This window comes from Wyeomyia smithii, chromosome 2 (genome assembly GCF_029784165.1).
Source record: "Wyeomyia smithii strain HCP4-BCI-WySm-NY-G18 chromosome 2, ASM2978416v1, whole genome shotgun sequence".
Taxonomy (NCBI): Eukaryota; Metazoa; Arthropoda; class Insecta; order Diptera; family Culicidae; genus Wyeomyia; species Wyeomyia smithii.
In genome coordinates, this window is record NC_073695.1 from 26,420,119 (window position 1) to 26,660,509 (window position 240,391).

General features: G+C 37.6%; 4 protein-coding genes across 16 annotated transcripts; 2 read left to right on the forward strand and 2 right to left on the reverse strand.

Moving 5' to 3' along the window:
- Positions 1-30,886: 30,886 nt before the first annotated feature.
- Positions 30,887-218,806, forward strand: LOC129722423 (gamma-aminobutyric acid receptor subunit beta). Of its 13 annotated transcripts, none has more exons than XM_055675867.1 (11): positions 30,887-31,054; positions 31,998-32,798; positions 90,651-90,748; positions 112,551-112,618; positions 134,835-135,061; positions 144,340-144,422; positions 159,888-160,025; positions 181,065-181,349; positions 189,721-189,936; positions 189,997-190,193; positions 208,197-218,806. In XM_055675867.1, exons 2-11 carry the CDS (start codon positions 32,674-32,676, stop codon positions 208,359-208,361), a joined length of 1,602 nt encoding a protein of 533 aa, XP_055531842.1. In that variant the 5' UTR covers positions 30,887-31,054; positions 31,998-32,673; the 3' UTR covers positions 208,362-218,806. The 13 variants fall into 13 exon arrangements, 12 of the variants coding, with proteins under 12 accessions (XP_055531842.1, XP_055531833.1, XP_055531834.1 ...); XR_008727598.1 differs by lacking the exons at positions 112,551-112,618; positions 159,888-160,025 and adding exons at positions 101,003-101,070; positions 162,052-162,189 and having other exon boundaries at positions 30,888-31,054; positions 189,721-190,193; positions 208,197-208,571; positions 208,646-218,806; XM_055675858.1 differs by lacking the exon at positions 112,551-112,618 and adding an exon at positions 101,003-101,070 and having other exon boundaries at positions 189,721-190,193.
- Positions 218,807-223,017: 4,211 nt separating this feature from the next.
- LOC129722945 (uncharacterized) lies at positions 223,018-224,138 on the reverse strand. Its single transcript, XM_055676821.1, has 3 exons — positions 223,738-224,138; positions 223,385-223,670; positions 223,018-223,319 (listed from the first exon to the last, which is right to left on the reverse strand). The coding sequence occupies exons 1-3, from the start codon at positions 223,935-223,937 to the stop codon at positions 223,098-223,100; spliced, it is 708 nt and encodes a 235-aa protein (XP_055532796.1). The 5' UTR covers positions 223,938-224,138; the 3' UTR covers positions 223,018-223,097.
- Positions 224,139-228,924: 4,786 nt separating this feature from the next.
- Positions 228,925-230,764, forward strand: LOC129721617 (uncharacterized). Its single transcript, XM_055674376.1, has 5 exons — positions 228,925-229,030; positions 229,099-229,270; positions 229,358-229,970; positions 230,025-230,390; positions 230,449-230,764. Exons 1-5 carry the CDS (start codon positions 229,026-229,028, stop codon positions 230,514-230,516), a joined length of 1,224 nt encoding a protein of 407 aa, XP_055530351.1. The 5' UTR covers positions 228,925-229,025; the 3' UTR covers positions 230,517-230,764.
- Positions 230,765-230,948: 184 nt separating this feature from the next.
- Positions 230,949-232,286, reverse strand: LOC129721618 (60S ribosomal protein L28-like). Its single transcript, XM_055674378.1, has 4 exons — positions 232,232-232,286; positions 231,875-231,983; positions 231,485-231,607; positions 230,949-231,302 (listed from the first exon to the last, which is right to left on the reverse strand). Exons 2-4 carry the CDS (start codon positions 231,968-231,970, stop codon positions 231,057-231,059), a joined length of 465 nt encoding a protein of 154 aa, XP_055530353.1. The 5' UTR covers positions 231,971-231,983; positions 232,232-232,286; the 3' UTR covers positions 230,949-231,056.
- Positions 232,287-240,391: the final 8,105 nt, after the last annotated feature.

Below are 240,391 nucleotides of genomic sequence, written 5' to 3' on the forward strand. Positions count from 1 at the left end.
CACTAATTTTGTGGAAATCGGGTCAGCCATCTTTGAGAAAAGTGAGTGAGTCCAAGTAGTCTTCGGAATATGTTCCTTTTCATAGCCTGATTTCACATGTTTAAACATAACAGGCAAAGTAATAGTCCGATTACAAAACAAATCAATGAGGTCTTATGGGGCAACTAGACCTTCCATTTGACACTGATTTTATGAAAATCGGTCCAGCCATCTCTGAGAAACATGAGTGAGATTAAACAGTCTTCAGAACACGTTTCTTTTCATAACTTTTGAACCACAAGTTCAATCATTATGAAATTCAAAAATTAAGGGTCTTTCAGATAGCCCGTTCATTTGAAATCAATTTTGTTCAAATCGGTTATGTAGTTTTTGAGATATTGATGTTTCGTGACTTTCACATTTTGATACATAACCTGTAAACTAAAAATCCGATTACAATAAAATTTAATAGGGTCTTATAGGACAACAAGACCTTTCATCTGCAATTAATTTCATGAAAATCGGTCCAGCCATCTCTGAGAAAAGTGAGTGAGAATAAAAATCTGCACATACACACACACATACCCACACACATACAGAAAATGCTCAGCTCGTCGAGCTGAGTCGAGTGATATATGCCATTCGGCCCTTTGGAGCACTTTTATACCTTTGGTTTTGCAAGTGATTGCTATACCTCTCTAGGAGAAAGGCAAAACAGCAAACATTTTAATCGAGCATTTTTGATCTGACTAAAACTTTGCACAGGTGTTCCTGAAGGCTAAAGATATTTTTTTTTCTTCATCTATCCGCTAAAGATATTATTTTGTGCTATTTTTTTATAATCACAACAAACTTGTAAAAAGAGTTTAGGTATGTAAAAAATGTATTGATATTTTTAGAGTCTTACCGAAAAACATATTCATCGTTAAAAAACACATTTTTGCCTTTCTCCTAGAAAGGTATAGCAATCATTTGCAAAACCGAGAGTATAAAAGTGCTCCAAAGGGCCGAATGGCATATATCACTCGACTCAGCTCGACGAGCTGAGCATTTTCTGTATGTGTGTGTGTGTGTATGTGTGTGTGTGTGTGTGCAGATTTTTACTGTCGCTCACTTTTCTCAGAGATGGCGAGAGACCGATTTTCATGAAATTAATTGCAAATGAAACGTCTCTTTATCCCATAAGACCCTATTAAATTTCATTGTAATCGGATTTTTAGTTTAGAGGTTATGTTTCAAAATGTAAAAATCATGAAACATCATTATCTCAAAAACTACACAACCGATTTGAACAAAATTGATTTCAAATGAACGGGCTACCTGAAAGACCCTTAATTTTTGAATTTCAAAAAGATTGAACTTGTGGTTCAAAAGTTATGACAAGAAACGTGTTTTAAAGACTACTTAATCTCACTCATGTTTCTCGGAGATGGCTGGACCGATTTTCATAAAACCAGTGTCAAATGGAAGGTCTAATTGCCCCATAAAACCTTATTGATTTGTTTTGCAATCGGACTATTACTTTGCCTGTTATGTTTAAAAATGTGAAATCCAGCTATGAAAAGGAACATATTCCAAAGACTACTTGAGCTCACTCACTTTTCTCAGAGATGGCTGACCTGATTTCTACAAAATTAGTGTCAACTAATAAGTCTAGCTGCCTCGTAACACCCTATAGAATTTTACTGTAATCGGACTGTAACTTCGTCTGTAAAGTACTAAAATGTGAAAATCACGAAACTTCATTATCTCAAAAACTGTACAATTTGATCAATATTATTATCAGATGAGCGGGCTAGTTAAGGGTTAACTGATGAATTATGATTGAACACGTGGTTTCAAAGTTTGGCTACCCTATACGTTCCCATTTCATTTGATTATAATTGAACTAAAGCAACCGTTATGTATTAAATTGTTAATAAAACAATAAAAGTCTATTATTTCACATGACTTATTTGAACATAACTAGTGTCATACGAACGAGTCATCTCTCAAACTTACAAATAACAAACTTCATAACAATTTGATATTCGGCTCAAAAGTTATGGAAAGAAAAGAAATTCAAAGACTATTTAAAACTATACCTGCTTTGATTGATACATTCATGTGGCCTCAACATAATTTAAATGTGGTTTTGTACTATTCGAACGTTCCAAAGTCATTGATTCCTTGCGATGTGTTCAAAGTCTTAAAATGTACGACGAATCGGCCATAGGATATGATCAAAGTCAAAAGACAAATCGTTTGGTTTATCGGTTTTATTGGTTTTATCGAAGTGACAACATCCTCGACTTTTGGCATCTGTACATCGCCCTAACTCTGAATATATTCAGATTGAGTGGTATTCGGTCATTTTCAGCAAATTTTCTGGCATCAATCTAACACCGGAAATACCCATATTGGGAGGTATTTAGTTATTTTGGTTGTTTTCCAGAAACTAACAGTGGTCGTCTTTAAATTCAAAATGGTGTCAAGGGTCAATGTTTGGTTTCTATGCATCATCTCGATTACGGAAATATCCATGTTGAGTATTATTTGGTCATTTTCGACTGTTTCCCATAAGTTGCCATTTAGCGATTCAAAATGGTGCCTGAGGTCAATTGTTAGCTCATTGCATCATTCTGGTTCCAGAGATTCTCATATTGGATGGTATTTGGTTATTTTAGGCTGATTTTCACAAACGGGAAGTCGCCATCTTGGATTTCAAAATGGTATTTAATATAAGTTCTGGCCTCTGAGTGTCATTCTGGTTGAAAAAACACCCATATTGGGTGCAATTTGATCATTTTCGATTTCAGCTGCTGTGTATCATTCTAGATCCGGAGCTACTCATGTTAGACGGAAATCGGCCATTTTTGGCTGTTTTCCAGAAACCACAAGTTGCCATCCTACAATTCATAATGGTGTCTGAAGTCGATTTGTGGCTCCAGTGCATCATTACGATTCCGAAAATACCCATATTAGGTGGTATTTGGTCGTTTGCCGCTGGTTTTCCGTAGCCGGAAGTCGTCATATTAGAATTCAAAATGGTATCTGTGGTCGAATTTAGCTCCTGTGTATCTTTCTTGTGGTCCCCGTGGCTCTGTGGTTAGCGATGTTTAGAATCTTTTTGAACTGGAAATTTTCTCGACTCGGTTCGGTAGTTTTCGAGCCTGTATGGATCAAACAGACAGACAGACCGGACTACATTTTTATATGTATAGATTACAACATCAATATTTTAGAACCTAAAGAGTGACATACATTTATTGGATTGAAGCGTTCATGTAAATCTATTTTTACAAATAAAAGTTTGAATGAGAAAGGCTGGGTCTGACCGCTAGGTGTATTAATTTAGGTTTTTAGTAAAAATAACCAAAAAATATAGATAATGCTTATCACAACAGGCTAGTTTTATTTAATTTTTTTTTATTTTTATTCCACGGAAACTACAAAACATTAGCTAAACAGAAAAAAAAGTTCAAATTTCAAAGCTGAAACGGTTTGTGTGATTGATATAATGTCTTCGGCAACTCGCAGCTATTAGCAGTGGCCAAAATGATCGTGGCGCGACAGATTTGGACAAAATTATCAACGTGTTCGGACATGTTCAACGATGCGGTGCAGTGCTGCGGTTCGCCGATTCCTCCATCTGCTGTAGAATCCTGTGATCAAACGAGCCACCTGCTCAGCCTTGCTGCACCAAAATCAACTGCTTCTCTGCTGGCTGCGAGTCAAACCAGTATCCAGTAAAAATCAACTGTCCTCTTGTTGCAGAATTTGGTTATACAGTGAAGACAAAATTTCTGCATGCTATATTGTATACGTGACTTTAAGCCCAGAAAATTTTTTTATCAGTTTCAGGTATGCGTGTCATTCAATCGGATTCATATGTTCTTTCTGCTAACGGGAAATCTAACTTTGGGATTTTTTCCCGAGCCGACTTCCGAATAATTACAATAATAAACGATTTGTATGATCGGCATAGTGTCTGGTAAAGTTGTGGAAAAAAAATTTCCTGACAATTCAGTATTTTTTATTAAAAACATAACGCTTGTTCTTAAAAAAAAGTCGGTGAATGTTGGCAAAGGAAACGTGATTAGCCGTACGACGCACTTTGGTGGAGATGATCTCACAAGAGCGCTGGACAACACTGAATCCCAGATCCTCGTGGTCAGCTGCTTGATGTTCGTGGCCCGCCAATTATTCTCGTACACAGGGCAGTAAGAAAGCCGAATTGGTAATCAAAACTACAGAAACCTGTATCTTCCAGCCCTATCCGATATTAAAAAATAAAACTTTACTTGTGCTTTGCATCGGTAAACTTACTTGTGCTTTGCATCGGTAAATAAATGTATTCTATTTTGGCATTCTCTCACAGTGCCTCACACAAAAGCCATAAATTCTTGTTTGAAACTCTGCCCATAAAAATGGCACAGATTCTAACGCTTACCTTCCCAAACAATACAAACAAAAAGTGGCAGCCTATATCCAATCCAGCCGAAAACAATATTCTAATCTAACCACCGACGCTACGGCATCGTTTTTCGTGAGAGTTACGAGATAATATTACAACCAAACTTAATCGATAATCCAGTACCAGTGCAATTTCTCGTGAGGAATTTCAAAACATAGGATCATTTTCTTTGATCCCTAATTTGTTTAATTTTGAGGCCCCGACTTAGTCCAATGTGGGCATTTCTTGCTTCTTGAACCGAAAACTTCATTCTTCTTTCGTACGCCCGCACGGTTCGATTGGTGCTCCAGTTCGATCGGGGTGCAAAAAGTCACCCGCCGAAGACGATAAAAATGATGTTGTACGGTGATGGTGACGCTAACGATGATGAGTATCTTGTTCTATGCCATGTCAGGACAAGTTTTTCAGCAGCGAACTCAAACTAGATAGCAGTCACGTACCGGGAGGATAAATCTGCGACAATGTTCGCCGTTGCCATCGCACTCCAAAGAAGAGGGAAGTTTAACTTTTTTTTTTCTTACGCTCGGGGAACAAGGTGTACATATATGATACTTGGTGTTGTGTTACAGGTCTGTTACATGGTATATGCCAATCGAAAATAATCATAAAGATACATCGCAAATAGTAATATGGGTTTGCATCTATTAGCTGATTCCACAATATGAAAATTAATCAAAGAGCAAATTGTTGTTACCGAAACCTGCTGAGCAGCGGTATTGCGATAAATGGTACATCGTTACCATTTGTATCGGGAATCACTTTATTTACGCTGACGACTGACTGGTAAAAATAATATCATTCTGTTCTTCTTTAAATATTCGTACATCACCGGACCAGATTTGTCCCAGTCTGGCAATTGACCAACATAACTTGCCAAACAGAGAGACTGACTGACACACATATTGCGAAAGGTAGCAACGGCTCTCCCTCTACTCTACTCTGCTTTGACTGAAGCGTACAAGCTCAAAGGCAGCCGAACCCGCCATGAATAGGTCAACTTCTCACAGCGTGTACGACAGACTCCCATACAAGCCCAACGTAGTTTGAAGTTAATGACGGTCGGCAAAAGGAATCCCTCTCGGAATCTGTTCAATGCGCCTGCGCAGCCCTGGGAATCTTTCCAAAAAAGCTCCCGCTTTCACCATTACCAATTTGTTCGTAGTATAGATAAACCAAGCAGCTGTAAGATTTTGTTCACACACGGAGAGCTTTTCCGTTTAAACATGAATGTTCTCACTCTTGAAAAGCAAGAGAGCCAGCTTTCGCTATTGATTTGTTTCTCACGCGGACAATAGCAAACATGAAACAACTCCTTTCTTCACTGATCGGTTCGGCTACCTTTACACTCCGGTTCACTTTTATGTCCGTGAGCTTTTCATTTTGGTGCTGCGGATAGCGCCCCACCATCCATCCGCACCTCCTGCTGCTGCTACTGTATCGTATAGAGTAGAGCTCTGCAATCACGGCTAATCTGTTCGTGTGTTTTTTTTTTTTATTTTCTGGTGTATATACGCTGTGGTACCTAAAGCTACGCGTTTATTAAATCATCCCGCTTGAAGGCCTCGCTCCGGCCAAATGTCCGTTGCCCCAAACTGGCAACGAAGCAAAATTAAATCATTGCCCAGAAATTCTACTGGCCTTTTTTATATTTATTATCTGATGGTTTATCTAGCGTAATATTAATCCAAACAAAGCAGAATTAATTTTAACGGTTTACAACGTTAATGGTTTCTGTTGCAGCTTTAATCCGTATAAATAATCAGACAATTCTCAAAATAAAAAAAAATGAAAAATATACAACTCATTTTCAACAGTGTCACTACTAAGTTGGTATCAACTTGATCACACAGAAAATACCTAAAAACGCTTCTTCAATCAAATTCATGACATATTTTCAGTAGGTTATAATAGGTTTTAGATAGAAATTGAACAGAATTTGGATTTAAATATAAATCTGAAGCAGAAAAAAAAAGAATCTTTATCCCAATTTCGATCGTAATCTGCTCTAGATAAAAATCTAGATCCAAATCTGGAATTAAATCTTAAGCTGAATCAGGATGTATTCGAATTTGGAATTGGATTTAAATTTTAGATTTTATATTTCGAGTTTGAAATCTTGGATTTTGTATGCATTTGGTTTTGACGTTGGTTTTTGGAGGTTGAATTTAGAATAAAGAATTTTGATCTCGACGTTATAGATTATGAATTATGGATCAAAGAATATGGATGCTATATTATCAATTATGTATTATGAATGAAAGGACCGTGACATCCAAGTAAAGTTGTTCGCGGCACGCAGATCAGGAGTTCGTGTTTTCTGATGAGCAACCCATGCAGCAGCAAATGATCAGCTGTAGACTGCATCCCCTCGTCCCTCACAAACATTTCGCGGTTTCAGAGCGCCGCGTTAGTGACGGTTCAGGGCCGGAAGTGGGAAGCGTCTCTGCGTCTGGAGGAGCGATAAAAAATTCGCTTACATTGCTGTGTACGTTGATGATTTTGCTATCATGTGTAAGTCTGAATGGGAATACGAGAGCATCATCGAACAACTGAACCAAAACTTCAAGATATCGTCTCTCGGGTACCTACAGCAAATTATTCCCCGAAATCCAAGTAACTAGTTATAACGACTAACGAGTACATTGCGCTCAATCAGAGAATGTACATTCAGAAGCTTCTGGCAAGCTCCGATCTCGAAGAAGCAAAACCGACCACAATGCCATTGAATCCTGGTGCCGCAGCTGTATCTATCCTGCAGACTGGGTAGAGGCGAAACGTATTCTGCGGTATCTTAAAGGTACTATCAACCACGAGTTAGTCCTGGGAATAGAGACCAAACACTATGAAGTTGTCGTTGATGCTGACTGGGCCGGCTGTACCAAAGGGTGGAAGTTAACTACGGGCTATTTGATACTATATGCAGGAGGGATGATTGAATGTTGCTCCAAGAAGCAAGATTGCGTAACATCAAGCAGTTCCGAAGTCTAATATGTCGCTATTACGGAAAGCTGCAAAGAGTTATGCTGGACATAATGCCTATTCGACGATCTGGGAATCCACTCTCAACTACCAGTAATTGTAAACGAAGATAACCAGAGCGCCATAACGCAACTAGAATGCAATTCTAGTGAGGGCGCCTCGAAACATGTTGGTACCAAAAATCGCTATGTACGTTGAAATGAGGAGTCACCTTGTAAAAACTGAAATTTTCCCGGCGAAACCCTCACAGGGCGGCAAAGTATCTCTAACGGACTTTCGACTCTTTGCTAGAACATCAAGGTATGTATTTTAGACATTACATTTAGGAAATAGGAGTTTTTAATTATGAATATTTAATTATCAATTTTGAGTTATAGATTATTGATATTACTGGTCACCACAGGCTTCGCTCAAGAGCTCAACCTGAAAAAATAAAGAGCACAGCTTTCTAACCAATCCTGTGATTTTTGGTGGAGAAATAGAAGTTCGTCAAAAGGCTCGCCAGATTCGTCGCTTCTGCGTTTGCTTACGGGATAACTTCATTAACCCTCTAGTGCCCAAGTTAATTTTTAGACGGACTTCGAAAAAATCACAATAAATTATTATAAACATTATTTAAGTACTGATTGAAGCCTTTTAGATGTTCAACTGAAGACCGTCTAAAGGCGGCACTGGGCACTAGAGGGTTAGGGTTAGGTTGAGTTTAAACGGTTTAAAAGCTATAATCTTTCGTTTGTTTTACAGTTTGAGCGTTAGAGTACTTTATTTTTTTCGCTTGTTTCGTACAGTGTATGGGTTTGCGATATATTGATTATAAACTATGATTTATGGATAATTAATAATGGTCTCTGGATTGTGGATGTTGAGTATTGAATCAAGACTGAAGTTTGAGTTAAGGATTTTGAGTTTAGGCTTTAGATATTTGCATTACGGATTAATAATTATGCGTAATGTATTATGCATTATGGATTTTAGCACAATGGCTTTGCTTTGCTTGGATTATGGATTACGTATGTATCATAGACTGTAGATTACGGATTATGAATTACGAGTTATATATTTTAGATTATGTAAAAAGAAATATACATAATTGATTATGAGTTGTTGACTCAGGATTACAGATTGAGGACTATGGATAATGGATAATCTAAAAATATAAAAATGCATCTCTGTTTTTCTGTCTGATCCATACATACTTGGAAACTACTGAACCTATCGGCGTAAAATTTTTTTGAAAAGGTGATCAAAAAAGTTCAAATCCCCTCCCTCTTCTAAAAGGAAGGAGTCCCATACAAATGAAATTCAAATTTCTGCACTTTTCGAGAACTAATAATGTAAATGGAACCTAATTTGGCAGGTGATGGTTTTTGAAGGCAAAACATATTTCCATGGGGATTCGACACCCCTCACTCTTCTGGAAGAGAGGAGTTCCATAAAGGCTGAACACAAATTTCTGCACAAATCGAGAGCCAATCAAGTACTTGCCGCCTTTTGATCGTGACCGGCGTCGTTATTGGTCAGTTGTAAAAGTATGAGCCAGAAAAAATCCACCATGAGAATGTAATGCTAGTCCCAAGCACCATTTATCTGGTTCATTTTGCAATTTTGTTGGTTCGACCAATCACGGAGTGCAACTACGGGCAGTCTACCTTTGCTATGCTATGCTATGCTAACTCGAGAGCTAATCAAGTACTTACTTTACTTTTACGGCGACAGACCGATTATCGATCCAACGCCGAATCCAGAGTACGTCACCCCGTCACTCGTTCTTAGAATGCTAACCTCCAATCTCCCCTAACACCTATTTCGCGGGCATCCTCGTCGACAGCCCACATTCAACGAGTGCGGGGCCTACCAGTGTTTTATCCGCTTAACTATATCCGCCGATTTGTACACCAAGTACACTTCATGGTTCATGCGTCTGCGCCAAGCATCATTTTCTAGGATGCCGCCAAGGATTGAACGCAAAGTCCTACGCTGAAAAAACACCAAGAGCTCGCCGATCGGCCTCTTTCAACGTACATGCTTCAGGGCCGTAGAAGACCACGGGAAGAATTAGTGTTTTGTAGAGTGCAAGTTTAGTACGGGTTTGCAGACTACGGGACCCCAGCTGGTTACGTAACCCGTAGAAGGCCCAGTTTGCAGCTGCTATCCGTCTTTTTATCTCACGGCAAACCTCGTTGTCACATGTCACTAATGTATCCAGGTAAATAAACTCGTCGAATACTCCAAAAGTTTCCCCATCTAACACCACCTAGGCACCTACATACTTCGGACTACCACGCTCTCTACCAGCTACCATGTATTTTGTTTTGGCAGAGTTGATGATGAGCCCTTTACCTGCAGATTCCCTTGAGAGCTCCGAAGGCCTCTTTTGCTGCACTCCTGTATAGCACCCTCCAATGCGATGTTCATCAATAAGTTCGACAGCCCGTCTCCCTGCTTTAAACCATCTAACGTCACGAAGGAGTCCGATATCTCACCGGCTATCCTGACGCATAATGTAGAGCCTTCAAGCCTAGTTTTGCTGGGAAACCATGTTCGACCATAAATCGCCATAACTCATTTCTCTTGACTGTATCGTACGCTGCCCTAAAGTCTATGAACAGATGGTGAGTCTGCAAGTTGAATTCTCGAAATTTATCGAGGATCTGAACATTTCGAACGTCCATAGTGGAGCGTCCCCCTCGAAAACCAGATTGATATTCGTCAACAAAGGTCTCCTGCAACGGCCTCAGTCCATGGAACAGAATGCGGGAGAGAATTTTGTAAACGATGTTGAGAAGGGTTATGCCCCGGTAATTACTACAGACCAGGCGGTGGCCTGTCTTGTATATCGGACATATGAGACCCTCCAACCAGTTCGAGGGCAATTCTTCATCGAACCACACTCACAGCATGATCCGGTGTAAAGCACGATACAGCTGTTCGCTCCCGACTTCAAAAAGTTCGGCTGGAATTCCGTCCTTACCAACTGCCTTGCAGTTCTTCAGCTCTTTCACTGCTTTCTTCACCTCGTCCATGAATGATGGGTCCACAGCTCTGTCATCATCCTCAATCACCATCCTGCTCCTTTCGACTACGCTGTTTTCTTCACCACCCAACAGCACACTAAAGTGTTCCTTCCAACGCCTGGCCACCTCCGTTTTATCGACGGACACGTTTCAGTTCCTGATTCCATCAATCTTTTTGTAGAAGCTTCTCGCATCGTACCAGGAGAAGGAACCTTCCGCATCAGCAAGAATACGCTCCCAATGCTGTCGTTTCTTCCGGTGACCCAACACTTCTCCCGCTGTGGTGCTGATTGTACTGTGGATATGCCTCCACTGTTTACTCAGGCTACCTCCAACTTAATCCTCGATCCGCTAATCAACCTTCCGCGGGTACTCTATAGCCACTTATCCAGTTGATAGCCGCTGGATGTTCAACTGTATCCTCCTTGTCGTCCTGGATTTTAACACGTTGGGCAACCGGGTGAGAATCTTGGATGCCACGAGATAATGATCCGACTCAACCTTTAGTCTTCTAAGCGACCTCACGTCTACGACGTCTGAAAAGTGCCGACAATCAATCAGAACATCCAGATGTGCTTACGTGTATACCTACGTGCAAAATAAGTGCTACAGATACCCATACCAACATACCTCTGGCTGCAGTGAAATTGACAAGCCTCAGACCGTTGTGGTTCTTAATAGAGTAGAGGCTTTCTCTACTAATCACGGTACGGAAGAAGTTCTCCTGCCCAACCGGCGCATTTGCATCCCCGATGACGATCTTGATGTCGTGTCCTAGGCACTCATTATACGTCTTTTCCAGGAGCTCATAAAACTCCTCCTTCTGTTCATCGGGTTTATCGTTGGTCGGTGCGTACACATTTATCAGGCCGTAGTTAAAAAATTTCCCTTTAATTCTCAAAACGCATATACGGTTACTGATCGGCCTCCATCTAATGACGCGCTTCATCTGTTTCCCTATGATCGACTCACCTTTCTGCTATGACGCTGCCACTGTAGTAGATATGGTACTAAAATGAAATTCCCGCAATAGGATCTACTGCCCGGAATTTTTGTTCTCCCGTTTTCGGCCAACTCACCTCCTGTATGCAAGCAACCTCCACATTCACCTTTTGCTGCTCTCTAGCCAGGATACCTGCACGTACCGATCCGAGTAGAGTCCTTACATTCCAAATGCCGAGTTCCCAATAACCGTTGTCCTTTTTCGTTCTCCTAAGTCCATGTCGATTATTCCGTTTTGTATTTATACCTGGATTGTTCGTAGTATTTTACCTTCGGTATGCTGCCTCACTAGGGCTGCGATACCTAGTCTCGCTACGGGGCTGCCGTCTTAGATATAGCTGGAGAGGCACCGCGTTTCGTAATTCAGCTGCCCGCTCCGAGTCAGACGCTGTTGTACGCTGCCTCTAACATGGGGATACAGCCGCGAAAGATCCCCCTTCCCCAGTCAGCATACGACCATAGTTTCCACCGGGGGTTGGTTACTAGAGAAACCCGAAACCCGAGCCCGACCCGTACCCGACGGGTTCGGGTTTGAAAATTTTTGAACGTGTCGGGTACGGGTGGGGTTCGGGTTTTGTGAAAAAATTATTTTCGGGTTCAGATCGGGTTTGGGTATGAAAACCCGAAGCCCGACTATACAATATATGAAATCTCGGGTTCGGGTCGGGTTCGGGTTTCACAATTTCGGGTTCGGATCGGATTCGGGTTTCAAAGAAATAAGATTTTCGGGTTCGGGTCGGGTTCGGGTCGGGCTCGGGTTTCGACCGAAAAAATATTTCGGGTCCGGGTCGAGTACGGGTTTGAAAAACATCAAACCCGACCATATCTAGGTTACCCGATCGCCGCTAAGGTAACTCGTATCCCGGTTGGCATCTCGTGGAGGTTGAGACTAATCAAGTGAAAGGAACCAAATTCATCACGGAGGGGTTTTTGAGGAATAAAAAAATTCAAAGAGCTTCATCTGAATGGGACCCCTCTTTTCCAGAATTCTCGTTCTTGAAAAGAGGGGTCCCATTTAAATGAAACACAAATTTCTGCACAACTCGAGAACTAATCAAGCAAATGGAACCAAATCTTGCGTGTGGTGGCTTTTAAAAGGGAGAAATATTTTCATGCTATTTTGATACCCTGTCCTGTACAATTGGTCCTCTACATGCAAAAGTTGGATGGTGCGAAACCAGTACAAAATTGTGCGTTTTCAGTGCAATTGTTGATGTAATTCGGAACCAGTACAATGATTGCGTGTTGGGCATAACGCAATTAATGCTCTAGCGTTTCTCCAATGTATTTGGCAGCTCCAAACTACTACACCTAAACAGTTTCAACTGGTATCAAGCAGCATTGCAAAGCGAGCGAGAAGCAAAACCATTCTCTTCCTTTCTGCTTGAGGACGAGACATATGCTACGCTTTTCAAGTCTCTTGCACACACGCTTTCGAGATACCTACTTTTTCTTCTTCATGCATTGCTCTGAATAGCAGCAAGCACGCACCGACAGTATGAGTGAGACTTACAACATTGGTATCAAGTATGTACAGCACGGGTGTCTCGCTCATTTCGTGAAGCAACGAGATATCGCCTTGCGCATCGCAATCCGAACCGAAAGAGAAGCGAAAGAGCAACCTGCAAATTGTATGTGACGGTTCTAGTCTTGTCGCACATACATGGAAATTCTACGAGCGAGAGAGAAATTTCTCTCGTTGCTTGAAAAAAAAAGCGCGTGCAAAGGATGACAAATAATAATTATTCACAATTTACAAGTGTTGCCATAAAAATCGGCAACTCTTTTGTGACTTTGTGGAATGGAGGGTTTGCTGGTTTTGCGGTGAATGTTGTGAACAGAATTTTGTTTCGTTTTTTTTTTTTGCAAATCATTCAATGGTACTTTTTAATTACCAAATCCATCGAGATAAATCGATCGAGTATTATAGCTATTTAAGCTAGTGAATTCACAAATTGTTGTTTGCTGCTTGCACTGCTCCATGAGTAGCAGTCACTAATACACTCGACGTGAGAAATAAAATGTCGGTATATGATACATCTTCTGATTTCATTCTATGTCAATGTATTCGCAGTACAACTGTCGCGTTATGCATTTCACACATTTATTGTGCGATTTCTGTGCAACATTTGTGCGAATCGGGAAGACACAATGATTGTACAAGACTTCAACTTTTGCGTGTACAAATGAAACAAAAATTTCTGCATAACTCGGGAATTAATCAAGCAAGTGAAATCAAATTCGGCATATGGAGCCGACTTGGTAAAAACACTGCTCCGAGTCGCTCAGTGACATCGCCAAATTGTAGGTTTATAGAGGCAAACCAGCCAAAGGCTGAAAAAAAAGTGTCGGCACCCAGTAGCCTTCAGTTTGTCACCAGAAGGTTCTTTGAGCATTTTTTTTCTTGGTTTTGACCTGTCATTTGATGTTTGCTGTGCTACGTGGGGATTAATGAATAGAGACAAAGGAGAATCAGTATAATAAAAAGGCAAGCAAGATATGACTCGAAGTCACCCCGTGCGCTCTTCGTAACTTTAGAAACGACACCAACAAAGAGATATTCGCTGTGTAATGCTGTTTTTAATTTGTTGCGTGCCAAACCGTCGACTGAAGCGCCCAGCTCGAGCGCGTGTTGTTTAAGAAGCAAGTTCTACTTTTTTGTCTCCGCTCCTAGTGCAGTACGTGCGAAGTATGATGTGGCGGTTTTATGGTGGTAAGGAATGTTTCTTCGATAGTTTGACGTTCCTCCATGATCTGGAAAAAGGGCGGGAGGTCTTCCATACCAATAAAACAGATATTTCATCCAATTTTTCTAAAAAAAATCCTATATAATCCGAATGATGCACAGGAGCCAAAAAATCGACTCTAAAAGCCATTTTTAAATTTAAGAGGAAAATTTGTGGTTTCTGGAGAAACCTAACGTGACCGAATACCACTAAGTACGTGTATTTACGGAGCCAGAATGAAACTGAGAGGCCAGATATTGACTACAAACACCATCTTGAAACTCAAGATGACGACTTCCGGTTTCTGAAAAACAACTGAAAACCTACTTGCAAGAAATCAATTAATTTGGAATGTTTAAAATTATTCAAATAAAAAAAAACATGCGGGACGAAGTTAGCCAGGTCAGCTAGTGGATAATAAATTGAAGGTCAAGGATTATGAAATATGAATTGTGGGTTTTGGATTACGTGTTATGTATTATATTATAGATTGTGAATCATAAATTATAGATTGTGGATTGTGGAGTGAGGGCCAAAGTAGGGGGATAGGGGAAGCCTCATGAACCTCATGCGTAAAAGTAACTCTGACACCGGAAGAATTGACTCTACTAAAATTTGAACTCATGACCAATCGCTTGTCAAATCGGATTCTGTAACCTTAAGGCTACGAGCTTCCTTACTTTCAAAGCTCCAAGAATTGAATTGCGTAAAAAAAAATTTGATATGACACTGACACCAAATCTCGCAATATAAGGCATTTCGATTTCGAATATTTTACGAACCCGGTGCATTTGTTTCATCGGTAAAAAAAAATAAAACTTTGACCCCTTCCTCACAGCTGGCAACGCCTATGGTAGTTTCGTTTTGTTTTTTCTCTATAAATCATAAAATACTGTAGGTATATCTTAGGTTTAGAAACAAACAAAGTATTTTAGAACAGGATAAAAGCAATTTGAGAAGCATTTCTTTCGAAAACATCAAATTTCTAAATATCATAAACTACCGAGCATACGCCAGAAGTCAACATAAACTTAGGTCCACTAGAACCGGATAACACGTCCACAGATTATCACCATTCGACTACGCGTACAGCATCTCTTACCCCTTTGCCGCCCGTTCGGACTTCAGCTGCCGAACCTGCTTGCCTCGGCAGCATAAATTTTGTCACATACATAAGTTCGCCGCATTTGTCGCCGAATGGTAAGCTGCCTGACTGCCGCAGTATTTATAGTCCCGTTGAAGCGAATAAAAATAAAATATTCATTCATCAAGATTAATTTATGTAATGTAATCATTTCAACAGCAGATTGAGATATATGCGAACAGATTCCTTTCTGCACATATTTCTGCTCTGCGTTTTTGGATGGCGCGTTGGCGGCCCAAGCAGAATCCAAGGTAGGTTAGTTTCGAAAACCACATGTTAGCAAGAAATGGAGGATTAACATTACTTCCGACGTTGCACCATTGTACGAGAGTGTAGATGGCGTACTGATGCTGTACCATATAATTCTAGGGAATGCCCACCGCGCAAACAGGAACTCTTCGTTAGTTTCCTGGCTCGTACGATAGCCATCTACGCTGTCGTGAATTCAAAAAGCTTCCGTTGGCACTAGGAAAATCGTTCGATTCCGTGGGTGGAGACGATTTTTGCACCTGAAAGGATGTGGTGAAGATTTGCAATTCTTGTTTGACGACGACGACGACGTTGGTTGGTTAAGGGAGGTGAATGAGAGCTTTTTCTTTGTGCTCTTTCACAATGGATTACGATGAATGAACGCTTTTCGACACCGGTTTTGTGTCAATTGACATTCATGCTTAATGATTTCAATGCTAAGCAGCTTACTGTAGCGAACCTTTCCTCGCTTTGGTAATTTGAGGGTGGTTCTGATCGAAAGGTGAAAGCTAATCAAATTATAGTGGGGAGGTAGTCATCAATGTCCGTTTTATTCACTTACCTGAACCTTACGATGTTGGATCAAAAAGAAAATTCCCACCCAGTAACGATCAGCAAGAGGAATGCGTTTCGCATTCACGTCCGCACCGATGAATATGAACGAATTCCTCATACGAAGTTTACTTCTACCCTGCTTCTAGGTACCATTTGGAAACTAGTCACAGGGGACGGAACCCAGCAAATGCCAGATTATTTCTCTCTTTTTTTTCTATCTGATGCATAGGAATATTCATAGTTATAGAGTGGCGTAGCTTTATGGGGAAAACTCTTAACACTTTCAGTGTACAGAGCGCTCCCCTCGCTGTACAGACCTATCAACACCACTGAGTGGATAATATCATGGTACGATCGCTTGATTAGCTACGGGACGTTGAAAAATGGAGACGTACACTTAGGCTGTGATGAGCAGAAGAAAATTAATTTCGCAAAAGTTTCTTGCTCGTTCGTTCGTGATAGAATGGTTCGCAAATCCAGTTATTCATCAAACCAAACATTGTTGATTGGAGCACATATATGATTAATGAAAAACGCTTGATAGAATTTGAATCTTTCTACAGTAGAATAAGTGTTTTAGCAATCGTAGATGCAGCCTAACTTTATGGTAGAGAGTGCGCACTATTCCGACAGACTTTCTATCAACATATGTAGTCATGTCATCATATCTAATTATGTTACCGTACACATATACTGATAATTGCAAAGAAGCTTAGAAGCTTTGAAAATTGAATTTTCATGGCAAAAAAACTAGATTAAACCTTCTAGCAATCAATTAGATGACATAAAAAAAGAGATTTCACTCCAGAATTCAAACTTGCTCAACTTAGTTACACAAATATTTTTAGTGTTGTACGAAAAAATGATTGAGTAAATTATATACCTGTCCTTACGCTTTCAATTTCCTTGATAAAATCACTTTTATAACGGTCAATGTTTTTTCCATTAGTCCAAACCTGTACTGTAATATAAAAAACATAACCCAAGCCATAACATTACTCCTTACTGTGTGAAAGTAACCAGTGTTGATTACACCCATATTTTCCGCTGCTTACCTTCCAACGTTATATTTTATAGATTGAATTGTTTTTCAAAAGCAGAAATTTACCTAATATTTCGATTAAAATGATAATTTAACGAATTCATTTTGCAGTAACACACCATACTGATAACGGAGGCATTTTTGTTCTCTGCGGTAAAATATTGCCTCTAATTTATGGGCTTAAATTGAGGCTTTCAAACTTACCACATTCTGTTTCTATACCGAGACCCAACTTGTATCCGTTGTTGCCATCTTTCTAGCTTACACTTTATGAAAACACATGTCAACCTTCACGAGTGTAACGTCATTTCATGTTTTGCCTACCCATCTAACCATCCAATTTTTTATGGCACAAACTGCTCGGTCTGGTGAGCCCGAACGTCCCCAATTAGCTTGGTTTTTTTAAACCTTTCATAAACTAGCTAAACCGGTCAAGCTTAACATAAGGTTTGGCACCTCTTGCCACACGAACCCGCTGCTAATGCGCCATTAGTTGCCCCGCACCAGAGTGTATTGCAAAGTCCCCTCCCATGGCGCTCTGCAATCGCCTAGTATTTCTTCTGGGAAAAAGTCCTTCCTCTTCTACCGCAACCCCAACAAGGACGTCCAACCAACGACGGGAGGCGCTGCTGTCCCGGTCGCGGCACTTTTAATAACTTTCAAATTTTACCACCGAGTATAAATCATTTTAATAATAATTTATTACTAATTATTCCCCGCTCGGCGTCTTTCTTGGTGAGCACGCGAAGCTTCGTGTTTTACAACGCGTAGTTTTCAGCACGTCGTTGGATGGCACGGTCGTCATCCTCTGGCCCTCTGGTCTGTGGCTTGCGAGCGCGCTGGACACGGCGATGATTCTGTATTATCTTTTCTTTATTACAATCCTAGAACCCGACTACGGCTGGCAAACCTAGTGCCGGTGTGGCTGGTGATAGGACACAGTGAGGAAATATCCTGCCCGACCGTTATCGGCATCCCAAAGTCACGCGAACCGGGGATACTTTGCAGCTCCGGTGGTCACTAGTGGTGCATTGACCACCATCACCGGCAGTGCGGATGACCAGCAAGCAGCGCTTGTGGTGTGGCACTGGTAACAAAAGAGGATTTAGAAACGTGGTTTCCAGCTGCAAGATAATGCTGACGTTTTATCATTGTAGTACCACCATTGCGGTGCCACATTTGGGCTGGGTACGGAATGTTGTAGCTTTCTTCTCTGGGTATTGTTTGCATTGATAATCTGCAGATTTTTCGTATGTCTTTATCAGCTCAAACGACAAATCTAATCGAATTTTTTAACTGAAAGAAAATTATGCTGACATGTTCAGTACCACTCCCCAAATAGCACATGAAACATGCTATAATAGTTTTAATTAACGTGAATTTTTTCAGATGCTTAGTACTGTATGTAGGTATATGGAACACCAGAGAGCAACCGTAATAAACGTAAACATAAATTGGCTTCTCCGCTCTTTAGAATGCTGCAGCACTATTTATTGCATCATAGGCTAGGTATGCGTTTTCAATTACAGGCATACGACAAAACCATTTTCAAGTTGCTAAAAATTTTGATATGAAAAATTGTGGAATCATTTTTTTTTTTAACTTTTTAACAGAACTTCTGAATAATAGGGTTTATAAAAAAATACTAAAATTATGGAAGGTTTACTAAAATAAACTCTCGAGAGATATTATTTGCCTGGAATCAGTGGAAATATCGGAGATATTCGGTGAGATGTACTGACTACGAATTTCTCCCCATGTAACCACGGGGGTTTTTAACCTTGCCAAAAAACACTCCATGCTCCAAAAAAAGATTCACGAAACCACATTGTGAATTAACGTCAGTGTAATGAGTCATTCGATCGAGAACATTCCTGCCTTCTGTTCCAACCTTATCAGAAGAAGGTTCCAGGCGATATCTGAGCAGTAAACCAAGCTGAAACGTGAAGTAGATAGGCTGAGTTAAAGGTGAGTACGTCGAAGACCAAGTATCTGCTAGCAGGAGGAACCTAGTACAATAGGGCTCGCGTAGACAGTAGCGTAACAATAGACGTAGATAAGCCCGAGATGGTGGATGGATCTTTGGTAACGATAGTCCACAAACTGCAGTATGGTAGCTGGTAGTCATACCAACTACAGACTCCACACGACCTTGAGGTCTGGTAAAATTCGTTCCCGTAACAAGTGTACCATGTACACGACGCTTATAAGACCGGTAGTTCTCAATGGGTAAAAGACATAAACAATGCTTAAGAAGGACTTGCAAGCGCAGGCCATTTCGAGCACTGACCATCTTCGACGGATGGCGCATGAAGGCATAAGATGAACCACGAGATGGCGAACCCAGTATCCGGAATGTCGCTTAAGCTGGGAGGGTAAAATGAGAAGAACATGTTATAAGAATGTCGGACAAAAATCCCGCTAAAATGGCGTTCGTTCTTAACCCGGTCGACACAAAACGTAGAAACTTGCAGCGAGTTTAGTGGTTTGCCCAGTAGAGCAAGATCTTGAAAGTGTGGGACGCTCTGGAAACTGAAGACAAGCGGCCATGGACCGAGTGCGTTGAAGTCCCTTTTTTTTCTCCGCTGGTGGATCGTCAGAATCTGTTTCATCAAAGGACCACAGATCAAATTGGTTTGATGTTATGGAAGAAGTGGTAATGGTCTTTATAAGCATGTGAGCATAAGAAGTTGACTTGCAGTCCAGTATCTTTATATTGGGGGAAGCAAAACTTATGAGGCAGCTGTACTGCTTTTCAAATAAAACTCGACAGCCAGACTCAAATAGGTTATGGCACTGTTGATATCCACGTCTCTCTTGAATAAAGAGCTCGAAAAACTCTGCCTGTGACGGTTCTCTTAGTTTAGTTTAGCCTGTACGAATAAGATTAAATTATTAAAAACTGGAGCAGAGTGTCCAAGTTTCCTGGACAGGAAAATGGTTGTATTAGCTCTTAGCTAAGGCTGCAATGTAAAATCTAATGGTTAAACCCCTAAGTAATGCGAATAACGAAGCCTGTGGAATACCTGGCGCCCTTCCACAGTATTCTAACCTTTTGCGTTAGACTGTCGTAACACGCAGAGGACTCCCTTCTTTCGTAGCGAACTCGTGAGATCAAAACTGGATTCAAATAAAAATAAATAACAAATTTCAAACTCGGGCCCCGGCAAGCTTACACTGCCGGAGTAAATGGAGTTAACAAGCTTTATGGCGTGCAGCCCTACAAGGCAACATCGAAGAAATGGAATTGTAGGAGGACTTCAACCTCGACAGCGAATCGCTGGATGGAGGGCCTTCGGTTTCATCACTAATCCGTGGTTCGCCTAGCGGGAAAGAGAAGAGCCCGACGGACTGTCTTTCCGATCAGGCGACGCAGCCAAATGACAAAAGGAAACCTGAGTTATCTCGTGCGCCTATCAAATGATGGATCTCCCAATCGCAACATCGGGCCTGAAGAGTTAAAAACTGTTCGCGACACCATTCTACAACTTAACTGTGCCAATAACGACACAGTTAGGAGGTAGGAGGGAGCATACCTTCGTGTCTTGCATACGTAGTATCTGCCAAAAGCCATAACATTTATAGGGTACTTCCAGGACAATATGCACATCACAAATGAGTGAATTCTCTGTCACTGTCATCACTTGCATGGCGAGTATATCATCGTGATGTTACTGGAAAGACTGTCGAACTGATGATGGAGCTGAACCAACAGTCACACACAGCTAATCTTATAGTAGCTCAGAGCTTCCTGCGAAGTACGCATACGACAGGTTGGCAGAAAGTCCTCTAACACAGGCACGAAAGGCTCTGGTGCAAAGGCAGGTACGTTCGGAGAATCCCGTTCCTCAACTCGATCTGAAGGAGGACGCGTCGTCCACAACGAGAGCAGCATACGCTGCGTACAGGTGAACCTCCACCACGCAAAAGGTGCTTCTAGTGTTCTTTGCAGGAGATTCACCAAGGATCAGCTATCCGTAGCGCTGATCCAGGAATCATGGGTTCACGACACCAGAATCCTTGGCTTAACCAACGCAAACGGTGAGTTTATCTATTGCAACCAACAGTCAAATCCTGAACAAATACTAAATTTGTTCTCATTACAAGGTTTATCCAGAGTTTCCATTGCGGTGGAAGTCACAACGACTAACGGTACCCAAGAGAAGGTTATTTCCTCCACTTACTTTCCGGGGAACGTGAACGACATACCGCCATCCAAAGTCACAGCGCCTGTGCGGTACTGCCGAAGCATCAACAAGTCATTCATTGTCGTCTGCGATGCCAACACATTCCCCCACACATTCTGGGGCAGCTCGGATGTCAACACACAAGGTGAACCTTACCTTACTACTAAAAATTTTAATGTATGCAATGATGTAGGGAACGAGTCAACTTTTAGTAATACTAGCAGACAAGAGGTCTTAGATTTAACTCTATTGACGTTGACTAACGTCTATATCGAAGTTAGGCCCCTGAATTTAAAAATCTAGTAATTCAACCAGGGAAAACCAGAGAAAAGTGGTCAGGTTTTGAGCGCTTATTTTGCAGTCATCTATAATCAGGTTTTCGAGGTTTTGGCATCAATCGATCAGAAATTCTTTTACGGTTGAATTTATGTAACAAAAACAAACTATTGTTTGAGATACACTATTGAAAAATTGGTAATTAGTATCGATTGTCTAAATCATACCGCGCAGCCAATCACTACCTCTCTTCCCAAGCACAGTCGACACTAACGGATACAATCGATCTGACTTTGTTGTTATTGTTGTTGTCACTTTCTGTTTCCGATGTTTTAGCTGCTGCTAGCGGAAAAAACCTTGCAAATATGCATCTTTTTGTTGGTGTTAATTTTACGACAGCGGCCGGCGCCCCATCATTCTGATTCCAAAACCGCACCAGTGACATGCGGACGCTAGGTGATAGCAGCTGAAAGGAGGAAATACAAAATAGTACCGGTCATCTCGTGCCGGTTTCACCCGTAATGCTGGTGGCTTTAGTAGTAAATGGCTACTGCAAAACACTTAAATGGCTGGAATTCTGGACGGACTAACCAGGAAACTATAATCGGCAACTGGCACCTTTTGGTGCCTCGAAATTTTGGTACAGAAGCGGCTAATTGAATTTTCTGTTTTACCAAATGCTGCTGCTAGCGGAAAAAACCTTGCAAAAATGCATGTTTGTATGTTTGGTGTTAATATTGCATGTTTGGTGTTAATATTATGACAGCGGCCGGCGCAGCTATCAAGAAACATTTGTCTCTACCATTCCATCATCTATGTAGCCCATCCCTCTTTCTATTTATCTGACGAAGCCTTGGTATAAAACGTATCGTTCGAACATTTCACCCCATCAGTTTCATTATTAAACCGTACCGGATACATACGGACGCTCGGTGTTAGCAGCTAAAAGGAGGAAAAACAAAATAGTACCGGTCATCTCGTGCCGGTTTGACCCGTGATGCTGGTGGCTACTGCAAAGTACTAAAATGGCTGGAATTCTGGACGGAAACCAGTAAACAAGAAATCGGCAACTGGCACCTTTTGGTGCCTCGCAGTTTTATAATAGAAGCGGTTAGTTGAATTTTATGTTTTACAACTGCTGTTGCTAGCGGAAAAAAACCTTGCAAAAATGCATGTTTATGTTGATGTTAATTTCACGACAGCGCTAGGTGTTAGCAGCTGAAAGGAGAAAAGACAAAATAGTACCGGTCATCTCGTGCCGGTTTCACCCGTTATGCTGGTGGCTGTTAGTAATAGATGGCTACTGCAAAATACTAAAATGGCTGGAATTCTGGACGAGTATAATCGGAAACTGGTACCTTTTGGAGCCTCGAAATTTTGTTATAGAAGTTTTGTAGAAGAAGCGTTGCAATTCCCTCTACTATTTGCTTCAATGGAATATTTTTTTTTTTAAGAATACGGTAGTCGACGTCATGCGGTCGTGTCTTGAATACCACCCTCCTACTTTTTTAGGGCCTCGATAACGGAGAAAGTCAAAAACTGGTATATCTCTGATGATCACTGTTTATCAGACCATAGACACAGCAGATCTGACGTCGAGGCTACTCCTCTGAGAAGAGAGCACTTCAGGAATCCAAAAAAAAAACAACTGTAATTCTTTTAAGGAACATTTGGTCAACTCGAAAACATCAACTTACAGTACAGTACAGTACAGGATCACGGAAGCTTTTATGCCAAACTGTCCGTTAATCAAACGGACAGTCTGTCGTGATGTGCCCTGGTGGAACGATACTCTTAGCATCCTTCGCAGCAGGGCCGGCGTCAAACTATTCTCCCGAGTGGGTAGTGAAGAATAGGGAAGGTTAATGGGTGACAAAGGCGTATTCAGAGGTAGGGAGGGGGGCGACCTACAAAAACAAAAGTTTTCGAGAAACCGAACAAACTTTTTCTAAAAATGAGCCAAAGGAATGCATAAGAAAAATTTAATTTTCGAATCTCGTTCAGTAGTAACGTTTGCATTAAAAAAATGACTTTTCCAGCTGGAGGACGTTGTGCGAGTTCACCGACTTGGGTACCACATCAGCCACAGCAGCACCTTCTTGGGGAATTTAATATGTGAAATGAGCTTCAGCTCGGAGCTCACTTCCTTCGTGGGGGAAGCAAAATGCGAAGTGCTCTACCAGTTGTTACCATCCATGGTGAGATAGGTCTCGACGTCCATTACCACCGCCACGTTACGAATCGCCGGGGAAATCGGATTGACCATCTTATTCAGGCACTGCCGCTGCGTTATTGCCTACATCTCCGAGATCAATGGACGCGAACGTCAGGTACTGTTTTCACTATTTGGCCAATTGCACCAGACTCCCGGCCAAGCGAACGCAGCGATATAGCCGCTTTTTCCTGGTCTTCGTCTTCACCATCTTTTAGAACTAATTATCGCTCAGGGTCGTCGGACGTTAGATGCTCTGATTGTTGTCCAATAGTGTCAAGATGTTGTAGTTGCCGGAACGGGTGCATCCAGCGTCCCTATGCCGCACGATGTCCGTTTTCAACGCGGCGGGGTACCGTTCTTTTATCGTGCACACTTCCGAACGGAGTAACTTCACTATTTTCACCATCACGTTTGGAGTTCGAGTCAAATTTTTTTCAGCTGACTCATTGGTTGTTATAATTGATGCTACATGGGCAGTTTCGTCAATGCGTGTGAAGGTGAACCCATGAAAAAGATGGCAATTTTTGTGCATTTTCTTTAATGCTATGCAATGCAATGCAATATTTGATTAGGGCTGTACAATTTTTTCTTCCCGAAAGAAGTCTCCATCCAGAATTTGAGCATGATCGGACTTCTGGACTCTCCCAGCTGGTCTCGGGGTACCTAACAAGTCAGTCGTCGTAGGTTCGAGTCTCGGCTCGGGAGTGACTGTTAGTGTCATAAGGATTGTAGCGCTAGCCCCGCAATTGTCCTGTACACTTAACAGTTGGCTGCGAAGTCTGTGTATAATAAACAGAAGGTCGAGTTCCGATACGGAATGTAGCACCAAGGCTTTGCTTTGCTTTCGGACTTCTGGTAAGGTTTCATTTACAGTCGTGAAAGTCTCACTTTGTTAACAACGAAAAAATGCACAAGAGTTATTCTTGAAGTTTTTGAAATCGAAATTTTGTTTGATAGCAAATCTCTTAGAAATGCATGAATCATTGAAATATGATGTTATCTCATGAGAAATTGTTTGAAAAAAACATCAACTTCCAGAGACTGGGAACTTTTGCGCTGGAAGACTCAAGCTACACCAGAACAACACAGAAGACTCATCCAGCTCGAATATTTTGTGAATTGCCCATTTTTTTCATGGGTAAAAAACTGAATCTTTGATCGCATTGAGGCTCTACTTCCTTCCGAATTCCGATTGAGCTCAAATTTTGCATCGAAATTTTTTTCGAGGAGATCAGCGTAACCGTAAATTAAATTCGAAAAGTCGATTTTTATTGGAAGCTTGACAAACAATCAAAAAATGGTGAAAATAAAAATTATTCAGGTTGGCTAGTATGTCTAGTGTGACAGTTCGAAGTTTCGAACATAGAAAAAAAATTTTTTTGGTTTTGTCCGTTTGTTCCGTGTGTCCCACTGGGATATTTTCCGAGTGGGTACTACTACCCACACAACCCACATCAACCGCCGGCCCTGCTTCGTAAGGAAGCTAGACGCTTATTCAACAGGGCTATGATCACGTCTAACTGTAAAGTTTCTAGAGCATCCCTCACAGAATATAACGCTGAGCTGCGCAAAGTCAAAAGGAGGTCCAGAGTTCAATTCGGTGAACACATTCGAACTCTGCCTGAGGCAACGCGACTGCAAACAGCGATGTCCAAAGATCATACGAATGGTCTTGTCAATTGGGCTTTTCTAGCTCAACAGTGACCGCCGAGCCGAACGCTGAAGTGCTACAGAGCCTCGAGTCCAGACGCATGACATCGCGTGACTCCGCAGGGCTCGTTCGTCGACTGTTGATGGAGACTTGTGTCAACTGGGCACTAAGCTCTTTCGAGTCTATGAAGTCTCCAGGACCGGATGGCATTCTACCAATCTTTCTGCAGAAATTGAATGGACTCACCATGTCCGAACTCATCAACCTTTTTCGAACCAGCTTTACTCTGGGACATATTCCGGTTAAGGTGGTGTTTATACTAAAGCCGGGCAAAAAGAGACATTGCCAAAAACCTTCAAACCTATAAGTCTGACTTTAACTCCTTTAAAGTTGATGGAAAAAATCACGCATAACTATTTCCGCAGCGAGTTTCTGAAAGAGTTACCCTTGCATAAGCATCAATATGCTTATAAATAAGGTAAATCTACTGAAATCGCGTTGAATTGTCTACTGATGCAAATCGAGAACGTGAAGTCACTGCAATATATAGAAACAGCGGTCTGCGCTTTTCTTGATATTGAGGGAGCTTTCGATAACACATTATTTGCATCAATTAACGCGATTCTACAAAATAAAGGAATCGACAATACTACAATGAGCTGGATCCGAGCAATGCTTTCGAGCAGGAAGATCACAGCTGCATTGGGAGATACGTCTGTCACAGTAGAGGCAGTGAAAGGGTGTCCTCGAGGAGGAGTTCTATCTCCACTGTTATGATCACTGGTGGTAGACATTCTCCCAACCAAGCTATCGCATCTAGGCTACGAAGGCTTTGGTTATAGTGCTTATTGTTCGGGGAAAATGTGATGCAACTTTATCTAGACGTATGCAAACGGCTCTTAACACCACCTCTCAGTGGTGCTTAGAAGAAGGGCTGAACATTAACCCCGCTAAAATAGTCATTATACCCTTTACCAAGCGAAGGGTGCATTCAATCGCTCCTCCACCATTGAATGCGGTAAGACTGAGTTTCAGCAATGAGATCAAATATCTTGGAATTATTCTGGATAAGAAGCTAAACTGGACTGCCCAACTAGACTACGCTATCAAGAAGGCAACTTGATCTATCAAAGCTTACAGTGTTACAGTGCCCTGTGGACAACGCCGGCTGCAGCCATGGAAACTATACTCAGCTTACTGCCTCTACATCTCCATGTGAAAAAGGAGGAAGAGCTTGGCGCACTTAGGCTGCGAAGAAATGCAATTGGTGACCTTGCGGCTCATCTAAGCATCCTGAGGAAGTTCAGGCTATCACCTCTAATCATAGATGTTCCATATATGGTGATTGACACAGATCGCTCAAAGTGAAGGGCCGAGTCTTTCTTCGGGCACCATCCGTTTCTTAACGGATTGCTCAAAAATTGGATCAGGGATCTACGGACCAGGTATAACGGTCGCTTTCTCTTTGGGTAAGTTGGCAACCGTCTTTCAAGCAGAGGTATTGGGACCTTTTTAGATAGTCTGGCTGCACCACTGGCATTGACGTCTGCTACATGTGTTTCCAGACTAATCTGGGAGTGCATGTGCAACACTCAGGGAACTTCCCCGCCACAACAAAGTTACGATACGTTGGGTACCCGGTCCTGCGGAATCGAAGGAAATGAATATTACTACAGCCCAGCAAGACAAGGATCAGCTCAGCAATTGGGTTGCAGACAGACTAAACAGTATACCTACCCCAACCTTGTGGTTACCAAAAGACTACTTAGTGTAACTCGTAGTGAACTACGCATCATCACGGAACTTTTCACTGGACACTGTCCTTCTCTTTATCATTTAAAGAAAATCAGCAAAGTCCTAACCGACAATTGCCGCTTTTGCAACGCTGAACCTGAGAGCTCAGCGCATCTGCTTTGCTTTTGCGGGGCTTTTGATCCATCGAGGCTCAACTTCTTCGGAAGTTATCACTCAACTCCATACCGGGTATGGAGTACAAATCCGAAATCGAACACTGGTTTCATCAACAATGTAGTTCCAAATTGGGGAACAAGCTTACAACCAACTAGCTCAACCCCATCAATGAATTCGAGCATCTTGTAATCTGTGTAAAGAAATCGGGGCCAGCTATAAAAGGCAAACATTCCTGTCGCAGTGGCACTTTTGCTCAATACCCTTCAGGCTTACAAAAAAAGAGCTCGGAACAAGCTAAGTGTATTGTTGGCACGTTTCAGACCGTTGATCACGATGTGCAGCTTGTTCGGTCTGACCTTCAAAATTTCAGCAATAGGCACTTAGCATTACGTCAGGTCTATCGAAATTTGCAGAATGTTCAATGATTTTAGTTGCTTCGAGCCGATATAAAACAACCAAGGGTCCTTCCAGTCCGACTGGATACAGCCTAAGACAAGTGGTGAATAAACCAGATTTAGGAAAGGAGTACGCAAGACAGGGTCGGTAAGGTTTGGAGTCGAAGAAGCTGGGGATAAAGGATCTCCATTGCTCTTAAGCTAGCGCATTACAACAGGAGACAAGAATCACAAGCACGATCACCGAATCGTTGATTGCAAAAGCGGGCAGCTACACAGCGACATAACAACACGATAGCGAGTTGGCCTTCAGCGGGGATTAACTTTACAGAACAGCACTAGGTAAGACCGGGATCAGGCAAGCAATGTTTTCTGTTTAATTACTGTAACTAAACAAAATTTTTGAGGCTCTCTTACTCAACAACAAAAACGCTCAGAGAGAAATGAGAGTATGTATATGGACGCTCTCTCTCCCATCTTTATGCCAGTATTTTTTGCTTTGTTTTTTGCATGCACAGTTCTGTTCGAAATGGCGTTGAAACATGAAGCTTTGTTCAAGCGCATTGCACAGTCCTAACAGAACTGTACAAAAATTTTGGCAAAAAATCCACCATCCACAATTTTCAAAGCAAAAATCTTCCGCTGTCGACTGTATATAACTTCCCGTGATTGATTTCACGCGCACTTTTGTGAATTATAAGTTCAAATATTTTTAAACTTGGCTAGTTTTTCGTGCTTTTCACGACAGTTTCAATATTAGCAACTTTGACATTATGGATTTTAATTTAAAGCAGTAAATATTTCGGTATAATATACGAACCAAGTATATCTGCATTCATTAAATTTTCAAAGTTTTGGATGCATATAACATTGCCAATTTTCATGTTTAACAAGAAGTTCTACCGTCGATAAGAAAAAAATAACGATCTCTTGCAGGGGTGGAGATGTGCTTCTCCAGGCACGACACGAGAAGTATCTATAAAGTGGTAAACGAAATCCTTACCATGTTCAACAACAGAGAAGGGACACCGGCGGCCACGCGATGCAAACAACATTTCGAGGTGTTATTGAAAAGCAACTTTTCAAAGCCAGGATCGAGCAACTGTTGCGTGCAATCCACCGGCTCATCATGAAAGTTTGGGCCGATGTGAACTACACTTCAACTTCTTATGAGTAATGTTTATAAGAAAACCCACCAACTTTATTGCTGCAATTATCGGGACATAACACTCCTGAGCTCTGCCTACAATTTTTTTTATGCGCATCCTGTTTCATGGTTAGACTGGGGAAAGGGTGATCTACAACGGACCAAATGTTCACCTTGCGTTAAATCCTTGGCAAGTGCAGAAAAATAAACTTGCCGATTCATCTTCCAGAATCATCTTTTGTTTAGAGACTTCAAGGCGACATACGATTCAGTTAAGCGCAACAAGTTATGGCAGATTATGCTTGAACGCGGTTTCCTAGCAAATCTGGTTCGAGTGTACCTTGACGGTTTATTATCATGCGTCAGGTTAGCGGGCGTGATTTTGGCCCCGTTTGTGACGTTGGATGGTTTGAAGCAAGATGACGGGCTCTCGAATCTGTTGATATTAATCACAGTGCAGTGAAACGTATTCGTACCTTTTAAAAGAGAAGCTGCATAAATTGGACTTATCATTAACTCTACCAAAACAAAACACATGACGGCTAGAAATTTGTCGAGTCTTGGTACTGAGATTGTGGTAGATGGGAGCATCTAGGCAGTAGTCAACGAATTGGTGTACCTTGGTGCTTTCGTGTCGTGTGGCAACAATGTTAGCCGCGAATTGAAAAGACGGATAGCAGCCGTAAACAGGGTCTCATACAATTTACGTAACCAGCTGCGATCCCGCAGCCCAGATGGCCGCACGAAATTTGCGCTCTACAGAACGCTGATTTTCCCGGTGATTCTCTGCGGTCGTCACGTGGATATCATTAAACCAATAACATACGACAGGCTACAGTGCGCTGGCCACGTATCAAGAATGTCGGAGGAGTGACCAACGAAAACAATCTTGAGTAAAGAGCCCAGCAGAGGTCGGTGACTCCGTACTCATTGGATGTTTGCTGTGGGTAGATTGGAGAAGGCTAACCCAACCCATCTAGTGATGTAAGATTTTACCGTTGACTTTTCAGATTTGTTTATGTTAGTTTATTAATACCAAATCGCAAAACCTGCAAAATAACCATCACTTCTGAAGAAACTTGCGTTTGTGCACACTGAAAATATGCTAAGTTTCTTACAAAATTATCGCATAATAATATTCTAAAGACAGAATATTTGATTTTAAATACACCCTTATGAAAAGTTACTCCTAAAGAAAACAATAATTTCAAAGCAAACTAAATTTTTTTCGTGGTATCCGGCATAAACAACCCAATTTAATTTTAATTCATTCAAAACTCATTAATTGTAGAAACTATACAATTTATAACGGAAGCAAAACACCCACTCAAGCGCTCGCAGATCAGCAATGTACGACAAAGTACTCGCATCTATAAAAACATATTAAGAGCGCTGTTCAAAAACAACCAAACTTTCTAATTTTAGTTCGGAAACTAAAGCAAACCAAAATCCCTAAACAAAACAAGTCTCAACTTTCATCCAGCCCCAATGTGGATTTCCTCCACCCAGCGAGTCAAAACCATATTCCGCTGCCGCTTCCCCAGGCGATTTGCCAGCATAGCTTTCGGGATTGCGTTGCTACCACTCGCAAAATACGCATACAAACAAGACCGAAGCCCAACCGAAGTGAAGGCGACGAACCGCCGAGATTTTACCACGGCATTTCATCCCACCTTTAAGGTAGGCTCTGTCCATCCATCAGATCCGTCCGTCCGTCCACCAGTTGGCCGCTGTCGTGCGGCGTGGCATCCCACTGTACAAAGGTAATCACATTCGTTCCACCTCACCGCGCGCATCCCTGCTTTACGACATCCTGCAAATGCTGGGCAGGTCATACATTTGGCAGTTGGTCTGTACTGTCTGTACTTTACTGCTCAGCAGAAGTTTGCGCTCTCGCACTACGCTCACAAACACGAAGTGTCGTAGGAAGCAATTCTACTGCCTGGCAGGATCACCGGGCCCAGCCATGGGCTCAGTCGTACGAGAAAAGCTTCAGCGAATGGAACAAAACGCCAAATGCTGCTCCCACAGCGGACGAGGACGGTCCGGAACGCTACTCCTCGGAGGTGTCCTAAAGACCCTGAACAAGCAGTAACAGCAGGATTCGAAGCTTTAAGCTAGCAGCAGTGAGTTTGGTTGTTCTAGTGTCGAAGTGTAGTGAAATTTCCACTGAACCTACCAGAAGTGATGTTCCAGTGGGCTTGGTCTCGAGCCAAATGTTGACCAGTATTTAGGCGCAGCAAATCGATAGCTGAAAGTGCGTGTAGAAACCTGGACCCTGCAAAAAACGAATTTTTTTTTTGCATTAGAGCAGTGTCGAACAACGGACAGAGAGAATTGGGCCGCTTTCGGATGGAGCGGTGCTAGCGCGCAGGTGCCATCGGAAGGAACAATTTTGCACACCGAACAAAAGCTTCCTTCCCGGCTTCAAGTGTCGAAGTGGACAGCTAATAGGGAAAAGCTTTTCTGTTACTGCTGCTGCTGTTGCTACTACTACTGTTGACTAGAATTGGCTTTTGATTCTTTCACTCTCATCCTTACCGAACGAGCTTTTTAGTGCGTGAGGACAGTAGCCGTGTGTGTTTGAGAGAGAGAGGACGAGAAAGAGAGAAATCGAGGGAGTCGGGAGTGACAGAGCTTTTGGAGCAACTTTTCCAAATGTGTAGTTTTTTTGTGTGTCCCACCCAAAATATTCTAGTCTGAGATGGAAATTCAGCCCGATATGGCTGTTATTTGTGCTGGCAAAATGAAATTATATAAAATACTGAACAGTCGAGCAAGGCGGCAGCTGTAGCGATGGAAGAGGATTCGCTGCTGTCCTACTGCCGTTGTTTTGTGAGAAAATTTCATTTTTCATCGTGTGAATTACTATGCGGTTAGGTTGTAACGCGTAAAAAGTGACAGTACATTCAGGTGTTCGCAAAATTTTAAGTTTTGTTTTAGGGCTAGAACTGGGTTAAGTTCGTGAGAAGAAGTTGGTTAAAACGACAGGACCTCACTTTCCATGCGGTGTCGAGCTTTTAGCACAGTTTTCTGTTCGCTTCATTTTCCTGTTCTTGTTTCTCCTAGGATAACGCAAAATGTATTCGATAATCTGCAGTAGCGTAGAACGATTCGAAAGCATCAATATACTAGCAATGAGAAAATTTGCTCGGTGAAATGAACAACTTACCGACAAAATCGGGGTGACCAACAGAGTAAGCAACTTCAGTGTGTGTGGTGGAAGTGACGAAGAAGAAATAAAGTGCTTTAAATAAATGGTTGGAGATTAGCGAAAAAGGTTTTACTAGCAAGCGCGAGAGCAGCCACAAGCGGAAATCCAGGGAGGCAAGTTGCAATTTCCAGCAGATACAACAACAACAACTGCGACGTACCCCAAATCTTGTGGAAAAAATGAGACGCACCGAAAAGAGCACATAAATTAGCAACAGCAACATCCAGCTATTACCTCAATTTTCCAAAAAAAGAAAGAAAGATAAAAGAAATACAACAGCAACAACAACGCAAGCAACCGAAACAAAAGCGAGAATTGAGATCACTTTTTGCCTGCGAGAGCAAAAAGGTACCTGCATACCATCCGCAAGGAGCAGAGGGAACCATCCGCCAGGGGAAAAGAAAAAGACCTCTACTCTCAGAATCCAACGCATAAAGCGATCAACTAGGGGGATAGCTTAGAAAAAAAACCTTTCGCAGCCAAAGGAGCCCAACGGAACCAACCATCGACACAGATCAACCGACAGGAACCATGTCGCTGGATATCGAAGTGCCGCACGTCAGGTGCCCCTCTTTAGGTGTCCTGATTTTGACACTTAACCTGGCGCTGTTTCTGCCTCAGACTATAAATAGGACTCCACCATACGTGCTCGCGGGGTAAGTGAAATTGAAAACAGCAAAAAAAAAACAGTATGTTTACGTTTCAGCCCGAATGTCAATTAGGTTGCCATTTGCGCCCAGCTTTACATGCGTCATTTAAACCGCCTGGAAACTGGCCCGCACTCATCTCAAACAATCCGAGGCGTCGTCGCTCAAGGCCATTAAGAGTACGGGTTTTTTTTTTCGAAGGGGTATAATAAATGAGTTATCCCGTTCGGGTTGGATCAGGCTCGTACATTCAAGTTAGCCCTGATGGCTATGAGAAAAAAAAACCTGATTGGGGCGCTTGCTTAAATTGGTTGAAAAGGGGTTAAACGTAATATACTTTTTTGCTTATATTCAAATATTCCGTTATTCTATTTTTTCGGGTTGAAGAAATGAATCTTAGAGACATATGAAAGCTTTATGTATCTTCCTTATGTATATTGTATTTTACCTCGAAATACATTATTCTATTCGGAATAAGTATTCAAATTAATTAAAATAAATAGTGTATTGTCATTTTACGAAATAATCTAAATATTCTGAATTATACCAAGGATTTTTATCAAGTTTCTTTCCGTAACTTCCGAATCACACATTTCATCTGTATGCTTTTCATTCGTTTGGGATTTAAAGACAGCCTGCTCATTCGCAAAATATTTTGTTGAAATTGGTCACGAAAGATAATCATATTTAATGTAAAATAAAACCATGACTTTTAAATCATTGAAAACGTCGGATTTCACAAAAATTGCTATTCTGGAACGAAAAATCACGCTCCATCTTAAGAGAATGTAAATAATTGTAAGTTAAGGTCCTTTCACTATCGGTGATTGGAACGATAAAGTGGTGAAATTAAGCCGACGGAAAACCAAATAAAAAATCTTCCAGGTGAACTATATGTTTACTGTCAAAAATGGCACAACATATAATGTTAAGAGCCTAGCTTTTCCCATTTTTTTTTCATACTTCGATATAACGTGCGGTACAATAAAACGTATAATTTAATAGTCGAAAAATACGTAATATTAAAATTGTCTTATACCATCATATCGCAAAACTGACGTTTATGAATCAATTATTATAATCAAGAACAACACCACAAAATTTCACTCAGTTCTAGAAATAGCGTTAAGATATCGTGCACAATGCACATAGTTAAAATAAAAATGTATCAGGAGTTCGCTGTTTCTTTATATATATTTCAAACTTTCATTTTGATTTCAGTTTAAAATATCTAGAAAGTTGAAAAACACAATAGATTTTTGCTCTTCAGGCTCCCCGTCCCAATACGTATAAGTTATGTATGCTTCCATGAACCTAGACGAATTTGATGTCTCGAAGGTAAAAATTTTCGAAAAGTTTGAAACAACCCCTTCGCTTGAAAAATTTTAAAATCTGCTGTTAGAGCGTTATAGAAACTGATGTCTTGAAAGAAAACATGCTGGTAAAGCAACAGTTCCGTAGAGTATATGTAAAGCAGAGCATCGCTAGTTTCTCATCGTCTATCATTGCAGCAAGCACGACTTCTATTCGCGTGCAATCAAAACTGCAATACTGCTACTGATGGTGATTGAAAATTCATCTCATGAATATGAATACCATAAAAACCATAAATTCCTCAACAAGAATTGAACATTTATAAATCTACTAATTTATACCTTCGTAGGCTAGCAATACGTGACTTTTCCTTCGTTATACTGGCTCAAATAGTAATTTTGGGCGCAACACTTATGTAATGCGTTGAAATTCATTCCAAGGATCGGAAAAACTAAATGGCTGGAAATCTTGTCGGATGTGGTCCTTTTTCATATACCGCACAAAAAAAAATCGCACAAAAAAATTTCGTACAAAAAACGTCGCACAAAGTCAGGATTGACTGCAATTATAGGTCGACTCGACTCGCTTTTGTATTTCAAATGAGACGAGTAGATCGTCGAAGCTTCTGTAATACTTTATATTTGGAGCACAATATTCTTTTCCGCATATATTTTGGAACGGTGAAGCATTCATTTTTTTTTTCTTAATTTCCAATTATTGCTATCAATGCCGGTCAATCATCATCGCATTCGAGCAGAACTTTTGGTGAAATCAACCTAGCAGATATAATGATAGTTATTTAAGCCCTTTTCCAATTTTTCCCGAGCAGCTTCTGTCCCCTATTACACGTACGATTGTGTGCGACCTGCATAGTACATTATGTTTACGGTCCTTTTCCTTAAGAACTTGATGCCCCCACGGCAGAAGAATAAACTTACATATGTCGTATATTAGATGCACAACTAAGTTTTTGCTGTTTTTTTTTTTTTCAATTGAAATGCAATTTTATTTTGAAAATCAATCAAGTGTTGCCCACGCTAGCTACAACTTTGTCTCATATTTCCGGCAGAGCTTTAATACCGATACGATAAAGGTGTTCGTCTTTTGAGACTATCCACGAATCGAAGCCATATTTCGCTATCTTTATATGCTGATCAACTAAACAATTTGCCATCGAACGGAATGAGTGATGATCGAACGGCGCAGTTGTCATGAAGTAGAATCACTTGTTTGTGCCTCTCCTCGTATTGTGGCCATTTTTCTCGCAGTGCTCGGTTTAACTCTCCCAGCTGGTCTCGAGGTACGATGCTGGCCTAACAAACCAATCGTCGTAGGTTCAAGTCTCGGCTCGGGAGAGACTGTTAGTGTCAGTGGGATCGTAGCGCTAGCCCCGCAATTGTCCTTTACATTTAACAGTTGGCTGCAATGTCTGTGTATGAAAAAAGAAGGTCGAGCTCCGATACGGAATGTAGCACCAAGGCTTTGCTTGCTTTGCTCGGTTTAATCGCCTAAATTAAGGTCGATACAGTTCCCCGGTAATGAATACGTTAGGTACCAACAACTCATAACAAATGACACCGACCTGGTCCCACAAATACACAGCATAACCTTTGCAGTGTGTATTTTCGGGCAAGCCGACGTCGTAGAAGCAAGCTTGCTATTCTCCCCAATATGTGGAATGAGTAGAGGGAATATTCACCGCTCACTTCTTGCCGAGCATGAGCGCTGTGTGTAGCAATTTTTTGCACCACACCTCTTCTTTCTGCTTTATGCTGTGTTCCTGCCGCTCACAAAAAAAATCATACACTTGCTGCTTATACCACAGCTGAGCGAAACAAGAGTGTTGAATCACTCTAGTGACAATACACACAAGTACACCACGGTGCTCACTGCCGAGATAAATTAGATAGCATTCGGAAAGCAAACATGCGTGACGGGCGGCTGGACTCATTTTTTTCAGTTTCGAGATGCAAAGCAAACAACGCAATCTACTCTTCTTCCTAGATGCTCCCCTCACCACAATAGATCGCAGTGGTATAATGTCCCCAATTAGGAAAAAAAGATGCTCCCCTCATTTATGTATGCTTAAGAAACACGCAGTAAAAGCCCTGCAGTGCGCTCTGCTGTGTAGTTTTTGATCAGATTCCACCGCGGTAATTTATTTCAAGCTCCTTAGGTACACACAAGCAAGTTGTTTCCGCAGTGACACATCCCAAGTAACATTTCAGGTTTCAAAGCGTATATAAGTACAAAATAAGTTTTAAAAGAGTCTCCAAAAGTATCATGAAACATATATCGTTACTTGGAATGTGCTTCTACACGCTAGTGATTTTCTTAGCAGTAACGACAAGCCTGCATGGCCGGGCAATTCCCATGACTTTTTTTTTTTTGGGTTATTATAATGAATTGTTATTAATCACCCACTATGATGAAGAAAACCCTTCCTATTTTTCCAACGAATCAGTTGTTTGTAGCCAAAACAAACGACGCTCAACGTCCCTTGACCTCAAAACATGAGGAACCCATGTTTCTTGTTTTTCATTAGTTCCCAAAGCATACAAACGTTTGGAAATGGCTTGGCGGGTAACTTCTAGTACCGAAGCAAGCTGTTCCTGCGTTTGGCATAGATCCTAACCGAGCCAATTCAGTATCTTCGAAGATCTGTGGCCTTCCTTCACGCAGTCAGTCATCGTCATCGAAGCTATCGTCTGTGAAGTAACGGAACCAGCAGTATTTCTTTCAACTTTCCTTAACTCTCGATGCAGTCCAGCTCCAGTTTGCATTGACGTGTTGAGGCTGTTTGTTTCTCGTATGTCTCAGCTTGGTTCATAACGTTTCAGATGTGTAACAATCGCCCAACTTTTACTACTGCTACATACTATTAACAAATAACGAGAACTTAGTTGTGTACCTTATATAAGCATCTTATTCAATTGTGGACGGCCATTGATAATCAGGTACTATGTAGCTTGGCAGTTGGCATTACAAAGTTTTGGTGCAAAAGTAGATTGACAATGCGAATAATATAAAAAGTAGAGTTGAAATTGAATTTTTATACCATTCGTAGTCTTGCGTCAATTCTACGCTTGTGTACTTAGATAAATACTCCTATAGGGGACATTGGAAGTAGTATTTTACGCTCAGGCTTTCCCACCATTCTCCTACGCCAAAATTCTGAAATGAAATAAAAAAGACAGCCCTAAACGCAGTTGAATGAGTACTTCTCCAGGTTATTTAAAATGCCGATACTTGACAGGAGTAACCAACGTGGCTTCATAAAGAAGAGCAGTAACAAGCGTAGAGAGAAGGGTAAAAATATCAAAACTCGTCACTTACCTCGTGGTGACAAATATATACCACTTCCTTTTCGTGACAGTCGCAGTGGTAAACTGGGTCTCAACAACGACGATAATTACACTTCCTTCTTTACGTCCCTAACCGACCGCAAAAACGTAGCCGGCACCGTTCTCGATCTATACAAAAGCAGAAGTTACTGAATTGTAATACATTGAAGATGGTAAAATAATCCCAAGTAGCCTATGTGGTTTTCTGTGCAACTTCACTAACTCAGATCCATCACGAAGAAATAACTACGAAATGTACGATCATCAAGCTTAAGCTCAAGTATCTATGTGGTTTTCTGTGCAACTTCACTAACTCAGATCCATCACGAAGAAATAACTACGAAATGTACGATCATCAAGCTTAAGCTCAAGCTTAAAAAAATGCGAAATACAATTGAATGAACATGCTGCTTTTGGTTCTAATATCTTGCTCTGTAAACTCAATGTTTTGGTGCGTATGGTATTTTACTGGAAGTTACCTTTGCGTAGTAATAAAAATAGCTATTTTGTGACGAGTATTGACTATTTGATATTTCGATTTTCATCGTTACAGGTTGATAAAAGCGAAAACATATGCCACCCTAAAGCTCAAAATAGCTACCCTAGAAAGAATACAGCTTTTCAACCATTCTTGTGAATTTTGGTGCCCCAAGCCATTACCGAAACGCGTCAACTTACGTAAGAGTGCCCCATAGTCAGTGCTTGGGGGTTCTTCAATGGGCACTCTTCAACTTCAATGTTATGTTTACAAGGAAACTCATTTAAGTCTTTGAGAAAATGTTGGTGGCTGAGGGCACCAAAATTCACAGGGATAGCTCAAAACCTATAATCTATCATTTTTTTTTTATTTGAGCTTCAGGGCCTCACCTGTGATGACCAGTGCGCGATTTTTCATAAATTATATGAAAGGAATTAGAAAAAACGCTTAACAAAAAAAAGCTTTCTTGAAATTCCTTGCAAGAGGCCGCAGCATATCGCTGCCTTAAAAACGAGAATCCTTCGTGTAATTTAGACAAAAACCCTGAAGTGAGGCACGGTGCTGCCACAGACCGTTATTATAAAATAAATGCACCAAAGAATCTGAGTACACCATTCGATTCGTTATGACGTCTAGAATGTCTGGTCAAAATTTCAAAATCATCGTACGGTACATTTTTGAGTAATGACCTTTTAAAGGTTGTAAAGTACAAAAAAGGGATATAAAAACGACGAAATACTTTTTGTAAAGCAGGTTTTTCAACCACCATTTTATGAAATAACTTCCAAAATAGTTTCTGCACCTTCCAAGGGTTATTTTTCAAGACAATAACAATTGGTGGAAAGATTTATTTGAAAATCCCACAGTGCACAGTGGTCTAAACTCGAAAAATCGTGATCGTCCTAGATTTGACTGTGAAAAATTGATTTTATGTACTCCATGTCTTCAGCAAAATTGTTTCATAGAACAAGGCCTTACTTTTGGCGTTTTTAGTTTTTTCGATCAATCCACCTAACAGTTAGATAAAAGAAATATTTTTTTCTAATTTTCAATATATCTGACTGCTTCCTTCAGCAAAGTTGTGGAAAATTCTAAAACATAAACAATTGCTGAATACTGCGATGTCCTATCTGTACGTTGGACACGACAAAATAGAGTTTTTTGTTGAACACTTCTCCTTAAAATCAGTTTTTTGTCTATAATTTTGTCTGTAATGGTCAAAACAATGCAAAATGTTCTAAGATTTTATTAATTCAACTAAGATTCTCATGACTTTATAAAATTTATTGTTTTGACAATCATAGAGAAAGTTATAGACAAAAAACTAATTTTAAGGAGGGGTGCTCCCCAAAAAACTCTATTTTGTCGTGTCCAACGTACATATATGACATCGCAGTATTCAGCAATTGTTTTTCTCTTAAAATTTTCCACAACTTTGCTGAAGGAAGCAATCTGATATATTGAAAATTAGAAAAAATATTTTATCTAGCTGTTAGGTGGATTGATCGAAAAACTAGAAACGCCAAAAGTAAGGCCTTGTTCTATGAAACAATTTTGCTGAAGACATGGAGTACATAAAATCAATTTTTCTCAGTCAAAGCTAGGACGATCACGATTTTTCGAGTTGAGACCACTGTGCACTGTGGGATTTTCAAATAAATTTTTCCACCAATTGCTATTGTCTTGAAATATAACCCTTGGAATGTGTAGAAACTATTTAGGAAGTTATTTCATAAAATGGTGGTTGAAAAACCTGATTTACAATAAGTATTTCGTCGTTTTTATATCACTTTTTTGTACTTTACAACCTTCAAAACTACAATTTTCCAATGTTCTACATTGTTGTTTACTATCACAAAACACACAATTTCATCCAAGAAAGTTTATTTTTGTCTCTCATATTTCATCGGTTATTGACGATTTCTATTGAAACAATGCACTAATTTACTAACAGATATCTTTAAAAATCTGCGAATATCTGCAGATTAAGCCTTTTCTATATTCAAGTATAAGAAAAACGTCGTTTGGTCCAGATATAAGTATTTGTCTCTCGCTGTCTTCTGTGCAGATATTTGTAAATAAATAAGTGCATTGTTTTATAAAAAATCTTTAATAACTAAATAAACTTGAGAGATAAAAATAAACTTTCTTCAGTGAACTGTGTTTTATTATAGTTAACAACATTATAGAACATTGAAAATCATTAGAAAAAAACTATAAAAAGTTATATCAAAAAATTGATTTTAGGGGCATTTTAGAGAAAACTATAGTATCTTCGGCAAAGTTGTTTCTTACGAAATGTGCTGGAACTTTACTCAGCAAAGTGGACTTTTATTTGCAAAAATGAGAAAAATAAAACTCATTTCTCACTTTTAGGTAGATTAATCACAAAATTCTAACTTCTACAAAATGAAGAATAATTAATAGAACAACTTTACTGAAGACACTTTTACTCTAAAATCATTATTTTTTCAGGTAAGAGTAATTAGTTTAAATTAGCTCATTATTCTAGTAAAAAAAACGTCAACAACCAAAAATATATGTGAGATAAAAATAAACTTTCTTCGGAAATATTGTTAGTTATGTTGTACCAAATAATTTTGTAGAACATTCAAAAATTGTGGAAATTTACTTTAAAAAGTTAAATAGTGAAAAAAGATTTTTAATTGCAATCTATAGAAAGCTACACAAAAATCCATTCAAATAAATAGATAGAAGTATGATGTCTTCAACAAAGTTGTTTCTTTTAAAATTTTCTACAACTTTGCTGAACAAAGTGGATTTTTATATTCCAAAATGATAAAAGTAAAACTCGTTTCTCACTCTTGAGTGGATTAATCATGGAATTGTAACTCTATAACATAGAGAATAATTATTGAAACAACTTTGCTGAAGACGTTGCGGTTCTAAAATCAATGTTTTTGGGTCAAAATAATTTCGATCACGTTTTTGCAGCTTTGGAAACAGTGTGCCACGGGATGGTTTGAAGTAATGCTCAAATCCCACAAATCAAAAATCTTTTTGTTAAAAAAATGTTGTTATAACATTAATAATGTTCTGTGGCCAAATATTCCTCTACAATTTTTATTGAGACAATTTGAAAACATTCGAAATCATGACATGATGGAGAACATTTTTTTCTGGCACGGGTATTTTTTTATACATACTTTGACAAAGCTCTCGGATACAAACGGAAGAGCGTTTTTCAAAGTTTTTAATACAAAACTAACAACGTTTATTTTTATTGTAAAAGATGAGAAAACTAAAGTTTTTATTAAATTATATTGGGGATGCTTACAAACATTCGATTTTTAAAAGAATTTTTCTTAGAATGCATTTTTGCTTGTTAAGCAAATACCTTAAATGCATTTGTTGAATAAATTTTATCGTAGATTATACCCAAGAGATAGACCGCTAAATAAAATTTGTTTCTATTAAAAAAAAAGTTGGAAAATAATTACCCAACTTTATTTAATGTTGATAGGCTAATTGCTCCATTATTCATCTCATTAAGCCAATATTCACGAAGAATGCACGGATTAAACACCAAATTTTCACGAAATCATTGAACAAATGAACAACAAATAAAAAACTAGAAAAAAAGCATATGAAGAAAAAAAAAGCTGTTAAAAATTTAATTTTTCAGAACTCCTATGAATATTCTGTCAAAAAAAAAACAGGAGAACCAGCACCGTAATCACAGCAATATATAACGCTTTCTACCTGATCTGGAGGAATTATTTGAATAAGAATGTTTCACCCGGAAGTAAAACAGGGAAACTATTCGGAAAGACGTATTTTTTATTAGGTTAGTTCAACAGTAAATTTCTCTTCATCAAAAAAAAAAAAACTGGTGTTCCAATTAAAAAAAAACAATAACTGTTGCTACTTTTCCCTGAACCGGAAACAAGAATAATCAATCCAGAGGTAGTAAATGCTGAAATTTTGGTGATCTATCAATTTTATCATTTATTTTGTTTGTGTAATTTTATCATTCTATTTTCTCAGTAAAAACAAACTGAACGATGATATAGATAGTTTGCAATTTACATTCAATTTTATCCGTTTACGTCAAAATAACATCAATAATGAAAAAAAATTTTTTTTTCGTAAATGGAATTTTTATTGAAAAATCAACCGGGTAAATAAACAAACAAACAATTATCATAAAATTAAGGCGAGAATACATAAAATATGAAAAAAGTAAATCAAATTATTTTTGAGTGTTTAAGTTGCCAGCGCTTTGCTAAGTTAAAAAAAAATATAAAAACTCTAATAAAACAGATATTTTGGAAACATTCGCATAGATATAGCTTTTGTCGTGTCAAATAAATGTATTGTGAATAAAATATAATCAGCAGATAGATGATAATTTAGCATCTGATACAAACACTTCAGATTCCGCGATTAGGAGGTAAAACACCAATAATCAATCAACTTGTTAATGTCTTTTTCTCTGCTGGGACGTTAGTTTCAAGTAAGACTATAAGAGCTACCTACTTGAAACTTACGTCCCAGCACAAAAAAGGACCAATATGTTCATTTCTTCTCTCTGAGCTCTTCTCATCTAGGAAATAAAATTTTTTCCACATTGGGGAACCGCTCCTATATTTAACTTAGCACCAATATTTATCTCATTACTTTTATTAGTCTATATTAACGTCAAATTTTTGCTTTTTTTCTTCAAAGTAAATCTTCCAACTACTAGACTGAATTGAGAAATAAAATAAAAATTACTTTTATTATTCAAAATTTAGTAAAATTTGACGGCAAACTGGACAAATAAGCGCAATAAGATGAATGTAGGTGTTAAGATGAATATAGCGGTTCTTCTGAATAGTTTTTAAAAACACCATTCAAAAAAATGGTAAATTTGTTTGCAGTTGGTTATTTTTTTTTGATAGATTTCGAATGATTTTGATCTCGGTATTATTCGTTCAAGTTAAAACAATTTTGTTGAACTGTTTACTTGGTTGTGACGAATTACCAGATTAGTGATTGCTTTTGAATACTACCAAGCCAAAAATCTCACGACAACTGTTACAGTTGTCGTGAACAGCTTGAAGAAAACATCGCCCCAAATAACGGCTCCGATTGTTATCCATTCATCGCACCAAATTCAAGAGCACCCGGGTCATCCCGCAGCAAGACTGCGAAGATTACGAAGATGCTGCCTCCTCCGCAGCCAAACCTGGATTTGATTCGCTGGATCCAGCTCTAAGTTTTTGTTTCACAATATTTGGCACATCGTGCTGCGAGTATTAGTGTGTGTGTGTGCGTGTGCAATCCCATGCCAGCCGCTAATAGCTACTGTTGTGTAGTGCAGACACTCTCAATGTCTCCGCGCACGTTTCTCTTCGCCAGCTGGGTTTAGCAGTTGTTGTTCACGATTTCGCTCGCTCTCGCAAGCTTCGCTATCCGTTTATCATCCACCACGACGACGACGACGACGGTAACGGTAGTAGCAGCAGTAATAACCCCGGGCCCGACAAAGAAGTGAACTCAACGAAACAATAAGAACTACAACTGCTGCTTACTGACGATAATACCTTTTCGTGAAGATAGTGATGACGACGATGATGATGATGACGGTGACGACGCAAATATCGTGAAGGTTTTGATGTACGAAATATAAACACCGGGTGGCTCCACCGTTAGGCTGTACTCGGTGCTGGGGCTTTCAGTTTTTGGCACGTAGCAGCAGAATGTGTGTGGGTGTACTTCGCAAGTGCTTGTTTGATTTTGGTGGCCACAGCAGCCAAGCTCACTGGAGCGCACAGGAAATCGTCGACGGGGTGCCGAACAAAAATGGCGACTCTCGGTTCGCGACTTTCGCCGTTCGGATCCCACGCGTTTTGAATAGTTTTTCATATAGTTATACAATTCATACTATGAAGCGTCCTTGAATGGACCTTAATCATAATAATTCGGATTGGTATATGTGAATTGCTTTTAGGTATAATTATACAAAACCTGCAAATACGCAAATGATCTACAGTTAAATCCGAGAACACCATGAAGTGTGGCAAACGGTCGAACCGTTTCGCTTACGAACACCGAAGGCCTTCGGATGCACCTGAAGCGCATCGTATAATTCATGCGCATCGTATAATCCATTTCCCACAAACATCGATCGATTGGTTTGGCCCGTTTCGTAATAACGTGAACGTTTCGACATTCTTGTGGCATTTATGGGTGGCCCTTAACATGAAAGCACACACACCGAACTCGCAACTTCAACTAATCCCGCCTGCAGGAAACCGTCTTGACAGGCAATCCCAGTCGGAACGGGTACCCACTGTCAAATCGATAGCTTTCACATGGTTGCCTTCAACAGGGAGGTCCGAGACGTAGTTTGGGTGTACAATGTGTGAACTTCATTTTGAAAAATTTCACACAAGCCTAATGATTAGAATACCAGAAAAAAGAGACATTGCAACTTTTTATCAAAATAACCAAAAATCCTGCCTACGCTACTGGCTGCCCCTCGCACAGTACGGTTTTGGCACTATGTTACCCTGATGTTGTGTGCATTGTGTCCTCGTCGAGTGCCATGGTGGGGAAATAGATTTTCCATCAAGTACATCACCCGCTACGGAAGGACAGAGAGAGAGAGAGAGAGAGAGAGAGAGAGAGAGAATGCGAGTCTCGTGCAACTGAAGGCACCCAACGTACAGCAGGTTCGATTCACCATGAGCTCTTGGTTCTGATTGATCGAATCCCGTAACGGCACCCCACCTCTAATGTGAGCACACCATGCTGGGTGCGGCCAAGCCGAACGCCGTCTTAGCGGTGAAAAATGTATCAATTTTCGCCACAGGTAACCACGCGTTCTCATTATATTGAACTTTTTGCAGCCACATTTCGCTAGCAACATACACAGAACCGCTGAGTCCGCAGTTGACCACCCGCTGGATAGGTTCGATCAGCGTATCCTCTTCCATTCGCAGTTTTTTTTTTTCTGTGGCTCCCGGCTATATGGCAAGGTTGAACATATCGGTGCGGGCTCTGCTCAAGCTCCGCTGTCAAACGCGAACGAGCAAGCGAAACCTGTTTTCACCAGTGGCAAATCCATCGTACGTACGCTTGTCGAAATGAATAATAAAATTTATTCCTGATGAATTCATCCGCAGCTAGACTCCTTTGAGTTGGTTGGCGCAGAATGGGCAAGCTCATGAATGTTTTCTCTGGCGCAGTTCCATTGCTACCGACAGTTGATTTAAGGTTGGGCTCGCCTTAATTAGCCGTACTTTCAGACTATCGTTTCATTTTGGGTTAATGTGGATACTGAGATGACTGTCAGAAAAATAAATTATTTTGCCATCCATAACACACCCAAATTTGTGATCCGTGAAATAACATCAAAATCGAAAAAAAAAATTACTTTTGTGGAATTAATCTCAACGTGACCTGTGTATGCCAAATTTGATAGATTTTATGCTACAAATGTTCAGCATCAATTCAGCATAAAATTTATCCATTTCCTTAATACAAAATTAGAAGTTTAAGAAAAAATACTTCAGCTTCAGGGTTCAAGATGAGACCGGTTTGACCTTTTCGTTCAAAAAATAAAATATCATTAAACTTTGCTCTTTGTTATTCATAAAATGCATACCAAAAATACAAACAAAACACGTACATCAAAGTAGTTTTAAGGTGGCGTACTTTTCTCATAGTTTTTTTTTCTGAATTTCGTCGTAATTCACAGATGGGATTTATTATGTTCTATAGTCACTTTCGTGAATTTTATATCAGAACGCGGTTTCAGATTTTTTTTTACGAAAAATTTTGAATTAGTAAATACAATTACCGTTCCAGTAGCAAAAACGACCGATATTTTTATTCCTTCTTCGTTGATCTCAATCGAAACCCTATTTTGCTGTTTTGTTATTCATTGAATAAAAAATGATTCTTCCTCATTTCAGACTTTACGAAGGTTTTTCAAGAGATATGGAATTTTAAATTAATTATTACTCTAATTCTTTCATTCTTGATATCTTCCGAAACTCTGTTCAGTTTTTTATCATTGAAACGTTCTTCCCCGTAAATGAATTTCGAAAAAACATTTTAATTTTTTAATTTAACTCATAGTTTATTCTTTATAAAAACTCTACGTTTTACTAACACACACAATTTATAGCAAAAAAATTGCCTAAAGCGGTGTCTTTGTTTTTGGATTCAAGAATTTATAGTTTCTTCATACCCATTTCGGAATTCATGCCTTTTGCATACAAATTTACATTCTACGGATGTTTTTAGTGATTTTTGAAATCGTTTTTAGATAGTGTCGGTTGAACCAAACCGCAACCAAATTCTCTAATATTCCTTGCTTTTTTTTCGATCTGTAGATTTCTCCTGATTTTCAAATGGAATTAACTCGGCTCTTTAACCATTTTTGGAAATTTCTCTAAAATGGGCTACAAACGGAGTTTTTCACGAGGTTATTTAAATGTAATTAAAAAGAGTTTGTAAAAACAAAACAATTTAATATGTAAAACTGAGATGTATTTTTGTGTTTTTCTGCTAGGTTGTTACTTTCTTATACGTTTCTCAACCTTACTTAATGTGAACGTAGCACCAAGGCTTTGCTAATCAGGATGGAATAGAGGCTGTTTGAAAATACTCAAATAGATTTGCTAAAAAAAAACAAACCAATGTTATACATTAAATCTGCTCCAGATTTTACGATTGAACAGTGACTATTCATCAGCTAGGACGTTAATTTTTTGTAAGCCTCTAAACTTTATTTGAAGCTAACGTCCCTGTAAAAAAACGACCTAGGTATTTTTTAAATTTTTCGTATCGTTTTCGAGCTCAACCAAAATATTTTTGGAAAACTCGATTTTAAATAGAGAAAACATGCAATTTTCACTGTTCATCTTGAAATGAATCGCTTAATCAAGCTTCATTTTCGGTCATCGAAATTCTTCGATCGGATTCATCGATCAGATAAATCAGAGAAGCAAAACAATACTTTTTCAACTGGGATATCAGAGTTGTGTTCATCTGCGTTCGTTTTTTTGTGCTGGATGCTGCAAAATTTCCAAAAAATTAATGTTATGTTTCAGAGAATACCAGGAAAAATCAGAGAAGTTAATTTGGAAAATTTTGTCACCCTGTTTAAAGAATCCGTGTAAAAAACAGTGTACATTCCGAAATCCGCGGAATAGAACTCGTAAATTTCGAAATCCGCGTAAAAAACCCGCGTAATTTCCGGAATCAGCCTAAAAAAACACGTAAATTCCAAAATCCGGGTAAAAAAGCATAGTGGGAAATCGAAATCAAATATACTGGAATAGCTTCTTTACGCTTCTTTTTCGAAATTCACGCGTTTTTCATGTGGATGTCGGATTGTTTTTAAAGATTTTTCCTTTTCAAATCATTTTTTTTTTTTCAGAATGTAAGTTTGAGGTATTTTATGTGGATTTAAGAATATAAAAGAATATAAAAATGTTATCAATGTAAACTACTGAAACAAAATTTATCTAAAAATATTGCAAACTATGAATACGGAAAGGCATTAGAAGAACAGCACTATTCAAAAGCAACACAACAACATATAACACGAATTTATCAGCTTGTTGTCTCATTTTCAGCTGGGAAGTTACTTTCAAGGAGTAGGATTCTGAAACAAATAACGTCCCAGTAGAAAAAGCCAAAGGGATTCTGTCGGTTGTTTTTCCAACTCTTTTTAAAAGAAAAAAAAGATTTAGAAAACACATTTTCAAACAGAGAAATTGGTAATTTTATCAGTTTATCTAAAAATCTAAAAATTCATTGAAAAAATCAGTATCAAATGAGCCTTAGTCACGAAATACATGAATTTCAAAATTGCCGCGGAATGCGCGTAATTTATTTATGCGAATTTCCAAGAAAAATCAACTTTTTTCAGTTATAGGTTGTAACGATTTTTGTTTTATAAATCGTTTTCTGTCTAATCCTGAAAACAAAAATTCTAAACGACTCGCAATTGGAATCTATCCTTTTCGGAGTTATTTGGTATATGCTTTTTACCGTTACTTTCAGAAGTGAACTCTTTAAGATCTTAAGGTTTTAAGAATATTTGCTGCATTTCTATGCAAATTAGAGAATTTAACCCAGTTTAAAAATGTACGCGGTTTTTTACGCACACTCAAATGTAAAAAATTGAAATAAAATTTAGATAACAAAACTAAGATTGCGAAACGAAACGAAAGTTTTTTTTAACTTTCAACTTCCCAGCAATTTCGTTTATAAGAAAGATGATTGATACAGGACTTTGATAAGTTCTTCTGGTTTCCGTACATCCGAGTTTCCTAAAAAAGGTTGCATAACCGAGAAAAGATTTTTGTTTGATTACTTTAGGTGATCAATTTCATGGCCTTCAGTGATTTTACGATCTCTCCGAAAGATTCTTCCTAGGCTTTTCCTTGCAATATTGGAATTAGAATTCATCTAATTGTCCCTGCATGCCTTTTTATTTATGTTTAGGCGATTTAATGATATCTATACCCTAAAATTGTCATTCCTAGGTACATCAAAAATCGAACAAGCCTGAAACGCTGGATAAACGCTTTGAAATCCAAACCTGTTAAACGTGTTTTAGACACATACATCATCTAATCACACGAAAATTAAAGAAAAGGACTGCGGAAGTATTCTTTACAACGGCTTTCACCCGTTAACATTCAAGTTTATTAAGCAGACAATGTGTGCAGTAGGGAAAGCGAAAAATTAGCGAACTGGAAATATGATACAGATTTAGAAAAATATACCGCATCCCGACGGGACTTGAGCCCGCAATCTCTCTGTTTCCGGCTTGATGTTTTGACCAATTAAACTACGGGAGACGGTGGTACAGTTCCACAATCTATATGCGTATCACTTTCCTCTGCCCCGAATGACGAATAGTTAAAAGGTTCTTAAAATAAATAAAACATTCCACTGCCGACTTATTCTATTGCTCATCCCTAATTACACACACTGCTGTGCAAGCTTTATTTATACGACTAAAATGAATGTCTCATCACACACAGAAGAGTCAGCTGATATATTTTTCCAAATCTGTATCATATTTCCAGTTCGCTTATTTTTCGCTTTCCCTACTGCACACATTGTCTGCTTAATGAACTGCGGAAGTAGTTACACAAATACAGAAATTCATACTATTAAAATGTTATCCAACTTTTTCTGTTCGAAATAGGAGCACTATGGAATCATAAATACCATCATATAGTCTAGGAGTGCTGCCCATAATTATGACTAATATGCCATAGGTATCCTTTCGAGAAAAACGCATTTTAAAGTTTTTTGTCGGTACAAAATATTTTGACTGTCCATGTCAACTTTTTTATTGAATATATCACCCTTCATGTATGCTAAAACCTTGCCGTTGAGTAGAAACAGATAACTTTGCTGGAAAATTCCACCCGCAAAGTATTTTTCACGCAGTAGCCGTTTTTTCAATTATTAACGAAAGGTCAGTTGACAAACCGGTGTGCAATTTGACTAATATCTATACGATGTGAATTAAATCGTGCTTATTGGTGATAAAAATGGCTTTGAATTCATTAAAATAGTACAGAAGCACAAGTGAGGCCGAGAAGGACGATGAGACAATTGTTTCGAGCAACAATATAGAATTATAACAAAAATATCATTGGTCTAACTAGGTCTTCTCTGTAATATATCCTCTAATCAAAGAGCTAAATTGCATTTTTAAGATAATAAATATTCATGACAGAGAGAAACAGTTACGCTTTTTGTGGTTTGCGGCAAAACAAATCTTGTTGCATCAAATATTCTTCGTAAAAAAGTAAAAGTAAAATTTGATGAAAGGGCCTTACTATCCCTCCCTGAGACCAGTGACCACCAGGCTACAACACACTTTCGTAAGTTAGACGTACAGTAAACAAAGTACAGTAATAACACACTGGTTCGTGTACAAGCCACAGGTTGAAACATATTGGATATTGGCCAACTTCTCAATTTCAACTCGTCAACTTTCTTCAACTTTCAATCAACTCTCTTTTGGATATCAACCAAAATTGTTTCACATTTGCTGCCTTCCCGAATCCATTTTTTGACAATCGGTTCCCGTAGGGACCTTGTTTAGGGTGTTTACCATCACGAAAAACTGTTTTCTCGATTTTGGTAAAAATGGCATATTAGCCATTTTTTGAATTGTGGGCAGAGTGAGTTAAACCCGAATTAAACATTAGAATTTTGTGTCATGTCTAAATTATGGTGATACAATATGAAACGGTCGCCATGTAATTTATGCTATTAGCAAGCAACTCCTCACTCGATGTTGACCAAAAAATTAATTTTTGTTTTATTTATGCTCTTAGTGTTCACAAAAACGAAACCCGATGTCTTCCTATCTGTGAGAAATGTGATCTGCAATTAAAAGTTCATGATACTCTTCGAACAAGAAACCGAGCCTAATCTAGGTCATGAAAAAATTATTCAAAATTTTATTTTTTTTTAAATTTACGTATTTTTTGTAATTCTATCTGATAAAAATGTTTGACGTACAGTGAGAAATAGTACCATGTGAACGATTTGATGGTGTTGTCCTAGAAATTCCCATGTTCTAAAAATGTACATGTCAAGTACAATCAGACTAAAGTTACTATTATTAGTGGATTTCACATCTTTAGCTTATCTGGTTTTTTATCAAGTTTAGAAATGGGAAAAATGCATATTGGCTGCATTGAGGGTTTTGTGCAAGATTACACACCAATTTTTCCAAAACCCCAATGACTCGTAGTTACCAAAAGCAAGCCACTCTCGAGCTACTCTTCAGCAGAAAAGTAATGCGACCTAAACAAAGTAAATTCGTGATTGCATGAGCATGGATAAAAATAACAAGCAAGTCACTTAATGATTTTGAAAACGTCATGCAATAAAATATACAGCAAACAATCGAGTAATGGAACATTGAATCAAAGTTCTGATTGCAGAGATTGTTTCCGTTCCACAGTTTTTAAACATAAATACCTGCATAATATTGTTATTTTTTTTTTTTTTTACAGGTAAGAGTTTAGAGCCAATTCAAACTATATTAACTGTTTGATTCGTTCTGGCTTGCTCAATATCGAAGCACAAACCATGTTATACCAAGACACTTTGCTGGCTAAAATGATTCCCTTGACCTTGAGCTTCCACAGCGATTATATTTATATATTTTAGGCGTGGGTGGTATGGAAAAAAACGCTTTCGTCTGCACGATTAAATTGAAATTTAATCGCCATCATCTCATGTAAATTCGCTTTTCATGTTTTCCGCCAGAAGCCAAACTTTGCCCAGTATATTTATTTACCATTCCAATATGTGGTCGATTCCAGCAGCAATTTGGCGACGCTGTCGCTTATCCAAATCGCCCGATGGTCCCCGGCCAGCTGCGTGGCGTGTATTTGATCAATTAGGCGATTCATCCGACAAGAAACAGCCAAACCGAGCAAATCGGCTAACAGGAGATGGATAGCACCTACAACCGTTAACTTTAGCCCTAATTGAGTTTCTCGCCAGTAGCCAGTAGGCTACCTGCCAGCCAGCCCGGCGATGGCATGGCGACCGTCTGTCCTTCTGTGTACAGGGTGAACAGGCAGGGAAAATGTGTCATCCGGTCATCACGAGACCCGAACGACCGTGCTCAGTAATGAATAAGAAAATCGTTAATACTAATTTTAATGTGCTCGCGATAAAGCGACGGCTGCCTGCCTGCATAAACATCGCAACATTCCACTTCAACCTTTCGCCGCGTCGCCGTAGGCGTTTGGAAGTCGACAGGGGCAAGTGGTAAACCAGAGTCCTCATGCGGTTTGCTCGCTTCCAATTCCATTATAAAAACCGCTCGCTTCAGCTTTCGCTATTGTCGTAAGCGGCTTAATCTTAGGGTTACAAATTAGTAATGTGAACGCTTTGTCAACTAAGTCACACACTTTGTAATTACACATCAAATAATCTAAGCAACTAATAGTCAAACCCTAAAAGTGGCAACCGAAAATTAAAATTCCAGCTATCCTGCAGTGAATTTAGAAACCGTACCGTACAGTGGAACGTTCAATTTGCATAGCTGACTGGCTAAGTGCGTGCAAAGTGTGACCCACTCTGAGCCACCACCACTGGACTGCTCGGGCCAATTACTGAAACATGCACGACGATGGCTGCGAGCTGGAAAATGTGTGTTTGCATTCTAAATACACTACACCACCAGTATGGCCTTGCTTCATACAACGACCTCCACACACTCTGCATACAGTGACTGGTGTACTGCCTGTACTTGCGATGAGAACGTGACAAATTTCCACTCTTCCACAATGACCTATTTCCACCCGGGGTTGGCCCTTTTTGCACACTACCGTCAGACTTCCTAGCCACAATAGGGAGAGAGAAAAAAAGACCGAAACAAGAGGGGTGCGAAACAGCCAACCGAGAGGCCAATGTGGGGAGAATTCGCAACTAGGCAGTGACGTCACCCGTTCTTTGGTCGGTTGGTCGAACGACGGTCGGTCGATGGAGGTGGAACATGCTGGAAGTGCCGCAAGTAAATTGGAAAGGGAGTTCGGGACAGTTTTACCCAAGCCCGTGTCGATCAACCGATGCGGAGGTTATCAGTGTGCTAGATCTGTTGATGGAAAGACGTTACTTTTCGCTGCCGCGTGCGTAGCATCCTGAATGTGTAGCAGCTTAATCAGCGTTGCCGATAGTGTTCCGCAACCGGCTGCGGGGATTTACGACGGTTCAGGCGAGAGTAGGAGGAAATCCCGAGGCACACGAAACAATCCGTGTTCGTAATGAAGGATTTTTTTTCTACCAGCGAAAATATGTTTGAAGCAAACTTTTGTTCAGGAAGGATGGGTGTGGAAATCAAACGCTTACACGCTCTGTGAATGTTTAGGTCAAATGATTTAACTAGGCTTAATGAGAATTTACGAGGCTGAAAATCACCAAAGCAGTTACTTGTGTTTGATTAATTCCCTTGTTTTTAGTTGTATTGAGAAGCGTTTGTTAAGCTCATAACCAGCGTTTGAAGGGAACCTTGGCGTGATGCTTTTCAAATACATTAAAGTCGTTTTGATGGTATTGATCCACGCGTCGATCATCTTGTATGTATTGTCAGAATGTACGAGGACTCAAAATAGAATATAACACAACACTGTTTTTTTTTTTGTATTTGAAAGCTCCGTTATCCAGGAATAACAAAGTGGGCAGCTTGGTATCGATCCTGAGTTAGTGTTCTGCATCAGAAAATCTTGGGTGCTACCTGATACAAGTACACGGTTTTTTGGATTTTTTAGATTTTTACTTGGATTTCGGAATTTACGTTGTTTTCAACTTTACCTAACTTTTTCTCATTTGAAACGCACATGAAATCAATTCTACTCTTCAGTCTTTTCCGAAATCGTTCAACAGACACCCAGAAAACTTTTAGAAATTCAGTTTACTACGTTAGGGGTCTTCACGTTGAACTCGTGTACAAATTTTCAGCCGTAAATTGTATATCTTCCATTACTCGTCGATGGAGGTGAGTATTTTTACAGCAGGAATTTAAGTGATTTTTTTACGCGCCACGAATCTGCATGTATAAAGAAACGAAAGAAGTATATCTCTGAACTTTGAATTTCATTTAGCGAACATAGGCGATCGATTGGTTATGTTAATGATCTTTTATTCGGAAGCCTTCTGTATTTTAAAATTACAGGAACTTGGAGATTTTTTTCAGTAAGTTTGATTGTTAATCTTTTGAGATTATTCTTCAGTTTCATATCAAAGGCTGATTTAAGCAAAGCCTTGGTGCTACATTCGGATTCGGAACTCGACCCTTTGTTTATTATACACAGACTTCTCAGCCAACTGTTAAGTGTAAAGGGCAATTGCGAAGCGCTACGATCCTACTGACATTCGAGTACTCGAACCTACGATGACTGGCTTGTTGGGACAGCATCGTGCCTCTAGGCCAGTTGAGAGAATCAAAGGCTGATTTACATGATTGAAAATAGCCTAAAAATAGATTCCAATGACACCGCCTCAAAGAAGAAGTTGGACTTAAAGTTGATTATTTTGCAAACAAGTCCTATAATACTCGTGAAAAAGGTCACATTATTATTAAACAATCACTATTTTAGTCTACCAAAAAATCCTTCCAGAAGAGCAAAAAGTTATTAATTGATATTTAAAAAAGTTATTGGAAACCACAGATATTAAACATATTAGAAAGGATTGACAGGAGGCCACCCACTCAGTGACACTCCCGTAAGTACTACGGAATTTTAGCAAATAAGGGGATCAAATAGGATTCGCATCAAGCAGGCGATTGTTGAGTCCATTTAGCGTTACCCAAGTTGCACCATGAAAGAGCGGACTCTTCTGCAGCCCGGTGTATCACTTTTTTAAACTTACCAATTATTTTTTTTCTGTCAATAAAATTCGAAATTGAAAACATTTGAAATTGAGTTGATCTACTAATGTTTCATACAAGTTTCATATTTAAGAAGGTTTTGACGTAGAACTACGTCTTGCGGCAGGTTTCTAAAAAAGGGTGTAAAATGAAAACTTGAATCTGAACATCCAATATCAACTGCTCATAACTCGACTATTTTTCAACGGATTTTTATATTTTTGCTGCAATCCATTGGAAAACTAACTACGCGTCAACCAAATTGCGAAAAGTTCTAATTTAATGATGTTTACTACTAAACTATTGAAAAATGTACAAGATAAATACTATTAAAGATGGATTTTTGCGGAACAGGAATGTTATTCTGAGGCCGAAAATCGAACCCAGATGCCAATTTTAATTAAACAGCTTAAAACGAACGAATACTCCGCAATCAGGGTATTTCCGTAATCGATATGATGCACAAAGGCCAAAAATCAATTCCATGCGCCATTTTATGAAATGCAAGGCGGCAACTTCCGATTTCTGGTAAAGATCCAAAATGGCCAAATATCACGCCCAGAGACCAGAAATATATCCCAGACGCAATTTTAAATCTCAAAAAGGTGACTTCCGCCATCTGGGAAACAGCCCAAAATGACTGAACAGTATCCAACATAGGTATGAAACATAGGGTTGAAACCGAAAATCGACTCCAGAGGCCAATTTTAATTAAAAAATGGCGACTTTCACTTACAGGAAAACAGGCATATAATACCAAATACTACCCAGTATGGATATTTCTGGAATCAGTATGATGCCCAATGGCCGAGAATTTAACCACACGCTATTGTAAAGTCTAAGGTGGCAACTTCCGGTTTCTGGAAAATATCTAAAAATGACTAAATAGTACCGAATACGACACTTCCCGTAATCGAGATGATACCCAGCAGCCTGAAATCGTCCCCATGCCCAATTCCGTATTTTAAGATGGTGACTGGCTGCCGAAAAACAGCCTAAAATAATCAAATAGTACCTAATATGGATATTTCCGTAACACACAACCCTTCTGGTGTTTTTGTGTTGAATGTATCTTGAGGAACGTGTTCCATCAACGCTGGACCAGAAAATAGTTATTAACTAATCTCTAAGCTGTTGGAGAGGTTGATCTACCAAAGGCTCAAATTGCCCGAAAGTTCAATGTTCATAGAACGGCAGTTGCAAAAATTATTAAACAATAAGATGCTGCAAAATTTGAAAATATGTAGCAGTAGCTATCATGACTAATATATTAAAGCTAATATACAAAAGCAAATCATTTTATTAGCAATAATTAGTATCAATATTATCAATATTCGACCAAAATCATCACAATCCGTGGTCGCTCCGATAAACTCCAAAAGCCAGACTCAAGAATCCTAGAATCCAGAATCCAAAATTGAGAATCCAGAATCATAAAAAATCCTAGAATCCAGAATCCACAATTCAAGATCCAGAAACCAAAATCCAGAATCCACTTTCCAAAATCGAGAATTCAGAATGATCAAGAACCCAAAATATATAATCTCAAATCTATAATTTAGGATTCAAGATCCAGAATCCACAATCCGGAATTCAAAATTCGTAATTTAGAATCCAGAAACCAATATCCAAAATACAGAATTTGGAATCCAAAATCTAGAATTCAGAATCGAAAATCAACAAGAACCAAAATCTAGAATCAAAAAAATTCACACAAAGTACACAAAATTCAGAATCCAAAATTTAAAAACCAGAATCCACAATTTAGAATCCAGAATTAAAAATTCGAAATTTAAAATCCAGAAACCAAAATGCAACATACAAAACTGTAAAATCCAGAATCCAGAATCGAAAATCAACAAGTACCCAATACCTAGAATCCAGAAACATCAAGAACCCAAAATGTAGAACACAGAATTTAGAATCACAACTGTATAACCCAATCTCCGGAATCCAAAATAGTGAATCCAGAATCACCAAGAACTAGAAATATAGAATCCAGGATTCAAGATCCAGAATAAAAAACTTAGAATCCAGAATTCAAAATCTAAAATAAGATCCAGAATCTGCAAGAACCCAAAATCTAGAACTCAGAATTCAAAATCCAAAATCTAGAATGCGGAATCTGAAATAGAGAATCCAGAACCACCAAAAATAAAGATCCCAAAATCCAGGATTCAAGATCCAGAATTCAAAATCTAGAATCCAAATCCAGAATCCAATGCCTAGAATTCAGAATCACCAAGGAACTAAAATTTAGAACTCAGAATTCAAAATCTTAAATAGAGAATTCAGAACAACCAAGAACTAAAAATCTAGAATCCAGAAACAAAAATTCAGAATCCAAAATCAAAAATCTAAAATACGAAATCCAGAATCCAAAGTTTTATATCCAGGATCCAGTATCCAAACTAAAGAATTCAGAATTATCAAGAACTCAAAACATAGAATCTAGAATCCATATTCCAGGATCATAAAATCCAAAATACAGAATCCGAAAACATCAAGAACCCAACGTCTTGAACACAGAATTAAGAATCTTGAATCTTAACCCCGAGATCCGGAACTCAAAATAGAGAATCCACCCTAGTAACACACAAAATATGTTAGAAAATAAGTTACAATGAAAGTAGTCATATAAGTGTACTACAAGTGCATTTCTTAAACAAGCTCGATTTTGCTGGTTTAGGAGATGTTTTCAATGACATGAGTTCAACAATGACAATATCCTCACTTCGCCTTTTCGTAAGACATTGCATCATCTAATAACAACACTACGTATCTGTGAAGGGCTTTTCCTTAGAACAAAGGTGGTAGTATTCAGCAGCCAACGTAAAATTACTTGTTCAAATTAATATTTGAATTATTTGAACGATTCCTATGTTTATTCGAAGCGGGTCAAAATGCGCTATCAAATGATAAACAAAACGCTTGCAGTGTAACCAAAATCACTCCAACTTTGTTATCGTATATCTAACAACGCTTTCTAGTTTTGTTAGATTTTATATTCAGATAAAGTTGGAACTATGCGAAAACAATTTTAATATTCAAACGAAAAAAAAAACAACTCATTTTTAAAGGTTGAATATTATTTTTTATCATCAATTTATAATCAATTAAAACTGCCACTGATAAAAACCGATTGTCGATCTAGTTGCACTGCGCATAACAACACATTTGCGCATGTGCTGTTTATCAGCTACCATAGCAGCAGATTTGCCCATTGGTTAATACTCGAAATGTATTTTGCCTCTTTTATCAATTTTTACACATTTTATCAAGTTGGCTTGCTTCCATGTAGTTATGTAATACTTCATATAGTATCGGTACTTGTTCTATAGCAGCCTTTAATTTTTGCACTTTGTTGATGATAGAAATGTCATAGGTAACGTCAAATATTCTATAACAACGCGTAAGGCAGTATAACCAAGAACAAAAAATATAGAATCCAGATCCAGAATCCTGTATCTAGAATCCAAAATAACACAGGTGCACTCCAAAAGCTCAAACCGAAGAAAAATGAAAGATTATAGCTATTCAACCATTTTTGTGAATTTTGGTGTCCCTAGCCATCAACTTTTTTCAAAGACTTATATGAGTTTTCTCGTAAACATCACTTTGAAGCGACGAGCCTGGCGAGCAATTATTATGCTCACTCTCACGTAAGTTGACGCGTTTTGGCAATGGCTAGAGGCACCAAAATGCATAGGAATGGTTGAATAGTTGTAGTCTTTTATTATTTCCGGTTTGAGCTTTTGGAGTGCCCTTTTTTCATTTCATCAACCAGCGTAATCTAGAACTCATAATTCAGAATTAAAAATCTAGAATCCAGAATCCAACATAGAGAATCCAGAATCACCAAGAACCAAAAATCTAGAATCCAAAATCCAGAATCCAAAATTGCATTCTGGAAAATGATTAATCTAAACTACGAATGCAAACCAATCTCTTTTTATAAGATTTGGACCACTGCGACCATTTTCCATTGATCTTTTGTGGTAAAACCAATTTTTATCAGTGTCGAAAAAATCTTTTTAGCCGTGGGAAAATCGAAAATCCTATGCTATTTTATTTTATTATTACATTAAAAATGCTGACTGAGGCTGCTCGATCCGTCGTTTGGCATAAAACAACTGGAATCGATTGCCTCCAGTTCAAATGTAATTCTGTTTATATATTCAGTAACTCCATTCAAAACAGTCCTATACGAATTTTTAACGTAGAACTACGTTTTTTTTTTCAGCCTGCCACATAGTGGTGTAAATTAGAATTCTACTAACAGCAAGGGGACGAATTTTGTCCCTCTTTATATGCTTCCGGTTGTTTTCAACCTATTTTTTTTTATTCTTGCATCATTCGATAAAAAAATTATACAGAATGCAGAAAAATGTTGTTTGATTATGCGAACCCCTATTGACCTAACGTACTATTGAAAACTGTCAACCCTTATTGATCGGAAATGACGTCCTCTGATTGGTCGTTTGCTGGCGTTTTCCCTAAAAAGGTCAACAGAGTAGTATACCTAGTTAGCCGTAGTGTAACGGATTGTGCCAGTAGCAGCAGCAGGTTGCGCCAGTATTAGCTGGCTTTCCGAATTTGCTCTCAACTTAAACAAATCACTTGTCAGGTTGGTCACATGTCTTAGCAGCATCGCAGCTCTTTTCAGTGTGCGTTGTCACAGTTCCTTTGTTTTCCCACTGTCGGGGCAACACAATGGTTGCGATCGTCACATTCTATTTTGAACAAGTAATTGAATATTAATCATTTTTTTCGGAAGGACTCGAGCGCTAGACTTTGGAAGTAAAGTCTCTGTTATTCTGTTCAGACAGTGATATCGTATTTTTATATGCGAATTGAAAGTCGATAGCACTCCAATAGTCCGTTAGAGGAACGAAGATTGAATTATTTGGCATTAAATTGAAGTCAAATTGAGCCTTTCATGACAAAAAAAAAATACCAAACTGTAATTTTATTAGCAATAACTATGCGAAAATCTTATTATAGATCGTATTTTGCTGTTTTGATGAATTCAATACCCAAGAGACTCTATTTAATATATTTTTGACGTAGAATTGCGTCTAACGGCAATATTCTGGAATATGGATGTAAATTAAAATAACGAAAACATCGAGAGCGTCACGAAAACTGTTCATTTTCAAATGCTAATAACTAAGTCAATTTTTAACGGATTTCCTTCAGTCTGGCAGCAATCTATTAAAAAATCAGCTAAGCATCCAGCAACATGCAAAAGAATTTTATTATATATTGCTAATTTTCGCACTGTTAAAGAATGACGAGCCATGTTTGAACGTAGATTTCCTTCGATCAGAGCTAAAAACTAGGATTATCATCATCCAATATGAATATTTTCAGAAACGGGGTGATATCCATATGTTAGAAATCGACCCCAGGCGCCATTCGAAGCTCAAAATTGTGACTTTCGGTTACCGGAAAACGGCCTAATATAGCCAAACACCATCTCATATGAGTGTTTCCGGAACTGAAATGATATACAAAGGTCTTTGATCCCAGTTACCGGGAGAGTAAAGACAAACTTACACGGTCAATGAACCAATTACATGCGAGCATTCCTAGCACAGACGACGTGAATGGACACCATCCGTTTCCTGTGATATTCTCTGAATCAATATCGAAATAAAAATTGACAGAGTCTCCCCGTCCCAATAGGTCAATCTATTTTTGCTTCCATGAGCTTAGAATAATATGATGTTTGAACACACCGAAATTTCTCTTTATGGTTTAGCAAAGTACATTGCTGAAAGTGTATCAGCAAATCACTTGTTTACTGAATCACAGCATTTTTTTTTCAAAAGTTTACTGTAATTCAGTTCTACAATTTACTGAATTTCGATCAGTTCTTTTATGTTTGCTGTAAACCAGTATTTCATTGATAAATTTACTGGAAACCAGTAATCGATTCAGTGATTCGCGAAAATACAGCAAATCTATTTGCTGAACAGAAAACAGTAAATGAATGTTTACTGGAATCCAGCGAAAGAATTGATATGTCCAAATATTTTACGTCAAGCTGTCATTAGTAAAACGCGCCAAATCGCTGTGCAGCTGGTACGGGATCATCGCTAAGCTCCTGATAGTGGACATGGGACCATAGCTAAGTCACTGTTGGGCTAGATTAACTCAAAGGTTGAAATGATAATCATACATCTCTAGTTCAACAGTAATTTGGCTATGATCCGATGGGCGGATGGAAGCCGGTGCCTGAGGGAAACATGGTCCCCTTGAACCAACTGGTTAACCAGTAAATTGATTTATGCTTTGCTGAATGAACAGCAAATTGTCATAGCTGGCAACCAGCAAGTTGTATTTGGTTTTACTGAACATGCAGCAAACGATCTGTCACTTTATGCAATTGAGCATTACTGAACTTCATTTTGCTGAACAGATTGCTGGAAACACAGCACACCAAAAACCAGCAAAATTTTGCTGGTTTCCAGCAATGAAAATTTGGTGTGAAGGTAAGAGTTTCCCGAAAAGTTTGAAACAATCCCCATCCTCGAACACTTTCTATACCTGCTTTCAGAACCTAATAAAAACTGATGTCTTGAAAGGAAACATGCCGGTAAAAGCAACAGTACCAGTGGAGTGAAAAACCGCAGGTCTCTCGTCGTCTATCGTCGTCGGCAGCGGTACTCTTCTATTCGTAGAGCCTACGAATGCTTGTGAATTTTTGGATTATTTACTAAGATTCATTCAGAATATTTTTTACATTTCAAAATTGTCAGATGATATATTATTACTCTAAGCTTTACCATAATAAACGTATATTAGCTGTCTTCGTAATACAGCGAATATAGTTGTAGGCAAATGAAAAAAATTGTCAAGCAAAAAAACAAAAATAGAATTGTTGATTGCTACGATTTTTTGCTGGAACTTGTTAATAATTTTGTTTAACATATCTTCTTAGGGGCTTCCATATTATTTTTAAGGTAAGATATAGATTTGATTTAATCAGAGTTAAATAAGACAAAACCATTCATTATGATAACGTAAGTATTATGGGATTTGGTTTTTGATAATATAGAGTTAATTCTGACTTTGACGCATTACGAGAAATTTTTTGTCCTTCTTCACCAAGCGCTTGTGTCTTATCAAATACATGTTGATTGCACAAAAAATACTCAGGCATAATATCGCTATATATAAACGATATTCTTTCGAGTGTTGTTGAATGTATTTCGAAAATTGATTTCCAGGGGAGGCTGAAAATAAAAATACGTACAGTCGCTGCGCAAACACATTGATTCTGTCTGCAGACTCTGAATATTTTGTAACAAAAAATCCTCCAATTACAGTGTTTAGTCCCACGTCACCATTTCATACAACCCTAGGGCTGTATATCTTGTAGTATTTTTATATTAATTTGAGTTTTAATACAAATTCGTTTGAAGCTGAAAACGACTTTATGTATTCAGAGAAGGTTCCAATAGAGGCAAACTTGATGATTTGGATATTGCAACGGCACGTTATTAAGTTTGTTATTTGCAATAGCATCGTTCTGATAATTTTTATCGGTTTGCGATATGCAAAGCTTTAAAATGGCTACCGTAAGTAAAAATTTCTAAACTGATGCTCCACAAAAAATCCACTAACAAAAACTGATTTTCCATGTCCTAATAATAAAAAATCAGAAATTATATAATACTATGAAAAACTCTAAATGAAATAACTATGATCCTTATCAAAACTTTGATAGAGAGATTTAATGACAGTTCAGGCCAGAGTTGAACATTATACACACTGCTGTTATGTATTTTTTACGACAATCGTCCATTTTCATTTATCCATAAATGGCTATGCAACAAGCAGCAGCAGCAGCAGCGCAGAGCCGCAAGACTAGTTATAGCCACATTAAAACACATCAGATCTGATACCAAAACTAGCCTACGCCACGGCATAGCTATGTTGATTGGATTGGCCAAGCAAGTTTTAATATGAAAGGAGGAAATTCTTCTTTATGAAGGAAACATATGTGTTTTATTTTTGCTCTCGTTGTCATCTCAAAAGCACCAACAATCACCCATAGATTTGGATGGATTTGAAGTGGATTTTGATGACTGTGTTATGTCATGTTTTTGCTCTCGGTAGCGTGAGATAAACGTGTGTAATTTCAAAAACATCTATTGGTCAGTCAAACTTTCGGTCTAAGCCTAAAACACTGAATCATCCCCTAAGCCTGTCTGACAACTGTGAAAATATAGTGCCCAAAACTTGCTCTGATGCGAGCTTAGCATATAGGTGCGAACCGTATAATATTGTAATTCGAATCCCAAGCTCAACGTAGCTCAAAAGTGCAGCAGATAGTGAACTTTGGCTGTGCTATTTTCAGTCTGCAGTCTGACGGTAAGGCGGCCACAATTTTATATATATTTTTTTTTAAATACCAAATTTAAAAATAAATACTTGCGTGAGTGTTATTGAATAATTCTACAGATAAGTTATAGGTTAAAATGTTAAAAGAAAAAAATCGTATTCAAATCACTCAAGCAGCCACCCTACACACAGCACATACATATGTAGCTACTCTCGGTGTATATTTTACGACCTTTCCATCACGTCGCACGGATGCAGCTACGGATAAAGCCCCCGGCTCCGGAGGTGGATTTCTGTGATCAGCAACAGCGTATGCTCGGGACTTAACCCCAGCAACAGATATTTTTGCATAGATAATCGAGTGTATTCTATCGGAAAATAATACCGGGCTATCAAGAGCGAGCTGGTACTAGCAAGCACGGAACGACGAACAGCTGGCATGGGGTGAGGTCATGCCGAAGGCTTTTATCTTCACGTACCCATCCATGATGCACTTTTTTTGCACTCGACGCTAATGTTATGCTAGGGAGACTAACCGGACGATGGAGGCAGATAGTCAATTGGTTCGGGCTCGGTTCGAGAGCGTGGAGTGGAAGACTTTCATAAAACGTGTTTGTCAATATCTCGAAAGTTTTCGTTTGCATAAACAGACAGCCGCTTTAGAAAAACCGCTTCTTACCACACTCCTAGCGGCCAAGGTTTGCGGTTGACTACCCATCCTCTGCCATTGTTGCCGGTCGTGTGGTGGGAATGGTACCGGTGAGGGTGTCCTTATTACGCGAGCTCTTTACTTTCAAGTGCAATATCGTCTGAGAGGTTTGTGTTGTGGATGGATGGAAAAATAATATTTATTTTGCGGTGATTTCGTGAACAGCGATACTCTTCCATGCTGCGGTGGATATTATCGGTGATAATCGATGTGGGGGGATGGAACAATTTAACTAAACTTTAAACATTATTAGTTTGAATAAACGGTATTCTTAAAACATTTCAAAGCTTTCGCCAGAATGAAGCTTACGTTTGCGCTAGGTTCGCATTTACCTTCTCTCGAAAACAGCACTCCTTTTCTACGCCAACCATGGGGAAATCAGCAAAGAAAATAATTCATAAGCGCCAGTGCGGCATGCTGACACTTTCGAACGTGTTTTCGTTCCGCTCATCGCATTTGGCACAGAAAGTGACTGTTGCGGCATTGCGGCACTGTTACTCATAGTGGATTTGCAACTATTCTGTTTGCCGCCGCTCGGTTCGCTCCGGAATAATAATTTCCCACACGATATTAAACCCCCTTAGCATCACCGGTTACACTATTTGAATATCAAAAACTTTGAAGAAATCTGCTCGAATTGAAGGACACAATCCGACCCTTCCACCCGTGTCCGCCCATGAGCCAGTCACTTAGCCCTAGATCAGCACGGAGCACGGAAAATTAGCAAGAAACAAAAACGATTCACTCGATCGAAAGAAAACTTCTCCTAACCTTGCAATTCTCGCCAAGCTGCAAAATTTACTACTGCTCATTTAAATCCAAATTGAAAAGACATTTGAAAATTGCCTCCACTCATTGTGCCTCGGCTTGCAGCTTCGCCGTGCACAGCGGAGCCGTAAATTAAAACATCTCCGAACCGAATCCCGAGGGAATGTCATTCCCCTGCCCGGCGGAAAAAAGAGAAAGAGAAAGAGAGGAGAAACATTCAGAGAATGCCTGCCGTCGTTTTTTCCACCCGACAGAATGATATTGCTCTAATTATCTTCTAGCTTCTTCGGTGCCGCCGGACCTCCTTTCCCGGCTGTCGTAAGATTGACCCGGAAAACTTCGCCATCCGGGAAGGGAAAGGAACGATTTCACTGCCATTCGAATTGCAACTCGTTCCGTAAAGTTTTGTTTCGGTCAGCTGATAAAAGATTCTGTCCGAACTCGTTTTATTGGCAAACAGAAGCGCTTGCTAAGTGTCCATTTAGCATCCCAGAGTGGAGGATATCTATCCCAAAAAAATTTATGAAAAGCTGGACTCGGTTCAATTGGGAGGAAGAGTAAATTAATTTCTGGACTCTTTTATGCTAACTATTTACTGTGAAATGTTTAATTTTAATTTTATTTAAGGCGAACTAAGACCTCTGTGGACAGGGGAAAAACACCTTCAAACAACCTCACAAAAATTACAGCCAATTCAAGTGGAACACCAGGCGCTCCCATCGCAAAATTGTATAATGGAGACGCATGGTAAAGTATCCAGTAGGCACACACCTTTGAAGTAAATTTCCGCTGTACAATCAGAAAGGCAGGCGCCCACAAGTCAGCGGCGGTAAAAAGCCACCCGAAGGGGGGTTAACCTGCGGACGAAAAGTGCATAATTTAATGAAAATTATTCGCATCGATGAGTACAAAAATTATTCACACAACAGCGAACTTCTGCCGTTCGCTCGTTCGTTCGTTCGTTCGTCCGTCCGTTCATTGACTGTTGCCCGAAGGTGGCTCTAAGCATATTATCGCATTTACGCTCTCGCGCGCTTCCGTCTTGGCCAGCTGGAAAACGGGCAATTCAAACACGTCACCTTCCTCCTAGCCTAGCCCAGCCAACGTCCGCTGCGAAAGAGATGGGCTTTATTTTGAACAAAGACCTTTTCCTCGTCCCGCTGCCATTCCCGATACCGACCGAGAGTGGATGTAACAGCAAGAAGAATATAAAAAAACTTACCCCGTCGCTCATTCGCTCTGACCACAGCAATTCTGCGCTACGCTGACTCTGGTTTGCCCCTGCTATGCTGCCAACTCAAAGGCGGGCTGCTATTTATAGAAAAATCCTGACGTTCATCCCATCGCCAGCCCAGAGCTTCCCTCCTACCGTGCTGCTACCAATGTGCAACCGTTGATTGTTGCAGGTAAACCCGTATTTTCGCACCAGCCCATTCCAGGTCAATAAATTCGAAAACACTTATCGAAGGCGCCAACTTTACCGATAACGGGTTTATTCACAGTAGACTGCTCGAACGTCACTGAGTGGCCAGCCGTGGGATGATTTAATGGCTGGGTAACGCAATCATCAAAACATAAATTACGACTCTACTCGGTTTTATATTGGAAAACTTTCAGTAGCCTCATCATAACTTTTTAAAAACTTTCAACCTTCAGTAAGTCAATTTTTTTTCACCGAAAAGGCGCACGATTATCCAAGCCAAAATACGTCCTCAACGTGCACAATTCACCTATTTCACACCAACATACAGCAGCACATGTCAAGTTTTCTATTCCACCATTCTGACACTGCAACAGTCAGATTTTATTTGAACGATTAATGTGATATAAATATTTTTATTTGGCTTCCGATGCCTGTTTTTTTGCTTCGTTTTCCCACCCTCTACCGTATAAAACCAGCGGATCGCAAAACCGCTCAACAGACAGCCGAAGCGTGTCATGTCACGCAACATTTACATTCCCATTCTACCCCTTCCCTCCACACGTTTCGTTTAAAGTTTTTCACTCACTGCTAAACAGCACACAAAAAAAACCGTACTTTTCGGATTAGCAATAAAATATTCCAATACCCATTCCGTGTCGTTCGCACAATTGCCAATGAATCCATCCGTCCGTCGAATCCTCCTACTGTATTGAGTTGTGACCAATTTGTTGCAACCGTTTTCCGACTGCATATATCATTGTGTGCGTGTTGATGGACTTTAGCTTCCTTTCCCTTGTTGTAATAACATTGTATGCCTGCGAACGACGTGGAGACGGTCAGTTCTCTGTTTACGAGCTGTTAAAAATTTTAAAATCGCAAATATACCATCAACACAAACACTTTTACGTCCAGTTCCGGCGGTGCACCCCATAAAATTTTATCTCTCACCGTAAAGCAACCAATTGCAGCAGCTGCCACTGCTGCCACCAATCCGAGGCCAGCCGTTTGTCCACTTGGGAGTCCATGATGTCTTGGTGTAGTTTCGCAACGATAAGAAAGTCTTGCACGGGGATAATGGCGCTAGTGGCTAGTTAGCTTGCAAATGTAATTAAAACTGAAAGCGCGATGTAAAACTTAGAATAAGTAGTAAACAGAGTCGTGAGTTACGGGATAAATATTTTGACGATGGAGAAAGGGATCGCGATCGTTTGGTGGGAAGTTGGCTTTCTTCGCTTAGTTCAAAATTTAGGAGGTTGCTGTAATACATGAGAAATTTGCTGTCATCGTACAAACTAGGCCCAAGAGTAAACGATATGACATGGGTGAAAGTATGAAATTCTGGAAATCGAGCACAAAAAAAACTAAGAGAGAAAAAAAAACTGCGCAATTCATAAAATGCAGTAACACTGTATGTTAACTGTTTTTCTGTTTTTCTGATGTGTGATTTTTAGAATTTCACAATTTTTGATTTTCAGATTTCCTCATATCCTGAATTTCTGTTTTTCTGTTTTTCTTATTTTCTGATTCACTGACTTTCTGATATCCTAATATTTAAATTTCTGAAGTAAATATTTTCTGATTTTCTTATTTTCTGGATTTTTCATTTTCTGATTTTCGCTTTTCTGATTTTTTGATTTTCTAATTTAATGATTTTCTATTTCTTTGTTTGCCGATTTTTTGATATTATGAATTTCTGATTTTCTGATACAGTGCTGCTCCGATTTTACATCCTCACGTGAATCCAACAAAACTGTGGACTTGGTGAAATGATAAAAATCAGTATTTTTGTTAGATTTCAATGCCATTCAACAAAACATACTAACCTCCATCTATTCCTCGCTCGTTTCAACGTAAAGTGTTTTTGGACCGTGACAAAATGGAAACGGCACTGTATTCTGATTTGGTGATATTCCGATTTCCTGAGTTTCTGATTTTCCAATTTTCTGAGACTGTAATTTTCTGATTTTGTGATTTTATGATTAACTGATTTTCTGATTTTAAAATTTCTTGATTCTCTCATTTTTCGTTGTTCTTGTTTCCTGATTTTCTGTTTCTCTGGTGTTCTGATTTTTTCATTCTTCGTTTTTCCATTTTCTGATTTCTCAATTTTTGATTTTCTAATTCTTTGATTTTCTGCTGCTCTAATTTTCTACAATTCTAATTTTCCTATTTCTATTTTCTATTTCCTTGACTTTCCTGATTATCTGATTTTGATTTTTTCATTTTTTGACTTTCCAATTTTCTTGATTCTTAATCTCTTATTTTTTGCTCTTTTGATTTTTTTATTATCTAATTTTCTAAATTCTGAATCTTTGGATTTTTGATTTCGTGGTTTCTGTTTTTCGATTATCTGGTTTTCTGATTTTCTAATTTACTGATTTTCTGTGATTCTAATTTTCTTATTTTCTGTTTTTCTGATTTTCTAACTTTCTGCTTATCTGATTTAAAAATTTTCTGATTTTCTCATTTTCTGATTTTCTAATTTTCTGATATTCTGGTTTTCTGATTTTCTTATTTCCTGATTTTCAGATTTTCTATTTTCATTATTTTTTTTCATTTTCTGATTCTCTATATTCCTTCTTTTTTGATTTTTTGATTTATCGATATTTAGATTTCCTTATTTCTGGTTTTCTGAATAACTTATTTTCTGTTTTCTGATATTCTGATTTCCTATCTTCTGATTTTCTAGTTTTCTAATTCTCTGTTCTTTTAATTTCCTGATTGTTTCTATTTTTTAGATTTTTTGATTTTCTGATTTGCTGACTCAGAACTTTTCTAATTAGGTGATTGTCTCATTTTCTGATATTTATGATTTACTGATTTGAATTCCTGATATCCTGATTTCTTGGTTTTCTGTTTTTCTGATTTTTTGAATTTCTTTTTTTCTAATTTTAGACACTTTACATAAATGCATTCGTATTTTTTTAATTTCAGATTTTCGGATTTTTTGATTTTGTGATTCTTGATTTTCTTATTTCCTAATTTTCTAATTTCCTAGTTTTCAGATTTTTTGATATTCTTATTTTCTGATTTTCTGATTTTCTAGTTTTCTGATTTTCTGATCTTCTGATTTTCTGTTTTTATTTATTTTCTGATTTTCAGATTTTATATTTCCGTGACTTTTCTCATTTTCTGATTTTCTATTTCCCTTTTTTTTTTAATTTTCTGATTAATCGATTTTCAGATATTCTGATTTTTTGATTTTCTAAATTTCTGATTTCTCATTTTCTGAATTTTTTATCTCCTGTTTCCTGATTTTCTGACTTTCTGAATTTCTGGTTTTCAGATTTTATATTTTCTTGACTTTTCTGATTTTTCGATTTTCTGATTTTTTATTTTACTAATTTTCTGATTTTTGATTTTTTGATTCCTTGATTTTATAATTTGGTTTTATAATTTTCTGATTTTCGAATACACTGATTTGCTGGTTTTTTTTTCATATTTTCTAATTATCTTATTTTTAGATTCTAGAAATTTTTGCTTTACGATTTTCTGATTTTTTTCTGTTTTCTGTTTTCTGTTTACTGCTTTCTGTTTTCTGTTTTCTGTTTCTGTTTTCTGTTTTCTGTTTTCTGTTTTCTGTTTTCTGTTTTCTGTTCTCTGTTTTCTGTTTTCTGTTTTCTGTTTTCTGTTTTCTGTTTTCTGTTTTCTGTTTTCTGTTTTCTGTTTTCTGTTTTCTGTTTTCTGTTTTCTGTTTTCTGTTTTCTGTTTTCTGTTTTCTGTTTTCTGTTTTCTGTTTTCTGTTTTCTGTTTTCTGTTTTCTGTTTTCTGTTTTCTGTTTTCTGTTTTCTGTTTTCTGTTTTCTGTTTTCTGTTTTCTGTTTCCTGTTTTCTGTTTTCTGTTTTCTGTTTTCTGTTTTCTGTTTTCTGTTTTCTGTTTTCTGTTTTCTGTTTTCTGTTTTCTGTTTTCTGTTTTCTGTTTTCTGTTTTCTGTTTTCTGTTTTCTGTTTTCTGTTTTCTGTTTTCTGTTTTCTGTTTTCTGTTTTCTGTTTTCTGTTTTCTGTTTTCTGTTTTTTGTTTTCTGTTTTCTGTTTTCTGTTTTCTGTTTTCTGTTTTCTGTTTTCTGTTTTCTGTTTTCTGTTTTCTGTTTTCTGTTTTCTGTTTTCTGTTTTCTGTTTTCTGTTTTCTGTTTTCTGTTTTCTGTTTTCTGTTTTCTGTTTTCTGTTTTCTGTTTTCTGTTTTCTGTTTTCTGTTTTCTGTTTTCTGTTTTCTGTTTTCTGTTTTCTGTTTTCTGTTTTCTGTTTTCTGTTTTCTGTTTTCTGTTTTCTGTTCTCTGTTTCCTGTTTTCTGTTTTCTGTTTTCTGTTTTCTGTTTTCTGTTTTCTGTTTTCTGTTTTCTGTTTTCTGTTTTCTGTTTTCTGTTTTCTGTTTTCTGTTTTCTGTTTTCTGTTTTCTGTTTTCTGTTTTCTGTTTTCTGTTATCTGTTTTCTGTTTTCTGTTTTCTGTTTTCTGTTTTCTGTTTTCTGTTATATGTTGTCTGTTCCCTGAAACTTCTAAATGCATATTTTAATATTGAAAATTTCACATTGTCTTCTAAATTACTTCTTAAATCACTTTGTTGTGACTTTTGAAGCACCCATCGAGGGATAAATTGACTGTTTTTATTCCTTTTTATTTATGTTATTCAACACACATAAGCTAATTTCATTGCTCCAGGTAATAAATGTCAGGCAAACAATCGAACGTCTCCGTAAAAATAAATTGTTTCTAAATGAGCGGATGCTTCCCACGGCGGATAGCTTCATCCTGCAAGCGCTTGATGGCAAACATCGTTTGGCTCGATGACGGATCATATTTGATTACCTACAGTTTTATGAATTGCGCACGATACACAAGATTCCGTTCGTTCGGCATAAAAAAAATAAATAGCCATTCGTGTCGCAAATTCTGCCATAAACCTGAAAGCAAGTGGGTCAAGTGAATCACATATCGGCGCGGCCCCGGAGGTGCCCACGTTTTATTCGGGTCATATTTTCCCCGAAGGTTCGGGAATTCGGCAGCGGCTTATTAGATTGGGTATGATTTACGCTTCCGTCGTTTATTTTTTTTTTTCTTCTACAAAATCCCCCACCATTTCACTGTGTGCTTTTCGGGAGCAACACTATTCAAACAGCCCTACGGTGAGGAGTTTGGGAATATTTCGTTTCGCTGTCGAAGATTTTCACCGTGCACGGTTTGGACATGCGTGTGCGGGAAAAACAAACATATTGGAGATAATAAAACAATCACATGGATCCTGGTCCGGCTTTGCTTTTGATTAATGGTGAACCATCCGCTTTGCGCTGTCAAAATGTGCGGATTCAAATGTTTGCCTGGCGGAGTGGCATCCGGAGCATACGAGCGTTGCTGTGTTATTTCGAGCAGAAGCGAATCTTGTGACATAGGTTTGATCAAATTATTTGGAGATTTATTCGCCTGTATTAGTACAACAAAGCTTTCCCCGGATATGCTACACCCGATTGCCGAAGAAAGATTGCAAATTACTAAGCATTTTCCAGTTGCAAACAGTGGTAATGGATTTTCCGCTCATTTGCATCTTATCATCAATCATACGCATCTAGCCTGGCTAACGGTTATGGCAGCGATTTAGAATGATTGCCTCAAGACTTTGGCACTTTGATCGAAAGCATGACACTGGAAAGCAGGTAAAACAAGCCGAAGAAAATCTGCTCGCTGTACCGCACCCATTTCTGATTTTATAATAGTGGTAGGAGAAAAACAAGAGCGTTTCTGGTTCGATTGTATTGGTTTGATGAAGAAGCGGAAGGTGAAAACTTGATCCTTACCAATACCATTTGATTTGGTGTTGAGGCAGTTTTGAAAAGCTTTCCGAACGGCTGATTTTTGTTGGATACACAGAGAATGAGAAGAGCGAGAGAAGGAGAATACATTCATTCTCTTTCGATGCTGCAGCCTTAGTGGAGAGCGGAATGTGGAAAGCTTTCAGAGCTTCACAACTACCGTTTAGAATCGTACAATGCGGAGGTGTTGGTGAGAGAATCACATTTGCCTTTCCTAGGAATATGAATGACGTATGCAAAACGGATTCTTTATCGGGTGGCCCTCTTTTCGGGTTGCCTAACACTGAGCCTAGCCAAGAGCTGAATTGCCTCGGGCCTGCGGGCAGGTCCGATATAACGAAAAGCCGAACTGCGAAAAAAAACAGACGGCAGGTGGTACATATTTAATGGGCTTTGGCTGTGCCATCAATGCCCATAGCAGGGTATAGTAACCTATCTAAAGACCGCGCTGCACGCAGTCGAGACTACGGGAAATAGCAATTAGGTTTATTTATGTAGATTACCGACCGTAGGTTAGAACAAAGTAACGCTATCTGCTGCTGCAATAACGAGAAAAGCGCCGGGAAAAAAATAGAGAAATGTAAAAATAGATACTTACAGCTGCTGTAACTATTATTGTCGACAGCAAAATACGTGCTTGGGCGAGTGGAAGAACAACTGATAGTACATTGGTTGCTGGTGCAGCATCCAGCAGTCCTGGTTGTTGTAAGTTCGTATATTCACATTGTCTGTGACCTTTCGTTACGATTATTTGCACAAATGAACTCTGATGTTGTTCCTATTCTCGATCCCCAGACCTTTCTAGGACTACTATAAACGGCTTCACAACTCTGATTTAATACTTGTTCGCATAAATATTTACATTTAGAATCGAATAAGTTTTCAGTTTCTTGTTTCAAAATTTGAAGTATATTTTGAAATTGCACCCACCAAGTATGAAAAAAACTACTGACCAATTTTCGATGCTCAGAGCTCAGAATTCAGTTCTCGTTCGATGTGTCGTAAATTGGAATTTCTTAACAACTGTTATCAAACAATCGACAACGGAAGCAGTTTTTAAAAGGGCTGTCTAGAGTTTTGGAATCGTCAAATACAGTAATAATTGATTGTAACGATAAGATGAAGATATGTAGCATAAGATGAATATTGCACAAAATGTGACATTCGGAGGTAGCCTAAAGAGGTTTACCTTACTCTACCATATTAATCAACAAACAAACAATCGAACACTCATGTTATAGTTCTTTGAAAACCAAATGGCCTGAATCTACAAAGGTTAAGCAGACTAACTTGCGGCTATGGAGCTCTCCAAGTTAGGGTTGCAACTAGTTAGTTGTCTGGAAACATGTACCGCGTAATTTAACGCAAACGTTTCATCATAAATAATTGTTTCACGGTCAGCAAAATGCCTAGCGATTTTGTGTTCGATTACATGCTATTTTCGTATCTAGAATAAATTTCTTTTTGATGTAGAACTACGTCATTGTTTTCTATGCTAAATTACATTTTGTAAAATTGAAAATGAAACTGGTAAATGTTGCGTCAGATTTCAAAAGATTATAACAATCGAACGACTTAATGCATCTTAGTCATTTATGTGTCGGTGGATAGATAAAATGTGTGACAATTGTGTGATATAATGTTTAACATTGTTGCTTTACTGCTTAATGGTGAAAATAGGTGAAAAGTTACATGGTCAAGCTTTCCCCTACATTCTCCTTGCTATTGCCTTGCTTCCCAAGAACGGATAACAATAACATGGACGGGATAAATTCTACTGCCTACATATTCTGACTCAACAAAGTGTTTTATTTCGTTTCTCCTTCTCGAGACTGCGTGGCCACGCCTTCATGGCAAAAATCTACGCTTAACTCGATAAAAAAGACTGCGTGTGTGGAAAATTCAGCTTCAGTCTAGTTTGTCACATAGTAGCGAGTGGAGTATTGTACGCGACATTAGGAAATGAGAGCTGCATACGAGTCAACTTCCAGGCACTGCGGAACACCTTACCTTTATTTTACATACGATAGTAACAGGCACTATCGTATGCTGCAGGATATTTTGCTGGCACAGCTACCGGAGAGCAAAGCGGAGAGCAAATTTATTATGTCCGGCCAAGCAAAATATTCGATGCTACCGGTGGTGCGATCATCAGCGTTCTATAGCTCACATTTTTCGTTGAAAAATATGAAATCAGTTCTATTCACAACTATGAATGCTTGAAGATAAGAGTAATGAACGGTAGTGTTGCTTATTAACAGTTTCTAGTAGCGAGATATAACCCTCAGTTTAAGAAATTTCACTGCTAAATTGGGTGATTTTTCTGTTCAATGGTTCCTTTGTACCCAGTCGAACACCGTTATCGGCACAATATCGATAACGCAGATTAGTTTTTGTAGAGCCAGGATTATCCTTCGCATCAGAAAAGCACAAATTTTAGTTTGATGCTCATGACAATAATTCAGTAGTATTGAAGGTGTTTTGTTTCGTTTCTCTTTCTCGAATCTGCGTCGCTCCGCCTTCAAAGACTGCGTGTAGAAAATTCAACTTTATTCTTGATCTTAACACGATAGCAAAGGGAGCGATGTATAACAGGCGTAGCGAAATATGGTAAACAAGAGTTGGAAACAATATTTAAATTTGTCCTACGTCACCATTTCATGCAACCCCTAGGGCTGTATACCTTGTAGTATTTTTTTGCATTTCTTTAGTTTGGAACGAAATATCGTATCTATAACGTTTTTGTTTCATTTAGAATTTTGCCGTAAACAATTTCCGATGGTAAAGAGGAAATAACGTACGAAATTGGTAAACATATGTTTTTGCAGGGTTTTTATTAAACTTCTAGGGAAAAATACCTACAATAAAAACCATTCGTCTACTGTTCTGATGAATTCTCGAATTTTTCGTCGAATACCTTTCTGCAGTGTGGCAACATCAACCGTATCGGCCAGTTTTTTCGCTACTTCGCCATATCATAAGATGTTTTGATTGATTTGCCACACTTCTTCAATTTACGCCTGACTATTGCCCAATGAGGGCAGTTCGGTGGATTAAACCTGTTTTCGAGAACATCAATATTCTTCTACTGGTACCATTTCAATACATTCCGGGCGTACTTGCGAGATCAGGCTAGAACTTCACAGGGCCTTCGTATCCATCAAAATACAGCCATTGTACCCTGCCAGGACTTGCTCGTATAGGTTTCTTGCTCGGGTTTTGGCAACTAGGTTCTGTTTCAGCGTCCTGTCGGATTGTTTGCTGACATGATACGGCCGTAATCCCTCACGCATAGAGATTCGACGAACGGTACTATGTGCTGCACTGAACCTTTTCGCCAAATCACGGAGAGAGGCTCCAGGATTATCCCGGACTGCCCTGATGACCTTCGCTCATAGTTTCCGGTCCAACGTGTGAAAAAACCCTAACGATAGGGGAACTGTTCCATTTTTCATCTCAGCCCATATATGCATCTTATACGACATTATACCACAATTGAAAACAGGAAGAAAAACGCATATTTTCTAACTAAACCAATCTACTAATCCATGGAAAGGATTCTTCTTAGTTCACTTTAGATTTCTCATGAATCTTCAAAAACTCACCCAAAAGCTCTAAATTTGATATTCTAGTCGGGTATCTGCACTCGAAAACTCATTTATTTCAATCACCTACCTCAGAAAATAAAATCTGCGCATTGCTCTATACGGCTACAAGGGGACTCGTTCAGCAGCCAACCAAAGTTTTTTTCATCAATAGCGGACCACTTTTTATTTTAATCACTTAAGAAAATCAAGCACTACACTAAGAATACTTTAACCTTTGAAATGTTCACCTCGAATTTCCAAAAACAAGCTCCAATCAGCAGAAATATATTAGATGATTTTTTTTTGAATTTCAACTGTATGTATTTTCATCTGTTTTCACTGCGTTGAAGAAAATCAAAACTTGCTAAATCAGTTTCTGTTAATACGAAAAAATCATACTGAAAATGTTGAATTATTCCGACATAATTGACGTAAATCTACAGCACTGTAGTGGTTACCTAGGCTACCAATTTTGCACGTAAACAACTACAGCGGGTATCTAGGTAACCTACTATGACGGGCTGCGGCAACGTTCATTCATGATAATGTGATTCATTCATGATTAACAGTGTGATTATAGGGGCCGTCGTGAGATGCATAATTGAGCAGTGATTTAAGTTTTGAGATGAATATGGAAGCGTTGTGGAAAATGGTTTGTTTCACAAAATTCAGGATAAATCTAGCAAGAGCATGTAAGCAAATTTGGTTTTTTTTTTGTTCAAAAATTTCGTTAAAAATTCGTGTTTAATCTGTGCATTCTACGTGAATATCGGCTTAATGAGATGAATAATGGAACAGTTCCCCTATTCTCACCACTAAGTATACAAACCTTCCAATCCAAAACGCTGCCATTAGTTTCACGGTACGACAACTAGATTCGCTGCAGTAAATAAAAGGAAACGGCCCAATACAAAGTTTTGTTTTACAAACCTTAACCAAATCATTTAAAACCTTTGCTAAAGTTTTTAGAGTATTTTCAAGAAAGCTAATTTCAATCGAATTAACATTGCTACTTCATCACGCACTATCTCCGTGTCTCCTTGAGTTTATTTTTTACGACCGCTAGGGAATAATAGAGCTGTGACTCGTAGGATATGCAGCTGTTTTCAGATATTGCAGCCCAAAAAACGTGGGCAATCAATTATTAAGTTTTTGATTCACATTAAAACACTATAGCTTATTTAATATCCTGGTTTTGGGCGCTAATAATTTATAAATCTCAGTAATATTTGAAAATATTTTCAGGTTCCTGGTCTTCTTTTCGAATTTTTGAATGACTTTACGAATCAAAGTTGTATATTTTTCACAAAAAAATCCCGAATAGTCTATATTAAAGTTATATTTTGCGAATGTTAAACAAATTTTGGTTGATTTTAGTACTTCATTTATTGTTTAAACTTGCTCTTAACACATGACCGTAGCAATCAAACGAACAAAGTTTATTTTTGAAACCTAAAGCAGTGTGCCGAACAGTTGACATTTTTGCATGACACCGTATCGAAAAGAATTGTTGCCTCTCTCGCAGACTGCGACAGCAGCGTTCAACTGTACGCTTCTCTATTTGAGAGAATCGTTTGACTAGAAGCCAACACGGATGGTTAACGATTCTCTTTTGTGCCGATCTCCGGCCGCTTCGATATCTCGACTGTAGCATTGTGAGAATGACAAAAATTAGCAATCATGTGACAGTTTAGTACAGCAATAAGAAGGAAAATAAATAATTGCTATATATGTACTGACGAAAAATATCATCAATCGTGAACACCAGAAGATTTGAATCCCAACTTCTAAACTATTTCTTTCGAAAATAGTTCGCTGTATCGAGTGTCTCATCCAAATTTAGCATATTTAAGCAAAAGCAGGACAATAAAAGCATGAATCTCACAAATTCAAGTAACGTCCTCGGATTCATATAAAAATCGATGCTAAGTAAATTGATTCCACTTCAATTCGTAATAAATGCAATAAATAGCACAGACAGCTACAGTCAATAACACACGAGCCAGAGATTGTCTGTACAATGACAACAGTATAAAGAGAAGTGAGCGAGAGATTTGTTGTTCATATTGAATTCGTGACAAAATGCAAGAGATAAAGCCGATCGTATGCAACTTCGGTAGCGGCTACTGTCGCGTAATGCTTCATTCCACAGTGGTAATTACAAAAATCTTGCTATTGTCGTGTGAACACTGTAGCGTACGAGTACATTTCTACTCCCTGACCTAAAGTAGAGTACCACAACATGATCTACCAATGCTTTCTCCCACTCTGCGAGATCATCCCAAGCCAGGGAGTACAATTGATTTGGAAAATATTGCCAGGGGGTACGCGGACAAAAAAGGTTGAGAACCGCTGCTCCATTGCAACGATACCCGTATTGAAAGTAAGTAATGTGAACAAAGCAGTGAACGCGTCAACCACAGTTTTTCTAATGCCGTTTTGTAACATGATAGTAATTGAATTAGGTTACTCACTATCGCTCAGTTTGCCACTCTGTGCTATGCCCATAAAAAATATTTTTTTATTATTTAAATTTTTTTTAAATTTATCTTTTTTTGGACCCCCACCCTCCCGGACGGATTTTTTTGCTACGCAATTGTAGTTATTCAACCATTCCTGTGAATTACGATGCCCCAAGCCATTACTGAAACGCGTCCACTTACGTGAGAGTTCGCATAGTAATTGCTCGTCGGGTTCGTCACTTCAACGTGATGCCAACAATTTAATATTTAAGTCTTTGAAAGAAAGTTAGTAGCAAAGGACACCAAAATTTACAGGAATGGTTGAAAAGCTATAATCTTTCTTTTTTCGGTTTGAGATTTTGGAGTGCACCTGTGTTAACCGTTGTAATTTAGTTGCCTAAACTATTCTGATCGTTTTGAGTTCAAGGCCCAAGTGATCGCACTGTTTCCTTTCATTTTAATTTCTCAGGATTTTCCCAAAAAAAATATACTCTGTCGTTTAATGAAATCACCATGCGTCTCCATTAAAGCCATACAGCACTGCTTGATGGAGACGCATTTAATACGATTTTCTCACAACGGGTGACAACTAAAAATTTGGATTTTTTTCTACAGCTCTCAAAAAAAGGTGGACTTACTTAAAGAAAAACTGATTTATTTCTCATGAAGATACATTCATTGTGAACTAACGAAAAATATTGAGCATTTGAGAAAGGTCCGTTACTGGCCTCCCGTCGAAGTTTTCTGATGATGCCGAAACAAGAGCGTTGTACGGTCTTCAAGTCAGCTTTTTGAATGCATCATTTGATTCTACCACAATGCGTTGATCTCCAGTTATTTCTGCACCGAAGGAACTCAAAATCTCAAGGAAATCTTCAATTGGACGACGCTGAGGTGGAGTCGTTGGGTTGCGTATTTGGGGTACAAATGGAATCGAGTGGTTGTTCTGAAACGTTTGTGTTTTTTTGACGTACTTCTCATCTGTATGGTGTTGAGGAAGAAATGGAATCAAAATGGTGTTCAAACATTCGTTCTGGTATATATTTTGCTTGCTAGCCAAATCACTAAGCTTGAAACACGATTTGACAAAAAGGAAAAAGTCCTTTTCTATCCACTACTCTGGCCGGTCTTCCACTACCTTCCTAGTGGATTATTGTTGAGGTTTGCAGGAATATAGCGTACACGATAGAAACCGGAAGATTCTCGCTTTCAAAATGGTTTACCGTGAATTTTTTGCTAAAATAATTGAGCAGTTTATAGTGAACCGTACTATGCACTTGCGGAATACTCCTTGTTTGGACCGGATTTTGAACTGAACTGAGCATGCCAAAACGAAACAAAAAATACTGGCATAAAAAGGAAAGATAGAGCTTTCATATACATATTCTCCTTTCTCTCTGAGCGTGTTTGTTGTGGAGTAAAATTTCGGATTTTTAGTTGTCACCCGTTATATATAAATGTACGCGATCTTTTTTCATGCATTTTTCTCGAAATTACGCGATTTCTTATATGGGAAACATTTTTATTCACACGATATGTTCAAAATCACGCGATTTTTTACGCGGTTCTGTTTTTGTGCGAACTCATCAATCGCGTAAAAAAAGGATTTTGAGAAAATACCTAATTTTAAAAATTCTGGGATGGCTGTTCTATTTTTAAATCCCTTTTCTTAGTTTTGTTCCAGTGTAGCCTGGACTCTGGACGAGAACAAGTTTTTTTTCCTCAAAAGTGCTTCTTTTAATTTGTTCAGAAAAGTTTTAGGCAACTTAATTGGCTAACTGAAAACCTAATTTTATCGCTGAATATTTTTGGATTCCCCAGTCAAATTTATGGTACAATATTTCATTTGTGTTTTGAAGAAAGATTTTTTTATCTTTAATGTTATTAAAAAATATTTTGAATGTGTACCCATCAAGTATTGCTGTAATGGAGATACATGGTGATTTTATTAAATGATAAACAATAAAAATGAAAAAAAAATCTCACCAGAATGAACAATACTAATAATATTGTATGTGAAATTGCTACAGGAACTAAAAGAAGAAAAAAACAAACGAAGCAGTCCCCTGGGCCTTGATACATCCAAAGTGGTAAAATACGGTTTATCTCATGAATTACGCATAGTTTTTGTTGTTTAAAGTACGGTTTGGTGTTTTTTCTTGAAAGGCCCATTAGTTACCTACATTGAAAAAATAAAAGTGAATGAAACTATAATATTCTTTTAAGTAGAGAGTGAATGTTTTAAAGTGAATAATATTTTGTTAGGCTCTCAAAACTTAATTGTATCAATTTTTTAAACTAGTTACCAATTGGTAAAAGAATATTCTGTTGAATTTCTTAGAAGAATACATTTTCGAAATTCAGATTTTAAGCTTATAAACTTCACAATTTTGACTACGAATAACGATTTCTGTTGTAATTTCATAAAAGCTTCCAGTAAACGCATCTCTAAATGTAGCCGTTTTCAAAGAAAAAGAGTTCTTTTGATTTAAAAATAGAATCATATATTTTAACTTTTCAATACTCTTTTGAAAACTTGCAAGATCCTACTGGTACATCTATATTGTCGGGTTCTCTTATAATATGAAACTACTATGCATGCGTATATAGTATGACCAAACAAAGGAAATGAAATGAATTTATTTTAATATTTCCTGAACGGCGATTTTGCTTCGCTAAAATTCGCTTTTGGCTCAACTTCAGGTGGCTGCACGCTAACATTTCATTTACATTTTTTTTAGGTTTAAGTTTGGTTTATTTGACACGGCACGATATTTCATTTACTTGATTATAAAAATGTAACAGAAGTTTTATCTATTTGACACAACATTGTTTTAATTGTGCTTCTATTGAACTATGCACCGTAGTTACACCGAAATTTTGACTCGATGATATCATTAATTTTGTTTCGACGAAATTTTCAAAATCATCAAATATATTTTGAAGTGAGAGATATGTTTTAGCTATAATATGAAAAAAAACTCTTATCGCCGTACATTCAGATACTATCGTACTTACTTCCAGCTCATCCCTGACATCACCTTGTGATGCTGTAGAGTTGTCAAGGTTAGGTTTTTCTCTACAAACCTGTTAAATTTTTTCAATTGCCTTGACACCTTAACGTAGAAAATTTATTCACAACACAAAATAAAAATTTTAGGCAACATTTTGAAACAACGTTTTAATTATAAAAACTTGTGATAGATCTACTGTAACGCGACAGACCTGTTCCCCAAAAACCATTCTGTCAAATTCACCCGTCAATCAGACTAAATTAAACTTCGCAGAGACACACACACACACTCTATCAGAACTCCATCGCACATAAATCGTTTCACGGGGCCGTCACATTTACACTGCCAGCGAAATCTTCCTCAATCATCGTCGCACCTCGGCACGGCCCTGCTGCGCTATGGCACGTAGTTTCAATCACGATGATCCACCCGGCGATGACTAAATTAGGGTAATCACAGCCGAGGTCGTGAAGCTGTTCGTTCGCCCGGTGTTGGTCGGTCGTTCTCCCAGCCGGAAGTGAATCATTGTCCCTATTATAGATGACTACTCCGGCTGATTGTAGCAGATTCGGCGGGGTTGGCCTTTTTCGACCCGAGGACCCTCCGGTCGTCCATTGAAGTTATGTGCTGAGTCGCAAAGCCTGCACTACGTCATGTAGGCACCGCACATCCGCTGCCGCCGGCTTAGTGTTTGTTCACTGGATCTCGTGGGTCCACATTTTAATCTATTTAATCTATAAATACTTGTCATGTACAAACGGTGGCCAATAGCAGTAGCTCGGTCGGCAGTACGGAATTTATCATCTGTCACCGCCGGCCTGCGCGTCTTGTTACCCCCGCCTTCCCCTTTCGAGTAACAGCAACCAAGAAGCGGGACTCATACAAGGTGAGTGGTACCCGGCTTCCACGAATGCACTTTCCGGCTCTCTCCACACATCTGCCACACTCTACATATGTGCATACTTCAGCAGAGTCGATAAAATGTACGAACACATGGAATCGCGTTAGAATGACCTTTTTAATGGTGGAATTAAATTGTATACTCGTGCTAGATTAGTAACTTAGGGAATTTCAACGGCCTGGATTTTCTACCTCTGAACATTACCGTTTTTGTGTAAGTATCAATTTCGGCCATTCTAAGCTCCCGTATGTGTGGCTTCCAGTTGTCGCTATCATTCCAAAACTGCGGAAGCTGTGCGGGTGGGCGTAGTCCACGTGGCTAGGCTTTCGGAAGAAATTATCGCATTTAGTACTGGTCAGATGTGAGGCACGGTCTAAATTCTGGCCCATTCCGGGATTCCTGAATGGTTCATATTTCTTTCCTCTCCCCCTCTTGCAAGGGAACGGAAAGTGATGGCAGGCGAAAATGGTCCAAGGCTGAATAACCATAAATTTAACATGGAACTGGATAGCAAAAGTTTCTGCTCCGAGTGCTCCGAAAACTAAAACCATTCGCTTGGATAGTTGTTTCAAACAGTCACACATTGACAGCAGCAGCGGCGGTCGGGCGGGTGGCCGGCGCTTTGTTGCTTGAATGCCTGGCCGAGCCGGCCTGCCAGAGTGGAGTTTGGCAAGATATGAGCTGTGTGCCCGTAACCCGGAGGCAACTTTTCCGGGTCCCGTGCTGCTGCTCACATATGTATACATAATACAGCGAGCGGGCCAAATAGCTGCCAGAAATTATATTATTTTCATTAGCATCTGACACTGACTCATATATCATCATTATTTGATGTGGAGTTTCGAATTTTGTTCCTTCTGTGAGAGGAAATAGTTTAGCTTTGATTGGTGGTAAATTTTCAGCTGCAGAATGAAGAATGTCTTCATTACTCGCAGTTTGGATTTTTTTATAATGTTAAAACCAATTTTCTGGTGTGAGATTATCACGTTGGAACTGTGGTTTTGAGTCAATACGGTGCAGCGGTTCTCAACCTTTTTGTCTGCGTACCCCTTGGCGATATTTTTCAGATCAATTGTACCCCCTGGCTAAGAATGCAAAGTGGGAGAGAGTAGTGGTAGATCATGCTGTGGTAGTCTAGTTCAGGTTTTAAACTGAACTATGGTCTGTATGATTGCTACAATCATGTTTTAAGACCAAGATTGAACAACGAAAGAAGTATTATACTGATTACTGATTTTCCTTTCGCGTACCCCCTGAAGGCTTTCGCGTAACATTCGAAACAACTTTTAACTTTTTCATGCAAATATCTTAAAATGGATGGTATGCATTGCTAAGAATTTTTTTTTTCTTCATCTATTTCGCTAAAACATTTGTGTGTGTGTGTTTGTGTGTGTATTTGTGTGTTTGTGTGTGTGTGTGTGTGTGTGTGTGTGTGTGTGTGTGTGTGTGTGTGTGTGTAAACCTTTCTAGATCCCACTGGCTGGCAGTGATATAATGAAAAAAGACTGTTCTGGGGCGGGGGGGGGGCGGGGTAGAATCCTAAAAGGGGACTTGGCTACGCCACTGAATAGCTAGAAAATTTCATTTTTTTCCAGTTTGAGCTTTTAGAGTGTACTTTTTCTTTTCATTTTGTTGACCAGTGTTACACACTTATTTTATCTCGTCAAACTTTCCAACAGCTGTTCGAACTCGGCGAATTTTGTACGGATGTCAGTAATAGATTTCAACGAACATCCGGCAAATATATCTACCGTAAACCAGCGAGCATTGACATTTCGTTTGCCTCTTTAAATTAACTCTTTAGACATATTTATATGTTTCGAGAGTTCAAAGTTCAAGAAAATCAAATCAAATTAAGAAATTCGAGAAGTGATTTCTAAATTTATATTTGAAATATTTCAATTATTGATGATTATTGATAGTTATCATCAGAATATCAGAACAGAAAATCAGAGAATATGATCAGAATCTATTTATTCTTGGAAAGGTTAAAAAATGCTCCAAACCTTCAAGAAGAATTTTTTTTTATTCTGGACGTTCTATCAAAGCTTTCTTGCAACTTGAATTTTTAACACAAAAAAAAGAAGTAAAAATTCAACCCTCATTTTGTGTTATAAAAATTTTTCAATTTTCTGTGTTTCAGAGCTACAATGCTTTAAATGAACTGTAAATACGAAGATTATTCATTATTCATCCAAGTACGGGTGCAAAGTTTAAGTTAAGTTAATTCAAGCCACAGATGATATTACCGCCGCTCTGCTGTCTGTTCCCAGCGATTCGGTCATTACAGATACCTTCAGGGTTTTGAACGAGGCTGTAGTGAAAGCGATCCAATCTGTAACAATCATTTCGCCCTGGCCCCGATGGCATTCCGGCTGTCTCCTTAAAAAATCTCCATTGGCATTCATTTTCAACATTTCTCTGCAGTGTCAACAATTCCCCCGCAGCTGGAAAGAATGCTTCATGTTTCCTGTTTTCAAAAAGGGCGATAAACGCAATGTGGAGCATTATCGTAGAAATTCATCTCTCTGCGCTTGCTCGAAAGTTTTGGAGGCCGTAGTTTACAATCATTTAATGTTTCGCGCGAAAAACTACATCTCCACTGTTCAGCATGGTTTTTACCCCGGCAGATCCGTGACGACTAACCTTCTAAAAAAAAACATATAGAATTTCACACCGTTAATAATGCACAATACAGAATCGTTTTTAACCATGTAAATTTATACGTTAATTGATATAAACTTATAGCTTTGAATATAAATATGAATGCAAATTCACAATATATTCATTCACATTGCATGTGAAAATAATGCCACACGAAATATTACATGGTTTCCAATGCTCCATTTATGTGCATTTAAAGTAATGTAAATTTTGTTTACTGTGTATTTATAAACGATATTACACGACTATTGCCTCCAGGCACGAGACTATTGTACACCGATGATACTAAAATCTATAAGCTCATTCAAACTCGTGACGACTGCGCCAGACTCCAAGAGCCAATTGACCTATTCGCTGATTGGTGCCGTCTTAATTATATGTCGATAAGTATCCCTAAGTGTTCCGTAATCAGCTTTAACAGAAAAAAACATCCACTGATTTAAGATTACCGCATTGCTGGAATGAACTTAACGCACTGCGACGTTGTTACTGATCTTGGTGTTATACTCGACACTAAACTCACGTTTGAGCCACATTATACCTCGGTTATCAATAAAGCCAACCGACAACTTGACCTAGTTATGAGAATTGTTAAGCAATTTGATGATCCTGGTACCATGAGAACCCTCTATTGTTCACTGGTAGGCTCCATTTTGGAGTCCGCCTGTGCCGTGTGAGAGCCATATTACGAGTTTTGGGCCCAACGCATTGAACGTGTATAAAAGCTTTTCGTGCGAAGGATTGGCCGCACCCTGCGTTGGAGAAATCCTGACATGCTTCCGCCGTATGAGGATCTCTGTGCGCTGGTTGGCATAGCACCACTAGAACGGCGACGGAAGGACATCATTGTTAAAACTGCACATAAAATCCTAACTGGCATCTATGATTGCCCCAACATCCTGTCGTTACTTCAACTGCACTGCCCCTCTCACCCTCAGCGACATCAGCGACTCCTACAGCTACCTCCGCAACGTACTAATTATGGCCTGCATGAACCCATCCGTCATCTCGCAGAGAAGTACAATTTTTTTTTAATCTCGCTTATTTTCCGTCGGTCTAGTTCCGCCACTGTTGTGGTCAATCACCGACGCCCGGGGAGGCGACTCCACACCCAGGACCCTAACTCACGACCCGTTTATTAACGGACCGGCGCCAACGGCTTTACTTCCTCATGCGATGGAAGGCGTGATCCCAGAGATTTTTCGCCTCAGAAAATCTCCCGGTGTCGGCTAGGATTGAATCTAGACCAGTTGGGTTGGTTGTGAGTGGATCACGCCACCTCACAACCATCGACACCCATGTCGGCGGTGGGATTCGAACCCAGGCGTCGAGCGTGGTTGGCGGAGACGTTACCAACCACACTAGGCCCCCGCTCTAAAGAGAAGTACAATGTAAATGGACAAAATTTTAATTTTTAGCTCTTGACTACTGTTTGTTTGCTTGACTATTGCTATTATGTTTAAAATCATTGCATTGAAAATTATTGTCATATGTTTGTAATCTTCCTGTTATCAAGATGCTGGGTTTTTATGCCGCTTTGAAAACCGCTACTGCTTTTTTTTTGATGATTTTTAAAGAATAAATAAATGAATACTTATTTTTTGAAATTTTTCATATACCCATGCGATTTGCTGCAAATACTCCAAGCAAGAATTTTATTGTTTTTCGACTAAATGTTGGCAGCTAGAATTTTGAAAAATACCTGTCATGTTTTTTGTACGAAGTATCAGATTATGAATAAGGAAAACTCAATCGAACTTGATTGAGCGTAATATTTATGGGAAGACTAAAGGAACCAGCTCTGTTATTCTCCTCAATATGTGGAATGAGCACAAGAATGAACATTCTCCGCTCACTTCTTGTCCAGTATGAACGCTGCGTCCAACAATTTTTTGCACCAAACTTCTTTATTCTGCTTTGTGCTATGTTTCTACTGCTCGTAGACAAGGTTATACATTTTTTGCTCACACCACAGCTGAGCAAAACAAGAGTAGTGAATCACCCTAGTGAGAATACACAGAAGTACGCCGCGGTACGCACTGCTGAGATAAATTCGGTAGGTGACTGGATTTCTTTTCAGTTTCGAGATGCCAAGCAAACAACGCAATCTACTCTTCTACCTAGATGCTCCTCTCGTTTGATATATGCTCAAAGGACACACAGTAAAAGCACTGCAGTTAGCTCTGTTATGTAGTTACTTTGTGTGAGGTCCTTTCGTGTGAGAACGCTCACACCAGTCTATTATCTCTCTGGAGAGATATTTCAGATTCTACATGATTCGCTACTGCCTTTGAGCAAGTGCGTCGATCGCTGGAACTAACTTCAATGTTCCTTTCAAAGTGATTGGAACCAATCGCAGTGAATGGGAAGAAGGAGGTCCCAAAGTTCGTCCTGGATCAGTCATATTTTATACAGATGGCTCTAAAATGGGCGAGTCTACAGGCGCTGGGGTCACTGGACCAGGAACCAATATATCAATTCCAATGGGGCAGTGGCCCACAGTTTTTCAAGCGGAAATAAATGCTATTCTAACATGCACAAGTATTTGCTTGGCTAGGAAATATAGATATGCCAATATCTGCATTTTCTCAGATAGTCAAGCAGCTCTCAATGCTTTAAAAGCATACACATGTCAGTCGAAGTTGGTATGGGATTGTATTCAATCCCTACGACAACTAACTGTAACAAACGTTGTCAATCTATACTGGTTCCTGGTCACTGTGGTATAGAAGGAAATGAAAAAACCGATCTCTCAGCAAAAATTGGTTCTTCAACTGCTTTCGTCGAGCCGGAGCTATTCTGTAGGGTATCTTCATCCTGTTTGAAAACTGAGTTAAGAGGCTGGGAATCAATGATGATTGATGCCAACTGGAAGGCTTACTCCAAAGCAAGGCAATCTAAACTATTCATTACACCATGTAAAAGAATCACACGGAACCTATTCAGTATGAATAAAGCTGATCTGAGTGCGTTAACTGGCCTACTTACTGGGCACTGTCCGAGTAAGCATCACCTTAAAAAATTAGGTAAACTAACAGATGACTAATGTCGTTTCTGTAATTCTGAAGTAGAAACCTCGGAACACTAACTGTGCCAATGCAGCGCATTATTTCAGCAAAGACTGCGTATTCTTGGAAATGGTATCCTCACGCCTAACGAGATTTGGTCTGCTGAACTAATGATGGTAAGGAACTTCATCAAAGAAGTCATACCTTCTTGGGGTGATATGCAAAGTCTGGGTGCGACTATCACTGATACCCATAGTGATGGAACGAACTGACAGTGCATAAAAATTAACGCGGAGTATACCACAATATATCTAACTAATGGTAGCAGTGGTCATAGGCTCCTACAGGAAAAAAAAGTGCGTCGATGGTGGAAACTATTTCTTCGAAATTTAATAATTTCAACGTTTGTTTCCAACGTTGAAGTTACGTATCAAATTGATCGTAGAGGTTCAAGCCGCACTCTGGCCGGTTCATTAAGAAATTACAATCGTTCTATTCATTTTTCATCAGAATAAATACATAAATAAATTACCTAGTTAGCGTCGCTTTGCCCTCCAGTGTGAAAGCAGTTGTTTTCGCAGTGCAAGATATTCTCCAATACGCTAGTGATTATTTGAAGAAAAATAACATGCCTGAATTGAACAATAAAAAAACTAAATTAAAATCGAAGAGATTTTTTTCTAAGACGTTTATATTGAATGTCGCAGCATTGAGAGCGAAAACCGCTTTGGTGTTTTTGTAATGTTTTATGCAAATTCATGTCATAAAGACATTGTTTTTCGTCGTTTGGACTGAACTCAATCATGATTCCTTATATTTTGACGCAGGACTACGTCTTTGTTTTCTATACTAGATTACATTTTGTGAAATTGAAAATGAAACTGGCAAATGTTGCGTCAGATTTCAAACGATTATAGCAGGCGAACGACTTAATGCATCTTAGTCATTTATATGTCGGTGGATAGATAAAATGTGTGACAATTGTTTGATATAATGTTTAACATTGTTGCTCTACTGCTTAATTGTGAAAAAAGGTGAAAATTTCCAAGGTCATGCTTCCCATACATTTCACTCGCAATTGGCTTGCTTCCCGAGCACGGATAACAATAACATGGACGGAATAAATTCCACTGCCTACATATTTTGACTCAACAAAGTGTTTTGTTCTGTTAGTTTTTCTCTAAGCTGCGTGGCCACGCCCTAATGGCAAAAAGCTACGCAGAATTGATACAAAAGACTGCGTGTAGAAAATTCAGCTTCAGTCTAGTTTGTAACACAACAGCGAGTGGAGTATAGCTGTTAGAGGTGCGCGACGTTGAGAAACGAGAGCTACATACAAGTCAACTTCCAGGCACTGCGGAACATGTTACCTTTATTTTGCATACGGCAGCAACAGTTACCATCGTACGCTGCAGGATATTTTGCTAGCACAGCTACTGGAGGGCACAGCGCAAAATATTCAATGCTACCGGTGGTGCGATCATCAGCGTTCTGTAGCACACATTTCCAGCTGAAGATTATGGAATCAGTTCTTTTCAGAACTACATATGCTTGAAAAGAAGAGTTATGAGAATTTTCACAACTACTACTAGTGTGAAATTTTCATGTATTCATGCATCGTTATTTTTACAATAACGACCATCAAATATAAACGGTAGTGTTTCCTATGAACAGTTTATCGCAGCATATAATATATATCGTCATATAATATATATCGTCAGTTGAATTCAATACTGGTACAACTCAAAATTCATAGTTTCGAGAAAAACGCGTCTGAAAATTTGCGTCAAAAATTTGTTTTTTCACTTGCCATTTTTATTGAACTTGTTTAGGCCTAACATGTGTATGAAATAAGCAAGTTATAAGAGTTGTAACTTCATTTTTCCGTCTTTCTAGGGATATTTTAGATTTGTGCAATAAAGGCACATTTACTTATATTTCTGAAATGATTGTGAATTTTGAAACGGGTCTTTGTGAGATGAAATTTTATAGTATTTGGCACCGTTTGCCATCAATAACTCAATACTGCAAAATTTTGAGTTGTGCCAGTATCGAATTCAACGATATATATTTAGTCCTACGTCACCATTTCATACAACCCCCAGGGCTGTATACCTTGTAGTATTACCTACTGCCTTTAGACTCTTTTCTGTAGGAGACTGAAGAACTGTAACCATTGAAAGTAGATCTATAAACTTTAATGATAATCAGATTATTATGACAATATTAACCAAAAAATACAGACTGTCAGAACAGTTTGACTGAAAATTATACAAAATTCAGTTTAGTTCCAACACCCAAAACGCATAATAGAAGTTTTGTTGCTCTTAAAAAATTTTCATCACTCACTGTGTCTTATAATCACGTAGGGTAGCGAACAACTTGGGCAGTAGTTTTTTTCAACAGGCTTTCTGCAGCAATCTTATGGAGAAACCTGCCGAAGAAAACCACTGCCGAAGCCATTCGTTACCCTATATGACCTAAAATGTGTTAGTGAGACTTTTAGGTTCGTTTCAGTCCCCTTTACTCACTCATATAGAGAATCACTCCCGCAATATCCCATCTTCGAATGTTTAATTGAAAACACCACTGTTTTGTTCGCTATCTCACTTTACCGTTTGGAAATGAAATGGTATTGAATGGCGACCAGAGTTACCAGGAATGTTTGCAAAATCCTTAATTAAACGAATATGGCTTTTTAGGATTGGTCCGAGTTTCGTACTATAGCCCTAATGAGTCATTTTCGTGGTGAACACGTTGAAGTTTAGGGAGAAACGAATTTAACGTAGGAAATAATTTGGTGTATGCGTAGCTTCAAATCCGGCTGGTTTCCATATAGTGATGAGTGTATGTTTTAACATAGCTTGCATCCGCTTGCAAAAAAACAAATACTCGTGTTGTTCTCTAACACAGTTTACTGATCGTGATGTGACTGCTAGAAGCGTATGAAGGCTTTGATATCATCAAAATTTAAATACTATATGATAAATTGAAGATTTAAGAAACTAGTAACATGCGCAAAATATACGACACTGTGTGTTGTTACTCAAATGAATTTTGAAATATCTTATTGCTTTTAAATAAACAGATTTGTTACGAAAAGGAGAATTTTTCGTTATTGCTTCTGAAGTAACTGATTCGGTTGAAAACGTTAAAGTTAACTCACTTAGAATGAAAATAATCGGTTCAGTAAGTTTCCAGATACTGATTTATGCTTGAGAGCGAATTTTCTGTTCCGAATTTCAAATATTTGTCCATTACAAAAACGTGATGAACATCATTCATATTCCATCAAATTTTATAGTAAAACGCAAGACAAACCATTTCAATTGTTTTGTAAAGTTAGTATGAGCCTTATGTTTAAAGAAGACAAAATTTCTGGAATTATTTCACTCTTCACCTTCAATGTGATACAATTTTCCTACAAAGTTAACGAAAGAGTGCTTTATTTTTATGGTGAGAAACAATGGCAGGCATACCGTCGAAGTTCCGTTGACCGTCGGCTCCTTCCATTTCCGGTCGACTCGAGCCCAGTTGTACGTAAAGTAACAGGAAATGACCAACTTTCAAAACGAGTAATTTCCTGTGCCATTTGAAGCAACCCGACTAATGATTTTTCTTTTCGTTACTGTTTTCTCTACTTTCTTCCTGCAGGACCGGCGGTGGCAGTATGCTAGGGGATGTAAATATTTCGGCAATTCTGGATTCGTTTAGCGTTGGCTATGACAAAAGAGTAAGACCAAACTATGGAGGTAGGTAACCGATTTTCAAGAAATTTCCCTTCACGCACACACACATCCACACACAATCTCGCGCTTCCTCTCTCTCTCTCTCTCTATCGTACACGATACTCTCTATGATATAACTAACTGCGACCATTCAGCGACAATGACCGAATCCGTCGTCGCATCTTCGAACGACTTCCGTCGACCATAAAGCATTATGATTAGAAGACTCAGATAGGACATTGTATCCATACTACTGCCATAAGGAAAGAGTAGGCAGAAAAAGACAATCTAATTTAACTGTCGAACTAAGGTTATATGCATAAAATCACAATAGCTTAGGTGATAAGATAAAAAATTAGGTCTTGAAAAAGAAGAAAAAATAGCTAACGTAGGTTCGCAACTGTCAGCAAGTTTCCTCGACAAATTAAACGAGCTAAGTTTATCCGAAAATGATACCGTGTCTGCAATTTGTTCGAATTAAGAAACGATGTTACCCTCAAACGGTTAGCTGACCCAACGGGGAAAAACAACTGCCAATCAACGAATGCTTGGAACAATACCCACGTCAATAAAAATTTACGATTACATCGAGTTTCAATTTTTTTTTTCTTTGCGTTCTATTAACATTGGCAGCAACTGTGGAGTAAATTTAATTAAGTGACAATGTTTCGTTATGGAGAAACAGGCCAGCGTGGTCCGAAAACTGTCTGGCTGCTAGGGTGTTTCTAAAAATCGCTCCACCATAGGGCAGCCGCAAAGGCTAGGTTGGCGATGCGGTGCCCTACACAACATACACGTGCTGCCATTGCTCCGGGCAATACTTGTGTGTTAGGTATATATGTTAAACACTAAGCGAAACATGCTGCCTTTTGCGCAACAGAACAACTAAAAAAGAGAATACCACACAGCAAGTAGTGGCTTCTCATCAAGCGAAGAATAAAAACAACATTTTCAAGTTGAAAAGTTTTCATATGAGTTTGGTTCGACCGGCAGCAATTGCGAACGTCTGACTGTCCCGAGCATCGGGAGTTGTTTTAATTAAATTTCTTGAGTTATTTTATTTTTTGTTCGGTTTTTTCTTCTTATCTGCTGCGAATCCGTGGAAATGATGTGCGACCGACATGGTCATTTCTATTCATTAGCAGTTGCAACCAGAAGCTGGGAAACACATGAATAGAATGCGGCCAAAGGAAACGGTTTTATGTTCACGTATAATATGTATGCCCCGGTACACATCCGATACCTATCGGATCGGTTCAACCGAAACCGGAGCACAAGCGAAGCGAAATAGAGCAAATCTAGGGTGCATGTTTGAGTGCACTGTGAGCAAGAGAATCGGGATATCCTGCAGCTCTGCGCCTGCACAACAGCAATTTTCATATCCGTTAGGTTATTCTACTCTTCTTTTATCGCTTCTGTTCATTCGGGTTGCGCCTCACCAAAAAGCATCTATGAGATTGGGTTTTCCTGTGTTTTTTTTTCACTGGCGTACTTATGTTTTACGTTGAGATCAACTTTTTTTCTACTATTACCAGCATCTTGTTTTTCGGTTGTGAGTTCATAGCTCATAGAAGGTCTAACAGCTTGGTGATCTTTTTTCGGGGAGAAAACCCAAACGAGATTATGTTTACAGCATTGTTAGTGGAGTTAGCTTTATATTCCAAAATTGTAACGATTGTTTACGGTGAGCTCCAAAGTAGCTATTCTAAAACCACTATTCTTTTATTTAAAGTTGTCTCTCGAATGACAAAGGGAAGTGTGCTCCAATGTTAGAATGGCAAAAAAAAACAAACATTTATTATTCAAATTGACTTCCTTCGTTCTGGATAAAAATCACAAAATTTTACACTTTGACAAATTTTGCCCCTTCAAACTACGGTTTTTTTCGTTGGCGCATGCAAAATTTAAATTACAAAACAAGTACATAGTTTTACTACAGTAAACTATATTTTCGACCAAATTTAACTAATCAAAATATTCGCTTTGTTTCGAGTTTAAGCTCCAAATCATAAACAAAAGAATTTATATTAAGATTCTCCACGGGAAAATCAGGATTAAGGGAACTATCATTTTCGCCAAAGTTGTTATCGAACGTTCTTAGATCATATTGCAAATAGATTTTGCTCAATTTTTAATTGGTTTGTTTTTTTTTTCATCTAAAATCAAAAGAAAAAAAGCATATTTAGCAAAGAGATTATAACTTCACATCTTTAATTGATCTAATCAAAATAATGTCAAAACGAGATGAAAAACTCATGATAAAATCATAGAATGTTAACTATTTCTCAAATAATGTTGTTGTGGGGATATTTTTTTTTTTTTTCATATCCAACATTTGACAGATCTTTCGAAAGTTTCCGAATATTGCTGTTCCGAATAAGACTTAAATCGTATTTTTCGCTAAACCACTTAGTATGGTTTTAAAAACCGCTACTTTGTCATCTTGACCTAACTTTGAAAAATCATAACTATTAGACTGTGAGACATAATTATAAAATTTTGATAGCAAATAGAAGGTATTTGAAGTGACTTTGCAAAAAAAAAATTAATAGCAGTCCTAATTCTCGAATGATTGAGAAAACATTGAAAACTCACATTTTATTCTCAGTTTTCATGGTGTGAAGTGGAAAAATACTACATTATAATTTTTATTCTGGAATGCCAAAAATTTTAAGAATTTGGTTTGTTTTGATTAATGAGTTTTTGGACAAAATGTTTTTGAACATACAAAAATATTGGAATTGGAATTCTTTCTCTTTCTCTCTTATCGTAATGTAAGGTTCAAAAAGAACCCTAGATTCTAGATTTTTTCTCAGATAAAAATGCAAAACTTACGTAATTTTTGCATTCATTTTGCAACATTTTTGATGTGTTGTGTGAGGGATTTTCCATTTTCAAAAAATAAATAAATAATTTAAATTTTCATTGCTTCAAAAATGTGTATAACATCAACAAAACATTTTGCGCCTCCCATTTTATGATATATTGTTCAGAAAATCGTCAATATTTAAGAAAGAAAAATCCAAAGAAACCATTGCGTGTTTACGTCGCAAAACTGTTTTTTTATGTAGTTATGTCACTTTATTTTGAAAAGTTGTTCTCGAACGGAACAAGTAATAATCGAAGGGCGCAATGTCCGTGGAAATATGGTGGATGAGGTAAGATTTCCTATTTAAGCGTTTCTATGTAAGTTTCAACGACTCTGTCAGTATGTGGCCGAGCGTTGTCATGCAGTGAAATCACTTTTTCGTGCCTCTGCTCGTATTGTGGCCGGTCTTGGCGCAGTACTCGTTTTAACCGCATAAAAAGAAGTCGATATCATAGTTTAGTCATGGTTCCATTCGGTTTCAACAGCTCATAACCAACAACCCAGACCTGGTTCCACCAAATACACAGCACAACTTTACTAACGTTTATATTCGAGCCGACGCACAGTGGGGAATCACTGGCCATCAGTCAAAAAATTTTTTTTTCATTAGCTGTTTCATAATGTTTTTCCTTCATTGCTATAACATTCAAGTGTCTAAATCCAAAATTTGGGCGCAATATAATGAAATATGAATTTTTTATGACTTTTCAAAGCTTGGCGAACTGACGTTTTTAGTCTTTTTTTTTTTAAAGTACATTACTTTGAAACGCTCTGTAGCTTCAATGATTGCTTGGATTTTTTTGACGTCAAAGGAAAAGTTGTTGTAAAAATTGTGCAAAACAAACCCTTTTCATTAGATATTGTAAAATTAGATTATAGTTGGCCTGACACTAAAAAAAATTAAAAACGTGGTTTTTTTGTAGAAAAGTAGCTAAAAGTTTAGTTGCCGCAGTTTGCCACGGTTGTGACTACATTCAAAATTTAGGTAAAAACGTAAGCTTTCAAATGCATACTGTCCGCTGTAGCGCAAAACTGCGCAAATTGTCATTTTAGTGAAAAAAGTGATAGTAGATTTTTTTAGTATTTATTTTCGTAGTTGAAATTTCATACAGGATTAATTTTATTCATAACCATGATACCCCATTAATGAAAATTTATGACATCGTACTCAACCCGTAAGAATAAAATATAAATTTGGAAAAAAAATCACAAAATTTATCAATGAAAAGTTATAAAATAAGTGTTAAACAAGAAAACAGTAAACACATCATTATGAAATTTTAATTATGTCAGACTTTATCACTTTCTGCAAATTTAAAACAATATTAATAACATTCAGCCCTTTTCAATTAATGATCATGAAATTCGCTAAACTGATTGGAGTGTCAAATACTAGCAGCAAATTCATACCATCAAACTCCGGCTAACAATATCTCGTTTGAAGATTGCTTTTGCTTCGCACTCGTTTGCATAAAAAAGTAGAGCACACATTTTGCTTTATGAGAAAAAAAACCAAAGAACAGTCGTCGCCCTCCGCATCTTTTCGTATTCATTTAGAACGTTGTGTCATTCCAGTCTCTTGGTTTTCAAATTCATAAATTCGTTGAATTTTATTATGGAGCCTTCAACTTCAGCGGCACCACCTAATTCAATGTCTAGTAAGTTGTCAATTCATGGTGTTATACATGTATTTAAATGTCCTCTTTCAACCATAGAAACCGGATAAGGAAGATAACATATATATGAAACAGTGAAACATCGAAAATCACTAGAAGAAATGAAAATTGCAGCGAAAGAAATTTTTCCTGCTGATAAGAATAATGAATTTCAAATCTTCTGGAAACTATTCAACACAAGATTTGAGCTATCACAGCGAAAGATGATGATGATGATGATGACTTTTTCAATTTGTAATTAGTTTGTATTACTTATGTTGTTTTAGTTTATTCAAAAAAATATATATTAAGGCAAAATTTGTTTAATTCGAGGGGTCGTCCATATATTACGTTTTTTTTTTCAATGGAGGACGCCCGGTGGCACTACTTGGGATCAAAGATGCGCCTCAAAATTATGGAAATACCAAGTTTTTGTCGCATTTATCGACACTTTTTTTGCTTGGCCAGCCTTTGTATGGAGTCGCCCCACTGTGCGACGTCGTAGAAGCGTGACCGAACAGTCTCCATAACTTTCTTCTTTGGGGTGCTCTAAATCCATTTTTTATCATCGGTGCGATGAAGAAACTCCTTCCTTTTTTGCCACGGGAGCAGTTGTTAACGACGGAAAACGACTCAAACCATAAGGACCCCAAATTCCTTGATTCTGAATCATTACCAAAGCATGCAAATGCTTGAAAATGGCTTAGTGAGTAACTCCTAATACCAAAGCAAACTGTTCCTGCGTTTGTCATGAATTCTCATGAAACAATTCTTCCAATTCAGTGTCTTCGAAGGTTGGCTTTCCTTCACGCAAATAATCGTCAACATCGAAATTATCGTCTTTAAAGTGACGGAACCAATCACGGCAAATTGCCAAATTTCAACAACTTAGTTGCGCACCTGAAATGATTGCAAAACATCAACAACAGGTGAGAGATGTAAGATAAAAGACGACCAATTTTTTTTTTTTAAAGTTTTTTCACGTGAATTTTTTCATGCCATACCAAAATGTAGAAAAAAAAGAATTTTTATTTTCAAGAGACAACTCTGCAAATCAAGTTATTATATGAAAAAAACAATCCAATTTGTTTTCTTTTTTATTTTTCGTTGTGAGATGTTCCCACCTTAGAGTTTAATTTTGAGTCTGGTGAATGTTAGAAACCTCGGCTTAAGCACCATAAACAATAACACTGGTCGGCAAAAGCGAAAAAAGGCCTTAGAGCTCAAACTAGAAATTTTTTAAAGATTCTAGCTTTTAACCATTCCTGTGAATTTTGGTTGCAAAGTAATTACTTACCGGGTTCGTCGCTTCCACGTTTATTTATAGGAAAACTTCGCTAGACTGATTTTACGCACCTCCGACTTGACTCTTTCATATTTTCCAGTTTGAGCTCAATTTTTGTTTTACTTTTGTCGACCATTTGACAATGCAGGTTTTACCTACAGCCAGCCTTCTAAAAAGTACTGTCCTTCATGACAGCAATTTTTAAACTAACTCGGCTCTCATTGTATTAAGCAGCTCTCTGTGTTCCCCAAACTTTCGGTACACAGCCCGACAGCCACTGACGACAGCGAACACATACGTTGCCAAACGGGCTAGTATTTTCCCTGTTAGTTCTTGCAAGCTGTCGCTAATGACAGCCTTCACAGTGCGACATCTTTCGGCACAAACCTCAAATGAATATGAATCACGGCCTAAGAAAAAAGAGAAACGAAAAAGTGTGAGTCCAATATCATCGATGATAGCTGCAGCCGATCAGCAGGCTGTCAACATTGCTGGCCAAACCAACAGGTCATCCTCAATATGAACAAACAAGGCTATCATGTCCGAACGAACAAATTACATGCGCAATTATGAGCTGTCGTGTGCAACAAAAGACAGCTCAGTTGCCTAAACTTTAGCTGTATGTGAGCTCTCATGAATAACTAGTTCATGTTGCTGTTATAGTTAAAAGAGAACCCAGTCGTCAGTATAGTGTTGCACCGCAGTACTTTTCCGAGGCCTGTCTAGAGCTCAATATGAAAGTAAATAAAAGTTTATAGCTTCGTAACCGTTCCAGTGAATGTTGTTACCCTTAACCTCGGGATTGTGTTGACCCTTAAGCTCGGGATTGTGTAAAGTCTTAAGAGACTTGAATGAATTTTTTTCGAAGGCAAGCAAAGAAGCGACGAACCCGAGAACTCCGAGCAATTGCTCTACGGCCTTTTGACGAACTTCCGAGGTTTCTAAGGGCATTAAAATTCACAAAAAAGGTTAACAAGTTATTATACCTGATATTTTTCCAGTTTGAGCTCCAGGGCGAAACATGTGTTGACCAGTGTAATTTACGATATTTTTCCATGTTTTTATTTATCTTATAATTTTAACCCGTAAATATTAAAAATAAAAAGATTACCGTTTTTACTTTATTTTTTTATATATTTTTATCAGCTTTTGCAAAAGGCACATATAACTGAAGTTTTTGTATCTCATGCCAATAACAAAAAAAAACAAAAAAAGAATATTCATCTTATCAATAAATCATTTCGCGTCACCAAATTTTGTCTTCATTATCCAGGAAATCCTCAAACTCCCTTTTTTCTGGAAGTATTGACCAAAAAAATTTAAACCTTTCTTTGCTTTTCGAAGCTTCTTTAAAATTAAAAAATTTTACCCAAAACAGAACATTTTGCGTCTCACAATTTTTAATTAGTCATGTTAAGCAGTTACTTTTACTTCTTATAGTAAAAACTTGATAAAAGTCTGTTTTTTATACTTTCAGGTATTCAGGTATTTTATTTTTATATGTCACATCAAAAACAACATAAAACAAAAATACTTCATTTTTTTTTTGTTCTTAAACTTTATTTCTTCACACAATTTTGTCTTTGCCCCCAAATCATAAGAATCTCAAAGTTTAGAGAATCTTGAAATTTCCTCATACAAAAACATCAGGAATGACTAATTTCAATTTTCATATATTTCAAAACTTCATTTTATTAAAACTAATTTATTTCAAAACAAAACGTAATATGATATTTAATCCATATAGGGTAATCGCTCCAATATTCATCTCAAAGCTAGCTGCACCTATATTCATCTTATTTCTCTCATTTGTCCATTTTACCATCACATTTATACAAATTTTGAAAGTAAATCTATTTGCTTCTCGATTTAGTCAAGTGATTGAAAGTGTAACGTTAAAAATATGGTAAAATTTGACGATAAATTGATCTAAAAGGCGTGATGAGATGAATATAAGTACTGAGATGAATATAGGAGCGTTTACCCTATGTGATGTGAAAAATTTTCAATTTTCCATAAAAAAATTTTAAAAAATTAGGTTTTCTAATGACCATAAAAACTAAAGAAAAACAGGTTTTTATATGTTTGTTTTCAATTATACATAAATTAAATCTACGATTCGTAATTTCACCGGCAAAGTCACGCCAATTACCTTCCATTTGGTTAAAAAAAGAGTTTTTATTAAATCCTAAAATCCATCCATAATACTTTAACGTGATTTTGCGTCGTGTTTCAAATACATCCAATTTTCTAAAACTTTTCCTAAGGCGTCATCCATTAATTATGTAAGGACATTTTTCGAAATTTTCGACCCCCCCTCCCCCCATATTAAGGCTTAGTAAGATTTTGCATTACCCCTCCCCCCCCACGAATCTTACGTAAGATTGTCGTATTAGGGAAAAATAATATTTTCGAAGGTAAAACATTTTTTTTACACAAAGCATATTCGTAGAGGATAAAACAAAACAAGTTAATACAGTTAATACTATGTTGAAGTAAACGAAATTCAAAATTAAGTAAAAATGAAGTAAAGCACGCTACACCCAGCGACAGCGAATTCACTGCTTTCCCAAGGTTCAACTGTTAAGATCGCAGGGATAAATAATTCAACTAATTTTATTTTTTTTTTAGTTTTGTAAACTTTTTTTTCAGTTTTTTTTTTAAATTTTTCAATCTTACGTAAGATTCTATTGAATCCCCCTCTCCCCCTTCGTAAACATTCGTAAGAAATTTGGATACCCCCCCTCTCCCCCTAAACCCTTACGTAATTTGTGGATGACCCCTAAGACATCCATTCTGATCTGACTTCAAGATTCGTACAAATTTATAACAATTCAAATGAAAGTCTCACTTTAATATAAAGCCTTTTTTGAAAGTGGTACCTAACATTTTAGTATTCTGAGCTAGAAATGACACATGACTTTAATACATATCTTTCGAACTAGGGTTAGTTACCCAATAGTGAACCCCTTTCCTATAGTGGACCACGCGCCAGATTAACTTAATTTATGCAAAAGCTCGAGGGATTTCAAAAAAATTTACATTGGAAAATATCTTATCCAGTCAATCTGCTTCAAACCCACGAGAAACATTTATAAATTTCGATTTATATTAACAGCAATTGAGTTCATCTGATGACTGGTCCACTATGGGAAACTGGTCCACTGTAGGTAAATTTATGTTACGAGAAATTGAATTAACCAGATGAGTGGTCCAATACAAAGAAGGGGTCCACTGTAGGTTAATGACTAATGACTAATTTACAACCTAGGAGTTTTATAATTAAAAACTGTGCGTTGCTCGAAAATAACGATCAGGATATATTAACCTATAGTATACCCCTTTTCTATAGTTGACCACCCGCCAGAATAACTGAATTTTTGCGAAATCTCGAGGGATTTTCAGATAACCTCCATCGGAAAACCTCTTACCCAGCCAATCTGCGTCACAAACATTTATAAATCTCGATTTAAGTTAAGATAAATGGAGGTAAGCTGACGGGTGGTCCACTATAGATTAATAAAAAAAAAGGAGTCTACTATAGGTGAATTTACCCTACTCTTCAAAGGCTGAACACCTAGCGAAATTTATCTATAAGTGGACCGCTCGTTGGATCAACTCAATTACTCTTAACATAAATCGGAATTTAGGAATGTTTCTCGTGATTCTGATGCAGATATGCTGGGTAAAATTTTTCCCGATGGAAAATTTCTAAAAATCCCTCGATCTTCCCCAAAAATTGATCAGACAATCAGACAAGTGGTCTACTATAGGAAAGAGATCCACTATAGATTAATTTAACCTAAATTCCAATTTATATTAAGAGAATAAACAGTTTATCGTTAGGGTGGTCCACTGAAGGAGATGGTCCATTCAAGGTAGTTCTACCCTACTTATCATTTCATAACCATTGGTTCACAGTTTTTTGTCAAACTTTTGTTTTGTATACGCCAATTGAAAAATGAAGGGATAATCTAACAATACGAAAATGATAACAGTCAAATGTGAAAAAAACATAAATCAATTAAGTTTGGTGTGTGGAAAAAGATTACCAAGTGGTTGATCAGTAAACTTATTTTTTGAAAAAAAAATTCGTATATTTCAGATAAAACTTCGCTTCTCAGTGTTAATGTGTGTCTTTAAAACCAAAGACTTTATGAATAAGAATAAAAAACAAGTGAACAGCCAAACCGAAGGTCGACAGATAGGGATTCGGTGAAAACAGTGCACTGAGGTAGCAAAAGCGTTATAGCATTAAGTATACTTTCTTATCTAACAATGAACAGAAACAAACGCAGCCAAATCTAAAGAGAGAACTTCAACAGAGTGGAATAGTTTATAGTGCAAACCAATAGTCTGTAATGTAACGTTTCATCCTCTTCTCTACACATTTAATGATACTTTCTACTCAATGCCTGCCAACAACTTTAATATGACGCGTATGTTTTGCCACGTTATCCGTGTTTCAGGACCGCCGGTAGAAGTGGGAGTCACCATGTATGTGCTGTCTATCAGTTCGCTGTCTGAAGTTAAAATGGTACAACTATTATGACTACGTACCTGTTTTCTACCTACTATTAATAACTACATATTTTTTCGTTTGTTTTCCATTAAACCAAATATTACGCTTCATTAATTTTACTACAATAGGTTCTTAGTAAGCTTACTTTAGTTTGTCATGGTGTTTTTTTTTATTTTTCAAGATTGATTACAACAATATACGAAAACTAGTGCTAACAATTGTAATTTTACACAACCAAACGAGGACAAAATGAATTTAAGCCGCGCGAACTCTAGTACTGAAATCAACCCAAGAACTGGAATATTAGTAAAAGTTTTGTTTTCTGTATCATTTGCATCATTGCCACGAATAAATAGTTGAAAAATGAGTATGTTGTTACTAGCAGCCACCCCACGTATTGGATGTTTAGTTGAAGGGAACATTTTGTTCCAGACCTCACAAAATAGCCATCCTCCAACGAGTTAATTTTTTTCGTGCGTGTGTGTGTACGTTTCAACCAAACAAATCTAATACTCCGTAAACTTCCAAAACGTCTTCATATAATACCCAGAGCTAGAGTAAAACTAAACGACTAAATGAGCACATTTCATTTCCATATCACCCTGTATCGCTGTCCACTAAAATAGAATAAAAAAACTATCATCCCTTGACATCTGTCATATGTCCTTCAACAAAATCCCAACTCCTGCTGCCATTAAAACTTTTAGAGTGATTTCTCCCACCCGTATTTGCTTACACACTGACACACACATTATCAACACATAACTATTTCGCCCTCCCTTAATTTGCTTTACCTAACAACATACGATTTAGGTTCCAATGTTCCTAACTCCGCTAGAATGGGCACCGAGTAATGAATGTTAGATTTTACCTCACACTTCTACAAACTATCTCGCAAGTAGCATTTAACATGTCGCAATTGCTGCCTTGCTGCCAAATAGCTGAATGCTGAATCGTAATCGTAAGTAATATTAATCCCGCTATAATCCAGGCAGCATGGCAACACTCTTTGAAGACAAACCAGAAATCAAAACGTAAGGAAAACAAATATCTCTATCCAATCCTCTATAGGTTTCCCTTTAGGTGAAAGCCGAGCGATAGACACGCTCCCACGTTTCCAATAACCGGAAAGGGCAATGATAACAAAAAGAAGTGTACACAACACCCGCTCACCCCTCTTTTCACACTACACTGGACACAACCCGCAAACCCCTGCATGTTACCACCCCTCTTCTATTTCCGCCGTTTCTTCAGCTGTGCTCCTCCGTGCCTCCGGTAGGGTGATGACTTAAAAGGTGCAACGGATAGCGCTCCTTTCGCAGTGACAACAAGCACGGGGTGAAGAGGGTGGCAGAAAACACCCCGTGTGCAACATTCTCACTGCTTCCCGACGCGCTTCTCTCTCTTTGAGTGGCGAAAGCTTTGCTTCCACCTGCACACCCATTTCCCTCTACACCTGGGCGGGTGGTTGGGGTAGACCGCGCAGGAAAGGACACCGAACAGGGAGTTTCGGAAATGAAATGATATGATTGAAAATGAAACGTGAAATATGCCACGAAACACACACCAGCTGCTCAGTCTGAAACCAAACCAACCAACGACTGACCGATGGGCGTGGGTTAGCCCAGCTGAAAACTATCTCCAAGAAAACTCAACTTTTCCTAACTATCATTGACGGTGACGGCGATCGGTCCATCCCAGGCCAAACAGCAACCCGTCCGGTTACAAATGCGACCATCGTCACCGTCGTTGTCATCTTCATAAAACTTTATCGTCTTCTCGTCAGGTAGGACACGACGGCAGACAAATCCGAATAGTTTCAAATCGAATCAACTTTCTGACGGTATTGGCTAGCGGCACTACAGATGGACTCTCCTGGGTTGTCACCTGTGCTAATGCTGATGGTGATGATGTTTATGATGATGATCACACTGCTGGTATGATGTACATTTGCGACGCTCACTGCTGCTCTAGAGGCGCACTATAAATCCCCACACACACTCACACAGGCAGACAGCTCTGGGGAAAGGGAAAAAAGCTGTGTGCAGTAACAGTAGCAACTGCATCCGGGCAAAAGAAGCGAAGTGTTAATAGCAGCAGAAGACAGTTTTAGCGTTCTATTTTGTGGCCTGAAACGTGTCAAACTGTCATTTGCGAAATTGTGCTACTGCCGACTATACACTTCTACACGGAACCACAACAGCGGCAATGCCGCTGTCTCTCTCCCTTCCTACGGTCCCCCATGGAAAACGTTCTTCACCGCAAACAGGCGATGATAATAATAATGGAAATAAATTACTCTAGGTGGTAGTGTTTCCTAGTGAGCGCGTTTAGAGCTAGAGTTTTCCCACATCGCCGCAGGTGAAGTCAGCTTTCAGTGCTTAACTCTTATTTCGCAGCTGAGTTTGGTTGCTCCAAACAGAGAAATTTCGATTTGTTCAATGCTGATGGGTTTCTGTCAGAAATTAAATTGAAAATTACCATTCATTGCATTTCACTAGAAGCCTAATAGATGACTTTAAATTTTATTGTTGAGTTCAACAAAGCATAAACAATTAGCAAACTGCTCCAAATCACTTCAACTAAACAGCTTTGACAAGTAATTTTACTTTTGTCAGATTTTTTTTAGATAAAAAGTAGGTCTCTCATAAGGAAAATCACATTAGATTTCGGCAAGACTTTTTATGGGTTAAAAAATATTTATATACGGCTGTTACCTTATATTTCAGTCAGTTCCATTGGAGCAAAAAAAAATCCAAATATAGCAGATTTGAAACTTGATATGTCCGAGTGTTGAATTACTCAACCAAAGACCACAAATGGGACATTCCATAAATCAAAAATTGTCTGATTTTTCATTCTGAATTACTGTAATACAATACAATACTGAAATTCAATACAATACACCTCCGAACAAAATAATTATTAAGTTGAAGAATGATAATTCACAACTTTGATTTTAACATGAGCGGGAGCCTAGTGTGTTTGGTAACATCTCCGCCAACCACGATCGACGCCTGGGTTCGAATCCCACCGCCGACATAGGTGTCGATGGTTGTGAGGTGGCGTGATCCACTTACAACCAACCCAACTGGTCTAGATTCAATCCTAGCCGACACCGGGAGATTTTCTGAGGCGAAAAATCTCTGGGATCACGCCTTCCATCGCATGAGGAAGTAAAGCCGTTGGCGCCGTTCCGTTAGTAAACGGGTCGTGAGCTAGGGTCCTGGGTGTGGAGTCGCCTCCCTGGGCGTCGGTGATTGGCCAGTGGCGGAAATAGACCGACGGAAAATAAGCGAGAATAAAAAAAAACTTTGATTTCAAATTTCAATCCTTGGATTCATTTGGTACAAAAGTCAAAACTGCCAGAGGCCGTAGACGAATAATTCAAAAGATCCTGAAATATCATAAATTAAAAGTCTAAGCATCATAAATTATTAAAATTTATTAAACTATTTCTGAAAGATAGTTTACTCGAAAATCCTCCGTTTCTAGATTTCTCGTAAAGATCGAAAAATTGTTTACCGGAAAGATTTGAAAATCCATTGTCAGGAATTGTAAACGCATCACCCAGAAGATCCAAAAAATTATCGAAACAAATAATGAGTTTCAAAAGAATGAAAATTTCACTATGTAAAAATGTGCAACGCTTAATGGTTGTATAACTATGGGAATCAATAATCCGTAAATTCTATACTCCGTAACCTTACAGATCAAAAGTTTCACATCCGAATTCAGACTACAGTAACAGAACCGTCCGGAAGATTTACATAAGGATGGATCCATAGGATCGCGAATCATCTAATCATTCAACTAGAGATCTACACAGACTTCCTGAAATCTCGCTCGCACAAAGAAGAGATAGTGTGCTTTGCGCTACAAGTCTCGTTTCTCATTCAGTCGCTTTGTGCTGTGTGCAGCGTGCGAGCGAGAAAACTTACCATTCGTACGAGCCATGTCTCGTCGCATGGGAATTTTTATTGTGACGTACACGAAGATATCTCGTCTCTTAACTTAACGAGTGCGGTGCATGGGCGTCGCGTACTTGAGACAGCTTGCGTGCAAATTCTCGTGAGCTCGTCTCGCGAGCTTGCCTCGCATGTTGCTTTGCGCTAATGGTGCGAGAAGGAAATCGATTTTGCGCAGAAGGAAACAGGCAGGGGATTTTATGTTTTTTTCATTTACGGTGTTATAGCAGCATGCATCAAAACACCGTTAGAATTATCAATGATATAACCTAGTTCATTTATTTATCAATTCAAAATTCTATGATTAATTCATCCGACTTTTGTTAACATGAATTAAGAACGTTTTGTTACTATACTTATTATGCTAACGGTACGAAAATGCACCGGATGCAGAGTGTTACGTTGGTTAACAGAAGTGTTCCTTTCGTCGGTTTAGATGTCATTGACTATATTATGATAGAACTCTGTTTTGTAGTTCTAAGGATAAAAAATGTGGTTTGAAATTACAACATAAGTTTTTCGGGAGTTAAAAATAGTAAAACCATTGAAATGGTTTATATTTTCTAGTACATGTTGATGTTGGATAGAATTTTCGAATTGAGTACACTAAAGTCGCTTTTTATGCGGGGGATACATGCCGCGTAAAAAACCGCGTAAATTCCGGAATCCGTGTAAAAAAACCGCGTAAATTCTGCAATCCGAGTGAAGGGGAACCGCAAGAAAAAAAAAATACCGCGTAAATTCCGGAATCCACGTAAAAAAACCGCGTAAAAGCGACCTTAGTGTATAGATATTGCAAATCAGGTTCTGAAGGTTCGTGATAATCTGATCGTAGTAATATAGTTTTGTGAATTCTTCCGATTAATACACCTTCAGAAGGGTCTGACGACATATATCGTATGTAGGTACGGTAGGCAGTCTATACACCAGAGAGACGCAGAGACACTCACCGTTAAGGCAACTGTCAACTTCAAAACGGATAACGGCAATGCAAAATTATACAGCTCGCCCGTTTTGATGTTGACAGTTTCCTCAACGGTGAGTGCTTTGTCATTTCTCTAATATACAGTTTCACTAAGGTACAGTACGGGCGTCTCGCTCAGTTCGTAAAGCGATAAGACAACGTGTGGTCCGCCGCAGTCTCTTACCGAAGAAAAAAAAGCAAAGAAACCTCTCGTCGTTTCAGCGCGTGTACAGGAAGTCTGTGTACACGAGAAAGTCTCACGAGCTGTAGCGCACGAGCTGTATCAAGTATGTACAGTACGGGCGTCTCGCTCAGTTCGTAGTGCGATGAAACATCGCCTTGCGCATCGCAATCCGAACCGAAAGAGAAGCGAAAGAGCAACCTGCAAATTGCATGTGACGTGTCTCGTCTCGTCGCACATGCATGAAAATTCTACGAGCGAGAGAAAGATTTCTCTCGTCGCTTGAAAAAAAAGCACGTGCACGGGAAGTCTGGATCTACAGATTCAAGTCGACAGATTCATAGACTCACAAAATCATTCGAATTATATTTCAAGTCCCGTCGGGATGCGGTATATTTTTCCAAATCTGTATAATATTTCCAGTTCGCTTATTTTTCGCTTTCCCTACTGCACATACTGTCTGCTTAATGAACTTATATTACATAGCCCAATAATTAAGCAGGTCCTCATATCCAGGGTTTTTCAGATATAAAGATTGAGTCGGAAATAAACATTCAAAAGTTATTAGAAGCTTTATAACTGTTTCCGACGGACCAACACCAATCCAACGGTTTATTGTGTCTAGATTTTCCGGGAAGTTGAAAAAAATCTTCTTGTTGTTGTTTTTCTTTGTGGTGCTGATCAGCTGATAAATAGATGTAGATGAATTAAAATTTTCATGAATGCGATTCCACAATCTCCGAATCCATCGAATTCAAAAAAAAAATTCAACAAAGATCCAAACTACAACCGTTTCGATGAGGAAACATGTTCATGTTTCATAGATTGATAACTCAAAATATCCTCAAATGCTAGGATTTTAAGATATAGGGAATCACAAGAAATTCATTCGAAACTTTCACAGTTCAAAGAATCTTTGAATCCGAAAATCCAATGGCAAGTATTGTATCTATATCGATACTATAACACACAGATTCACCATAAACTAAAAAAAAAATATAATTCCAATAATCAATAAGAGTGTAAGCCTGAAAATTTTGCAATGTAAGATTCGCAGCGCTAAGAAGCTGCAAATTTTTCAATCCTCATGTCAACAACTCAGCTGAGCTCAACATCGTCGATCCGTTATCAACGATTCCACATATATTGCACTCCATGAATCAACAAATGCACAAATTTCTCATCTCAGATCCGGCTTTTCAAAAATCTGATCCGAAGGTCCCTAAACATTATAATACAGTTGAGAATCAAGGATTAAAGAATAGTTGAAGGATTTTCAAATTTTCAACTTTGTATTACTTAAAGGTGGAGTTGGTTCAATTCAATGACCTGCACATATACAGGACTACGGATACATAAATTTGCAAATCCGCAGATCCTAGAAGGACAAAACTAAAAACCTAATTTTGGATTTTTTAAGAATCACAGCGCCACAATCTTCAAATTTATTAATTCTCGAATTAAAAGAAAACACATTTATACAAAGATCCAAACTTCAACCGTTTTGGTGAGAATCCATGTCCATATTTCATGGATTGATAACTCAGAAGGTCACGAAATCCTGAGATTATTAGATCTAAGGAACCAGAAGAAATAAATCATTCAAAAATTTTACAGTTCAAAGAATCTTTGAATCCGAAAATCCGTTGAAAGGGATTTTATTTAAAAAACAATGCAGAACAACATTCCGATTCGGAGCTCGTCCTTCTGATTAATTTTCACAAACTTTATTGCCAACTATTTGGTGAACAGAACAGTTGCAGTCCCTCTCGAATCAAGACTCGCATCTACGACAACTTTGAGACCAATTGAGAGAACTAATTGTATCTACTTCAAGACTAAGGCCCACAGATTCACAAGAAAAAAACTAGGATTTCACTGATCAATAAGATTGCAAACCTGAAAATTCTATGAGAACGTAAGGCTCGAAACTCAAAAGAGTTGTACATTTTGTGACTTTTTGATATCAACAGCTTCATAAACTACCAGATCCAAGATTTTACATCCAAGTTCCGGTTTTTCAAAGATCTGTATTTTTTCACAAATTCGCAAACCGAGGATTCAAAATATAAACTCTTCAGGAAATTGAAGTTCTCGAAGTTCTAAAATTGTAACGATTTCGAAGATTTAGATGATTTGTTGGAAGAAACCAAAAAATTAAATTCAAACTAAGCCAAAACTAAAAGCGATAAAGCTTGAATCCAGTTAGGGTCCTGGGTGTGGAGTCGCCTCCCTGGGCGTCGGTGATTGGCCACAACAGTGGCGGAACTAGACCGACGGAAAATAAGCGAGAATAAAAAAAAAAAGCTTGAATCCAATATCAGCAAATAGAATAATATAATTCATAAATTACAAAAAATAATGCAGAACTACGTGAAAAATCTGAGCGATCTGTAGGAATCCACAGAATTGTGGAATCAAAAATGCGTAGGTCCACAAATTAAGATCCTTCGAACATCAACAAAACAAAAAATATAATTGATGAATAACAAAAATGCAAAAAAAAAACAGAGAATAAAACCCGTGGATCAAAAAATGATTTCCATACACATTCTAATATGGAGCGATTCCCAGATCTTAAATCCATAGATCCACAGATCCGAATTTTCACAGGTTCATAGATCCACTGATCCATAGATCCACTGATCCGTAGATTTACAGATTCATAGATTCACAGATCGATTAATCCACGGATTACGTATCCACAGATTCATAGATCCACAGATCCGTATATCAACAGATCCGCTGATCCACTGATCCATAGATTCAAGGATCCGTAAATTCACAGATTCATAGATCCACAGATTCTTGAATCCACAGATCCTTAGATCCACAGATACTTAGATCCACAAATCCTCAGATCCACAGATCGTAAATCCGCGGATCCAAAGATCCACAAACCCATAGTTCCATAAATCCGTAGATCAACAAATCCGCAGATCACAGATTCATGAATCCACAGATCCCTAGATACATGGATTCAAAGTCATTTCAATAAATCTTCAGACACTTATTTATATAACCAATCATCTCAAGATCCGCCGGTTTAAGATCACAGATCTGGAGATCCACCTAACAACCGCGTGAATAAATTCCGTAACATGCATTACCCTTGATCCTAAATTTTTGACAAATTCGCAAATTCAGAATTTTTTTTAAAGTATTCTGACATGCTCTCTCAGAGTTTGCGGATTATAAACTTCTAACCAATATTACTCAAAGGTTCAAACCCGTGCAAATCGTAAAAAAAAACAGAGGCCCAAAAGCTCAAAGATTCAAATCATTGCTGAGCTTGAATTTTCGTTCTCTTCTGAATTATCTTTGAACTATTTTCGATAATCCATTGTCCAAAAAACTAACTCCACAGATTTATTTAGAGGAATAAGAGGTCCACAAATTCTCGTACCCGCCCATCAGAAAGAATTTTTCATCAAATCATTAGTCGAGAAGTTCAACAGATCCGAAATCCATTGAAAGGATATGGGAGCGTGTCGGTGCAGGTACCTGATCACTCAACAATAGTGGTCATTGTATTTTGCCAGGGGACACGTATAGCAATTGACTAGGATATATTACAAAAGTTCACATCAATGGACCACGTAATTCTAATTCCCTAACTAAAAAAAAGGATATGAGAAGATGAACAAAAACTTGACAAAGATCTCAAGGTCGATTAAAATTCCAAGAAAAGTAAGACGAGAGACTTTTAGGACACAAGTTTCATGAAATTGGCTCATAAAATTTATATGTTCATTGGGGTGGCAGCGAAAATGGTCAATTTCAAAAACCGACCATGTACATTTTGTTTCTCAGCCGTAAAATCGAACATGATCAGCTCAATCGAACATGATTTAGGGGTGCCTCAAAGCGATAAAAGTTGTCTCTGAAATCTACTTTGGAGTACATGAAATTGGGAGAATGAAAAAAAAAATAATGCCAAATGAATTTAAACAGATTCAAACTTACGCTGCTCTTATGATACGCTTTAAAATAGTCGAGTTATGAACTCCAAACCTTTATTGTACAAAAGATTTCAAATCAATTGATAGGCAAAGGCAATGGCTCGCAAAAAAACAAACAGATCAACAACAAGTCAACAGATCCAATAAATAACAAATGTTATAAAACATCGAAAGTTTTATGACGTTTCCTAAGTCAGCTTAAGTCTTTGAAAAATTGAGACTAAAAGTATTCTCCAAGGCTCTGGATCATGAAAACCGAACGTTTATGATGCCAAGGCGTAAAGTCTTGCAAACGAAAAAAAACGGTGGTCCACATACTTAAAGAAAAAAAATAATAGCATATCATAGATGTTTGTTCTCCTATAACCAAAGATAACTTCTCATAATCCACTGTTTTGAAAATATGCCTGATCAAAACATTCGAAGGTCAAAAGAAACGAAGGTCAACTTGCTTAAAGATCAGTCGGATTTTCTCATCAAATTATTGGTCGAGAAGATCCGCAGATCCAAAATCCAACTAAGAGGATGCACTGAAAATTTTCGAATCCTAATTAAGTAATGAATACATAGAGCGGAGGCCTAGTGTGGTTGGTAACGTCTCCGCCAACCACGCTCGACGCCTGGGTTCGAATCCCACCGCCGACATAGGTGTCAATGGTTGTGAGGTGGCGTGATCCACTCACAACCAACCCAACTGGTCTAGATTCAATCCTAGCCGACACCGGGAGATTTTCTGAGGCGAAAAATCTCTGGGATCACGCCTTCCATCGCATGAGGAAGTAAAGCCGTTGGCGCCGGTCCGTTAATAAACGGGTCGTGAGTTAGGGTCCTGGGTGTGAAGTCGCCTCCCTGGGCGTCGGTGATTGGCCACAACAGTAGCGGAACTAGACCGACGGAAAATAAGCGAGAATAAACAAAAATAAAGTCTAGTCAAATTCCAAGGTTGGTAGGACGAAAGATACTCATCCAATGTTTCTTAAAATGTATCATATGCTCATATGATAAAACTAACACCAGTGACCAATAATATCGCATATTTCGGAGAGGACTTCCTAAATTTTTACCTCCATTGGTCCACGATTCCAAATACTTACAGCCTCAAGGATCTGTTCAAGGACTCTTAGATACGAAATTTAACAAACTTCCGTTGATCTTGAGAAGCAATCTCATAGGTCTTGGACTATAAAATTCAAACAGAAGTCTATTGAAAAAAAAACAAATTAGGTAAAATATTTTTGGATTGTTCAAATCATCAGATCAACTGCATCATCAGCTTCATCCCTCAGTGCCAGAAGCACAACTATAACCCGGGACGATCCTCTAGCGTTCGCTCTATTTATCTGTTTTACCCTCATAGGTTTTTCCAACTTTGCCTAACAAGCAGTGCCAAAGCGGAGAGTTAGCGGTATAGCAAATGTACCACCAGTGCGCAATGTGAGTCTATGTAAACGAATCTGTATAGGTCTTCCTTAAACTCTTTGCTTCTTTCACGTCTTCAGTTTGTTTTGATTTTATCGAACGTGTGTGAAGTTAGTCTTCCGTTTTCACCAACTTTATCCTGGATAGTTTTTTGAGTTTTGTCACCTGAGGTTTTTCAGGTTCAGGTTTTTGTACAATTTTTTTTCTCAAAACTGTTTTGAGTTTTTGTACTTTCATCTATCCTGTCCATACGCACTTTGGTTGATTTCCTAATTCTATTATAATTCTGTGATATAAAGTTTAATGATTGTAATTGAGTCAAAGCAGGCGATGGGGACACAATAAACGCTTGTACAAATAATCGATTTTTTTTCTGTTATCCTTCGATAATTGTACTTGTAAGAATCTAGCTATTTTTCAGCTTATTTTCACTTAAAGATGTTCAATCAGTAGGGTGTTGCAACTTGGACAGCTGGTTTGGAATGTTTCGTTTATTTCTTTTGATCACGAGTTTTATACAGGTTTCAAAAAGGCAATTTACCGATTAATCTAAGGTTCCAATAAATCTTAAGCAAGAATTGCATAACACAGCAGAGCGCCGTTTGAAGTTCTCCCGTAGGCTTAAGCTTTACTATCCACTAACAAAAATTAGCAGAAATTAACAAACTAATTGATTTGGTTTTCATAGAAGGGAAAACATCAAGAGAACCTAGTATCTTACATAACAATCATTTTCCACTTTTTATTTCCATCGGTAAAATAATACTCAATATCAACATGATCAGCAACTGTGCTTTTAAAGAAGAAGAATAAAAAACACACAAACAACAATTGTCGCGTTATTGACGACCGACAAGACCAAAAGACAGATATCCTTTCCGCTTATTCAACCCAAATCTACGATTTAGAACAAATCAAAATCTAACACGAAAATGAAAAACAACCGACTGAGCAAAGTAAACGAACCACTATTCATATCGAATTGCACACTCTGATTCCAGGTCCCCCGGTGGAAGTTGGTGTTACAATGTATGTGCTGAGTATCAGTTCGGTGTCGGAAGTTCTAATGGTACTTAACAGCCTTCAAATTACTAGTTACTAATCCACAGTCGAATGTAGCTCCCATAAGCAAAAAAAAATCAATTTTCTAATGACTATGCCTACCAGCATGGGCAGCTGTGGGTTGCGGGTTTCGCTTTGCGAGTGGACTTGTACTGCTTCCCGGTTTAACGAAAACCTCCTCCGTCGAGTTCCCGGCAGTTGCGATTCGGGGCAAACAGAAAATACAAAAAACCGAACGCCGCCGCTGCAAGTTGTTCCGCACGAGGAAGCAGAAGTTCATGCGCAAATGGTGAAACCCACTCAACTCTTAACATAGTACCCTCTCTGTCTGTTGTTTATGTCAAGTGTGTATGGTACTCGGAAAATAACTGCATAATGCGATATGCTATTTTCATACTGTATTTGACTTATGTATAACCGAACGTGTAAACGCTTTGTATATTAGTTTATGTTCGTATTCAACCTTCAGTTGAAATCGATGAATTGACGAAAGTCCATTATGCGTTTATTTGATTCAAGTCCTAACTGTTGAATGTTGTTCTCGGACGTTTTTAACCACTTGACCGAAACGGAGCTAAGCCACCGGCAAAGGTTGAACTGCGAGCTCGAAAACTAGTGCTATGCCTTCAACGCTCTCCTTAAATGTTCAACTTGTTCGACAAAACACCGCAGCTAGCAAGACTGAAATCAAGCATCGTTTCGATCAGATCGGATGAAAACGCGTTTCATTAATAACCAAATTTTTCGTTTTTCGTTGTTATCTCACCTTAATTTGCGTCTCACAGCCCTGAATACTCTGGTTGTGTGCATGCACAGCAACTACATATACATATATCGTCATATATACATTATTGGAATGTTTTCATTACTTTCCCTGTTTTCCTAATTCGAAAGTTCGGTTCTGCCTCTTTTTCTTCAATTTATTCGTTATCTAAATGTGGCAGTATCGTATAATCTTTTGGTTGTTTTCCACCTCGCTTTGGACTACTGTCTCTCTCTAAATCGAGAACAGCCAATCCAAACGGTGACCCAGATAGGAATAGAAAAAAAACAATAAATAGTTTATCCAGTAATGATTCCGTTTGTTCAATCGTTTTATTCGTTCAGTTCCGACTTACATTCTTTTGAGTTTGTTTGATTCAGTCCATCGAAGAATCGAAGTGTGAAACCAGCATAAGCAAATTACATGAAAATTTGAACATTTGTTTGTTATAGAAGTAGGCTTTGTGTGGATATACTAACCGTACATAAACTATTCTTCCTGCTTTCTGTGGACTCATTCGAAACGGGCAAAAAGTCTAATCTCGACGGCAGCCTGTGTAGTTCTCTGCTTGTCTCTGCGCTTTCGGAATTGACGCTGGAAACCAAAAAAAATGCACAGCCAAAAAAATCGAACAACAGCAGTATTATAATCCCCCATAGCGAACAACACAAAGTGCAAATATTTTCAACCTGCCCTGCTGCAGTTGCAAAAAGCTCACCGTATATAATACAAGTAGTTTTAGCCCGTAAGATGTGCGCCACGTCAAACCTATGCTGCTATGTAAAGTGTTCGACAACATCGTTTTTTGTTCGGTACTGTTTTGTTGGAAAGAAAACTTTCTTTTTCCGTTCAAACACGTTTGTCGTTAGTACAATCGATATAGTTCACTTCAACTCACTCTCGTATCCAAGGAAGGCGCGGAGCGTTCACCAGGCATGCCAGGCAACATCCCAAAACCCAAAGTAAATTATGTCATGTGCAAGCTGCTGTTGGAAATCAGGTGAAGATTGTGGAAAGCTGTACTGAGGCTTGAAACGTGGCAAAAGCTAGTTATTATGTAGTGTCAAAAGGACTTCGATTAGCAGGGAAACGAATTTAGCGAATTCAACAGTAAAATAGCAAAATGTCACAATGCTGAGAGAAAAAAAGTTTATCAACTAAAAAATGTATGGCTGTTAAAAACTTTCAACTTCAACCTACGATCGTTTTGGAATTACAAATGGGGTAAATTGGTTCAAAATTTTGCACCTCTGAATATTTAACGACTTTGGCAGTATGAGATCGAGTGTTGTCATGCAGTAAAATCACTGCATCGTGACTCTGCTCGTATCGTGGCCGTTTTCCGCGCAGTGCTTGGCCTAATCGCATCCATTGAAGTCGATTCCGTTCCCCAGTAATGGTTTCGTTAGGTTTCAATTACTCATAATAAATTACACCTTCACAGTGACTATATTTGGCCGGGCCAACGAAGTAGAAGCATGACCGGACAGTCTCAATGACTTTTGTTTTCTACGGGTTGGTGTAATAAATTATTATATTACCTGCAGCGATGCGATATAGGAAACACTTACTTTTTTATCGCTGAAGTAATTTTTTACAAGTGAAAATACGACGCTTCTCGTCCCTTGACTTTAAATCAATAGGAACCCAAGTTCATTGTTTTTGAATCATTACCAAAGTATGCAATCACTTGAAAATTGCTTGGCAGGTCGCTCTTAATAACGAAGCAAGCTGTTCCTGCGTTTAACATGGATCCTCATAAGGGGGGGTAGGGTTTTGAAGGCAGAAAAAACAGGTTTTTACAGATTTTTTTTTTGGGCGTACGGTGAAAGTAAATTTATTTCTGATTATTGTACATTAAAGAGTAGTAATTGAACTATATTCTGTAAAATATTGGTTGAAAAATATTGAAAATTGATCGAATGGTAGCAATTCTTCGCAGGCGCCTCAGAAAAAATACTTTTTGCCGTGCACGTCATACCTCAGCACTGAATCATCTGAAATGAAATAATTAAAAGTTTTTCCTTTAATTTTTATGTCCCTCTAGGTATCTCTGTCGAGTTTTTCCATTTTTTTTTTAATTTTTGAACTTTTTACAAGACTTGAAAGTGAAAATACCAATTTTTGGCCTAAATTCATGACTATTGTTGTTAATAATAAAAAAAATAAAATCAAAAACGAAAAAATCTCAACAGGGTTACCTCATAAATTATGTAAGGAAATACTGTGAAAAATTTGAGAACGATCGGTTGAATAGATTTTGAGATGCAGAGTGCACCGACTCAAAAAACATCGATTTGAGAAAAACGCGTTTACAGCTCAGGTTATCGTTCGAGACACGTCACTTCCAAAGCTATATCTTTGTGAGTTTTGCTCCGATTGACTTCATATTAACAGACAACATTCTTGAGTTACTATACTTTCATAACATGCAATAAAAAAAAATCACTTTTTTTGAACCCTCAAAACCCCCCCCCCCCCCCCATAAGCAATCCATTCAGACCAGCATCCAGACAGTAATTTTGATGTTGAGGGCTGTCCTTCCTCAACATCATAATTTCCATCTTTGAGACGACGGAACCAATCTCGGCCCGTTATTTCACTAAGAACAGCATTACCGTATTATTTTTAACTCTCGATGCGCTTCATCCGCCGTTTTCTTTGAATGAAATGAGAAAATGAATATTGCAAATGACGATTATTTGGAACAAAATCAGACATTTTCACACAACTATAAGTACGTGTCAACACGATAAAATCACTTACGTATCGCAGCAGATGTTTCAAATTTAACGTCGTATGAATATAGGTTTTATTTTATAACAATTTGACTAGTACTATTAATTGAACCAAAAATTAGTTAAAATTAGATTGAAACCATGCTTCTGGATGGCCAAAATGGCTGAAATAACAAAACGCTTGCGTTAGACTATTGGAGTTAATTCACTTTCCACTTTTTTTTCATTTTTTTATTGAATATATTCTTTTCAAGGCAGGTGAAAGTTTTTTTATGCGATTTAAAATAGAAATTAAATAGAGGATCAATTTTCATACACGCCATTGGCTCTGAGTTTAATTCGGGATGAAATCTCTTTTGTCCTTTTCTGGCCTTCAAAAAGAGTTTTTCATCGATTCCGTGCTTGACCTGCGATCAATTTTGTTTCTCACTTTTGGCACTTAAATATCCTATATATAAATTATTCACAAAAAATAATAATAATAAAATTAAGAATCAATAAAAAACGTTCAAATTAAGATTCAATGAAAACGTTACTTTTCAGCCCTCAAAATGGTTTTTAGTCATTCCGAGCCTGATTATTATGGCCTAAGCAGTTTGATAGCGATTTTGAGTTAGCGTTTGAAGCGTGTTTAGCGCCTCTGAATCCAAGTTTAATTTGGAATAAAATCTGTTTTCACCATTTCGACCTTTAGTAGCGTTTCGTTTTGATTCTGAGCTCAATTATAATAACAGTATATTCATTATTATGACAATACACCCAGTAAAATACATTAATTCCTAAAAAAATGATTATGAAAATAATATATGGTGTCTCTGAGCTGAATTTGGGATCAAATTCGTTTAAACCTTAGCTCAAATTATAGCTAAACAAAATTTGAGCTAGAAAAATCTTTTAGTCAACATGAGCTCAATGATGGATCAATTTATTTGTTTGCTTTTGTGTGTTAGCTATTTTGAGCTTGATTGAGTATAAAATAAAATAACTTAATTAAATAAAAATTTGATAAAATAATTTAAACAAATACATTAAATAAATTCTTTTTAATGCCTCTTTAAACGAGTCTAAGGTAACTTTTAAAAGCATTTTAGCGACTCTACGCTTAACTTTGAAGCAATATTTTCTGTCCTTTAGAAGTGTTTTCGAGCGTTTCGAAGAAGTGCTGACTTTGATTTGGGATAAAATCGTTTTTTTCTGGCCTTCAAAATCATTTTGACTGATTCTGAGCTCATTTTGGTATCAAATTTTATTTGTACCTGTTAAGTTTTCAATTATCCTATATATCTAATATATTAAATTAATTACCAACAATTAGACTAAAGAAATAATACAAGAAATTTGATGAACCCTGACATAATTTGCGATCAAATTCTTGTTTTACCAGGCTCAGATACGTTTTCTGGTGATTCTTGAGCTACATTTGGGATAATTTTTTTATCCTACCTGTGCTTTAGAAGCCTTTTTATTCAGTTAGTCAGTGCTTAGTGAGGAATCGAATCATTTGTCTGCTCTTTTGTGGCCTATAGACGTGCTATTTTCGCTTTTCCTGGCGACCAGAAGCGAATTTTGGCAATTCTGAGCTTTATTCATTATTATATAATAAAAAAAACTTTAGAAAAATTAAATCAATTATAATTAAATAAATTGAAAAATGTCTTTCTACAGCAATTTTTGAGATTTTGTAGCGATTCTGAGCTAGCGCTTCTATGGTGATAGCAATTTTGTGCTTAACTTTAGATCAATTTACGCCTTTTTTGGCTTTCATAAGCATTTCCAAGTAATTCTGAGTTCCATTTGGGATCAAATTCTTTTCACACCTTAAAAGCAATTCTCAACAATTCTCATCTTGATTTAACATTGAAATCTATTTTCGCCTTTTCTGGCTTTAAGAATCGTTTTTCATCAGAGTTTAATTTGAGATTAAGTTCTTTTCCTATAGCGGGGGCCTAGTGTGGTTGGTAACGTCTCCGCCAATCACGCTCGACGCCTGGGTTCGAATCCCACCGCCGACATAGGTGTCGTAGTTGTGAGGTGGCGTGATCCACTCACAACCAACCCAACTGGTCTAGATTCAATCCTAGCCGACACCGGGAGATTTTCTGAGGCGAAAAATCTCTGGGATCACGCCTTCCATCGCATGAGGAAGTAAAGCCGTTGGCGCCGGTCCGTTAATAAACGGGTCGTGAGTTAGGGACCTGGGTGTGGAGTCGCCTCCCTGGGCGTCGGTAATTGGCCACAACAGTGGCGGAATTAGACCGACGGAAAATAAGCGAGAATAAAAAAAAATTCTTTTCCAATTCAATTTCTTTTTTTTTGTTTTGTCGAGTCTTCAGAGGCGTTTCTCGACGATTCTGAGCCTAATTTAGATTTTTTTGAAGTAGAATACTTCTCTCAGGAAGTTCGGCTACATAGGGATGTGAAATGAAAATCTAAAACCGAAAAAAGTGAAAAATATGTCCAATTTCAAATGCTAATAAATCGGTTAGTATTCGATGGATTTCCTTCGTTTTTGCAGCAATAGATTGGAAAATCTTCTAAGATTCTTCCCAAAATAACATAATTGTAATTTTATTATTCACACTATTGTACTATTGAAAATAGTCAAGCCTTGTCAAAACGAAAAATTCGACCTCTGATTGGTCGTTATATGCTTGCTTCCCAAGCACGGTCGACAGGATCATATACCTTGCAATTGAAAACATGCTCTTTGGCCTATATAAAAGCCTGTTTCAGCCGGAGCCGCTCATAATAGTTCTAGACAGCGACAACAGCAGTCGTCCTTCCTTAGCAGCAGCACTAGCTCTGTGGTTGGTCACCACGTTTAGGAGCAGCGCGGTTTTTCTCAGCGTGTGTCGCCAGACAGCCATTATTCCCCACCGTGTTGGGGCAGCATGATGATTGCCATCAGGAAATCCAATTTTGGAAATCAAAATGCCTTTTTGAAGACAAATAAACAAGTCATTGAAAGTTAATAATTTTTGTCAACGCAAGCAAGCATTCTGTGTTACATCCTAGCAATTCAAATTTGTCGCACCCGTCTAATTTAATGAATGTGAAATAGCTTCTACAGTGCATGTTGTCCGTGTATCTTAATTCCCCCAATGTTAGGGTAGCTCAAAGGTTGTAATTAGCAACCGATTTTGAACCGCAACATGCTTTTTTCAAGGCAAATAAAAAAATAATTGAAGGCTAATAATTTTTTGGCATCAACACAAGCAGACATTCTGTGTGGGATGCAATCAAATTCTGTTGTAGTTGTCTAATTTTTACTCTATTTAGTAAACTCCCCACTGTAGGGGCAGCGCAAAGGCTGCGATCAGCATAACCGACATTGAATAATAAACTGCCCTGTTAGAACGCATTCACAAAAGCAGTTAGTTCGACTATGCAGAGCTAATATGAAGTCGATTCAATCAATCAGCATAAACAGAATTTAGTCATCTCCCAGCTGCCAAGTTGCAACATGATGCAACACGCAACAGCGTGCAAACGAAATCGCTTGATGTTACAAACCGCAATAAGATACGGGTTAAAACCGTTGCGTGTGTGAGAGCACCATCGGTGTTTATTCGCTGGATACACTATCTACTGTCTACTGAACGCAGTAATCTGCTTACATGCGACACGGGGACGGGAACATTTTCCTCAACCAAGCTGCACAACACGACACAAAACATGTTATTTTGTTGCTTCAATGAGAGTGAATGTATCGGTCCGGCTCGACAAGAAATCATTTTTGTGCATCCGTGCTACGAAACTGAGGAAAAACTTTAGAAACTGAAAAAAGAGGTGGAGCTTATCAAATGATCGCTCTGAGCCGGAATGAAGTCACACATATTTTTCAAGTTATATCATTCCACCACGTACGTAAAACAATTCATTCCTATTTTCACCCCTATATAAGAGCCTGTTTTAGTCGAAGCCGCTCATAACAGTTCTGAACAGCGACGACAGCAGTCCTCCCTTAGCAGCAGCGGGAGCGAGCAGTGGGTACCATCGATAGCGGATAGCGGCCACAACTGTGGCATGGCTGCGGATAAGCGTAGCAGTTGCAGCGGATCTCATCATCGATAGCAGCAGGGCCAGCAGATGCAGGTACAGCGGATACCAATGGCGGCCACAACTGTGGCATGGCTACGGATAGCGTTGCAGTTGCTCAGCAGTTGGGCCAGCGTATAGCGGCCACAACTGTGGCATAGCTATGCATAGCGTAGCTGTTGCAGCGGGTATATCTGCATCGATAGTAGCAGGGTCAGCTGATGCAACGACACTCCCTTCACTAAAATGCTGTTTCAGTGTGGTAGCGGGAAGCATTAGCAGCAGGCTTGCATGAGGTGAATACATCAGCCAGCAACTTTCTCTAAGGCCTCTGCCATAGTAGACGCGAAAAGCGGCGCGAACCGATTCGCTCGGCCGTAGGTTAATGTACAGCTCTACTCTGATGGCTGTACATTAACCTACAGCTGAGCGAATCGGTTCGCGTCGCTTTTCGTGTCTATTATGGCAGAGGCCTAATGGGAAAGTTGTATCATTTTGTTCAGAAGAATATTATTGTCGGTAATATTACAGAGATGCGATTGCGTAAATCCGATTTTGAATTGAACAATTGTTCTTTTGAGAACAAATAAAACACTTATTTGAAGAGTTAATAGCTTTTGGTACCAATAGCAGTATAGTGACAGCCTCAGCGGTAGATGCAGATGCAGCCGGTACTTCCCTGAGGCCGATGTAAAGGAAAATGGGAGCAGCACGGCGAAACAGTTCGGGTTATGCTTAGACGCGCGTCATTTTTCGTTGTTGATATTCCCCACATGAAACGACGCGCTTTCGTATGATAGCGGTGGTATTAGCGGTAGATGCATTTCCCAACACTTCCTCCAGTAAAGCCGTGTCTGGTTTTCAATGTGAAAACACCTTTCTCATTGTGTTGACCGTGCGGCTTAGTCCTCACTATCAAGGTAACAAAGAGATGTAAGATAAACACTACATCCTATGAAAAATTGAACAATTGTCCTTATAAGGTCAACAAATGAATTAATGAAGATTTAATTTTGAATTAGAATACTTCTCTCAGGAAGTTCGGCTACATAGGGATGTGAAATGAAAATCTAAAACTGAAAAAAGTGAGAAAAATTCCAAATGCAAATAAATCGGTTAGTTTTCGATGGATTTCCTTCGTTTTTGCAGCAATCGATTAGAAAATCTTCTAAGATTCCTACCAAATGCATGAAATTGCAATTTTATCATTCGAACTATTGTACTATTGAAAACTCTTAAGCCTTGTCAAAACACAAAATTCGACCTCTGATTGGTCGTTATACCGCGCTTTTCCAAGCACGGTCGGCAGAGTTATGGACCTAGTAAAATGGGAATGCATCATTTGGCCTATATAAGAGCTTCATCAGATAATAAACAAACATTTCATCGGATATTAAATTGAACAACTGAAATTTGAAGAACACAAATGATTATTTGAAGAATTAATATTTTCTCGTTTTGCGCTATAGTCCAAAGTTAATTATCTTCATCTACATGCATACTCTGACTATTATTACGTGTTTGCGTCGCTTAGTGTTTGGCTACGGTCATGCAGAACGCAAATAACGGCGCGATGCGATTCGGCAAGACGAAATCTGTTGAAATGTATAGCTCTACTTCGCCTTAAAAAGAGCTGTACATTTCACCACGGTAAGGCGAATCGCATCGCGCCGGCATTCGCGTTCTGCATAACCGTAGCCTTTGTTCCGTTCCCGTTTAATGATATCGTATTAAATGTGCATATTACAATTCGGCAGCACTTCAACTTCTCATTTGCACAAAATTTAAAAATATTCAATGAACTTCATTCAGAATATCAGACAAAAAGAAATTACAATACTGCCAATGAACGATCAACGTTTATTTACTAGAAAAAATGACTGACACGCAAGCAGCCAGGTTATCTTTCTTGTAAAAGTATTCTACTTCAACCTTGCGGTCGTGGCTTTGCATACAACCTTCTTGTGATTTTTTACCTTTTTTTACCTTCAGAAGCATTTTCGGGATAAATTTTATTTTTACCTTATCTGGCATTTAGAAGCCTGTTGAACCATTATGATCTTAATTTATAATCAAATTATTGTTTAAAAAATTGCTGGTCATTTAAGGAGGTACTCTGGAAGATCGAAAAGTACAAAATTTTCGTAATTTTTTCGAATGTTAGAATAAATAAATTGAATAAATTCTTTTTATGGCCCATGAAACTCTTCTCAACGATTCTGGGTAAGATTTTTAAAGCATTTTTAAGCTTTTCTGGACTTAACTTCGGATCATTTTTCGCTCTTTATGGCCTTCAAAAGTGCTCCAGTGATCTTGAGTTTAATTTAGGATAAAAACTTTGTTTTTCCTCTTCTGTCCTTTAAAAGCGTTTTCAAGAGATCCTGAACCTAATTTGATATTAAACTTTTTTTTCGCCTTTACTGGCCTTTAGATGAGTGTTTAGCGATTTTTCACTTAATTTTTCTGGCCTTAAGAAGCATATTTGAGTGGCGTTTTGGCCTCAAAGACCGTCCTTCACGTCTTCTTAAATACTGTTCCCGACTTTTCTGGCCTTTCGAAGTGTTTTTTAGGGAATCCAATTCGAAATCAAAAATAGTTTTTGCCTTTTTAGCCTTAGGAAACGTTTTTCAGTGACTCTGAGCCTAATTGAAAGTCAATATTTCATCACCATAGCTTAGAATCAAATTATTTTTCCCTATTTATGGCCTTTGGGAACATTATTTTTTTACTGTTTTGATAAATAAATAAATTGAATAAATTCTTTTTATGACCCATAGAACATTTATAGTGATTTCGAGTATCCTGTTAGCGTTCTTAAGCTTTCCTGTGCTTAACTTTGGACAACTTTTTCCACTCTTTCTGGCCTTTAAAAGTGTTTTTCAGCGATTTCGAGTTTAATTTAGAATCAAAATCTTTTCTTATTTCTTTTCTGTTCTTAAGAAGCGTTTTCAAGAGGTTCTGAACAAAATTTGAAATAAAATTCTCTTTCGTCTTTTTGACCTTCTGGCGTTTTCAGCGCCTAATGTGTATGAGCATAAGAAGCTTGAAATCTACTACTATTTTACCTGCTTTTGGCCAAGAAGGGTTCGTCAGGGATTCTGAGCTTAAATTGTTTCTTTTTGGCCTTTGAAAACATTTTTACAGGGATTCCACGATTTATCTCGGATCTAGGCCTTTAGAAACATTCATTAGCGTTTCCAACTTGATTCAGCAGTTAATTCTTATGCCACCTGTTCTGACTTTAGAAGCGTTTTTCAACTATTCTGATCTTGATTTAAGATTTTCCCGCCTTTTTTGGCCTTAAGAAGCATTCTTCCACGATTCAAAGCTTAACTTGGGGTCCGATTTCCTTTCTTTTCATTGTGTGAAACTAATGAGCTAAATGATGTTCGTGTAACACTTAATTTTTGCCATTTTACTTCGGCACGATCATTCATCCATGTTTGTTTTTTTTTTCGAATGGAAGTTCAAACTTTAATGCTGACACGCATAACCATGCGTCTCCAATAGTTTACTCGTGATGTAAACGCCTAGTATATTGATATAGTTGCAGTGCAGTACTCAAATCATCTGGTTGCGAATTCGAAATTCGGGAAATTTCTGTCGATCCAAGATATTATATTAGACAGAAAGGTGCAGTAAAATTATGTCAATTGGTTCGATCATTAAATTTTGACTAGAATTTTTAACATACATTTGAGATCATGGTGTTTGAAATTAATCTTGAATGATGATTTAAAAAAAGGAATCATACGGGGACCCACATCTTTGTAATAAAAGAAAATAGAACCAACTTAGTTCACTACAAGAACATTCCATCTGGTTTTATTGAGACCACAATCTAATTCTAATTCAACCATTTCTAATAAAACAACATCACATGACACCAAAACTCTCCGAATTATGATAGTCGATTTATAAAAACAGTAGCCAAATTGCCTCGTTACAGCAGTATTTCACCGCCCAAGTACTTCATCTTACAGCCAACAGCAGCGTGTCCTCGAATAATCACAACCGGCAAGCGCACTCGTAACTGAAACTACCTTAACCGCAACTGATGAACGCGCCGTTATCTTCCTTCGTTACCCTGTAAATCACCCTCATTATCATTAGTGGAAACCAAATCAAAAAAAAATATATTATTGATACATATATTGTATTGAGTTTGTGTTGGAAAGCAAAGCAATATAACTCTAATAGTATCGACCAAACAAAGTCTCGACTAGTACTAACCGCAGAAGCAATCTCCGTACATATTCACAATCGAAGATATGCAAATGCCGAGAGCAACCAACAGCAAACAGAAACAATGCTGACGTAAAAAGAAAAACAAACGAATAATGTATACGTACAATAAAGTAATTATAAATACTGTCACTACAGGACGTGACCCATTGCCCGCCTGCAAAATTTAATTTGTAATATTTCCGTTCTCGTTTTCCCGTTTTTCTTTTTGTAACCTCCATAAGTAAGTTGTGTTGTGTTTGTACATTTTTTTGTCTTCTTGGTTAATTGAAGCATATATCTTTTATTACGATCGCTGCGTTTCATGGTACTTCATATTTATGTGTGTGTTCTTCCTATTAATTTCGTCTGATATTAACCCATTCGTATAATTGCGTTTGCTCTAGGAAACGTTACAACTATGTCTGCAAATCTTGATTGAAATCAGGACAGACACGTCGCAACCTGCGGCCCTGCTATCTCTGCTCCTACTAATCGAAGCTGAAAATCAATCACTGTTTTGTATGTCTTTTCTTCCCCTTATCACTCTCTCTAAAAAAAAAACTCTGTTTCCATCAATAACTGACTCTATCTCTACGACTAGATTATATAATTTGAATCAGTTTCTTTTCCATCCTTTCGGTCGCTACTATCTGAAACTATCTATCTCGAAACAATTTTTCACATGTGTCGTCGCTATATTTGAAAAACGTGCGAACTTACGCCGGTGAAAGTCTTCTACAGAACTGTGCTCGAGCGTAAGGGGAAGTATTTTCATTGTGTCGTATCATGGTGCTGTTTTGTTCGGTTCAGTTTCAGTTTCAGTCGACAGCAGCTGCTTCCCCGTTGTGGCGTGACAATCAGAGGTTTCCCGACGGTCGATCAGTTGTGAACAATTACGATTGTGACGCCACCACTAAGAAGCACACCCTCTCGGACGGTTGACAGTGCGCTGCGCTGAGTGTTTACCGTATGAGTTTCAACAATATGTTCGATTAAAAGCGAATATTTTGCTGCAGCTGCTTCAAGTGTGCTCTCAGTATTCCGTTTTATTTATCCAAGCTCCCCTACAACTACGCTTCGAGTTTTCACCTTCAACTTTTCGTTTCATTTTAGGATCTTTCATTTACGTTCATTCAAAGTGTTCGCATGAAACTTTTTCAAAGAAATCAGCCCAGAAACCGGCTGAATTACTTCCACCAGGACAGCCAATTCAATTGTGAACTATTCGTGACAGACAGTCACCACAGATCATGTTTTGTGTACATATCACTTGAACTGTATTTCATTTCTGTATCCTGTTCTAATTCCCTGCGTCAGTTTAACGACTGCAATGCAGTGTACAAGCAGCACAAGCAATAGGGAAAGCTGTGCTTTACCCCCCGCTCTCAACAGTATACCAGTAGACTGGCTGCGCAACCGTTGCTTCTTTGCTGAAACTGTACACCGAGTATGTGTTTAATTGCCAGGAATGGCCCATTGTCAATGTTATTATCTTCTTAGCAGTTTGAGAACCACAATTTCTCGGGCGCAGCGTTGGCAGCTGGAAGCGGAGAACTGCAACTCTCGTATCCCGTCGATCGATCGCCGGGATAGTCGGGATGATCCGACGAAACGCACCACTGGGTGGAGCCGCTGGAAATGGGCTGGAAGTGTTCGGCGTTTTGAATTACTGTAAAACACGGCTGCTTATGGATGTGCTATTTTAAGACGACGATAGTCGAAAGTGTTGGCAATGGTGGATAACGCAGGTAGGATGTGGGGTTGGCTGTGGTTTCAATTGGAGAAAAAACTACATTTGAATAATTTTCGTAGCTCTTAGTGCAAATCTGAATTCATCACCCAAGTCCTTCCAAACTGTTTGTCGCTTTGAATGAAATGGAATATGTTTTTTTTTTCAACATAAAATTTTATGAGTCAATGTACATATTATTGTTTTACAAAGATTTTCATCTGTAAAAAATATATATGTACCTTGAGAACAGCTAGACAGTTCTAAATACTGTCTTAAAAAATCTGAACTGATAATTCTAAAAACTTATCTATTAAAGATTTACAAGTATAAACATCGATTTTATGCCAAATTCATTCTTCATTTTTGACTCAGTCAAAATCCTACACAGGAAATGTAATTATGTGACTCAATTTCCTTTTCACATTAAATGAATCTAGCAATGAATTTATCTAATTAGGAACTAATTAGAGTTTCGTTATGCCAAAACTAAAATTTGTTAAAAAATATGGTATTAAAACATAATAAAACTATAAAACATATCGTGAGCAACAACAATAATGATATTTTCATAAGCAAGATAGTTCTCTTAAAATAATAATGCTTCTTATATATTTATTGTTACTTTCCTCTACACAATTTGGTTTAACACCACATTCTTCATTTTTATACTTTTCCGTGATGGAAATTGTATATATAAGTTCTTTTTTGTTAAGTATATAATTTGTTTGAAGAATGAAAAAAAAATACATATATAAAAAATATGCGAAACTTTATGAATTTGTCAGTAATTCATAAAATTTTGTTGAGGAACTTCACAGTTAACGACAAAATTATAAATCATAAATTTTAATGAAACTTTATAGAAAACATAAAATTTTGAACTTTTCTAATTCGGGAAATAGATTATTTTTTGCAGAAATGTTTTGCAAATCGATTTTTTTCCTTAATATACATATTTTTAAATTTTTCTTCAGCAGAAATCGAATAAATCCTTCTTTTCTTGCAAAAATTAACAGATTTAAGGAATTTTAAAGTTTACTTCATGTATGAAGACGCAATAATTGGCGCTTGATGAAAACACATCATAGCTGATTGTATACAAGCCTAACGAGTAAGACTTGTATCCGCAAACTTGCATGCAAACCGCTCACCCGACTTGCTTTAGCAAAGAAAGAATTTTGTGCCAACTCGACCAGATGTAGGCAGCACACTCTCAGAATCCAGCAAAATTTTGTGGCCTTAAGAAACTAAGTAACTTTGCATACTCATAAAACTTATCTAGACTAACACTTGAAACGGACTGAAATTTGTTTCATGAGTCAATATATTTGAGTAATGGAAAGAGACAGACAAGGGTTGTCAATAGATAATTTTGAAGAAATTGTCCAAATTTTCAACACTGTTGCACGTTAAAAATGTTTTATACACATGAAAAATGGATGTGAATGTGAATGTTCAACCGTTTTCACGCAGAAAATTTCAGTAGTAGACGCTTGATGAAAACACATCGAATCTTATTGCGGACAAAGCAGAGAAGCAAGACTTGTATTCTCCAACTTTTATGCAAACCGACTTACTTTCACGAAGAATGAATTTTGTGCCAACTCGACCTGATGTTGGTAACACCCTCTCAGAACCCAAAAAACGTTTTGAGTGTACTAAAATAAGTATCATTGCATACTTAATTTTTCAAAAATTTATCTAGGCTAACATTTGAAAAGGGCTAAGTGTTTTTATAAGTCGATATTCCTGAATGAAGTTGTGCAAGCTTTGAACAAAAACGACGAAATGTCAATTTTGTGACAGTTTGTTCGTTTTTCGTTTTGTAAAGGCACTGGAAACTAATCACGGGTGCTGTATATTCCTTCTAAGACCCTCACAGTTCCTAGAAGTAGATGTGGATGAAATCATGAAGTCAAGTTCCTCAGATGTGGAAGTCATTTTTGCAACTTCGATTGGAAATATGTGGTCGTTCTCAAAATGACGGTTGGTTTTAGTTTCCACAAAACTGGAAACATGCCTGCATGTCGACGGAGCTTCCCCCCAGAAAGGAGATCCAAAATCAAGCGGCGTGAAAGGTGAAATCGCTGCTGGCAGATTCAGTTCCTAGTATATCAATTTCTTGCATTAGTAATCGGATATATCGCTACTGCTATCCGCTGCCCTTGTCGCAACTGCTGCTACCCGTTGCAACTCAGTTAGGACCGTTCTAGTGGCCATTCACCAGTAAACTGATTGGTTTGAGCAGGGGCAGGCTCTTATATAAGGTAGGGTGGCAATGCTTGTTTGAAAAAAAATTCATCATCGAATTTCGAAAACCGACCATGTACATTTTGTTTCATTGGCCCAAAAAAATGATCTGTGCTAAATTTTTGCTCAGTCGGACTTGATTTAGGGGTGCCTCAAAGCACTCAAAGTTGTGATTTTTCGACCTTCGAAAAACTACCAAGGGAAGAGTACTAAAAATTGGGGAAATGTATTTTTTTTCGAAGCCAAATGTCTTAAAAATGCATAAAACGTCGAGATCTGGTGTTATCTCGGAAAAAAATTTTTGACCGAAAAAAAATTTCTGGGACTTTCTGGGTTTTCTAAGCAACCGGAAGCCTCATATGGAATATTTTAAAACGGGCTTCTAGAATGACTCACAGCTCATTCCATATCAAATGTAAATTATTTTAACATTCATCAGGTATCTCAAACTTGATATTCATTAGGGTGGTTCCTTTATTTTTTACTGGGGTGGTTCCCCCCTTGGTAGTTGTTCGTAGGTCGAAAAATCACAACTTGGAGCGCTTTGAGGAACCTCAAAATCATGTTCTATTGAGCTGAAATTTTGCACAGATCATTTTTTTGGGCCAGTGAACAAAATGTACATGGTCGGTTTTAGAGGTTCAATATGAGAGTCATTCCTAATGAAATATCCACGAAATGCGCAGACCACTACAGATTTTGCTCAAAATTGGAAGAATTATTCATCTAGTGTCACTCTGGAAAAATCCAAATTTTGATGTCAATTAGAACTCCCCCCGCTTCATGAGACCCACCTCTTTGGTACAAAATAAGGCATTTTTTTGTCAAAGTCTCTTTCTTCTCTTTTTTATATTTTAAGACGTAAGACGTCCGAAAAATACTGATAAATGACTTTCAGAGGAAATAAAGCAAGGAATCCAAAACCGGAAGTGTTGCCAGATGGATGATTTTTGTATTTAAAAATTACATTTGCATTTTTCGGAATATGCAGCCAATTTTATTTTAAATTTGATAGTGTCATCGTGTTCCTCGAAAAATTTCACGTAAGAAACACTTCTACCCCGAGGTAACATGAGCCATTCGAAAGTTAGAACATTTTAATGAAAATAATTTCGAATTTCCTTGTTAATTTTTATTATAATTCATAGAAGTAGGACCTTCGAAAAACACTGGTAAGTAGTTTTTGAAAAAAAAAACCAAGGCATCCAGAAAAATAATATTTTTGACCGAAAAGTGTTGCCAGATAGATTATTTTTGAACTTAAAACCTAATTTGGCCTTTTTCGGCAAATGCAGCCAATTTGATTTTAAATTTAATAGTTTTAACGTATTTCTCAGAATATTTCACGTAAGAACCTCCTATCATCCCAAAGTAATGATAAAAATTATAAATTTAAAACTATTTTCGTAAAAATGTTTTATCACATTACTTGGGGTTGATAAGTGTTTTTTACGTGAAATTTCTCGAGGAACACGATGAAACTATCAAATTTTAAATGAAATTAGCTGCATTTTCCGAAATATGACATGTTCACTTTTTGAATTTAAAAATTTTCTATCTGGCAACACTTCCGGTCAAAAATAATATTTTTTCTGGATATCTTGGTATATTTTCTTTAGAAATCACCCACTAGTATTTATCGGACGACCAACGTCCATAAATTATACTAAACATTAACAAGAAAATTAAAAACTAGTTTCATTAAAATGTTGTAACTTTAGATTGGCGCATGTTACCTCGGGGCAGGGCTGCGAATTTTTACTGTCAGCAACAGAATATCAGTTGAAATTGAATGCTGTGAATATCAATTTCAGCACAAACGAACTGAAAATGAAATTACTTCGGGCTTCTATCAGTTGAGAGTGGTAACACTGCTTACTGCGATTTCGCACGCGCTGTGTTGTTTTAGCGATGTTTATCTGTTCGAGGATGTAGATGCTTATCTATTTCATCGACTTCATGCAATGGATCAGCTCAGATCAAATAATTTCTACATTTTTTTAGTCAATATCATTATTTTCACTAACATGATTTTCATAGAAAATTGACACGGGTGACACTCAATATTAATTTTAACTAGAGAGAATGAAAGTGCTGTTGTGTCATTTTCATTTTTCGTAAAATTTTTCGATGAACACGATGACACTATCAGATTTAAAATAAAATCGGCTGAATTTACCGAAGAATGCAAATTTTGTTTTTAATTACAAAAATTATATATCCGGCAATACCTCTTACCAATAACAATATTTTTTTTTGTGGATTCCTTGATTTATTTTCTCCAAAAATCACTTATGAATAATTTTCGAACGTTTTACGTCTATAAAATGTTTAAAAGAGAACAAAGATAATTTAATTAAAAAATTAAAAAATTAAAAATTATTTTGCAACAAAGAGAGGGTTGGCACAGAGCGGGGGGTATTCCAATCGATAGCAAAGTTGGGATTATTCCAAAGTAACACTAGCTGAATATTTTTTTAATCGTGTTTAGTTTTTAAAACCCATTTTTTGCAGTTAAGGATATCATATTTGTTTTTTTTTTCAATGTTTTAAAATAAAAATTCAAACAGTTTACAAAAATTTATTACTTAATAACAATTTTCTATATCGTGTCATTATTCAAGTATATCGATTAATAAAAAAAAAGTTTAAAAACTTCAGACGTATTCAAATGTTAGTCCAGATAACTTTTTTCAAATTATGCAACGTTACTAAGTTCAATTTATTGAAGACAACACACTTTTCGTTAAGTTATTTAGTCGTGTTAGCGCGGAATCCTTCCATGTGTATAGAAAAGTACTCTAAATTATAGGACGAGCAACAACAATAATATTGTTTTTATGTAAATACTGTCTAATCTATTATATTGTCTAACTTATGACCCAAATTTTCAAAATAAAAAAATAATTTTGTGAATTTGTTTTCGCCAGAGTTATGAATCATCATATTAAATTTATTTTTTCGTTATTTTTCAAAAAAAAATCTTTATCTGTCAGTTGTTTTCCAGGTTTTGTTTTTGATAGCAATTGAATGAATACATCTTCTCTGGCCAAGTATGGAAGTTTCAAAGTAATCGAACGGATTTTTTTTTATTGTCGGCGAATCAAGTTATTGTAGCTTGATTCACCGGCAATAGAAAAAGTTCCGCGTGATTTAACTTAATTTTTAACTGCTTCAAAAACTTTCATACTTGGCAAGAAAAGATAACTGTAGAAGTGAATGTTCGTCGATTAAAATCGAAACTTCATTGTGCATTTGCTTCACAAAGAAAAACCTAATAATTGAACACAATATCTAATAATTAATACGCATCGAAGCTTATTGAATACAAACTTGAGAAGTAAGACTTGTATTCGGAAACTTGCATGCAAACTTGTTTTGGCGAAGCATTACTTTTGTACACAAGTGTTAACGTTGTTGTTATGCTTTTATGCAAAAAATGAATGCAATAAGGCTATAATCAACAGCCCTACTCAAGGAACTTTTTTTAACATTAAAAAGTTGTTTGCTGGTCACCAGAATGAGAAATGCCAATCTTCCAACTCTGCAAACATTTTTTATTAAAACCGTTAATTCAAGCCTTCTGCAGATACGGTTCAAGAATACATCAGTCGTGTCATGGATCGCACGAAAATTAAGTCAAATTGCAGTCATAGTAAATTAACTGCTTTGGAAAAGCAGTGAATAAATTAATAAATTTCACCTCATTTATGATTCAGTTTGCCCAATATTTCATAGAATAAAATATACGAGTCATACACAGGATATAGGACTAACCTGAGGCCTCTAAAAATAATGTAGTACTTTTTCAATATCCGAATCGTCAGAAAAATCTAATATTGTGATACACGGTCACTCATCCCAAATTTTCTTCAAACATTCGGTTTGGTACACATCTTGATTGATAGCAAAATTAGTGAGCTTCAACCATGATTTAGACACGAAAAACAAAGTCCTTTTTTGTTCATTACTTTGGTCGGTTTTCCACAACCTTTCTCGAGAATTATTTTTGAGGTTTGCAGGAAATTATACACAGTCAAAACCGGGCGATATTCGCTAGCAAAACGGTTCACCGTGAACTTTTTGCCAAGATGTTTGTGCAGTTCAGTTAACAATGCGCTTGCACAATGCTTCTTGTTTCGACGCCATTTTGTACTGAGCATGCATAAGCAAAACAAAAAATACTTGGCTACTTCTTTCTTTTCTAAAACGTTAATTCCATTCGCACCCCAAAAAATAAGTTACTTCTTAAGACTTAAAGTAAAATCAACTCCATTTTTTTTATTCAGGGGATAGAACTCAAAAACCTCAAAACAAAACGCCCATGACATGCATTTTTTGTCTTGACAACACAGAACCAAAATATATTGAAACAATATAAAAAAATTCTTCAGTGTATTGTCCAGTTACCATTCCCAATAGGCTAATATTCCAATCTCTGACTCCTCCAACAAGCAATAATGTCTCTGAAAATAGATTCTAAGCTGCATGAGAATACAGCACTAAGCTCAGACAGGCTTTATGCAATGCGACAGAAAAAAAATATCCCAATCCAAGATCTTGGTCGCAAATCTGCCAGCCCATTTCTACCGTGAACCGTACGGGTCGCGCCGCCTATAACAAAGAACATCGCCCTGCAAAGAGCCATCGCCTAGGAGCTTGCCGAAAACGACGACAAAATCGCCGTACGAGAGTATTCAGTACACTCTGCCAGCAAAACGATATTTCGTTCCGAACCATTTCCAGCGTCTATCTCGAATCCTGTTCCACCGCTCCACCCAGCGCGCACCCGTGGACCATCTCGACCTACTCTACTGCTTCAGCATCCATCCAGCTAGACAATCCAACCGTATATTGCGCTCTTTGCTAACAGCCATCACACACTAACAGAAAAAAAAACCATGCATACATACTTCACTGCGACAGAAGCAAAGTCCACAAAGGAAGCTCGCCAAGCTATCCAACATATATAAATACTTGCGCTTATCTACGAACTCCCCTGGTTGAGCAACCACCACCGAAAAGTGCCACCCAGCCAGAAGGAAAAAAATCCTCTACACTAATCATCATTCACATCCTCCTTCAAAGTCCCCAGAACATACCCTAATTGAATAGGGCAAAGCCCTCTCGATGAAACCATTTTGCATGCTAGTTCCATTTTGTACTTAGTCGCACATGCCCAAGCAAAAGGTGTGTAACTGTGGTTAGTATTTTTGTTATCGTAACAATCCCCACTCACGCTCGACAATAGTATCACCACAACAGTCACTACAGCAAATAATAGCAGCAATAGCTACTTACTGAAACCAAAAAAACTATTACAGTAACAACTAAAACCAACATTTCCGTTCGAACAAATCGCCCCTCATTGCTTCTTATCGTTTGTCTTATACTGGTTTCTAAGTTCTGATAGTATAATTATCGTTTCCTTCAAAGATGTAACTAATATAATCATAACCATAGATATCCAAGCAGATAATATCAGTCCACAATTCTCTGAAGGATGTACAATTTTCCGTTTCGTTTTTATTGTCGTGTTGAACCTAGTGTAGTTGCTTTCTGACGAAATAAAACAGCATTTGTTTTGCGCTCCTTTTTACGTGTTCCGTTTGTGTGTGCGTATTAAATCATATGACCGAACCGACTTACCGGACGTCAAAGTCATACTCTAGAGCGAAAATGAACAGAAAAAATCACTAACAGTAAAGTATAGCGCAACACAGAAGATGTTCTCTGTAATTAAAATTAAAATCAGAACTTTTTTTTCTCTATCTGGAGCTAGCCAGCATCGCTGGCAATCGAACGGTAATGAGTTAAAAAGATCCTTTGATTTTCCCATCCTCGCCACACGCACACAGGATGGGGGCTGTGGAACGAAAGAAACACAAAAAAAAAGAAATAAAGTATAAAAGCATTCTCTAACGAGATTTGCGTTCGAATGACGTTGAAAAATGAATGAAGCTCTTCGTTTTAATTTTAATTACGTGCCATCCTCTCGCAATCACTCTCGGGGCGCTCGTTTGTGTTGTTATCGGATTTTCCGTTCGTAGCCTATGGTTTTCTGTTTGCCTCTAGAACTTTATATTCATATTGGTGTGCTTTTTTCCGTTCTCAGTATGTTTGTCCCACAAACAAAATCAAGCAGTAATTAATTGCAATTATTATAACCAAATTGGATCTTGTGCCGTGAAAGTCGAAATTTCCCGCAAATGTAACGTTGTTTTTTCTTCTCTCTTCTTCTCTTTTATTCCCCTGCAAAATAAATCAATCGAAAAACAAAAAACAATACGAAAATCCGCAAACACAAATGACATCGCCGTCGTCACCGTCGTCGTCGTCGTCGGAACCTCATCGGCTCATCCCCGGCGCTCGCAAACTGTTCCCTCCGTCGAATGAAACAAACCGTCTTAAAAATGTATAAATTAAACACAACCGATTCAAAAAACAATCAAATTTATCATAAAAAACACAATAGGATTTCACATTGGATTTTTACTTTCGACAATTTTGGACTGATCCACGTTTAGCTTACAGAAAAAGGCCGGGTGTAGAAACACTGTCAGTTGGATCTGAGTTCATAAAGAATATTTGGGTACCCGACACGTTTTTTGTAAACGAGAAACAATCATACTTTCATATAGCGACTACTAGTAATGAATTTATAAGAATACATCATTCTGGATCTATAACTAGAAGTATTCGGTAAGATATTGTGCACTGTTCTGTAAGATATTGTACCCCGCTCCCAACACACAAACACACTCCCCCTTTCCCCACCACTACACACGTCCAGTAATGTTGAATGTTTAGATGAAGCTGCAATTTACACTAACCCAATCGTCTGTCGTTGTTACGCCGCTCCCCACTTAAAACAGAGCAATTCGAAGAGGTCAAGAGGTCAAGTCAAATAATCGTCGGAAGCTGACTTCGGGGAATGCTGAATCGAAATTCTATTAACTTATGAAGCAGAATAAAGTTTGTGCACTTGTGCAATTCTTGAATGATTGCAGATTTCTGATCTTTCTTTGCCTCTGGGGAAAAAAATCACAGAGAATCAAGCGTACTCAGTTATAATTTGCTTTGATCTTGATTGGAGATCTTGATTGAATCGAGAGGGATAAAGGCTTCGATTTTGCATGTGGGTGGCAACATTTTCCAATGCTTAACGCAGATGAAAGACAAGGTGCTGAAACCGTACCGTTGATAAGGGTACCGTGAATCCATTATTAATATCACTTGACTGATACTTTAATTAATGATACAGGTGGAAAATTGATTCAAGAGATGCTTGAATGATGTTATGCAAACAACCCATTTTAGGGAAGTTCACCTATTTTGTGTCGTGTAAAATGACGGTGTGAAACAGATCCTCGTTGGTTTGTTAATAAGTAATACTAATCAAAAATTAATGCCAACATGGAGAAATTATAAAAGAGAGGCATGTTTCATCCAAAGATTAGTGACAAGGACTTAGAAAATGAAAACCAGTTTTGTTTTGATCGTAAGCTTATTTTTATTCCTTCAATTTATAATAAAAGTGAAGAACCTTCAAAAGATAACTCAATAATAAGGATAACAGATCTGTAGAGCTGTACATATTTTATGATGTTTGCGAGACAATCAGAAAAAATTTCGTCAGAAATTGGCGCTAATTCAAAATCATACTGTAATGGAAGTTTTTGCGAAGTATTCTTGGCACAAAATGCAGAAAAAAAACCCTTTTTGTCATAGATTTTTCTGACAATTTTTTGACATATATTGCAATACTTGCGATATTACATATTACAAAAATCATAAACTGTTGATTTTCTTTGCTGCAATTTTTCGCATTCATTCTGTTTTCTCAAAAAAAACCAAAAATAACTCCCAGAATAATGTGACAGATATACAGTTAATTTTAAAATTTTACAAACTTAATGGATATTACACTGGTTGTCGAAAGTGAAAAAAAAATTGCTAAAGAGTCCAAGCTGAAAGTAAATAAAAGACTACGGCTTTTTAATCGTTTTTATGAATTTCGATACCGTTAGGCCAAAAGGCTGCAGAGTAATTGTTTGCCTGGTTCGTCACTTTCAACTATGCTTAAGAGAAAATTTATTCAGGTGCCTGAAGTTTTAACACACTTCTTTTCTTTCATTTATTTTATTTCAGTTAGAGTTATAGAGCAAAACCCATGTTGATAACTGATCGACAAAAGCGGAAAAAAAATTTGCTCTAGAGCTCAAAATAAAAATAAATGTAAGATTACAGCTTTTTGATCGTTTCTGTATCAGCTCGGAAGTGTTCAGGCTCCTAAAAGAAATTTTCTCATAAACAAATGTAGAAGTGACGAACCTGGGGAACAATAATTCTACAGCCTTTCGACGCGCTTCCGAACCGGCTAGGGTACCAAAATTTACAGAAATTGTCAAAAAGCTATAAATTGTTTTATTTTTTCAGTTTGAGCTCTAGGGCAAAACCTTAGTTGACCAATGCACCGTGGCCCAAAAAGGCAGAAAGTGGAATTTAATTTCATAGCGACTTCCACCTTTATCCTAGCCTAATAGTGTCTTCAGAAGAATTGTTTGTATGAATAACCCGCATAATCTAGGCTAATTGTCAAAAGCTATGAAAAATTTATTAGGGGAACTGCTCCATTATTCATCTCATTGAGCCGATATTCACGAAGAAAGCACGGATTAAACACCGAATTTCCACGAAATCATTGAACAAATGAACTAAATATGCTTACTTGCTCTTATGGAATCGTTTAGCATTGTATATTGAGTAAAATTAGCTAGATTTGAATCTTGAATCACTGCTCAATTATTCATCTCAGGGCGCCCCTTTATTCATCACACTGTTAATCATGAATAAATCACATTATTATGAATGAACGTAGCTGCAGCCCGTCGCAGTAGGTTACCTAGATATCCGCTGCAGTTGTTTACGTGCAAAATTGGTAACCCAGGTAACCACTACAGTGCTGTAGATTTACGTCAATTATGTCGGAATATTTCCACATTTTCAGTATGATTTTTTCGTATTAACAGAAACTGATTTGGCAACTTTTGATTTTCTTCAACGCAGTGAAAACGGAGAATACATACAGTTGGAATTGTAGAAATTCGTCACATATATTTCTGCTAATTCAAGCTTGTTTTTAGAAATTAGAGGTGAGCATTTCCAAGATTAAAGTATTCTTAGTGTAGTGAGTGATTTTGTTTAGTGATTTAAATAAAAAGTGGTCTGCTAATGATGGAAAAAACATTGGCTGCTGAACGAGTCCCGTTGTAGCCATACAGAACAACGCGCGGATTTTGTTTTCTGAGGTAGGTGATTGAATTAGGTAAATGAGTTTTCGAGTGCACATGCCCGAATATCTATCAAATTTAGAGCTTTCAAGTGAGTTTTTGAGGGTTCTTCTTTATGCGAAATCTAAAGTGAACTAAGAAGAATCCATTCCATGGATTAGCAGATTAGTTTAGTTAGAAAATATGCGGTTTTTTTCCTGTTTTCAATTGTGTTTTCATGTTGTATGAGATGAATATATGGGCTGAGATGAATAATGGAGCAGTTCCCCTAAATTGAAAATTGAAAAAAAAATTTTTTTGAGTTAAGAGACAGAGGAATGCTTTATTTGGTAAAGTTGTAGAAGATATAAAGGTATGAAACTTTTTTTAACAAGCAAAATTCAAATCTTCATTGGGTACAAAGTTATAAAGTATATTATATGAAAGTTACATAAAATTAAGTTTTCTGTACTAAACTTTTGTCAGTTGTACTTTAAAAAAACATTGAACAGAGAAATTCCGCTGCTAGGGACACTGCAAAAACTAACCTTTCAGAAACATTGTCTTCAGCAAAGTTGTAGATAATATTATCACAAAAAACTTTACCGAAGGTACTTTTCTTTCAACTTCTCTTGTTTTAGAGATATACCGCTAAAAGTCAAACTAGTCCTTAAATTTCGATTTTTTCAATAACTTCAAAATTGTAGCATTTAGAAGGTAACAATGTTCGATCAATCTTTGTATATCATTGAAATACACAACTTTGTAGAAGACACAAAAACGATAGCTTCTACACAGACCGAGTTATTGCCAAAAATGTGCTCAAAGTCGTGAACTTTTTTCATGTATCCTTCAAAGACTGGTTTTATTGACATACTATCTTTAGAATATATTTAGTATATAAAAATACTCGAAAATGACATCTAGTTCTAGTTCGGAGCTCCGCCACAAGTGTCTCTGCAAAATCTAACTCGCCGGTCTTACACTTTAGAGAAATAGTAACTTCCGCAAAGTTGTAGACATTTTACTTCCAACTCTTCTCGTTTTGGAGATAAAACGTTTTAAATTAGACTACCCCTCAATTTTTTTTAATATGTCAAAAAACTGTAGCATTTAAAAGGTAATACAGGGCCGCTTCGATTTTATCACGATCGAAAAAACACTTTCCGGTGACTCTAGCGAGACTGTGGATTCGAGGAAACGATAGAGGTTAGTGTTTTTCGTTGAATAGCATTGAAATCTAAAAAAATACCGATTTTCATCATTTCACCAAGTCCACAGTTTCGCTGGTTTCACGGAAAAATGTTTTTTGACTGTGGTAAAATCGAAACGGCACTGTAATGTTTGGCATATATTTGTATGTCATCCAAACATACAACTAAGTAGAACGCAGCAGAAACCTAGCTTCTTCGCAGATCGAATTATTGCCAAACCTTGTGAAAAATTCATTGTTTTTCAATTGCATATCAGGCAATGAAGATATTAGAACGGACAAACGTTTCAATCAATTTCGTAAAGTGATTATGATAGTTTTCATCCGATGCAGGTTTCCTCTGCTAGTTTTTGCTTAACTGTGATCTGGAAATGTACAAAAAAATACATGTTTTCAAATTTTTTGGCAATAACTCAATTTTCGTAGAAGCTATCTTTTTTTGTGTCTTCTACAAAGTTGTGTGCTTCGATGATATAGAAATTTACGCTGAACATTTTTGCCTTCTAAATCCAATAGTTTTTTAGATATTTGAAAAGAATGCTATTTAAAGACTGTTTTAATATAAAACGCTATTTTTCATATTAAACAAATCCTTGCAATTCGATTTTTTTTCGAATATCAATAAAACTATAGCAATTAAAAGGCAACAATGTTCAGCATATTTTTGTATGTCATTGAAAAACACAACTTTATAGAAGACACAAAACTGATGCTTCTACACAAATCAAAATATTGTCAAATTTTGAGCTCAAAATTGATTTGATTTGATCCTTAGAATTATTTTTTTTATTACCTTGAAAATTGTAGCTTTCAGAAGACTACAATGCTGGGCATGTAGTTGTATATTAGCTAAACACACAACTTTGTAGAAGACGCCACATTTTTGAAACCTAACATAAAATTAAAATATGATCCCAATTACGTGGTTCATAGATATGATAGGATTCAGGGTTCCGGCGGTGGAGTTGCAATTGTTATTCATCGCCGAATCGAACATCGTGCTCTTCCCCATCTTGAGACGAAAGTTATTGAAACTTTGGGAATTGAAGTTCAAACTGAACTTGGGATTTTATTTATTGCCGCAGCATATTTACCATTTCAATGCACACGCGAGCACAAAAATTATTTTAAAGGTGATTTACAAAAACTCACCAGAAATCGTTCGAAATTTTTTATAATCGGCGATTTTAACGCTCAACATCGTTCATGGAATAATTCTCAAAGTAATTCCAATGGCAAAATTTTATTCAATGATTGTTTTTCAGGATACTATTCTATTTTGTCTCCGAATAGTCCTACATGCTTTTCTTCTGTAAGAAACCCTTCAACAATTGATTTGGTGCTAACAGATCAAAGTCATGTATGTAGTGATTTGATCACACATGCTGACTTTGATTCTGACCATCTTCCAATAACTTTTTCTTTATCACATGAATCAGTTTTAAACCCTATGAGCTCTGTTTTTAATTATAACAAGGCTAATTGGGAAAGATACAAAACTCATATTGAGAGAAATTTCAATAATGAGCTTGATTTGCAAAACGAAGTGAATATTGATTCCGCTTTGGAAGCATTAAAATGTGCAATTGTTGATGCCAGGAATAATTCTGTTCCAAAGGCTCAAGTGAAATTTGATTCACCAATAATTAACGAAAATCTTCAACTTCTAATTCGTTTGAAAAATGTCCGCAGGCGTCAATATCAACGTTCTCGTGACCCTGTTTTTAAAACTATTTATAAAGATTTACAGAAAGAGATTAAACATAGATTTACTCTTCTGAGAAATCAAAATTTTGAGACTAAAGTTGAAAAATTGAAACCATATTCAAAACCTTTTTGGAAGCTGTCGAAGATTCGTAAGAAACCTTCAAAGCCTATTCCAGTTTTAAAAGATGGTGAACGTTTTCTTGTATCCAATGAACAAAAGGCTTAAAGACTGGCTCAGCAGTTTGAGAGTGTTCATAACTCAAATTTGAATTTTTTAGTCCAATTGAAAATGAAGTCACACGTCAATTTGATTTAATTTCTTCCCAGAATTTTTTACCTGCAGAAATAATTGAAACTAACTTGAATGAGATTAAATCAATTATCAAAAATTTCAAAAATATGAAAGCACCTGGTGACGATGGAATCTTTAATATACTAATCAAACATCTCCCTGAGAGCACAATGGAATTTTTAGTGAAAATTTTTAATTGCTGCTTCAAAATTGCATTTTTTCCCAAATTATGGAAAAATGCAAAAATTACTCCAATTTTAAAAGCGGATAAGAACCCAGCTGAAGTTTCAAGTTATCGACCAATCAGTTTGCTTTCTTCAATAAGTAAACTGTTTGAGAGAATAATTGCGAAATTGCAAACTTTTAATTTTCCAATTTTCCCAATCAAAATTTTAAAAAATTATCTTACTGATCGAACTCTGCAGGTTGTCTATCAGAATTCAAAATCTGATAGATTTCCTGTCAGAGCAGGTGTACCTCAAGGTTCTGTCTTGAGTCCAGTCCTGTACAACATATTCACTTCAGATCTTCCGGATTTGCCTCCAGGATGCACAAAGTCATTGTTCTGCGATAACACAAGCATTTCCGTAAAAGGAAAAAGTCTTCGTGTCATATGCAGTCGATTGCAGAAAAGTTTAGATATTTTTTCTTCCTACTTGCAAAAGTGGGAAATCTCTCCCAATGCTTCTAAAACTCAAATGATATCTTTTCCGCAAAAGCCTGGGGCTTAGCTTCTATACAGACCGAGTGATTGCCAAAAAAAAAATGGAAAATATGTGTTTTAAAATTGCATATCAGGCAATGAAGATACTGAAAGAGACAAATATTTCAATTCATCTTATACAGGTTTCGTCTGCTAGTTTTTGCCTGTCTAAGATCTAGTGAGGTACAAACAAATGATGTATTTTTAAAATTTCTTGGCAATTTTGTAGAAGCCATCTTTTTTGTGTCTTTTATAAAGTTGTTTATTTCGATAATATACCAATATATGCTGAACATTGTTGCTTTTAAAATGTCCATTTTTTAGATATTCAAAAAGTCCTTCGAAACAAGAGAAGTTAGAAGAAAAGTGTCTTTAGCAAAGTTTTTATCTGTGACAACATTATCTTCAACTTCACTGAAGACATCATTTCCTTAAAATGTAAGCAGTCTCGTTGCCACCAATATCACACACTGGAGAATTCTCCATTCAACCTATTTCTCGTTCTTTCTCGCTATCTTCGTTGCTCGCATTCGCTGCCGAGATCGTATGCACACATGCGCGCCTACTTTCTCACTCAGCCGAAGACAATCGTTTCAAAATGCATTGCGATAATGGCGGAGGGATAAAAACATATTTCAAATAGGGTAACGAACTACTTCGGTTGCGATTTGATTCTGGTTCGGCTGGTTTTGCACTAGACTGCTGTGAAAAGCTTACCAAAGAAGCTCATTATCCTTCACGTTCCAATATGCGAACCTTCACAGATTCTTCCCCCACGCTCGGCTGTCCGTGCACGAAGCAAAACCGGGCAGATGAAGAAAGCATTTTCGTTTTCGATTACTCCTCCAAGTCGAGCAATTTTAGTCGAGTACTCCTACTCGCAAGCAGGAACTCGCGTACTTTTTCACAGTCGCTGAGTAGCAGGACAAAAGAGTTTTTGCGTGCGGGTGCAGCAACAGCAGCTACTCAGGCGGGTACATGAAACAGAAAGAGTATCTCGGGAGCGTGTATGCAAAAGACTTGAGAAGCGTAGCATGTGTCTCGTTCTCAAGCAGAAGATATTTTAGTGCGGCGGAGTTCCGAACTAGTAGCCATTCTCTGAGGGTTTTCATATGCAAAATATATTCTAAAGATAATATGTCAGTAAAATCTTTACATGGAGAGTGTATAATAAAAGTTCCCAATTTTTAACTCTCGTACCGCTGCACACTGTTCCCAAAGCTGCAAAAACGGGATCGAAATTATCTTGACCCAAAAAAATTGAGTTAAGTGCCGTAGTGTTTTCAGTAAAGTTGTTCTAGTAATTATGCTCCATATCATGTAAGTTTCAAATTTTCGAATAATCCATCTAAAAGTCAGAAAAGAATTTTATTTTGCTCATTGTGGAATATAAAAATCTACTTTTTTCGGGAAAGTTGTAGCACATTTTAAAAGAAATAACTTTTTTTTACTTATTTAAATGAAGTTTTGTGAAGTTTTCTATCGATCGATCGAGCCACTAAAAATAATTTTTTTCAAGTTACAATGAAAAGATGATTTTTACATTGAAAAACTGGTTTTGAAAGGCAATCTGTATAAAACTTTACAAAAGTCCATTTAAATAGGCAGATAGAAGTTATTTCTTAGGAAATGTGCTACAATTTTGTCGAAGAAAGTTAATATTTTCATGTAAAATGAGAAAAGAAAAATTCGATTCTCATATTTAGGTGGATTAATCACGAAATTTCAGCTTCTATAAAATGGAAAATAATAAATGGAACAACTTTACTGAGGGCACTACGGCTGTGATATTCATTGTTTGGACCAAAATAAACTTGAATCTAGTTTTTGCAGCTTTGTAAACAGGGTGCACTGTGCAATATGGTGTTATCTTTACTTTCCACAGAAATATGCATTTTTCTAGAAACTGTTGGTCGCCTCCTTATTACAGAGTATCTTTGTTGTACATTCATTCAGTTTTGGCCCGAAGATCAATTATAATGTTTCCACATGAAAAGTTTTAGGTTCAATAAAAATTTTATTGAAATCTTTCTCAAAAAAAACTTATCTTTGAAATATTATCAAAATATAAACTAATTTGTTTTCTTTTGCGAAATGAATCATCTCTGCAAAAGGGTTATTTACTCCAATCACATTTCAATAATCCAAAGTCAGCTTCCGACGAACGAATCTGCACAACAAAATCAAAATCAAACGAGACACAATCTAGATTTTCAGAACTTCCCCCTCCCTGGGTAATCCCAATTCCCCCTTCAAAATCCAACTCTGTGTTAGTAATCAAGTATTCCAAACAAAAATGTGTCATCGTGCAGAGAACAGTTTTTCCGGTACACACCACCAAAGTGCGCAGAGTCCACCCCAAAGCTTTGCCGTTGTGTTTTGTGTGTACCTCAAAAACTAGTATGGAATAAAATGTGGTCTGATCTATTTTGATGTGATCTTATCTATTCTAAAGAATACACCACTCAAGAAAAAAGTAACAGACAAACCTCTCGCTCGAAAAAAAATCTGTGATTCCCATTAATTGTTATCCATTGTTGTCAAACCAACACATGCACCAGCTATCAGATCAACAGTACCCACACCACCTAGCTTGTACCCTGTTTGTCCAAACCGTCACCCAAATATCAACCAATCAGTCGAACAATCAAACGATTTTGATTGCTTTTGCTACAATCTAATGCAAGAAAGCAGCGCAACAGCGAAAAACCAAGCCAAAAAAAAAAGAATCAAAAAAAGCATTGGATTCTATTGTAAGTACACGTTGTCTCATTATGCTTATTACTATTACAGATTAACAATCACAGCATCATGTCCAATGAATTTACAATATTTTCCAATGGATAGACAGTTATGTCATATAGAGATAGAAAGCTGTAAGTATCTACCGGAATTGTCACTTTCCTAACAAATCAGAAAAAACGTCACTGAAAAAGGTGCAATTCCACTCCCATTCTCTCGATTTAAACAATATTATAATTAACGTTTAAAACAAACTAGAGCAAAAAAAAAACAGAAACCGGCGAATCGTTATTACGAAGAAACAAAGAGATCGCTGCAACGAGGAAGGTTCGCTTACAAAAGAAAAAAAAGAACAATCTAAGAAAAAAGAAAACAAAACAAGAAGAACTGTGTGATGGAACAAAATATGACATGTTTCACAGAAGTTTTCCCCTTTCATCCATCCTCCGAACAAGATGCAGCTTGCCGTTCTTCGTTTATCAGAGTACGGCGACCCGAAGAAAAAAAAATTCGCTGTCTTTTCCTGGTATTTTCTCGCTATCTCGTACAATTGTTTGTTGCGTTTTGCTTTCCCCGCAATTGCTTGTTATTTTGTTTTCACATTTCACATCGCAGTCTCATAGTTTTCTTTTGGTTTTTGCTGATTGGCTTGTCTCGACGGTTGTTTTTCAAAACGAAAAAATTGGAACATTTTCTGTAGTCAAAATTTGATCTTTATTCTTAACATACATAATAAAAAAAAACTCTAACAGCCGTCGAGATTTGAGTAATCCTGCGCGCACCAGTTGGCACGGAACGAATCACAAAAGCGTAACTTTCTAAACGCAAATTGGTTCCGCTGTTTGTTACCCGCTTTTTTTCTTTGGTTTACCCCGGTATCTTTCTCTCGTGCAATTTGTCTTGACACTGTCACGACGCAAACTGTTGTCACTTTGCCAGCCCAAGCGTCGCGGCGCGCTAGCTATTCAGAGCAAGGCAGAAAGATAAATCGCTTTTATTCATGCCATATACATACGCAGACGCACACACTCACATCCAGTGATTTTACTCAGCCACAATAATTCACAGTACTTTTGTTGTCACGAGATAAACACTCTCCGGCTCCGGCCTGTAAACACCACCCCCCACCTCCTCCTCCTGGCAGACTAACTGACGGGCTGGCATGGAAATTGGAAAAATCGAAATTCGCAACCCCATTCCAGGGTAAACTGCAAACAACAAACGCCAAAATGGATGGATTCTGCCCTGCCAGCTGTCACCGGGGAGAAGATGGGAGCCAATTATTATTCCATTTCTACACAATACCACCATATTACACACGATGTCGTACTTTTTATTTCCTGTCTTCTGTTCGAAAGTTCTGTTCGGTTGCCTCCGTTGACGAAGGAGAACCGTTTTTGACACCCGCTTTTCTTCCTCACTCAATCGCTTTCAATTTATTTGTGCTTCCTTTTTTTTTGTCCAAATGTCTTGTATACTCCAGCCGGTTTTAGAAGAATCCGGCACGAACTGATCCTACCAACAAACAGTTATTCGATAAATTCGAGAAACCTCCACTCTTCTGATAATAAAAACCGCCAGCTGTGCGTTCAACCGATGGATGATGACGATGATGATCGAAAGCTGCAGCCGATGTTCAGCTGCTAGCCGTAAACTGAAAGCTTGTGTGCTACAACATTTCGTATTTTGCGCCACGCCATTGCAGGGCAATTTTCGCTGTTGAACGTAAAGTGTGTAAAAACATTCCTACACTACACTATTCTTCTCTTAGATAGCTAGCAGTTTATATGTGTAGCAAAACAATAAAAAAACGACAATATCAATCATGTTAGAATTTAGCTCAAGATCAGAGATATAGTAGCAAAAGCTAATTTATCTTCGTACCACATTCAAAGCTACGCTTTTCGAACGATTTGGCCTTAACTCAATGTGTGTGTATAAACCACGAACGAACAAGAAGTATTTGTTTGTCAGTTGATTCATTTGAAGAGGTACGATCACAAATATGCTTCCGTAAATAGAATCAAACGATGTTAACGGTGAACGTCTGAAACTCAATGGGCAGCGGTTCGGTGACTTGTGCACCCCAAAGACGGGGAACCCAAATACTGTCTGTGAAGTTTACCGAACTTGCTGCCCGCTTCAGACCTTCATTGGCACTGGCCTAGAAATGTCAAAACTCATCCTAACAAAAAAAAAGTTTATAGTCACGCAAATTACTGCGGAATGCATACGATAAAATGATTGTGAAAAATTACGAGTTGAAAACGACATTAGCAGACATCAGTAAGGTAGCAAAAACCTGTAACTCAAGCCTATGAAATATGTTCAGCTTTTACGTTCGGTTCTTCTTCCGTTGTGTTGGTCATTTAGAACTTCTGTCCGATCTTCTTTGTTTTGTGTTGTGCCTTCGTTATTTGTGAGTGTGTGACGAGTTAACTTACCCAGAGTACAAAGAAACGATCCGCTGAGAACCACGAGCCAGATAAAACAAAAACTGCTACAACGCCAACAAATTGCCTTTTGTACGACAACTTCGAGCTGAGAGCAACTTTAGCTGCTTTTGTTTTCTGCCGTTTTGGTTATCTCTTTGGTACTTTCGTAAGTGAATTCATTTTTTCTTTTTGTTTGGAGTATAGATCAAAACAAGTACAAACCGAGCCGTTTGCGCATACGAGCCAACTGGAAATATTTAATTAACTTGCCCCTGTTTGTTATTTGTTAGCCGAGTTACTACAGTACACAACCGTTTTTTCTGTTTTTCTTGCCTTATTGTGTTTATTTTTTGTTTGATTATCGGCGAGTATGAATAATACCAAACAACGCAAAAAAACATTCACTTCCCGAAGGAAATTTATCGTTTCGAATCAACATCAATTTGTTGTAATTTTATCATGCTTTTGAGTTAGTACCTAAGTTTTCATATATATATAATATAATGGTTAATTATCGGTCGCCTTCTCTACTACAGCAACCGCAGAAGGTTGACTACGGCTAGTCTCAATGTCACCCATGGGTGGAATACTATCGCACCAAACGTGTTATTATTTCTATACTCTAGAAGAAACCCAAAAAGAACGAACGCCCAGTTAATCAGTGCCGACTAACAACAGCAACAACAGTTACCTCCACCCACCAACAAACACCCAGCAGAGCTGTGTCAGAATCCGTGTAGGGCGAATATAACTGTCACACTTTTCGCCTGACTTGAACAGAAAAAACAAGGAGCGGCGGGCGAGAATGCGTAAGCCATAATCAACACGACTAAACATTTGTAACTCAGCCCCCTTTTTTACCACATCGCCACAAACTTTTCTTCCGAATTAAACACCTCAATAATTTCGTTCAGCAAATATACCAATATCTATTTCACATCATTCTACCAGCTTTAGCATATACGCAATTTACAATTCATTTTTTCTTTCTTCCACATTATTCACCTCTGTGATCTCGTCGCTTTCACAGAAAACAACCTTAAACAAGGACCATGCGTGTCCTGTTTGCTGTTAGATATCGTGTGTGTGTGTATGTGTGTACGACTGTTCAGTGTATCGAGGCAGAAGTTGCATAATCGTTTGAACAACGTACTCAACCGAGACATTGGTTTTATGGACCTTCAGCCTCATTTGTCCGGATCTCTATAATGGGCTTGAATCGAGATTTTCCCCCTCAAATCGGCTGGCGCTTTTCACAGTCCCAATACCCAGACAAACAGCCATGCGGAGCCATTTTCGGAATGAAAGATAAAAGTTCCTGCGGAACAATATTGCCTGCCATTCTCAAAAGGAAAACTTCTCTTCCAAATCTCCATTCCGGGTTGCGTTTTTCTTTTTTTGTGTGTGTGCACTGCCTGTGAAACCACCATCAGACCATGCACCGGGCTCCGGAGAAAGGTTGTAAGCGGATTCGAACCATTCACGAAGATTGTGCAACCAACGTGAAACATTGCGCTTTTGTTAAAACTAAATACAATCAGCGAAACGGAAAGCCACCATACTAAACCCAATTGTTGGCTCATCCATGTTTGAAGCATGTCAGTTAAGCGTATCTTCGGTGCTTCAGCCTTGGCCACTTGAAGCGATGGTTAAAGTTGGGCCGAGATTTTTTATTGGTTTTCCGTTGTCGTGGTTCAATATTGTCTCAAACAGAAGCAATAAATCCCTATCATAAGCAATGAAAAAGTATACAAAGACGAAAGACATAGTGTACAACTGAACAAAAAAGCGCTCGGGTCATAATATTTGATACTTTAATAACGGAACACGAGAGTTTGATTTTGTCGTTGAATGAAAGTTCTATTCAGGAAATGTGTTTTTTTTTTTTTCAATTTTTTGAAATGAAAACGTCTTGTCATTAGCAACAAAACTAATACTCCTAAACGGAGCAAATAATCAAAGAAAAGGATATCCATTTCCATTTTTTGCATCTTTCTTGACTATTGATTGTTGTCTAATCTCATAACTTTCTTGGGGAGCTGTATTGCAGACTTTTCATTATGTAATTGTCATATTAGAAAAGTACCTACAAAAGATTATAGATGTAAGTATATTATAATTTTTCCAAAATATGAGCTGAATTATCGAAAAAAATCCGGTGAACATTCCTGAATGACACATTCAACTGTCTCGCAGTTACTCAGCAATTTGTTCTGCAACATTTCATTGGTGATGTAACATTTCACTACCAATGAAACATTTCATCCACGATAGAACATTTCTTCCATAATGAAACATTTCATTGGATTGACGCTTCGTAGAAGGCGAAGCAAGAAGCAACCAACAAAAACCTGGATGGTATTTTCTATAAAATAGCAACCGTAACGAGTATTTATTTCTGTACCATGCAGTTGGAAAAACAAACTTTGGGCACAAACATGTGATCGAAATTATGAAATTAAATGATCGAAATCAGTTAATTAACATAATTTCTTCCCAGCTTTGTATAGAATAACCTAAAAAAAAAATTTTTTTCAATCATGATGGCTAATAATGTTACTGAGTCTTCATATCAAATCCGACGAATCGAAAAAAAAAACTACGCTAGCAATGAAATCTAGAATCACTTTGATTTCTTTCTTAAGCAAAAACAATTTCGATTACGGTTAAAGATAGTTCGGAATATTCGGCGGTATAAAATTGTGTTATTAATCAATCTAAATAGACATAAATATTATTTTTCGAGTTTATCATGGTTTGACGAACAAGCACATTCCTGCATCGAGTTGTATTTTGACAGCGATAAATTTCAACTATATGAAAAGCTGGGTTCTCGTTCTTTTTGCTTCCCTGAATAAATTATACCTATACAAACCTATCCATCTGGTGTTTATTTGCCGTAAAACATAATGATGCCGCCCAAACCATGACCAGGCAGGCCCAGCTTGACTGTGATTCCAGGCGCCCAATTTCGAGCCAATCAACAATTCATCCGGAATCAAATACGCGCACTTTTTAAAACTTCCACATACCGTAAACCCCACACCCCCAGTGCCAGCGCTAGTTTCCCACATCGTAAAGTTGAAACCTGCAACCGGCACGATTACCCTCTTTTCCCTTCGGAACCTACGATGAAATCTTCCCGCATTAATCGTAAATTCTCACGCTGCTTCGTTTATCTGCAAAAGGGTTTCCAGCCTTACCGTTCGCCCGGCACTTTTATGTCCACAGGTAAAGCAGTTCGGGAAACCAGCTAAAGCACTGCGGCAAAACGGTAATCCTTTCCATATACTTGTCTCCTTCTTCTTGCTACGAGTTTCCAGTAGAAAGCTTGCCTAAGCTGCTGCCAGGGAGGATGAACATCTCGAAGACAACGAGCTTTCATTCGATATCTTTTGCATGTGCTCATGCTTCCGGCAACATAAATCATAAAGCCATTTTCCAGTTGAGAGAAAACACGAAAAAACTGGCTGGGGTAAAATGCATCACAATGTAAAAAAAATATCATTCCCATCGGAAGTAAAATACTAGCGTTAAAGCGTTCTTCAACATGTGATGCAAATATTTGCGCCCCTGGCACAAAGAAAAGGTCAAACATATCCACAATCTACTTCAAACTGTTTTAGCTCATTTTATTGTTTGGCCCTAATCCCCTAGTAATCATTGCGAATACCGTTGTATTCTGTGCTACAAGGCAAAAAAAAACCTTTCCTCGAAAGGTTCGAACATTCGCCAACAAACAGTGTGCGTGTGTATCAGCAGCCACCTGAGGCAGGAGGGATGAGTTTCAATTGATTCCCAAGGTGAAGAGCTGAACGACTGACGCACAGGACCATTACAGCTTCCTTCCTGTGCTTTATCGAGATCACCCCATCAGCGGCGGGTCCCACCACTTGGGAAATTGGGTAGCATTTGGGATTCGCTTGAATTGAACGGAGCTCAATTCGATGATTTACTCTAAGCTGCTTCAAGTGCTACACACGGTAGCACGACGGTTTTTCTTTCGCTAAAAATCGGGAGCAAATTGAAACATGTTTCAGACAGCCGTCGATATTTCATCTCTTGGCTGATCACCACAATTCACTTCCCACTCAGTTGGGAAACTTCAGCGGAAGCGAATGTTTATTGCCCGCCCACTTTCATTCAACATAGAAGGGCAAAAAAATTGCCGCGTCGAAAGAAGTCTTTAATAAGATATTCCGTCCTCCGCAATTTGGTGTGTTTTTCCCATACAGAGTGATCTGGACCACGATGGAAAGGAGTGCGCACCAGCGATAAATGGCCGCCCCTCTTTCGAGGCCGACGGAAACGACCTTGCGTTGCTTGCGCAGAAGGACCCAATTTGTTATTTCGGAAGCTCCTCCGCAGCTCCTATCTCTCCGATATGATACAAAACACTACTAATGGAAAGCAAATATTAATTAGCGTGAATAGAAACGCTGGCGGTTTGGTTCGGTTTTGGTGTCACTTGGTTTGGGAAGAAAAAGGCCGCAAAGTCAGGTGACCTCGGACCAGTTATCGTTTGGCCAACACAAGGATTTTAGCGTTTACTAAATTTTGTCCAGAGGAAACTGAAATATTGAAGGTTTTTCATTAAAATAATTATTCTTTAGTTGAAATCGTCGCTGCCAATTCACAACCAAACGCTAAACCGTAGTTTAAAGTACAGAGCTTTTTCGATTTTATCACGGTCAAATTTTACCGTGAATTTGGCGAAACCGTAAATTTAGCGAAATGCTAAAAATTGAATTTTTTGTGTTGGATTCAATAGAAATTTATGATATTTTGAGTAAAATGATGCACTTTCATAGTTGAATGGAATATAAGTTCAAAATACAAATAAATAAACAAGAAAAGGTTAGCTTCTGATATTTTTCTCCATTGTATTTTCGCGGACTTTCTCACGGCTATTATACATGCAATATCAATATGATTTGTACTGCCCATTCTTTAGCATAGCTAGCAGAGTCTAATGCTTGTTTATGTGAAATTGTGGAACCGCTAGATTTTATAATTTTTAAATCCACGCTCTATGAAGACCAAACTGTAGGGCTATTTGAGTTGTTAACAGATCTCTTTTCTCAACTGCCCGAATAATACGTAATTTTTGCCTCAAAGTCAATGAAATACGTCTTTCAAGGTTCATTTTTCTCAAAATTATGACATAGATTATTTGTAACAGATATGACACTTGGTTGCCTCAGAAAATAATCAAATAAATTAAGTTCATGAAACTATACACAAGGCACAAGTGAAAATGATGTTTCGAATACATTTTCTACAACTGGAAGTGCATTATTCTTGATTTAAAGATTTTTTTTAAAAAGCGAGATAAAAACGAAAAAAAAACGTGAGAAAATCGAGCGTGAATTTGGCGAATTGAGAACGTGCATTCTTTTTACGAAAAAAATGTGCTTTTTTGTCACAGATATTGTCCAGTTCAAAATCAAACACCAAAATAGATTCGAAAACCGCTCTAATAAATACAAAATTTTGAGTGCAATTAAGCTAGAAACTTTAACACTCGCTTGACAAGTAAAAAGAAATAAAACTTACCATGCGTTTCCTTTGGGAAACAGTTGAAGGAGACGTGAGTGTGTACAGCCAGAAAAAAAATCAAAAATTTGATCAACCATTTTCGATTTGAATGAAACTTTGTACACATATTTGGCTTACTAAACATAGTACTTCACCCGGATGATGAAAGCACAAGAGTAAATTTCTTTAAAAACACGAAAAAAATATTTTGATATACCTACACCTTGTTCAAAGCATCCAAACTCAAAAATCACTTGTTGTATAGAAAAATATTCTAAGACAGAGTTGTAGGAATGTAATAATGGTTTGCGAAAGGCAAATTTCCTCGACTTTAAGTCACTGACACTGATAAGTTAGAGTTCATCTTGGTGTCATCAGAGGTGTGATAAAAAAGCCCGAGAAAACGAATGAAATCCACCAACGCATCGTGCTTTATGATGTGGTACTTTGAAGGAGAACCTATTGATAGCTATGACAACCTATCGTCAAGCTTTATACACTAAACGAAAAACGGTACAACTTTATATCCCCTGAGGATCGTCAAGTCCAAAGGCCGAAACGTCGGACGTAAAACATAGTAGTGTTTTGATCCACCGTTAGGACTGAAAAAAAAGTATTTCCCTTGGAATAAAATGTGATCTTAAATAGATACCAATGATTTAGAAATTTTTTTTTCGAGGCTAACAAATTCCTGCACTTTCGGAAAATATTCAGCTCACAAATTCAATAAGTGTGCAAAGTTTTGTTCTACTTAAAAATGATTGATGTACCTACACTTCCTACATCAAAATTCATTTTTATGCAGAGTTTTTGCTCAAAAACTATCAAAGTTTGAAAAAACTACAATGAAAAAAACCTATTAGGGTTTTTCATGATCGGACCAATTTTTTATACGCGAGATTGATTTGCTATTTATCGAAAAATTATTTCAAGTATTAATCAGTTTCATCAAATAACTTCTACTAATAATGTAACAGAAATTATTTTTGTCTGTAATTGATGTTTGATACAAGGGGTTTTGATATTTCGGCTTGCAGTCCAATAATTTTGCTAATCGCTCATCACCGACGTTTCGGTCCTTTCTTTGAACCATCATCAAGCCTCGAAACAGTAATCATCAAGTTAAAAACATTTGAGCAAACATAAAACAGTCAGGACGTAAGGGTTTCGATACCGCACATTCAGTCCTAATGATGGTTCCATTTGACTGTAGGTCAAAATACCAAAACCCCTTGAAGTAAACCTCCTAATAATGCTCAGAAAATTTAATAAGAACTTTTGAAGTAATATTTTTATTTAGAAAGTTTTATAAAATGATCCATTTCCAAGCTCAATTCGACCTTACGATTACTTTCATGTCTTGTTTCCAAGTAGTGAAAATGGAATCTATTTAAAAACCTTGAATTTAAAATAATTTAAAAAAATTACTGGTCCGATCATGATACAAATCCTTTGGTCAGAAAAATTAATCTATTTGAAATAACTCATAATAAATAAATCAATAAAATATTGATGGTAAAAATGTGTACCGATGCTTGCAGAATACAAACTTTTTGTTAATAAATATTGTAGAGTCCTCGTACATTCTGACGATATGCTCTCGAGAGTTGTAGAAATTTCTGTTGCTTTTTCAACGCTGATATAAACCTCTCCTCACCTGACTTTATCCCGTGAGTCAGTTGCTAGGGACTTGGATAGACAGTCCAGAGTTTTGAAAAAGTTGAACATAAAAGTGGTGACAGCGGTTGCTTCAATCACTAGTTCCTTCGAAACATTAGTTTAAAATTTTTATTTATGAAGTTGATGGTAAACACTGGATGCCAATCGCTTTGCCGTCGGTGTTTTACAGATGAGCAAACTCATCAAAAAATGTCCCAATTTCAATATATCTTCAGCTGTCATTTTTGATTTGGCTGTATATTCCTGTGGGCTAGAGATGTCGCTTCGTACTTCCAGTATTTTTTTTTGAATCGCAACTAATTTTAGAAAACAGTTTATGTAGAAATGGTATTTACAAATATTTTTAAAACCAAAACGGTGTGCTTGATCGGTATGACGTCTTCGGCAAAGTTGTCGATAGCAATTATAGTAAATCCTCGATTCTTTCCTTGATAATAATTGCCTTTCCGAAATAATATAAAACGTGAAAAACATATTTTTTAAGGAAAAAAGTCAAAATTTTTTTTAATAATTGACTCAAATAGTTTTTTTTTTGTAATCCAATTTTTTATGAGACCTAAAGAAGGTTAGCGAAACATTGCTGGTTTTCCGATTATGGAGAAATATGAAAAATAATTTGTTTTACAAAAGTTATAAATAGCTAGTACCAGAACTTTTTTTAAATTAAATATTTCGAAAACCCCACTTTTCAAAAATCAAAATTGAACCTCTGTTAATTTTGCCGTGAGATGTAATTCTACGTCAAAAAAAATTTAAGGAGTTGTGTGTGAAACATGAACGCAATATTACGTAGAATTACGAGGGCCACACAGTGTTTTATTTGGTCGATTTCATGCTCAAAATATACTTTATTCGGAAAAGTTTTTATGTATTAAAATGCGCTTCTTTTAAAAAGGATGATGCAGTGATTAATCCACCTATAACAAATACGAAGTATTTATTTTTAAGGACAGTGAGATAGACAGCCAATGCTTCAAGAAAATTGTAGCAGATGCTTTTTCTAGCAACTTTGTCAAATATGTTAAATTATCATCTTTCATATTTAAAAATGTTTGAACAGTTTTATGTGGAAAGTATACTCAAATCATGATTTTCAGCATAACTTTTTCCACGCATTTCTACATATTTTATATCTTTATCCATTATCGATTTATCAACGGTTAATTGATGACTCATTCGTAAGCAAAAATACATAGATAACTAATTAATATTCCGAAAAACAAATGCTCTACTTCTAAAGGAATATACAATCATTTGTCTAATATCTAGAGTCTTTTCGATTATTTGAATGAAGGAATTACTTTTGCATGCAAATTCGTATAATATTTCAATTTGCAACTTTTATGTAAATGTTGTTGTTGACGAGACGTAGTTGTACGTCAAGAGTATATTTTCTACAGAGTATATATTTTTTAAAGGACAAAATGATTACCAACAACTTTGCGAAAGACACTACACGGATCAAATTAACGGGTTTGGTCCTAAAAATATTTTTATCAATAATTGACTCAGGAAATGCGTGAATTTACTCAACCGAGTGCTATTTAATGATAAAACCGTTTGTTTGATCGGTATACTGTCATCGGCAAAGTTGTTGATAATAGTTTTGTTCTTTAAAAAAACATACGCAGCAAAAAAAATTTTAAAGCATTTAATTTCTTCATTTTTCACTAGCAGTTCCGGCAGACTTCGTCCCTTCCTTTTTTTTCTTTATTCAAAATATTTTAAACATTCCCAATTGATTGATTCCTTGCGATTTGTTTATACCTTGTCAACAAAATTTTGATGGAATGAGAACACCGTCGCCTTTTGACTTCTGTACACCTGTTCTTGATTCTGGAAATACCCATTGGGTGGAATTCAGTTATTTTTGGCTGTTTTCCAGAAACCGGAAGTCTTCATCTTTGAATCCAAAATGGCTTCTATGTGTTATTCCGATTACAGAAATATCCATGTTGAGTGGTATTCCGTCATATTTGGCTGCTTCCCAGATACCGGGAGTCACTAACTATGAATTCAAAACGGTGTCTGCGGTCGGTGTTTTGCTTCTGGGAATCATTCGGGATCCAAAAATGCCCATATTGGGTAGTATTCGACCTTTTTTCGCTGTTTTCAAGACACCGCCATCGACGTCGCCATCTTGGAGGAGTGTCAAATCATCATCGTACCATTTCTTACCCTCGAAAACCTCCACATACCAAATTTGATTCTATTTACGTGATTAGTTCTCGAGTTATGCTTAAATTTGTGTTTGATTTGCATAAGTGCCCTCTCTTCCAGAGACGGCAGGGATGTCGAACCAGCATGAGAAAATTTTTTGCTCTCAAAAACCACCAATGGCCAAATTTGGTTCCATTTAATTGAATAGTTCTTGAGTTGTGAAAAAAATTGTGTTTCATTTGTATAAAACCCCTCCCAACAGGAGAAAAGAGGGGTTTCAAACCACCATGAAAATTTTTCTTCCTATCAAAAACTTTTGCCTACCAAATTTGGTTTCATTTTCTTGAATAGTTCTCGAGTTGTGCAGATATTTGTGTCTCATTTGTATGGAACCCCTTTCTTACGGAAGAGAGAGGGGTGTCGAACTATCTCAAGCACCTTTCTCGGCCCCTTGAATACTTATTAACGAAATTTCACGCCGTTCGGTTTACTGCCACTATTCGCATAATAGTCCTACGTTTTCTTGTTTGTTTGAGCAAATGGGTTCATTTTGACATGCTCTTCAAGAATAACCATTAAAATCGAGGTTGTGAGAATCAAACCTTACTTTTTCAATGGCTATTCTTGAAAAGCATGCCAAAATGGACCTATTATCGCAAAACAATAAGAAAAAACTCAAATTTTTCATAAGACTATTATGCGAATAGCGACAGTTTAGTAATTTCAAGTCTATATGGATCAGACGGACAGACAGACAGAGCTGCATTTTTATATGTTTAGATTTCTTCAAGTTATAACAACTATGAATAGCATTTTTTTACGGTGTATATTTTTTTCAGAAAGACAAAATTATTATCTACTTTGCCGAAGACATCACCCCGATTAAACAAACCGTTCTGATTCCAAAAGTGTTAGAAATCATTGATACTATTTTTACATAATCCCGTTCAGAAATTAGTCAACAAATACTTATATGACAAAATGGCTTTCTCAGCCCATAGGAACATCTGTGCAAAGTTCCAGCTAAATAATTGAATACATTCTTCCGTTCCTTTCAAAAAGCCGGAACGTTACAAACATGAACAAACGAAGAGTGTTTATTCTTCTGTTAAATATAATAGCGGCCACTAGCGGTTGCCCGACGATTTTACAGCGTAAATTGAATGTCAGTAATTCAAAAATTTGAACCGGTCTAATACAGCCAGAGGCCGGATAAAAGCCCAATCTAGCAACGACTCCCAATCAGAAAAAGCTCCTGGATTGAAACAAGGCTGTCCTCTTTACTTACTATACTATAATTCAATGTTTCGTAATACAGCAGCGTCATCGTGAGTCCTCGTACACCCTGACAATACACACAAGATGAAACTAACTCCATCTAAACACTGTCTTATCTTGGATTGCTCGCCAGATTAAAAATTAAAGTGCCACAAAATGAACTTTTCCTGCGAAAAAAAACAAAATTACTCACACTATTTTTCCAATTAATCAAAACTCTTGAACTCTTGAACAATTTGTTTATTATAGTACCACAGACCCATGACCAATCGCTTCAGCGCATTTTTACAGTCCTAAATAACTCAATATGCTTATTTTTATACGAATCCAAACAGTTCTCTTTCTCTCTTTCTCTTTCGTTGTGTTCCAACAAGCTGGTATGTTGTATCTTGCGCACGGCTTTTATATTCATTGATTCTATCTTCTTTGTATTATACATTTCAACAAACTTTCGGAAATCCTCCTTAGGATCGTAAAAATCTAGCATCGTCCTCTCAAAAAATCACAAAATCATATCTCACCAATTTGACAGCAACAAAAAAACCAACACCCAGCGACGGAGTGGCCGTCGAGTGCCCCAAAACGACAAGGTTAGAGAGCAACAATAAAATCGCAGCCGCAACCAGGTCCTCATTTCATTATCATATCCGTAAACCGTCACACACGCACACACATATATGCTATCATCTTTTCCGTTCCATCTGCATGCGATTTGTGCGTTGTTTTCCCACAACCATTTTATTTATTCTGTTACTCAACTGTTAGGTATATTTATATATGCAGTCTACCAAGCCTACCTGCGTTGCAGGTGAAGCTCGAATTTAAAAGTTCTTAGCGCGTCCATCCATACGATCATCATCAAATTCCTTTTTATCCGAAGAACCAGATCGACTAGCATGAATTTGCATGGCTCTAAGCAAAAACAAACAAAAAACCCTATTACCAAAAGAATTCATACCCCCACTTCCAATTATTATTCAACCGTGTGATAGAATTATTTTATTATTGTTAGTTTCGGATTGTCATGCAGCGAGTGACAATTTCAGCTATCTGATTTTGCCCTCTGTATTTGTTTATTTATTTTGACCTGTACGTGTACATGCAGCCAAAAGTATTTGTTTTTTACCAAACAATTGGATTTTCCCCGCTTTAGTTTCCTGTTTGCTCGAATTGTTCTGATTTTAGTCGGATGTCATTTATTCCTGTGTTATTGTTAAGTATAACATCTCGTTCTTTTTTCGTTTTTTTCCCACATGAATATCAAACAGGAGCGCTTTAATTAAATATCTTTCATAAGACAACAATAGCAGACGTTCGTGTACGGAGAAATGCAGCTGTTTTTTTTTTTTAAACAAAAGTTTCTGTTCTATTTCGTTCAGTCATGTTTTTTTTAACTCTCTGGTTTGGATTTTAGTTGAGAGTGAATTGCTGATATCATACTGAATTCTGCATGATTTTATTCTCTAATATTCGCTTCCGTTTCCGTTTTTGTCTTTTCGAACTAGTTTTTTTCGGTATGTTTTGGGCCGCAGAAACAGAAAGACCATTAGCTAGAAACTATGACCATTTATTCGCTCCAGCCATTTTAATCGGAAGCTCTCACAACCCATTCTGTTTTTCCTTTTGGTTAACGTTTCTTGCATCACTTCAAAATATTGACTTTCCAAATCTTGCGTACTACTCTTTGCCGAAGAAACTAGCAATGTTGGCTATTGCATACGCGGAAGGAATCTTCCACTTTCTGTTCTTCTTTTTATTTTGTTTTTGTTTATTTTCTAAATTGAGCTACGGTGAAATATATGTCTTACTATTAAATTCATCTTTGTTTGTGATTTCCTTTTCTAATTTCCCGTATCGATCTGGTCAAGTTTAATTTTCTTGTTGTGTGTTTCCCTATCTTAACTTAGAAATTTTCAGAAGTTATTATATATATTTATAAAAAGAATCGTGTAATTTCCTACAAAGGCAAACACTCAGAACAAGCTTTTAAAACCTTTTTACTACACCAAGCATCCAAATTCGTACTTTTAGAGGAAAATACCCTGCATAACAAAAGCGAATACTCAGAATGAATGTATGCTAAGCTTATTCTCTTCCGAATAGTTCAGTTTACAGTATTTACCAACTAGTGTGACTATTCTTTGCATAGGAAACTACGCCAGAACAACCATTCGAATACTTTTTTTTGTTTTTACGTTCTCTCATTTCTCCACAAATTTCATTGAATCAAACCACACATTGACGATATGTCGAAAATCTGTAATGCCAAATAACAGCGAGTATATCGTGGTACTTTTGCGAAAAACAAAAACCAACAGCAATCAAACGGCCAAATTTAATCGACGCGAAACATACACGATATCTTATCCAAAAACGAAACGAAAAACCCAAATCTTCGGAACCGCCAACAAACTCGAATCGGATCCAATAACCAAACCTAATTACTCAATAATATCAAATATTTGCTATCAATACTGAAAAATTAACTAATTTTTGCAAACCCTGGAGTCGGTTACACTATGCGAGATATCCGGTACTTCTGGAAAGACGGCCTAAGTAGTGTCGGAATGAGCAGCGAAGTAGAACTACCACAATTTAGAGTACTGGGTCACAGGCAGAGGGCGACCGAAATTAACCTTACCACAGGTACCCCATCATGAGCAAAACTTTGAAAAAAAATCCAACTACATTTCTTTCTCTTCAATCTCTCCCTTCATTCTGTCTCTCTTTCTCTCTATTCATCATTTTCTGCCATTATTCTCCGCGTTTCGTTCAGTTTTCAGCTCTGGTTTCAGTTTCCACCTGGTTTGTTTTTGTTTTTTCTTGTCTTTTTCTTCAACTAACCCAAAATCTTTCTACCACCTACCAAGAGAAGTGAAAGCCAGTACGATTATTTACTCTCTTTACACCCACACTGATTTCTTTGTTTTATTTGTTTGCTGTTATACTGTGCTACCTCCGAGAAGAAAACTGTTCCCGTTTATTTCTCATCTTTCACGCCTTTACAGATAACCATAAAACTCACCTGGTTTATCACTTCACCCGCCGAACCGAACTCTGAGTTCTGAGGAAGCGGATTGTTTTAATTTCCTGTTTTTATGTTAATAAGACGAAAAAAATAGCACAATTAATTCGTGCTAAAATTACTACGTCTACCACGTAACTATCAACTATCGCAAAAAAACACTCCCATATACACACATGTCCACACTATTGACTTGTACGTTATCTTTGCGTTCGAAAATCCAAAAGAAAAGTACACACGTGGTTTATTATTTGAAGCGCTAACTGTAAACTTCTTTAGTTGTGTTCTTTTTCTGATGAACCATAAATTATGTACGCAAACTAACCTTTTAAAACACAAATGCACATCAGTTTTTTTAACCATTTTTAGTTGTTTCGTTTTTTGTTTATTTTTATTTTCTTTTTTAACCACTTTGGTTTATTGTTTGAAAATCAATGGAAGGAGGAAATCATTTCCTCCCGATGTGAAGAAAAACTCAGCTAGAAAAGCAAATAAACCCTACAACGGCTACAACCGAACCGATAACCTTCTGAATATGCCAAAACAAAAAGTTTTGTGTGCAAATTTAGATACCAAGAAACGCACTCAGGGTGGTAATTAATCGGACTATTATTAGTTTCGTAAGCAAATATCAATTGTCAGCAATCAATTTTTTCTAGCGCCACCGAATAATACTTTTTTCTGAAGTTAATCGTCACAACTATACCCACTCTTTTTAGCTTTTCGGTTACATCGTTTCTCCTCTCTAACCTATTACAACCCCAAGTAAAACAACGGAAACGGGTTTTCAAACTTCCTATCCACAAACACAAACCTCTTAGGCTTGATTTTCTACTTTAAAACCAGCTTCAGCTATGTTTTTTGTTTTTACCTCGGTTACTTCTTTCCACTTAGCATAGGCAAGCCAGCAGCGCCGAGAAATTTTGCGCACTTTTCGACAATGCGTCAGAATTCTCCACCGATAGAGCGACACCTATCGGGCAGCTCATTTGCTCCGCAAACCACCGGCCTATAGAGGGCTCTCACCACGTTTTCCCTCGATAGTGGTTTTTCAACACTTTAGTTAGTAATTTTTGTTTTCATATCGACCCTTTTATAGAGTTAGCATATTTTGATTTGTATTTTGACGTGTATAAATTGCTCTAGAAGGTGATCAAACGAACAAAAGCAAAACTGCTAGCGACCGGATTAGAAAGAGTGACAATTGTGGTACGTTCAGACCATCGAAAACCCAATTGACACCGCTCATATCGTAGAGTCACCAGTTGAACCAGTAGTAGGTAATAATAGTCCTTTTAATTTCACGTCAAAGTTTTATAAATGCCAGAGAAACAAACTAACTATCAGCTAGGGTCAAGCATCGTAGGTTTGGCCAAACCAAAAAAAAAATATTTCCAGATTGACAGGTAAACACACTAACGAAATGCCGAGTAGAACGAGATTCAAAACCAAAAAGTTAGATACAAGCAAACCAAAAATCAAGAGACCAGCGAACAAGTGTCAGTGATAAAAGCGGATCTTGTACCTTAATTAAGTGCTTAACCTGTGTCGTTATTTTTGATGTCTAATTTTTTGCCTTTAACCCGTTCTGTAACGCACATACGCAAAACAAATTGTCGTGAAACACTATTCCTCTCGCTACTCTAGTCGGATACACGATGCGAGATATCCGATATAAATGGAATGAAGGCCCCAATTCAGTCGGAGTCTCGAGTGAAGTATCTTTGCCTCAGTTTAAGGTTTTGGGACACCGTCAGCGTGCTATGGAAATCAGTCTCACAACAGGTACCTGTAGACGGTCACCGATTTTTAATTTCTGCTCATTTCTTACTCCTTCTCCCCCGAAACAAAAACAGAAACCCTCAAATCAAATGACTTCCCCCACTCCAATTGTTTCTTTATTATCTCATTCTGTAAAACCATATCAAACATTCCTTGCAGAGAAAAAAAAAATTTAATCAATCGACGGTTTTCAAAATGTCAGTTCCATACTTTTCCTCTTTCCTGTATTGAGAATCCAACGAAAAATCCAAGTTACGCTCTTCCTATCGATATTTCAGTATACATTCATAGCGCTGAGAAACTCTATCCACATCTCATCCTCATCCAGTGTTCACCCTCATAGGCCAAAACGTTCGCCACTGGCATTCAAATGAACTCATCAACCTTCGAAGTTTCCCCAGACACCACCCCCACCGTCCTCTAGAGCATCTACCATCCGCTTCCGATCCGGGCTTGGGAATATGAAAAACCATTCGCTCCATCCGTTCCGAATTAAACGATACCAATAATCATTACATTTAATATCCCTGATAAATGTGCGAGAGATATTACCATGCACCGTTTCCGGCTCGCAGCACGGAAACGGACCACTTCTCCGGATTGGTCGATTTCAGATTTTAGCTTGCCAATATTCGGTATATTGCGAGAAAAGAACACAAAAAAAAAACAAAAAACACCAAACCAAATTCTCCGATTTTAACAACCCCCTTGAATAGAGAGCGAGACGCGCCAACAAAAAGCACCATTGCATAATCCCTAACATGAAATTTGTTTCCCACACCAACCGAAGCCACCGGGATTCATCCCGCCTCCCATCGCCAATTTGAAGCAAATTTTATTCTTTTCCCCTCCCCACCTTCAACCCCTGTATCTGTAGAGCGCACCGAATCTGCTGATTTAATCAGAAGCGTTCTACCGTGCAACAAATTGGCCTCTCCCACCGCAGTCCCTGATATGGTCATGACGTGGTTTTCTGCATTCATTTGCGTCGTTGACGTCGTCGTTGTCGTCGGGTACACGCTAACCCCCCTCTTCCGGTGTGAGTGTATGTGATCATCACGTTGCTGTCGATTTTATTTTTGGTACCCGCAAAACATTATCGTTGGTGTGGTGCAACCGAACTGCGTGCCCCATTGATCCTATCTCGAGTCGCTTCGAGTCGATTTCACCGGAACGTTTGCGGCTTCCTGTTTTGTGAGGAAAATAATCGCTGCGCAAACTTTTTTTTTTAATGAACACGACCAAAAAAAAACTGATCGAGATATGTTATGGTAACCTTCGCTCGGGATGATGATGATGACGATGGAAAAATTATACGTGTGTGAATTACCAATTCAATTGAGGATGAGAAACATCGAATGGATGGCCTTATGGTTGATTGAAATGATACTTCGAGATTTATGCTCGGCCTCTAATGAATATTAACAGACCCGAGCGAAAGTGGCTTGCTGCCAATCGTCAGCAATTTTCTGTTAATTTGTTCTATGAGGTAACCTATCACTAAAAAGAGAAGCTTTATTTAAGCGAATTATTCCTAGCTGGGTTACATCTGAAAATTCATTTTTTGTCTGCCGGAATTCAACCTTGAGTCCAGCTCTATACAATATTTTCTCCTTAGATCACCCTGATTCAATTCCAGGATACACTAAATCATTATTCTGTAATGACATAAGCGTTTCCGTATAAGGCAAAATTCCTGCATTTCTAGAAAAGCTAAAATACTTCCACTACATTCTTGCTAAAGTGGAAAAATTTTCAAACTCGATTAATAATTTTTTCTTATAAGGCTAGAGCATCTTCTCTCAAACCAAGGGTTACGTACTTGGAACCATTTTACGATAAAAGTGCACAGGCAAAATTCTAAATTTCATTTCTAGAATGATTTACGAGTACATGCAGTACCTATCATTTAGGCAGAGCTGGAATACCATATAAAACTTTAGATTTCATATTACAAGTTTGAGATTCAAAACGATATTAACAAATTTGATGTTTCATCTTAAGTAACTCAACTAGACATGCATATTTGAGCGACTTAGAATTAACATCAACTTATATAACTTCCAGTTTTAACGACTTTGGCGGTATGAGGCTAAGTGTTGTCATTTGGTAGAATAATTTTTTTCATATGTGATCGGCTGAGCCGACGCACTGTGGTCCAGAAATGAAAAAAGGTGGTCAAAAGTCATTTTCTCGTAAACGTTACATTTTAGAGCAATACTGTCTTCGGAAAAGTTTTATAGTAAAAAATGATCCTTCTTTGGACATTAACAGATCCGTGATTAATCCCCCTACAAGTGAGATAAAAAGAGTATTTTATCTAAAAATCAATATTTTTTATCGCCGTCTTTGGCAAAGTTTTCCAAAATTACATAACAAAAAACTTTGCTGAAGACACTAGGTAGCTATTTCTCAATCTTACTGAGCTATCTGATTATGTTTAATGATGTTTTAAAAAATAGTTTTTGCCGTTAAAATTCATATTTTAACCTACTATACCTCTGATATTCTCACTGAACTTTTGAAACAACATCAGACTTTTATTTTTTATATGTTACAGCAGACTTTAATCTACGATATTTAGGATTCTATCAATATTTCCTGCCAAAATTTTACTTTTGACAAGTAACTTTCGGTGCCAGTGCTGCTGCTAAGGGAGGACGACTGCTTTTGTCGCTGTCTAGAACTATTATGAGCGGCCTCGGCTGAAACAGGCTCTTATATAGGCCAAAGAGCATGTTTTAAATTGCTAGGTATATGATTCTGTCGACCGTGCTTGGGAAGCAATCATATAACGACCAATCAGAGGTCGAATTTTTCGTTTTGACAAGGCTTGACTATTTACAATAGTACAATAGTGTGAATAATAAAATTACAATTCTCTTCTTCTGGGAAGAATCTTAGAAGATTTTCCAATCTATTGCTGCAAGAACGAAGAAAATCCATCGAATACCAACCGATTTATTAGCATTTGAAATTGGACATATTTTTCACTTTTTTCGGTTCTAGAATTTCATTTCACATCCCTATGTAGCCGAACTTCCTGAGAGAAGTATTCTACTTCAAAAATAGATTTTTGAACAACCCTTTGAGAGAAAGTGTCACCCTAAGGGCCAAACAAAAAAATACGGGTTTGATTTTTTTAAAAAGAACAACTGTAGCGATTTAGAGCATGATCGGAGCAAAATTTTTTTGTGTAAATGTATCGATGGAATAAAAGAGAGTAATGTTGAAATGATTTTGAGACAGCAAATTTGCAAGATCTAAAATATCCACCCCATGTAACGACTTCTCATCTGCGATATTGAATGAGAATGTATATTTGCGATGCAAAAATAAATCGTTTACTTCAAAGACGGAAACAGCTAATGTATCTCATGGCGGTTATTCCAGTAGTAACTTTTTTTTGCAAAAGTACTACTACAAAGTGAACTCTTAGTAGATTTCCCAACATTTATAGGACGCAACTTTTTCAATGATCTGAGCATTCTCATCTAATATTGAGAATGATGATATAGCTTTATCTGCAGATCGGAAAATTTAACATTCAGTTTTCTGCAAGTTTAAAACAAGAGGTTTTTTAAAAAAAAATCTTTACCGATCATTAATTTTGCTTCATGTTTACAATAATAATATTTATGTTTATACGCGGGTCAAATATAGAGCTTTCATCTGTAAATAAACTATAAATCATTGCTCAGTTAATGTGATTGATATCGTTGGTGTAGAGAATAAAAGTAAAGATCCAAGGTTACTCCCTTGTGGAACGTACGCTACTTCTCTCTGGAACTGTTTCTTCTTCATAAAGAATATATGGAGCTCTGTTACACAGGTACAACTAATGATACTGTTTTCAGTACCACTGATCTCATTTTTAGAGAGCGAGCATCGTTCTAAAAAAAGCGCTTCTATAATTTTTATTTTAATAATGATATCATCATTCAACTTTGAAAAACGATGCATTTAAAAAACGTTGTTGAACAAAAGATTGTTGAACCGTGGTAAAACTTGATTCAAAGGATTCCCATATTTTTTTCATAGGTTTTTCGCGGTTATATAAAATAACCAGTGTGACGGGTATCTGAACAATCATTTTCATAAGTATTTTGTTTTCTGTGCAAACGGGAATGTTTCTCCCAAAAACAAAACATGTTTTTAGCGCTAAAAATTGCATTTAAATTTTAAAAGTTAAAAGTAAAAGTTAAACATCGTGCATCGAGAAACGATCGTTCAACGACCGAGGAATTTATGAACGAATATTTAAAAAAAAGAGGAAGAAAATCGGTTCAGTAGTTTTACCGCAACCGTAAACACAGCAAAGCCATTTTCTGTGAAACACCACCCCGAGATAAACGAAACGCTTTAATTTCCTCCCTATTGCTCAGATCTTAATGAAAATTTGTGAAAATGTTCTTAAGAAATTGCATTTTAAGATAATGCAGTATTTTTTTTTCGATTTTTTTGAAAACCTAAAAATGTATGTAACCCCTTAAACGCATTTCCGTCGTAGTAAAAAAAAATCATGTTTCATGAAGTGAACAACAGAGTCCTCAGACCTGATGTGTATAGTTAAGTAGTTGTTGCTATATTTCTTCAACTCGAATCGTCATCGTCATGCCTTCCGATGAAACCATGGAGTTGATCTTTTAAGTTGATATGACAACGTTAAGCAGTTGTGATTGAGTTCCGTTCTTATATATCGAACAGTTCTTTGGAAAATAAATCGTTGATTTATAAATAATGGGACTATTTTGCGGAAGCATATAATCTATGTCTGAAAAGTCTCAACCAAAATCAACACAAGTATGTCATTTGCGACGCTTCAGCAGGACCATTATTCTACCTTACCCATTCGCAGTAAACCTCTACAGCAAATCGGTCGAAATAAACGGTTCTGCTGTGCCGAGTCTTCGATTTGTCATCCTCAACCGTATAGAGCACACAAAGGATTGATAGAAAATACTATATACTTTTTCTCGAGGCGTGCAAAACACCACCGAAACTGGAAGCATAATGTATAACGGCCCCAAAATAAACGACTTTATCCCGTTCTTTCGCCGAGTTGATTACCGAAAGCTACGGTGCGCACGATTGCTGGCGCAATCTCGCAGCAAACGCCAAGGCAAGGGGCACTACGAGCCGGTTCAGAATGTTCCTATCGTAATACTGTTATACGGTTATGTCTTGAGATTTCAATTTGTCACAACAACAGGCTGAACCGAAGCTATCGTCTGGGCTCGGTGCAGAACTGTTCTACTGCGGCACCACACCACACATTGTATGGAACACACGCTTCACACGTACTCAATCGACAATAAAAACGACAGCGAGGCCAAATGGATTCAAATCTCTGCCCCCTTTTCAGTAAACCAGCCAATCGAGGCAAGCCGAAAAAACGAGTGCTAATAAAACGAGATTAGTATGCGGCCACACGCCAGCCGTTTCTTCCTGAAGAACTCGAGTAAATCTCGCTATAAAACGGCAATCACACGTCAATTTAACCGCAGGCAAACACCATTAAGGCCTGCCACACTCGACGATGGCCGGTCCATCCTATCGTGACTTTTAATTGATCACAACTAGCGTGCATACCGACGTGCAAGGAATGCAGAGAAATTACTATTTACGGCTTCAATCCCGTAACCTTCCATCAAAAAAGCCACTCCTTCCTAATTATTCTTCCACAACCACTGCAGTGACACTGGAAGCAAATTCCTAATTAGCTCGCCGTCTCTGTAACTATACCGCACTCATATCCTTGGGAATCCAGCACCACATCATCACCATCGCCTTCCATCTACAAAAACTCATGGCTTAAGGCCTAAAATTCGACCGAAGTACAGCGTCCGTCTGCGCTCACATCTCAGGTCGCACCCCGAGCCTCACCCGGTACCGCACCCGCCGATCGAGTCCCGGTGTCTCGTGCGACCCGAGTTGCGGCGGAGTACCGCGCCAAACCAAAACCCCCCTTCTTATTATCTCAAGCATTCATCGGCATTCGTCTCGTAGCCTAAAATGTGTGCCTGTGTGATCACAGGGCGCTTTCTGTGGGGTGTTTCCCAATTTCTCAGATTTGACGTATCGGTTGGATTTCAGTTATTCGGTTTTGTTGTGACTCGTTTGTTTGGACCAGATTTTCTCTTACCGTACGTGCGTTCGTGCGTACGTACCGATTACAATCGATGTATGTTGATGATGTGTAAACAAATCAAAAGTAAATTGCTTCGAACGGACAATCAGCAAAAAAGGGAAATTGAAGTGACTTGAAAAAGAGATCACCCTGTTTGACCTGTTTTCTTTTGAAAGGGCTGGGGAGAAGTAACTAGAAAGGGGAATCATACAGAAGGATTTTGATCGGTGATTTTCGATGGGAAAATTGCGCGCTTTTCAATTCCGCAAAGCAACTGTTCTTCAGCTCAACTTTCGATTGGCTATTAAAAAAAAATGACAAACATTTTTACGTCAGCGAAGAGTACTGCTCTTCAGTAGTTCGTAAGGTTATCGCCATTTAGTAGATAAGACACTTCTCTCGGTCATGCGGAACCAATCAATTGCTCGATATCTATCGATGGAGGCGCATGATATTTTGCTTCCGATATGTTTTTAGTTTACTTTTTATAATTTTTTTTAAATTAGTTGTGGCCTTCTTCAGTGCATAAATTTTTAAATTAAATAGCACACGATGTATGAGTTTAGTTTCAATAGATGTCTTTACCCTTAATTGAAATAATTTATAAATTCTCACCATGAAAATAAATTGGATTATCTTATCTATGAACTATAAAGTGAGATGATTTTAGTGAAACTTTGTTAGTTTAGTAATATAATTTTAGCAACTTTTCATATTTAAATTGTTTTATTCAAAGAGGGCCAAAGTTTTACTTTACTTAAGACCTATGAGTTCTACAAATTATTCGTCAAATAATAAATGTTGAAAATTGTTCCCATTTTCATCAAAAACTGCGAAAACTCAAACGCAATGTCTGAAAAAAAAATTTCAAAAAAATTCAGGCAATCTAAACAAAATCCCAAAGTTTTAGAATCTTTTGCTGAAAAGTAGTATTTGGAAAAAAAAAACAGAATATCAAAAACTACTTTTTCTGTGAAACTTCCCATCTTGTAATGTATAGAAGACTTTTAGTATATTATATTGACTGCTTAAAAACTTTTTCAGAATGTATAAAACTTGTTTTTTTTTTATCTCAAACGACTATCCATATTACATTTATATAGTTGAAAACAATGAAGAAAATTTAAAAAAAGTCTAGATTATTCAGGATTTCAAGTATACACAGTTGCTACAATTACCGATATCACCCAACTCACAACGTTTCACTGAAATTCGCGAAGGGTTTTGCCAATGGTTGGGTAAATTTACGTCAAACCCTTCAAAGATACCTTCAAGCTGATTGCGTGACCAACATTTCACTGAATTATTTTGTCGATAGTTTCAGTTTGAATAAGTTTAATATTAACACCAGTAAATAACTAGCTGTCGTATCGATTTTAACCTTTAAAATAAGAATAATATGTCCGAGAAAAACTTGAGTGGTTTTTCAAGAGTATTAAATTAAGTTAAAATTGAACGCAAATCAGGTTAGAAATAGTCCAATAAAATCCAGAGAGGCATAGCAATACTCATATAAATTCGAATTTATAACAATCATAATGACTATAGCTAATAAGTTACCAACAATGAAAGCTTTCAACGAAACCAGAAGAGAAGCCAGAAAATTCTAGAACGTGGATACAAAATACCATGCGTCTTCACCGGCAGTAAATGTCAAACAATTGCAACGCAGTGTACGAATTCACTAAATGCTAGGTATCAGAACTACAAACCGTAGGGTTAACGCTTTCTGAAAGCAATCGGCAGCAAATCGTGCTAAGCTACGAAGAAAATATATAAAATCCAAAACACCACACCAGAGGGTAAAATTTCGCCTTGGCCGACCCACTCACACACACAAACACTCTTGTAGAACACACCCCAATTGGCGAAACATGCAGACCACAGAGATCAATCCAAACAAGCTCCAACGATATGGCAAATCTAACCAATTGAGATACACCCTAGTGTCCCGGGTGCAAAACAAAGTATGAGAAACTTAAAAGCTACATCGCAAGTACGACTCCGGGCTACGGTCCGATCTCGTTTCCGCAGCCCACCAAATCCAACCGTCAGCCGAACTAATATTACCAGAAAATTATTATTGAGCGAAGGAAAAGGTTCGGGTAATGTCAGACTCTAGGATAGGATAAACGACACGCATCAGCGAAAGTTTTCCGGTAGAGATTACGCGTCTCGAACACTTTATGAATATACCCCACGCAAAAAAAAAAAGAAAATCTCTTCTCACCACTTTAGCAATAGGCCAAAGTTTTGCGAAGCGAACCGCTGGGATTGTATGAATTAAACATGAGTTGAATGGTGATACGTTTCGTTCCCTTGCCGAAGAAACAAAGAAACTATCCAGCTGAAAATGCCTTGACATTGTAATGGTTTTATCAAAACGGTAGCCAGTCGAGAGAGCGTGCAGCCGAACAAAAGCCGGCACAAAGGATATTATAAAAGGTTTTCCTCAGTCACGCATTGCTAAATACACCCCTCGAAGAATATTTGTTGCGTCGAGAACACAATCCAACGGTTGCAGCTTTATTTAGTCTTCGGGAAGATAGATCAGTTAGCGAAAACGCAATGTTTTGTTATCGTAGGTAGTGAAATAATTTCTGATACCTAACTTTGTATTTGCTTTCTCCCCCTGCTGCGCTCTCCCTAGGCGGGGAGCCGTTTTAGACACAATCCCCTAGCAGAGCGTAAAATACCGAACGTGACACAAGTTAATCGCTCAACTCATGCAAAGCTAGTTTATTGTCACACTTTTTCCCCTCACTATCGACAATTAAAAAGTTTGCTAGGTAGAGAGTGTGTTTCATACGTAGGTAGAAAGCGAACCCCCCAACAGGAAGAGTTGAACAGCTATCTTGTTCGGCTACATGAACCGTGCATAATGCAGCCAAGAGTGAAACTCGCTTGCTCACGTGACAATGCAGAAACGACCTTCACCTTTTCCCCTCTATTATTATCGAATACAAAGTAATACAGGTTCTTATTTAAATGAAAGTTTCACCTCCAGGTAAGTGACTTTTATTTCCTTCTTTTACCATATTATCAATTAAACGCGAAAGCTGATTTAGCCAGTAGGATGAATAGCTCCGATAGGTTTACCCGCGAGCAAGCACATTACTATACTGGCAGAAAAGTGAAAATATTTTCTTACTTTATGGTCCTAGTCCTCTCTGAGTGAAAAAAAACCTCTACTTAGCATTCCCGAAGGTTTAACTTCGGAAAGTCGAACCCCTCCAAGCGAGGGAGAACCGTTCAAGTCCTAGTTCACTCAACATAGTAAATAGCGATCGGAGGGCAAACACCGATCGTACACTAGCCCATACGGATTACCCGATATGTACTAATCATATGTCATCATTTATCATTCATGAGTTCCTACAGAAAAAGATACTTAAGTAGCAATAGGGATCAGTAGCAAACATCATAGTTCATATGTTCAGACACGCATAACCGATTGCAATACCATAATTCTACGAGAACAGGAGACAAAAGCGGTGACTTGAAAAAATACTTGTCCACGCAGCTGTTCTTCCGGTTCGGATTCGTGTTCACAACAGTTCCAAAGAGATAGTTAATAATCGAATGCAGCTCGACACCTTACCCAGCAAACACGTTTATGATTGCATCAGCTGATGCATACGATTGTTATAGTACGATTTCTAGATTTGGGGATGAAGTGGTTTCAACATTTTAAAAACTGGTCGATTTTTTTACCGCTCCGTTGACACTGAACATAGCCATCGTTTAAACGTTTAAAACAAACTATCATTCGATGAAAAATCAATTCTCACTCTTGCTTTGTTCTTCTTATTCCTTTTACTTTCTTTTTTCTAATCTTTCATGCTTTGTTTCTACTTATTCTTCATGTTTTGTTTCTATTTTCTCCCTTTTTCCTTCTTCTTTCTTCTTTCTTCCTTCTTCCTTCTTCCTTCTTCCTTCTTCCTTCTTCCTTCTTCATTCTTCCTTTTTCCTTCTTCCTTCTTCCTTCTTCCTTCTTCCTTCTTCCTTCTTCCTTCTTCTTTCTTCCTTCTTCCTTCTTCCTTCTTCCTTCTTCCTTCTTCCTTCTTCCTTCTTCCTTCTTCCTTCTTCCTTCTTCCTTCTTCCTTCTTCCTTCTTCCTTCTTCCTTCTTCCTTCTTCCTTCTTCCTTCTTCCTTCTTCCTTCTTCCTTCTTCCTTCTTCCTTCTTCCTTCTTCCTTCTTCCTTCTTCCTTCTTCCTTTCTTCCTTCTTCCTTCTTCCTTCTTCCTTCTTCCTTCTTTCTTCTTCCTCTTCCTTCTCCTTCTTCCTTCTTCCTTCTTCCTTCTTCCTTCTTCCTTCTTCCTTCTTTCCTTCTTCCTTCTTCCTTCTTCCTTCTTCCTTCTTCCTTCTTCCTTCTTCCTTCTTCCTTCTTCCTTCTTCCTTCTTCCCTTCTTCCTTCTTCCTTCTTCTTCTTCCTTCTTCCTTCTTCCTTCTTCCTTCTTCCTTCTTCCTTCTTCCTTCTTCTTCTTCCTTCTTCCTTCTTCCTTCTTCCTTCTTCCTTCTTCTTTCTTCCTTCTCTTCTTCCTTCTTCCTTCTTCCTTCTTCCTTCTTCCTTCTTCCTTCTTCCTTCTTCCTTCTTCCTTCTTCCTTCTTCCTTCTTCCTTCTTCCTTCTTCCTTCTTCCTTCTTCCTTCTTCCTTCTTCCTTCTTCTTCTTCCTTCTTCCTTCTTCCTTCTTCCTTCTTCCTTCTTCCTTCTTCCTTCTTCCTTCTTCCTTCTTCCTTCTTCCTTCTTCCTTCTTCCTTCTTCCTTCTTCCTTCTTCCTTCTTCCTTCTTCCTTCTTCCTTCTTCCTTCTTCCTTCTTCCTTCTTCCTTCTTCCTTCTTACTTCTTCCTTCTTCCTTCTTCCTTCTTCCTTCTTCCTTCTTCCTTCCTCCTTCTTTCTTCTTCCTTCTTACTTCTTCCTTCTTCCTTCTTCCTTCTTCCTTCTTCCTTCTTCCTTCTTCCTTCTTCCTTCTTCCTTCTTCCTTCTTCCTTCTTCCTTCTTCCTTCTTCCTTCTTCCTTCTTTCCTTCTTCCTTCTTCCTTCTTCCTTCTTCCTTCTTCCTTCTTCCTTCTTCCTTCTTCTTCTTCCTTCTTTCTTCTTCCTTCTTCCTTCTTCCTTCTTCCTTCTTCCTTCTTCCTTCTTCCTTCTTCCTTCTTCCTTCTTCCTTCTTCCTTCTTTCTTCTTTCTTCTTCCTTCTTTCTTCTTTCTTCTTCCTTCTTTCTTCTTCCTTCTTCCTTCTTTCTTCTTCCTTCTTCCTTCTTCCTTATTTCTTCTTCTATCTTCCTTCTTCCTTCTTGCTTCGTTTTTCTTTCTTGTTTTTTCTCCGTTCTGTTTTCTCTCTTTTTTTCTCGTCTTTTTCTCTCGTCTTTCTCTCTCTTCTTTTTCACTCTTATTTTTTCTCTATTTTTATTCTTCTCCTTTTTTCTCCTTCTTTCTGTCTTCTTCTACGTTTCTTTTTTTTCTCTTCTTTTCTCTGTTTTCTTCTTTTATCTCTTTTCTTCATTTCTCTCTTTTCTTTCTTTATTTTTACTTTAAAGTTTTTTTCTAATTTAATGGAAATATGGAAATAAAATAAGTAAATTGGTAAAAACATTGCAAAGAAATAACAAATACAGCACGAGATTTAAAGAAATATAAAATAAGAGAGAAAAATGTGTAAAAAGGGAAAGGGTAAAACAGAGAAACTGTGGAAAGGAATGAAAAGAAAAATGGTAAATGGGAAAAGCAAATGAAAAAATAAAATTATAGTGCTTATACAAAAAATTTTAAAAAATTATTTTATAAATATTTGAAAATTGGAAATATAGACGAAAAATTTACATACTTACATTTTCACAAAAAATAGAATAAATTGGAACAATATTTAATAAAATATACTAAAATGACTCAAAGAAAATTGTAAAAATTATGTGGATTAGAAACTAGCAGTGAAAAATGCGAGTATACGTACAACAAGGACAAATAAAAAAAGAGCAGAACAAAAAGCTATTTGAAAACAAAAAAACGAATATACAATTTGAGGTACTATGAAGAATTAAATGTGAATGGAAATGAACACCGCGTATAGTAAGCAAATAACAATTACAAATACATTTTTTTGGTTAGCCAAATTTTCTTTCGTCTTTTTCCGCTTTCTTGTTTTGTCACTCATTTTTGCCTCCATGTTTTTTCTTATTCTTTTCCAACTCTCTTTTTTTATTTTTCGTCCTGTTTTATCCCAGTTTTCATGTTTTTTAATTGTTATTTTCCTTTATTTTTGTAATTACTTTCTCATATGTTCATATTTACATGAATTATCGCCCTTTGCACTTCTCCGTTTTCGTTACCCTTTCAGATTTTCCATCATATTTCTCACAATAAGAAGAATTAAAATGCAAAATAATGAATGGGAAAGCTTAACAAGAAACCTAATTAGAGAAGGAAATTGGACAGAAACATAGGAAAGGTAAACCAAATATGAACAAAAAATGAAAGTGTGTAATTGTAAACTAAAAAGGGTAAAAGAAACAAGAAGGTGTGAAAAGAATTTAAAACTGGCAATAAAAAAGTAAAAGAGGATAGCGAAACGGAGAAGAATAAAAAGAAAATGTGATAAAATGAAACACACACAAAATAAATAAATGATGGGAAACAGCAAACGTGAACATATAAGACTGAGATTATAAAAGAATACATGACAAGGACAAAGAATTCAAATAGAACAAATTAAAAAGCTGAAATCGAAAAAATATAACAGAAACAAAACACAATGAAATCACAAAAAGAAACCGGTAAAACTCGAATGGATTCGTAAATTGTATTGCAAAAAAGTAGAAGTATAAAAGAAAAAAAAACATTCGCCTTTTTATTTTCCATCTCTCTACTTGGTTCTTTTTTCACAATGTTCCTTTTTTGTTTTCCCTCTTAATTCTTTTTCTATAAATCCATCTTCACTTGAAATATCGCCATTTCCAATTTTTTTCATTCCACTGTAGAGATATCCTCCTTTATTTCGTATCATATTTTTCGAACGAAAAGAAGAATATGACAAGGAAATACAAAACAGGAAAACGGGAAAGCCTAAAACGAAAATTAAATGAAAAAATCAGACAGAAGCATGGCAAAGAAAAATGCGATACGAAACAAAAAATGAGTGAAGCATAAAATTGAAAATGGAAATGCGTAATATAAGGGAAAGAGTAATAGAATAGATATGGGAAATTGAAATATCAAAGATAAAAGAGGAAAATTAATAAAAATATTCGAGAAGAAATACTGAGTTCATTCAAAAAAATGGTAAAAATGAAATGAAAAAAAAATAGAAATAAAACAAAACCAAATTCATGTTTTCTTCTTTTTGTTTTATCTCTCTGTTTCTCTTTTTTACTTTTTTCTCATTTTCCTTCCTTATTTAATTTTTGCCTTTCGTTTATTTTCACTTGAGACTTTACTTTTCTAATTTTTATTATAATCCTACTTCTGAGTTATCCTTGCTGATTTTATATTTTAAAGAACAATAAAAAGAGAAGTTGCTTGAGAAAAGGAAATTAAAAAAGGAAATTTGGACAAAAATATAACAAAAGAAATCAAACAGGAAAGGAATATAAAGGCATAAAAATCGAAATGAAAAAAAAGGTTCTGAAGGAAAGGGTAATGAAAAATAGAAGTGAAAAAAGAAATTAGATAGGGAAATATGAAATAAAACATAAATTTAGGAAACGGGTGAAGTAAATGGGAAGTAAAAATCGAAATGTAACGGAAAACAGAAAACGTGAAGAGTAGACAAAAAGGAGAAAAGATGAAGGGAAAACAATTGGAAACGATTATGAAAAAGGGAAAAAAAAGGGGAAAAAGTACTAGAAAACAATGGGGAAATGAAATGAGCAAAGAGCGAATGTAAAATGAGGAATAACAAGAGAAAAAAAGAAACGTGAAAATAGAAAACTTAAATTATAAGACAAAAACATAACACAAAAATGAGGAAAAATAACAAGAACGGAAAATCCAAATAGTAGAGGTAATAATGAAGAAATCAGAAAAAAAAGAAAATGATTATAAAAGAGGAAAAAGAAAATTACCTGTTGAAAATATTTTGAAAATGGAAGTGTAGAATTAATAAGGCATACAAAAAAAATGGGAAAAAGGAATAAAAAAAGAAAATGATAAAGGAAATTTGTATGAGGAAATGGGAAAAAATTAAAATAAAACGAAAATCAAAAAACCTGAAAATATAAAACGGAAATCACAAAATAAAAAGTACAGATGGAATGATGAAAAACGGAAATAAAAGTATAAAATTTAAAAGGGGTGTATGAAATGGGAAAGGACACTAGAAAAAAGATGAAAAGAAATGTGCAATATACGAATGTGATAAAAAATAAACAACACAAAAATAGAAAACTGAAATTATAAGAAAGAAAACAACATGAAAATGAAAAAAAAAAAGAAACAAGGACGGATAATCCAAACAGTAGAGATGACAGTGAAGAAATTGGATAAAACATTCCCGAAATAAAACATGAAATCATTCAAAGATAATGATCAATGAAAATGAAATAGAAAATTTACCTGTTCAACAACACAAAACGGAAATTCCTTATATATTTTAGACAGAAGCATGGGACAGGAATATCAAATAGGAATCGAAAATGAAAGTGTGAAATTAGAAACGCGTACAAGAAATGGGAATGGGTACTAAAAATGTGAAAAAGGAAAATGAGAAAGTAAATTGGTATGAGGAGATCATAACATGAAAAGTACTAATAAAAGAGAAAAAATGGGAATAAAAAACACTATTAAACAAAAACAAAAGTACAAAACAGAAAAGGGTTACAAGAAATAGGAAAGGACACTGAAGGAGGAAAAGAAATGAGCAAAATACGAAAGTAAAATGGGAATGTAAGGAAACACGAAAAAAGAAAATGAAATTATAAGAAAAAATGAGCCATACCATGAAAATAAAAAAAAAATAAACAAGGACGGAAAAACCAAATAGTAGAGATATCAGTAAAAACTTGAAAAAAAAACATTCCCGAAAAGAAACCTGAAATCGCTCAAAGAAAATGATGTATGAAACCTGTTTTACAGTGAAAAACAAAAATTCCCTTTATCTACCTCCTATTTTTAAACCAAAAAGGAAACGAAAATGAAAGTGTAAAATTAGAAAGCGTACAAGAAATGGGAAAGAATATGAGCATTGCGGTTGTAAAAGAGTAATGTAATTGGAAATAGGAAACACAAAATTGAAAATGAAAATTTTTAAAGGAAATATTTACATGGAAGTTAGAGCAGAATTAGAAAATAAAACGTGAAATCGAAGTTGTAGATATAATAGAGAAGATATTGAGGAAAAGATATAATTAAATTAAACTGAAATGACTCAGAGAAAAAAAAGAAAGTGCAAAAAAAGATGAAATAAGTATCAAAAATGGCATAACGTGAGGGATAAATTGAAAAATATAATACGAAAACGAATAGAAAAGAAAAAAATAGTAAAGGATCATGTGGATAACGGGAAAAAATATGGGAAGATGAAAGAAGAAAACGCTTTGGTGAATAAAAACGGTAAATGACAGTGGATAGAAGAAAATAAAACACATTCGATCATTGAACTCTAAACTTGGATATATTCAGTGTCAAACGAAAATGCAGTTTGCAATAACTAAGTGGGTCTGATGAAACCTTTTTCCTCTTTTAAAAGTTGTTATTTAGTTGAGGTAATAATTAGGTATTCAATACCTAATTGAAATATAACAGGGAGCAAACACAAACCAACGACGTTTTTTTCCACTGTTCCACGATAGCCGCGACGAATGATCTCAATACCTGGGTGTGTATCGATGAGAATAACCCAAACTTAATATAGTAAGCATTATATTACACACAAACAAACAAAAAAACCATCAGGAAACCAACAATGCGAAATACTTTCATTTATTCAGGCTAAAAATTATAAAACGGAACATCAGCAGCATCCACCTAATTTGATACCGTATTCTATATAAATACATCATCATCCTTCTGTTCCCTATTTTGACACGACGAAACTCACTAACAAAGAATCCCCTGCTCGAAAAAAAAACCGATAAAATTTGAATGAGCCTGAAGATTTCCACTTATGTTCACACCCACTCGGACACCGGCAGCTCATCCTAGCTGTCTCGGCAACAAGACCGGCTCCGAAACTGTATCCTTTCATCTTTTCTGGGCTTTTGTGAGGGGAAAGAAAATGAAGGCTCAAAAATCCAAAGCACCCCTAATCATTCTGCTATTTCCGAATTGGCAATCGAAAACTTATCAAAGCAGATTTCATTCTGCTACACATTTTAGGGCCCACAGCCACCGTCGATTTTTATATTTTCCTTATTTTTTCCTGTGTCGTTTCATATCGAACCCGGGATCAGACATTCACAGCAATGTTTCGGATTGAAAACCATCGTACAACGTTCTAGAAAATGAGGCAGAAATAAGAGATCTTTTTGATTTAGTCACCCTTCCTTTCCAGTTTACCCGCCCTCATGCACTCAATCGCTCATCATTATTCTCGCTCCCCCCGAAAGCTCTCCTTCTCGCACCTTACTCGAAAATATGCGGACTCTTAGTCACAGCCGGTCAGCTCAGAAGAGAGAAAAAAAGGTACCACCATCCAAGCAAAACATTTAATCCGGAATTAAATTGGCCTAGCAGAAGGGACTAAGTATGCAGGAATGCTACTGCTTTCCGGTCCGCCTGTCTGTCCCGCATTCTAATCTATTTTTTTTTTTGCGTTGCCTAGGCTTATTACGACTTTTCCACCCAGGGGCTAAGAAGGATAGGCTCTAGCCAACTGTAATCGAAATTAAAAGCCCCAAATTAGACATTGTGGTTCCCGGAAGCACGCAAAGCACGTGTACCGTGAACGTAGAGGGTACAGATAATTTCAGATCCCGCAGTTTCATCAAAAACCAATTCGCCATAAATTCGTCATCATCCGTCAGCTCGTTCATCATGTAACAGGCGATTTCAGAATCATCCATCCATCAATCCACCCGCCTCCAGCCACACCACTCTCAGTGTTACCGTTGTATACTTTTTTCCTTAATAGATTTTCTCTCTCGCTCATAAATTGCTGTTAATTTTCCATGCTCGACGCGATACATATCAAGTGTAGAGGAAAGCAAACAAATTACGTTAAACAGATTTTAATTGGATTTTCTATACCATTTATCGATATAGCTCTTTTAGACTGCGAACGCTTTTTCCTTAGTTTTCTAGTGAACCAATTTGCTCTCCCTGTTTTTCAAGGTTTTGTAGATTTATTCTGCTGGTCGATCGGCCGGAGGTTTTGTTTCTCGAAGAACTCCGATAGAGTAGGATTCCCTCTAGCTTCTGACGTTCTTTTTTCGGTTTTTTGGTTTATTTTTCGAATAAAAATATTATAGCCCTCCAACTGTAGCGAGCCGCTATGGTTTTGCTAGGCTAAAGGCTGCTGCATGATTTTCGTTTTTCTTATCGGATCAGAGCCGATTAAAAAAAAAATGCGGAGCAAACCCGCCAAAGTGCTTATGGTTTTAATTATTTTTTTTTCCAAAGCGTATGCCTGAATCTTTCTTTTCTGTATGCGCCTTCCTTTATTTTCCAACAGTGTATACTAACTAGTTTGGCCGCTTTATGTTCCATATTTAAAATACTAGATCCTGCTAAAGCAAATTTCTTACATTTAGAAGAATCGCTACAAGAGTGTGAATTGATTTTTTCCAAACACAATGAAAATAACAAAAAAAAAAAACAATCAAACATATATATATACCTATTGGACCGTCATCTGGATTACCGATCGGGATTCTTAAAATAAAACAAACAAAACAAAATCAAGAATTATCTTTACTTGCATGACCAAATCGAATCTATTTGCATACAAATTAGCTGAAAGAGATTTTTTACTAATACAAGAAATGATTTTTAAACAATTTTTCTTCATCAAGTTGTTATTATCTTTAGACGTTATTATTTCCGTTTTTCCGGTTGATTTACACATCACATAGATTCCGTTTCGTATCAATTCGCACCATCTCTCTACTTCTCTGTCTCTCTTTCACCACAGTGATGCTCACCTCTCGAAAACTTTCCCTTTTTTGAATTATGTTTTGAGATGTTGATAAGCATCGCTTTACTAATTTTTTTTATTTTCTTTTTATCAAGCACCAGTAATTTACTATTTTTCCACTTGTTTAATTGGATTAAAGAAAAAAAAAAACACAATTGCGTGCGCCATTTTCGATTAACTTTCCACTTACCGTCGGACGGAGGTTGATCTTAGTGACCAAAATCCACAATAGCGCGAATGGTGATCGCTATCCAAGTCACAAACGTCAGCCTTCGTACCACGACTAAGAAATGTGCATTTTTCCTGTTGGTTCACACTTTTATTAAGATAAGAAAAAATCACTTTCACAGCGCCACCCACCTCACAAAGTACTCCTATTCCCTCGAGAAAAAAAAATCACTGATTTCACTCATCATAAAATATTTGCAATCTGCTTTACTTCAAACCTATCTTACATAATAAGGTTAAAAAAATATTCATCCTCCCGCCACAAACGGCATAACCCTGTTCCACTCTAGTCTGTCATTTTTCGTTCGAACCCCCTTTACCCTACTAACCAATTTTTCTATTCTATTATAATTATTATTACCGTTATATAATACCTATTCTCATTCTCAAATAATCAACCGATAACCGAACTAACTGAAACATTGTCTGTAATAAAACCCCTTTTCTGTTCTTATAGGAAATTATTCACGTTTAGCATGTGAAATACAGTTTGTACGTTCGATGGGTTATTATCTCATTCAGATTTACATACCATCCGGATTAATTGTAATCATATCGTGGGTATCATTTTGGCTAAATAGAAATGCTACACCAGCACGTGTTGCATTAGGTGTAACCACTGTCTTGACAATGACAACACTGATGTCGTCAACGAATGCTGCCTTACCGAAAATATCTTATGTAAAATCGATTGACGTATATTTAGGCACATGCTTCGTCATGGTATTTGCCAGTCTGCTGGGTATATAACAATTTTCTTACTTATATATACATATTTTTATATCTATATATATTCACTATTTGCTACTGTACAAATAACAAGTCTCTTTCGTGTTTGTGTTAATCCATGTACTTAGAAGTTTGTTGAGGCACGGCGAATTTTCATCCCGCACTGTCATGCGCCGTTCGCTGGCCGCCGGGGTCCTAACACTGTCGGTACCGTAGAAAGCTGTTCCAAAAATTAGTCTTGCATGATTTAATTTTTGATCAGCTTTTGCTCCACTGCTTGTCGCTTTGCCCCACCAAGTGTTAGGGCCCTGCCCACGCGAAGACAATTTCCCAACTGGCCTGAGAATGAGAGATTCCCCTAAAACTCAAACCAAAAAAAAAAAAAACAAAAAAAAAAAAAACAAATAATAAACAACAACAGTGTAGGATGAAAACTCCCAACCCAATCGAAGTCTGAACGATACGAAAAAACAACCGGAAGACCCAAGCTTTTTCAAAGTCAGACGAAACTCGTGCATTGTGAAGTGCTCCAAGACAAATAACTCACAAATCATCCTCATAAAGAAGGAGTTGAGATATTAGCGTTCGATTTGAGACAAACCGAAAGTCAGTTGGACAAGTCGAAAAAGTTCCATTAACTCACCAAAATGCAAATAAAACTGCAACTTACATTCGAGCTCAGCACTGGCACTTCACGCATTTGTTGCATACTTAACTGATATAATCACTAGTCGATCAATTGCTAAAACAAAATACAACTTGCAAATACAATAGCAACTTAGTCACATTGCGAGCAACTGAACCTTGACTCGGATTTGCTCGAAAACAAAAAGAAAACAACTGGGTCTCACCTTCGACTGAGAATGCCCCGCGCGTAATTTGCAAAACCTCCCACAAAACCGAGCAAAACAGAAAAAAAATCAGGCAGCTCCGATTAGCAATAATCGAAACGTTGTTCCGATCGTATATCAATATATATGCTACAACACCTCACGTTTCAATCGCCTCACCCCTCTTTCTATATCAGAGTAACGAAAAAAAAACTACAAGCAAGCAAACCGAAACCCAATATACAACCAGAAACAAATTCGATAAATTCATCTATGCTCAGCCAAACCGCTATGTTTCGCTTGTTTCCGATGGAAACCGTTTTTCTTTCCATCTTGCGTTTTCCTTGCCACGAGCAGTTGCAATTGAATAAATCTTTGTTTTATGTTTTTCTCTCTCTCTTACTCTATCTATTTCTCTTTTTAAAATTACTTTTTTCTCCTATATCTACTGCTATAAGTTACTGTTCGTTTTCTTACCCAATGAACTTTGACACTCTATCGAAAACCGAACGGATAAAAAAGCAACAACCAATATCAGTAATCGCTTTAAGCCCAGCAAGGACTCGCGCGTACTCGAAGCACCAAAAGATTCTGTTGTATCTCTCTTGTTTTTTTGGTTTTGTTTTGCAGCACGCCGGGGAATGCCTTTCTGGTGGAGCGTCGGATCATCGTCTTCTACACGACACAGTTGCAGAGGGGAAAGGAACAGACTTCCCAGGGCACACGCGGGGGGTTTAAACTGTCGATTCCAGTGCAAGCGTTATAATTTACTATTAGTGTTGCATAGTGCAAATGAAAAGAAAACAGAAAAAAAACTGCACAAAGCTTTCGAGTCGCTATTTTCCGAGCTGGATGAAAATTTTGCTTTTACTTTTTTGATATCTTGGATGGGTTTAAAATGCGAAGCTTTAAAAGTGAAATCTCTATTTAGTGTGACCAATTATTACTCCAGTTTTACTCTCAAAAATTCGGCTAAATGTTTCTGTCACCAGCGAGTATTTATATAGATCATTTTAGACTCTACCTTCACAGATTTGAATAGAATCAAAATATATTCATGTTTTCCGCTAGAGTTCTCTTACGCAAAAATACATTGATTTGAAACTGTAAATTCCATCAAAATTACGTCATACACAAAGTTGCAAATAATTGAATGTCTTCACCGAAAACAAATTAAACCTAAATAAATTACAGCATTTAGAATATGAGCTTCTTTTACGTGGCCTTCAGAATTTACAGAGTTTTTTCAGATAAATTTCAAAATTTACACGTTTTCGTTAAGCAGACGCTCAAAGCAGTCAAAGTTAAGCTTCCGAAATCAATTGTTTTTAATGTCAAATGTCTTAGTAATGCATGGTAAAGGGTGTTACAGTCGAAAATTGGTCATACAAATGTCTGTGTGAAAAAAAATTTCAATTTCAATTTTTGTATAGCCTTCTTGGTTACTTTTTTCGACACAGAATGCCGTTAGCCTTGAACGGAAATGTTGGGATTCCGCTTGAAACTTCTAGTCACTCTTTACGTCGTTGTTGAGGTTTTCAGATTTCGATTTTCTCTCAATCTTGTCTTTCTGACAGTCCACAAACGTTTTCCAGACTTTTTTATTACCTTATTGACGATTGATTTGCCCACATTCAAATATTTTTCAAACTTGGTGTGCAAATAGGTCGGATTTTCGCGACGCGTGAGCTAAATTTCGATGCGATGCTTCTCTTGCTTCGAAGCCATTTTTGAAACTGAATATCAAATATCAGAATCAAACATGTTACATACCTCAAAAATTTCCTTCAAAAAATTTCACTTTTGTCACACGAAATGGGTGCCAGATTTTTTTCTTTTCCCAGATATCGACAAAATCGACTCGGCAACGCTGGTGACCACACCGATAAAACTTCAAATGTATTTCTATTTTTCGGATTTTTATTTTCCAATTTTCGACTTAATCCTCCTAATTGAAAACTAGTCACATATCATGTAACAATATCACGTACTAAATATGAACAATAGCCTACGATGATATTTTGGATATTTCAATTCTGAACAATTCCCTTAAAAATGTTAGAATTTTAATTTATTTTCAATTGACACATTTGATTTTTCTGATACTTTGCATTTTCTTACAAAAAAAAAAAACAATCATATCTTGTAGTTTTTAATGTAAATGCAATCAAACGTGGAGAAAGATTTTTCTCAGCGTAGTTTGCTTTGATTACTCTTAACCCTAAACGTCAAATTTTTTTAAACGATTTTAATTTTTTATTATTTTTTCATTTAATTTTATATGTCTTCTAGGGTACCGAACGTCTCCGGCAGTGGTTCTTTGGCAGGTTTTTGCAAAAGTTTGCTACAGGAAACCTGCTACAGAAAACCACTGCCGAAAACGTTTACATGTACTTTTTTTATTTCTTTTTTTTTTCAATTTATTTTCATTTTCTTCACAGTTTTTCAAATATTTTCTTTATTTTTCTTTATTTTATTCAAATTGCTTTCCCGTTTTTTTATTTTCTTAAACTATTTTATTTGGTAGTAATTTTATTTTTAATTTTTTAATATTTTTCTGTTATTTTTATGTTTTCCTATTTTTTTTTTTTTAATATAGATTCTTGATTTCTTTGATTTTTTTGTTTTTATTTTTTTCAATTTTTTGTTTTATGAATCAATTAGGGAACGTTTTTAACTTTAATTTAATTGTTTATGGTTTATTTTTTCATTTATATTTATATTTCTTTTAGGGTATCGAACGTCTTCGGCAAAGATTTTCTTCGGCAAGTTTTTGTATAAAATTGCTACAGGTAACCTACCAAAGAAAATCACTACCGAAAACGTTTTCAAATGCTTTTTTAAATTTATATATTTTTCTTTTTCTAGCAAATTTTTAATTTTTTTTTCTTATATTTATTAATAATTTTATTCAAATTTTGCCCCCATTTTTTAAATATTTTTATTTGTTTATTTTTTTAAATATTTTTGATGTAATTTTTTTTACTTTTTGTATTTATTTTTTCCCTCTTTTTCATTTTATTTTATAAATATTTAATTTTGATGATATTTTGAATCAATTATGGAACGTCTCAAAAATACCTATTTCGACACCCTCTCCTTTCGTATGCATCCTGAAAATTTTCCGCATGGGTTGCAACGCTTCAGCAGGTAGCCCACCCTCATTTCTCCTGAAGCGTGACGTATTATATAAACGTTACCCTACGACATTTCAGCTTTAGATTTTGAAGTAGAAAAAAAACCTGCCACATAAAATTGCGTCTATATATAACTGGGTCAGACCTGTAATTATCTCAAAAACCTTATTTTTTTAAAATTATGATTTTCATGAACGCTATAGAAGTTTAGCTAAACATTGGGGCTTGTCTTATCATGGAGAGATAAAAAAATTTAAATTATTTTCAAATAAAATAAAAGAAGGCAAACCAGAAAGGTTTGTTTGATTGGTATGATGTCTTCGGTAAATTTGTAGACAGTAATTCAGTCCTTCCAGTAAAAACATACAACGTAAGACAAAAAAAAATTAAATAAAAATTTGTTATAAATTAAATTTCTCAAAAAAACTCTCATATCAAAATTCTGAATTATGTTCTACGAAAACCATACAATTTTAGCTAAACATAGCTGGTTGAAAATTAAAAAAAAAAAGATTTAAATTTTACAGAAAAAAAATGTTTCAATTTTTTTACATCGTATGTTTTTATTTTTTTTTTATGATTAAAATTACTGTATACAACTTTGAACAAAAATCAAACAAACCGTTTTGGCCATTAAAATATGTTTGTCATTAATAGGCACACACAGTAAATTTGATCTATCTGTTAGCACGAAATTCTTTGTGCTCACGAGAAATTTAACCTTGTAAGCATTTCTCCCTTGTTTGATCGGCAGACCTTCGGCAAAGTTGTGTCTTTTAAAAATTACACTACAAAAAGGATTTGAGTGAAAAAAATATTTTAAATATTTGTTTTTTTTTTTAGTTCTGCAATTTTTGACTTTTTTCCCATTTTTTCACGTTCGAAAAACTATCAATATTTAGTTTACAATATAGGTAAAACGTGTAGGTTTTGCAGAAAAAATCAGATGTGAGTGTTTTAAAATATTTAATTTATAGTAATATTTTTGTTTTCTTTTTCTTATTTTTGTTTGTTTTACAGTGCACATTTTTTCTGTGAAGAAACAGTTACAGTCGACAACTTTACCGAAGACATCATAGTAATCAAAGAAAAATTTCCACTTAATTTTTTTAAAAAATTTTTCATTTCTACATGATGAGACGACTATCCTATGCTCAACTAGCCTTCAGTAGTTTTCATTGAGAGAGATGATATTTAAAATATAAACTTTTCAAGATAATGAATTTCATTTTTTTCAATTAGTCGTGGTTCAAAGTTTCAACCAAAAAAAAAAATATTAAAATTGATACATTTTTTATGGAACTGCTCTGGACATTAGACAAAAAAATGATTTCAAATATACCATATCATAATATTTCTTGTAGGTCAAAAAAGTCAGGCTTCGTCGTTTTGAGAATTCACTCAACGAAGCCCGGCTAAGTTACAAGTTTGTTTGGGAACTATTTTTGAAAAGACAAAACAAGTGAGCGAGAATGAAAATGAAATTCGATAAATAATATATTTTTTATATGTAATAAGTAAGATTATTTTCATGAAAATTTTTAAATTGAAATCCCTGTGAAAGTTTTGAAAACAAATTTTGTTCACAACAAAATATTAAAAATATTTGAGAAGGGCAATATGTAAATTTAATTTTAGTTTTTACAAAGATTACCTGTTTTTTTTTATTGTATTTTTTCCGGTGAAGTTTCAATTATCTACAATTTGTCTTTAACGTCACTTGGCTGGATTTGTGGATTTCAACAAAATAAATTAGCAAATTTTCACAATTTAAGTAGGGCAAAAATAAAAATTGATTAGATACCGTGTTTTTTTTCAATGAGTCTTTTTATTTGCCGAATTCATAGATATTAGAAAAACGGAGCATTTTAAACAATTCAGTTTTTATCTTGATGAAGTAAAGAATAGTGAATATGGGCGAATAAAAAAATACATAATTCGATAAACAAAGCAGAGTATATTAAACATCCAAATTTTTTTACCAATTTTGCAAAATTTAAAACGGATGTTATTTTTGTCTTTTATCTTTCTCAGTCTTTTTTGGAAAAAAATACACGATAATCTAGTCAAAGTACCCGACGTTTCGGCCGTTCTTTGGTTGTCTTATTCAAGCGAAATTTGGTTGTGTCTTATTTGCCTAAAATGTAGTTTTCCAAAGGCCGGAGGTAAAAAGTTGTAGACAAATACGACACAGTTAAAATACCCTTGAAGAAGGCCACCAAAAACGGCCGAAACGTCGGGTATTTGACTAGATTGTCTATATTGTGTAATTCTTCAAAAAAATCTGAGGAAGAAATAAAGAAAAACACACGCATAACTATTACTAGAGTTTTGTAAAAGTTTTGAATTTAAATAAGTCAAATTTCCTCTTTTCCCCTTTTAAGCATTCTTGAAAAAACTTGGTTCTTAACCCTTACGTATTAAAAAAATGGCTCCAAAGACGTTTCAAGAGAAAAATAGTTAGTTATAAAGAAAAATGTAAAATGTCAAGTAAAATGTTTCAATAAAAATGTTCAAAATATTTTATATATATTTTTATACTCAAATATTTCCCTCTCGCTAATTGAGGGGAAAATAGGGTTGAATTTTGCAAACAGTTATCCTTATTTTTTCATGCAGTTATCCGTGTTCCAAGCTGAATTTATGTACGAGAAACTGTGTTATGAATGAAACACAGAATTATTCAAACAGACGCATTTCCCCCATCGGTTTCAATTCACCTTTCGAAAGCGATCATTATAGACATTATAGATGAAACATATTCGCAGGAGTCTGATTCGGAAACAGAACACACGTCATCGCGTATTTCGGTGAACATTCTACCTCAGGATGGAATTATTCCATTTTTAATAGCTTGGAGAAATAATATCTACAAGACCCTCTCGTGAGGCATTACGAGAGTTGAGTGCACGGAGCAATTTTCGAATTGATACAAAAAAATTAACCGGTTCGTTTATATGTCTACCTTTGATTTCCATGAGTTGAGATACGAATGACGAAAACACTGAAACCAAAACAATAAAAGAGCACCGCATTGGCTTGAAACCCAATCTGCACTATAATTTCATCAACCGTTCAGTGCAACATCCAGGTACTCTACACAAGGCATTCCCCGGCGTGCGGCTTTTTTCCAATCTGATGAATTTATTGAATGACATCTTAAAAGAAACAAGCAAAATCTAATACTAAGAAACCATTCCAAATAAGCACAGTCGAAACATTATTACGTCTCTCTCTCTTTCTCACGTATACTAAAACTACAGTAGAGCTTTTGACGCACCTCATGAGAGCAACAACCAATCATCTCGGATCGGTCGATCGGTGCAAGCCGGCAGCAGCAATTGCCGGCTTGCCAGTCGATCGCCCCCCGCTCCGAAATGATTAGCACACGCCAGAACAAAGTAGGACAGAATAACGATTACAGAAGAATACATTCAATTTAGTCATCATTGCTAACAACTAGGCAACCGATTCCGATTTCGAGTGGAAATTCAAAGCAAACAAAGTCAACAGTTAATCAATCAACCCACGATGAATGCAACCGGAAAGCTGACCAACAAAAGGATAAAGTGTGGTCAGCTAGAGAGTGCAATAGCAATTTAGCACAAGAAAATACGGCACGTGGTGGTGAACAATAGCGTTACTTTTAGTTGATTTGATGAATTTATCGAATTTTCTCATCTCTCATCCAACCACCACAAAGACAACCACTCTCACATACACATCAGCACCGATACCGAGTCACGTGTTCAGCTCATCTGCATCCACACCTCAATCATCTAGTCGTGCGTAGGACGTCGTGTGAACGCTTCCAGAGGGTGGTTAGTTTTCCAGAATTTCAGCTTACGGCTCTCAAGCCCACTCAAAGATCACTCATTCAAAGCGGACCGGAAACCTGTGAACCCCCCACTAGGACGGGGGATCGAAAAGGTTCCGGATCTTGATTTTGGATGCGTTAGAAATTGCGGAAAACTTGCCGACCGCTCGCCATGCTGTTAGTCACTTTGCTACCACGTTCTTGCTGTCCGTTCTGTCTTTTGACCGATCACGGCAACCCATAATATCATAGCGATCAATCATCCAGTAGTAGATTTAGTCGTATCGAACAGAAGGCTAGGCTGAACAAGTGCTAAATACCAACAAACAAACCAAAAAAAAAACCGCTCATCCATCACTCGAACTCTCTATCTCTTATGTATATCAATTCTGGATGTAAACGTAATTTGTGTGTACGTGTGCTTTCGACTAGGTGTTTGTTTGAACCACAATTCTCGTTTTGAATACTGTTTGTTGTTAATCCACACTTGGCGATATTTTTCCACGATACTGATCTGTTTCTCTTTCATCCCACCATCCCCACCACTTTGCATAATCTTGCACTAAATAAATTTTCCGAACCGAAACACGCAAAACATAGAATACGCCACCGTCGGTTATATGGCGAAGCGGATACAGATGCGCAAGCAGCGCTTCATGGCAATCCAGAAAATCGCTGAGCAGAAAAAGCAACAGCAGGCGGACGCCAACCATCCGCCTCCACCGCCACCGACCAGCGATCACAGCCACGGTCACGGCCACGGGCACAGCCATGGCCACCAGCACACCCCGAAACAACAGATGGGCAGCCGTAGCGGTACGATGTCCAATGTGCCCCCCCATAATATCGCGGGATCACGAGGTTGTTCTATTGTAGGTCCACTATTCCAAGAGGTGCGCTTTAAGGTGCACGACCCGAAGGCGCACTCGAAAGGCGGCACGCTCGAGAACACGATCAACGGCGGACGGGGCGGCGGTGGACCACCGGGCGGGGGTGGCGGTCCACCGGGCGGTGGCGGAGGCGGACCGGACGAGGAATCGGGCGCACCGCAGCATCTGATACACCCGGGCAAGGTGAGTGCGAATAGAATCAACTACCTGTATTTTGGCGAAACATAACACTGGTTAACAACGAAAAAAGTTGCTCTAGGAATGTTACAGTTTTTTAACCATTCGTGTGAATTTTGGAGCCACTAGGTTATGTAGAAGTGCATCGAAATGCCGCACAGCTCGTGCTTACGGGAAAACTCTTTTGGGTCTCTGAAAAAGTTATCATTGGGGGCACCAGAATTCACAGGAATGATTAGAAAGTTATAAGCTCTCATTTTTTTTCCAGTTTAAGCTCTAGGACAAAACCTGTGTTTACCAGCATAAACTATCCGCCACATTCGAATTTTAATCAAAACGAAAATTTGAAAATTTTTGTTTTCCGCGTAAAAAGTGTATCTCGAATTTTTTTATCATTTAATAGGGTTTTATAAGAAAAATGAAAATAATATTGCGAATTATTTTTTGTAAGCGAAACAATATTTGGGGACATTCGTTGTTTTGCTTTCGTCTCGATTAGACGCAAATTGTTTATCTCCGTTTGAGTTCGCAAAATAACAATACACGAGTTATCGTACGGGTGTTTTTTTGTCGATTAGTTCTCGTGCTGCGCAATAACAATAGACTGTTATATATCGGCAGAAACATCTGCACACTGGTAGGGGCAGGCTACCCCGCCAGTGATTCGATACGCAGCTGATATATCAGCAAGAATAATTCTCCCGCACCGCTGTTACCCCGCTAGCAGCACGGACCATCATACGATCGAGCGAGTGGAAGTCAACTACAAGTGGCATCTACAAGGTCGCGTGTAGGACACGGCCACTGTGTCTCAACACGAAGCTGGATCGTCATTGTTTGTTCTGCGGAGACGCTCGATTAATCCTACTATCAGCCGTGAGGTCGTGACTTAGACGTTCGGTGAAGTATTACCTTTAGAATTTTTACTATTATTATCAATATTATTACTATGTTATAATATTATTATTAATATTATTATTGATATTATTATTGTTATTATTAATACTATTACTATAATTATTATTATTATTATTATTATTACTATTGTTATTAGTATTAGTATTACTGTCTTTTTTTTTATTTGATCCATTGTAGATTGAAAAATTGTTTTTAAAATTTAACATCAACTACTTGAACCCCCCCCCCATATTCGAATATTTATCGTTTGTGTGCGGTAGAGCGTAACGCTCCCGCAAAATGGACGACATGCAGGTGCAACTTTTCCTGGAGGTGGAAACAAACGGGGAAGAAATTGAAATTTCTCCCATCAGCACACCCCTACCTTCCCCTGTGCCCTCCCCTTTGCCAAGTCCTGTACCAAGAGTACCGGAAGTACGGGTAAAAGCTTACCCAGATGCCGCTGGCGGTCCCTACGTTGTTTTTTTCCGGCCCATAAAGAAGCCATTGAATATTATCCAAATTGGCAAAGACCTGGCAAAACATTTTTCGGCCGTAACCGAGATTACGAAGGTGAGGCCGAACAAACTGCGAGTTGTCGTGAGTATCTTGAAGCAAGCAAACGAGATTGCTGGCTACGAGCTCTTCACGAGAGAGTATCGCGTGTACATCCCTGCCAAGGATGTAGAAATCGACGGTGTGGTTACCGAGGGGAATCTCACTGTCGATGACATTTTGCGTCATGGAGTTGGCTGCTTTAAAAACCCCTTGATGCAAAGTGTAAAGATACTGGATTGCAAGCAATTGCATTCAGTATCCATCGAAGAAGGGAAGAAGAAATTCCTCCCTTCGGATTCCTTCCGAGTAACATTCGCCGGATCCGCGCTGCCGAACTACGTCCGCTTGGACAGGGTTCGTCTACCTGTACGCCTGTTCGTACCGCGGGTCATGCATTGCCAAAACTGTAAGCAGTTAGGTCACACAGCCACCTACTGCTGCAACAAGGCACGCTGTAGCAAGTGCGGAGGCAATCATGCTGAGAACGCTTGCAGTGGGGATACTGAAAAGTGTCTTTATTGCGAGGGAACTCGGCATGACCTTCCGGCATGTCCCGCGTACAAACAGCGCGAGGAAAAAATTAAGCGTTCCCTTGAGGAACGATCAAAGCGCTCTTTTGCAGAAATGCTTAAGAGGGCTGAGCCACCCTCGACAGGAAACATCTTTTCCTTTTTGCCAACCGATGAGGGTACATCTGACGATCCCGTCGAAGGGTGTTCCTATGCCTTGCCAGAGGGATCTAGGAAGAGGAGAATGCTCAACTCTCCTAATCTTTCTAGTAAAGGTCGTAAGATAACCCCTAGCGGAATGACCAATAAGACAACACAAAAAGGAAGCGGTGAAGAAAAACCGAAGCAAGTACCCCCCGGTTTTAATTTCAAATCAAACCAGGAGTACCCACCGCTTCCTGGGGCACCAAAAACCCCTCGGGCACCCATTTCTCGATCAGAAGACATAAAAGAAACAGGGTTCATAAAATTCTCTGATATTGTGGACTGGATATTTAAAACATTCAACATACCAGATCCCCTTCAAAACATTCTTCTTGCCCTTCTCCCAACAGTGAAAACCTTTTTGAAGCAACTCACAGCAACTTGGCCCCTCATTTCAGCTATCGTATCTTTCGATGACTAATTCGTTGAAAGAGGTTAGGAATTTTGTCACTGTGTTACAGTGGAACTGCAGAAGTATCATCCCCAAATTTGATTTATTTTCACATTTGATAAACACATACAATTGTGATGCGTTCGCGCTTTGTGAAACTTTTCTCAATTCAAATGACCAACTTAATTTCCACGATTTTAACATCATTCGTCGAGATCGAGACTCACACGGTGGAGGGGTACTTTTAGGGATCAAAAAGTGCTATTCTTTTTTCAGAATTGACCTCCCCTCGATCTCGAATATTGAAGTTGTTGCCATTCAAACGAATATGAATGGAAAAGACCTTTGCCTTGTTTCGTTATATATTCCCCCATCCGCGCGGATTGAACAGAAGCAACTCCTTGATATAGCAGAATTGCTTCCCGCACCTTTTTTGATTTTGGGAGATTTTAACTCTCACTGTTCGCTATGGGGGTCGCTGTACGACGACAACCGATCTTCTTTAATCTGTAACTTGATCGACGACTTCAATATGACAGTTTTGAATACTGGGGAAGCGACACGCGTACCTAATCCTCCGGCACGTGAAAGCGTGCTTGACCTATCCCTCTGCTCGACATCACTAGCGTTAGATTGCCAGTGGAAAGTAATCAACGATCCCCACGGTAGTGATCATCTTCCAATCGTTATATCAATTGCTAATGGTTCAACTCCCCCGAACCCAATCAATATTTCCTACGACCTTACACGTAATATTGATTGGAAGCGTTATGAGTCTATTATAGCGGAATCTATCGAGACTCACGAGGAACTTCCTCCGGAGGAAGAATACGCGTTCTTAGCTGGCTTGATAATCGACGCCGCGACGCAAGCTCAGACGAAACCGATACCCGGGGTAACGATTAGACAACGCCCTCCCAACAAATGGTGGGACAAAGAGTGCTCTGAGCTGTACGCGCGAAGGTCCGCGGCGTATAAGGACTACCGGGAGTACGGCACTGTCAACCTACTACGAAAGTACGAGGCACTGGGCAGGCAGATGAAGAGCTTAGTAAAGGCGAAAAAACGCGGGTACTGGCGGCGGTTCGTAAACGCGTTGTCGAGGGAAACAGCGATGAGCACTCTTTGGGATACCGCCAGGCGCATGCGGAACCGTGACGTTTCGAATGAGAGTGAGGAGTATTCAGATCGCTGGATACTCGATTTTGCCAAAAAGGTCTGTCCGGACTCTGTACCGGAACAGAAAACCTTTCGCGACGCGTTTATAGTAACTACGGAAGAGCCTCCATTTTCGATGTTGGAATTTTCAATGGCTCTCCTGTCGTGCAACAATAAGGCTCCAGGGTTAGATAGAATAAAATTCAACCTGTTGAAGAATCTACCCGACTCTGCAAAAAGACGCTTGTTGGACTTGTTCAACAAGTTTCTTGAGCTAAATATTGTTCCGCATGACTGGAGGGAGGTAAAAGTCATTGCTATTCGGAAACCCGGGAAACCTGCCTCTGATCACAATTCATATAGGCCGATTGCAATGCTCTCTTGCCTCCGGAAATTAATGGAGAAAATGATCCTCTTACGGTTAGACAAATGGGTCGAAACAAACGGTTTACTTTCAGATACTCAATTTGGCTTTCGCCGGGGCAAAGGGACGAACGATTGCCTAGCGTTGCTTTCTACTGAAATTCAACTCGCATTTGCTCGAAAAGAGCAAATGGCTTCTGCGTTCTTGGATATTAAAGGGGCTTTTGACTCTGTCTCTGTAGAAGTTTTAAGCGCGAAACTTCATTCGCAGGGACTTTCACTAAATTTGAATAACTTTTTGCTCAATCTGTTGTCAGAAAAGCATATGTATTTCTCACATGGCGATTCGACAACTTCCCGAATTAGTTACATGGGCCTTCCCCAGGGCTCATGTTTAAGTCCTCTCTTATATAATTTTTACGTCAATGACATCGATGAATGTCTTGCAAATTCATGCACGCTAAGGCAACTTGCAGACGATAGCGTTGTATCCATTACTGGTAGCGAGGCTAGCGATCTGCAAGGACCATTGCAAGATACCTTAGACAATTTGTCTGAATGGGCTCTTAAGCTGGGTATCGAATTCTCTCCGGAGAAAACTGAGTTGGTCGTTTTTTCTAGGAAGCATAACCCAGCTCAGCTGCAGCTCCTACTAACGGGTAAAACGATCTCTCAGGTTTTAGTCGCTAAATATCTCGGGGTCTGGTTCGACTCTAAATGCACCTGGGCTTGTCATATTAGGTATCTGACACGAAAATGCCAACAGAGGATTAATTTTCTTCGTACGATTACCGGAACCTGGTGGGGAGCCCACCCAGGAGACCTTCTAAGGCTTTACCAAACAACGATATTGTCAGTTCTTGAGTACGGCTGTTTCTGCTTCCGCTCCGCCGCGAACACGCACATTATAAAATTAGAGAGAATACAATATCGTTGTTTGCGTATTGCCTTGGGTTGCATGCAGTCGACCCATACGATGAGTCTTGAAGTGTTAGCGGGTATTCTTCCGTTGAAACATCGTTTTTGGAATCTCTCTTACCGGTTGCTAATTCGATGCACAGTTAGGAACCCATTAGTAATTGAAAATTTCGAGAGGTTGGTCGACCTTCAATTTCAATCCAGATTTATGACTTTATATTTTGACTATATGGCTCAAGATATTAATCCTTCTTCATACGATTCCTCCAATGTCGCACTTTTAGATACTTCTAATAATGCTATATTTTTCGACACCACCATGAAACAAGACATTTCTGGTATCCCGGATCAATTGCGACCCCAAGAGATCCCTAAGATTTTTTCGAATAAGTTCAAACATGTTAGTTATGATAAAAGGTTTTACACTGACGGATCTAATCTAGATGAGTCCACTGGCTTCGGTGTTTTCCACGAAAATTTTACCGCCTCCTACAAACTCGATGCTCCTGCTTCCGTGTACGTCGCAGAACTTGCTGCTATTCAGTACTCTCTTGGAATCATCGAAACCCTACCCACAGACCACTACTTCATCTTCACAGACAGTCTCAGTGCCATTGAGGCTCTGCGATCGATGAAGCCTGTGAAGCACACCCCGTATTTCCTGGGGAAAATACGGTGGTTTTTAAGTGCTTTAACAGATAAAAATTACCGGGTTACCTTAGCGTGGGTCCCTTCTCATTGCTCGATTCCGGGTAACGAAAAGGCTGACTCTTTAGCTAAGGTGGGTGCTATTGATGGCGATATTTATGGAAGACCAATTGCTTATGATGAATTTTATAGCATTTTGCGTCAGAGAACACTCAACAGTTGGCAATCATCATGGAACTCAGATGAACTGGGACGGTGGCTACATTCCATTTTTCCTAAGGTATCGACGAAAGCATGGTTCAAGGGGTTGGATGTAGGTCGGGACTTCATTCGCGTGATGTCTAGACTTATGTCCAATCACTACACGTTAAACACGCATCTCTTTCGTATAGGGCTTGTAGACAGTAATCACTGCGTTTGTGGCGATGGCTACCATGACATCGAGCATGTTGTTTGGTCGTGTACCGAATACTGTGGTGTTAGGTCCGAGCTTATAGATTCCCTTCGGGCCCGAGGAAAACAACCGAACGTACCCGTTAGAGACATTCTGGGAAGCGGTGATCTCCAGTACATGACACAGTTATACTGCTTTCTGAAAAACGCTGACATTAAAATTTAAAATTTTCTTTGTCTATTTGTCAGATTAAGGATACAAATATGCTATGCTGAAGACACGGAAACGAAGAGCCCGCAACTATGCTTACACAAATATTTTGAACCCACAACAAACAAGAATACAATTGCTCTACCAGTTGAAAAACAAAGTTCCAAAATAGTTTTAAGTCAAAATTGTATCTCCCCTCCTCTCACCTTAAATCCCCACTAGCTCGTAGTCGGCCGCGAGAATAAAGAAAAGGCCTCCCTCTTTTCCCTGCTAACGTAGAATTAAAACGAATTGTACTTGGCTCAGTAAAACAGAAAATGTATCGTGCCGTGTCAAATAAACTAATTTAAAACTAAAAAAAAAAACTAAAATATTTGGGGACTCTGAATTTTTACTTTTTTGCGAAAACAAAAACATTTCACCAAAATGACTCTTTACCAGTGTATTCTAAAAAATGAGTTCTTCTCTGCTTTTATTCTTGCTTCGAATATTCTTTCGAAAACTTTAGGCATTGTATGAAATTCTTATCCCTTTGCGACGGTTTAAACTGGAGGTTTTAATATTTTATTAGGTGGGAAACAAAGTTCCCGTCCATCTCGTAGTCGGCAGCATGGATAAAAAATTTGCTCTTAGTTTATTAGCTACTCAATGAAGTAAGAAACAAGAGATTACTGGCTCCGTAAAACAATAATTTGTATTGTGCCGTGTCAAATACAAGTTGTTTAAACAAAAAATAAGTTCCTGCCGTTTTTTTTTTTTTCAATAAACCTAGAACAATTCTTAATAAAACTAGACAAAAAATAGCTACTTTTAAATCAGTAAAACAAAGTATTGCCCATCGCTAGCTACAACCTTGTCTCATCTTTCTGGCAGAGTTAAAATACCGTTACGATAAAAGTGTTCGTCTTTTGAGGCTATCCATGAATCGAACCATTTTTCAATGTCTTCATATGACCAGAGCTGCGATGTACATTGGACGATGACGTTTTTTCTTTGGGTTTCTGTAAAGAATGATACGATAAAGATACCCTTCCTTCGCATTTCAAGGAACCCAAGTTTCTTTTGAATCATTCTCAAAGCATGCAAATGTTTGGGAATGTTTGTAGATAACTCGTAATACCGAATATCTTTATCGAGCAATTCCTCCAATTCAGCGACTTCGAGAGATTAAAACCTTCCTTCACGCGGACTGTCGTCACATCGGAATTGTCATCTTCAAAACGACGGAACCAATCGCAGCTCGTTGCTTCACCTAACACATTTCCGCAAACTTTATCTAACTCTCGATGCACTTCAGCCGCAGTTTCTTTGGATGAAATGAAAAAAGTAGCACTTCCTTGCTTTCTTCTGCTTTGTATGACCTTTGAATCGCTTTTATGACGACGCTATGGCTCGCTCTAAATGAATTTTTCAATTTTTTTTTCTCTTGAAACTTGAGTCGTAACTTAATTCGGGATTCTTTTCTTTTATCTTTTGCAGAAGTTAATTTTTTCGTACTAAAATTCGAGACAATTCAGGCGACATCCATTAATTACGTAACGCTAAAAACCCGATTTTTGGACGCCTGCCCCCATATATAACGAAACGTAACGCCAACACCTACCCCCCCTCCTCCCCATAAAAATTACGTAACGCTGCAGAAGGATTTCCTTGATAAAAATGCTCGTTTTTTGAGAGTCTCTCCAGACATTTTTCGTTACGTAACGCTGAACTCGACTCCACCCTCCCCTGTGCAACAAATCGTAATGCTCAAGGATACCCCACCCCCCTAACCCCCTATGAGCGTTACGTAATTTATGGATGCTGCCTTATAGAACTCCGAGAAAAAATACGACCACAACAGCATTTTGTGTTGGTGATAATTTTGTTAGTTGCTTCTCTTGTTTAGCCTCCAGAAGAACGTTTCAATGAACTTTTAATTAGTTTTAGCTTGAGCGATTCTCGCCGTAACCGATCAACTGGTGGCACGAGGTCTTCAAGAAAAGATATTTTTCGTCTAAATAATTGAAAGTATCTGAATTTTATTAGAAGTTAATTAGAATTTTATTAGTTCGCAAGCGTCGATTTTATATTTGACGCCAACATTGGAAAGGTGAGAAAAAATACTTCAAGATTCGTTCATAAAATTGAGTGAGCAACAAGTTTACCTTGTCATCCGGATCACTTTTCAACTCAGGCTTCAGAAATATCGGTGCGTGAGTGCACTTACTACCCGCAAACTAGGAATACTGACCATCCACATCATACACCACAGGCTCAGCATATTGCGTTGCTTTGATGTTGGCTGCGCGTCAAGAGTTGAACTGTTCGTGGCTTGATTTTCCATTTCAAATGAAAACTCTATCATTCCTCTTTAAAACGACGTGCTGTTTTTGAATGGGTTTCTGTTATATTCAAGAGCAATAGATTGCAGAATACAGTTTTTTTTAAAACCGGTTGACCCCGGTTAGTCCACGTGAACCAACCAAAGTGGTTTTGTCCTCACTACTTTAAATGATTCAAACAAAATAATATCCTGTTTGAAACTGGAAGACCTCATATCGTCTTTCTCTCGCGTTTTCTTGCGTCTGGTCTTGAAAAAAATTGAATTAGACAAATCCTATTTTCCTTGTTCTAACTATTGAAAACAATTCAGGGATATCTAGCCAAATTTAGAATTTCTTAGCTTCCTCTAAAGTTTTAAAATGACTTTCGGTTATTAAAAGAGCCACGAAAATTGCGGGTATATTTTTTATCTTATATGAATTTTTTTTATTAATAATTTCCGATCAACTTCACTTTTCGGGTTTAAGAAATACTGGCCATTCAAAGCAGATTACACTTAATATTATTTTCCGACCATATGATCATTTTAGGATCTTTTTTTCAAATATGTAACACGAATATTTCCCTGTCATTCCCTCTCGATAACAAAGACTTCGCATAATTTTCTACTGTGCTTTTGAAAACGTTCTCCAAGTTCACTTTTGAATTATTTAAGTTCGTGCCGAATTCAAACTTTTTTCATTGAGGAAATATTTTTTAAAGGTTTCCGACGATGCAAAACTTGTTTTCGCTTTGTGTAATAGGTTTGAAATCAAGCATTTTTCGGTGATTTGGATTATTACTGGAAGTGCTTTCCATCTTTCACTGAACATCAAAAATGGCGGAAAAATGTTTCTAATAACAGTAAATAAAAATGGCTGCAACAGAAAATAGTTTCAAATTAAGCCCAAGATTGTGGACAACCATCCTGAGTGCATTGAACGGATGAAAACAAAAATGATACCATATTAAGGTTAGAATGGCGAAAAAAGGCCAGAAATGACCAAATAAAAACGATCAAAATAAACTCAGAATACGAAAAAATAACCTCCAAGATCCTAGAAATAGTTGTAATTGTACTATGTACTAATGCTAAACTAATTTAACTATGTTTTTCTATTGTAAATACATCAATTTCACATCAAATATCATTGACCAAAACAATAAAAAACACTAAAATACAATAAAAAGGTTTTTTGGGTACCGTAAACTGGAGTGACGTTGATCACTTTTTTTATTGTATCTGAAATATTTTCAGAATATACTGAAAAAAATTGTTTAAAATTTTTAAAATAAGTACTGGCATGCATTGAGGAAGATTCAGTCACTACTTCAAGAGTTTAGCAGCAATTTTGCTGTTTTTAAATATGCTCTAGAAATTTTACACCAATCATCATTCCGGGGTGACTTTGATCACTTCATTATTTTGATGAATTTGAAGTAACACTTTGCTACTTTCACTAAATTAAACAGCCTAAAACGACTTAAACGAGTTTATAAATCTGGAAAGCAATTTTAGGGCCATTCAAATTCTACGTGAACAGTTTATGTTGGCGAATGTCCAAGATTCATACAAAATTTTTAGAATATATATGAATGATTATCCACTGAGAGGGAAGGTGGTCTAAAATCATCAAAAACTAGTCCACGTGGAATATGACTTATGCAATTGTCCAAATTTGCATGTTACTTCACGTTTTGGGTTTTAGTACAAAAGAAATATGTAATACCCACAGCGTATTGGGACTCAACATTGCCTTCGGGAAAAAACTTGCAAAAATAACAATGAAATACATTTTATAATATTTGTTCATCTTAAGAACTAATCTGGAAACAAATTTAAAAAAACTTTACGCATTGCATCTTGTTGTTTTGAATCTGCTTGAACCGATTGTTTGTATGCAACAAAAATCGCCCAAAAATACACTTTATTTTTAATTATAATTTAAGCTTGAAAAACACTCCTCAAATAGCAGGAAATGCATGAATAGTAGCAATGCAGACATTTATCCACACAATCAGTGAAGATTACGACAAATCCCAAGCACTACGAGCGCTTTTTTACCACATTTTCAAAAAAGAGGTACAGTGATCAAAGTCACCCCGGTGATCAAAGGCACTCCAGTTTACGGTAGTTAAGTATCTTAACCACAATTTTCAGACATTTTCCTCATACGTTTAGAAGTCACTGACAATGTTTATTATGGTATTATTTTTGTAAGTGGTGGATTCAATAACAAAACACGTTGTTAAAAAATGATAAGGACTGAAAGCTGTTTTCACCGCAAAATACATTGTAGTTTTTTCGAGCAATCATCTTGGAGGATTTGAATATTATCCCTTTCTGCCCGAGCTCACACAATTGTGTAGGTAAAAAATGACGGATAGCAAAACCCAAATCGAAGCAATCCCTATATAAAAACGCTTACTTGCTTCTTCATTTTTCGTAGCAGCCCGGTCGGAAAGGTTTATGTGAATTTTAATATCCTTCGAAAAATAACAAAAAATCTAGAACACGCTACACACATTAGTGCGAAAAATCAAAATTTCCTTGGCAGCCTTTCTTGATATTCAGGGAGCATTTGATAATGCATCTCACTTTCCAATGGAAATACTCATGAAAAGGCACAACATAGACAGGAGCACGAAAAGTTAATTCATAGAAATAACTTCTAGGGTCAGTGGTACATCCCTAATAAGAAAAACGGTCTGAATAATCCACTCAAGCTAAGCCTAGCTTGGGCATCGATGGAGCCATGAGAAGTACTTCATCGAAAGTCTTTTTTCTCTCTGGAGGACTCATCACTGTGACCAGAGACCTTTGATCTATTGTGGTATTGGCCAGGTGTTTTTTGTACTCCACACTTCATATTATTGGCGAGAGAAAGCACTCTTAAACTGAATCGGCAAGATAATATAAGAAAAAGAGTTCTAGCAGGACACCGAAGAACACTGAAAAATGTCCTAGTAATTAATTTATTTAGAAGTAGGGGGGATTGGGTAAAAATGAAACCAAGCTTTGAAACTCCCAACAGGATAATGGAGACAGAACGAGAAGGCTAACTGAAATAAATAATTCCTCGGGAGTGAAATGCACAGGTCCAGAAATCAATAAATTTTTCTCCATGGGACCCTCACTGGTATACTCACTTGATGATGATAAATTCCACCTTTGAGGGATCGAAAGCGAAACTTAGGAATACTTACACTGCGAGTACCGAGTATTATTACAACACATAATGCGTCTCTTCGGCAAGGGACATGTATAAACTGCTGATATTTGGAGCGAAAGACCTGGTGTGGCGATAACCTTCATACGGAGTACTCGTACGTACTTAGAGTAAGTTAGGGCATACCACAATAGATTAAATAACAACAGCTAAACAGTGTGATGAATATGGGGGCGTCGTGAGATGAATAATTGAGCAGTGATTCAAGTTCTGAGATGAACATGGGAGCCTTGTGAAAAATGGTTCGTTGTACAAAATTCAGGATAAATCTAGCCAAGTTTACTGAATTTTTATTACTGGGCGATTTCATTAGAGCATGTTCGTGAAAATTTGGTGTGTGATTTATGCGTTTCCCATGAACGTCGGCTTGATGAGATGGATAATGGAACAAATACCATAAACGGAAATCCAGAGTAAGTTTCTGTGAAAGAATTCAAACTCTGCCGGAAGCTACGCGGCTCCAAAAGGCGATGTCCAAAGACCATACTAACGGTTTAGGACAAGTGAGGAAAGAGGATGGATGCCTCACTGTCACTACCAAGGAAACGCTGGAGGTTCTCATGAACACCCACTTTCCTGGATCGACAGAGACCGAAGAACTGAATAGTGATGGGTCGCGACAGGACAATTCGAGACATATGGCGTCTCGGGAGTCCATCCTGCTGGCCCGTCGACTGTTCACGGAAGCTTCAATAGGCTGGGCTCTAAGCTCATTCGACCCTATGAAGTCTCCAGGTCCAGACGGCATACTACCCATCTTTCTACAAAAATCGGCCGCAGTTATCATGTCCGAACTCATCAACCTCTTCAGAGCCAGCTTTATCCTGGGCCATATTCCGGATAACTGGCTGGAGGTGAAGGTAGTGTTTATCCCCAAAGTTGGAAGAAAGGACAAAACCCTACCTAAAACTTTCAGGCCCACAAGTCTGACTTCATCACTTCTTAAGCTGATGGAGAAAATAATGGATAAATATATCCGTGATGAGTTTCTTAAAGACTCCCTGCTGAACAGGAACCAACATGCCTATCAATGCGGCAAGTCAACAGAAACTGCTCTTCACAGCTTAGTGACGTTGATTGAAAAGTCCCTGAGTTATCAGGAGACGGCGCTATGTGCCTTTCTTGATATTGAAGGGGCCTTCGATAACACGTCCTTTGCATCAATTGATACGGCTCTTTCTCATAAGGGAATCGACCACACTTCAAGGAGCTGGATACACGCAATGCTCTCTAGCAGAGTGATCACAGCAACCTTGGGAGATTCGTCTGTAACAATGTCAGTGATCAAGGGATGCCCGCAAGGAGGAGTTCTCTCGCCCTTGTTATGGTCACTAGTTGTCGACGCACTTCTCAACAAGCTTTCACAGCTTGGTTACGAGGTCATTGGATACGCCGATGACATCGTCCTCATCGTCAGAGGTAAAGATGACGCAACTCTGCCGTGCCGAATGCAAACGGCTCTGAATACCACCATGTCATGGTGTTTACAGGAGGGTCTAAACATTAACCCCTTAAAAACAATCCCAATTCCATTCGGCAGACAAAGGACGATCTCCATCACTCCTCCAATACTGAATGGAGTTAGACTGAGCTTCAGCAAAGAAGTCAAATATCTCGGAATTATTCTGGACAAGAAACTGAACTGGTCTGCACAACTGGATCATGCCGCTAAGAAAGCGAACTCAGCGATCTGGGCCTGCAGAACTCTGTTCGGTAAGACCTGGGGACTGAAACCAGACTTGGCACTCTGGTCTTACAAGACCATTGCCCGACCAAGAATCGCCTATGCTGCCCTAGTGTGGTGGCCTAAGGTGAACGAAGTGACTGCGCAAGCCAAACTCAAAAAAGTTCAAAGACTTGCATGTCTTTCGGTTACCAGCGCTATGCGAACAACTCCAACTGCAGCTATGGAAGCTATGCTTTGCCTACTACCTCTACATCTTCATGTGAAAAAGGAAGCAGAGCTTGGCGCTCTAAGGTTGCAAAGGAGGAAAACTATACTTGAAGGGGACCAAATCGGCCACCTTCGCATACTTAGGGAGTTCAAACTAACTCCGCTATTAACCACAGTCTCCGACTGGATGGAAGTTAGGACCAACATGGATATTCCATATAGAGTGATTGAAACAAACCGCTCTATGTGTAACAATGGAGGGCCTAATCTTCCACCTGGCATCGTCAGTTTTTATACGGACGGCTCGAAAATGGGATCCCTTACGGGATCTGGTATATACGGACCTCGTATCAGGGAAACGTTTTCCCTGGGAAAATGGTCCACCGTTTTTCAAGCAGAGGTATATCCCATATATATCTGCGCAAAAATATGTCTGCAACGCAACTACAGACATGCGAAAATCGGTATATTCTCGGACAGTCAAGCAGCACTACTAGCACTTAAGTCCGTCAAATGCGCTTCCAAACTTGCAGAATGCATTGAAACTCTACGGGAACTATCCCGACAGAATTCAGTTTTTCTGTTTTGGGTGCCCGGACACTGCGGAGTCGAGGGTAATGAACACGCTGACTACCTAGCAAGACAGGGATCAGCTCAGCGGTTTATTGGCCCCGAGCCGATTCTGGGTACGTCCATTTCCGCTATCAAAAGCGAACTACTAACTTGGGAAGGGCTAGATATAGTATCCCAATGGCAACAGGCACAGGGCTGTAGACAAGCTAAACAGTTTATCTATCCGAACCCTGGAATCGCCAGAAAGCTACTTAGTCTAAATCGTAATGACCTACGGATAATCACGGGACTCCTCACCGGACACTGTCCCGCTTTTTATCATTTAAAGAAAATCGGCGTAGTGTTGAACGACACCTGCCGATTCTGCAAATCTGAACCAGAGAGTTCAGAGCATTTGCTTTGCTCTTGCGAAGCTCTTGCTTCCTCTAGGTACAACTTCTTAGGAAGTTACCATTTAACTCCATATCAAGTATGGAGCTCCGATCCCAAGCAGGTCATTAGTTTCATCAACAATGTTGTACCTAATCGGGGTACAGGTTTACAACAAAACAGTTCTACTCCATCAATGAGTACGAGCAATCCGTAACCTGTGCACAGCAATCGGGGCCCGCCACAAAAGACAATCAGCAAGAATGTCGCAGTGGCATTTCAGTACCCAGTGCCCTTCAGGCATACAGAGTAATACCATAATAATTCTTTTTATTTTGAATTATTTCAAATTTTTTTTTCGTATCTTTCATAACCTGTTAACATGTCACCTCAAATTTGAATTTTTGAATCGGATTTGGAATTATTTTTTGTATTTTTTCATTCCTTTATGGACTTTCGCATAATGTGCAATCTTTGTTTCGATTCATTCTGACTTTTTTTAAACAAAGCTTGAAATCGATAGATAGCCCCAAACTAACGCATAGAGAATCTTGAGTGAAAATTCTTAGAATACCTCTAACTTGGTGACGGAATCGTGAAAGGAGTCGTTTCTGTGAATCACACCTGTTCGAATGGCATATGGAAAACCATCTTATTGATTCCTTAAAAATTCAAATATAGGAATCTTTAGTTTTCATTTTGAAAAATCTTTCAGATTCACACGCATCTATAAACGATCCTATTTGTACTAGAAATAGGATATATGTTTTATGAAAAATGTTAATTATTCTAATGTGGTCCTACACATTGCGATTTTGAAATTTCATCGTAAAACACACATTTAAACCAAATTTATATTATTTTTGACTTAGTTGCGGTGCCCTTAGACATTTTTACGCGATGATTTAACTATGGAAAGCAGTGCCTGACCTCCGACAACTTCTGTTAGCAGAGCAATAGTATATACTGCTTGGAAAAAAGACGGTGGTTCTGATTGCGGAAATACAGATTTTAATTTAGTCATCTCATCCGCAAAGTGTTTTATTTTCTGATTTATTCCTGCGGCTTGTTAATTCAGTTCTGAAAGTATGAAAAACTTATGTCTGGAATTAATATTGACCAAACATACTTGTGAATGATGGTCTACAAATAAAAATTTCTCACAGAGACATTTCAGCAAAACTAGAGTCACTTATATTTTTATTTGACTTCCTCTGATCGGAAACTGAAAGAATATGTTTCAGAAAGAACGAAGATTAAACTTATATATCTGCAAAATAAACTGAACACTGCGACTGCACATGCGAACCGAATTATAATTTCAACGATTTACACTAATGATGACATGACTGAGGTCCCGGTTAGAATTAGGTTTCGGTTAGAAATAAAGTCTCACATATATTCTTCACTTTGGAATCGTGGGCGTCCCCGATAAGGAATGCTGAAAAAAGAATCCTCAAGACTGCGTCTTTGAGATTAGGATACTTGAATGAGAATCCGTCGGTTTCAAATACTTTCACTTTAAAGGATTCTCAGAATTGAAAACGCCTGGACGAACAAAATCCCTTAGACCCCACAGGTTCTCATCCAAGAATCCTGATCGCATATACAGGACAGTCTTAGGTATTCTTTTTCCGGATTTCTTATCTAGGACGTCCACGATTCCACTGTGAAGAATCCTAGGGAATCTATGCGAAACTACTTTATTTTTATTTCTTCATTCTGGATTTATTTTAAATTGTTTTTTTTTTTTTTAATCTGTATAAAAGGTTCAGAATGTCCGTCCCAGTGTGTCGAACAGTTGACATTTTTGCATGACACCGTATCGAAAAATACTGTTGCCTCTCTTGCAAACTGCGACAGCAGCGTTCAACTGTACGCTCCTCTTTTTGAGAGAATCGTGTGACTTAAAGCCAACACGGATGGTTAACGATTCTCTTTTGTGCCGATCTCCAGCCGCTTCGATATCTCGACTGTCGCATTGTGCGAATGACAATAATTGGCAATCATGCGACAGTTTAGCACAGTAATAAGATGGAAAATCAATAATTACAATGTATGTTCTGCCGAAAAATATCATCAATCGTGTACACCAGAAAATTTGAATCCCAACTTCTAAACTTTTTCATTCGAAAATAGTTCGCTGTAGCGAAAGTCTCATCCAAATTTAGCATATTTAATCAAAAACAGGACAACAAAAGCATGAATCTTACAAATTCAATTAACGTACTCGTGCCCAAATAAAAATTGACGCTAAGTGAATTGATTCCACTTCAATTCGTAATACAGTAAGGTCGCTTTTTACGCGTTTTTTTTACGCGGGTTGCTTTTCTCCATTACTCAAAAACGGTACAAGATATCGACCTCATTTCAATCACGTTTTCCGTTTTAGGCCACGAGTGATCATATATCAGTTTTCAAAAAAAAATTTTGGTGTAAATACTCAAAATTTGAAATATTGCATTTTGGTCTCTAGATTGACCACTATCATATTCAAACGGGATTTGAACGTTTTAGGACGGTTTTCTTTGTTATATTTGCAACTCAAAAAAGTCGTTTTTTACGCGGGCCCATACAAATTGGGAACGCATCCCCCGCGTAAAAAGCGACCTTAGTGTAGATGCAATAAATACCACAGACAACTACAGTCAATAACACACGAGCCAGAGATTGTCTATACAATGACAACAATATAAAAAGAAGTGAGCGATAGAATTGTTATTCATATTGAATTCGTGACAAAAAGCAAGAGATGAAGCAGATCGTACGAAACTTCGGTAGCGGCTACTGTCGCGTAGTGTTTCATTCCACAGAGGTAATCACAAAAATCTTGCTACTGTCGTGTGAATACTGTAGCGTACCAGTACATTGCCCTACCCTGGTCCGTCCTATAAAAATGTGTTTTATTTTACTTTTTACATTTTCAAACTTCGGCTTTTAACATGATTGTTAAGATACCGCTCATTCTTACAAGCTGAATCCTGGTGTAGGGATCTTTTTTCTTCATAAACATCCCTTTCTTGGGACATTTAGGAAGAATTTTTTCAATCTTAAGTAACAACAGATATCGGACTCATCTGCTCTTTTCTTATCATTGCTGGGATGGGGCCTGTATTGTAAAAGTAATTGAGATTTGTTCTATTTTCGGCCCCAAATTAGGTTCTTTTATCAACATTTGAAACTGAAGTTTCTGAGGAATTTTTGCCGTTGAAACATTTTTGTATGCGTTGGTAATGTTAGTGTTATAATACAACAAAGGTTTTTGATAATTTGAATCCATATTCATAACATGGTGTTGTTCCCAATTATTGAAAACAGGGAATCCTACTAAAACTTACTTCCATATTTCATATTTTTTTAATTCTTCTATTATTTATTCTCGTTCACAGGACATCAACAAACTATTAGGAATTACGCCCTCAGACATCGACAAGTACTCTCGTATCGTTTTTCCGGTCTGCTTCGTGTGCTTCAACCTGATGTACTGGATCATCTATCTGCACGTGAGCGACGTCGTTGCGGATGATCTCGTGCTACTCGGCGAGGAGAAGTAGGCACGCAGACGGAGACGACGGACGGCGAAGACGACGACAACGCGCTAGTACACCCCGCAAAGAACGCAAACTAGATGATAAAAGAAAAATTGCAAAAACTCACACGCTAGGGTCTAACAGGAGCCAGGATCGAACCCGAAACACTAAACAAAAATTATGACATTCACACACAGCACACACTAGTATTGAACATGACAAGAGACATGAAAGGTAAGAGAAATGAGGATAAAATATAACAACAAAAGTATAAGAAATTTTTAGGGTTTATTTTTACCTATTTACAGTTTCGGTTCTTTTTTATACGTATACAAGAGACAAAAAAGAAGGAAACACTAGATTTTACCGTTATTGATGATTAACATAGAGAAGTAACGAGAAATATTCCTAATTCATAAACCAACACTTAGCAACACGTACTCGTGTGAAACGCAAGTACTAAAAAAGCAAAACCAGGCGGAAATCACGACTAAATCATAAGCAACTAACAGCTAACCAAGAAGCTATAGTTAATGAAATGCAAAGCTAAAACTACAAAAAAGTATCTTCACAGTAAACATCAAGACAAAACGAAAACAAAAAAACTGGTGAATTGAATGAGTCTAGGAACGAAAAACATTTTCCAAACTACAAACCTTATAACAAAAACAAATAACACACTCACGCAAATTCACTGCATTCAAGTTAATACTTAAAACAACGTAGAAAATCAAAACAAGCAAGTTTTCGAATTCGATTAAAGTGTTAGGATCACTCCAGTATCCGAGAATAAGCAGTTCAGGCAGGACCACTGCTAATACTACTCGGAAAGCTTGAAAAAAAAAAACGAGAAAAAATACCTGTTAACTGGCATTTCCAATATGTAAACCGCGTAGAGTTTTGGTTGTAACGTTAAAGAAAAAAAAACAAGCAAACAAACTATATACAAAACTAGGCAAACGACTGTAGAACAACATCTCTCGGACTATGACAGGGCGGACTGGGGTAAGGAAATTCGGTTTCGGTTCAGGTTTTTAACGACAGCACGAACGAGTGAAAGAACATGCGAACTTCATTCATGCGGCGTCAATCACTCGCCTTGCACTAGATTGGATTTGGCTCCTGGGAGCTGTAGAAGATACGAAACTGACCATAAACTGCCCCCCATACAGCACAGTGTGTGCTTGATAAGACACCGACGGAGCAAAAGAGGATTCACCCGAAAAGGGGAGTTGTTTTAATCAGCAACCACTCGAGCGGTCTGGAAGGGCGTATGTGTACGAACCTCGATTATAGCGATCCGCCAGGGATGGTTTGACGAGGCATTGTACCGAGAGTGTGCAATAAACTTAGCCTTCCCCGGTATATCTCCCCGTAGAGCAGCCACTGGCATGGGAAAGGCCTCGATTTAATTTTCTCGTAAATTTCACCACAGTTCAGCGCCAGGAGCACTAACTTGGAGTCAAACACGGCGTGCGGAAGATCGAAATCGAGTGACAGGTTGGCTGATGCAGGCCCGAATCGAAACTGAGCGGAAGAGGTTAATGTGAAATTAATTATTAATTATTATATTAAAATTGATTCTCTGAATGCTTCCAATATATTTGCCAAAAACCAGAAACTATACATACACAGATCGAATAAAGGTGTGCTGACGCGAGTGCAGATAATTATGTTGTAATTATGTGTATCGTTCGGTGCGCTGATTTTGAATAAATGGGTTTCATTTCAATAGCGAAGCTTTACACCGTATGAAGCGGTTAAAATGTGTCACACAGGTTTGTTTGTTTAAAAATTACCGTACGTAGCACAGATGCACCCTCAGAATATAGCAGGGGTGAGACGATGAAAATGGACATCTTGCAAATTGCTCTTTTTATAGGTTAACTATTTGTACACCCCCTCCCCCCACAGAGTCCCAACCCAAGAAACCAACAAACCATCATTCGTACGCATAGCCTACTTTCCCATTCGCTCCGGTCCGACAAACGAGAACAGACGACATCCTTCGTAGTATGCAAAAAAACGTTTCTATGTTCGAACGGGAGCAGTAATATTCCAGTAAAATAATTCTGAACCGCAGCGTTGTTACACACGTACCCCAATGGTGATATTTTTTATACTAATGAGATTAACCGTAAAGAATACACACAGATAGAACAGGCCACAAACCGTTACAATCGCGTTTCGCTAGAATCCGTAGAGACAACTAAAAAAAAAGAAAACCCAATTTATTCGAGTTCACCTAAGTCTTAAGTAAAAAAAGCAAGAACAGAAGCCATAAACAGTTTAAAACCAGAAACAAAACAAACACAAAAGCTCATTTTAAACAGGAATGAGTAGCACGTCTACTAGAGTGGAAAAAACAACAACTTCAACACAGACTCGAACGGAAATCCGGAAAGTTTGGCACATAAAATCAATCACGCGGAATCGATTAAATTAATGCAAGGAGGTTTTTTCTTTGTTTTCTACCAAGGTGAGAGAGAGCAAAATTGCAACAAATGTTCAAAAAAAAACAATGCAATTGACGGTGGACGAACACTCTACGTGGGAGTTTTAACTAATTTTGAGTTTGGCAAACTGCTCTTTCCCTCTTCCGGAATGGTTGCCGCTTCAATCCGTTTGTATACAAAGTGGTGCTATCTGCATGTGAAGTAGGTGTGATTCAATTTTCGATCGTCGCGTTTGGTCGGAATCAGGTAAGAGAACAACAATATTTAGTACTACATCGGAGCCAACTGCTCGGTTTCAAAAAACTGGACGTCTTTTTTGCCTATAACCATGTCTTCATGTGAAAGACATCGGATGGATGATTGGCTGCACACGATTTAGTGTTAGGGTTGCCACCTGACAGGGGTGTTGGCTTTCTTGTAAAAATTTGAGATGATAATATTGATGTATTTTATCATACTGCATTTACAGGGTGTCACCGTGAAAGTGATACACTTTATTAATGCTATAAATAAAACATGAATTGGTTCTTTTTTATTATCATGTAGAGAGTAAAGCTACGGTTGAATTAGTTCAATTCAAATTTTTTCACGAAACAGTTCGTAGAAGTGCTCAATGTAATGTGTTTAACTTCAGCAGGCTGGAATATTACAAAGACATGCTTCACACACACGATAATTCTGCTTGTTCAAAACAGCCTCCAACTTTAACAATTCTTCATCTAAAAAAACTGTTGTTAACTGCGTGCGTCTTCAGTAGCACTCGACATCTGGCAACCCCGTCGGTGTTATTTCTGCGAGATAATTCTTGAATCTTTTTTTTTTTTCTTGAAAGCTCCGTATCCAAGGTGATTTCACGAGCAACTTTTCTTGTCGCCCGGGCAGGATTTCGCCATTTTTAACCGCTCTGATCACCGTTACAGTCCACGCACTCCGTTATTTACCTGGCTCCTGCTTGGGGACAACCGTGTCAGTTTCCTGTACAGGTATAATCATGTAGCTACACTTTTTCCGTGCTGCTTTTTCGCAGCTTCAAATAAAACATTTTCAGTGTCATTGCATTGGTATGCGTAATAATGGGATAGCTGTCAATTCGTTTTGTTTTGGTCATTATCGCATTCGTCATTTTGTCTCGTCTCCATTTCATATGTCCATCTCGCAAATGTGCTGAGAAAAAATTTGCCTGACACTTTACCACGTGGAACGGAAACCAAAACAAACCAGTTTTGACACATACGTGTGAATGTGTTGGAAACTTCCTACAGTACACTCTGCTTTTTCGGGTGTCGTTAGGGACAGAAAAAGTGTAGGGAGAGACAAAAAAGGGTAGTCCGAAAAGTCAAATAAAACATTTTCGGTGTCAAAAGTGTCTTGACGACAAATCCAACCAAATGATCTTCACTTCAAAGCGAAAAAGAAAAACAAACAGTCCACTCAACCAAAATGAACCTCACCGGAACACTTTTTCATATATAATATAATGAGGTGTTTTGACAGTTCACTTCTATGCAGAAAGCGGGAAGGGAGAACTCTGAAAGGATTGTAAAAAAATAACGTTTCTGGATGCTTTTTTTCACTTTCACTCAAGACTGTCAACAAATATCAACCCTGCTCAATTCCTGAATGAAAGTTGTAACAAGGGGGTCACCCTGTAACAATACTCTTAAATTTGCCCGGCGAAACCGTTACAGGGCGGCCAAGTACCTCTACGGACTTTTGGAACTTTGCTAGTACACAAAAAAAGGAAAACAAACAAAATAAACAAGCAAAAACTTATCGCGATTTATTCCAGTTTCCCTCTTCGCTGTCGTTGGTGGTAAATTTATTCAGACGGTGGTTGTTGTCCTGCGGCTCATGGGATTTCCCACTGGCGATATCCATTGCTACTTCCAGCGACTACTCCAGCAGTCGTCAGCTCCTCCCCAATGTTCCTCGGCGGGAGGTGTTTACCGCTCCCTCGCTCCTACGGGAAACAAACTGTAAAAACCAAACAGTTAAAAACGTGCAATTTTCGAACAATAGCGAACAACGCGTGTCACTCGTACCGTGATCGAGGCAAAACTCAATGATTCCCGCGATGGCTGCATTCGTTGCCGACCAAAACAAACCCGCCGAGACGGAATTCAGCACTCAGCACAGCACTTTTTACCAGCTAGAGGAAATCCCCTGCCTATCTAACCCTTAACATCAATTCACAAATATGACAGAGAAACTATCAAACCTACTAAACGCGACAATATCGTTCCCAAACGAAAAAAACGAATGAATTTCAACAAATTCACGTGCACGATATTCGGCACAGTGAGAGTTGTCATATTGGGTACACGTTCTTGCGGGAGTATCCAAATGTGGTTATTTTTAATACATACACTCTCTCGCAGCAGTACCTAAAATTAGGAAATTTCCCATTCGATGCTAAAACTGCAACCGCGCAGGTTTAGCAGAAAACACTCAACCTCAAACAGCAACTGTCACGAACACGAACACGAACTGTCAAATAGAAATTAATGTGAAGGTTTGGAAGAAGGAAAATTTCGTCAGTAAAAGAATGTAAGTTTTGAGCGACATCAAGTTGAAAAATCACACTTCGTTTTACGAACGTGAGATAACGCTTAGTTCTGTTTGGTCTGTTGTTACCAAACACTACAATGACATACTTGAAGCGTTAGCACTCTTCTACGGTATCTCCTCACTTATATTTACCTCACTGAATGAATTCTACTACTGATAGTTTCTGCAATGGTAAAGATTTGAAGGAGAAATGGGTACAGGGTGAGAAAAAATTATCCGTGTTCAATGTTTCAGTCATAACTGTATTTTTCCAATATTAAACAACAACATATTTATACAAAATGTAGATATGTGGCATGGTTTGTAATATTTACATCACGGACTCGAAATGTTTAGGGAAATTATCGACGATTGACGATAGTTCTTCCACAGATATGGCATTACAGGCTTTGGTTAGACTAGCTTCCAAACGATCCGATAATTTATGTGGTTTAGTACAGGCTCTGGATTCAAGAATAGGCCAAACGGAATGGTCCATTGGATTTAAATCAAGAGAGTTTGAAGGCCATTCATCTTTAGTTAAATATCTCGGAAAAAGTCTGCTACCGAGTTCCAGTATTTTTTTTCGCTCCATGCGATGGAGCTCATTTCAACATCTGTCAAATCTTAGTCATACACTGAAACAAAAAACACGGATAATTATTCCTCACCCTGTAGAGCGCACTGATCTTGTGTTCGATTTCCTAGATCCTTGGAAAAATTATTTACAAATAATTGTACGGCACTTTTCAAAGCAACAGGTAATCCTGTATGCATAGATAAACAGATGTACCACTCCATACAAAATTCTAAGAAAATTGTGGTTCCGACTATCTTGTGCGACACCTATTGGACATATTCCGCAAAAGATATGCTTGCAGCCTTTCTGCTGTTTTGGCAGCACGGTGCGCGACAACTGTCAACTGAGTTCAAGAGAAAAAGCATACCAGCGCCACCACCTCTGCGGCGTGAATATTCCGCATAACTGAAACTCATTTGAATTGACCGTTATTTTGATCCACGAAAATAAATTTCGTGGTACGTCTGTTTATCTGTGCTGTATGTGTTATTTGAATTAATTTTTTACTAGGGGGTAGAATGAAACCCGAGCACACTTCTTAGTCTCAATACTTGAGACAGAAGAATGAAAAAACGGGAGTGAAACCATTTCCTACCAAAGTTGCAAGCATTCCAAATTACGGTATCAGATAATATGTGTTCTTAACTAAAAGCAAACTAAACAGACAAGAGATAAGAATTAGTGATTTTTAATACCATGTTCGTTCATTCACCCGACCGCTCTAAATCAAAAACACCCTCCCACTTCAAGCAGAGCCCACATTTTATCAGTAATACGCGAAGACGCCGCGAGAGCAAAGTTATGCAAACTCAAACGCCCACGCTCACATAAAAGATCGTTACCATAGAAACTCATAGAGACAGCCAACAGTCTGTGAATATTACAATCTAAAATAACAGAACAACTTGAGTTAGAAACCTGTCAAATACAGCTCAGTCAGCTGTTCAAACAAACGAAGCATACCCAATAAAAAACAACGTTCGAACGTTTCAACTTATACTAGATCACACACACACAGAAAAACTTTTCAAAAAATTATTACACACACACACATGCAACGAGCAATGTAATAGCACTAACGCAGCTATCGACTACACAGCTACAGACACATGCGAGTACAGATTCTAGCGCCATAGAAACCTAAAATAATATATTCTAAATTGATAATTGTTTGTCGTTACTTTGACTTGAACCGTAAGGCTTTCGACCTTCCGCCCACGTTTCAATGTTTGCGTGATACGTTATCTTGAAGGCCATTTTTTTACATTGACGTCTTCACCAACGCACACTTATACATACACATACGATATCTGCACCATTCTGTCAATTGGGAGAAAAATTACCGAATCGATGTGTCTCTACGTTCGTTAAGCGGGCTGTGTAACACGAATTGATTGCGTAACTAATTCTGGCAACTCACTAATTCACATTATCTATTATGTAACTAATTCGTATTTTCGCTTGCTGATCACGCCCAGTCCTTTCGAAAATTGAATGTACCAAGACCTATTTTACGTGTTGTTAGCGGGTCCTTACCTCGACACTATTTGTGCTTTTTATGTTTGAACGAAACTACGACGACAACCAATGCTTTTAATACTAACTATTCGAACCACAATGATTACACTGTGAGCACTTTTCTACGAATATGTTTATTATAAAAAGAAACACTACACCACTACTCACACACATCACATGACAGCCCCGACCAGAAGGTTACCAGGAATGCTTCCAACGCCAAGTTTAGTAAAAAAAAAACAACAAAACGCTCCAACGCTTCTGTTCAATCGGCATATTGTTGAATCAAAATTTTATAGTCGCAAAACAAAAAAAAAAAAAAACAAACAAAAGCAAACAGTGGTAGCGAAACAAATTTAAAAAATACATGCTAAACAGAACTAGTTAAGATGAGGTGGAAACCCTAGCGAAATAACAAGTAAGAACGTAAGTATAAGATATTTACTCGTCAAATATCTGTAGATTATGTGTCTTTTCACTCGTTTCAATTGAAATTTATTTTTCAATTGAAACAGACAAAAAAAAACAGAACTGCTCAATTATTTTTCATGAAGTAAGAGGAATGAGGAGCCGTGTGAATAAGAAAATTTTTAATAAATGAACAATGCGTATTTATACTTTTAATTTATAATCTATGAGGTAAACCAAAAACAACTAGCATGTTGCGAATTAAAATTAATAAATTCAAGCAGAGCGGAGAAAAGGCGTTGATAAAGAAAAAAAACATAGAAAATATTACAAACCTGAAGCAAAGGATGCAATATTATAAAATTATTACTCAACTGCAAATTGAGAGAATGCAAACTCGAGACTAGTTCGTAAAAGAATATCAACCAGCCCAGAACCAGCAAAAAGGGGATATGTTAAAGTTTAAATTAAACAGAACAAGCCAGCTCTCGACCTTTATGATATGAAGAGAGCGAGGATAAATAAGCAAATGAATCACGTTTAAAGAGTAGTTGTTCACCGAATTAAAACCAACGGAAGTTCGTATTTCAACATAGTGTAATAGAAGCGGGTGTGGAAGGAATCACTTAAACAATACCACTATTATCCTACCTGTCGCACTTTTATTTAGGTACCACTGTCCAAATACCGTAAATTTAACTAAATTGCACCAAAAAAACACACCTCTACCTTTCGATTTGTTGAGATCACTGCCAAACTCGTTACGGTACATTTGAAATTGGTAAAAGAAAGAAAACCTGCAGTTTATTAGTGAAATTTAATCGATTTAATCAAATTCAGTCCACGATTTCAGTTGCGCCGAAGGTTTGACAGTTGATCGTTAACATAACACGATAGCACTCCAATATTATTATCAATGTTTTCTCACCAAATTCTTCCAAAACACCGTTTCCGTTCCAACCATCAATGCTAGTAGAGCCTAAATGTAGCACTGAATGAAAAAAAAAAATAAATTAAAATACACTTCTTGAAAAATAAATATCTACGGTAGTGTTGCGAATTATTGGTCCGGAGCAAAACGTTTTGTTCTAGTTCCCCTTTCGCTTCAGTAGTTAAGCTCTTCCAATAGGCGTACCCCTTTACTTAATGCAATGAAGTAGATCGATTTTATAATTACACCCTTGTTAAGCTTCATTTAATTCACTAGATCAGTGACAAGCCCATGCTCTTTAGAATACGAATGTAAAAAAACGCAATGAAATTCACTCACGGTAATTCGGAGTTCTCTTACGTTGTGTAACTACTACACCACAAGTAAAATTCACACGCAAACAAGAACTTACTCACACACGCGCATTATTTCTGTAAATATACCCGATAGGTAAAAGTGACTGTCAGTAGAAAAAAACCGTTACTTCAGGACAGAGCAAAAAAAATGTTAGAGCAACTGGAATTCGAACAACTTGAGCCGTCATGCAGAGTCACACACACTACTCTACACACCTGAAATACAACACTGCAGACAAACACGAACACAGACTCACACTTTCAGCCTCAAACACCGGAACGCAAAACTCAAAATCAAAACGAAGTGTGTAGAAAGCATGTGATTGATTTTACTGTAAAGAGAAATGAGCAAGTGAAAAACGAGCAACCAAAAACAGTAGTGAAAATTCAAAAAAGCAGATGTATAAGTAAGTGTTAAATACTCACTGTACTTATCTATAAGAAATTAAGCGATAAAAAAAAGAAAAAAATACAAAAAGGAGTAAAAGTGAATAAAATATATACACAATATATAAATATATGAGGAAAAAGTATATATATCGCAACACAAGAAAATTCTAAATAAATATAAATTTTTTATATAGGAATGTAACATGCAACAAAAATTCAATAAAGAATACAAAAATATCGTTCATATTATATTTGTAAATATTTTAGTTCGACAAATGAATCACCCTAATGTACATTCAACTTCAATGCACAAAAAAAGGAGAAAATCAGATTAGCGTAAACGAGTTATAAAGAAAAATTAAACTCAGCAAAGCAAGAAACATAAAACAAAAAAAAAGATATTCCAGACAGTGACAAAGAACTCGCAAGATTCTTTTCCGTACTCAAAAATCTATTCAAAATGTACACAGAGACACACTCACACTTGCAGTGAGGACCCTCTCCTGGCACCTTTCGATGGTTACGTGCAACAGAAGAAAAAAAGTAAAAAATAAACAAAACAGAATCCTTTTTGCCAACAAACTAAGCCAGTCTTAACCAAATTCAGCAAAGCATTACATTACATTCGTTTTCAAATCCATCCATGCAAAGGTCGCGTAAGTACCACAAAATAGCACAGTGTTTCAGTTTCACTACACAATTCGGCAAGTAAATAAGCCTCATCAAAGGCGTTTAGCAATGGCCAGGAGAGACAGCCACTAGTTTAATATTCAAAGCGTAACCGGACAACAACAAGAACACAAATACTAGCGAAAATATAACAGACAAAGTTTATTAATGATAGACTTCATACGCAAAAAAATGCGTCCGTTCTGTTGAAACATAAAATGATAAAAAAAAACAGAACAATGCAACAGCAAAACTTGTAAACAAAAAAAAAACAAGAATAGTAAAGCAACGTACTAGAATATTTATTGTTATGATACCAGAATGCAGAATATAATTTGTTTTGTTTAGGTGAAACCAAACCAATATATACGTTTTCATTTCTTGTTATGTTTGGTATTTTTTAACGAAACCGACAAAAGCGAGCGAGAAGTGGAAGAAAAAACAGCACGAGGAAACGAGACAGAACACACACTGCTAATCGATAGGAGCGAGTAAAGTAAACAGAAGAAAAAAAACAAACAAAACAACCAAACAGTGGATAGCAACCATGTAACGTTTCGACAAAAAAATGATAAGAAAAAAATGAAAAATAAACAATTTAAATAATAAAATAATTCTGGCGTTTGATTTGTACGGTTCGGTTTGGGTATTGTGAAATCACCTTTCTGTTTTTTATTGAAGTACAGCGAATTTCTTTACTCCACTGTGTGCGGGCAAAACTGCCGAGGAATAATAAAACGTCATCGCCATTTAAGACGCAAGTAAGAAAGAGACGCCAGATAATTGTTTACAAACTTAGCACGTGCGGTGGTTGGTTGAAGCTGACAAATTTTACAGTGCGCTTCGGGCAGCACGGCAGGTCAAAACTGGGTCAAAATGGAGCGATTAAAGAAGAGTTTTGACAGCAGTTAGTGCGCTTCCAGGTCAAAACGAGGTGAGCTGGTGGAATAAAGAAATTCGCTATAACTGAAACTGAATTGAGTTTAGTTAAAAACTTAACTTAATGCTTATTCAATAAACAACACTCGCAACAGCTTCGGCAACACTGCAACAGCTCGAGATGAAGATGAAATTGGGTCCTAAAGTTTTACACGGTTTTCTGATATTTATGTATCAGCTGGAAGAGTGTGGTTTCCTGAGCAAAGCTTGATTTTCAAAAAATGTTTATTGTTGTCCTTCAATTTTTAAATCATAAATAAAAAACTGCTCGAAATGCCTTAAATGACATTTCGCTTATAGAGTTCTCCAAGTGAAAACACACGAACACTACGACACGTTTCGCTTTACACTGTATATTGAAATTTGTGAGAGTGTGAATCAAACTCGGTAGTTTTTTGTTCTGTCTTTTAGATGACAGTTCTCACAAGTGACAGTTGAACACTCATTCTGTGTTTTAAACTTGTTTCTGAATAAATATTTTCATTCGTGATCAGAAATCGGAAGAAGCTGCTGAGCATAATCGAACCAAAAATGGTAAAAAGTGATAAAAGTCGATGCAATGAGATCAGGGGGGATCTATCTGTCAAACATCGTGTAACCAACATATTCGGCAACATGGCGTTTGTTTTGGTTTTCGTTCTTTTTGTTAATGAAATTGATCGATGTGAAAAATTATAAAACCGGAACGTTTTTAAATCAAAACTCGAAAACCGCGAAAAACTTTCATGAATGTGTTATGTAGGGATTTTTCCCCCATTATTGTTCATAGTTACAAACGTCATGGACCAACAAACGTCATGGACCAGAGTTGATCTGCGATAACGCACACATATATGAAATTTGACAGCAGTGAATCCCCTCTGAATGAGATGCGATGATTTACAGTTTGAAGGAAACAAAAGCAACTTTACACGAGTTTACGCGTTTCCTAGTGTGTGTAGATGAAAAGTCACTTATCTCCATACCTTACATGGGCAAACTGTCAAAGCAAAGCAAAACCTTGGTGCTACATTCTGTATCGGAATTCGACCTTCTGTTTACTAAACACTAGGGTCTTTTTTTACGCGGTTTATTTTTACGCGTTTTATTAAACGCGATTTTTTTACAATAACACGGATTATTTTTATGTGATTTGTAAGACTATTTGTACGCGGTATCAAATAAGTTCAGTATAAGTACATCTAATCTCACCCCTAAAAAGCAGTTCAATCAACCGCGTAAAAAAAGACCCCAGTGTACACAGACTTCGCAGCCGACTGTTAAGTGTACAGGACAATTGCGGGGCTAGCGCTACGATCCTGCTGACACTAACAGTCTGTCTCGAGCCGGGATTCGAACACACGACGACTGGCTTGTTAGGCCAGCATCGTACCTCGAGACCAGCTGGGAGATGAGAACTCGTACCTCGAGACCAACTGGGGAGGGAGAACAGTGTTTTGAGGCATTTGAGCAGTTTTTAATTCTTCATCTGAAAAACGAAGGACAATAATAAACATTTTTCAAAAATCACGTGTTGCTCAGAAAACGTATTTTTTCAAAATGATACATTAAAATTGGTATAGCTTTAGGACCCAATTGGCTAACCCATACGAAAAAGGCAGAGAAATCTATGAGTCAAATTATACTTCCAGGGAAACCAACAGATTAAAATAGAGATGAAATCAGTTCAAGCATCATAGATAGGGGTGATTGTTCTTTCATAGAATCCTATGGGGTCAGGCAAAATAGGCATACAGTTCCGAAGATGAAGTTTAATTACAGGGGGATCTATCAGTGAAACATCGTATAACCACATACATAAGACATACGTAACACTGGCGTTTTTTTTCTGGTACACGTTGCCCCATAGTACTCCGTACCTCGCCCTGTCAAACTGCTCGATAAATAATGAACAAAATGAATTTTCTTTTTATCGGCCTTATCGAGCCCCAAAGAATATCCCATAAGGAACTGTCAAAAAGTTATTTACAAAATCAATGCAGCATTTTTCGAGTAGGAACGAGACAAATGCAGGGCTGCGCAGGTACACTGCCTTCAAAAACAACTCAAACAGAGGTTTTTTTAACAGAGGTTGGTACTTTCGATTTTGTACCAACTTTTTTGGAAAATTTCTTCCTGAGTGTTACGTATGTCTTATGTATGTGGTATAACCACCGACAAACTGACATGAATCCTTGAACAAAAATGTACGTTTATTCTGCTCAAAAATTCAAATCCAAATACGTTACAACACTAGCGCCACACATGCTTGGGTTCGCGCAACAACTCTATCGTACTACAAATGACCAGAGATGCCAGATGTGAAAGCTTGTCTTTATTTGGAAGACATTTGAGCTCGTATAAAGACGTGAAAGCCTTATAGTCGGCGGATTAGTTTAACACAATTTAGTGTGTTTACTATGATGTTTGGTAACTGTAAAAATTTCAGTAGAGATGTGTTCACATATTAATAATGTGTGATGACATGTTTCGTGATGCGTGATGACATTTGAAAAAATGACCTGGCATCCCTGTAGATGACTGATCAGCATTCCGTCATATCAAACGTCACGTCGGTTGACAGCCAATTTTGACATAAGCGATCGCTGCTTTTTAAAATGACGGTTTTGGATTTTTGATCAAATTTCAGAATCTAGCTTCATGTCAGTTTGTCGGTGGTATAACCATCCTGTATGCCTGAAGGGCACTGCACACTTAGATAATATCACCGAGTACGGTAAAATGAATTAACGAGATTTCAACAGCTGAGATCTCGGTAAAAATCTGAGATCTCGGTAAAAATCCTTTACACCATTTGATAGCGGAGAATCTAATCTAGCTTTTTTATAAAAACCACGCTGGGAATAGTTACTTTAGCTGAACTATTAAATGAATGAAATGAAGAGTCAATCAAGAAAATCGATGAAAGTAGATAGATCCTTTTGACATGTTACTCTACAGTTGGTATATGGGCGAACTGTCATTGTAGCGATTACGAGCAGATTTCGAGCAGTTTTAAATCGTGAGTTAAAAAGCGAAGGACAACGATAGAATTTTTTTAAAATCACGTTTTACTTAGAAAATGCAGATCTTTCAGATGATATAAAAAACTGATATAGCTAAACAACCCAATTACGGAAAGTGAACCACATAACATGGTGATTTTGCTTTATTGATTATTAGTGGAGATCCATAATCTCCCATCTAGAATGAAGAGACAACAACAAGTAGACGAAATCGAAAAAAAATCTAGAGAAATTAGAGTCTTTTTGAAATGTTTCTAGAGATTCAACAATTTTCGTTTTCGAATGCATTTAAAATCCCCCCGCGAGATCTGTCGCTTCAATGTCAAACTGACTTTGACATCAAATTTGACGGATTGCGGTCCGATAACTGTAAAGTTGTTGCAGTTATCGATCTTGCAGTTAAAAAGCGTAGCAGTAAAAAGTCTTGCAGTTTTCGAACGGCGACTGTATATTTCAACGTCAGTACCAAAGGGATTGAAAAGTACATACATTGATGAATATACAGGCTGTTTAGCGACGGTAGCGACATCACAGTTTACTTTACCATTCGGCATGACGAGGGGTTTGATTAGAAGGATATTTCGTGACACACACGCACAATTTTACACACTTTTTTCAAACTGTTTGTTGGTCGCTTGTTAGTCTGTTTTCTCTGCCTAAGACCACGAATCGGTTCAAATATGCATAATTCAGTTTTTCATTTGTTTTCACTAGGTACAAGCCTCATAGAAGAAAATTATGATAGATTCCGACGAATCAACGATTGTTGCAATGACACCAATATAAGGTTCTAACGCACATCATGTTCCATGAGATGGGATAGATATTTGAATTTGTTTACTTGAAATAAGACGTAAGTCTTCCCAAAAAAAAAAAAAGGATTTCAACTCTCTAGAATTTATATTCGATGATTTATGTGTCCTAACAAATTCGGTCTATGCTTCACTATTCTATCACAATTTCAACAATTGAACACGCGCACATCCTTCCACCAATTTTGACTGTAATGATACTTCTGCAGCTCGATGCCACCCATCGGAACGCTATAGAAGTGATTTCCCAATTTTCTTCTCGGAAGTGACGCTTCCAGTAAATGTGTCGGGAAACAGTCCAACGATGGAGTCCATTCGCAGTGCGGAGGCATGAGTCGTCGCTTCCAACCTACTCGTTTGTACATAGATTGCTGAAAAGAAAGCGTACAAAATTATCGAACATCATTTAGCACTCTGACACGTTCATCGGTCGTACCGAATTATCCCGCTGGAAAACGATTAGTTCCACGTAGGGCGACTTTTCCGGGCTATCGGTAAAAATACGATAGACCCCCTCCGAATGAATGTAGTAGATTTTGAGATTACTAGAGTAAAAGTAGCGCAGAAAGCGTGCCTCTTCTCGCACCATCAGTTCCTCGTTGAATACACAGAACTCAGCTTTCCTGCGCCAGGGTAGCATTTTGGTCAAACGAATTTGACCCCACAGCGTACCGTAGCAGAGAATGTGCGTTAAGCCTTGCCGGTCTAGGATTTGGTGGATTCTGAAATAACGCAAAGCTGCCGGATTAGATTTCTTATTAGTCAAAAGCATCCAGAAATAAAACAAACTTCTCGAAAAGCTGCTCCAGCTCGGCCCGGTATGCATCGGAAACATTACAGGTGCGCATAAATCGCTGGAAACGTGCCTCGCTTCCATTATGTAAAGCGATCTGCCAGTGGGCGATGTAGAAAAAGGCAACCAGAAGAAAAATTAAAATTGTCAGCTTGTACAGGGAGAAGCGAATCATTCTCGTCCGAAAGAATCCCATTCCTGTTGTAAAGCTCCTATTGCAGTGTTATCCATTGATTATGCTTTACCCTATCACTGTTTTGTTGATGTTTTTTTTTTCAGCAGATAACGAATAAGAAAAGGGTAGGATTTGGCACTGTACTCACTCACTGATCAGCTGGGATGCGGATACTGATGCGGTGATATCATCTAAATGTAAACATTTGTGCATAATACGCCGCTTGCATTCAGCGCGCATGCGCCAAATTATGTTTACCAGTACCACAGATATTATCGACACCATCACAAACTGAGCAAACAGAAGATCTGCGAACCTCTGTGTTATGTGTCGTGAGAACTCCATGAAGGCTACAGAAAATAGCTTTTCGTCACTACAAAAGATCAAAGTCACCAATCATTTATCAAACCTTCAGCATTTAGAGGAGAAGTTTCTTTTAAAATGTTGCTGATGGCCAAGTATTTTTACAGAAAGCATCAGCAAACATTCCATAATAGAAATATAGTTCACTTACATAAGTCTTATCATGTAGACATACTAAGTACTGCTACGAGCGCTACTAACGACAGAAAAGGTTATAAGTAGAACTATTAGATTAAATCGGAAAAACCCGGAAAACTGCAACTTTTTTATATGCACTTCCTTAAATCATTAATCTTCACAGTCAATTAATTCCGTTTATTGCAAACTCATTTCAAAAATAATGTTAATTGTTAGTTTGTGTTAATATAAAGAATGCGGAATTTTTAGTTTAAAATTTTAGGTGAACTTAAACAAATTCAGCTAAATGTAAATATCTTTGTTTTATTTTTTGAGTACTTTGTATTATTTAAATATTGATTAAAATTTTGAGTGAACTTGAGGAAATTCAGCTAAAATGGAAGATTTCTTTCGGATCATGCTTACTCTTTTTCTGTTTTTTTGAAGTAGAATACTTCTCTCAGGAAGTTCGGCTACATAGGGATGTGAAATGAAAATCTAAAACTGAAAAAAGTGAGAAATATGTCCAATTTCAAATGCTAATAAATCGGTTAGTTTTCGATGGATTTCCTTCGTTTTTGCAGCAATCGATTAGAAAATCTTCTAAGATTCCTACCAAATGCATGAAATTGCAATTTTATCATTCGAACTATTGTACTATTGAAAATTCTTAAGCCTTGTCAAAACACAAAATTCGACCTCTGATTGGTCGTTATACCGCGCTTTCCCAAGCACGGTCGGCAGAGTTACGGTCCTAGTAAATTGGGAATGCATCATTTGGCCTATATAAGAGCTTCATCAGATAATAAACAGACATTTCATCGGATATTAAATCGAACAACTGAAATTTGAAGAACACAAATGAATATTTGAAGAGTTAATATTTTCTCGCTTTGCGCTATAATCCAAAGTTAATTATCTTCATCTACATACTTACTCTGACTATTATTACGTGTTTGCGTCGCTTAGTGTTTGGCTACGGTCATGCAGAACGCAAACAACGGCGCGATGCGATTCGGCAAGACGAAATGTGTTGAAATGTATAGCTCTACTTCGCCTTAGAAAGAGCTGTACATTTCACCACGGTAAGGCGAATCGCATCGCGCCGGCATTCGCGTTCTGCACAACCGTAGCCTTTTTTCCGTTCCTGTTTAATGATGTCGTATTAAATGTGCATATTACAATTCGGCAGCACTTCAACTTCTCATTTGCACAAAATTTAAAAATATTCAATGAACTTCATTCAAAATATCAAACAAAAAGAAATTACAATACTGCCAATGAACGGTCAACGTTTATTTACTAGAAAAAATGACTGACACGCAAGCAGCCGGGTTATCTTTCTTGTAAAAGTATTCTACTTCAACCTTGCGGTCGTGGCTTTGCATACAACCTTCCTGTGATTTTTTTTTGAGTACTTTGTATTATTTAAATATTGATAGCGCATAAAATTTGGTAAATTACCGCTCATTCAAGGGGTTATTTGAGCACTTTTACCATAAGAAGGGAAATTTAAACTAACTTATTCTATCTTAAGCTATATTAATGATTCCCTACGATTTCTTTTTTTTTTTAACGTTTCACAAATGTGAAGCTTAGAAGCTTACGTTCTGGCAGTACTACAACTTATCACTTACCGTAAATCTTCGGCAATATTGTCCTTTTTGGTATCAGCCATCAGCACACACCTGAAGCACGAGAAAAAAACATACAGCCAGGTATACAGATTATCTGGAGTATCCAGATTCTTAAACATGTGTCCAGTAAGATAGTTTTAAGTTCTATCTTCTGGATTTTACATAAATGATCCTGATTTATACAGATTTTATTTTCCCTATCTTGCAAAAAGGTCATTGCTTGAAATTTTGCACAAAGTTTGGCAGTTTTGTCGCCTCAAATGTTGCGTACCTCAAGAATTTTATCCGAAAAATTGAAAAAAAATTGCATTTATCAAGTGGGAACCCATGGCGCATAGTACTCCGTACCGTACCTCATCCTGGCCAACTGCTCGACAAATAATGAACAAAATGAATTTTCTTTTTTTGGCTTTATCGAGTTCCAAAGAAAATCCCATAAAAAAACTGTCAAAAAGTTCTTTACGAAATCAATGCAGCATTGTTTGAGGAGGAACGAGACAAATGCAGGGCTGCCAGGTACACCGCCTTCATAAACTACTCAAACAGTGATTTTACTCAGAGGGGGATACCAATTGGAGTAGTTCATTTTGGACCAACTTTTTTGGAAGATTTCTTCCTGAGTGTTACGTATGTCTTATGTATGTGGCTACACTATCCCAGAAGCGAAAAAGTAGGAATTTCTTGATTATTTTCACAAAGCTATAAAGCACGAAACCGGAACAATAAGGAAGGTTTTTCTTCACCACGATAACCAGAATTAATAGCACTATTATGTAATATAAGCCGTACAACCGGATATTACAGGAAACTTAACTTATCCCATTTTAAGTTGACTTATAAAAACAAATAATTTTGATTTTATGGCATTAATTTCGACAATCAGCTGGATTTTTGAAAAGACTACTATATACATGCTAAGCACACATTTGTGTTAGATTAACCTTCTTCAACAATCTCCATCGTTGTTTCAGTTGATAATCACTTGTTTATCTTCTAAACGATATATTTCAGCTCACGCTATCAAAGCGTCACTATCATTCATAAAAAAAAACTGTTAAATTGCGGTCGGCTGACTTTTGGATGTTGACAAGCTGTCAAATGATCAAGTAAATATCGCACTCCAAAATGGAACACTACACATTAAAGTTGACTTACTTTGAGATTTTCACTTTTGATCAGGTTTGAAGCATATTTACTCCTATGTGCATTGGCTAGCAGAAGTATTAGATCTGTCATCGAACAACAACAATATTCCACAATGATTTCAGCCAAACGTCAGTATCGTAAAGGATTTGGAAAGACATAAATCGGCTCTTATTGGTGATATTAATGGTGATGAATTCGCCGCATTCCCCATGTACCACATTCAATGAAGCCATTAAGGTATCCAAACTCTATACGTTTGACAGTAGCCCACATATCGGGACTTTATTCGAAATGAAGCCGCGAGGCAGATGCCCAGCAAAAATCCCATATATTGCCTGTTTCATTTAAAACAAAACGGGCTGGATTCGTCGCAAAAATCGTCATCATATAATTTGTATGGCGACGATTTCTGCGACGAATTTAAAGAAACAGACAATACCACTCAGGAACCATTTAAATATTACATAACGCGGAATTTGGCAACTCTCCTACCCCTGAATAAGTTATGATTATAGGCCAGCGTGTCTGAACTGATTCTGCGACTGCGACGGACTATCCATAGGCTAAAGTATGATACTAACATTTCAGATGAAAAGAAGGGAGATAGATTTTTGTCCAGAAAGTAAATTTATGGGATAATAACTCCATAAACGTTGACATATAGGAAGTTGAAAAAACTTTTCGACCAGAATCTACGCTCTAATTAAATTTTTAAAAAAGTGTATGGGCGAAAGTCCATAAAAATAGTGCAGATGTGGTTTATGTAAATATGTATCCCAGCACTGCTTAAAACTAAACTAAACTTCATCGAATTCTTTAAATAAATAGTGTACACGAGACTCAAGTAAAATTAACCAGAATTAGTGACATGATTCGAACGGTTTTCGCTATTTTCGAGTACGTCACATACTGGCAGTTTTGTTTTAAGCTCAAAAGGAGCTGTCATTGTCCGCCAGCTCACCTAACCCGCAAAGTCGAGAAAATTACGAAAAACGAAACATAACGTTTTTTTCATTCAGTTTTGTTCAAGTTACTCAAAACGAAATGCGCAATGTCACTCCTGCTCATACAGGCACTCTGAATAACCCAATGTTTAGATGAAAAAGAAGCCCAAGATAGAATTCCTTTACGTTGCAATAAACAAAGCTGTACATTAAACTAAAATAGAACAAAAATAAACAATTTAGTCAAATTTTTTATACAACTCCATGCAACTTGCAATGCTAACACGTCACAGCCTCTCTTCTACTAATGCACTGGTAAGTCCAGAATACCTTATCATTAACGTACCCTGGATAGAGATAGCATACTGTCTTCCCCCCGGGTAATCCAAATATCGAAAGCCTTTGCATTGATACCAGTATCGCCCAATCAGATTTTTCCGGTTTTTCGAGCAGTTGCAGACATTTTTCAGATACATCTAGCATCGCTGCATCTGGCAGGGAAACCAGATGTGCAGATTTGTCTGCAAAACGCAGATTTTTTGAGTCCGTTTGAAGATTTCTATTGATTCGCAGAAATTTGCAGATTTTTAATAGTTTCTGCAGATTTTTGTCAGAGTCTCCTTAAATTTACGCAGACTTTCTCAAAATGTGAGCAGATTTTCGCAGACTTTGCCTGCGTGAGTGATTTTTTTTTGAAATCGCAGAATGATTTTTTTCAGATTTCAAGCAGATTTTTCCAGGTTTCGAGCAGTTGCAGACATTTTTCATAAACCATCTGGCATCTCTGGTCATATTGAAAAAAAAATCCGTTTGTATGGCGTCTTTTAATCAACTGCTTTTTTATTTTGTTGCTTTTTTATTGCTTAATACTGTCGATCGGTTCATAAATTTTCCCGATTAAAATGGGGTGCGTAAAACACGAGCGAAGCCATTTATCAAACCAGCAGTTGTCCTTAATGCCATTTTTCATTTCAGCTCACTCGAAAAACCCTGCTTCAGTGCTTCGATTGATCCAGATAAAGATTTCGCCTACATAGGAAAAGATCACTTCAATTTCCCGTGTTGTTTTATGTGCTTTGGTTATTCACCTTTCCTGATGTACGCCGGAGACAACCCGCAGGTTGTTAAGTATCGGCCACTTAAACAAGTAAGTTGTCAGCTTCCAAAATTCGAAATGTTTTTGTTTTTGTAAACTGTTTGGAGCTGAAGAAATAAAGATTGCCTTTTTCCACAGGGAGACCAAATCTACTGTCCGCGGTGTATGGTAGAACAGCAGCATTTTCAGACCCGCTTTCCCGGAGAAAGAGCGTTCAAAGAAAGCAGCATTCTCAACGATGGGGAATTTATGGCACTACTTGAAGACTTCGTCTATTATAATCCGTATTATAAACACCTGGCTGAAGTCGATAGAATCATAATGACGGAAGACGTCGGATTGCTATCATCTTACAAAAAGATTGCCAAAAAAGTCATGCCAAAAATGAAAAAACTGAAACGACTAATGGACATATTCCCGGAATCATCCCGAATGAAAAATCAAAAATTTCCTACCATGAACGATATGTGCTTAGCGGTCAAGCAAAAAGCTGCGAGCTGCTGCCCGACACCCGAATCGTGTCAATTGTACGATTTGTTTGATATGATGGCAGAGGAGCAGACGCCAAGAGTTGTACGGGAAGAGAATCGCAAACGGCAGACACATTTTGCGCAACCGGTTCCACCGGTGCAGAGAACCATCCCATCACCATCAGTGGATGATCACTCGGAAATCAGCATTTCCTCTACCGAACCAGGAAGCGAGGTTGTTCTACCGGGAATGGTGCCGGATAGTTTGCGAATGATCGACAGTAATGACACGAGTTTTCAAGATAACGATAGGTTCTAGTAATTTTTTCTTGCAGGTTCATCATCGTCGTCACTTGTAAACTTTTCCTCTCAGGAGGTCGCTAATAATGTTGAAATCAGCACCACAACAACTCAGAGTACTCAACCCACTTCGCAACCGTTGTCTTCTCAAGACGTATCCGCGCCTCACAATTTGGGTGGAGTAAACATAAGCTCCCAGGATGTTCCAGTTGGTAGATACATATTTGACGAAAGCGTCACTAGTAGTAACAGCAGCGAAGCCAGTGATAGTGTTACCGTTCAAACGGGCCGCAAGCGCCCTTCACCGGATAGAGCAGCTGTTCCGGAAGCTGCATCAGTGTCCGCCGAACCCCAACCGGGTACGAGCGGAGCAAAACGACGGCGTACCAATGATAGACCGGGTAAGCAACTAGAAGTTTTCTTTGTTCCAATCAACTTATATCTAAACTCTTTCCACAGTGAACCCAACGCCCGCGGAATATCGGCCAACCCTCAAAGGTCGGATGCCAAGGTTGGACGGTGGCTAGTTGTGGTTCAGTTGTAGAAGAACTCTGCTTATTATTTATCTCGCAGAGTAAAAGACTAATTTAAATAGTTTAATAGGTTTTTTTTGTACCTTATTTATGAAAATTTGTTTTGTTTGTTCTTCGTATTATAACATTGCGAGTCAAATTTTTTTAATGCGTTTGTAAACTCATTCTTCAGTACGATCTTGAACAGTACCAAAAATGGAAATTTCTCAAAAATATATAAGGACAATGGCAGTTAGTCAAAATCATTAGAACTCAATTAACTCTCCGAAAATCCGTCTTTCTAGCATGAAATGATCAGTAAATGCAAACAATTCTAATAACAGAATTATGAAACAGTTTGGTACACTGGCCTATAGTTAATTATTCTACCAAAGAACCTTATTTGCGACAACCTACACGAACAACACTAAACAAAAAAACTTCGAATATTAGCAGTTTTAGCAGATTTTATTTTTCATCGTTTTCTACTCACAGAGTGCATAACGAAAATATTCCCACATCGTAACGACCATTTGCCAGAACCACACCAGCGGTTTACTCAGCCTTCTTGGGGGCAGCGGCAGCCGTGCTTCCGGAGGCAGCAGCAGCACCACCAGTCTTGCCGCCCTTCTTTGCCGTAGCCGGTCGCTGGGACCGCATGATGGCACTGGCACGACGTAGAGCCGCCTGACGCAAATCTCGTCGGTACTTGTTGCCATTGATGATATTCTTCATCTTCTTCAGAGTACGGCGTGGACGATGCTTCAGCGTTACCTTGACGGTCGATTTGACCGGTTTGTTCTGCAATAGAGGCACAAAAAAGGAGAACATTTAGAAAAGTTCATAAACAAGTTTGCAGTGAAAAGCTAGAAACGTGGTATCAGTATTGGGTAGTGGACGTAGTCAACTCATGAATATCAGTTAGCCGTTTCCTCACGTAAAAGAATTAGGTCAAAAACACATGCAATAGAGAAAGAACTCACCTGCTGTTTCGGCCGCTTGTAGATGAGACTGATTCCCTTATCGGCGGGAACAACACTGAGCGTCTTCTTGTGGACTAATCCACTATAACGGAACGAGCTCAGGTTAGTCAAGTTGTTTGGCTCCTATAAAGAATCGGTGTGTTCTATGAGAATGAGGAAAAGCTGTTATATCGCGTTGTTTCTCACAGAAGGGAAAATAAACCATTCGGAACCATGCTGGAGTTTCCGTGAAAGCATCTAAAGTTGCATCAGAAGTAGCAAATGGTATCAACAGAAGCGCTCCTTGGAACGTTCAGCGATCTTGGTGGAAAATGTATCATCATGGGTACAACACGCTTTCGACGGAAGCAGGTTCCGATATGGCACTAGATGAGAGGCACATTTTCTTACCGTACTGAACGGCTTCCTGATGTTGCGCTGCTTCAACAGAAAGGCATTGTGATCACGGATGATCAGCCAGTTTAGATGCGACGAACTATCCGCCATTACTTCGAGTTATCTGAAAATATAGAAAGCAATTTTTTGTAAATTACCAATAACCTCAACATCACTCAGATACACAAACGCATGTTTTCGTTCTAGCAGGCAAATTAATTTAAACCGTGTACTCACTTCATTATAGCTTAGGTTTAAATAAATTGAAACTGGAGATGTTGGAAACGCAATTAACCACATTTTTTCAATCACCAACACGGTTTATAAACTAAAAAATTATCTTTTCTAGTCAAGTATCGAACAGCAACTCACCTATTTGCGACGGCCGACAGGATGAAAAAGACTCGTTGTTTGACAGCGCTCGATTGATTCGTTCAAAACCGGAATCAGTAGAAAAAATATACATCCGAAATAATTATCAGCAGTGGAATGAAATCAAGCTAGTAAAACATCCCATTCCGATTTCGATGAATCTTTTGCTTCATGACTCATTTACATAGTACGTACCGAAGAAACCAGTGCAGATATGTTGGAAAATGAAAATTTTTATTGATTTATGTATATTTGCAGTTTTTCATAGATTCTACAAATTATAGTCAGCGTCTGCGTATATATGCCTACAAGTGCTCGGGTTTTGGGTAACTGGGCTTGGAATCCAACCTTAAACCTCGCCTGAAACCGTAGGACAGGTTTCCGTAAAAATCCTGAAAGAAAACTTAGGCCCATAACCGTGTTTTTTTTCCTATGAGAGCAATAAACAATAAGCAGCAGGTTTTCCACGTTGGACGAAGAAACAGATTTGGAAGCCTACTCGCATCTATACAAATTCCCATTCGGAACAGTCCAACTGCTTGAAAAAAAAAACAGAGAAAACAAAGCAAAAAGATTGCTCTCTTTTCTCTCATTCAAAATTATCCGCAACGCACACACTGCATACTGTGAATAAGGTCATCCACAAGACAGTTGCGATCAGCTGATTTTAGTTTGTTTTCACATTTGACAGCTTCAGGTTTGTTCGAGATCGCAACTTGGATGCAATCCAGAGCGAAAAGCGTGAAAAACAAACGCGGTCCGATCGGTTGCTCTAGTATTGCAAGTGGAAATCCTTTGAACAACAATAAAATATTACTTAAGATTTTTTTCTCCGACATAAAAAGATTTCGTGTTCGGTTGTATTTTGGTTTTGCAACTTGAACAACAACAACAATAACAAACGTACAAGCAGTGAAACGTCACCCGTGGATTGCCTTATGCGAATCGGCCAGTTTGGCGGCTATGTGGGAAACGCATTCGAAAATTGGGTTGTTTAGCTATTCACGGATTTCCGATTTTTATCCAGCTTTTTACGCACCATAATGGCGGGTGCTATAATGCGCGTTCGTAATTTGCAGGCCTTAGACGCGCCTATGCTTTTGCACTGGGTTGTATGTGACTTTTTTGTGGCTCCATTTCCATTTCGAACCCACTGTGGTTCCAATATTTTGCTTGTTATTTTTCGGTCATAGAAAAATGGCGTCTTTTCATAGGCCTGGTAATTTGTGAACCTCTCTGCTTACGTCAGATCCATGATTTCTGCTGTTTTGGCAACATTAATGTTGCCAAATTCATTGTTTTCCTTGCGAAATACATAAAAGTAAACTGACGTAAGCAGAGTTGTCAAAAGGGTAGGTAACATATTACGAATTTTTCATTACAGCGTCCGCCATTATGGTGCGTAAAAAACGCTGGATGTATCATTTGAAAGAGTGTAATTTTCTGAGCAAAACGTGTTTTTTTTTTAAACTTTATATCATTATCCTCTGAGTTTTAAATGAAAAATAAATATTCGCTCTAAATCGCTGCAATGACAGTTGGTAGATGGGCGAACTGTCATTGTAGCGATATCGAGCAGTTTTAAATTGTGATTTAAAAAGCGAAGGACAACGATAGAAAAAAATTTTAAATCACGTTTTACTTAGAAAATGCAGATGTTTCAGATAATATACAAAATCGATATAGCTAAACAACCCAATTCTGTATCATTTCTGTATCGTGGTAAAAAATATCTGTATAATACAGAAAAATCTGTATGGCAGTCCTGATCAGGGTTTTTACGCGCCATAATGGCGGGCGCTATAATGAAAAATTCATAATATGTTACCCAAGGGCATAAAGCATGCTATCTCTTTCTAATATGAAAGTGAAGAGTTATTACTGCAACTACTTCAAGTTAAATGGAATTTTTGCTGAACTTTTTTCATAGCTGTCAGGGGAACCGCGGACCGTTGAGATGTTGGGTACGCAGCAAATATATAAGATTTGACAGCGATAGCATAGTCCTGATGTTACGAATGTGATTTTTCAGATATCTGCAGATGCGGATATGTGATTACGGAAGCAGATGTAGATACGGATGTCAATTTTCATGCGGATGCGGGCATCCGTAGCATCCCTTGTGTTTAAGTTTGCTTATTTCACACGATCATGTCCCTCCTCAGTGCAAAAGCTATTTAATGTCGTTTTCGTTTTCGCGGTGTAGCTACACTCAAACGACACTTTTGACACCGAAAATGTTTTATTTGACTTTTCGTACTACCCTTTTTCTGTCTCTCCCTACACTTTTTCTGTCCCTGACGACATCCGAAAAAAGCAGAGTGTACTGTAGGAAGTCACCAACACATTCACACGTATGTGTCAAAACTAATTTGTTTATGTTTTCGTTCCACGTGGTAAAGTATCAGGTAAATTTTTTTTCAGCATATTAGCGAGATGGACATACGAAATGGAAACGAGACAAAATGACGAATGCGATAGTGACCAAAACAAAACGAATTAACAGCTATCCCATTATTACGCATACCAATGCAATGACACTGAAAATGTTTTATTTGAAGCTGCAAAGTATAGCACGGGAAAATATAGCTACACCGCGAAAACGAAAACGACATAAGCGAGCAGTAAATACACCAAGGAAAATTTTTCTACAAAATTTCATGAAGCGATATATCTTTCAATATCTGCATGGTATGACGCGGATGCGGATGCGAATGCGGATGCGGATATCCGTAACATCCCTACTCTTCATGTATCTCTCAAGGAAAACAATAAATCTGGCAACATTTATGTTGCCAAAAGCCCAGAAATTATACTCAAAATATTTTTCACGTTATAATTACCGGAAAAGTTATGTGAATATTTTCCACTGTCATTTTCATGTGGATTTTACGTGATTGTCATTTGAGTTCATCATGAACTGGTGAGGTGATTCATCCTGTGAATCTTATTCAGTACACTCAAAATATTTTTCACATTATTGTTACGTGAAATTTCCTGTACTTATTCATTTTCTGTCATTTTGCATGATTTATGTGACAAACATAACATCTACGTGAAAATCACATGCATACTATGTTTTATCACGTAGTATCTACGTGAACTTGGCAACGTCAAACAGAATGTCATAGAAGAAGTATCGCGTGAACTCTCTATGTGAAAATACACAGAAATCAAAATGGCGAAGCTGTTGTCTAACTCAGTCTCTAACAATAAAATAGAATTTCTCGACGGCTTGCCAATAAGTGAGCTTTCGAAAAACCGTACGAATTTGACATCGAGCCTTGAGCTTACAGGTTTTACACAGATTTAGTTCAAAGGTCGAGGAGTTTCCTATACATAAACAGTTTCAGCTTACAATAGTTATCGCCGGCAAATGTCGTAATATTTGTCCGTTCTTATGTCGTTTGATTCATTTACGAAACGGCGATTTCGCATGCCCGTGTGATTTATCAAGCAACATATTTCTATAATTTCTAAGAACTATTTGCCGTCTTTTGAGAATTGGGGAAACAAAATTTGGAAATTTTACGTTGTATCAAACGTAGTATCTAGCAGATAATCGAATGCTTTCCATTTTACCGGTAGTTGAATTCTACGTGAAATTAACATAAAATGCATTTGTCTGCTGTATAAGATTCATAGGATAAATCATCTCACCAGATCATGATGAGCTCAAATGACAATTACGTAGAATCTACGTGAAAGTGACAGTGGAAAATATTCACATAACTTTTCCGGTAATTATGACGTGAAAATTATTTTGAGTGTAGACATATGCATTTCATGTGAGTTTCACGTAGAATTTAACTACCGGTAAAGTGAAAAGCATTTGATTGTCTGATAGCTACTACGTTTTATGCAACGTATAAATTTCAATTGTGGTTTCCCAAATTCTTCAGAGACTAGGAATAGTTTTCAGAAATTATCCAAATATGTTGCTTGATAAGTCGCACGGGCATGCAAAATCGCCAATTCGTAAATGAATTAAACGACATACAAAATGACAAAATGATATTGCGACATTCGTTGGCGACAATCACTGTTATGTCGAATTCGTTTTTAAGGCAGGACTATCCCGTCCCGGACTACGCTTTGCAGCTAAAAAAAAAAACACTTCCCGAGCAGTTGCAATGGTGTGCGTAATACCAGAGGTAGCTGTCACTTTTGTTTTGGTCATTATCGCCTTTGTCTTTTATCGCGTTTGTACTACTGTACGAAAAATTTGCCAATTTACTGAAAAATCACAAAATAAAATAAATAAAATTCAACCTGATGTTTGACACGCGAAGAACAATAATCAAAGCAAACCGATTTTGACACATTTTTTTTTTGATTTTGACACATACGTGTGAATGTGTTGGTGTCTTCAAAACTGCACTCTGTTTCTTGCGCGGACTGTCCGGGACAGAAAAAGGGTAGTCCGGGATAGTCCGGAAAATGTAAAAAAAACAATGATAGGACAAAGTGTAGTCCGCGGGGTAGCTACACCGCAGAAACGAAAACGACATTAGCTGCATTTGTTAATGTTCAGGAAATTCCTCGCAATTTGAACTAAATCTGTGTGAAATCTCGATGCCGGCTTCTTATGGTTTTTCTAAAGCTCTTTTCTCGGGAAATCAACGAGGAATTCCTTTCATGTTCAAAGACTAAATCAGACAACAGCTTCGCCATGTTGATTTCTGTGTATTTTCGCACGGAGAGTTCACGCGATACTTCATTCTGTTTGACGTTGCCAAGTTGACGTAGATGCTACGTGATAAAACATAGTATGCATCTGATTTTCACGTAGATGTAATGTTTGTCACATAAATTATGCAAAATGACAGAAAATGAATAAGTACAGGAAAATTCACGTAACAATAAAGTGAAAACTATTTTGAGTGTATGAAACTGACGTAAGCAGAGAGGTTCGCAAATTACGAACACGCATTATAGCACCCGCCATTATGGTACGTAAAAAGCTGGATGAGTTATCGTTATACACATTTGGATTATCATCGGTTCATGGTTGTTGATTATTCGAGCGGTGTTTTGACGTGTTTTGGCTTTGTAATCTAAATATAAAGAGATTGGTTTCGGTATGCATTTTAACAGCTGAGCAATGAAATAATAATGATAACTAGCGTAATTCGAATTGTCCAACATTATATCTATCCAACAAAATATCGGGTATTGTTTACCAACATGTTGTTATACTGTTATATAGATTTATTTACGTACGAATGTGTCAGATCCACTCGTTGAGGAGCAGTGCTGATAAAAGTCATTTTCATCAGCAAAATTCTTCGAAAATTACAGCCAATCGTTTTCAATTTTCACTTCCAATGATCGCTGCACTCTTTCAGATACACTAGATTTTCGTCCTAGTAACGTGCTGTTATACTCCCATGAAATATTTCGCGCGCATCGTTCACGTTTACGCGATAAAATTTGACGACGAATTCAACCAAATAATCTTCACTGTTCCTTCTTCAAAGCGTAAAAGACAAACAAACAGCATGCGTTAGCTTGGCACATTGTATGCCGTTGAACCTTTTGACGTGGGACTACGTCTTTATTTTCTATACTGGGATGCATTCCGTAAAATAGGAAACGAAACTGGCAAATGTTACGTCAGATTTTAAACGATAATAACAGCATAACCACATGATGGATAATATTGCAGATTGCATCTGAAACGCGAATTACAGGCAACTTGCAAGCAAAATGCAGATAACGTGCACGCCAGATTGATCGTATACCAGACAACTAGAGCGAACGCGATAGAATGCCTTCGTTAATCGTATCTATACAGTCTATCACGTTCACTCTCGTATGCTGGTATACGATATATCTGACGTACAAGTTGTTTGCATTTTGCTTGCAAGTTGTCTGTAATTCGCGTTTCAGCGGAAATTTGCAATAATAACCAATACATTGTTGGATAGATAAAACGTGTAACAGTTTTATAATACGCTAGTCATCATTATTATTTCACTGCTCAACGGTGAAAATTGATAAAAAGTTACAAGAAAATTTACGCGAGCAATGAACCAATCACAGGCGAGCATTCCTACCACAGATGATATGAATGGACACCAACCATTCCCTGTGATATTTTCAGTTTCAATATAAAAAAAATGGTCAGAGTTTCCCCATCCTAACAGGTCAATTTTAAGTTTGCTTCCATGAACTTAGACTAATTTGAAGTCTCGAAGGTGAAGGTCTTTCGAAAAGTTTTGAAACAAGCCTTTTACTTGAACAATTTCTAAACCTGCTGTCAGAGCATAATAAAAACTGATGTCTTGAAAGAAAACATGCTGGTAAAAGCAACAAAACCATACAATATAATATACATATTATGTGGAGCAGTTGATATATTGTTAGATGATATATATTTTTTTTAACTAAACAAATAATATTCTTACGTATATCAGCTGTCTTCGTAATACAGTGAATGTAATTGTTAGCAAATGAAAAAAATTGTCAAACAAATAACATAATTTAATCATTTCGAACTTTAACTTCCTTGTAATTGTTGATTGTTATGATTTTCCGCTGAAACATGTTGATTATTTTGTTCAACATATCTTCTTATGTTTCCCTATGAGTGAACCTATGTAACGGCTTCGAAATTATTTCCATAATTAGATTTATGTAATAAATTTGATTTGATCAGAGTTAAATAAGACATATTATGATAACGTAGGTATTGTTGGATTTAATTTATGAGTAAATAGAGTTAACTCTGATTTTGACGCATTGCGAGAAATTCTTGGTACTTCTACAATAAAAGCGACACGCTTGTGCCTTGTTAAATAAATGTTGTTCGCACAAAAAACACTACACAATATCGTTAAATGTAATCGAAGTTCTTTCGAGTGTTGCTCAATACATTCCTGAAAAGAAAATTTATGGAGAGGCTGCGTATAAAAAAATACTTAAGCCACAGAACAAACGAATTGTTGCTGTCTGCATATTTTGTAACCTTTGTAACTAAAAATCCTTTTAATTACAGTGTTTAGTCCCACGTCACCATTTCATACAACCCTAGGGCTGTATACCTTGCTGGATTATTGCGTCTTGGTTTGTTATTCAAACTATTAATTTCAATTTCAATGGGAGATGGCAGATTTGTTGTACAATAATAATACGCTGTGCAGTTTACGAATATGGCAGTATTATAGTTAAATGATGTTTATTGAATGTTCTCTTATATTTACGTAACAGTTTTCATTTGTGAGAAATATTGACGAATAGTTTTACGATAAAAAAGCGGGTCTTTGATCCACTTAAAACTACTCACTCGGAAGCAATTCCACTTAGCGTTTTTTCGTTTCCTTTTGTTTTCCTGAGCAATTCCACAAAAAACGGGCAACCAATTTAATCGATCTTTTCTATTTGGCTGAAAGTTTGCATATATGTTTCTATAGGCAAAAGTTGCCATTTTGTGCTTTTTGTTTATTTTTTTTGGAACACAGTTTATTTTTGAGAAGCTTTTGAAAAATACTATTTTTGGAAGGTATTGATGATTACAAATATTTTTAGGGCCGAAACGGTTGGATTATGGCCGTTATCCAAAAAAATTGTTTGTTGGATGCTTACGTCAATCTTCATGTATTTCGCAAATAAAACAACAAATCTGGGAACATTAGTGTTGCCAAAATCCAGGAATCACTAAACTGACGTAAGCAAAGAGGTTCACAAATTAGGAACATGTATTATAACACCCGCCATTATGGTACGTAAAAAGCTGGATTGTTTAAAATCTGACGGAACTTTTGCCACAGAATGCACCCCCGTATAGAAAACAAAGACGTAGTCCCAGTCTCACATCAAAACAGCAACGGGAAAAAGTGCAGTCCTCGTTTATTTAGACGACGAATCCGACATCACTTATTCACATTTTGCCAGGCCCTAAACGCGCCAATGCTCTTGCATTGGGTTGTATGTGACATATTTTTGACTCCATTTTCATTTTGAACCCACCGTGGTTCCATAATGTTACACGTTATTTTTGGGCGGCGTCTTTTCATAGGCCAGCACTTTGCGTAAAGGCCCAAACACAATGGATACGTTTGCGTTGCGTTGGCGTTAATTTGACAGAAAATGTATGGGCTAACTGTCAAATTGTCGCTAACGCAGCCGCAACGTATCCATTGTGTTTAGGCCTTAAGA

Excerpts from the sequence above, each read along its gene's own strand:
- LOC129721618 (XM_055674378.1), bottom strand. The coding sequence starts at position 231,970 with ATGGCGGATAGTTCGTCGCATCTAAACTGGCTGATCATCCGTGATCAC. Across the intron at positions 231,608-231,874 it reads TCAGGAAGCCGTTCAGTACG|GAGCCAAACAACTTGACTAA; the intron begins GTAAGAAAATGT and ends GATTCTTTATAG. Across the intron at positions 231,303-231,484 it reads ACAAGCGGCCGAAACAGCAG|AACAAACCGGTCAAATCGAC; the intron begins GTGAGTTCTTTC and ends CCTCTATTGCAG.
- LOC129722423 (XM_055675858.1), top strand. The coding sequence starts at position 32,674 with ATGTCGCTGGATATCGAAGTGCCGCACGTCAGGTGCCCCTCTTTAGGT. Across the intron at positions 90,749-101,002 it reads AGTAAGACCAAACTATGGAG|GACCGCCGGTAGAAGTGGGA; the intron begins GTAGGTAACCGA and ends TCCGTGTTTCAG. Across the intron at positions 181,350-189,720 it reads GGTATTTGCCAGTCTGCTGG|AATACGCCACCGTCGGTTAT; the intron begins GTATATAACAAT and ends CGCAAAACATAG.
- LOC129721617 (XM_055674376.1), top strand. Across the intron at positions 229,271-229,357 it reads AGTATCGGCCACTTAAACAA|GGAGACCAAATCTACTGTCC; the intron begins GTAAGTTGTCAG and ends CTTTTTCCACAG. Across the intron at positions 229,971-230,024 it reads TAGTTTGCGAATGATCGACA|GTTCATCATCGTCGTCACTT; the intron begins GTAATGACACGA and ends TTTTTCTTGCAG.
- LOC129722945 (XM_055676821.1), bottom strand. The coding sequence starts at position 223,937 with ATGGGATTCTTTCGGACGAGAATGATTCGCTTCTCCCTGTACAAGCTG. Across the intron at positions 223,671-223,737 it reads CTGGAGCAGCTTTTCGAGAA|AATCCACCAAATCCTAGACC; the intron begins GTTTGTTTTATT and ends GCGTTATTTCAG. Across the intron at positions 223,320-223,384 it reads TTTTCCAGCGGGATAATTCG|CAATCTATGTACAAACGAGT; the intron begins GTACGACCGATG and ends CTTTCTTTTCAG.